At 40.1% G+C, this 243,991-nt stretch overlaps 12 protein-coding genes, 1 long non-coding RNA gene and 1 other non-coding gene across 18 annotated transcripts; 6 read left to right on the top strand and 8 right to left on the bottom strand.

Moving 5' to 3' along the window:
• Nucleotides 1-4,363: 4,363 nt before the first annotated feature.
• On the top strand, nucleotides 4,364-40,287 carry homer2 (homer scaffold protein 2). Of its 2 annotated transcripts, none has more exons than XM_074665711.1 (9): nucleotides 4,364-4,490; nucleotides 18,451-18,607; nucleotides 28,095-28,226; nucleotides 28,495-28,587; nucleotides 29,365-29,504; nucleotides 33,140-33,296; nucleotides 33,876-33,986; nucleotides 36,849-36,929; nucleotides 38,503-40,287. In XM_074665711.1, coding segments are annotated over exons 1-9 (1,062 nt in total). In that variant the 5' UTR covers nucleotides 4,364-4,488; the 3' UTR covers nucleotides 38,692-40,287. The 2 variants fall into 2 exon arrangements, with proteins under 2 accessions (XP_074521812.1, XP_074521811.1); XM_074665710.1 differs by lacking the exon at nucleotides 4,364-4,490 and adding an exon at nucleotides 5,538-5,949.
• Nucleotides 40,288-44,646: 4,359 nt separating this feature from the next.
• whamm (WASP homolog associated with actin, golgi membranes and microtubules) lies at nucleotides 44,647-56,276 on the bottom strand. Its single transcript, XM_074665709.1, has 11 exons — nucleotides 55,637-56,276; nucleotides 53,994-54,167; nucleotides 53,718-53,868; nucleotides 52,895-53,064; nucleotides 51,330-51,534; nucleotides 49,830-50,014; nucleotides 48,916-49,002; nucleotides 48,705-48,800; nucleotides 47,066-47,474; nucleotides 46,303-46,445; nucleotides 44,647-45,852 (listed from the first exon to the last, which is right to left on the bottom strand). The coding sequence occupies exons 1-11, from the start codon at nucleotides 56,210-56,212 to the stop codon at nucleotides 45,697-45,699; spliced, it is 2,352 nt and encodes a 783-aa protein (XP_074521810.1). The 5' UTR covers nucleotides 56,213-56,276; the 3' UTR covers nucleotides 44,647-45,696.
• A 492-nt stretch (nucleotides 56,277-56,768) lies between these two features.
• On the top strand, nucleotides 56,769-63,543 carry fsd2 (fibronectin type III and SPRY domain containing 2). The gene is made up of 13 exons (XM_074666769.1): nucleotides 56,769-57,034; nucleotides 57,251-57,537; nucleotides 57,735-57,830; nucleotides 57,926-58,159; nucleotides 58,292-58,314; nucleotides 59,606-59,727; nucleotides 60,568-60,732; nucleotides 60,853-60,987; nucleotides 61,142-61,295; nucleotides 61,862-61,995; nucleotides 62,087-62,219; nucleotides 62,305-62,481; nucleotides 63,192-63,543. Exons 2-13 carry the CDS (start codon nucleotides 57,262-57,264, stop codon nucleotides 63,439-63,441), a joined length of 1,899 nt encoding a protein of 632 aa, XP_074522870.1. The 5' UTR covers nucleotides 56,769-57,034; nucleotides 57,251-57,261; the 3' UTR covers nucleotides 63,442-63,543.
• Nucleotides 63,544-63,606: 63 nt separating this feature from the next.
• On the bottom strand, nucleotides 63,607-71,538 carry LOC141787990 (KH homology domain-containing protein 4-like). Its single transcript, XM_074666768.1, has 14 exons — nucleotides 71,388-71,538; nucleotides 69,832-70,084; nucleotides 69,628-69,744; nucleotides 69,428-69,501; nucleotides 69,251-69,303; nucleotides 68,933-69,129; nucleotides 68,281-68,489; nucleotides 68,143-68,203; nucleotides 67,823-67,880; nucleotides 66,774-67,009; nucleotides 66,380-66,484; nucleotides 65,554-65,639; nucleotides 65,358-65,476; nucleotides 63,607-64,922 (listed from the first exon to the last, which is right to left on the bottom strand). Exons 1-14 carry the CDS (start codon nucleotides 71,414-71,416, stop codon nucleotides 64,792-64,794), a joined length of 1,728 nt encoding a protein of 575 aa, XP_074522869.1. The 5' UTR covers nucleotides 71,417-71,538; the 3' UTR covers nucleotides 63,607-64,791.
• On the bottom strand, nucleotides 68,565-68,695 carry LOC141788393 (small nucleolar RNA SNORA47). The gene has a single exon (XR_012598136.1). It is a non-coding gene; the product is annotated as a small nucleolar RNA SNORA47 (small nucleolar RNA).
• A 2,874-nt stretch (nucleotides 71,539-74,412) lies between the features above and the next one.
• On the bottom strand, nucleotides 74,413-126,036 carry pde8a (phosphodiesterase 8A). The gene is made up of 22 exons (XM_074666127.1): nucleotides 124,571-126,036; nucleotides 93,387-93,443; nucleotides 90,040-90,230; nucleotides 88,446-88,502; nucleotides 88,186-88,240; nucleotides 87,929-88,017; nucleotides 87,751-87,829; nucleotides 87,279-87,419; nucleotides 86,576-86,664; nucleotides 86,437-86,488; nucleotides 86,302-86,344; nucleotides 85,064-85,141; nucleotides 84,791-84,861; nucleotides 82,229-82,393; nucleotides 79,894-79,942; nucleotides 79,598-79,730; nucleotides 79,293-79,491; nucleotides 78,040-78,257; nucleotides 77,293-77,425; nucleotides 76,252-76,416; nucleotides 75,984-76,113; nucleotides 74,413-75,623 (listed from the first exon to the last, which is right to left on the bottom strand). The coding sequence occupies exons 1-22, from the start codon at nucleotides 124,721-124,723 to the stop codon at nucleotides 75,517-75,519; spliced, it is 2,454 nt and encodes an 817-aa protein (XP_074522228.1). The 5' UTR covers nucleotides 124,724-126,036; the 3' UTR covers nucleotides 74,413-75,516.
• Nucleotides 126,037-126,101: 65 nt separating this feature from the next.
• LOC141787602 (uncharacterized) lies at nucleotides 126,102-133,572 on the top strand. Its single transcript, XR_012598087.1, has 4 exons — nucleotides 126,102-126,236; nucleotides 127,377-127,488; nucleotides 129,327-129,397; nucleotides 132,675-133,572. It is a non-coding gene; the product is annotated as an uncharacterized LOC141787602 (long non-coding RNA).
• Nucleotides 133,573-135,816: 2,244 nt separating this feature from the next.
• gatm (glycine amidinotransferase (L-arginine:glycine amidinotransferase)) lies at nucleotides 135,817-140,375 on the bottom strand. The gene is made up of 9 exons (XM_074666521.1): nucleotides 140,254-140,375; nucleotides 139,145-139,363; nucleotides 138,859-139,054; nucleotides 138,191-138,381; nucleotides 137,865-138,002; nucleotides 137,414-137,578; nucleotides 137,218-137,281; nucleotides 137,022-137,138; nucleotides 135,817-136,853 (listed from the first exon to the last, which is right to left on the bottom strand). Exons 1-9 carry the CDS (start codon nucleotides 140,320-140,322, stop codon nucleotides 136,741-136,743), a joined length of 1,272 nt encoding a protein of 423 aa, XP_074522622.1. The 5' UTR covers nucleotides 140,323-140,375; the 3' UTR covers nucleotides 135,817-136,740.
• A 3,900-nt stretch (nucleotides 140,376-144,275) lies between these two features.
• Nucleotides 144,276-152,928, top strand: LOC141788250 (long-chain fatty acid transport protein 2-like). The gene is made up of 10 exons (XM_074667135.1): nucleotides 144,276-144,846; nucleotides 146,165-146,374; nucleotides 146,493-146,651; nucleotides 148,036-148,160; nucleotides 149,494-149,688; nucleotides 151,049-151,139; nucleotides 151,364-151,562; nucleotides 151,914-152,011; nucleotides 152,151-152,281; nucleotides 152,372-152,928. Exons 1-10 carry the CDS (start codon nucleotides 144,366-144,368, stop codon nucleotides 152,546-152,548), a joined length of 1,866 nt encoding a protein of 621 aa, XP_074523236.1. The 5' UTR covers nucleotides 144,276-144,365; the 3' UTR covers nucleotides 152,549-152,928.
• A 781-nt stretch (nucleotides 152,929-153,709) lies between these two features.
• LOC141788111 (long-chain fatty acid transport protein 2-like) lies at nucleotides 153,710-157,936 on the top strand. Its single transcript, XM_074666953.1, has 10 exons — nucleotides 153,710-154,491; nucleotides 154,829-155,038; nucleotides 155,146-155,304; nucleotides 155,517-155,641; nucleotides 155,757-155,951; nucleotides 156,429-156,519; nucleotides 156,606-156,804; nucleotides 157,095-157,192; nucleotides 157,406-157,536; nucleotides 157,623-157,936. Exons 1-10 carry the CDS (start codon nucleotides 154,020-154,022, stop codon nucleotides 157,794-157,796), a joined length of 1,854 nt encoding a protein of 617 aa, XP_074523054.1. The 5' UTR covers nucleotides 153,710-154,019; the 3' UTR covers nucleotides 157,797-157,936.
• On the bottom strand, nucleotides 157,923-162,794 carry hdc (histidine decarboxylase). The gene is made up of 12 exons (XM_074666954.1): nucleotides 162,714-162,794; nucleotides 162,402-162,574; nucleotides 162,209-162,322; nucleotides 161,789-161,911; nucleotides 161,568-161,705; nucleotides 161,340-161,483; nucleotides 160,073-160,139; nucleotides 159,799-159,961; nucleotides 159,602-159,692; nucleotides 159,420-159,518; nucleotides 159,231-159,332; nucleotides 157,923-158,920 (listed from the first exon to the last, which is right to left on the bottom strand). Exons 1-12 carry the CDS (start codon nucleotides 162,739-162,741, stop codon nucleotides 158,147-158,149), a joined length of 2,016 nt encoding a protein of 671 aa, XP_074523055.1. The 5' UTR covers nucleotides 162,742-162,794; the 3' UTR covers nucleotides 157,923-158,146.
• A 2,823-nt stretch (nucleotides 162,795-165,617) lies between these two features.
• usp8 (ubiquitin specific peptidase 8) lies at nucleotides 165,618-176,186 on the top strand. Of its 2 annotated transcripts, none has more exons than XM_074666370.1 (19): nucleotides 165,618-165,710; nucleotides 166,411-166,581; nucleotides 167,273-167,417; nucleotides 167,573-167,658; nucleotides 167,772-167,913; nucleotides 168,258-168,300; nucleotides 168,483-168,654; nucleotides 168,768-168,930; nucleotides 169,009-169,150; nucleotides 169,314-169,603; nucleotides 169,689-170,174; nucleotides 170,467-170,541; nucleotides 170,677-170,975; nucleotides 171,450-171,671; nucleotides 171,758-171,968; nucleotides 172,981-173,217; nucleotides 173,401-173,543; nucleotides 173,663-173,795; nucleotides 175,503-176,186. In XM_074666370.1, exons 2-19 carry the CDS (start codon nucleotides 166,478-166,480, stop codon nucleotides 175,659-175,661), a joined length of 3,252 nt encoding a protein of 1,083 aa, XP_074522471.1. In that variant the 5' UTR covers nucleotides 165,618-165,710; nucleotides 166,411-166,477; the 3' UTR covers nucleotides 175,662-176,186. The 2 variants fall into 2 exon arrangements, with proteins under 2 accessions (XP_074522471.1, XP_074522470.1); XM_074666369.1 differs by having other exon boundaries at nucleotides 165,620-165,777.
• A 987-nt stretch (nucleotides 176,187-177,173) lies between these two features.
• On the bottom strand, nucleotides 177,174-182,661 carry LOC141787728 (uncharacterized). Its single transcript, XM_074666371.1, has 7 exons — nucleotides 181,451-182,661; nucleotides 179,796-179,999; nucleotides 179,514-179,709; nucleotides 179,205-179,429; nucleotides 178,978-179,120; nucleotides 178,604-178,739; nucleotides 177,174-177,540 (listed from the first exon to the last, which is right to left on the bottom strand). Exons 1-7 carry the CDS (start codon nucleotides 182,605-182,607, stop codon nucleotides 177,352-177,354), a joined length of 2,250 nt encoding a protein of 749 aa, XP_074522472.1. The 5' UTR covers nucleotides 182,608-182,661; the 3' UTR covers nucleotides 177,174-177,351.
• Nucleotides 182,662-198,334: 15,673 nt separating this feature from the next.
• On the bottom strand, nucleotides 198,335-214,467 carry mapk6 (mitogen-activated protein kinase 6). 3 transcript variants are annotated; one of them, XM_074666292.1, is made up of 8 exons: nucleotides 214,277-214,467; nucleotides 209,252-210,109; nucleotides 208,853-209,170; nucleotides 202,055-202,199; nucleotides 201,495-201,659; nucleotides 201,201-201,396; nucleotides 200,823-200,940; nucleotides 198,335-200,728 (listed from the first exon to the last, which is right to left on the bottom strand). In XM_074666292.1, the coding sequence occupies exons 2-8, from the start codon at nucleotides 209,486-209,488 to the stop codon at nucleotides 199,643-199,645; spliced, it is 2,265 nt and encodes a 754-aa protein (XP_074522393.1). In that variant the 5' UTR covers nucleotides 209,489-210,109; nucleotides 214,277-214,467; the 3' UTR covers nucleotides 198,335-199,642. The 3 variants fall into 3 exon arrangements, with proteins under 3 accessions (XP_074522393.1, XP_074522394.1, XP_074522392.1); XM_074666293.1 differs by lacking the exon at nucleotides 214,277-214,467 and adding an exon at nucleotides 212,260-212,720; XM_074666291.1 differs by lacking the exon at nucleotides 214,277-214,467 and adding an exon at nucleotides 210,830-210,962.
• Between the last annotated feature and the right edge of the window lie 29,524 nt (nucleotides 214,468-243,991).

Raw genomic sequence — 243,991 nt, 5'->3', positions numbered from 1 at the left:
AACAACCAAAAAGAACAAAACAATCCCTCACCACAACAAATTAATATTTGTCTGGGATGAAAAGAAAATGCATTACAATCCATCGAATGTTTTTCGAAGACCCAAGATCACAAATGTAAACTTTGAGGTGGCACTGAGGAAAAAAAAAAACAGAGCATCACTTACATGAAAAGAACATAGATCTTGTACAAAATTCACGAAAATCTACATATATCCCTGCATTTTATTTATTTTTTATGTATTCTAAGATCAGACAGTTTTGTCTTCTGTTTTCTCTGATTTCCAGTAAGTTGGCCCTCCACTTGAGTCCAATTTTTCTCATCAGCTATCTGATGGATTTGTAAAGAAGAAGATCAGGGTCACTAAAAGAATTTTTTAGGTCTGATGTTTTTTGTTTGCTTTAGGGACATCCTTGTATTCATTGCATTGCTATCTGTAAATGGATTAAGGCTAATTAGAGTAACCTGATTTGTCTGTATGGTAAGCTAGGCTGGCTAGCTTCTCATGTGGCTTATAACCATCTGACATAAGAGAAAAATCTATTTACGCTCATCAAATCAAAGTCTTCATTTTTTAGATAAAACCTTTAAATAAAAAGTTTGTCTCTTTCATAATCTTGTCCCTTCTTATGCCATCAAAGTATGATACATTTGAATATTTCTTTGTCACTTATCACTGGCTTACATTTTCCTTTGTAGCCTCAGCCTAGCATAGTCCTGCTCCATGAAGATGCAGCATTCTCTGGTGAAGTTTCTCTAATCTAAACTGATTATAGTGGTGATGGCAGCCTTCAGCACTGTGTGCCAGTTTCAGCACATCCCCCACACACTCCTCCTCTTTCCGTCCTTCATCATCACAGCTGATTGCACTGCTGAAGTCCAAATGAACTGGTAACCCCATCTTATCCATGGCCAGAAATAGAAGCAGCATTCAAGCTGGGGTAAAACAATGCAGAATCTCTCCACCTTTGTTTTGGATCAGTGGAGATGCCCGGCGTGTCTAGAGTCACCATTTGTTACCAATTAGAGATCTGCTGTGAATGGACTGAGACACACAAGCCCTGACATCTTAGGCAATGAGCTACATATGTCATAACCAATGATGCATGCTGTAATAATGTATTAATGATGCAAATTAATAATTTAGTTGCTTTTCACAGAGTGAACTATTGGTCCTCGATTTCTTATGGTCCATTTCCTGTGAACGCTGCTTTCACTCCCATTCACACTGCAGTTATTTGTATCATCTGGTTTAATGTACTATCCATTACACTCACATTAGAGCCTCAAACTAACTGGCATAATGTAACTTCAGAAAAGCATAACTTCTTATCCTGCATGAGGGCTTCAAACAAGTATAATTACTTCTTGAAAAGAAAGCGATGATCCCTCACATTTATTTGTATATCAGTTTAAGATCAGGAGTAATGCAGCAAGTTCTTCAGAGCACATACAAGTTAATGTTGTCACTGATTGAAGTGTGCATCTTAAAATGCCTTCAACGACTTTGAATAAAAGCTGACACAGTTAAAAAATGTAAAAGCTAAAGGCCCTTGATCTTAATAAACAGAAACCATTTGTAAGAAAATACATGTTTATTCATAACACTTCAGTTTACAAGTGTCTGCATTTAATGTCATGGCAGAAAACTTTAACTCCATTAAAAACATTTTCTGTTTGTACTCAGACGCAATACTTTACCATCCTGTGTAGTTCATAACAATGTCATATTAAAACATGTATAAGGAACAACAGCTTAACAACCTGTTCACAAAACAATTCCTGGGCCTAATTTCCCAGTTTATATTTGTCTGCAAATTTTGTCAAAGAAAAGCCCATTCAGCTAAAATATTGTGAATGTGACCTACTTAGAAGAAAACTTGTGATTACAAAACAGAGCAGTGCACTGGGAAATTATTCTTTATGGAAAAGAGGTAAAAGGTTTGCAGCTATCGCATCACAGAAAAAAAAAAAAACTTAGAAAAATCTGAGCCGAGTACCCAGAATCGTGTACCTGAATGTATAAATATATATTACTTAGACAGTAAACCATCAACATTTATACATTTCTTAGACCTTGCTTATGAAGCTGTGGCACTGAGAGCCTTACTGAAAATATCTTGACTAGTTGCACATTGCCATGTGGTAATGCAGTGCAAGTTATGAGCCAGTTTAAGAAAAATTTTAACAACACCTTGGACATGAGAGCACAAATCAGTAGCGGTCATAATATGGTCTCTGTTGATGGGAGTTGTACCCCTGGTTAGAGCCCTGAGTGCCTGATTGATACCCACTGCCATGCCCCCACTGCCTGTCTCGATCTCGATCTCTATCTCTATCTCGATCTCTGTCTCTGTCTCTATCCCTGTCCCGGTCTTGACCTCTGTCTCGGTCTCTGTCATTCCAGTGGTGCTGCCTGTGGTGGCCCCCTCTCCAGCCCCGGTCTCCTCCCCATCCTCGGTCTCCACCCCAACCTCGGCCTCCTCCCCACCCATGGCCTCCACGACGATCATGATACCTATATGAAGAAGAACAAAAAGTTAACAACATTAAAAGAACAAACACGTTTGAAACATGTTTAGACCAAGAAAGTTAAAAAGTATATAATTTTTGCAAATGTTAGAGAGCACTGGTTACTAACGAGTGCATCTAGTTCTCATCACTATAGGTTTGAGAAGAGTTTCTCTGATCTCAACAATAAGTGAAACCAGTTTTATCCTGAACTTGATGATTATGATATAGGACTGGAGGACAAAGATAACAGTAACCTGGTTACAGTTACTGGTTACAGGGCAGCTGTGGCTCAGTGGTGAAGTTGTCACCTCTCATTTGGGAGTTCAGATAACATGCAGAAGTGTCCTTGAGCATGACACTGAACCCAGAATTGCTCCCACTGTTGGTCAGTGGTGCATGGATGGGTGTGAATGTGTTAGATAAGCTGATGGATCCTGTAATAGGAAAAAAACCTCTTCCATCAGTGTGTGAATGGGATGTGGTTGGGTGAATGAGATTAGCAATGTAAAGTGCTTTGAGTTGTCCAAAAGACTAGAAAAGCACTGTGTAAGGACCGGTCCATTTACCATTTACTTTTATATCCCAGCACATGCAAAAGCAGTCAGAAGTCCCACTAAATAAGATAAAATTGACACACAGCTTCAGAATCCAGTTCATAACTCTTGTCTTTTGGTTGGGTGCTGCACGGTGCAGGGTCCAGCTTACATCAGAGAGCTGCTGAAGCTATGCAACTCCAGCAGGACTTTGTCAGATAAGTGCCTTTGAGGTTGTTTGTCCTAAACTTTGGAACATTCTCCTGCTAAATTTAAGAAATTTGGATTCTGGAATTTTTAAAAAGCAGCTGAAGACCCATCTGTGAAGCCTTTCTTTTGACCAGCTTGTCTTCTTGTATCTGATCTATTTGCATTTACTGTAATCTGTTTTGCCCTTTATTATTTTCATTTTGAAACACTTCGTGACTTTTGCTCTTCAAATGTGCTCTATAAATAAACTTTACTTACTTACTAAGCTGCAGGTAATGTATTCATATTCTTGAAGAAATAGCCACGTGTACGACTGATCCTTTATTTACACACCTTGATCTATCTATTTCATGTCTGTCCTTATTGAGAATGCATTCAATACCCCTCCGTTTGATCTTGGATTTGGGGCTCTCACAATTCACCGCATTTTGAAAGCTAATTATAAATAACCTGTTATCTCTGCCTCTGTGACCTCCTCCACGACTCCTCCAGCCTTCCACAATGGGTGGGGGATCAGGGGGACGGCTGAGATATTCCTGGTATTCCTGATCCTCTGATGAAAACCTATTGACAAACATCTCCTCGTAGTTCTGCTGGTTCTCCGTCTCAGTCATACTGCAATCACAGAAAAATACCTTACCGAATGAATTAATATCAAACTCAACTCAATTCTATTTAGCATCTTGCATAAAAGCATAATGAAACAAATAAGTTTTTACAACTTTACAGTGCTTTGTCTGCAATGCTACGAGCCAAATTTCCATGCGACAAGGAAAAAATGTGCAGATGTAATTACAATCACCAAACTTACACTACTGTTAAATTTATCAAACGCTTAAAATAAACACATACCTTGTTTTAACGTCAGTATGCACATTCAGGCTGCACATTCGAGCTAGATGTAGTGAAACGACTTGTCGGAAGAACGCGGTACCAGTACGTCCCTTTAATGCTTCCCCTGGAACACAAAACCTAGAGCAGTAGTTCCTGGAGCGCGCGCACCTGAAATTGATTGACGGACGTTACCTGCTGGTTAGGAACAGGATCATCGGTTGATGATTTATGTTTTACAGTCTGTTTCTTCATAAATAATTTCCAATTTAAACTGGAAATCAAAGAAGACATCTGAACGGAGAAATTAGTGACCTGGAAGTAACTTTGCTAGTTTGCTATCACCGTTGTTTCACCTAATTGATGAGAAAGTGTCAGCTGCTGAAAACCATCAAACCAAAATGTGAGTAGCTTACACTTAAAGAGATAAAAAGAGACACATTTTTGACACCAACTACAAAAGCAACACAGCATGACGAATATTTATTTTTTTAGTGTTTCTACTTTGTTTATGAATTATGTTTTAATATTTTTAGATGTGATGCTTAATCTTTTAATGTAGTCAGCACAAAATGTAAATTTTGTGACGTGTTTGGAATTTTGGGACAGCAAGTTAGATATATTGGGTCACATTTTATTACTGTGTATTTAAGTCCTATATTACAGTATATTCCTTTTTTAAAAGGTGTCAAATTGAGTGTTTCTTGCGCTGCCTTCGCCACTTCCTTGTACTCTTCATTTTTTCTGCTTTCAACCTGTAAGTTCTATAACCTACAAATTCCACCCTGATGTTACAATCTCCAGTGGCATTGAATCAAATATGAATAAAAGTATGAACATAATAATACAACGTGGGACAAAAGAAAAACGCAAGCACTGCTCCAAAATTTATAGTTACTTTTCCGCCTCTTGCATTATAGCCCAATTTTGGTTGACGTTTGGTTGTAAGTTTGCATTAAATAATAAAATGCACACTCCTCTTAAAATAAAAACACACAATGGAAATATATATTTCTAGCATTTACATTTAAAATGTGTTATGAATTTAGAATTTATGTCCCCTTTATCCTTTATCAAAATCAAGATAAGGCATATGTTTTCTTTTCTTTTCTTTTTTTTTTTTATTGTTTTCTGGACGAACGGCCAGTTTGATGCTGGTCACACCCTCCCACATGATGTCACAGCAAATTTTCCAAGTTGTGATATTGGTCACCCTCTTCCAGAGCAAGATCTCTTAACTTTTAATGTCTAATGTCCAAATTATAGCAGAATGTACTCTATAATTAGTGATTGATTATCCAACAAATAATTTTGTAGTTAAGGACTACACTTTTGTTCCAAAACTCTGGCTGAAACCGCAGGCACACCACAGGTTGAGAAAGTGTGGGTGGCTCTCACTGAAAAGCGCGAGCAGGTGGAAGCCGCTCCGTGTCGCTGCTGCTGCCCTTCACTCATACACACACACAATCCCGTTGGGGAGGAAGAAACTCTGCGCAGCGAGCAGCAAGCAGTGAAACGCAAACATTAACTTAATCCATTAACGCCGAATATTTGAAGGCAGCGTGGAAGGAGCCAATCCGGAGTGGGATTAAATGTGCTCCGTGTCTTTGAAGACGCAAAACTTCCTGAGACGAGCGAGCTTCTGAGCTCCACAACCCGGTGACTCGAGTTTACGAAGAAGTGATCTCATATTTCACTTGTCTCTCAGCAGCAAGAGGACTTATTCGAAGCTGGTGGACGGGAAATAAACTCTTTGGACCGCTAATCAACTGTGGACTTTGAGAGCGCTTTAAAACATTATTTCCCACTGTCGGTACAGCCAACATATTAACAGGAGTTGTTCCTCAAGTCCGCGCCATGGGGTGAGTAATCCAGAGAGCGCTGCCCTTCAGAGCGCCTCTAATGACACCTGCACTGACTGAAATGGTATGCGTGTATGAAAATACGGAAAAATACCATAACAACTATCCTCTCTAATTAATGACAGTTCTCTGATGAAATGTCATGACTGATTCCCTTGTTTCTCCGTGCTTGCCTGCCTGTGCGTGTTGGGAGCTGAGGAAGATCCTCATTTACTCTTTATTTGGCGGCACGATAGAGTATGGTGTTTGGGATATTTCTGTCTAATGTTTTAAACAGGCTTGGTGCCATGATTCTTTTAATATTTTAAAATCCTTTTGACAATAATTAGAGCTACCTTGCTTCATTCTCTCTGTTCTTATCAGTCTGGATTATGGTGTGAGAGGGTTATGATATGGAGGTGTCAGAGTCTACACTGCCCACTAATGAGAGACGGTACTTCAGGCAGTGCGTGTATTTTATCGTGTGTGTTTATTACAGTGTGGAGCCCTCCCACTGTTGTTTACAGGGCACAGTACATTATTTTGCCTCCATAGTGTATTGTGATGTGAATGTTGACTCTGTGGCTGAACGCCATAGTTATGCAATCATACCACCTCTCTTTTCATCTACATATACATATCACAGGGTTTTTTTTTCTGTAGTACCCACCTGGCTGTGTTTAAATATGTTTAACCTTTCAGTTTAATTTAAATGATTTCAGAATTAAACCTACGTCTGGATGTTTTCACTAAAGTTAAAGTGACTTTGACATGTGTAAAAACAAAATGAGTTAAAGGCAAAGTGTCTTGATGTTCAGCAATGATGTAAAAAGTCTTACGACATATCAAAGTGATTGTATCTTCCTTTGGCAGACATGCTTTTTTAATGAGTAAGAAACCAGTTTAACAGTCCTGACTCCTCTTCAAGGGTTTGACTCATCCAGCAGGTTTAAAACTAAAGGGAGTCAAAAGTTTTGTCATGAACCTGCCCCAGTCCAGAAGCTTCCAAGGCAGGATGTCACACCCACTGACAGAGACACCAGACATGGCAACAAGTCTCCTTTTTTTTTTTCTAGCTGCCTGGTTTCAGTGCATGCCAAAAGGCAGTACTGCATTACATGACCTTAACCCACTGGACACCAACTGGTAGAATTTATTTGTACTGGAACCATGTTGTTTTCTCAATTTAATGACAATAAGTGAAGAAATGCATCCAAACAACTCTCCAAAATAATTAAATTTGATTCAATTACCATATTGCAAACAACTAGTTTCCATTTAATTAGGCATTTGATTAAGATCGAACTGATTCATTTGGTCATTTAATCTGTAAAATACCAGAAAACAGAAATGAATATTCATTACAAATGATCAGTGTTTTCAGATGATTTCAATTAGTTTGTTCATACCCAACATGCAGCAGCAAACAATGAAATACTGAATTTATCTGTCTCTGTTAGAAAGTGGAAGAAAGACCAGTGGTTGTCATTTTTGGCAAGTAAAAAAAGAATCAATCAAGTCATTACGGAATTGGTAAAGATCAGATTAATGTATTGATTATCAAAGCTGAAGCTGCAGCTATGTATTTAAAAGTACTGACTATAGCTTCTCTGATGTATCTAACTGGTGAATACAATTCCTATATCTCATGATGAGGAGTTGGAACGTCGCCATCTTGGATTACCAGGAGTGACTACAAGTGACTAATCGCTCAGTTCTGAATGACAAGTTGAGGTGGTTCCAATTTGTCAACCACAGGTTGCCGTGTTATTAAGCTTTGTTCTTCATGGTCTCATTTACTCTGAGTGGCGAGGTAGTGTAATTCACAAAACTGACACTATGATGTATTGAAGGACTTCAAACTTTTTGACTGAGGTTATAAACCAGCAAAGACGTAGAGTCATTTTGTCTCCATGGCATAGGACTTCTTTTACAAACAATAGAGTCGATCCCTCTGGGCTATTAAAAGAATGCAAGTGAATAGGTTTTAAAAACAGACTTAAGTTTTGAAAACAAAAACGTATACCCAGTAATATGTTACAGAGTGGGTTTTTATATATATATATATATTTGTTTGTTTCCAAAGTCTAACATTACATTTGATGAATGTTAATTACAGTGTTCCAAAGTGCAAAGTAACTTGATTTAGTTGTTTTACCCCCAACTACCTTATTTTATTAATTATTTATATTAAAATTGATTTCGCTGTTGTATTGAACAGTGCCAATAAAAGCAGTGAAAAGCCTTAAGAGGGTGATGGTTGGCATTTTTCACCTGAAAAAGAAAAAAGTTGGAAAAAGTTGTTTATTATTTTCCACAACGAACCCAACATTTAATTGTTGGTTATAAATCACAAGCTTTTCAGTTTTAAAGTTTATCTCCAGTACAAACCAAGGTTGTATTCATATGCGTGCATAATTGTGTTCCTCATCACTGCCTGATTGCACTTTGTAATGACGCAGCTCATTCTGTTCTAACTGACAGGTCAATATGATAGATTGTGCGTGAGAGGGTTTGTTAAACAGTGAGGACTATATATAGTTGTTATTTGCAGGTATCCCTTTGTCCCTACTCACTCTTTGGTTTGGTTCAAAATTAACTTTAAGTAACACAACGCACACATTTACAAATTTACACTTAATGCCCTCAGTGTTTTGTTTTCTACTTTCTGCCAGAGCTCTGGTCATGTGATCAGTCAGTGACCTCCTGACCTTGTCACATTTGTTAGTGGTCACATAATTTCCACTTGACATAACTTGCACAACAGAAATTTTTGGTGCATAAGTGGAAAAAAACTGTAAAAATGTTCAGAAGTTGGAAAATGTTGATACTCATAGAAAAGGGGAGCCGTAGCTGTTTTTATGAGCAAAGTTTGCTGTTTTCCAAAACTTATTCTTAATAAGCTCAGATTGCCCGAAAACCCTTTTACTGAAGAATCAGTCATACGGAGCTAATGCAATAAGCATATTGCTATTTAAAATAAGCCATGCTCAGAGCACTTCTAACACAGGGATAGATGATAATCTGCTGGCTGGCCGGGGACTGATCGCTGAAGGCTTAACACTCATTGATTAGGCTCACTGACATGTGACGTGGCAGTGGGTCCCTTGGCAGAAGAGTGACTGTGGCCGCTGGCCTAATCTGACCGTGTGTTCTCTGTCTGAGGTTGTAGGCTGGAGGTGATAGTTGTTGGGGTGTACAGGGGAGTGGAAGCAGGTCTAACTATTAAAGAATCATGGGTAAATGAAAGGGGACAGACTGACGGAGGATTGGACATCCCTTCACCAGATGGTTTAGGCCTAGGAGGCCATCTGCTGCCATGCTGTGCCTCTGTGGAGACTTCCTCACTTCCCTTTTCTCTGAGCTCTCAGATTAAGTTGGACCCTGCATCGTACCGTCTCTGTGTGATAGAGGAGGACCTGCTGGGGTTGCTTGTTTAAATCTGGGTGGCTGCCTTTGTTGTATTACATTGTGTTTGTTCTCCTCCTATCGGTCAAATGAGCTGCACTGGCATGAGGTACAGCTCAGTGTACAGTATGATGCCAAAATATTGGTAATGTAAATGTAAGCATAGTTTAGGCATCAGGAGATGGAAAATCTGCTCTAATAATAATAATAATAATAATAATAATAATAATAATAATAATAATAATAATAATTATTATTATTATTATTATTATTATTATTATTATTATAATAAAAGAAAGTAACCAATCACACATTAACTTAATGCAACATGTTAGATATCTTTTCAAAATAACCATAGATAAAATAAAAAAGGAGGTTCTTTTAATGATGAATCACTCGGATGACTCATCTATTATTAAATTAGTTTAATTCTTTTATTCAGTCATTTAAATGATTCAGACACTTATCGCTGAAGCACTTAAGATTCATGATAAAACCAAAGTGATAATTTTTCCCTCAAAGTTAAGATGAATAAATCAACAGAGTAAAAGGTTTTTAACAAGAAACACTTTTCAAGCCTGACTCCCTGTATTCGGTTGTTTGCTGTTGCAGCTAACTAGCTCATGAGGCTATTGTAACTCTTAAAAACACCAGTCTTAAAATCAGTTCCTTGGAGCCAGTTATGTCAGCTTTTAAATAAGTTTCTTTCCCTCTCTGGAGCTTTACGTAGTAAATGTTTGTATTACTCAGCTCAGATCTCCAGGTTATTACATAACACACTTTTTTCTGTGGGAAATCTTGCCCTTCTGTAACCTCCTGACATCATTAGTGGAAACAGTGTTAGTTGGGATCAAAGCCCAGGTGGAGTCTCAGGTATGATCCTGCAGAGCTCTGCACTCCTGCAGACTTTGTTCATTCACTCAGACGAAGCACCGCTCTCACTAATAAGGCAGCTCTGCTCTTCAGCTGGTCTGGCAGGTAAAATGAGGGAGTCTCCTCTCTGATCAGCTGGGAAATAAAGAGGATTACAGTGGATAATGAGAATTCAGTTTATTTAATTCTGCTTCACAAACGCATGCTGCATCCGTCTTCACATCGCACTTGTTCCTGATTTGTTATTCTCTGATTACCAGAGTCAATAGATCTGTGCACCTTGCGACCTAGATATGCATTTCTTATTTTCCCTCTCCGACAGATTTGGAAGAAAACATTCTTTTAAGCCTCAGAAAAGCCAATTGAAACTTTGTGTATTGTTGTCAGCGCCTCTGAAGAAAGTGAGAAAGGATAAGTGTCATTATTCCCCACTGCACCATAGTTATTTGACAAGTGACTAATGCTGCTTTTGTCCCTGAGATACTTTGAAATGAAGGAACACTTAGGTTCAAGGACTGCATTTAATACATATTCTGTGAGTCACAAAATGATGCTAAATTTCTCAAGTGTGTAAAATTACTTTGCTATGATTAATACTCAGTTACACTCGGTTTCCCACACAAAAGAAAAAAGGATTATGAAAGGAGGCGAGAAGCACACCTGTCTTCTTCCATCATTGAGAAATTCTGTACCAGGCCTTGATCCAGGTCCACATCCTCTGCTCGTACAAGGATGGATGGTGAAAAAGAATTCAAGATGGCTAGCCTTAGAGCAAATATGGAGAGGCTCAGTCTTCAGTGTTTGAGCATCATTCAGAACCAGAAGCAGTTTGCACCAAAATCTGTATCTAAGAGACATATCAAGATGCCAAGAGCAAGCATCATTATCTGAGCTGTTAATTAGCTTTATCTGCATGCAGTTGGTCAAAGCTGACAGCATAACTGGTGGTGAAGCGATATGATATTATTCATATCTGTCATAGTGATTTTCTCAAAATATTCTACCTTGTCCCTCGTCATGTTTCAGGTTTCTTTGCCTGTTTCCTTGCACTTAAGACAGTAACTGCCTCTTAAAAACCAGCTCTTTTCCTTGTTGGCATAAACTATTGGATATTTTAAACCACAAACATGAAATATGTATAAACATTTGAGGTTAGGAGGGGTCTGTGTTTGTGAAAATGTGGAGAACATCTAGCAGACCATTTTCACAAATTTTGTAATTGCCTGAAAATTCAGTCATGTTGAGGGGGGAGTGAGGAAAGCCTTACAAAGTATGTTTGGTGCTGGAATTGACTATACTCGTACTCAGCAATGGGGAGATTGGATAGTGTAAATAACATTGAAGGATTCATTAGCCTATGTTGTATGTAGTTAATTTATTTTCACTACTATTCAACGTTTAAAAGCAGCTCTGCTCACAAACGAGAGGGTTGTGTGCCCACACCAACTTGAATAAAACCCTTCAGGATACGTGCAACATTGAAAGATTCATTAGCCTTTGTTGTATGAAGTTAATTTATTTCCATTTATAACATTAGGACATAGATGACTTCCTGTTTTTGTTCTTCTCATAGTGTAAACACTGGATCTGAGGGAATTATGATCTCTTTGTCATCGCCTGTCAAAGCACATCCCCCTTAAAACAATGTTTAGGATTCATGAAAGTAAGGAAGCTGCAAGGAAAACTTGTGTTTGAATGGATGTGAGCTTCACGTTGTTGATATCATGTTGAATTTTCTGCTTTGGTGCCTGTTGTATTGAGAGAACCAGGCAATTTGAAGTTGACAGCAGCTCTTAAAGTGGAAGACTTGTGTTCACTGCCCACGGGCTTCATGATGCAAGTCAACACGCTAAAAAAAGACTTAATTATCCCAAAGTCTACTGACTGTTTTCAGATTTTTTTTTCCATCTGAAAAGAACATGATGCACTTTTCAATTATAATGTCAGCTCAGGTTTGTTGTACCACCTCGAGAGGGTTCAAAGGGGAGAAATGTATTTCTTAACAGGTCAGTGAAGTCTCCCTGTCAGAAGGTTGTTGTCTTGCGAATTAAGAGATCCCATTATTGAGTTAAAGCCTCATTTACTTTACTGGGCCAGTGGGTCTGCAGCCAGTCGTACCTAGAAATATACAGCCATGAAAAAAATATTAGACCACCTCTGTTTTCTTTATTTTCCTGTTCATTTTAATGACTAGTACCACTTGAGGTTTATAACCTGAAGAATAAAATGAACATGACAAAAAATGCAGCTGATTACATATTTTGTGTCCCATTCGGCATGCTTAAGCTTTATTGTATTCCCACACTGTTAAATGTAGCTTGTTGTTTCAACATTAAAATGCCTTAAAATTTTATGATAGGTCCAAGATACATTTTGCTGTTCTAACGCCAACAGAAATTATCATGATTAAATGAGTCAACCCTCGTCTTAGTTTAATTGACTTAGACTTGTTAGTTAACTTTTTCAGGCAGTTGTTTTAAGTAATCAATCTAGTTAAACTCAATTCAAGTTTTCAGTTAGGTTAAACTATTATTTTTTATTTGAATTACATTTGTTAGTTGACTTTATTTCTTTAGGTTGTGGATTAACATTATGAATCTATTTCACAGACATCCAGTTGGTTTCATAGAGCTCTAAATCAGGGTTGTGCCGTAAGGCACAGACACATAGTCGTTATCATGGAAAGTAGACAGTACACCTATGCTACATGGCTCAGACAGTCTGAAATCACCTGCCAAACTGTCCAGTGTGTAGTAGGGTCTCATATCCATAGAGTACCCTTTAATGTGACAAAAAATTATAATTCACAGAGGCATTCTGGGTAATAATTTGGAAGTTTAAGCTTTATTAAACAGCACGGAGGGGCTAAGGTGTGTGGAAAATTAGGAATTAAAGTCTGACAGTCCCTAAAGTCCCTGACAGTGATCCTTAGCTGTAGTGTTTGACCGTTAGGATCATGAATAAGTGTTAATAAGAACAGTTTATTTTAAAAAGAGTGAACGACCAATGATGACTTTGCTTTAAAGAGAAAAAAAAGCAATTTTTTTTAAAGTCATTCATTACCTCAATGCACCCCGAAGAGACAGGTGAGTGAGAGACATATAGCCAATAAACTGAAGATCTTTAAGACAGCCGTTCATTGCACCTAGAAAAAGCAAGCCGAACACGGTACTTCTAAATTGATAGCCGGTCAAGGCAGGAAACGTCTTTCTTCCCCATGAAAGGACCGTACACTCATCCGTTACTGTGTCAGGAATCATCGTCAGACCTCCAGGGACCTTAAAATGAGTGGGCAGCGTTGAGAAATGTCACTTTTTTGGAAAGGATAGTTCAAAACCGACATCTTGAAGATGGTTTGAGGCCACATAGTGCAGAGAAGAAGCTCTGCATCAATGAGAGGCAGAGGAATGCCCGGTTGGTCTTTGCTGGGATCACAAGGGTTGGACTGTCGATGACAGGGCGAATGCTCTCTTCAGTGATGAATCCAGTTTTGAGTTGATCCTCACTCCAGCCAACTTACTGATTAGGAAGAGGCCTGGAAAAACCAGACTGTCTTGCCCCTACTGTAGTAAAACATGGGGGTCGATCAGTGAAGAAATGTACCAATGTGAAGGGCGAATGAACCAGGTCATGTACAGGGCTACTCTTGAAAATAGTCTTCTTCCATCTGTGGGAAAACTCTTTCCTGCCTCATAGGACTGGATTTTCCAACAAGGCAATACCCCTTGCCACATGGGAAGGTCAGTTAAAGCCTGGATGGAGAACCAAAACATTTGAACCCTGCATTGTCCCTGAAACCGTCTTTTCCATGACTGACTGTAGTTAACAAATTTATTCGTCCGTTGACCAATTACTCTCCACATATGCTATAAAAAAAATAAGAATTGTGTGTTGATGCTATTTTTCTCCCTCTGTACTGAAGACTCAACACCTCTAACGTTACAGAAAATTGAGAAAAAATATATTGTGCATTTTGCTTGTACCAAACAGAGGAAAACCATCTTTTTACCAAAGTAATGACTAAATGCAACTTTAACTACTGAATTATTTCAGCTACAGGTGAAGTAACATTTTGTGCATGATGGTGATTTATGTCAAACATGCTACAAATCCTGTTTGCATCTGAATATTTGACCCCAGATCCCAAATAACTCCTCACAACTTATCTAAACAGCTGACAGGTGTCTGCCTCACTTAGACAAAGAAGTTGGTTGCTCTGATTGATGGATGAGGTCTGTTAGGGGAATGAAACTGAAGTGGATTCCTGTGCTCAGGAATCTGGAAGAGGCTGTTCCCCAACTCACTGAAAAACATACACCTGAATTCCACAGGTGAAGCAGAACACAACGTGACTACAACCCTTTGTATTAAAATCAGTTGACATACTCTGCTGCCTCTGTTCACACCTCATCTAGGTACAGTGCCATCCTGCATCTTTTTGAAATGCCTTTTTCAAGCAAGAGGATTATCCAGTTCTTAGCAAACTTCAGCCTCGTCTGGGCTAACATTTCAAAGGATTTAAGAGAACATGAGGCAGGCAGGCTTAGTCGTGCATCACTTGATTTATTGCAGTTTCATATTCCTCATAAGGAACGATGCAGAGTCATTCTCCAGTGTGCTAACATGGCGTGATGGCTGTAGGTTATCTCATTAGGTATCTTTTTGTGATGTACAGAGCTGCATAAGTTTTTCCTCCTTTGTTTTGAAGTTTATTTTGCTGCTTCACCGCTTATTTGCTGCATCATGTGGACTTGCCTGAAGTGGGTGTGTAGGTGTACGTAGGCATAGGCAGTGCTGACTTACTCAGACCTGCTTACCCCACACACAGAGAAACACACACACACAGCTGTAAATTATTTAAATAAACCAGATGGGGACAGTGCACTCAGCAGTCAGTGGGACAAAGATTTCAGCACTCATGAAGTCCCAAATGTTGTCATCTTCTTTTTTTATCCAGTAAATCAATCAGCCTAATGCGTTTTATCTGGGAAAAGCAGATCACTGGATTCTACCGACAGTTTGTGTGAGTGCATCCATGTGTTCAGCTGTGGCCTTTCGCTTCTCTTCCCCTGCCAGTGCGAGCTGGCTCCAGAAACCGCTACTGCAAAGGTCAGCGTGTGTGTTTTTGTGTGTAGCTATGCGCGTATGTGTGTGTAAAGCGACAACAGTGATCTGTATAATGGGTTTTGTTGTTCCCAAAGCAGATGAAGACTGAGATTAGGCTTAAAGGGGGCTGTGAATTTATTAGGCTTTCATTTCTGTGAGAACCATAATCCCAGTGGAAGTAAAAGCTTTATTAGCTCATGAATTTTTCGCTGCCTGCTGGCCTTTCTGTCTGCCTTTCACATTTGTTTCTCCAGGATCTCATAGAAATCTATATGTTCTCCTGACAACTGGCTGTTGCTAGCTGCTTTAAAGCCTTTTTACTGACAAAGGCACAGTCTGTACCCTGTCAAACAAAATCTCCTCTTGCACTCTGGACAAGTTTCATATTTATGTTTCTGCTAGCCTCAACAGTCTTTAGCTGGATAAAATGTAGACTTATTGGGAATAAACTCTCATATGATTTGAATCAAGGCCATTTTTTTCCTCCAAAAAAGCAGCATTTCCAAATTCAGTTGTGCATTAATAATGTTTCACTGTGCCAGCACAGTGTAGCTGTGTCATGATGTCTAACTCAGCCCCCTTGTGCACACTTCACACATTTTTTTAAACCTTTCAGGAAAGGAGTGGATGTGTGTCGTTTTACTCTTCCAGTGGAGGCAGAAGGTGTGAAATGTCAGGAGCTCAAACACTTTAGAGGCAAAGAAACTGATGGATTACAAAGTTTGTCGGAAAGTGTCTCTTCCAGGAGCAGAGGGAAGAGCTTAAAGATTAGTTATCTGTTGTCTGTTATGTTTAATTCTTTGGTGTAGCTCCTGATCTGGAACCCTGAGTCAGAACCGAACCATTCAGAAATGAAAATTGAGATAGCAACTTCTCTGACTGAGCAAAGTTTTCTTTCACCAGAAGAAAAGTGCTCTCAATAACTTTCCCCTGTCTGAAAGCCACATTCACATCACTTAACAATTTCCATCAAGCTACCGTCCATCCATCTCCCCTATAATCATCCTCACCCATTATTGGTTTCTCAAGGCACCCTCTGACCTTTCTCAAGCATCCACTCAACTTAATTATTCCTCACTCATGCAACTTTGTAGAAGAGCATCTCGAACACCCTCCGTCGCCAGTGGGTACCAGAGCTCGTAGTGGATAATTTAAACCTGCTGGAACCTTTCCCTATGGGGCACCACCATTAAAGCGAAATGCAACAATTTTTCCAATCTACTGTGGTTTTCTCTCTGTGTTAAGTGCCTGTATGGCTTAAAATTAAGTACGAAAGTACAGTATAGATATAGGTGAAGTCAATTTTTACCACAAGCTGCACTCAAACAAAATACGAGTGTGCTAAGATTAGACCACATGGCTTTTGATGTTTCATCTGATAAAGTGAAAGTGTAAAAACAATATTGCATAGTCTTTTTTTTAACAGTTTCTAGATTTATTCTTTGAAAGAAAATATCTAGCTTCCCCATCTTTCACAGCTGTGAAGTTAAGATTAGCATTATTATCTTCAATACACTAAACCAGTGGTTCCCAAAGTGGGAGATGCTGAACACTGATGGGGATTGCGAAAGGCCTTTCAAAGAACACCCCACCACTGTATATTTTAGCCATTATAGTAAAATAAAAACAAAAACCGGGGTTAAAAAGGATACAAAACATTGCAAAAAGAAAATGTTTGATCTGTGTCCACGCTGCTTTGTTGACCCCTGAGGTGACAAAGCCAGGATAGCGATGATATCAGTGATAAAGGATTCGTTTTGGTAAAATGTGCAAACAGGGAGTCTTATTTTGTACTGATACGCTCAGTTGAGTGTTTTAAGCCTTTTTTGATATTTTTTTGTTTTTGGATTGGCCTGTAAGTGAATTCCTTCAGGACTTCGGTCCCTGGTACCGCTATTATGGGGGGTCATAGGCTAAAAAGTTTGGGAAGCCTTGCACTACACCACCTAAATTTCATATGTAGTTTGAATGATGTTTGGATGTTTCACTTTGAACAGAAAACACCAACAAGCAGAGGAATCTGAGCATGTTTCACAACAGCTTTTAACTCTTGACCTCAGGGTCAGGGCTGTCAGTTACTGTGTGTGCATGAAGACTAAGGGGCAGAGAGAGTGGGGGCAGTGAGGGCCTTGCATTGGAGGTGATGTGTCTGTGTATCTCGTAAAGAAAAGAGTGTTTTCTTTTTTTCACTTATTTTTTGAACACTTGATCATTACTGCTGTTTGGTTGTCGGTCTCTGTTTGTTTGAAACTCTTCTTAAGTTTTTATGGTCTCTCATCATTTAGTACAAAAAAGGAGCCAGCATTCTCATAAACTACAGCTGAGACTCTTTCATCAGTGTTAAACAGGAATATTGGCAAACATAAAAACGTAAAACAAAGTCCCTTTTGTTTTGAAACCTGGAATCAAAAAAATCATTTAAAGCCAGTTTGGTTAGTAGGTTTATGAGCTCAGCCACAAATAGTGGAATTCATTTAATTTTAATCTTTAAATCTGAGCCCAAACAGCAGTATTACAACAGTCACTGTGTCATGATGTAAACGGTGCTCTTTTGCATTTTCACATTTCTTCACTTTTGAATAAGCTGATTTTTAGTTTCTAAACTCCCCTTCACAAAATCAACATTCACAACAAAAACAGCCTCCTTAAAAGTGCTAAAGAAAACAGGAATGAAACATTTGATATGAAAAAAATACTTAAGTAAAGACACTAGTAAGACTTTTCAGGTTAAAGTCTTGTATTCAAGGTGAAATTTCCTATCATACGACAGACAAAAAAGCAAAAACAAGTGGGCAGTCTCTTACAAACAGCAGGCTGCGTTACTGTCACCTACGAGAGGGGGGTGAGTGTTGATGTGCTAATGGCTCTGAGTTGCTATAAGGATTGAGGGTGTGTGTTACATTATCACCTGCCTGTCTGTGCTAAGACTCCCAGGACTCTCCTCTCTAGAGGGACAGCAGTGTCTCCGTCGATCTCATGTGATGGAGAAATACTACAAACCCTTTCCAACTTGGTCAAATGTTGTGAATTCAGCTTTTTTATCAAGTGGATATTGTCTCGATGCGAGCTCTCTGTGGTGTGTGATACGTGCAGTGTTCCACGTCTCATGTTGTCTCTCCCTCCTCTGCTCTCCAGGGAGCAGCCAATCTACACCACCCGGGCCCATGTCTTCCAAATCGACCCGTCCACCAAGAAGAACTGGGTCCCCGCCAGCAAGCAGGCCGTCACCGTATCTTACTTTTACGACAGCACACGCAACAGCAACCGCATCATCAGCGTGGATGGATCCAAGGTATGTGTGTGCGCGAATGTGTTCTGTGCATCTGTGTGTGTAACCATATCAGAACGAGATAATGGGAAACATTTAACAGCTCTCTGGAGAGACAGCTCTCTCTGAGGAAGAGCACTCAAAGCTACGACTGAACAAAAGAAATAATGAGGAGCATTAATGTGACATGTGCAGCTTCCACCTGACACAGGAACTTTTGATCTTCTTGTGCCCCCTGGTTTTATCCTTCATCTCCACTCAGGAACAAACTTTAACTCTGAACACGAGAAAACACATCTGAGGATTTTAAAAACTTCTTAAGATTCAACAATCCAAGATAATTTTCCTGTTGGTTGCTTTAGTTTTATTTTTTAATTAATTATTTGAGTGATGACCAAAATAATTTCAAGCAGAATTCTAGTTAAAGGGGCTGTGAGGAGTTTGAGAGTGATCTTGAAAAAGTCTCCCTTCTAGATATATGCTTGATTGTAATAAACACTTTAAAATGAGGTTATCAGCACCAATATTGCTGGTTACAGGTTATTTTAAGTTGCTACTTCTTAACTTTCAGTTTGGGCTGTCCAGGACCAGATTGATTTACAGCACGTCTAGGTCTCCATGACAACACCACGCTGGCTGATGAAGTTTAGTTTTGAGAAGAGATAAAACACAGAGATCTGTGTTTTTCTCTGCTAAAATGATTTCTATGACTTATTTTGTAGTGATGGTGGACACAGGAGCCTTACTGTCAGACAGAAAAAGGACAGGAGAGCAGAAGAAAGCTAAACGGGAGAGTAAAACAGCCTGCGCTAAAGGCTAATTAGCCTCTAGCTGTGGCTGTATCACTCTATAACACAAGGGTTAATCTCTGTATGATAATGTTCATTCCAATCCACATGCAACAGTTATTCTGCAGTGGTCTGTTAAAACTTGAGAGTCTATCAATAAAATGAAGAGTGAGGTTACTTTAACTCTGCTTGGTAGACGACTGGCAGGACATAGCTAACCAGGATTCACTAAAGTTACACGTTACGTACTTGTCTTGGAGCACCGGGCTGCTAGCTGGGCTAAATATAAATGGCTACTTAACTACTTACAAACTGACAGTGTTTACTTGTTGTCGCATTAGCCTGCAGGTATGTTGGAGCACCAGGCTGCAGGCAGGGCTAATATATGGGCAGCTGCTACGTCTGCTTGATGTCGTGTTTCAAACTGTAGCACCACGCAACTGCACTGATAATTCCCTTAACCTCCGCACATTGTATCAAGTAAAAAGTTTTCTTAAACAAAGAACATTTGTTTTTGAGACTCCGCGCCACAAGGTGGCGAGGGACTGCAATCAAAACAGATCTTGAACTTTTTTGGGGGAAATTCTGTACCTAAATTTGAAAGAGGATAATATCAAAACAAACCTTGTATTTCTATTCAAATAAATACTTTATATTTTAGATAAAAAATGAAGACACTGATAAGTGTCAGGACACCTTCCTGCCTGATTATTAAAAATGAATGCTGGTACATAACTGCACATTAATAGTTCAGGGAAGGGCAGAAGAGGAAGATGAAGGCTTAAATAAAAGCTTGGACACCAGTGAACTTCTCCTTTAACAAATTAACAATAGCAGCCAGGAGCACCATGCTTGGTGAGTTGCAATTAAACTTAATTAACTGTAATTTGCTGTAATCAGAGAGAAGCCCACAGTTGTCATACTTGAAGGACTAAAGGGCTTTTAAATCATTGCCACACTGGATCAGTTTTTCTCTTTTAAACTGTCAGATCCCTCAGCTGTGATTTTTTTTTACACGTGAAGCTTTTCTTTTAAATTCTCTTCCACCCATGAGTGTGTTGAAGAGATGAGATCTGTTTGGTTTTTCTGATTGTGAACATTTCCCAAAGCATTTAGTATTTTTAGGACTATTTGATTTGTCATCATAAGAGCATGGCACTGCGGTTTCATCATGCATGTGACAACAGAGACCATATGAGCGTGCCTGTGTCTCATTCTCATATTAACACCACCTTCCTCCGCTCACTCAAGAGTAGATTGTGTGTTTCCATGGCGATCAGTGTATTCTCTCGGTGTTAACACTGGAGGAGGGTTATGACAGCGGCATCCCTCTACTGACACTGTGGGGCAATCACCTTTTGCACAATCTTAAATTGGACAGATTACCTGCAGAGCCACTTCAGACACTGAGCAGGCTGACAGTTGTTTGGATCTGTGGGTGTCTTTGGGGGTTGGTCCTTTAAACATGCACCACACTACTAGTTCCTGCTGAGTCCAATGTTGGGATTACAGACCCAGCAGCTTACTCAGAAACTCAATGTGGACAAACTGAACAACAAAAGGCTCAGAAGAAGCCCTCTTTTACAACAGTGGATGAATCCAGACTACATTTTAAAGATTTGAGCTGTGTGGATCTGATCAGTCTAAAAAGTTAAATACGTTCTTCCCAGGTAGTTGGGAAAAAATGACTTTATTTCAAAATTATGAAAGCTTTTTTCCTCTTCATTTTAAGGCTTGAATGATTTTGAAATAAAACATCTTCAACATTATTTAAGATGCACTGTTTCTCCATCCATGCTCAGCTTTGTTGAGTCAATCTCTGTCAGTATCAAAATAGCTCCCTCCCCACATCTAGAAAACAGAGATGCAAGACTCTAATTTGTTATGTCATCAAGCAGCACTTATAGAGCCACAGAATCCTTATCCAATATATGTTTTATCTTTTCTCTTAAACAACAGTTTTTCTTGTGAGACGGAGTCTAAAAATGGACTTTTTCCTCTGTCTGGCTTCTTCAGTATTTTTGTATGCCCCCTGTGTCCCTGAGGCCTGGAGTCCTCTCTCTGCTCCTTCACTCCTGTCATCCTTCCTGTCCTCCTGTCTCTCCTCTCCCTCCTGTAACCTTGAGTAACAAAGCAGTGTGTCATGAAGTGTCTGCAGCCAGCAGCCATGTGTGAGTTATGAGGATTAACATTTATGAAACACAATGTTATCTCAGACTGAATGGAGATGTCTCCGGATGATTTTTTCCAGTTAATTTGAGGAATTCAAAGAGGTACCCGTATGAGCAGAGTAACCATTAGAAAGAAAACGTTGAGTCAAATCCAATAGATGTTAAATATAGGTCCTAGTTTGTGCACTCGCTGCGAGGAGGACAGGTCTGTCTAGAACAATAGTCTGAGCGGCTCTACACACACTGACAGACCGTCAGTTTCTATTCAGCTGTGATGGCTCTGCAACTCAATGGTGATGATATGCCAAGTAGTGGAGCGCTTTAGCACTTTTGTGTCTGCTGCAGCAGTGTAGCAGGCACTATGACAACACAGTGAAGAGCTTTCTCTGTCATTTATGAATTATTCCAAGTGGGTTGACTTCCCAAGCAAACGAAAAAAAAAAATCCCTTCATTTGTATCAGTTCTATACTAGGGATGCATGATATTGGATTTTTGCCAATATCCGATATGCCAATATATCGAAACCCCTTTTGGCCGATACCGATACCAATAATCACAAGTTTGTTTGTTTTTTTCACTGTATAGAAAGCTAAGTCTATCCTGTACTGGAATTTATATGTTACTCTTATTGTGACGGTCTTATTTGTTTAAGAAACACACATAAAACAAGACAAAAAACATTTGATTTTACCATAAATAAAAAATGTATTATTTTTTCAAACTCAAGACATTCAGTATTGAAATACAGAAAAATAATTTCTTTAGATCACATGAACTTTAAATGTACAATGCATTTTTAATAACCAAGTTGCATTTGATTTTAGAGCTACTGTAACAACCTGGTGACAGACATAGAGCTCTGCTGTGCAAATAAATGAGTGCTACATTTTATTTAAGGAGCTTATTTTTCAGATGGTAAATAATAATAATCCTAACAGCACCTTATTGACTGTGCATATGGGCAGAAATTTTCATATCTGCCGATACCGATAAACGTGTTTTTAAGGTTTTATCAGCCGATACCGATGTTGTGCCGATAATATCGTGCATCCCTATTCTATTCCTATGAATCTATAAACCTGTTATTTTTTTATCCCTCGCCCCCTCTTTCGCAGCCAAAATCAACAATTTGATCCACATGCTAAGAGGTGGTTTGCTGCATTCATGTTTTTGTCAAGAGTAGGAATTTAAATATCTTTTTGTGAGCTCACTACATTTGTTTTTTGCCTGCAGGTGTTTCAAATTTCTCACCTGCCTCAGTGTAAACATGTCTGTTATAACCTTATGCCCTTTGATTCACCCCTCTGCAACCAGTAAAATTAGTAATGCACCACTGTTGCACAGTGTTAATTCTCTACCTGTGTTTCATAAAGTTTCCTTTCCACCAAAACAAGAGACAACACAATGGATGAATCTGTCTGTTCAGTTTTTAATCTATTTGTACAAAATGAGCCCTAGCTTGGTATTAGTATGGTATTAGAAGTTGATGGGGATTTATTGATTCATGCAGAAATACAGAAAACAGCTTTTACTGTAAATGTTTTTGACGTGATGACTCATCCTCGGCTCCAGCTAAGTTCACACCCCCATGTCTTCAAAAATTAAACTTACGTCATCGCCACCAGTGGATGATTTTTCCTCTTCATATATAGTGGGATAAAAAACATTGGGTCATTGAAGCAGTTGGAAGATGTAAAAACCTTTTCCCACATTTCTTCATCCACATCACACCTCTGCCTGATGAGCAATCACATTTTACTTTTTTTATGAGAGGACGCAGGAACTATCAGGTTGGTTTTCTTTGGCTGTGTTTCAGGAGCTGCAGCAAGTTTCACCTGTTCATTAACACAACCGTTATCTTCTTTTAATATTGAGAATTACCTTAAACAACTAAGGCTTTGTGTCTTAGATTTTGCCAGAATTAAATAAAATCCACACTTTTTTTTATCACTGTGAAACACTGGGATAAGTTAATGCTGCAAAGATTAGAAAAATATCCCAACACCCCCATATGCTAATATTTTCTGTAGAACATTTGCAATCGGAAGTTACTGTTTTATGAAAATGCTCTGTAGAAGTGTATCCTTCTTTTTGAGCATATCACCAGGGCCAGGAATTTATCATTCAAAGGCTGAGCAGTTTTTTTCAACCACAGGAATCCCTGGCTCTGTGTAACAGTTTGTCTGTTCCTGCCTTTCTGCTTCAGAGACTGGTGTTTGTAGCACTTAAGAGGCTGTTTTTTAACCTTTGCCAATCAATATGGGGTCACAACACTTCCTGCAAAGTGATACTTTTTGTGTCAGTGCAAGAGCTAACTTACTGAGGTGTCTGTGTTGTTTCAAATATTCCACTTCAGGTGAAGAAAAATAAGAGCACGTTCATTGGGACAGAAGTTGTTGGAGCTTTCTTTAATTCTTACTTTTGTTTTAGTGATGTGTGAGGACACAAGAAGTCAGTCAGTCAGACAAGAGTCAAAGGCACCTCATTGGCTAGGTTTTATACCTGCACTCCAAAAACTTTAAAATTTTGCTCTGCAGAGTTTGAAATGTGCTGGATTTTTTAGGGACATGTCTGTACTGCCCCAGTTCTGAGACTCTAGCTGCTGCTGCCCTTTTTTCCAACTACGACAAAGTTTTCTGGCATTTGGTGTTTGACAAGTGATCACAGTTCTTTCCCCTCACGCTCCTCTCTCATGTTCTGCATCCCTTATGTTGCTCACTGACTCTGCAGATTCTGTACGCTCTGCAGATCACTTCTGTAACCTCCCGGCCATCTCTGAGATTCACACTGACCCTAAAGCTATTGGGCAGCTGACTTCCTTCTGTGTCGCCTGTGCCACTTGATCCACAGCTGCCAGCGTCACTCCACGCTCCCTCTGTCACACTCCCCCCTCAGTCTCACCTGCTCGCCCACTGAGACGTACACTCATACATGCCAGCTTACAGTCGCTGCTCGAGCCCACAACGATGAAGGCACTCAGTTGGTGTTGTATGTATCACAGAATTTGCTGGAATTCAGTGTTTTTTTTCTAATATCAGTCACATTTAAATGTTGATACAGCACATATCCAACATACCAAAGTCAATAACATTGTATTTATTGATTCATTTAAATAATTTGGCGGGATATCAGAGAATGCAGACAGACAGACAGACAGACACTTTATTAACCCCTTGGGGAGGTTCCTTAAGGAAATCCATATTCCAGCAGGAGGTAACACCAAGGGATAGAACAGCACACAGTTACAAGAACAAGATAGATTAAAAAGGAAAACACACAAGTAATAAACAGACAGTATACTGTATGATAGGGATGCACTGATTCTACTTTTCTGGTTCTGGTTCCGATACCAATACAAATACCTGTGCTTTGTTATTGATCTATACCGATACAGATCTAATACAGTGTTAAATAATAACCTGCATGCCCTACTGTGGGATTAGACTGGTAATGTTTTGGGTAAAAGGCAAAAAATGAGTATATGGAATTACTGAAGTTAATGTTCATTTAAACTACTAAAAGTTTAAATGTTTACCATCAAAACAGATCTTCATAATGTGCACAAGGTCTTTTCAAATGTAATCTTTTACAGCCTGTGGACTGCTAATGCAGCTAAAAACAAAGAAAGTGCATCAGAGGCAGCATTTCAAGTCAGAGAAGAGTGCTGGTAAAAAAAAAAAAAAAAAAGGCAGAGAGTTGTTTGCCTGGATCAGCACCATGGATCTCCTCCATAGACTGTATATAGAGTGGACAGCATGGTTCTGCCATTTGCCATTGTACGGTTTTGAAGCCGAAATTTCCCCGTCAGAGGTGCAGCCATTGGTAGCAGCTGTGCAGCCAGAGTCTGCGCAGGAGAGACTGTGAGGGATTCTGGGGGAATCTGAGTGGAGCTGGGTGACAAAAATAATTTATATATTTTTTTCCTTTGAGTGTCTAATCACTTGTTGACTCTACCTCCCGACATATTATACAATCCCCGAAAAAAATACATGAGAACAGCATCTGTCAATCATTGTTAAACGTTATGTAAAACCTCATTTTTAACCTCATATAACTAATGAAAACAAAACTTTTCAGAAAAAAGAGGACCTGAACACAAGGTAGCCAAATGATATCTTCAAATCACCATGACAATTGGATTTGAGAAACATTTCTACGAGGTGTATTAATTTTTTTAAGTTTTACCACAGCCCATCTGGAATGACTAGAGAGACAGATTTTTTTTACCTATACTGCAGCCAGTCACCAGGGGGAGCAGTTTTTGTGGCGCCCTCACTTTGAGCTGAACAAGATGACATCTTTTTTTTTTTTTTACAGTCTATGATCTTTTCCACTGATACCAATCAAACCGATCAGTATCAGAGGGTAGGCAGATTCATTTTGAGTTAGCAGCAATAGCAAGTAAGAACTCAGGTAGCAGCAATAGTATGTCCTTATCAGTCCTTGGTCTTTATAAATATAAGTGAACAATAATAAGAAAACACTATATTTTACTGTGTCTTTAGCAATCAAAACTCCTTTTGTATATTTCTTTGTAGCTCTTTGTTTGAACTTCATTAAATTTTCATCCATTTCTAATCACTGACTTCAGGGAGTGCTGTTGTTCAGAGAAGCATGCTGCTGTCAGCTGTAGTGTAAGGTTTCATTATCCTGTTACACAGCACAGACAGAGGAGCAGGTTCAATTACATTCTCAAACTGCCAACTTATGGGCTAATCCTGTCCTGGTATAACCGCCTAACTTTAGCATTTAAAGTAAGTCGTTTTGCACATATGATAAAATAAAAGGTTTCAGCAGAACTAGAAGTTTTCTGTCAGGAAATTCAGCATCTCATCTCAGCATGTCATCCTCTTAAAATAAAAGTTATCACTTTGTAGGGGTAAAAGTTCAAGAAAAAAATAAATGAATACTTTGTTTGTTTTTTTAACTGTATTTTATTTGTCTGTTTTTCCTGCCGGGTTACTCTCAATGATTTAGCTAATTCTTTACTAGTTTCCTTCGCACAAAAGTCCAGTTTCTTGACAACAGTCTTTAAAGTTTCATCTTATCTAAACACTCCTCCAGAAGACTTTACTATCAGTGTAACTATGACCTTTGTTAAAAATTTACCCAGTGACTACAGTGTTTTCCTGCAGGAGAAAAGAGATGATATTTCTTTCACGTTGCCTCTGAAATGAGATCACTCTCACGCTCACCTCAATAATTTGCCACTCACTTCATAAACCTTTAATGTCGAAAAAACAGCCTTATTTGGGGGTTGTAATTATAATTTTCATGATGCATATTATGGTCTTCTTTGTTTTAGCACAGCCATCATTCTTTTCAGAGGCTGTCAGCATTGTTCTGACTGAGACACAAATGTCTGAAGGAAGTGATTTCAGGCTAATATTCTCATTCTGTCAGCTCAGCTTTGGCTTTTTGGGTCCCTTTGCCCAGTAATGAAGTAGTTCATAGTGTTTTAACACCTCAGCATGTGAAGAGATGGAGAGAGAGACGGTGGGGGTGTAGAAAAGGACACGAGTCTGTCAGCAGTTTGAATTCTTGGATCCTGTATTCAGAGCCGTGTTGCTACGAAACACTCACTGCACTGTGATTATACTGTCCTCCATTGTGTCTTAATTGTACGGGTAGTTTGTTTGTGCAGTTTCTAAGTTCTCATTTCTCTTGATTGTGTGAATATGTTCCTGTGCTTGCATAGCTAAGAATCTGAGATGTTTGTGACAACATGCACACCGGGATGACTGATTTCATGAGACATATCTAACTTGGGTAAACACACACACATCAGTGCTGTCCAGTCAGGCAGAAATGTGTTTTTCAGCGGTCACTGCTTCCTGTGCTGGTTATTTTTGACTGCAGCAGATGTTTTCTGGCCTCTGATTTACTGCAGAGCTGCAACAGGTGAAAGTGTTGTGTGGCAGAGATGGAGACTGTAATTTGACTACTTAGAGGTTAGTGGGTCAGCACTCACCATCGCATAGAGTGTCTCCGTCTGTGTGAGCTAATATCTCTGTTTTATTCAGTTTTTACACAGATTTTGAAATAAAGTTATTGCTGCAAAATACTGACTGTATTTTGATAACCCTGCTTAAAAAGAGTGATGCTTCCACATCATGTCTGAAAAAAATTTCACCTTGTAGAGGGAACTGGAGGTAACTACTGTTGAGTAATCAAAGATTGCTTTGTTTGGTAGAAAGGCTTTCAGATATTTATATAGATCTGACCTCACATACGCAAAGTAATGAATATGCTGGATTGTAATCAAACTTTTCAGCGTGGGCAGATTGAAAGGCATAAGCAGGGAATTACAGATTTACTCTGGAATGAATGGAGCCACAATAGACAATTGTTCTTTTCCAAATCAATGGGGCTATTCATCTGGAGAATGCAGCCACTAAAAGCTTCTTTTCTAATATGTTTTGGCAAAAATGCCAACACAGCTTTCCAATCCAGCAGCAGGCATCTTCTGAAAGGAAGTCTCCTGGCTCAAGCATCTGTGTTGATTCCCTTCGCGGTGCAAAAAATACTGACAAGGCATCTTGTTCTTACAGGTGATCATCAACAGCACCATCACACCAAACATGACATTCACCAAGACGTCCCAGAAGTTTGGCCAGTGGCCCGACAGCAGGGCCAACACTGTGTTTGGACTGGGCTTCTCTTCAGAGCAGCAACTGGCCAGGGTGAGAGGAAACATGAAATCACAGGAGCGCTCTTACATGATGACATAAGATGTGATTGATCGCTGTGTTTGTCTTGAAGCCGAGAGTGGCACTGCAAAAGTTGGTAGACTTGGGCTGAAGTCACTATCTGGTTCCAAATTCCTTACTGTCACCAGGTGTTTGGTTTCTTGATTTCCAATGAATCATGAAAAGCCACATTAGATTTGACATATCATTTTGTGTTTCCGCTAACCATCATATCTCTTTCTTGTTCTGCTCATATTTCCAGTTTGCTGAGAAGTTTGCAGAGGTAAAAGAATCAGCCAAGCTGGCGAGGGACAAATCTCAAGAGAAGCAGGAGACATTGAGCAATCAGTCGCCGGTAAATTATCTCACTCTGCTGTCTGAACTTCTGAATCAGTTCATTCCTTTGCTGCTTTTTACAATGACTGTCTGCTTCTACAGAGCGCAGTAACACTGCAGAAAAAAATGGAGACTTGATTCATTTCAGGGCATCTTAGTTTCCTTTCCAAACAGCAAAGGCTCAGGTTTCAGAATGTTCAAATGATTGTATGAAGAAAGATGTGTTTGGGTATCATGAAATGAAAACATCATTCAGGCAATTATGTTCACAATGATGAATGAGAAGTCAAAGGTTACCGAAGGTCTTTCACTACCAGGCTGGCACCTATGAAACCGAGAGTATAAGGAAGTCTGAGAGAGCAGTAAAACAATAAAAGTCTCTGAGCTCCACTCGAATGATCTCAAGGTGGTTATTCTGTCGGGAAGTAAACAACATTGTTTGGAGGTAAATCCAGCAGTCAGCGGCTGCCAGCTCTGCTCTCTGCTTCTCTGACTCCAGATGGCATGAATCAGACTCACTCGGAGAGACACAGAGCAGCTCTGGCATATGACATGATAAATACTGGCAACAGTCTTCCCTCACCCCTCTGCTGTCATAGCTGACGCGTCCAGGGTGTTTACAGAGCTGCACCCTCAAAAAAGCCCAGGGCTGCTTCTTCACAGTCAGAGAAGAATATATGAGACACTTTGGGGGCTTTTTAACCCCCAGACCTTTGAAAAAGCTGCAGGTAATCTTTAGCTGAATAAAAACTTGCCCCCAACCATAACAAGTTTCTCTTTCCCTCTCCCCCGCCAGGAGTCTGGACGTGAGACGCCCTCCACCAACCAGGCGTCCAGCATTAATGGGACGGATGATGAGAAAATCTCTCATGTCGGTCCGGAGGCTGCTGTGCTGAAGAGCGAGAACGATCGTCTCAAGAGTGCAGTGGAGCTGAGGTAAGATCAGAACAGCCTCCTGAATGCGACATGCGTTTGCAAAACGTTCAGACACAAATTAGTCTGCAGCTCGTCGTGATGTGGGGTTTTCTCAGGCATTAGCAGAGAATATGAAGGTGATGTTCACCAAGCAAATATTAAAAAAATAACACAAACACAAAAAAGTGATTACCAGTGGTATTTTCCCAAAGCAATCAATACATTTCAGCAGGTTTTGTTTTTCAATATAGAGGGTTTTCACATGACTTAATCAACTCCAGCTCGAGCATGTTGGAGGTACTCTCACAACAGAACATGGTCATTTACTGCTGTATTGATCAGACTGAGAGAAATGTTTATCTGTTTTTGACCACCAAAAATGATCCCAGATCAGGGTTAGGGGTGCAAACATTTGTACAAAGAACAAAGAAGGTTATGGCTAGATTAACTCCTTTAGGATTTCCAAGGAAATAACCTACCATTAATTTCAACATTCGAGTCTGTTCACAGCATTTCCTGTCAGGTAGGTCATGTTCTCTGTCCATTACCTCTTAATATCTCACTTTGGTAAAATTAATTATATCATGAAAGAGTATAACTTTGATTGAGGGGTAATTCAAGGCAATAAATAGTACAAAAGTAGAACTCTGTGTTTTCAGGGGGCTTTTTTAAGTGTCCAAAAGCAAGTGTCTCCCAAAAGAGCATAATTTATTCCCTGGACCCCTTCCTCCATGAAAATGATAGAAGTAACATTAGAGTTAGACCGACATGGATTTTTCCAGGTCAATACCGATTATTTTTAAACAAGGAGGCCGAAGTGCAAATACTGGTGTCAAAGTTTCGAACAATGCAAACTCCAACACTTAACTTCATTCAAATACCTTTAAGAATGAGTTTATTAAACAGCTACCAGGCTTAGCAGCATGTTTTATAAAGTTAAATGAAAACTTAAAAATATAAATAGCTAAAGTTTTCTACAGTAAATAAAGTTTTCCAAAATGCCAATGTAACTGCAATAACTGTAATAACTGCACTGCTGATTGGCTGTTTCCCAAGCCTTGGCTCTGCTTGTAACCAATCAGATGGTACTGTGGGTGGGACAGTGCTGGGGTCTGAGTAGTGACTGCAGACAGCGGAGCAGCTGCATCAGAGAAATAACAACGCAGTTTTAAATTTATTTCTTATCGGCCATCGGATTGAAAAAAAGGCTGATGCCTTTGTACCTCAAAATGCCAAATATCGGCCCAGATGATGGCCTGATTTCAGATTTAGAATATTTATTGTAACCTTGGGTATATTCAGTTTACAGTGAGTGAGTACTCTTGTATTATAGACACACAAAACAACACGAGTCAAAGTGACGACAGTGCTTAGGCTCAAATAACAAGAAGGACAGCCCTGAGATAAAAAGCAAGATAAGTTAAAACATCAGTGGGTAAAAGAAGACCTAAAATATGTCAAACCAAGCTAAAAGATAAATATGTGCCATTCATAAAGACAGTATGAAAGAAACCGTACAAGGAATAAATAAATTAGTGAGGTAAAGTTGCAATTTCTCTCATTTGTTGTTAAAAGCACGGATGGCTGCTGGTACAAAGCTGTTTTTATATCGTCTGGTTTTACAAGCAGGAACCATGAGCCTCCGCCCTGATGGAAGCAGCTGAAACTCTCTATTGAGAGGGTGAGAGTCATATCTGACAATAGAGTTACCAATCCTCTGTAGCTGTTTGGCATACAGAGATTCTGGGTAAAGCTGGCCAATAATCGCTCAATCCCTAAGTAAGATCCATGTTTTCATACCTTTAAGTAGATGATGATAAAGATGCTAATTTCTCATATTGGTCACTACCGCTCACAAAGCGTAATTTTTAAAAATATCTATCTTTTTCTTGCTGGCTGAGTCCTTCACAAAGAGTTTTGATGTGCTCCAACACTTCAAAAGACTGATGAGAATAATTAGTTTCTATGATTCATCTTGAGCATGGCTCTCCTGATTGCTTCATATCTCACATTACAGTACACACCTCTCCCCAAAATACATCATATCATTTGAACACTGCAGTTTCTGATTGCTTTCACACTATTCCTTTTCTTTAATTGCCTCTGCAGCAAATGACTCCTACGATATTTTATTGCTGCTGGGATGATATCATGTCTCCAGAGGCCTCTGAAATCAAATGATCTAATCTTATACAGTGACGCTTCTCTGCTCCACCTTTAGCTATCTGCTCCTTACTATCCAGATGCTGTGTGTATAAATGGGTGGTAATTGCTAGGAGCACCAGATGTGGGTCCAGATGTGATTAAAATATCTCCAGAGCATCAGAGTGAAAAAAAATAAATAAATAAAATGCAGCTCGCTAATTTAACCAGAATGAGAATATGGCAGCAACGAAAAAATGAGCTGGTGTATTTGAAACAGATGGGATGAAAGGCCTTGGGATAAAAATGGAAAGTAACAGTGACCACACTTTTTCTGACGATGCTTCATAATTCAAACAGAAGAAAACTGGAATAAAATAAACATCTGTATTACTTCTGTAAAATACTAATACACATTCAGGACATCTTAAGTTTAAAGTCTGAATTCTTCTGATTTCATGGTTCCCCCAGAAAAATGATGCAAGAGCTTTAATTTTATGTGCAAGGACTCTTAGCATTTTAATTTTATGTGTATGTTTTTCATTACTGTTCTCATTATGTTATAAAATCAAAAGATAAACAAATGTTGCTCAGTGTCTTATGTAACTTCTTTTAGTTCAGCTGCTTCATTTTAACATCTGAATGATTTAAGTAAGCACTTTCCTTTGAGTTCAGTAGAGCTGTCGGTGTTTTAGAAACATCCATGATGGGCTTTAAGCAATTTCAGGTTATTCAACTATTTTCTCATCTTCTAGAAAGATAACTTGGGTTTATACTGACCATCTCAGTAAAGTAACTGACTTAACTCAGGCAACTGTCATCATCTTGTAATAAAACCAGACTGGGAAGTCTTAAAAATGTAACAAAAAAAAAAGTAAGTCTGTATGATAAAGCTTTACCCTACAGCTTTAAAGCCTTTTATTTTAAAGAGAGGATGTTTGTTTGCTCCTGTGCAGTGGATTGAGCTCACATGTGTCGTTTGTGGTTGTGAAGCTCATTGTCCTCCGTCTCCATCCGCCCTATCTCGTCTTCACACAGCTTTGAGATTCTGTTTGGTGGAAGTGTGTCACGGCAGAGAAGCAGCCGAGGACTGCAGAATGCTGCGGTGCAAGTCTGTCTACATTTGATGAAGCCCAGCGCACTTTCACCCAGCCAAGCATGAGGAAGGGACAGCGATGCATACTAAATATACATCACAACCCCTCCAACTGTATTGATAAGACAGACGCACACTCACACTGTGAAAGAGTAAAAAAAAACTTACCTTCGTCCCATAAGGGCTGCAGCTTATTAAACCTCAGAGACTTCTCCACTCATTCTGTTGACTAAATATATCTCCACAGTGTGATGTACATAACAGATGATTAAATAGTTATGACTGTGAGGATTTTTCAGTATTATGGGATTTGTCAAAGTGCACAAGCATGCCTAAGGCATTTCAGCTGCAATCTGTCTAAGTTTTCCTTCCATTAATATCTCCCCTCCTGTATCTCTCTGTCTCCGGTGTCTGGCAGCAACACCAACGCCAAGAAATGGGAAACAGAGCTTCAGACTTTAAGAGAAAACAACGCCAGGCTGGTGGATGCACTGCAAGAGTCCTCTGCTAATGTAGAGAGCTGGAAGAAACAACTTAGTGCCTGCAAGGAGGAGAGTGACACGCTCAGGGAAAAGGTAATCCAGTCATGTGCTCCAACAGGGAAGCTGAATAATGTACACACACCCATCGATCCTGCTGGCAGGGAGGGTGACAGTTTGAAACTTTCCTTTTTTACAAAAAGGAAAAAACTACAATCTTTAAGTGAAGTAATGTTATCTGTCCTGGTTTTGGTTTGTTTTCTTTTGATTTTGTTACATGAGTTGAATAAACCTCTGATCAAATTTGGTTATGCAAGTTTCTCCACTCAGTGAGCAGAGCACTGTATACTTTATTAGTTTGTGTGTTCCCTTCACCAGTCTGAGCTCCACTCAGTCCACTATAAATAGCATCATTTTAGTTTCATAATCAATGTGGGCTGTTACTGCAGCTGGCCTGGTGTTGCAATGGTACTTTTCATTTTGTAACATGCTGGAGATATATTTTTTAATTGTTAGCGTGGGTTTGTATCATACCTGCAGCATGTTTAAGATTTCCCAGTACAAATAAACAAACAAATATTGTGAAACAGTTTGAGAAATATGTTAAAAAATCTGTTGACCATATTGACTTTCTCATAAACCACGTCCTCCTCCTTTTTTTCCTTCTGTGTGAAGATTGCAGAACTGGAGGCTCAGTGTGCCGAGGCTGATCAGGAGAAGCAGAAAAACGCCCAGCTGACTGTACGAGTGCAGGAGCTGGAGGCTGAGCTGAGCGACAAAGAGCAGGTAACACGTCTCGATGCATCTGTTCTGAAACAACAGGGCCAGAGCGAGAGCAGGGGAGGCGTTTGTAAAACAATGCTTTCTTTGTGACAAAGGTAGTATTTTACCTTCAGTTTTCCCTCGGCATCCTTCCTCCTCAAAGGAGTCACAATTTTCAGGCTATCACTCCTGATATCTCCTGAAGTTGAAAATCTACTATCAGCTCCTTCCTGAAGCGGATCAGTGCAGCTCTTCACCTCTCCCTCAGGAGATGATTAGACCTCAGTGGGGAATGATGGGTCTTTTATGTCTCATCTTGGGTTTTGTGGAGATTGGTCTTGTTACTCTTTCCAACCCGACCTAACCTTGACTTCCTTCACTGCCCACTGCTACTTTTATTCTGTCTAAATGGGCATTTTTTTTGTACTTTCCATGCAGTCTATTTTTCTGTAATTTACTTTATTTTTCCAGTTTGGGTTCAGTTGAACTCGGCTGTGAAAACAGTCGGACTGGAGGAATGTTAATTTGTCCTCTGACTTTGTTGAACAGCGGGGAATTTGGCACAAACACCATTAGCAGCATTTCCCTCTGTCTACTGCATCTATCATCCATAATCAAAACTAGCTGACTGTCAGCTTAGCGCAGCATAATGCTGCTGTTATTTCTAATGAGGAGAAGCCCTGCGCAGCCACACAGTCTTTGACCTTTGCTCCCTGCTGGTTAAAAGCTGTTTTGTCTGCAGACAAATGATTTGGACCAACTTCAGCTTCAGTCTCTTTGCCTTTTTCTATGATAGTATGACCGTGTCTCCCAATTAATGTCATGAAGGGAGAAACAATCAGCAATGAGTGAATCAGAGAGAAGAGGACTCCACAAACATAGTTCCCCTAACCTTAACTCGAGCAGAAACGGTTAGATTAAGGGATCTGTTTATTTGTTTTGGCCCAGTACGGCAGCACGGATATTTAGCAGACTCCTTGAGAGATTTTCAACAGTAGAATTGAACTTCAAATTACCAGAAGCTGGCATTCAGTATCGGTAATGATTTGACATTTTGAGAAATGTGTTTATCGGTGTTCATGGTTGGGTAAGATGATACCACTGTCATATCTGTCTGAAGCTTCAGCCTAGCTTAGCTTAAAGACTGTAGACACAGCTAAACAGCCCGGTCCTTTCAAAGCTCTCTAATCTGCTGCTCCCAGACAACAAAACTGTCTGCTGCAACAGCTCCAGTAACACAGGAAGATATTGATTTAAAACTTTGCTTGATGTAAATGTAAACGGACTCTCCCTCAAGAAAATGACAAATTGTTCAACTGCTTTTTCTGAGTGGTTTTTGGAGCAGGTTTTATTTATGGTTTCTGCTGCAAATCAAGCTTTGCACTCTCTGACATAAAACCCCTTTTTTTATGCCTGTCTGGATGTTTTAACATAATGTTGCTAATAACAGTGTGACACAGCAGTGATGTCTGCATCCAGGTTTAAGACTCTTTTCCCCCGAGGTGAACTGTGTGTCTGAGAGAGTCGAGTTTAGCACCTGGCAGCCTGAGTATTAATAGAATCTCTGTTTTTTAAAGCGGTAAACCGTAAACAACAACAGTGAGGAAGCAGTTCAAACTGGGCTGGAGCTGTTTTTTAAAGTAAAGGCAGAGAATCAGCTCCTCTGGGGGCTTCAGCATCTCTGTAGCATCTCCTGACACTGACTGAGGGTCTGCAGGAGGGAGTCTCAGTGTTTGCAGAGCGTGATGCAGCCGCAGGAAGCCCGCAGAGACTCGTCTGCCCAGTGACTCACCTCCTTCCAGACACACACACACACACACACACACATGCTCAACTCCTCCAATTAAAACGCACCTATGAATTATTAAGCACTCACTGCTGTGTTGACCCCTGCGCTGACCACCTGTGAACCACACAACAAAGCAGCAGCAGGTGACTACAAAGGCTCAGGAAATTATTCCTTAATGTAGACGTGTTTGAAGCTATACTGGATGCTAAGAAACAGCATGTGACATGTTTGCGGGGAAACAGATTCAAGGTTGCACCTTCAGTTTTTTTTTTTTATCTAGTCAAGTCTGTTGTTACCTTATTATTCCTTGCCTGCTTTGTATTGCTGCTCTGTTGTTTTTAGTTGTTTCCTTTTGCAAAATTTAAGTGACTGCTTCTAAAAAACCAAGGTGATGGCCTCAGTGAACACTAAAACTGATTTTTACCATTAGATTGGAAAAAGCAAGTTTGGAGTTTTGGGTAACTTGTTGAAAAGCATAAATCAAGAGAAAGATTGTCAAGTTTGACTGAAATAAAATGTTTTGTAGCACTAACACTGAAATCAGAGGGAAAGTCGAGCCTAGCTCTGTCCAGAGGTACCGGATCTTCCCTCCAGCACCTCGTTTGCTGAAATCAGAAGGTCACTGTTTCTGTTCAAGATATAATCCTGCTCATAAGACCTGTTAGACTACAAGTTTTCAGTTTCATACTTCACTTTTGTTCAATTACATCCTCACGGCTGTCTCTGGTAACCTTTGTTATAGAAATGTGAATTTGAGCTGTTTTTTCGGGAACTCAGCTCGGGATCATCATAAATAGTTTCATGCTTAGGAAAGAAATTCTGCAGTATTTAACCCAAGAAAGCCCAACAGGAAAAAGATATTGTGTACAAAATGCGAGGCATCAGCGTTGTTACCCTGCAGGCTTAGTTCAGGCTTTCAGCTGTTAAATAACACTACCCAGTGTGTTTTTCATCACTGTGTGTTCAGATTGCTTCTCAGTCTATGTGCAGATATGGTTATCAGTAAGAGGAAGATAAAAAATCTCTGGAACATCTTTTTCACCCCGACACGCTTTGTTGCTGTTTGATTATTTGTTTTTTTCTTTCATGTCTCACAGGAGCTGGAGAATCTGAGGAAGCAGGCAGAGATAATCCCTCAGCTCATGGCAGAGTGTGAGAGCATCACCACAAAACTGCAGGTATGTTCAAAGTACCCAGAAATCCCACAAACCCCCCATTTGTCTCAGGTGTGAATCACAGTGGAGTATAAAAGCCCGACAGAGAGCTGTGGAGCTGAGAGCACACGTGAGGACGGGGCAGCTGTCACAGCGAGGTAACACACTTGATGCTTTGAGGCATACGCAATGCTTTCAGACGGAGGTATAAAAATGAGTCCTATTCAGCATTCTGCCTGAGGGCTGGTGATGACACAACATTCCTATCACGTGTCTCTAACTCACATTGTGCTTATTGAATCTATTAATAAAGGTCCATCCTCGCTCAATGCACCATGGATTATCATCTCCATGAAAAGGTTTCCTCTTCCTTGTCTGAGAAACGGATACCACATCTCTGTCATGGTTTATTAGCACCCTAGATTTGATCTGTTAGCTACTAAAAAATACAACAGGATCCGCTGAGACCTTCTAATGACTCAGTTTCATAATGTTTCGTAGGCGTGTGGGTCATGTCTGTGAGATCAAGCTGGGCGTGTTTCCAGAAACCCTGAAACAAAAGATTCACACCCTTCACCTCTCGTCTGTCGACTGACAAGGAGCACCTGTTCTTTCAGGCGTTATTGAGAAATATCAGACTCTCTGCAGAACCAGAAGTGTCGGGCTCTGTGACTGACTGTACACCCGAGAGTGCCAAGACCGACATGAGCTGCACTGATAGTGACGCTCATGTTGGCGTGTTCAGACTGACTCAGAGCAGGATTCTATCATCCAAGCTGTCATGCATGTGCTGCCTTTCAGACAGGGGGCAGGGTGGATAATAAAACCAACAGTGGCATGCCTGAAGTTCTTGTGCTTTGCAGAGTTAGATTGCCTGGTTGGTTTCTGCAAACAGCCAGCTGGATGAACGACAGTGAACCGAATGAAGGAGAAGTTTATTTGATCTGCTAAAAAAAAACTGAGGAGAGGCTTTGATGATAGGATATCTCAGAATTCTCCTTCTGATACCTCCATCCACCGGACAAAAACCCAAGCACGGTGCATTTAGATAAAAGTATATTTCTTAAAAATAGTTTTCTGCACTTTACCCTTTATGTGGCTTTCTAAAGAAGAATCCATTTACCCATCCTGTGTTTTGGGTCATTGCTCTGCTCTATTTAAAGATGGCACCCCACATGGTGATCAGGTTTCAGGAGTCAGCTGCAGGATACAGTCATGCAGACGCAACACTCATTTAGCACTCCTATTTTAAACCCCTCCCTTCAGTGGTATCTTCACCATTAATGTGTCACCCATGTCGCCTACTAGTCTGAAACACTTGCTTTGCGCTCTGCTCCAACAAAAAAAAAAAAAAACACCTTCTCCTTCATATAAAGCCTCAGTTGACAATGTAAAAAAAAAACAGCCAAAGTGCTTTTATCTCAATTTTGACAGTTATTGTAAGAAGTTTTGTCTGATGTTTGGCATCTCTGCTAAAAAAAAAAAAGACTGAATACTGAGACTCAGACATCCCTTTCAAACAAATTAACATCTTTGTCCCTGTATCTTCCCTTTCCTCAAATGTGACTGCTGTTGTTTCTCTGATATTTGTCCGCAGGCTGCAGAGGCAAAGAACGGAGACTTGGAGGGGCGGATAGGCAGTCTGCAGCTCGACATCGACGACAGCCAGCAGAAGCAGAACGACATGAAGAGTGAGCTGAAGAAGTTCATGGATATTCTGGATGGAAAGATAGACGAGCTGCATGAGTTCAGGCAGGGGCTCTCCAGGCTGGGTGTTGATAACTGAGAGAAGTGGCACTGAGTTGAAAGGGTCAGAGGTCAGGTGAGAAGGATTCACTACAGTATGTCTTCAGGGCTGAAACTATGTGGCACCTACTCCCCCAGGTGATGCCCACTCAGAAACTATCGGCTTTGGCTTCTAATAAACACTACCATGTGAGGAAGAGAGAATTTGGAGAGGGAGAGGGAGATACTGGCAGGAGGAAAGCCAGCGTGCTCCAACAAATGGCTCCATTTTTTCTGAAACTAAATCAAGAGTCACACTTTGAGCTTACTTATCCGTTTCTGTGGGGGGAAGCGACTTTCAAAAGCTGGTTGTGGGTTCTTAGATTCTGTCCATCTGTCTTTTTTCTGAAGGCCGGAGCTCTTCTTCACAGACAGTCTGATTTTAGAGTAGAAGAGGGGACTTAAAAGGGCTAAAATAAAAAAACACACAAAGATGATGTTGTTCAGCATCACTCCAGTAATAATTGGTGTTAAACCTTGTGGCCCCCTCAGAGAATTAGCAATCTTTCTACTGACTGTCCTCGCTGTTGCCTCCCGTCTATCTCAGGTGTGTTAGAAGACAAGTTTGTACCAATAGGATTTTATGCACATACATGACAAACGGCCATGACACAAAGTGCCTCCAGGTGAGTCCAAACCTACCTGGCAAGGAGAACTGGCCAAGTGACGACCATCACCATAATAATAACTTGATTTTTGTGACAAAACCACTCACGAATAAAATGAGGTGCAGGCAAGCCCGCTCATTCTGAGGATGTCAAACAGGTGTCAGCACAAAAACTGCTCTGAAGAACTGTCTCTGTGGGTGTTTGCAGTAACACACCTTTTCTATCTTTGTATAAAGAAGGACAACTATCAGGAGCTTTCCATCAGAAACATCCAAAACTAATAATAGGAACTGACTTTGCCATGAGTGTAGTGTAGTGTTCAAAGGACTGTGTGTGTGCAGTAGTATCATTGTCTCCAAGGCTGTTTCTGTGCTTCCTTACACTCTGGTTTTTGTTATGGTGGTGGTTCTTTTGAGGCGGGGGACTCGGTGCTGCTCGATTGGTGAACAATGTGAACTTCACTGAAAAGATGGCGTGGGCCTTTTCACTATAACCCTGTCAGATTCTTGCTTTTTGTTGAACGTATTTATTTATTTTGGGTGCCTCTCTGTCACTAGTGTTTCTAGAACAAACCAAGTAAATCAACCTTTACCTAATGTCACTATAATGTCTCTATAGGTGTACGATGCTATATGAAAATACCAAACTGTAAGGAGTCAGAGGCGGATTTTGCAGGATGGTGTCAGCTGCTTTTGGGAAATCCATCTTTAATCATGGTATATTTGAAATCAATGGCATACATTGTCATGGAATATATATTTACTGGGTTATAATATAATGTTATAAGTATATTTTTTCATTTCTGTTTTGATCTTAACATTAAGATATCTATAAACAGATGTTTTGCTTCTCTCTATTTAACCCTTCTGTTCATAAGTCACCTGAACAAAACAACCTAAGACCCTTCCTTTTGAACCAATGCCTCTCGTGCACTTTTGTGACTCCTGTTCAATATTGTACAATAGAACTGACAATTGTTAAAATTTAGTTTAATTATAATACTGAGTGTGTGTCTTTTGTTTTTACTTCAAGTTTGTGGGTAAGGGGGGGTATCATGTTCAGAGAGGAGCTGAGAGGTTTCAGTCACCCTCAACTTGTTACAAAATCACTGTTTCTGTGTTTGAATGTAGAAACCTTAAATCTGCTGACACTGAAGAAAAAGTCTTCAGGCCTTTTTTTCCTGGATGAGATGCTCAAAGAAGGAGGTGGAATGAACCTCCAGCGCCAGAGCTACATCCTGTCGAAGCTCCTGCACAAAAGCTCCGCCACCGCACGTCGTTTTCTATGATGTTGATTTACATAACACTAAATTTAGCTGTAATCCGAGCAGAGACACACACACAGGGAGTGCAGAAGAAGTGGGTTTTAATCACAGCCAGTGACACGTATCAGTTTTTCTGAGGTCAGAACAAATAAAGACGCATATGAGCTTGTTTGTGGGATGAAAAACACTTTGAGTCCAACGTCCTCACTGCACCGAGGAAATAACTGCAGGGGTGGATCAGACGACACGTTGCCTGGCAACCTAATCCCACTCTTTTCTTTTATTTTTTTTGTAAATATATCCGTGTATGATTGACAATCAGAAGTAATGATTCGGTGCAACCTCCCAACAATTATGTTATTACACAAGAGTGTCAGTCATCATCAGCCAAAGAGGCTTTTAGTTGTTGATCTTCCTAGGAGACTTTAATCGTTCATCACCATCAGAGATCAGCTGTTTGGCTCAGGTAGACGTGAAAACTCATCTACATACAGAATGAGCCTCAATTTAGAGCTGAAGTCATCTGTTAATTCAGTCGGTGCTCAGCTGATTGAAATAAATTACAGCTAACAATCATTTTAAACTTATTAGATTAATTTGGTTTCATATTTTACTAATAAAATCATCAAAACAGCTTTTTTTACCATATGTTGTGAACTAAAATGGCCTTTCTTTTCGTGTTAAATCCAAACATACAAAATGTTAAATGTTATACATCTGAAAAGCAGCAAATGTTCACACCAGAAAAGCAAAAACAGCAGAATGTTTTGATGTATTTAACTGATGGATGATAAGTACTGCCAGGGATTGAGTCGCCTCTCTCTGTTTCACATTTTAGTTGATAAACCAACCAACAAATATTGGCAACAACTTAAATGAATCATTGTGAGTCACTTTGATACAACAGTGTTTCACAGAAAAGTGAACATCTTCGGAAACTTAAACCAGCACTTTGTGGTTTTTATTCATGAAGGTTTATTCAGTCACAGATGGGTTACAGTGATCAGCCTCACATAAAGACGGTTACTGGGTCAGTACTTCAGCTGGGCAGCTGCCTTTCAGTGTGGCGTTTACAACCCTGAAAGGGGAAAGTAGTTGAAATAATGGATGGACTCATAAACTTTTCAGTCTTCAAAATGTTAGAGTAGAGACTTGGGACCCACTGCCATGTAGAAAATAGGCCAACCTCAAAAAAAAGAAGAAAAGGTTTAAGATACTTAAATCAGCTGGTCAGTCTGAAATTAGTCTACCCATGTACAAGTATTCTGTTTTCTATATTAATCTGCTTCCCCTGATACCATCATAATGCAGGCTCAGTCAGTTCGAGGATCTTAAACAAAAAAATGAAAAATCATCCAAAATTTCCTGTTGCATGGTTTGATATTAAATGACGTCCTACTGTTGGTTATAATTTCACAACAATTGATGAAGGATGTTATTGTTCCATTTCATGACCTCTTGGTTTTTTCGCAACCCCCACTTTGGGAACTACTGCTCAAGATCAGGTTATCTAACTTTTTTAGACCATGGACCCTTTCCAGGTAAACCATTTTTCCAAGGACCTTCTCATTATAGTAACATTGATTAGCATGTTTTAGCAAATAAAATAATTTAGTATGCAGTACTTTAGAATTATAGAATTAGGCTACATTTACACTTTACAAGTAATTCATTTTGTAAACTGTGAGTAGTTATTTGCTCAGAGGTGTTTTTTGTTTTGAGGTTTTTCTTTTTTATATCATTGCGCACTATGAAATGACATGTCACAAACATATCATGATTGATCTAATGGCACAAAACTAAATTGGGCTGGACTATTGGGGAAAAAAAGCTGATTTTATTGGTGCAAGAGATCCCTGTTTGTTAATTTGCATTTTTCAATGACATAGCAAACTTTTACAATCATTTCAAATTATTCTGCAGACCCCCAATCCATGGTTTGCTGACCCCACTTAGATTATTAATTAAAATAGGCTTTGGTTGCACTATTAATGGATAGGTTTATTCTGTTATTGTTTCTCAATTTTCATTTTTTTTTACCACAAAAAGTCAATAACAAAAGTCAATGTAACTTTTACTTTTCAAGATTGTGTCAATAATTAATTTAGATATCTCTGGATATTTTTACTTTTCCTCGACCAAAAAAACAAACAAACGTGGGAATCATTTTTCAATATTAAAAAACCCTCCTTTTTCATATCATTATCAATCAAAGTCAAACAGATGCAGGTACAGAGTTCCCCTCTGTCTCTTTAAGTCTCAGCGCAGCTCATTGTGTGGCTGCTGATGAGTGGGCGAGTTGGTGAAACATCATTAAGAGACTGTGCTGCTCTCTACATGTGTCTGAGAGAAAGAGAGAGACATGGTACTGCAGGCCACTACCATTTAGACTTCTTGTTGCTATAGTAACAGGCTGTGGTATTACATGATGACACTCGACCTGGGGGTTCATCCAAATACACACTGCGTGTCTCCCCCAAGGTGCATGACCTCATCTTCCCCCTGATTTACCTGGATGATACTGATAAACGACACACACGCAAACACAAACAGAGGGATGTGTGCGTGCAAACATCATGACTTTAAAGAGCGCCCGTAACTACATCTGACGGCGGCTGATCTCTGAGCACACAGAGCTGAATAAACCTAATCACAGCTGGCCGGGGACGTCTGATCTGTCACTGCAGGAGGGAGATGTGCGAGAGCGGCGGCTGTTACAACATGACTCATTGCCATGTGGGCCACAAATCCACACACACACATGTAGATCCAGCAGCACACCTCCTGAAAAGATGTGCACCAGGTTAGCTGGTTCATTTCAGCCTGGCTTTGCTGCAGAGATCAGAGAACAGCACAAACACACATAAATCCCAGGATTCAGACCAATGTGTTTCTTTTATTTAAGAAAAACACATCAGCACAACTCAGAGGGTTTTGAGCCTCAGACATCATCTGCTTATCTCTTTCACACGCTGGATTCAGTTTCTTTGCAGATTCAAATGCTATAAAATAGTGCAGGGATTAATAATCATATATTTTGTTTGCAAACATTACATGTTTTTGCCATACAGTATTTCATTTTTGTACAGTTTCTTCATTCAGGAGGCTAAGTGCTCAGTGTCACAGGTTTAAAGGAAACACAGTTTTTCTCAGTTGCTTTGGTACATTTCTCGAATCATCCAAGCCATTTGCAAAACAGTAAGTGCATTTCTCAAAACAGTTTGTACAAATAGCAAAACATCATGGATTATCCACTAAAGCCAGTCTCTTTCTCAAAATTACGAAGTAAATCAGCCAGTGCATCAGAATGACGAGTCCTCGTGTATGGATAGGACAGTCAAAGTGCTTGGTCATGTTGTCATTATAACAGTTCACTCTGGATGGATGTTGTGATGTAAACTATGCCTGAAGTTTTGATGACAGTTTTCAGTTGTAGGTTACATCTTAGTGAGTGGGGTAGATTGAATGCAAGAGACTAGACAAAATTCAAGTTTTCACTTCCACTGTTTGTGCTGTAATTTGTTGACTGACCCCATCATTACGATACGAAGAGGAGAAGGCGCTGCACATCACAAAGAAAAAAGCTACAAACAAAATTAGAAATATGAACATAGGACAGTCTCTTAAGGGAAAACTGTTCATGCTGTTCTATGGGAATTACAGTGAACCGCAGTCTTTCTACACCTCCTTATGTTCCTGTATGCTGGGCCACAAATTCTCATCCACATCACAACAAAGATCTTCTCTGTCCACAAAAAGTCTGAATGATTGAGGACACAGTTGTTCTCCCAGCTTTTGGCTGTATCCTTCAACAACCTCGGCCATTGTAAGCTGAGCTTATGATTGATAGGTCTTAATTGTGATTTATAGGAAATGTGTTGCCACTGTCTGAACAGAGGATAGTAAACATACATACTTACCAGTTGATGGTTCATGAGATGCACCTCTGAGCTATTTCAGAAAACTGGTAATTTTTGGTTGATTTGATGCTTCACACATTTCCATTTGTTTGAGAAAGTCAAAATTGACCACAGAGATTTAGAAAAAAAAAGTCTAATAGAGTTGTGTGGGAAGATGTTGACACAATGATGTAAAGACTGAACAAGTACTTTTGAGAATTTTAATTCTGATCTGAGAAATGAACCAAAGCAACTCAGAAAAACTGTAAGTGCACATTTTCCCTTCATGAGCAGTTAGAGAGTGGTCTGTGGAAATGACAGATAACCTGTGTATTCAGAAGAAGGTATTGATTACTGATGTTATCTAGCATTCATTATTTGTCGCTTGATTTGAGGTGGTATCATAACCAAATTAAGAAATTGCACATCAGACATAACAGGAGCTAAATAAAGTTTAACACATTCCCACATTTCTGTAAGCAGGAACAGAACAGTGCATTGGACAGCCTGAAACACAAACAATGACGCAGACTTTAGACATGTAGGCTGTGAATAATTAACACTGCTGCACCTCAGGACGTAAACGTTCTCTTCTTATGCAATGTAATGCAAAACTACAAAAGCCCTTATTAGGAGAAATCAGGTTAGAAATACATTTGCTGAGAGTTGACTACATTCTAAACAATCAAAGTCTGCTGAGTTCAGCCTCAGCACTGCGGTAAATGAGTGTTAGTGACAGTGGAGCCGTGTAGTGTAGTTGTCTCTGCCTGCAGCTCAGGCTTCCCCTGCTGTGTGACAGGCTCACTAAAGGCCTTCAGATGCAGAGTTGAGAGAAATCCAGTCATTTACACACTTTGTACTACAGCCCTGCTCGCCTTTTCTTCTTAATGAGCGTTGAAGCACAACGCCTCATTTGCTCATTTTGGATTTTCTGCAAACCAATTGCTGCAGAGGAAAATAAATCCCGGTTCTCATTTGCGCAGTTTGGATGTTTAACAACATCTGAGGGCTGTTTCCAAAATAAGGAGACAAATATGATTATCATCAAAATGCTTAAACAAACTAATGATGCAGCGAAAGGAGGAGTAATCCCATCATCTGAAAGAGGAAGAAGCTTTTTGGCAAAATTTGGCAGTGGCTTAAGCTGTAGCTCAGAACAGTGAAGAAAACACAGCAGGGGTAATCCAAAGGGAACAGCTTCATCGGTAAGCGAGTATGTGTGTGTATGTGTGTTCTCAGCTGTCCCAGTCTGTACTATGTGTCTCCTCGTCTCCTCTCTCATCCTCGTCAGAGTCAGCTGCCACCTTCTTCATCCTCATCATGGCGGCTTTGATGCTGCGCTCCAGCTCAGAGTCTCCGCTGTTGGGGACTTCTGCACGTGCAGGAACCACCTGCAGCATGTCGAGAGTTCATTTCATACAAGTTTTCATCACAGATATTTGGGCATACTAATAGTATTAATGATAACTTTGATCTATGTGAGGGTTATCATGGATTTTAGCAGCCTCAGGTTGAAAAACCTCAGAGAATTACCACCATCAGGGAGGTTGTTTCACCTCCAGAAATGTCACAATCGCTGCTGTCTGAATGACATGATCAAAACTGAGTCGAGTCTCAGTGTGGAGCGCCAAAAACTCTCACAGGGACAAAAACAGACAGCTGATGGCTGAGGCAAGAGTTTTGTGTCGGTGTGTTTTAAACTGCTTTTCAATAAAACATAAAATGTGTCAACCAGTCTCTCAATATGACTCAGATTCTCCAGCTTGACTTCTTCAGAACTCTAAATTTTCCTATGATAAGTTTTTCTGCTCAGTAAAGCACCATGTTCTTTAACATCTCACCTTCTTCAGCGTGACTCCCTGACGAATTGCAGACATCAAAGAGCCCCTCAGGTCCTCAGTAGGGGGCGCCATCCTGGAAGTCGGGACCTTGCGGAGCTGGATCTGTCCACGCTGCAACGAGGCCAACACTTCATCCATTGTTCCTTCAAAAAAACAACAGTAAAGGACACTTTTAAGGTGATGGAAGGAGCTGAGGTAGAAAACGAAAGCACAGAAAACAAATCTTAAAAGTTTTATAACAAAGTTCCTTGCACTCCACTCACTGCTGCACAATTTCAACACATCTCTCAAATATGTTTCTCTCGAACGACCTCCATTTATTCATTTTTTTTAAAAAGCAAAGGAACATTTTTTTTAAAAGCTATGCTGGATGTTTCGGACTCCCTGGAGCTAATTGTGTTGCATCAGCAGGACTGTACCTGATGTCAAATGCTTCCCCTGGTCTCACAGGGGAAGTTGAAAATTCAGGACAGAACAGTGTGTACAAACAAACACACACACACACACACACACACACACACACACACACACACACACACACACACACACACACACACACACACACACACACACACACACACACACACCTTTCTCTGAAACAAACAAACACGACCTTCTCCGCAGTTGGAAAAATTTACTCAAACCGCCCCATCTGTATTTTGTGTCGTTTTTTTTAAAAAAAACAATTATGATAAATATAAAATGTTCTCTGCTCTGTTCAGTATGAAAAACTGATTTCCTCTGGATGTATTTAAACTCTTACCTATGTTTTGTTTGAGTGTGTTCTTGGCTGGGAAAGGAGGATCCTCCTTTTCGCTGAGAGGCAGCGGGCTGTCCTCAGAGCAAGGTGAGGCTTGGGCAGGAGGAAGAGGAGGAGGAGGGGGAGGAGGTATTGCAGGCAGCAGTGGGGGAGGTGGTGGTGGGGGAGGAGGTGGTGGAGGAGGAGGAGGCGGACCCGTCGTGGGAGGTGGTGGTGCAGCGAAGATCTGGACAGGGATGTCTTTAGGTTGCTGCTTTTTGGGTGTTTTACTGCGCCTGGGGGCAGGACGGATGGGAGGGGGGCCCTCAGGGGGGCCGATGCTGATGAGGGACAGTGGCTGGGAAGGACATGAGACTTCTGAAGCTGACACCCTGGACTGAGGAGTCTTCAGGATGAACTGGCCCTGTCGCTTCTAGAATACACATGAGAGGAGAAACGAAGAAAAAGCTTTCAGAAATAAAAACTAAATCTTGTCTGATTTTGTGAGAGAGACAGCGAAGACATGAGACCATGCCCACTCAGCAGTCTGATCTCATTCCTTTGTTTGAAATGGTGTGCAGTGAGTGAGATGAGACTGAACTGATGTGACAGAAGGAAACACACAAAAACATTCTTAAAAATCCTCTTCTTCTATTTAAGTAGGACATTTCCTGCTATAAATATTGAACGGAGACAGAAACAAGCCACAGGATTGATTGGTTTTATGTGATGTTGACTCTGATAAAATGTCCAAATACTTGAATTTCCTTAAACCTCTTTAAATTTTGAGTTGAGAAGAAAACATGAAGAAAAACCCTGATCCAAAGCAGCTGAAAGGCAGTGAGTGTATGCTTATGAGGAGAATTGTTTTGCTGTTTTAAAAGCTCAAAACTGAACCTAAATGTCACCATAGATTTTATACAAACTAAAATATAAAAAAAGAGAGCTGGCTGCAGACACCAGCTCGTAACTTAAATGAGAAAATGTACTTTCACAGCTCTGGCAAAAAAAAAGAAATAAGACCACAACAAAAATATGTTAAGGTTTGGGTCTTAGGTGAGTACTGCATTGTCTACACCATTCCTCCAACTCCCAGATGGAAAATTCTTATGTTTCACCTTAGGAAGAGTTCAGAAATCAAAGCTTTGCAGAGTAACCCTTACATTTTATCACAGCTTTCATGCATCTTAAGACAAATAGAGTTTTTTTCATTGTTTTTCCACCAAATCAAGCACCTCATTTCAGTAAAACTTGGTGTCGCTTTGTTTGATTTCAGCAGACAGTGGAAAACATTTCTTCTATGTATATAGAGATGTAGATTTAAAGGAAATCTGGAGGTGTCTCTTATTTTTTCCACTGCTGTTTCCTTATTTTTGCTTTCAAACCAACAAACAGTTTTATACTGTGACAAGATTCCAATTCAAAACTAACAAACCATTATTATCTTTGTAAACTCAGGTAAATAAAGGGTGTCAATGTAGTGGAGCCTAAAACTCATTTACAACTTAGCAAAAGCAGAACAAAAAGAGTAGATGGAAATGTAAACCTTATTAGTAAGTTTCAAAAGTTAGGTACAACAGATTGATTAATTTTGAAAACTAGTAAATATATAAAGCAGACATTTTTGGAGTGGTGGTGGTGGAGGGGGGTGACAGATCCTCACCTCTCTGAAGGATCTTAATCTGCTCAGTGTCTTCTCTCGCTCCTGGTCCACCCACTGCTTCCTCTTCTGCTCCTCCTCTTTCATCTTTTCTCGCTTCTGCAAACAACAGAGGGAGACAGTGAGAGACGCGGACAGGAAAAAGGATCGGACAAAGAGTTGTTTGTGGTGCAGAGGCATCTCTGTGGGTTGTGCTGTTGCTGTGGTGACATACAAGGTGGACTTGGTGATGCTGGCTGTAGAGGATGGAGTTCTGCTTGGCTGTCAGCTGCTTCTGCTCGTTGGCTTCCATGCACTGATCCTAGAGGTGCACAGGGTGAAAATAAGTTTAAACAAAGAGATGCATTAAAAATAAAACAGCAGTTTGTAATGTAGATGCCTTGGTGAGAGAAAAAGACGGTGCTTAAGCCCTTGGGGGTTTAAAGTGTAGAGGAACTAATACAAGGCAAATAAAGCCTCAGTTGATAGGCCTGCTTCTTTTACACTTAATCCTTTTTTTTACTGCGTTGTTAAATATTCATGCATGTGATCCCTTCCCCTGTAGATTACTGCGGGTGATTTGTTGGAGCCACTTACCGGGGGACTCCTCTCACTTTGTTCTGAGCAATAAAATCCTTTTTATACAGACAAATAAGCACGCAGCCAACAATAGGAAAAAATGCCAACTGCACCAACTGTGCTTAAATTACTGTGTCAGCTAAAAATAAAACACAGATGTAAAATCTTCTTTCAAAACTCAGCAATTAGAGACCCACGGGGGAAAGACAAAGAGGAAAATCTCTCTGAATGCCTTTTGGAGTTTCAGTTAGCAGCCATGTGTCCTCACTAATCAATCTGTCAAATGTTTTTAATTAATGGATAAACGTGTTTGTTTCATATTTCATCAAAAACAGTGAGGAATGAAATAATCTCTTTAGCAGTAAAACTGAGGTCTTAAACATGCTTTTTCTACATTAATCTGCTGTTAGACCAGCGAGTGTTACAAGCTGATGCTTAAACTGAAGCTGAAGCTCTACTTCCATTTCACCTACCATCAATTTATAAGTTTTCTTTCATAAAAAATGCAGATAAAAGTCACTCTGTCTTCAGCAGAGAGATTTCTTCAAAGTCCACAGTAATTTTTCACACCTTTTTATTGCGCAGATAAGCTCGCCGGGCGCAGATGTTGCCTCTCTTGGTTTCCAGGTTTTGCAGTTGTCTTTTGAGCTGACTGACAGCAGGAGAGTGTGCTTGGTGAATGTTTGTGTGGAGCATGCTCTGCAGCTCCTCAGGATCCTCACACACATCGTAGTACACCACTTCCTCCTTCAGCTCTGGAAAACACACACAGTGCAGTCAGTCAAAAGTCTCTGAAACCTGTTTAAACCTGCAATTATTGACTTGAATGCTTCAGCTTCTGATGTGTATTTAGCAAAGATAAAAACTAGAGACCAAAAAGTTAAGAAGAAACAGGTCTATTCTGCCTAATTTAGCCTTTAAGTTTGGTTTATAACTAATCTTATATTTTACTTTGTCCTTCTGTTTTTATACTAGTTTTTTGCTGTTGCTGTCCTGCTTTGAAGGAGGGAAAATAAAAGCTGAAAGCAGCCAAGGTGAGGATACACAGTCCCAGTCTGAATCACCACGGACACAGACACATTGTGTACATACACACCACTTAAGAGGCAAACATCCTTCAAGTCCCTGGAGGAGCAATTAAGGAAATATGTACATGTGCAAAATATTCCCCTAAAGTAAACTGTGCGCACAAAACAGAGTGACCACACAAACAGAAACCCTCAGCACTTCATAATCCAAAAACACAGGCCTGTGAGGAACACATAAACATCACATGACCTGTAGCTCTTCATTCTGAAACTGCATGGGAAATTACATGTCCAGTCTAATTACATTTTATGGTTTTAAAACTTCTTAAATATTAAAATATTGGAATCAATCAGGATCATTTAATATTGTTTAAATTATCATACAACCTCCATCTAAAAAAAGAGTAGCAGCATTTACATCATCATTAGCTGAGCTATGCATGAACCTTATTCTTTTATCATTATCTTGTATTTCCTGTGCTGTTACACTTTCATAGATCCACTCAGAAATCTCTAAGACACCTCTGTTTGCTCTACAAAATGCCTGAGAATTATACCCATCAGTACATCCATGAACTAACAGCAGGAGCTACTTAAGAATGGTAAAATAGCCGAAATGTGACAAACAGGGGCGAAATGTTGACCTTTTGGTAGCTTCCTTTTAGCTGCAGGGCTTTTAAGCCTCAAGATTTACTCTGTTTATGGCGGTATTACATCATTCACTTTTCCGCCAACTAACGATGTTCAGGCAAAGATAACTGAGTGAATGCATATTTCAGTTTCAGATTGTGAGGTAACCTTGACTTATCAACCTTTTCTCTTTCCTTTCATGTTTTACACCAAAAGATTCTCCTGTTCTGATTTTAAAGGACATGAACACAAAGCGCTTCACACATCTTTGATTTAATGCTTCTTGAGTGCTTTATAGTGAACCCTACAAGGACAACACAGTCTTTGACTCAATGATGTAGCTCTGATGTTGTCTCCCTTTGAGAATCAGAAGTACTGTACTCATCTTCTGTTCACCACGTGTGTTGTCTACCTTTGATCTGCCGCCGCAGCGCGTCTATCTGAGCTACCAGCAGCTGCTCCTCATGCTTCAGGATCACGAGTTTAGCGTCATACAGTTCCAGTTGGGTTTCATAGAACTGCAGCTCCAGCTGGTCCACTGTTTCCTGCTGCTGGCCGTTCTCAGACACAGAGACAGAGTTTTTGTCGTTTCTGACTTTGCCAGACAGGCTGCCCATCTGCATCACAACAGAACAGAAGAAGAAAATTTATTCATTCAGGCAGCTCAGTTAAAGCCTAAACATTGCACTATTATGTTTTGGTTAATTAGTTTTTAACCATTCCAGAAAGAAATTCAGGTGAACTTGAAGAGACCCAAACTTGATACACTAACCAACAGAGTGAAGGTGATGCAAACAAGGCCTTTTTTTTTCAAAGTCACCTCAAAAATCAGCTGTCAAACTCAAACGTATTTGGGCCCACATTAACCTTTTCATCATACCCAGAATGGTATGATCTTTGACTCTTTTTGACAGCTGAGAAATGTATTGAAATGACAGCGTCCTTGAAAACAATAAAATAAAAAAAAATCTTTCAACTACCTTGACAGGTGAAAAAAATGAACAGTAGACATTAGAATCAATTCAAAAGGGACAACTTTGCTCAAGTTTTAATCTCTGCAAGTTCATTGTCGATGACGAAATTTGCTGAAATCAAAAGCTACCTGCAAGGTCAGGCAGTGATCTAAGTATGCACATGATGTGGTGCTGAGTTGATGCATTCAGAGCATTTTTATGTCGTCAAATGCCTTCGATGATAAATCTAAACACACCTCACACTGCTTGGATGTGAGTGAGTGAAATTAATTCTAGATGTAGGTGCATATGCAATCATAACAAACAGAAAGACCTCCAGCTGTGTCGTCTGCAGGAGAGATGTTGAACTCAATGGTGCATGCAGGATTCTGACTGATCCATTATAAATAACCACTCACACACTTCTGTCTGGGACTCATAGTTGTAGATATTAACAGCATCCTGATACCTGGTTCTCAAAGAGCTAAATCATATGAATAATGCAGCCACATGCAGGTGAAAGAGTTCTCTGTTGTCCTCTAAAAGGCTCGGATGCACAGCATGACTTCTTAAAGACGCAAGAACTCTGCTGCAGCTCTCCCAAAATACCCTGATCTTGACATCTGTATTCACAGATATGTGTATAGCTGAGATGTTTTGAGTATGTTCTTACACACAGACACACTCGCTTATTCATGAATTCTGTTTTTTTGGAAGGGGTATCAAGGGGATTCTCTGTGTTTTTAGAGACGCTTTATAAATAGATCAAAGAACTATAGCAGTCTGAGATTGAGATCAGACTGGAATACCAAGTGAAAGATAAAATAGAGCAAGCAGGCACCGTGTCACATCTCTGCAGAGTTACATCCACTACAAAAGCAGTGTTGGCCTTGGCACTCAGAAAAAAAGATCTGAGTGACAGCTAAAGCCTTACAACTAAACCCAAAAGCGTGTTAGAGGAAGTGCTGACTAATGACAGGAGAACTAGAAAAAGCTGTTTTATTTTTAATCAAAAGACACACACCCGTTCTCTGATGCCGTCTTTCTTGCGACTGAGGCACATCTCTGTGGTTCTCATGTGCTGCAGGGTTTCTTTGGCCAATAGGAAGCGTAGTTTCTCCATCCTGGGAGCTGCAGACGCCCAAGCTGCAGCTCCAAAACGAGACCTGTCCTCCTCCATCTGCTTTAACATACCTGAACATGCACACAAAGAGCTGTTAGGTCCACATCACAGACGACTTGTACAGTTTCATCAGCTAAAAAGACAGTAAAGAAAAGAAAACAGCCTGGAATGATCCAACAATGTTGAGTTTAATCATTTTGTTAATTTAAAAATGCCTCAGTGGATAACAAAATACTTATAGTGTGACAGTTTTAACTGTAATTTTGTTATATCTTCATTTCCCAACTAACCTCCTCTTTTGGACCCCTGTTGTGGAGCAGGTGTATCTATACAAACACTGTTTATGTGATCCACAAAACGCCCACAGAAGAGCCGGCTGCCACTTATATTTTTAGATTTAATTGAAGAAAATGCTGTGATATCCTCCCTAATTCCCATATTTCTCCCCTGGCGGGGCTTCAAATGCCTGTTTTGCATATGAATTCTTTCCACAGTGTCTGATTTATGACTTTATTTTTAGTATATATATTTGAAGAGCTCTTCGACTTCCCTCTATCCTCTCAGATTCTCTGGTATTGTGCTTTGTTGAAGCCTTTACTACGTATGAGCCTGATAGCATACATCATTAAAACATATTTTTTGTCTGTGTGCTGAGGAACGACAAATGAAAGTGATTAATTAATGTGCCATCAATGCATAAACAGAAAAGGAAAACAACATATACCAGCCAAAGCCTTTGAAGTCTGTGCAAAGTAGGTGACAGTGATGTCCTGGATTGAGGCGACTGCATCTTTTGCTTTCATTTTCCACTCCTCTGCCTCCTTCTCCAGAGCTGCAATTCTCCTGGGGCCCAAGTCCTCAAACTCCAAAGACTTCTGCAGAGAATCACAACAAGATGACAGTGGTCAACTTTACACTAATGGATTTGATGCAGACCCACCTACACATACATTTACACACATTCACCCTCCAGTTTCATGATCAGTATGTATAGATTTACCAGGATCTCTATCTTGTAGAGGCAGGCCAGCTCTCTCATGTCTCTGAAAGGCTGCAGTAGATACTGGAAGAAGGTGGTGGCCACAGTGACCAGATCCTGGTAGGCTTCGTCTTCCTCCTGGTAGATGGCGAGGAGCGCAACCATTCCGTCTGCACTGCCATGAGTCTGCAGCAGCTGAAAAGATGGAGAACATTTAACAGCTTAACATGAGTTTAATATAAACCCACAGTCTGGTTTGTGCTCTGAGTCACAATAAATGTCTATTGGGAGCTGCATTTGCTGCCAATGTGCCTGAACAAACAGTGGAATTCTGGGTGTGTATATGTTGAACACTCTATCTTGTCAGAGGTTAACGCTATGATGCCACAATTTAGTGATGAATAAATGATGAAACAAAAATGCATTAATGTGACAATTTCAACAACAAACATTTAAGGTATTTTGTATGCTTTTAGATTAAACTATTAAATCCTCAATAACTACTTGAAAATGCTGTCTTGATTGGTGCCTGTTCATCTTTGAACAATGAATTCTGAACAAAACGAGGGGGAAAATTCCTAACCAAAGATAACCTTAATTCATACTTAGAATTTTTATTTCCTTAGAAGGTATCTTCATCAGGGGTGTGTGAATATTCAAACTGCAATTTAAAAGTATAGATGTTTTTCTTAACAACTTTAGAGACATATGGAGTCACGATGTGTACAATACTATAAATATTTTGGCCAGGGTAGTTGTGTTTTAAAAAATTATATTAAATAAAGTGTAAAAAGAGGCAGGAGGAACTGAAATTAAGACTGTTTTTGCAGTATAGTGTGATTTCATTCCTCAATCAAATATACACAAACCTGTGCAATTTAGTCCAGGGGAACTATATAATGTCTAGCTATCGAGTATAATGTAAAGCATGTGCTAAAATCTGCAAAAATATGATCTCTTGTGGTTCAACCTCCTTCACAGTCTGTGAATTTAATATTAAAAGGTATTTACAGCATATCATTCATGTTTCATTTTTTCCCTTTCTCTTTGCTGATGCCTTCTAATGTCTTGTGCCTGAGAAATATGAATGTGCAGTTTTCAGCCTCATACCGAATGTTAACAACAGTGTTAACAAGTTATCTTTGTTTTCCCTTGTAAAAATGTACAGATTATGACACTAATCTGCGCCAGAGCTGTTAGAACATAAGAGCTTTGATTCAAGCAGCTTTTGCTGTGTCATAGTGGACTCAAAACCAGACTTTCAACACCACTGTGTGGTGCTAGTTCTACAGGGTAACATTCAAACACAGAGTAAACAACATGCAATGCATCTAACTTTCAGAAGGAATACAGTTGAAAAAAGAGATGAAGCTTATTCACATTGACATGAATGAATATAACATAGGTATGTTGAATTTCCTTGGATATCTTTGGTTTCAAGTAATCCTATTTGGTGCGTAGAATTCCAATACATCAGAAAGTCTATGTAACACAGACTGGTCTGAAGTAACCCCTCAAAATACATATCAAGTCAATCTGACACCTTTATAAGCCAGGTGTACTTGAAATAGCAACACATGATATCACTATCCTTGAAAGCACTCGCTGGTGTGAGCTGAATGGTAGCACCTCTCCCCATGCTGCTCAGCTGTCAGACTCCTCACCTGTCTCAGGTGACCTTTGGCCCTTCCCATCTCCTCCTGCATTGTTTTTCTTTTAAACTCCTGTAGATTTTCGAAGTACTCCTCCACATCCCGCTCATCCTGTGGGAATAACGTTTCCAGTACAATTGTTCTCCCGCAAATGTCAATGGCAGTGCTGAAGTATTTCTCCAGTTTCCTGCACGGTGTGTCAAAATCCCTCTCATCGTCGTCTTCAGGGCTTGTCCTCCGAGTCAGGAAAAGCAGGTCCCAAATGTTACCCTCTTCAAACTCTGATAAATCTGGGAAGCAGGCTGCCAAGATATCCGCCACACATGTAAACTGTTGATGGATATGTTTCAAATCGCTCACAGAGAAAAGACCAGCCCAGCTAACCTGAGGGTCACCAGCGGTTACCTCAGCTTTTCGTTTCTGTCGTTGTAACGTCCGGTTGTGACAAGTGACAGCAAACTTGGACTCGATAACGTTCCACTGAACGATAAATCCGAGCTTAAATGTGTCAGTTTCTTCAAATATGTTACTTTTCACTGCAACCCAGCCCTCCAGACTGTCCAACCGCTCACACTCAACGTTGTTCATCCTAGAAAATAATGTTTCACTTGGGCCTCCGAGAAGCTGCTGCCTCTGTTTACAACGTCCGCCATTTGCGTGACGTAGGCTGCCTTCAGGTACCTCTCTCACAACCGGACGATCCCAAACCCGATCTTACGAAGTTCTGAATTGTCTTTAAAAGACATTTTCAGCACATTTTACATAGATCGATATGATCTATAGAACGCGAAATAAGATTGTTTGACTCTCATGTTATAATATTAAACTACGACTCCGTGTTAAACAACACTTCTGTGACTAATGATACGTAATTCCTTCAAAATAATGTCCTCTCCGGAAATGTACTAATGTTGCTTCATCGTAACACCACGTATTCACACACGAAGAAGTAGCTAGCTTTGGCTCTCAAAATTAAGTTTCCCGAAGTGGAAAAGGGCAAAGTTTCCACTATTTCTCGATAAATGTGCTTGAATTTATTGAATTTACGAGAGACATTGAAGGCACCATAATATCCCTGGTGATGTTTTCCACTTTGACCTTTAAATCACATGTTTTCGGGGATTTCCACCTCTGTACCAAGAAAAGAATCATGCCTAATTTTATCAATTACAGGTTTTTACAGTGTTAGGAGTACTCTGGCTTCTTAATTGTCTGAATTGTAGCTTTGTTCACACAATAACTACCTTCTTGCATGAATGTTTGGCATGCCTGTGACATTTGAGCGGTCCAAGTCTAATCTATTTTTGTCACAGTTTCTGGGTGAGGGTTGGACTGCTTACACTTGCCTGCGGACACCAATGTGGGCCTGAAATGGTTGTTTAGAACAGACTGGTTTACATTATTATCCAGGTAAATTTGCTCTTTACTGCACATTTCCTTTTAAAAATTGAATTCTGTACAGACAGCATGTATGGTTCACTCCTCAAGATCTTGTTTTGTTGTGTATACTGTTCAGTTGTGATTTGGTCCTGTGTTTTTGAATATAACGGAATTGTTTAACTATTGATTTGCATCTAAGTGTTGACTGGCAAAATATGAATCATAATGGTCTTGTATCCCCTATAGTCACTCTTCACATGGACCTGTATGAAATCAGAGTGGAAAGACTGGGGACTATTGCAGAAGAATCTGAGCGCCAGGATCTAAGCAGAGAGTCAACCACCATGGAGCCCTTCGGTGTGACATCAGACAGAGGCGGGAGGACACCCCAAGATGTTTCCACCTTCCAGAGGTTTTCTGTTGACACAAATGAGTCCCTCACTTTTGAGCCCTGTGAAGATCTCCCTCCATCTCCCACTGGAGCAGAGGATGGGAATGATGAAGATAACGTGTTTAAGGACGAAGGACCAGAGGTAGGGATGCATTTATTTTCTAATTTCACCTATTGATTCAGATCTTTTAACCAAATGTGTTTTTTGTTGTGAAATACAGAAGTCAAGATCAAGCCATTCCAATATGAATTTATATGTTACCTTCACATGTGTCTACTTTATTACAGGCTGAAAATTGTTTTGAAAATTCTTAAATAAAGACTTCTAATCATTTTCAGAGTGAAATTGTCACAATCAGGAATCGGTTACAGGGAAAGGTTGCAGAGATGGAGAGCTTTGCAGGTCACCTGGAGGAAATCTTTCTCACAGTGGAGGTAAAGGTCACACTTAACCCTTCATTTTTAGCATGTTTCCATACTTTTGTTTGCCACATAGCACATTCTTCTAAATTGCATGAATGTGTGTACAGGAGAATTTTGGCCGTCAGGAGCAGCACTTAGAGCAGCACTACAATGACGTGCTGCAGACTCTGTCTCAGAGATATGATGAGAGGGCCGCTGGACTGGAGGAGGAGAAGAAGGGGAAGCTGGAGGCCCTGTACAGTCAGCTGCTGGCTTGTGGCCGTGCAATGGATGCTTCCAAGGAGCTCATCGAGACGGCCCAAGAGATCTACCGCTGCCAAGACAAGAGGCTTTTCCTGAAGGTGATCTAACTTGCATACATGTGTAGATTATGTCTGATGATTTTGCCCTCGCATAGAAATGAAAACCAGATTTGTCCACATGACTTCGATGCAATTACTCTATGCCCAATGACTCTGATTTTCAATTGACAGACAGTCATGCCCACTATCAAAAGGTAATTTTGATGCTCAGTGAGTGAGCTGCATGGTGTGACACTACACTGACTGCAGGGTGATTTGTCATTAATCATGCATGGCTGATACAGTGTGACAGTGTTTTTTGTTAAGTTTCAGACCAACGTTACCTGCAAATATGACACTAGTATGAGCCAGAATTGAGGCTAAGGAAGTATTTCAATCATTCTAATTTTAAGCGCTGATGCACAGTAAAAATTGCACTCATGGTTTTTGCATTCAAAATCTGAAAGTATGAATCTAGCATCCAAAAAAGTAAAGTAGATGTGCGTTAATGTTGAAATTTATTGATGTCTTGCTTTTCAAAGTGTGCATCAAATGTTTCTGCTGCCGCTTTAAATATTTTAATTTATGGTGTAAGGTAGCTAAGTCAAGTGAAATGCATCTTACTCCAAAGACATAACATCATGCCTGAAGTACTGTTTTTCATATGAAAACCATGAACTCTAAAAGCTCCAGTTGTCTTAAGTTGAGCAAAATATAACCATTGTTTGCTCTGGTAAAGCAGGCATTTTCTAACACCATACAGCAACACTAAATACCTCAGTTTGCCATAAAAATTCTACATCACTAAAGTTAGATTTAAGAGATTTTTATCGGACAAGAAAGAACAAGTTTTCAGAGAAATGCAGTTATTTTCTTCTTATGCTCTCTGAATTAAACATTTAAACTAGAGATGCTGATTGTGCCGATTCCTTAATTTTGGGGGATTGGTGCTTGGAGATAAGACATCAGTGACCGGCTCATCCTTACATATTAAACTGATCTTATATACTTCCAGTAAGGTCTGACAGCCAGCCATTGTTGCTTTTCGCTCTGAGACCTAAAACTCAGGACACTTTATTGGTCAAGTTTTTTTTCTTTCAGTAAAATAAGATAGGAACATTGAAGGTATATGTTGTCATTTATAAAAAAAAAAAAAAAAAAAAAAAAAGTAAAAATTGGTATCGGCCCAAATCAGTATCTGCAGGTCAGGCTTTTTAAAGATCAGTGATTGGCCAGAAAATTGTGATCAGTGCACCCCTAATTTAAACCAGCATGCATTGGTAATGTAAAGGTGAAGTGAAAGCACATTGAATTTGTATGTTGAGTGCAGAATGTGTTGACATCATTTAAAGACAGCATATCACAAAATCCTTACTCAAGGTCCATTTGCCAGGATTTAACATAGCACTGAGATGGTAACTACATCCAGGCAAGGCTAGTAAGTGTACCATAAACCAACTCTCACATTGTGTTTTTATGTGTTTTTTTTTTGTTTCTAATCCCTAGAATTGAGGAGTTTGCCAAAGAGGAGACTGATCTCTCTGTGACCACACATTTGGAGTTCAACACACCGCTGGCTGACCTGTCTGATGTTAAATCCATGATGGACTCCATTAACATTGTTCCAGGTGTGATGTGCAAACAAAACTTCACTTAACTAAGACTGTGATGATAGAGACGGAGCACACTAGATATTTTAAGTATTTAACTGTAGAAATGTCAAATCCAGACTTGTTTAGCTGTTATCAGAGCTCATTTCAGTGTATCATACATTGTTGTATTTAATCCCAATTGTCTGGTTTGTTTAGGTAGTGTACGTGCAGTGGTAAAAAATCAGAATCAAAGTGAACATTTAAACCTCCACGCTGGCTGCAGCTGTGTGTTCTGTCTGATTATCTTTTAATATAATAGGGACTATGATAAAACTGAACCAAAAGCATCTCAAACTTACTGTAACATACATAAAAATGTCCTGCAGCCAAAACCTCAGGAAAAGGGCAGACAGTTGTAACTGGATTACACATTTGGTTTGAGAGTAAATCTAGTTTCATACATTAGTTGCATAAATCCTCTAAGCTACTGCATCTGTAGATATCATGGCTTCATCTGTCTGCAGATATCAGTTATGGGTTCATCTTTGTTTTCCATCTCAGTGAGCTTTATTGGCTGAGCATGCCAAAACCTAAAGGGGTCTTAAGTTTGTTGTTTGTTATTTTTTATGGACTTAGACAGTCATAGACAAACAATTAAACAAGACCAGGAGAGCTCAATACGATCATGTTGCAATTGATTAGATTTATGATAAATGTACATCCCCTACCCTCTTTGTATCAGGCGAACAATCACCGGGAATGACTTCTGGCACAGAAAAAAAGGCTTTTAATGTAAAACTCTTCCTCTACAGTTAGTTTTTATTTTATGACATTCAACAAAACCCTAAAGCTAAAGTTTCTCCACTACAAAAACAGCTCCATCTGCCCCAGTGATCAACCCTCAGATGCCAAACTCTGCCACTCAGACATCGCTGCGTGTCTGCTGGAGCCTGTTCTCAGACGACACAGTGGAGTTCTACGAGCTCTACTACAGACCCGTGCTGGAGGACGCACTGGCAGACAGCACCTGTGCAGCACATGGTACAGGCTCAATCACACTGCAGGATAACACCATCTACTGTCGAAATAGGAGCTACTGATGAGAAAAATTGGTGATTTTGAATTGGTACAGACCCGCTGAAATGTGTGCTTGTTTTTCAGAGAGCAAAGTGGAAGTTAAAGAGACCCATTGCACTGTGACTGACCTGCTGCCCAATGCTCAGTATGAGCTTTGGGTGACAGCTACAAATACTACAGGGATCAGCCCAGCAAGCGAGAAAGCCTTATACATGACCGGTAAAACATCTCACTCTCCTGCAACAGGTTATGCTTTTGAAAGTTAAAATCATTCTTTCTTCCCCTAAAACACTTAAATTTTTATTTTTGCTTCTGCCCAAGTGTTTCATGTTGTGAAAAATCTCTTGTAAACTCTTTACTCCTCTCTTCCTAGTGCCATCACCTCCAGTGATTAAGCAGAGGGAGTGTACCAGCTGCCCAGAGGCTGCTCTGATCCGCTGGGAGTCAGGAAACACCAACCCTGTGGACTCTTACACCGTGGAGCTGAGTGAGATGAGCCCCGATGGCACACAGAGCGGTGTTACAGAGTAAGATCTGTGATTGAAGCTTAAAACAGAAAATAAAAAACATTTACTTTAAACTAATTAACTTTTTAAGAGTTCAAATAGAAAGATTAAATTAGAATTGTTAAGTTAAAGCGAACACGTTCCACAGAAACATGCAACGCTTCAAAGGATGCAGAGTCACATGATATTTGTCCTCACAGTTCTGTCCTTTATTGGAATTCCTGCTTCAATACAGCCACAAAAAGTATGCGTAAATGCTTACCTAGCATTTTTAAGTCCCCTGGTTATAGAGCTGCTGAATCAAAACTCACTCTGCCCCAGAAAATCTATTCTTAGCTTCAGCTTCTGCAGCATTGTTAGTCTCAGCTAGAATATGGTCCTCACAGAAGTGGATCTTATCTGGTCACTTGAGAACTCTTAATCCATTATCCATATTCTTTATACACTGAATCATGGGAGATGAGGGGAAACTGACTTCTTTGTTCACTCTAATAAAAGCAGACGTTTGCCACAATTTGTCATCATGGTGGATTTCTTATGTTTAAAGAGGATGTGATGTCAGCTGGTCTCACTGTTTGGTCTCACAGGTCTATAGTAGCTGTCCCCACCTGTCAGTGTCTCATCCAGCTGCAGTCAGGACGCCGTTACCTCATATCTGTGAGAGCGGTCAACATCGGTGGGCCCAGTGAAAGGAGTGAAGTACTTACTGTCTCCACAACAGGTGAAGATTGCTTTGGCTTGTTCATAAGGACATAAGACAGAATTGTGTTTGACAAGGTGTGCCAGTCTGAAATGTTTTCTCACCTGTGCAGGTACATTCTTTCATCTCTTGGAGGACACTGCCCACCCCTGTCTGTCCATCTCTGAAGATGGGTTCACCATGTTTTACGGAGACGAGGAGCTTCCCATCAGTGCCATGGCTTTAGATGATAACACCTTTGCCAGGTAGCAGGGATACTGCTGTGACTGAGGACAGAGCTGACCCTTTTGAGTGTACATGCTGAATAAGAGTGTTTGTGTATGTGTCTAGATGTGTAGCTGTTTTGGGCGATCTGATTCCTGTAAGAGGCAGACACTACTGGGAAGTGGAGGTGGATGAGGGGACTGAGTTTAGAATTGGAGTGGCTTATGAGGACACAGAGAGAAATTCATACCTTGGAGCCAACAACACATCCTGGTGTATGAGACACATTCTCACACCTTCCAGGTAAACGAAACACATCCTTTAGAAGTCTTTAAATTCTGTTCAGAGTCTCCATAAATGTTACATTTTGACCATTTCAGGGATCTTTCAGCAAACATCAGGTTTATGAACAAGTAACTGTATCCTTAATGCCTTGTAACTTTTTTAATATACATCTTATTGCACCATGATGAAGAAGACAGACCGTCATGTTCATCACTGCAAAGTCAGTCCTTCAGCCTTTGCAGATTTTGCAGATATTAGCGATATGGAAACAAGCCTGCAGATCCTCTGAGAGACGACTGCAGCAGCTCATAGGAAATAGGCCATGTCTAATTTTAGCCAGCAGAAATTTCCCTATTCCAAGCAAAAAAAAATGTGCATCCGTGCAAAGCTTAGCTCAATAAAGGTGGCAGAGCTTGTGGATGAATATCTGTTACTTTTATAGTGTTACCATGGCAACCAATCCTGGAACAAAGCAGGAGTTGAATTGTCACATAAGGCGAATCAGAGCTGCATCTTGCTCGAGCCCTGGATGTGGTTGGTATTGTTGGTGTCTACATAAATATTCCTCATGCGTGTAATTTAACAATGACACCTCTCCTGCTCAATCTGCTGCTCTTCGGATCCTGCTGCTTGTTCACAATGCAGAATGTGTTGATAATTAGGATGGACAACTGAAATGTTTGAAAATTAAGAGCCTCTTTTTTGTGAATGACCTCTTCTATTTTTAGGCATAAATATGAGTTCCTGCACAACGGCTGGAGTCCTGACCTGAGGATCACAGTGAACCCCGTCAGGATAGGAGTGGCGCTAGACTACGACAGAGGGACTCTGTCCTTCTTTAACGTGGATCTGGAACAACATCTGCACACCTTTCAAAGTAACTTCAGAAATTATGTTCACCCCTGCTTCAGTCTGGACAACCCAGGAGCTCTTACTGTGCACAATGCCATAGAAGCTCCTGAGTACACGTTTATCTGAGAGCAGGAATCAGGCCGAGGGTTCATGTCACGTCCAACACAGGATTTGAAGGGGGTGAAACAGTATTTAAAATACTAGCCAAAGGTCTGAGTGTCGTCTTCATAAAAGACAACACTATGAACACCAGTGTTTAGAAAAGTAAGATAGCTAGAACTACACAGTGAGGAGTTTTCAGTTGTTTTTATTATAATATTCCATGGGAACAGGCATACACCATTTTCCAAGATAAGAAAAAGTTTCATTGAATTTTACATTATGTATTTGTCTCATCAGAACCTGCAGCGGGCCAAGGGTTTCAATCCAAAAAAGAAATGAGGGGCTTGTTTTTGAGAAGCTAAAGGTGCTTTGAAAAATGAAATAAAGTGTTTTCGGGAAAAAATGAAGTTCTATACAATTGTATTCACATTGTAAAAGGAAAAATCCACCCTGTAAGTATCTACACTGTTAAGACACTTTTGGTTTGATACTTGCAGATTTTTCAGCCTGGAAATATCTGAGCCGATTATGAAATGTGTCAGTGAACAGTTTGGAGTGAGACCAGAAACAAATAAAAAAGATTTTTCTTAAAGGTAGCAGCAATAACACAAGAAAGCAAAACACTACTGTGTCCTAACACCATGTTGTAAAGCTGCAGCAGCTGTGTGTGGTGTGTAGTACTGACAGACATGTTACAAACAGAAGCTCAATGATGGTCGACTCACAGACTATATTTACATGTTCATTATCATCCACTGAAATTTTAATGTGCTTTTTCTTGGCTAGCTAACTAGTTCAAATCCAGAGTGAGGGGTGTCCTTTGAGAGCAATGAAAAAAACAGAGTATGGGAAGCAAAATCCAACAAGACAGAATGATAAAAAAAAGTCATTTAGCTAAAGCCTGGGTTTGCCACAAATATTAGAAAATAAGTATAAATTAAATTATACCAATGTTCCATTTTTAACTTCACCCGTTAACTACAGGTAATCTGCTTTCCATTACTGCTGTATAAAGATTGTCAGTCCGTCGGCGTATAAAGATTGGTCAATTATGTCTGATATCAATTATGTAATCTGTACATTTAGCAACAGAAGTGTTGGAGAAATGCCCTCATGAGATTTTTTTATCTCCATTCCTGTAAGTTGAGTTTAAAAAAATAATAAATTAATGTCACATGTTGCTTAAAAAGAAGTCAGCAGTAGTGGTCACATGATGAGTAGTAAAAGGGTGAAATCAATGGTATAGTCCAATAACGGTGTATGAAGATGGCAGGGTGGATTTTTTTCTTTTACTTGTTTGAGGACTTGTTTGATGTACTGAGTGTGGATACTTTGGGTTTGAGGGTATCCTGGACAGTGGGGACAGAGCAGGGGTTATAAGTTATCTGTCTTACTACTACGAGTCCTCTCCTCCTCTTCATCTGAGGAATCCCCTCCATAGGGCACTAACCCCGATGCGTCTGTGTCCACTTTAGACTTCTTCTCATGCACCTCCTCATGAACACCTGTAAGGGCACAGTAAAAAAGGGAGAGACAGAGAAAAATAGAAAAGAAGATGGGAGAAATAAGAGAGGAAGGGAAGGGACAAAGAGAGTGTAGAAACAAAGAGGAAAACCCAGTGAGGAGCCCCATGTTAGCGATGGTTTTGGGTTGATCCGCAGCCAGGGGAGGGAAGATATCAAATGAAACGGCAGCAGAGCACACATCCATTACAGGCAGGTCCGGGGACACATGTTGAGAGAGAAAACAAGGGAAAGACAAAGAACATATACAAGAAGAGCATGTTAGTGGGTTCTACCAGCTGAGAGGTTCACACAGGTCTCCGCTCCTCCCCCATAGCTCCATGGGGGGAGATGCCATTTAATGCAACAGACAAGTCTACAGAACAAACGTCCGAGTACTCGGGCTCTCAGAATCTTTGGGAATCAGGAAGTGCATACCCATAGACGCGGTGCTGATGGGTGGACTGGCTGGATCTTCTATCACAGCATCTCTTGGCCTTTTGCGTGCAGCAGGGGCAGGCACCACAAAGGGAGGCGGTGGTGGGGGCATCAGGACCCTATAACAAATAAACATGCTACAACACCAGAAGGATTCATGATGGTGAAATACAAAGAAAATTGGCTGTTTACATACCTCTCTGGTACTTTAGTCTCTCCAACACTGGAGGCAGGAGGTGCAGGTTCCTGATGAGCGGGACCCTCTGGAGATCTGTTGGCAGGCTACAAAGAAAGTGCAAAGAATAGTAAGTTTAAGCTGAATCATTTAATTGCCTTATCTTTTGTTTTCTAAAAAAGATGGAGAAAACTGTAGAATAAACATTCCTATTCCAGAAAAAGTCTCTCCACAGTGTAAAAAGCAGCTTCTTTTCACTCTTTACAGGGAACAGATGCACAAAGGAACAGAAATGTGAACTTGTGTAAACTTGGTTATTGGAAAATTTCAAAAAATGCTTAAAACCATGAGCCTTGCAAATCTGTTTTACTGACTTAATAATGAGCAATAGTCAAGCCAGTATCAAGAAATACCAGGAAACAGGCAGACAATCCTGATATCACGTACTACTTGATGACTGCTTTCAGTCCTTCCACGAATTTTTATAAAAAGTTTCAGATTCAGGAACATTTTTATCGCTCACGTGACACAACTTAACCCCATGTCTGTGACACCAAACAGTGCTCCTCTTTATTTGACCGTCAATTTAATTAGGTATGGTAAACTGTGATTAATCAAACTTACTACCAAGCTGTGAACTATTAAAAAAGTAAAAAAAAAATAGAACTGATCCCAGGAAGACTGAGATTGATCTTCTTTATACTTAAAAGTTGGGCAGTGATGGCCGAACTGATCCATTCCCCCTTCAATTTCAGTGACCAGAGACTCAAACCCTCAGTGGCAACTCAAACAGGTTGATCAAAACAACTATTGATGATAAAATAACCAGGATTTTTCTTTAGCTGACCTGGTCCTCTTTGGCCCCCTCATGGAAATGACGTTTAGGACTTCCTGACTCCGATGCATTGTTTAACGAATCTTCAGCCTCCACCTTCATGCTGCTTCCAGGATCCTTCAGAGCAAAACCAACACAACATGCTAAATCTGCAGCTGAATTAAAAAAATACAACTCCAAAAAGGCCTCTAGTATCACACCATTTAACATTTTAATGTGAATTTTGACTGTAAGAAGATCTGAGTTCTGTGCTGAATAAATTAGATGATAACTGACATGTGTGGCGACTATGTTACATTGTGACTTTATGTGCATTCTAGCTGTTTTGTCTCTGAAATAATCAAAACACTTAAAACAGTAATGCTAAATGTATCCACGCTTGGCAAGCTTGATCTTCCATAGTTACCTGGGCGAGATAGGGATGTGGTTTTCTAGGACACACTGGATACTGAACCATTGCCTGAGAAGATGGAGGGTTTGTCGACATGTTAGAAAGACTTGGGGGACCATTTGCATTACTCCAATAACCACCGGCTCCTGGGTACGCTGAATAGCCGCCAGCATACCCATTTGCTGGGTAGTTATACCAGGACCCCTGGGTAGAGTAATTGCTATTAGGAGGAAATCCATGTGCTGGGTATGCTGAAATGAAAGTATAGAGCGTGAAGTTAATAGCATATACCAAATGAATTGATGATTGATGATTGGCGACCTCTAATCTCAACCTAATGTAGAGCCAGTAAGCAAACTCAGAAAAAAGTTAACCATCGTAAAAAACAGGGTCAGCTGGTTCTCAAGACCTGGTCGCTAAAGGTGTTGCATTTCTTCACCTCATAAATTTAATATATTTTAGATTTTAAACCTATTTTATTGATTAAATGAAGGAATAATGACAATATCTGTGAGTATAAGTAATATATAAGGTTAAAATAAATAAATAAATACTTTTTTTTTTTTAAATCATAGATGATATAATTATAAACATTATTCTGAATACAACGGCCTCATCCAGGAGTCAAGCAACTTCCCAGCTTAAAACAAAGAGCTAAAAGTGCACAGCAACTTAAGTTGAATCAAGCACAAATGGGGCAGAAATTAAGCTAAAGACATAAAAAGCACTTTCCAACTAATTCCAATCTCTCAAATCAGGCCATATAGATATGATGCGTCATGAATATGGAGCAGGATAGGAAGGTGTTTAATTAGGATTAAAGAGCAACCAAAATCTTACTTCAGCATCTTAAGATACAAGACCTCATGTGTTAACAGTCAGCTTCACGAAACTACAGTTTGTACAACCACTGTTAATCAGAGGCTTTAATTCTTTTTGTAAACAGGAACATGGGTGGAATACCCCTTTAATTTGTATGAAAGACACTGACTACTTGTTGTTTTTTGATGATAAATCAAGGTAAAGACAACAATGTTGGCCACAGGTTGGAAAAGAATGCTTACATTGAGTTGATCCTGTGGCTGTGTACATGGACACCATGCGGGCATGTTCCGCTCTCACCTGCAAAATGAGAAAAGAGAAACAATGTGAAGAGCCTGAGGATGATCCAGAAAGACTGTGTGATCTCTAATCATTTCATAATTCCGTTGTTTTGTAGGTAGGTGCAGAGCACTCAAAATCTATCCCTTGAGATCAGGTGGTTCACGCTACCTCTGTCACTCTAGGAGGTGGGTATCAGTGAATAACTATACACCTTAATAGTTTCACCTTCTTAAACCTCCATTGATGTTCAGCTAACAACTTAAAAACTTAATCAACTTACAGTTTCCAGCAGACTCTCTGTGAGCTTCTTTGCTGACTCCAGTCCAGATGAATTTGGGTGGCTGTAAAAAGAAAATGTTTAATATGGTGTAATGGTTTAAAACAGAATTCAAAGGGTGAGCATCTGTGACAAACATACCTGATGTAAACATAGAGAGGCTCAAAGGACTCCCGTTTTGACGCTTGTTCGATGTAGCCAGAACCTTTTCCCCTGAGAAAGACCCGAGCCCCCGTCTCTGTCTGGATATGACTCAAGTAAGTCCCTCCTGGACCCTCCACCTTTTCATTCACATTGAACGAGGGCAACGCCTGGTCCAGACCCACAAAAATCTTTGTGTGCACAAAACTCTGAAGGTAAAGAGAAAATAATCACTCTTTTTTCCTGCACGTTTAGAACATTTTCACGCATTTAGAGTTTTTACAATTTTGTAAGCAGACGCAGCAATCCAAGGCCTTTCCCTTTAGACAAGGATGTTCTCTCTGCTACTTAATTTGGGAGGTGAGTATCAGTAAAGGCAACATGGTCTTCATTTGCCTCACTTTCTTTACCTCCATTGGTTATATCCTGACTTTCCCGCTAGTAAATTTACAGAAATTAAAGAGTAACCAGAAAAAGCCTGAACTGCATTTATGATTGTGCTCAAAATACTTTTCCTCTTTAAAAAGATTCAAACCTATACCACACTACCAAAGCATGCATTGTACAAAAAAATATAAAGCCACAGAAAATTAAGGAAGCTTCACCATCATTAATGCCAGGATGAATTTTGACACACGTCATATCTGCCTACCCCTGAATGTGGAGCAGCAGGCCGATGGCCCTGGGCTGACACTGCGTTGCTGTTGGGCACAGTTGGGGGGATGACAGGGCGAGGAGGCTGGGGGTAGAGTGTGAGTGGAGGCATTATGGGAACCTGTTGTCCTCCTGATGCTGCAGAGGCTCTAAGCACATCCTCAGAGATGATTTCCTTTATCCTCATCACTGCTTCTGATGTGGTAGGAAAAAAAATCAAACATTAACGCTGCATTACTCACACTTCATACAGTGCAAGTCACAGATTATGAAAGCAATGTGCAAAAAGGAAGAGAGACAAATGGTTACTACTTACTGTTGACCTGATCTTGGGTCTTTCCCTGGACATGCAAGTACAAAGGTCTTTGTCTACAAACAACACAAAATTCAAAAACATTACAGTCAACGAGAAGCCCCTTCACTCTTCAGAGCATTAAACTATTTCCCCGGTCACAGCATAAATATTTCACTGGAGTTAAGTGTAAGAGCATACCCTCCTTTTCCCTTGTCAGCTTCAGACATATAATGACCTTTTGTTGAGACAACTGCTCCACTACACTGTCGGATCTGGAAAAAGGTCAGAGAAAATTGGATTAAGACATGAGAGGAATACTTTAATAACTCATATAAAGCTGACAATGACAACGTTAAACATTAACATCGGCTCCAACAGTGACAATGACTGCCGCTTACTTCCTCCTGTGTTTTTCCTTTTGTAAGTAGGTCTCTGCAGTTGATTGGTACATCATTTATATCGACTTCTGTGACCACCATCTCCTCTACTGCGGCTGGTGCAGGCACACTTGGAGTCTTAAGACAAGTGAAAAGGGGAAACATTAGCCCTGCATAGCTACAGGTTATAATGGACTGTTTTCCAGTTTTTGGGATGTAATTTACCTTTGCCAGTAAGGGTGGAGGAGTCAACAGTTTCCCTTTTGCCATTAACATGGCATTTATTTTAGCAGCCATGGCTGCAGCCATCTCAACTCCTCCAGGAGTTGCTGGCTGTTCTCCTGGCTGAGGAACACTGCTGTTTGAGGGGACCCCAGGTAAGGAGACAGGGCGAGCTGCATTTTCACTACTCCGCTGCTGGCTCACATCTACATTCTGTTTGGGTTGTGCTGGCTGATCCCATCGGCTTGACAGGCACCTAAGATTTAAAAAAAAATTACACACAATCAGGAAACTTAGAGCAGTTCAATGAAACCAGAATTCTCAAATAATAAAACCTGAAGAACAAAGCCACTTTAAAACTTCTGAAGGGTAGTTTGTCTGGAGTTTGATCCCTGAGGATAAAGCAAATTCTCTCTTCATAATACATGTTTCAACAAAGGATTCTTGTCCTGCATTATTTTTTCCTGTCAAATGAATTGTTTATAGTGAATCTTTGCATTTGGCAATGCATATTCAGGCTTTTTTTCTCCTCTATGCTGCCAATCACTTGTCCACCAACCTGTAGCAATAACAGAGGTTAAAAATGCCTACATATAGAAAAACTATGTACGTCTTTGTGTTCCTGCTTTTGTCGTTCCAATAGACACATCCATAGCAATTACAGTCTGTATTACAGCCAGCAACTATAAATCCTCATTGAATCTTTGAATCTTACCTAATCTCGGCGATATGCTTTCATATTTCAGACGGAAAGTGAAACATCTTCAATATTGTAAGGCAATTTCTAAAACTTTGACTTAATACTGCTTTTTAAAACTCATAGAGCGTACTGTAGGCCATAAAGACGATCCCATCAGGAACAAATTAGATCTTGTTAGCTGTAGAGTGTTAAATGAAGGGGGCGAAGTAAATCCACCTTGTTTAAGCTGAGACATTAAAAACAATTCGACTAATCCCCTCTACTAGGACTATACGATGGTATTTGCACCGTATAAATGACCATCATATTGTAACGGATTGTTCGAGTTAAAACCTCACAGGACGCGCGATCTCTGTTTATCTTAGCAACATGCTAGCGTGCAACTTACATACAACTCGATTAAATTGGCGTTTGGACATGCATTTCACTCAAATTGTGTTCAATAAAGTAAAAACACGTTCTAAGTTGACCTGAGTTCAGTTAACGTGGACGTTTATTGCCGGCTAAACAAAAAACACAGATGAATCTGTATTTTAGCTCGCTGTAGCGTATTCATTGGACCCACCATGCTAAGTGGCTAGCTGGAGTAGCAAGTGAGGACTTATTATTGTTTAGCAACATCGCAATAAAGAGTCATTAATGTGTAACTTTGGGGATCAAAGCATCCAAACTTCTTGTATTTTTCACCAAATGTGCTGAAAAGAGTTAGGCTACAAGCTAACTTTAACTGATAGCAGGCCGCGACCATGTAGACTAGCTGCTGCTAAAGCTAACCTCTTTGATTGTTTCACATTCGGCTTTCTTTATGACGCAAAATGTAAGTACAAAACCAAAAATAGATAACTACATGAAAACTTACGGTGTTTGTCCGGTCATTCCCGAAGACATAGCACCAGTCTACTTGATCTGCAGTAAATAAAAAACTTCTAATGTACTGAACACTGAGCAACGGCCGCCATCCGTATGCTTCGTGAGGCGATTTCTTCTGACGACTCGTCGCAAAGTCTGACACTGAGGAAGTTGATCCGCTTTGATGTTATGTAACACTTCACTTCGCAACTCAGTTCGTTTCATTTGTATTATTGCAGAAGTACAGGGATGTGTTTATTATTTACACACAAAAAAAAAACCTCAAGAAAACTAAGAGAAGATAGAAGACAAATGTAAAATGTAGAGAAATTTTGAAGACTGGGCAGATTAAAACTAGAGTTTTTTACAGTACAAATGGAAAAATTTGAATTTGCTCCTTTAGCAAAGATAAATAAAGACAAGAACAGAAATGTAGACATGGCAGTGAAAATGATACCAATAAAGTAAGGTACAGCATGCAGACAAAGGCAGCAGAAAGTTGGAAATTTATAACAGCTTTCAAATAAAATGGTTTGAAATAGGTGATTTATGTACAGCAAGTTTACAAAAAGTTGGGGCCCTTATTAACTAGCATATGCTAATGGCTGAATAATGTGTTTGGTGGCTCTGGAGGCTTAAAAATGATTATGTTAATGTCAATGATGAGGATGAGGATGATGTTAGTCTTAAACTTTTTGAGTGGGGTCTTTAAAAGATAATGTTCAGCATGCCCTCATTTGAGAATGCCTCCCAGAGTACAGTAAAATGTAATTATGTGAGGCTGTGGACAGGGTCTTTTTTATTTCTTTTAATTTGCTGAAATACATTGACTATTTTCTAGACCCTATGCCCTAACCACAGCTGTGCTTAGTTCTGACTTCCTTTTACAAATTATACCACCACCTTTAATAAACACCCTTAACATCTCCCACCCACTGTGGGTTCTTTGCTAATCCACTTCACACAAAAATCAGAGTCAGAGTTCCCTGTACAAACTAAAGTTTACTTCCTGTATCAGCTTATTAGAAGATTACAGAAGGTAGATGATGCTGATTGTCAAGAGATGTTTTTGTTTTTGTTTGGCATAATTTGATAAATGAACAGAGAGTATGCTGTGCAAAAATAAGACTAGTTTACTTATTTGAAATGAAAGACTGTCCCTGCTCGAACCATGAAAGTACTAAATTCTTCTTCAAAAGCTTTTAACAGCCTGTCTATATTTAGCTGACAAAAAAAAAAAAAACTCCAGCAGCAGTGGATTATTGAGTCTTTGCCAGAAACAAAGAAGGAAGCTGAAGAACATACCCTGTAGCAACCAAACACCTTGGAAGGTAAAAGTTGCAGGGTCAACAAAGTGATACAGACTCTGAAGACGACTGTAAATATCATTTTTCCCTCAAACAACCAGCACTCTCTCTTGTCTTGGCACAGTCACATACAACGTTTGCTACCTTTAATAAAGTTTTCCTAAAAATAAATCCCAAATTAGGACTGTAGAACTGTGGGAACAGAGCTTGTGTCTGCTAAAAGGTAAAAAAGTTAAAATTACAAGTGGCAATTCTGTACACTCAAGGGTTTTGCCTCTGCAGTCATTGAGTGTGCATATAATACAGCAACCATTATCCAATATACTGATCCCTTGGGGCAGGGGTATGTGTGCAGCTCCTCATCCCAAAGTCTGATTGCAGGGCAGAGAGGAGCACTGAACCTCTGGGTTTTCCAACGTTCACAAGCCCATGAAGACTCTCCCATGGTGGAGCAGGACACCCACAAAGTCAAGAGGCATCACAGGAACTTACTTGTTATTGGTCACAGAAACCACTTGTATGGACAATGCGTCTTTGGTTTGTCACTAAGAAAGTAAAAGCAAGACTGACTCATGAAGTTTTGTACATTTGTGATGTAGGGTTGCATTAGAAAGCACAAGACAGAAGAGAAAATAAAATGCAGATGACAAAGTTACGAGTACAGATAAGGAATCACTGTAGAAAACAGACTGCAAACATATTGACATTATTTTATTTTTCATTGAATAGTTTCTAATTTTCTTCCGTGCCTTCAGACCAAGATGTGAATCAGAAGGAACAAACAAATCCCCTGACTGAGTGTACAATTCTGTCATAAGAGAGAAACAAAGATAAACATGGTCAATACATCTTATTAACCATCATTTGCTTAGCTGTTATGGCATTTATATACTGTTTAAAGAGGAAATAGTCTTAATAAGCAACAATCTTTAACATATATTAGTATCCTAATCTGAAACCAGCCTTGAACAGAAACCTGTTCCTGGGTCTGTGCATAAGGATGTTGGACAAGTGGCCAAAACAGAATGATGTTTGATCAAAAAATCAATGCAAGCCAGCCTTTAGGAGACTGCTTAAAGACAGTGATAGACAACTCTGCGATCCACATCCGTCTTAACCATTTAGTTCTCTGTATACATGCTCTGCAGGACCATCCAATTCACAGGTATTCAGATAGCTAGAATGGTTGATCTCATTTGCTGCAAATCCAGTGTAAAATTCATTGTCTATAAAAATATTGAGATTTTACTTGAACATAACCTTCTGACTATGTCATAATAAAAACTCCAGATGTCCGTTGCAGTTGCACAGTGGGATGTACTGTATAAATATTGTATAAAATAAGGCAGTCTTTTCAGTAGGATAAACCAGATACAAAAATTTCTGGGAGAAAAAATTTTCAAGTCCAAAATGTTTTTTCACATATTTCTGCTGTTGTCAAATGTCAAGCGGTTTACAGCATTAAACCAAGAGTAAGGGATCGTTGCAACAATGAATACACCCACACACCCACACCTACAACCCCGACACACACACACATACACACCTACACACGCACTCCTACATGCACACGCACTCGCACTCTCCTGATGATCAACAGTAACAGCTTATTCTACAACGCAACATCCCATCCCTGGACAAATCACTGAGACGTCGACATTTCTAATATTGTTTACAGTGCAATACAAAAGTGTCCATTCAAACTGGTGCTGTACTTTTGATAAGAAAATAAAAATGTTTAATATGGTAATGATCAATATGGATAATATGTGTGAATTTTTGAGAGTCATAGTAGTATTTCACTTCATAAGCTTTGGCTTTTCTCTCTCTTTTTGAAACTTTTGTTTCACTAATTTAATGATTTAATTTTAACATAGGAACATCTAAGCAAAGTTAATATACCAAATCACCTGTAGTGTTGAGGTTTTTGTCTTTCAGCAGTGGCCTTAGTTTAAGATCCACTCCCTGACCAAAAAACAAAAAAGATCCTCTCTCCACCAACATGTTTGCAATGATACTTCTGTGTCAACATGGATGTGTTTCAGAGGGACACACTGATATATTCAAAAACAAAAAAAAAAAAAAAAAACAGTGGAGTGTTCTTTCATGTTTCGAGGTTTTTTTGTCTCTCGGCAGTGGCCTTACACAAAAACCCACTGCCAGATCAAAAGAAAAAGTATCCCCTTTTACTTGTCTGTAGTGTCAACTTGGATCTGTTTCTGAGGGACACACGAGTATATTGCAAAACAACAAAAAAAAAGAAAAGCAGTGGAGTGTACTTTCATATTGTGGCCTCCAGGGGCAGAGGGAGAAGTCCTGTCCTGCTGCGAGCACAGGGGTGGAGGTTAAAGGTGAATGGACACCTTTTGATTCAGACCACACTTCATCCTTTCCTCCAGTTTTACTCGCTCCTTCATAAACATCAGTTTTCTACTCAAACAGCAGCTTCACAGGCAGACAGGAGAGCCCACGTGGTCATTTGGGGGACGGATGCTTTGCAAGGAGACCTGTACGGACCCTTTTTTTTTCAGTCATGTCACCTGTCCAGCTACAATGCGAATGCCTGAAAGGCATGTGAAGTTCATTAAGATGCTGTGTGTTCATCACAGTTCTTATCTGACAAGGACGCCAGCAGTGTCAAAGCTGCAAGCTCCTGTCAGGAGGTCCTTCTGTGGTTTCTGTATGGAACATGTGGACGCTCAGCGTGCTACAGAAGCAGGAGAGTGAAGGCGGAGAGGCCCTTCAGCTGGCAGGGAGAGAGACACCCCAGCATGAGAGAGGAGGGCTAGCCCGGACTGCAGAGTCACCAGGGCCACCAGACAGTGCAGTGGCCTACTCTGGAGGCGGTCGCAGGCTGTGCAGCTTTCTTTCATCCAGGCCTTTCCAGTACTTAAAGTTGTTGTCCAAGTGCTGCATAAGATTGGGGAGGTCTGCAAAAGCTGGGGAGACAGACAGACATTCATTGATCTTCAGTTTTTGTATGTAGGGCTGCTTAATGTTTGTCATAATCTTTAAGTATGCTGCTGATGGTAATGGCCAGGACACTATTGCAAAAGAGGACTTTGATCTAAATAAATCTCACCTGGTTAAAATATGGTTTAATTAAAAGTATATTTACATGGAAAAAGCAATAGTCCAATTCTTCTGAGAATCAAAATCCATCTCAAAATAAATACAATGAAAATGAGGAAGTCAAACAAACTTCGATATAAGTTTACAAATTTTCCCCCAGTCAGAAACCAGTAGCATGCAGACTTGAAGTTCTGTGTGTGTTTGTAGTGTTTGCATTATGCTCTTACCATCCCATGCATCAAACATGTCAGTAATGAAGTAGTCTATGAAGGAAATCTGGGACTTTGGGATGCTACATGTGTTTCTGTCAAACACAGGCATAACCACAGGTAGGCCTTGTCTCTTCTCCTCATCAGTCTGTACAAAAGAAATAAAATATATATATATTTATATATATATCATTACAAACAAAATCTGTTGAGAATGCATAAAAAGCACAGCTGCTTCCTGCTGGGTCCATCATCATCATCGCAATATGTCATTTTTTCAAATTACCTGTGCAAAATACTCCTCTGAGATGCGTCCGGCCCACTCTATGCAGAGCTCCTGAGGCCTACATGGATTGGAGATGTCTGCACACTTAATCAACATCCTCTTGACAAGGATTCGGTTCTCAGGAGATGTCAGGATGCCTTTGACAGATTCCTCATCGCTGTTTCCCTAAAAAGACAAAAAAAAGAGCACATTAGCATAAAGACAACTTAACAGGCAGCTCAGTAAACCACAGCACACAGCAGCTGGCCACTTTAAAAATAACTGACTGTACAGAAACTAAAGTGGAAAGCAAAAGTGACAGAAGACAAGGTTTATCTTTTTAACAGAGAGTTGGTGTTAAGTGTGTTTATTTTGCTTATTAAGGAACAATAAGGGTCAGAAAGTCACATGATTTGAAGCCTACTACATTTTTGTGGCTTTTCAGGTTGCACAGAAGCTCTTTTTGGTAAGAATAAGAGAAGAGGGTCCTCTGTCTGCTTTGAACGTTTTAGTATATAGGTTGACTAAATCAAAGTGCATGTCAAACCAACGCCACAGAGCTATTTTTATCAGTGTGAACTCCATTACACAGTAAACACTCAAACGTTTCACCTGTACAACCTAACAAGCTCCAAAAGTTTTATAAATTAAGTACAAAAACAGTTTCCAATCATTTTTTCTTTATTCATACCTTTAAAACGGATGACAACTTTTAAAAGTCTGTGTTGTGCATTCCACACAGGAGTGAGAAAGATAGTACCAAGTTGTAAAATTCTCTCCCCACAAAGCTATTTGTGCACGGGCAACAACAGGCCACAAGTCCCCTGAACCTGGATCATCGTCTGTCAGACTCTTTTATAATAACTGTTTGTAAACTGTAGGTCTATGATAGCCAGTGACAGAATGAGATTACAACGTTAATCGAGTGTTTGAATGCTCTAGTGTCCTTCTTGCTGACGCACAACTCTCATCCATTCAGAAAAAAAGAGGCTAAATTTAGAACTTCTCTTTCCTCACGGACAGGAAATATATCAATGTTTGAAAACTTCATTTCAATCTCACCCCATTCTCCTCCAGAGCAGCCAGTGGCTTGTTGATGCTGTTGACAAATTTATTGACGTGTTCAAAGTGTTTGGTCATCTCCGTTGCGAGCACCATGTCGATGATTGCCTGTCGTAGTGTTCGATATTCATTCCTGTGAGAAGAGAGAGATGGAAATGCCCAGAATCAGAAGAGGAGGGGGCAAAGTGAGCAGAAAAGGAGGAAACAGAAGGATGACAGTGTTTTAAATAGCATAAAAACCCATGTGAACAGTTTTCCCCCTCAGACTGTAGTGACACTGGAGATGAATGGATGCTTTGTTCACCGCCTCCCTCAGAGGGGTCCGGCACATGTGAGCTATTCTGCTCCAGGACTCAAATCACATTACTAACTTGTCACTGTCAACACACACACCATATTATTTTCATCAACACACATGCTTGCTTATCTTACCTGCTGTGGTACTTCAGGTGATGTCTGAATCGTTAACCATTTTTATGTGAATTTAGGTATCGAAAATGTGACTTTTTCACCATTTCAGCATTGGTACAAAAATCTTTCTTTACTGTACAAGAAAAGGTAACCAAAAGGAAACGTTTGCAAATGCACAAAATCAGCAAAATCACCTAATTTGAAATAAATTAAAGGAGAAGTTCACCCCAAAATAAAACTAACTTTTGTGTCTAAGTTAAATTTAAGGAATTGCACCAAGAAACCAGTTTTCTGAATGTTTTGAGGAATATGAACTTATGTGAAGTAACCCCCCACCTTTCAATGTTTTTGAAGATGTTGCATTTATCATCTCTCGTGGTGATCTGGAAGGCCAGGGCTGCATGGTGGCTCTCTAACACCGCTGTGTCGTTGTAAAGGATGGCCAGCTCACTGCCAGCATTGCACAGGAAGCTGTTGGTGCGTCCTGGGTGGTCCACATCATGCACTGTAGCAGCGATGAGGGCGGCTACCTCGTCGATGGGATCCAAACTTTGCTGTTTGGAGGACAGGAAAAAAATGAAAATGTGAAAACCTGGTGAAAAGGTTGTGTGCAGGAAAGGGAAAGAAGCACGTCTTTTAGGGGATAATTTTGGGGTTGTAAGTAAGAAACGTGCAACCCTCTAGTACTTTGGCAAGACTTGTCATAACCCACATTCAACACAAATGTGACGTGCGTCCAGGTGAAACAGCAGTTTGAACCAAGAGGCAGCTCTGCAGGCAGAAAGTCTTGATACAGCAAAGGGAAACTAATGTTTTTTCCTTTGAAGTTTTTCTAATTTATATGCAACAGACTGCAAAGGGGGCATTTTTCTACTGCCACCCCATAAAACCTTTAGTTCAAAAAGCAACACAAGCACAATAAGGCTCTAGATCAAGCAAAAAAGCAGATTCAACATAAACATAGTTGCACAACTATAGAAAAGGACATTTCTTCTATTATGACAAATATTTAACAATACAATTTGACTAATGAGACAAAAGCTGGCCTCATTTTTTTCAGGCATCAAGCTAAAAACATCAGTCATGTTTTCTGTGTAATTTTTTAGCAATTTTACAGAACTATAAAAACTTGAAATGTTCAAATGTTCAAATAAAAAACAGGTATTTATTCATTGATCATTAAATTAAGTGCTCATTTTCAAATTAATTTGCACCATAACCAAGCCGCTAACCTGTAGACTTCCAGGGATTCATTAACCTTGGGTGATGTAACTTCACAGTTCAGTGGCTAAGCCAATGAAAGATCACTGGACTGAGATCAGAAATAGACAGTTTTATAATCAGATTAGCCAGTGCGTGGCCTAAACCAGTGAGCCACTGACACACTTGGGTGAAACCATGACTCTATTGGATAACAGATGCTGAGACGAGACATCTGACCCTCAACCTGAGCCCAGAGCTGCTCTTTATGGAAGAGAGGTCGAGAATCTTTGAGTGTTCAACAACCAATGAAGAGAAAAACACTTGTAAACAAAACAGTTTCTCTTAGACACACTTAACAACCACAAACTGTCTATATGTTTATTTACCTTGACCCTCTCTTTGCAGAGAAAATATGCCGTTGCATGCAAGACATCAGCAGCGTGAGAGGAGTTGTGGTAGGAGTTACTGGAGTGGTAGTTAGCTTCAATCACTTGTAGCCAGGAGCGCAGGGTGGCCTCAGGACAGTTCAGGTACTCACAGACCCCAAAACGGGAGAAGATCTTCAGGCCCAGGTAGGTCAGAGGCCTGTTGGAAGAAGTCTAACATGAACTTTCTTCCCAAGTTTTTGTTCAACACTTCAGGCATAGCGATAAATTCCCCCCTGTAGCCCCTATCATTGTCATCTCCTCACCGTTTCATGGTTGCAGCTTCCAAGTTAACAATGTCAAAGTCCCAGGATTCTTCGTTCTCCATGGTCTGGGCGATGCGAGGGGGGATGTCATTTAGTGACAGGGGAGTTGTCAAGTGACTGGGGATGTGAGGTTCTGTGAGAGGAGATGAGATAAGAAACATTAAGAAACAGATTCATAAGAAATTATATGAACTACATGAGGAAAAAGAATCTTTTCCAGATTACAGCAGATAAAAAAACTCTAAAACACAATCTACTTATCCTAGTCTCTCTTCTGCATGCTTTGTATAACGTACGTTTCGTAGACAAGATGTATTCATTTCCTGACAATCTTCGTAAACCATCCTGTGGGGAGAAAAGAAAAGAAAGTGTCAGAAGGACAACTTGAAAACTGGACTGCGAACAAATGACTCATAAAGTCACCATTCACACAGTGTATGAATTCATGTGTGAATGCATACAGGATCACAGCAACCAAGTCTTCTGATAAGGAATGATTGAGCTCAGTTTGGATGCACTGTAGTAAATTGTTTTAACTTGTGAATTTTTTTCTGGAATAAAGCTGTCAATTAATATCCTCTATGCTAAATTTAGAGGACTCATCATCGATAGACCCATTCTAATCAAATAGCCAGTGAAGTTAAGTTTGTTGCAAAATTACTCAGGAGACAGTAAACTGTTTTTTTTTTTAACGTTCGTTAATTGCAATAAAAATATGCATGCTGACTGAACCATACTCATAAACTATGACTGGACATTAAATGAAACTTGTTCTTCCAGATTTTCCAGACAAGCCCTTCGATGCGAGTTCTTCCGTCTTTGCTATGACACAACATTCTCAAAGTTGTTATGTTGACACCTCATATTGTTTCCCCAGCAGCACACAGAGGGAGGGGACAGGAGGAGGCTGTTAAGCTGAGCTTATTAATGAAACCAAATTATTTCCATATTTATGAACTGTGATGATAACTGTGTCACACGTGACAGCAAGTTAAGTTATGAACAACTGCCAGGTAATCTACAGTTAATTATTTCATGATATCGTATGTCTTCCTCCTGTCGGTGCTGCATGCTGGGATCATAAACTGAAGCCTAACAGCGGGGTGACACATCAGCGCCTGAATAATCAAACACTGTTCTCAGTGGTTAGAGGTGTGCTGATCTGGCTCTTGCTGGACGTTGATTTACACCAGCTGTTAATAGTTGAGTGTAAGTCAGAGATCAAACAGTTTTTAGTTACAAGAGCATTGCAGGATTACAACATGCACAGCACTGCAGGAGACCCACATGAACACACACACACACACCTCCTTGCCTGCTCTAACACTACACATTCTGCCTCTATTGCTGAGGAGAGTCAGAGGCAGAACAACTTTGTGCCACCATTATGCCTCAGTGCGTCAAGCACTGTAGCCGAGACTCAACAGATGTAAACATCCCGCCTTGGGACGGCAGTACGTGAGAGAAAGAACGAGTTAAAGAGCTGAAATTAGAGCAAACTAAAAATGTACTTTTAAGCAGAACAACATCATGGACTCAGGCCACTTTGTCATTTAAATGTGGGAAAATTAAAAAGGATATACTGTGAAGCTTCAAATTCTCTTCAACCACATTTCAGCCAACAGTCAGGTCTTCATGGAGCAGCTCTGAATTAACCACTCATTTTGGAGCATGATACATATATTTTGGGCGTGAGTGAATTCAAGGGCGTGTGTCACTGAGTGAAATATTTACTTCACAAGCGAAAAGGAAAAGGAGACCGGCTCATCTTTGACCCGAGCATTGTCTGATGGTGGTGCTGCCTCTGTACACACTGGTTATTTTAAGTCTCATCCCTAGAAAGATTACAGCTCCTCGCTCAGTGTCTTCTGAGGTGAGACCTGACGCACCTCACCACAACAAAAAAGAGACTAAATAAAGAAAACAATTACATCTTCGTCTAAAGAGACCGTATTTAAATGTTCATCCTGACCTAAGCTTACACCAAATATTTGACTGGTTTTGTAAGCCCTTATCAGTCACGCAGACAAAGTGTTTTGTGGGGAAATGATGTGTAACACCTCTCTGCCTCTGTGTGTCTGTAGTACATGTATAAGTTAAGCCATGCTCATTCATCTGATCCAAAGAACAGGATGTTTCCAGGCCTGCGGAGTAAAGAGGAAGAGGTTCATGTGAGTGTGACTGTGTGCAGCAGTCTGTGTGCAGAGAGACAGAGACAGAGAGAGAAGGGGTGGGGTGGGCTTTCCTCTCCAGCCTACAGGAGCACAAAGGACAATCTAACACTTCCTCTGGGGTTGTTGCCAAGACTGCCAACTTGGCACTCTTTCTACTTGTGGACTTCACCATTGCTGTCTGTTAATCTCTGTCTCTTTCTCAGTCCCCCCTCAAAATATGAGCCCCACAAAAACAAAAGCACACATAGACACTAGTGACTCTGTTGCTTTGATTCAACATATTATCACAGTGGCCACTTTAGGGACACTCTCACAGTCATGCATGATATCACAGTGGAATCCTGTGAATGCTCTGCGTGTGTGTTATCATATTCAATTCATTTGCAGGGGAAGGAAACTGCTTGGGTGTTTCAGACTTCTTGAAGCAGCGGCATGCTTTCAAGGATGTGCTGCTTACCGTCATAAGGCCCCCAACCAGGTCATTGGTATGGGGATCCTCATCCTTGGTGCCTAACTGAGGGGAGTAGAGCTCAGTGGTCCTCAGGATCTCCAGTACCCGATCCAAGGCCTCTGCCACAGGCATAGGACTGCTTTCCTGTGCTGCATTGATGATGTTTATTACCTGGATAACAGAAAAGTAATGTTAAAACAATGATAACTAGAAAAATAATCAGAGATCACAGACCTCCGACATGCATACTGTGGTTGTCATGCAACACTGTAGTCCTACTTTAATGTTATTCTCCCTTTCAGCAGACTGTCTGCTATGATTTGGTGTTAGTTGCAGGTTTGTACGATAATCTGTTACCTGACACTGTTAAAAAATTATGATGACCCAGTACATATTTCATATTACAGATCTTAGTATCCAGAATATTGCCAGGATCTGGATCATACTTTTACATCTGTCAGAAATTATGGTGACCTTGTCCTGCATTGTTGTGCAAAGCAATCCGACCATTTATCGCGGAGTTATATACACATATGGTGAAAACGGCTCTATCGCACAATGATAAAGAGTTCTTTAAAATAGTCCTGGACCCACACGGTGATCCAGATCACCTCCAAAATTTAATCACTTCTTCCTTTTCCCATTTTGAACATTTCCTGATATTTCATCAAGACCTGTTCGTTACTTTTTGAGTTATGTTGTTCACAGACAGACAGACAAACTCTGATAACTAAAGAAAGATTTAAACAATTCACAACAATATCAAGAAGGCAAAGCAAGTCTGAAACCATAAACTCAGCACTGCAAAGTTTCAAATAATCAATTCAATCACTATAATGTCAAATAAGCCAGATTCTCAAAGAGACACAAGTTCCTTCCCAAGTTTGCCACACATGTAACACTCTATGCCTTGATGTTTGAGGCACCCAAAACATGTAAAAGGGACAAAAGGGGAGCACATACAGCAAGGAGCAAGCCTTGAAATGCTCTGAAATTATAGCAGTAAGATGTTCTGATCCATCCACTTCATGACAGAGAAAAAGGGACTGAAATGGGACGTTGCTCTAGCTCAGCTGGTAGAGCACTCGTTCTGACAGATCCCAGTCTTGGACCCTGATCTTTGTCCTTTTGCTGCATATGTTTAGTTTAGTTTATTCACACACTCATCATCCAGAAGATACAATACAATACTTAGAGTATACAACAAGCATCTATTCCTCATTATTACTATTATTATTTTTATATACAATCAGGTGTGTGAAAGGGGTCTCCCCAAGGAAGCTATTTAAAGCTTTTAATAGGGGGCCCGGTTAATCATATCATCTCCTACTTCTGCTCCCCAGATTTCCTGTCTCTCCTCAGCTGATCTGTCATGTTCGAAGAAAAATCCCTGAAAAGAAAATCTAGAAACACAAACCTACTTCTGTTAATCTGTTTCAAAAGCATCTTTAGTTGTTTGACAACAGTCAAATTATTACGTTACATACACTGAGTCCAAGTATGGTCAAGTTGTCTGTGCATAAATATGAGACACATGGTGAAACAGCTCACCTAGCTCTGTCATGAGGTCAGGACAAACATTTGTTGTTGTTTTTGTTAAATCAACACAAAAAGGAAATGTCAAAACAGTCTGGTACATGAAGTTAAACCACAAAGTCCTGATTTAATATAGGCCTAACAAACAAGATAAGATGTTCCAGTCAGTTAGCTTAAGAGGAGCTTTTAAGGGCCCTTTAGAGTAGTTTCCATTCTTTGTTTCCATTCTTTGTGTTAAGCCAGGCTAACCAGCCCTAGCTGCATTATTAGGAACACATTATACCGTATTATTTAAAATATGACACTTTTATTTGAACTTGAAAAGACTTTTCAAGACTAATACTCTTATAAAGATATGAGATAAAAGATGCTAAGTGGACAATGTTTTTAACAATAATAAATTATCGTTTGTTTTAAATTGTCTAAAAGTGGAAAAGCAAAAATAAACTGGCCCTGAAGTATGATACTTGGAAACAAATTGTTTATTTTATGCCCTTAAACATCAGCGTGGATGTTCTAAAAAAGGGCACCTGTGGCGAGGTCAGCGAACATGTGCAGAAACACAAGTTCTACATAACTCACTTACACACACTCACACACACTCACGCTCACACTCACACACAGAGGCAGCAGCTCTATCGGTGCTTTATTCTGTAGAGGATGATGCCTACAGGGACTGACTCCACAGTCAAATGATACAGCAGTGGAACTGCTGTGTGTCATATGACCCATCCCTGGGGACTTTCTCTGTTCCTGACTATCCAGGCTGCAAGCTGCACAAACCACATAAACCACAGAAACAGCAGGTCATGCTGGTCCAACATGCTTTCCTGTCTTGTGCATGAAATGTGGCATTTCATCTCCTCTCGACACAGTACGCCCGGCCTCTAGCCTGCATATCCAGCTGCGGTACAAGAAAAGCTTACGGCTGTTTTTAAACTGAAGTGTTCAGTCATGAGATACAACACTTCAGTACTGTGCTGATCATATGATGTATGCTCTAAGGGAGGATGGAGAAGGAGATGAACCCACCTTGGTGATGGGAGCTTCTATGGTCATGGAGTGGATTCGAGCCATTGAGGAGTGCCTTCGCTGTGAGCTCCCTGTCCGAGAGAATGAGACACAGCACAACAACAGCTTTGTGTTTTAATACATCAACAATTAAAAAAGCACTTTCTACTCTCTTTCTAATGAGTGTTTTTGTGTTCATGTCCAATCAACTCCTAACACAAACAGACAACTGGGAAGGTTTCATCAGCTAACAAACGCCCAGAGTTTACATCGCTAGTCTCCCTTCACTCTCACCATCGCTCCCTCGAGATGTTGTAGATCTGACGTCCAGAGAGCCTTTCCTCCGGTCTTTGTGCTTACTGGGTTGGATGTCTAAGGAGTAGACAACACCTTACTTTAACACACACATAAACATATACCGTTAAGTTAAGTGAAAACTAACTGTAACCTGCAGTGCAATATTCCTGGAGAGAGGATGTGGTATGTTTATCAGAAGAAGCACACCTGATCGTAACCTGACAAAATTTCGGTGACGGTTTTAAATTGAAACTTTTAATATCTTTTTTATTTCTGTTGTAACATCCATCCTTGGCATCAAAGATGCCTAAAAGGTGTCGTATTGTCAACAAATACAAAAAAAAAGGAAAAAAAAAACAAAAAGAAATCCCAGCAGATATATAACGTTTAAACATTTCTAATGGTTGTTCAGCTTTATCACAATAAATAATGCAATATAGAAGCTTCGATAACTCTGACTTCAGAGAATTATGTGCCCCAAATCGATCAACTTGTCTATCTTTGTAGTAAAGTAAGACCAAAACCACAAAATCTAAGTTGGTGGTTTGTTTCAAAGTGGTTATCAAATGACTAAATCAATATTTTTGAGGACACAATATGACATGAGGGATTAGAAACAATAAATAACAGTAGGAACCTTTTTGTTTTTCTGCCTTGGACAATCTGTAAATTTCAGTTTTTAATTTGAAATGAGAAAAAATGTGGTTGCAAGCTAAAGTTTGCAAACACAGCAAAAAAGAAAATTACTCTCTTCTCATCAGCTACAGATAAAGCAGCGTAGGTCTAAAATGTGGGCAACTAAACAGTGATTCACTGGTGTGCTAGCAACAACTTTTTCTACATTGTTTGACCATCACAACAGCCCCATTAAAGCAAATCTCTTGCGACTAATGTCTGATTAAAGTTTGGTTATAACAGTTGCATCAAGTGGGTTGAGACCAGCATCATTTGTCTATCTCTTCAATTGTACAATGTGTTTCTTGATGTAAACACAACACTGGTTCTGACATCATTTAACCTTGTGACACATCACAAGTGACTCTTTCACAGGAACAACCTCCTTTATTTGAATAAATGACCAACCATGAAGACTGAAATGAGTGTGCATGACTTAATCACATTTTAGGAGCTGAGCTTTATAAATCATTGTAACATTATTCTATCACTAAGAAGAGTTCAGACAAGGTTTTTTTTCTCCACATATTTCCTGTTGAGAATTTTAGAGTTGATCTTACCTGTTTGGGACTCTGCCTGCACACGTTCACTGGATTTATCACTCTGCAGAAACAGAGGAGAGAAACATATTGATAAGCAGGTGGGTAAGCTTCTTAAATTTATTTTCAATCGATCCAACTGCAGATTAATCTCACCTTATTATTATCATTTAAAGGCCAGTTGATAGACACATAGTGTCTGGTTTTTCTGTAAATGACAGAATGAAACAAGTATGCTATCATTACTCCTTCATATTTTGGCCTGTATAAGACCAAATAACCCAAATGTACTGACCCTCCCTGTCCAATTACAGGTGTGATCTTCACATTTTGCTGAATGCTGTCTCCATTCTTCTTTTTGGCATAATAAATCCCCTGCCACTCCTGAAAATAAAGCAAAACAAAGGAAGAGGACATGTAAATAAACATAAATATAGGCAGGAGCTATGATAAAATAAGCTGAAATATTCAGTATATGAATATCCTCAGAGTGGATTGGGACCAGGAGGAGCTGCCCTGACTATGGTGCATGTAAGGTGGTGAGGTGTGTTAGGTCAGAGTATTTCAGGGGGTAGCGAGTTGGCTTTAATGGATGAGGGGAGCGCTCCTGGAATCCACCACGCTTGTTTCATGTCCCCCCCACCTACAGACTGCTGTGCCAACTTAAAAAGGGCCTTCCTGCTGTTCGCCTGTCTGGGACTGACCTTCGCTCTCTGTGTAGTAAGATTACAGCAAAGCCATCAACCTGTGCACATGAAACAGAGCTGCTGGACGGCTGGTGGTGCAGACTTACAGCGCACATGGATGCACAGGCACGCATGCATGCACAGACATAAAAGGCTTGAGCAGAAATCTACAGTCCTGACAAGTGATCTGATTGTGATGCAACACCTATGTTAATTACTGTATACACAAGCATGTATTTCCTGTTAAGCTCCTCAGTGTGATCTGGATTACCTCACTCAATATAATGTTGTAGTTGAATGAACTCATCTTACCTTTCCTTTCCGTATGCAGGAATTTATTGTTTCAAGGAGATCAGGCTTATTCTTCTCACTTTTAGGCACTTCTATTATTTCCTTCCCTATTAGCTCGCCTTGTTGGTAGCCCATAATAGACTCATAGGCAGGGTTCACGTACTGTGGAAGAGAAGCAGCATGATCATTTCAGACTGATCTCGACTGAAAGTCATGATCAGTAGGAACATGAAAACCTTTGATGACATATGAAACAACCCAGATAAGGAACACATTCGATGGTATTTAAAGAAGCACAGGCTGAAGGTCTTTAAGGTTGACAAAAGGAGCCATTCAGAGGGACAGCAACTGTAACTGTCAGCACTGAGAAACTTGATCACAAGACATGAATGCGAGAGAGAAGGAGAGATAAAAAATAGACAAGAAGAGCGAGGTCAAGGAGGGCAGAGGGAAACAAACTAAATACGAAAATTTTGGTTAATAGTAAACCCACCTGAATGACTTGATCTTCAGAAGTGATCTCTATGGCCTCTTGGCTTTGTTCTAGAGCTGTGAAAATAGCATTCCCAGCCCTTGTTTGGGAAAAATGACACATAATCATTGTTTTAGTATCTAAAAGTCAGTGTTTCAAGCATCATTTTAACTAAAACACTCCATGGTGTATGAGTTACCTCAGTTTGAACTGGGCCCGCACCTCCCCGTGCTCCAACTGTAGCAGCTCATTATAGCAGGCCATCATATTGGCATTCTCCACATATCTCTGAGGGTCAGAGGGCAACAAAAAGAAACACTGATCAATCACAAACAACTTAAATCCATTTTCCACGTCAATATTTCTATTAGAGGACCTGTTATAGTGCAATAGCTCAAAGTGATTCATGCACATGACTCTTGAGCAAAAAAGGATCTTTAGCACAACATTACTCACCCTATTAAAGCCAGCATTGATCAGGGGCATCACAGAAGCTTCCTCTCTGTCTGGCCTGAAAAATAAAGTACATGTTTACACCAAAACATCACTATGACAAATCCTTGTTCAGAGAACATCAGAGGTTTTCTCTATACATGATAGGCTTCAGGCCCAAATCCCTCCACAAAATATCCTTTATGAATTAAGACAATACTCTGAATCACAAGCCACTTGGAAAGACGTAGCTAAAGGGAGAAAGCACAGGAAGTTGTTCCTACCTTTTCACAACAGCGACTATCACAGTGTTTTCTGAAGAGCTGACCGCTCTGATTGACCTACATGTAAACAGAGAGAGCCTCTTTAGCAAGTGAGCAGACTGGTGGAAAAGCTCATGGCATCAAATCAATGTATTTTTCACTTTTTCATGCTTCGATTCTCCCAGGCAGGCAGGGCCCTGTGGCGGAGCTCTGCGAGCAGGCCTAGGCCTCTGAAAGAATGCTGTGTACAGGGCCACTCATCCGCTGGTGGTTTTCCCCTGCCAGTGGTCATAAAAGGCCCTTTAGTTCCCCTTTGGAGCCTGTGCGTGTACACTGAACATATGGATTGGCCAAAATGAATAGGGTTAACATACACGCTGGGCAGGGCGAATGAATGTTTGTAAATGTGTTTTTGGTTTGGGCAGAGGCTAAAGATAGAGGGTGGTATGGGCAGGCACTGCTCATTTCTCACCAACATGACTCCACTAGGTAGCATGAGAGGCAAGTTAGTGAGCCCAAAGTGAGCCAGTCATTTACCCCTACAAAAGCTCATGGTCATTGTCAGAATGTACCATCATTAAAAGTGGACTATAATTGGTCCTGGCAAGACCATCTGGTCTGAGTTGTGTCATAAGTCTTGGAAAACTTCTACCATCAAGAGTTTAACTGAATTGCAACCATGGACCCCAAACCTGTAATCCCTCACCAAAAGCACATGAACCTAAAGGCTGCTTGTAAAGATTTTACATTGTCAAAATAATTTTGAGAAAAAAAAAGTAATTATATGTGACTTTGTCTATATCACGAGCCAGTGGTATCACCTCAGCACACATTAAGATGTACAAACTCTGAGTGTGAAAAAAAAACAAGATTCCCAGCGAGCAGTGAGGATTTAATACAGCTAGCTTACAGACACGAAAAAAAAAGGCTTAAATATTTAGCTTAGCTTGATGGAAAATTGTTAAGACAGCCAAGTTGAATCTCTTGAAATATCAATGGCAGAAAATTTATACAAATACCAGTCAGAGTTCAGTTGAAATGGTTTGGATTAAATGTTTAAACAGACAGCTGAAGTGAGAAATAACATGATAGCTTAATAGTTAGCTAGGAGTAAGGGACAGAGGCTTGAAAAAGTTGATAATTCAAAGGGTTAAGGGTTGAAATACTACACTTAGCAATGTAAAACAGGTTAAAACAGGATACTAAATGAATTTATAAAAGATGTAAATAGTTCTCCAAAATAAGGGGGTATGGGAAGATAAAGCTAGGGAAGTGCTAAAATTCTAACTTAGCAAAGTAACTGACATTGGTGTAAATATTGTATGTCCAAGTGACTTTAAAATGCAGGAGAATTTGAAATAACTTGTTGATAAGGGTTTGAATTGGCTGGCTAAAATAGATAAAAGTAAAGACAAGATGTCAGAAACAATCGGCTAACAGTCCAAAGTAGCGAGTAGCTAATCAGCTAATGGTCTCAAGCAGCATCCAACTCAAACAGTTCAAATTTTCACTGAAATACAAAAGATGGAGTCAGTTTTTAGTGTATGTGATGGAACTTTTAAAAAATACACGACATTTCTCTTTAAATCCAGCACAATGGTAGAGACTGTCTTACCGGCATAGTGCTTCAGCGTCAAAGTGTCTGGAATGTCTGTGGTCAATGATGATGAGGTCGTGATGCTTCTCCAAGAAGCATTCAAGAGCCGACTCGGGTGTCCGTGCCATGCTGCACCTGAAGTTGGCCTTCTCACATGCCCAGCAGAAGCCATTACTCTGACTGTCCTCTTTGGCAAAAACTAAAAGTACCTGCAAAAAGGAAAGATGAATTAGCACATGTGTCCAGCCGAGTAATTTCCAATGTCATGTGACCTGTTGCAAGGTCACACTGAAAGCTAGTCCTGAAATTCTCCAAGTGTTTTGTTTGGTTAAGCCCAGATTAAGATATCAGTTGTTTTCTATTCAGCAAATCTCACAGATAACAAAAAAATTACCAAGTGACTTTAAGTTCCTGTTCCAACTAGTTAATTAATTTACCAAACACCCCATGATTGATCAGTACTTTCAATACTAGTCCAAAATTCAAAATGTAAATCATTTAACAGAGAAAAATTGAGTGATATGTGCCCATCATAGTAGCAGTGGTTTCGAGATATTAGTTGAAAACAGTGTCAACTGAATTTTATTATGCATAACTGAGTTCATGTTGTGTTTTATGTGATGATTTCAGCTAAAATGAAGTGAAAACACAGCTACAATAAGATGTAATTCTGGTGCCTTGGTGTATCACAGCTCTGAGATGTCAAGTCATCAATGATGTGTTCATGCTCATTTGTGTCATCCTGATCAGGCTGCAGTGTGGGCTGGACTGTGACCTCAGGCCTCCAGCGGACGGACAGGCCCTGATTGATCAGGCTCGGCTTGCGCTCGGGTGCGTCACAGGTTTTATTGTCCGCTGCCGTGATCTATGACACAATTAGTCGAGGTGGCCTTGAGTGACTGCAGCCCCTCCCACCCATCTGCCAAGGTTGTGGCAGAAAGTGCTGCTGTTACTGTCAAATTGGCCATTGAGAGCTTGCGCGCTCTCTCTCCCTCTGCCAGCATACTTTCATATAACCCTCACTTGCGTAAATACCGGACCAGAGATTTAGGCCCGCCTCCAAGAGCAGTGCTGCACTAAGAGTAGATTCATGAGTCACTCTCTCAAACAGACGTCATCTCCCACTGTTGGCAGGGAGCAGAATGAACGTAAAGAAGGAAAAGTTTGTTCTGCAGTTTTTAGTTTGCATCACACCTGTAAAATTGAGTTAGGGCACAAAGACCCGACTTTGTGGGGAAAACTGGAGCCTCTGTCCCTCGTACAATGAAGGGACAGACGACTGGCTGTGCTGATGCTTTTCCTTTTGATTCATTCTGACGCTCACTGTTGCTTAATTAAGTACCAAAAGGCCTGAAGCAGCAAGGACTTGCGCCTTAGGAGAGGGGCGTTGCTAATTCAAACCATATTCCTCTCACGGATATTTTCCCTACAAGCGGCAATAAGTGTCCAGGTCATAAATACATCACCACCAAGTCCAGCAGCTATGTTTGGTACGCACAGGGAATCAGATAAGAATTCCACATTGGTATGTTGGTAGAAAAGTCAACATACTGCAGAGGTGGAAGAATGGGGATATATAGGCTGAGATAAGGTCTCCTCAGGAGCCAGAGCTGAAAAGAGGTAGATTCATGAGGTTACTCTTCTCATGATCCAAAAGAGCACAATGTTACAGGGCTACAGGAGCACTTAGATAAGCTAGGACTAGTTCAACTGGAGGTAGCACGTTTTTTTTTGGCGGTGTCTGATTTCTTTGTCTAAAAAACATGATTGTTGAAAAAAAAATCAAAAAGTGAGGGCCTGACCAGATCCTGTAAGTGCTGAAAAAAGAGGGAGGAGTGGAGAGTAGGAGGGCATGACAGGATCAGCTGTGAGTGACAAAAACAGGAAGGGGATATTTCTCTACCTCGTTTTCCTCCTGGTCACACTGGAGCTCATCGGACAATAAAGCCGAGTCGGTGCACTCATACATGGCATTGAATCACAGGACGTCTGATGTGTTGTTGGTGCTTTCCTTTTGCTCACTGACTGCATACCATATCTATGACGGTCAATTGTTGAATTTTGCTGTTTTAAAAATAAATTCAAAATAAATGTGCTGTATAATCCTGACACAGACGAGTGTAATACATAAAAATACTCTTAGAATAGTCAACCGTTTACAAAACTTGACAATTTTCTACTGTCAAAAATTTATGAAGATTTTAGTTGCTTTGTGTGATTTTTGCCTATAATTTTATCTTTATGTTCTCTTTTCTTTAGATCATGAAGAAATATTAATGTGTGATTTTTTCTGATTTTATTTAGACCAAACACTAAATTATTGTTTAAAAGTCTGAATTTAGTCTGCTGCCTTCAAACCTTCATCAGACAGGACAGCCTACATTCTCAGAGCTTAGATGAATAAAAGGAGTAATTTTGCTGCTCCTTTTTCTTGGAATACATTACAAAAAGAGCTGGAGTTAAATGATCTAGATTCAGATGATTTTAAGGTGATGTTAGACAGTTTGGAGGCAGAGACACATTGCTGTAGGTTTTCTGCTTGATGCACTTGTGATTTTGATTGATTTGGACACACATTTCCTGTTGAATTCTGCATTTGAAAAAGCATTTTTTGTATCACAATGAAACTGTTTTTTAATCCTGGTTAAATAAAGTTGAATAAAAAAGTGAAGGATGGTCTGAAACAAGAACTTTTACTCCTAACCTGTCAGTGAAAATCAGGAAGATATTGGATAATTTAAAAAAATCTCTAAATATAATGTTCTAACTGCCATTCACATTTGCTGCAGAATGAGCTGTGCATATTTTTTTTTTAATACTTGAAGTAGGATCAAACTAATTGGTTATTGTTAAAAATAGCCAACACTCAGTTTTCAACCCTGTTACCCAGACGGTGAGCCAAAAAAAGAAAAAAAGCAAATTAAAATTCCTAGAAAGCTGAAAGTTATTCCTGCCCAACAAAGGCGTGGGCACAGCACCAAACTGTATAATGAGCCCCTGAATGTCAGAGATGGTCCTGAATTGGTCCATGGGTCCTCTGTGCAGCTTTTCCATAACGTGCATTGTTCATTATGGTACGTTCTTAGTCACAAATGTTTGGCCTTGTTGCCTTGACAACTCAGTGCGGCATGGCACACAATAGGTTCATTAGCAGATTTTTCTTCTCTGAATGTTTGCATGTTTATTTTTTCTGTTTCTCTGCATGCAAAAGTAGCAGACTTTATGTGACATGTAACTAAATAACAGGCACCCCTTGGTAGAGCTCTAAGGCTAAACATGGTGCTGTGACAGACAGTACAAAGAAGAATAATGCATTTAAACACATCATATTAAAGTTTTCCCATACGTTGCATTGTTTTCCATACCTGAAGTGGGTCTTTAAATAACTTCATTGGTCCAAATTGCACCTCTGTTAACGTGGTCTGAAAGACAAGAAGAAGGAAACCAGTGAGAAAAAAAAAGATGTTTTAGCTTTCAAATTTCAGTTATCATCTTATGTTTCTCCCTCAGAATGTGTCAGTTGCTTAGAATAACATGAACAAGTGTATTCGATACACTTTGGCACAAAAATACAGGATGCACAAACAGAACCAAAATTGTAAAATAGCTGGGGATTTATCAAGATGTAAGCACAGGTGGATCCACCTGCCTGACATTCCTGCCTGTTGAGCCTGTGGTGGCGCCATGATGTGTCAAAAACATGCTGCATCTAAACACTTAATCCAACTCCTTAAAGAAAGAAAAAAATAAGATTGTCCTCTTTCCACCAAAACCCTCTATTGCTATACAAATTTCTGAAAAATCTGCAGGTCCTTCTACATCATCAGCCAGGTCTCATCTGTCCATATATTTTTTTGTTTAAAGGGACAGTGCATATATTTATGAACATCTAGAGTAGCATTTATGGAAATATGACAGTAAGCGATAAGACTAACTTCCATCAGTCCGCAGGAGGAGATAAATAACAACAAATAAAACAAAAAGATTATGCCAGCCTAACAACGCAACACGGAATACATAAAGTAATGGAGAATAGTGAAAACAAGTATGCCAAAGTGCAATTCAACACAAAAAAGTGCTGTTAGAACTTAAATCTCAAAAAACGTTGACTCTGAAAAGAGAGAAAGGACTCAAGATGCTGTGAAACACCAAGGACTCAACAGGTTGTATATCCTAGAGATCATAGTGTGTCTGATCAGCAGGGAGCTACTGGCTGGTTTTATGTCTTTTTCTCAACTGTATATATTGAAAAAAAAAAAAAATTCTCATCAGCATAAAATAAAAAGTGATAAAAAGCCAGTTTTCCTGAGATGACAACTATTGATAAAGCTCCTGACGACAGGAATTGTGTGGTTTTTTCTGACCTTTTTAACATAAGCTGAGCACATTGACTGGAAAATCCAAACTTATTGGATGGGCTTCTATCTCCCTCCATAACGGTGACTCTAACGTCATCAACAGCACAGCCCGATATCAACATAGAGGATCTAAGCTCTCCTCTGTACAGCTGTGACAGTCATGTCCTGAGGCGTCTCTGGTCTTCAAAAAATATCTGACGTCTGTTCAGATGAGAAGATAAATAACTCAGGGCTGAAATTACACATTTCAAAACATACATGAGATCAGGGAGGGGATTATTTATTTTCTTTGTCAAAGAGGTCTTTATTGATGTTATACAGAACACATTAGAATAAGGATGCTTCATTTTGAGTGCATCATGAGGCACAGTGACGCCTGCTCAACCATTGGGACTAAGCACACACACATACACACACACACACACACACCCCAAAACTGTCTTATTAGTTCCCCCCGAGTTTTGTCAGTGTTTACAATGTTCTCAAGAAAAATTGTGTTTGAGTAATTGCTTTATTTATTTGACCTTATGGAAACCTGTTGTGTAAAGAAGTATTGTTGGCTCTGACTGCCAAAAACTGAGCTTGTTAACGGAGAAATAATTTGTTCATGAAATTATGTGAATTTGTGGATGTACAGCATGTCATCCTGGTGCTTAGTTAAATTTTATTCACTGGAGATAAGTCTGACTCAGAGGACCCCTGATGATCAAAATGAATCAAACTCTGTTATTACAAGCATCCTGTTAAAACCAACAGCAGCAGACAACGATCATAGAGATCTGTTGTGTTACATTATATTTTACAGACACTCTAGTAAGATTTATAGACGTAATGCAGCTGTTGAATGTTGAGAGTTTTATGAGCCGTTTAACGATGCCTGCAGGACTGCAAACTGAACATTGGTATCAATACAAGCTCCTTTACGAATAATGCACAAGGACATATTCTTAAGTAGCATAATTAAATACCATTTCATGCTTTTGTCTGTACTTAAACTCTGTTTAATTCTTCAGACAACTGTATACAGAGATCTAACAAACAAAAAGATGGATATCAAACTATTTCGATAAAATGCCTCTAACATAGTTTCACGACAAAAAAACAGCAATAAAATGTGATATATTGCACATGCAGTGTTTCCCACAGGATTTTAGGAGACTGTGGTGGGGGTGTCTCTGACCCTCGGCGGTTTTAATGTGTGTGTACGTTTTTAAGCGCGATGTATCGCCCTTACAGTAAGTGCAGTTTGGGACCATGGACATGAACGTACGTTGATAAATAAGAACTTACAAAGGCATATCAGAAATATTTTAAATTTGATTCAGAAACAAAACCAAAAACTCACTCACTCACAATAATTTGAACAATTTACTGAACAACATTTCAACAACAGGTTATTTACACTATTTCCCGTGATCTGTGATCCGTTATCAGGCTACTGAGACTGTAGCCTACACTTATTCTCTCACCTGTGTTAACGAGGTGTGTGTTTGAAGCTGATGAGAGAAAAGAGCACGAGGATGTGAGTAGGTGAAAGGGAAGCAAAGTGGAAACCCTTTATATTGTTTTAACATCTTAAAAAAATATTTTTGGGGATAAAGGGTCAGATTACGATTCTTCTTCTCTCTGCTCCCTTATCTGGATTTAGGAGTGTTGTGTTTTCATTCTGTTTTTTTTTCTACAGTGACTGCAGAAAATAGTCTAAATAAATAAAGATGCCTAAATTTGCTGAGGCCCACTTCATCACAAAATGTAATCAATGCAAGATCATTTTCTGACTGATATTTCCTGATATTGCTGTGTATCTGACTTTGAGAGAAATTCAGCTTCTTCCATGCTCTCTCCGTATGTTGTGTTCACCATCTTACGCTGACGTCACTACAAAAATCGCAGAGCGCACATGGCTACTTAATATGCACGTACTGATTTGCATTGACCATATATGGTAAAGTTCGGGCGTGCTGAAGGCAGGAAAGGAGGCGTGCTCACCACATTCACGCTGTTCTCGGCGCGGTGTGATTTATCACGGAGAATAGCGTGCAGCCCTGTGTACGCAGAGTCTGATAGATCTGAAAAGAGTGTTGGTCATATCCACGTTTTGCCTTTTCGTCGTAAGTGAAACTTAAGAGGACTTTTACACGCTGTAATAAATGTAGGCCCCAGGAGAGGAGAATATGAAATAATAAGCCGCGTCAGCTCGTTGGTATTGTACAGGTGATTGTACTGTGTGCCTGCTCTCACTCTGAATGTGCGGTGATAATGAAACTCTGGAACCGAGACGTGCGCGGTGCAGCCGTTCCTCTTCCCGAGAAGGGAGGCAGACAGCGCAGTGAGATACTGCGTCCACGGCCGCAGTTAGCATGAGCGCTAATGCCCAAAAAAGAAGTTAGCCTACACGTACCTCAGAGTCAGACGCTCCGCTCTAACGTCGCTGGAATCTGGTTCGTGCCAAACGTAACAGGTAAAGAGCGACGTCTATGAGTGTGACCAGTGCGCCCGCACTCTTGTTCTCGCTTGTTTACGTGCGGTAGGAAAGTACAGCTGTGTAATGGTCTGACAGAGTGACGGAGCGTATTTTTGTCTCCATATGAGACTGTGGCGGGGTCAAATGAGACTGTGGCGGGCCGCCACAGTCTCATTAATTAATGGGAAACACTGCACATGGTATGTTGTTGGATTAAACAAGACTTCTAACATTACAGTTTTTATCTGACCCAGTTTGAACTCATGGCACCTTTTTAATACTGGGCAACTGTGCAAATAATCCACGCCATAACCTGATACAGAATCAAAATACTGTCAACATGCATTTGCATCAGTAATACTTATCCAGTAATATGATCTGCATAAAACATGATTGTATAAACTTGAAATAAAAATTCTGACATGCTTCCACTCAAAACATCAGTGAATGACTTTTACGTGTGTTATGGATTTGTTTATCTCTTCTTTGAAGGAATAAGTATAAAACAATGTTTAAGATATAGCATCCTGATTTCTAGTTAAAAAAAACAGCAAACAAATAAATTTTGAAAAAATTAAAAATAAAAATAAATAAAATAAATAAAAATTTAAATCAGGAAAATTCAGACATGTTTTCAACTCATTATACTTGCCCTTCATGAGCTTACTCTTTTCTGTCTGCAAATAATTTAGCCTCCTTCCTGCTAAATGGGACCCAGCTCAGGGGTTAGTATCCATAGCAACCAAGCCCCTTGCGGACCGCCATCCCTCTAGAATTCCTCCTCTCCGTAAACAATCCACACATGTGAGGGGGAATACAGAGAGGAATTTCAGAGCACGCCGGGCGGCAGTAAATCACTTCTTGCTAAATTGTAAGCCTTTTGAAAGCTCCATGAAACAACAAAGGGGGGAAAAAAGATGATTAGCCCTCGGTTGGAGCCAAATTGACGTCATCATGACACAGGGCCGTTTGTTGTAGCTGCTCCACAAACTGAGTATGGCATTGGGATGGCAGCTAGCTCATACTCTGTGATCATCTGATCTTTTCAGACACGAGGAACTGGTCGCATGATGGGCTCATGTGCACTGGAGAGACAGTATGCATGTGTTAGTGTGTGTGCTTGAGGCCATATAATGGGGGCTAACATATGAAACAGCCACAAACACATGCTTTTTCTGAAGGGGTTCCACCAAACAAGGCGGATTTTGTCTTCTTGTCAGGTATGATTTCAATGAGTCTGACCATGCTGGAACATTGAAATAATGTGACCACGTTTTGGTCCTCAAAGCAGTGACGTAGAAGTGTTTCATGCTGAAAGCCAAAGCAGCTTAGTAAAGAGAGGCTCTGTTAGGTACAATAACTGATTCAAATAATATTAGATTCACTGGATAAGTAAAAAAAAAAGTCAAGAAAAGTGAAAATCAGGAGAGAAATCTGATCATTTTTGAGCTTAAACCATGAAGATGGCCTAGTCTTTGTTTGATTACATTGAGTCTATGTTATTGTGTACATCTGCTGTATGTTTGTACTCAAAGTGATATTGGCCAAACACAAGGTGTATACAGGACAAACATTGTGTGAAGAGTAGAAGCAGGCAGGTCACATTCTGCCCTAATGGTTCATTTTTTTCTGTATGCAAAGGCTGCGTAATTCAAAATTATTAATTTCACCTTGAGACACAAAGCTGCTGTGTTACAACATTGTGTTGCAAAAGCCAATAAGAGGTTAGATTTCCTGAATACCTGGAATGCATCAGAGATGATTAATTCAACCTCTGCCAAACAAAAAAAAAACATTTTGAGAGTTTCTTTTTCCCCTCTTGAGGACACGCCAGACAAATTTTGCATATAATGAACCATTTGTTGATGAGCCAGTTGAGGTAAAACTCTTTACCTATGGAGCTGGGCCTCAGCCTCTAGTGAGCAGAAGCGCGGTGAGAGCAGTGAGCAGGACTCAGTCTCCATCCAAGGAGACTTCCTTCTCCAACTGACACATCCAGTGCAACTGCAGCTGAGGTTGTGTAACTCAAATAGCCAGCCAGCCGCACACACTCACACAAACACACACACATACAGCATGAATCACTCAGCCATGCATTTGCATCCCACAAACATCATGCTGGCACTCAACCAGAGGCGAACAAAGCAGGGAAAGTGAGTGAGCATGTAGGCCAGGCGGACGAGGAGTACGGACACAGTGCCTACGTAATCCTCGTCCCGCCTCCCTGCTTCACACTGCCATTTGTATCAGTCACACTGAGGTTTCTCTCTCTCTACTTTCCCCTCTTTTCTTTCTCTGCACAGAGCCACTTGTTAACCAGACAACAAGTTGGTTGAGCAGCAGGGCACAGTGGAGCTGTAGTGCTGCCCAGTGCTAACAGTGCTGAGAGGTTGCAGTTGAATGCAATGCTTAGCAATGTCGCAATAACACTGTGAAATGACTTCCAGGAATATCACGCAGATCCGTCTGTATAGTTTAACCAAGTTACATGTTATGTTGCGTCAAACAGCAACACTAGAAACTGCAGCTGCAGCAATTAAAATAAATCTGGATCAAAACCACAATGAACAGTTACAACAAAAACTGACTGGATGGATTTATAGCTGAGGTATAAATGTGTACTTTCACATAATTTCCACGAATACAATGCAAAAGTAAGTGAAGTCGCCCTCAAAAAAATCACTAACTGAATTTAACATTTCGGGTACAACAATCAAACATTTCGTCTTCATCCATCACTTCTAACAGTATCAGCCATTTTAAATATGTATGCCAATCTGTGAGGGACTCACTGAAATCATTTGTGCTTAAGGGGGGAAGGGGATGTTGTGGTACTCGCAAAACTAAGCCACAACAACCATAGTGATTAAATAAATGTATCTAAAATCAGAATCAAATAATTTCACAAAGAGACTGGTACAGACACTCAGGCTAAAAATGTGGCTCCGTCCCAAAAAAAACACCCCCTCAATAATCAGCTGACACCACCTGACTTCTGTGTAAGATAATACTGGATAACATCAAAGTAGGGATGCATCAATACGGAAGTTGCAATACCATCCTGACTGGATCGAAAACTTAGAGCTAGAACAGAGAGCTATGGGTGATAAGAGGGCAGATCACCGACAGCTTATTTATTTAGTTAAATATCTTAATGCTGTAAAAACTATGGTAAATCAGAATCAGAATCTGACCTGAAGCCTATCAATTGGCATATTGAAATTATTCAACAGATGAATGAATAGGGGCAAAGAGGTGAAGTTCAGGTGGGCTTTTAGTGTCCTTGCTAGCAGCTATAGGCCATGTCCACACGAAGCCGGGTACTTTCAGAAACGAGTAAAACAGGGGCAGACACTGAGCAGCTTGAACAGTCCTACAGTCCTCCTTAGAGGAGGTTTACTTACAACAGTTCAAAAATGAAGAAAGCACACTAAATGTCCTTTGACAGTTGTAAATCTGCAAACCCGCCGGTGAGTGTGGCTCAATGCATGCCAAACCCATAATGGGCAGTGTTTTCCAGATGTAAAACCAGTGCCATCCAATCAGAATGAGCCCCCGTCATTCAACTGTGACGTTTGGGAACCGAAAACTCGGTTTACCAGCGTCCAAATGAAACCATGAAACCAGAGATTTCCAAAAATCTTCACTTTAGCTGGTGTTTTCAGAAAACCTAGTTTTAGTGACGTAAAGCTGCCGTTTTGTGTGGATGATGGGTGTAAATGTATAAAAATATATGCAGTTTCTCAAATATCCAGCTGCATGTGGACATGGCCACAGTGTCTTTCATGTCAGCCATTGCATTAATTATGTAAAACCTCTGACTTTGCTGTCTTCAAAACCTATAAGCTAGAAGAAAATCTATCCCTCATGAGCTTAATAGACCTTAAAGGGGACATATGCTGATCCCTGATTTAATACTTACATATAATATAATAAATTTGAAAACAAGACCTTTCACCCCCTGAATTTTCAAAAAATGAGATATTGTATTTTTTCTGATATCCTTGAATGAGATTTGATGCCTCTGAAAATAGGTCATTGCCAGTTGGCCGCGAGATTTCGACCTTCGTGACGACATGAGGATCTTTTTTATTGGAGTAATCTGATAAAGCAGCTCCTCCTCTGTGGTGTCAGTTAGTCACACAAGGATTCTTTTTTTTTTTTTAAGGATTCTTTATTGCTGTGAGATAGGGCCGTTTTCTCCATATGTGTTTATAACTCCACAATAAATGGTCTGATTGCTTTGCAAAACAATACAAGACAAGGTCACAATATTTTCTGACAGATGTAAAAGTACGGTCCAGATCCTGGCAATATTCTGGAGACAAAGAGCCAGAAAATGAAATATGTACTGAGTCATCATAATTTTCAACACTGTCAGGTAACAGATTATCGTACAAACCTGCAACTAACACTAAATTGTAGCAGACAGTCTTCTTAGAGGCAGTATAACATTAAAGTAGGACTAAAGTGTTGCATGACAATCACAATATGCTTGGCGGAGGTCTGCGCTCTCTGAGTGCTTTTCTAGTTCATAAAGTTATTGACTTAAACCTTTGTATCACTGTGTAACATTTGGTCAAACAAAGTTAGAATAACAATGTTAATGTCAGACCTGATGTTGCTTTTCCATGAGCTTGATCCCAGTATTTTACACAGACTCCCAGTCAAACTCCTTGATACCAAGACTAAAAAACTTCATCCATGCATTTCTTTTTAAAATTTAAACCCTATGCTTGTGATATTACACCATCCCTCCCAGTTCAGACGGATGTGAGCTCTTGAGAGTCTGCGGTCACCTCTAGCTGCGTTCAGCCCGGTGTCCTGCTTCTCTCATTCAACACACCTAATATATTTACATAGCAGAGTTTGCCTCTGACCCTATATCCTGCTCCCAGTGTATCCGGCCCTATGGATCTCCTCCTCCTCCTCCTCCTCGTCATCTTCCTCCGTCTGCTCTCCTTGAGCCCACCAGCTTCTCTCTCTCTCACACATTACAATATACGCACTGGGAGAGTGGCTTTCCACTAAAGTGAAAAACAGGAAATTGGATGACATTGTTCGGTGCGCCGACGTCAGCAGTGAGAGATAGAAAGAGTAAACAGCTTCCTCCACCCCAGAGCCGGGACCAGGATGCAGGGAATCTTGGGATGCCTGCTCTGCTAGTGCTTCTGAGGAAAACGTGCGTGGCTGTCCAGTTTGCTAACATTCTCCAGATCCCTCCAGCTAACACGCTCCCTCTCCCTCCCACTCTCTTGATACCTCTTAAAACTTCTCCACATGTGGTGAGGTTGAGCATCATGAGCAGAGCTGATAGCACAACACCAGACAAGATTGGAGATTCTTCCTCACAAGAAGTAAAAGTGTTTGGGTGTCTCTATGTCTGTTTATAAATGTGTTCCTCCTGTCTAAAAGTGTGAATCAAATGGAGATGAATCAATGTTCTTCATTAGGTCTGATTAGGAGACGCAGCTCCAGCCACAGGTGTGTACGCACACTTTGTACCAGACAGACAGACAGAAGCAGACACACACACACAGACACGTAGACTCTCTCTCACACACACTGGGCTAAGTGTTGACTAAATGGCACTGAGTGACACAACAGCCTCACCACACGCTGAGCCTCTCAGATAGCAGAGCTAGCTGCTCACGCTGTGTATGTTAGCTCAAAGAGAATAATTCACTTTCATGTGTGGTTTCTTGGATTCACTGCCCACAGATCTGCACTGAAGCCATCAACAACAACGGGGTTTCAAACCTGCAACCAGATCTCAGTCTGACATCAATGACGGGCCTAGTACACAAACAATAATGCGTTTTAACTATGTGTTTATGATCACTTTTTAACTGTGATTTTCCTTTCAATATGAAAAAATATGCAGTTGTTATATCAGTCATTTTCAAAATTGTGTTTGAAGACACTCAAGAGGCACTTTTCAAAACCCAGGAGTTACTTATATCATTTATGAACGTTAAAGGAAATGTGAGGAATTTCTAAGTTGTGTTGATTCGTGTGCCCCCTTTGGCCAAACACAGCAGTGCTTCCTCAAGATGAGGACTGCATTTCCCATGAGCATCATCACTCAGTGTAGTAGATGTGTCTTGTTTCTTTGTTTGTGACCTCTTTTAGCAGAATTACCTTCAAAAAGTACTTTATTTTGGAGCCCAGAAAAACATAAGATATCTGTAATTTTGAAGACCCATAGTTTTAAAGGGCATTGACAAAGATAAATAAATCTAGAGTGAAGAGTGACTTTACTTTATGAGGTCATTTGAACACAAGTAATGTTTCTGAAATCTTTCTGTCATCTCAGCTCTTACATTTTCATTTGTTGGTTTTAAAGCTAAACTAATCAGATTCATCATTGTTTTATTCCCTTAGAGTCACCTTTAGTTCTGGGCACAGTGTGAAGCAAATGCTGATGAAGTGACTAAGTGATGATTATGTGGTAGAAGTCAGAGCTGATTGTGTCAGTTTATTAATTTCTTATTATTTATCGTATTCTATGACAGTTTTTTTTGTCATTTTCACAATTAAAAAGTGATGCTGTATACAGAGAGGACGACTTAGCTATCTTACTTATTACCTGGCTGGGTAAAATACTTGATTCTGATTGGTTTAGAGCCCCGTGATCAGTTGAAACTAATTCAGGATTGCAAAGGGAAAAAGCTCAGATCAAACATCAAATTAATCAGCAGAAGAGTCTGGCACATTTACAAAGTTTATGGTTTCATCTCTTCCTCTTCCACACGCACTTTGCTGGTAGTTGAGATCCACACTCAGAAGTCAGGATACTGATAAAACTTCTCACATTACTAATACTTCCTCTCCTTTAATGTCTGCCCTTCATTTCTCTGCGAAGTTTTTTCCATCGCATATAGATGCAGTAAAGTGTTAGTCACAGAAACACCCTTGTCCTGTTTACATGTGAAGTGTGCTGTTTGAATGCACCTGTGTCTTCCAGGAAGAAGGTTATTAGATCAAACTGTGTGAAAAAGGCCCTTCAACCTGCATCACAAGGAGTAACTGCAACACAAGACATCAACACTTCTATTTGTAGCTTTTCTTGTTGCCTTTTTTTTTTTTACTCCTGTAGCAAATAAGAAGTAAACTCCAGGCCCTCCCCCCTCTAAGTGAAAATGAGACATCCATCTGACGTGTTAACGTAATTGCACTTTATTCTATTCTGGCTCCACACACACACGTTTCATCCACAGCGACCAAGCCTACAGTCACTCAGGCAGAAGACTCCAGTTGAGTCACTGGCATGGCTGCAGAAACTAGGCCACCGTGGATCAGTTTGTCTCAGAACATCCTCGCTTTCTCTGAATTCTGATCTCTGCTTTCTGTCTGTCTGTTTGTTTGTGTATTTGGTGAGATGCAGCACAGAATAAAGAACAGCTTCCTGACAGGAAAACTAAAATGTCCTCTAACCAGCATATATTTTTTTGTTGTTTAAAACTACATTCAACAGCACGGTCCTCATCGTATGTGTGTCACTGTCATGAGGACTGTCCAGCTTGGAGCACATGGCCAGACATGTAAAAAATTAATAATACTAACTTGTTCAAGTTAATTAATACAAATAGAGATGCCCTACATTATTATTATTTAAAAGACTCTTCAATTTTAAGATATTTAAATTTTCTTGAACAAGGAAGATTCACCCTAAGATTTTAACCCTCTTTTAAATGTTATCCTCACAAATCTCTGAGCTATCAATTGAGTTTCTTGAAAACTGTTAAACTAACTTGAGCTCCTTGAGTCACGACTTGTTTTTAGAAACTCAAATGTGCTTTAAAAACAAAACAAAAAAAAATCAGTAAGATAACTTACATTTAAATCAAGACCTTCTGAAGTCTGGATTTGACCAGTAGTTTTTTTTGTCTCTCACCTTCTTAACTTACTCATCTTGTCAATATAAAAGTCACATACGGTCTCATACTAATGCTTAATTATACTTTTTGTTTTAAATTAAAGCGATGTATCTTTTTCCTTATTACTAAGGTTTAACCTCTTATAATTAAAATTTTCACTGATTTCTTTTATTTGAGTGGTTTTAGTTTCCTTTTATGGAGTGTTAAGATCTTATTCTACCTCCAATGTTTTCTTATTTAGCTTACATGATAGCATTTTTTCAGTTTGTCAGAACTTTCACTGATTCATATCCTGTTTTTAGTGTTTCTATAGACCGTATGGTTTTAGGGGTCTTGTTGCATGTTTACTTTATATTTTCTTATCATCGTTATGTCTATGTACAGCACTTTGTGTTATGCTATTATTGCCAGACAGGTTGCTAGGTGGTGCCCTGTTGGCTATGGCTGCCTTTTGCAGCAGCTCTCTCTACTTGGTCCGTTTCTTGTCATTTTTTTGTCTCTTTTTTGTAATCTTTGTATTTGGAGTGGATCATTACTTTGTGTGGCTCATTTGTTGGTCATGGACACCAAACTTTTTGTGGCTTCAGTGATATTTTTACTACTTTTTCTCCTATGTTTGTCTGGAGATCCTACATGTAACCATGGCTGCATTTTTTTTACATGTGAACTCAGCTGTTAGCAGCCTGTAGCATGTCAATGCTAACTGGTGTAAGGCCTGATGTCTTCCCACAAGATGAGGAGAAGGAGGTGAGGGCGACGTGCTGGTTCTCACGTGTGAGCTAAGAAGTGACAACATGGACCTGTCTTTTCATCCACCGTTATTGGGAACATAAGATCTATCTCCAAGAAGATGGACGAGCTAGCTATGCTAACCCAGCAACACAGGGAATACCAGAGGGCAGAGTAGCATCATGCTATTCACAGACATGGCTAACGGAGCTAACATCAGACACCAACGTCACATTGGAATTCTGCAGTATCACACTTAAAGATGTGCTGATTAAATATCAGCACTCCACTGATTCAAACATTGAAATTCTCAGAAGTTGCTTAACAAACCTAGACACTAAGACCAGATTTCTTCACATCCAAAATGATGCAGTAGAGGATCCGAAATAGTGACCTCCTCTTATTGCTGGAAGGTTCACCCAAGGCAATAAAACAACAAAGTTTGCAGTAATACATAAAACTCATAATGATGGAGCTATGCTAAAATCCCTGTGATGTATGAATCATCTAAGGTAGCAAATAACCTGCAGCTTTTTATCTCTACCAAAACCTCATATCAAGGCCACTCGTCAATCCATAAAAACACAAACATAAAACATCAAATTCTTAACGCAGATCAACAGGTGACCACATGGCGGATATTGTACAGAGTCTAACACTTCACCACAGCCCACAGACTTTCAATCATTGCTCCCCTGTAGAGAATTATGACAGAGGAGTAATTATTTCCAGGATTAGTCACGTTTTGCTAAAATCACACTGCACAGCGGAAGTAACTCCTCATTTCTAGGTTTACATCAGGAACCAGCAGCTGCTGACTAGAGCTTGTTGAATAACAGTAGGTCAAGGTGGGTTAATGATTTGAGTGATGTTAGCCTGAAAGGCTGTGCACACTCGCTGTACACAAACACAAAATTCAAATTATGAGGAAAGTGCTTCAACTGAAACTTGACTCAAGAACGCAGACAGACCTCAGGAAGTAAAACACACAGAAACAACAGTGCCCCTCCTTACACTGGACATGTTGGAGTAATATAAGCTTTTGATGCACACTTCCTCCAAAAACAGTGGTTTTTAGTCAGCCGTAGATAGCAGTACACACATACACACTCATTGTTTAGAGAGCAGAACTTCCAGAGTACGCCCTGACCTTTATTCTGTCTGCAGTGACATCCCTCCTACCTCAACAGATAGTGCGGAAATTCAAGTATACGGGAATGCACTACCACACACACACACTCACACACACACACACACACACACACACAGAAAGGGAAGATACCGTGTAACTCGCAGGAGACTGAACTTGTCCTGGAATTCAGTCCCATATGCCCTTGAATGACGTCCACGGTTTAAAAATACAGAGTTTGCAGAAAAAGGATAGGTTACTTCATCCTTGGTGACCTGTCCCTGTTTCTCACTGGTGTTCCAAAGCTAGTAATCACTGCCTCACATAAATCATCCAATTCTAATTTCTGCTCCACACAAACCTCTGTTTTTGTGAAGGAAGGTCTGTAAAGAAAAAAATGTATATGAAGTGTCTGCATTCCTGTGAAAAACACCAACTCAGATTCAGCAGAGCACAAAACCCATCTGAATGGTGTTTGCTTTCAGCTGGCTTGAATAGAATATGTATTTACTTCTGGATTATATATACACATCAGTGACATCAGAGTACATGCCGCACTCCCTCAGCTTGTGACGCTGCCGAAGACTGCGTGCATACACTGTATCCATAGTGGCGCGGGTGTGTATGTGATCCGTGCGTCACTGTGCCAGGGAGAGTAACTGAGGCCTGGCAGCGGAGCGGTCCCTGCTGTCAGGCCGAGTGACGAGGGTTAGAGACTGTTCCCAAAGCGCTCTCACACACACCGGCCAACAGGGAGAGGAAGAGGAGGAGGAGGAGGAGGAGAGCAGGAGAGGGGGAAGGAGATGCATTCATGAAACATGGAGGGAAACACACAAGGGTGTCCACTTCATGACTGCAAACGAATGAACTAGGCTGCTGCTCTTGAAAATAACAGACATGAAACTGAGACTCACATCGGCTGTATGTCTTTGAATAAGTCTTAATTTTCCTTTTTTTCTCCCTCAATGTTGAAAGTAACTTGAACAAATGTTGTGAACAAAGTGTGCCTGAACAGCTGCGGTAGAGAGACTTGTGTTACTCTGACAAGCAGCTTTTTAAAATCAGCATTTTGTACATGATTCCTTTCTTTGAAAAATATTCTTCTTCTTCACATTTTACAGCTTGTCAGTTTCTGAGTAAGAAAATTGAACAAAAAGTAAAAAAAGACATGGGCTTTCATTCAACTGTTTGCAAACTGTTCAGCAGATTTGATGTTGTATATGAAGCAGAGAGGAACACACATGCTCCGACTCAAATCACAAAAAGAAAATTGGAAAAGTGTTCAGAGATTATCACTGGAATATCTAGCAGCCACGGCAAGGTAGACAGAGAGCTACAAGATGATCTTCACCGATAGCAGTCGTCCTGTAAGCTGGACTGCTTTTCCGTTGGTCTCTTTGCAGATGGCTGTGACCCACCAGAAGGTGTGAGACAGAAAAAGATGTCACATAATTTTCACTAACTTCACCCTGAACACTGGTCTCCATTTGGTTTTATTACAACGATAGTTTGAGAACAAAGGAATTTGTGTAACTTTTGGATCATTTTGTATATATATATATATATATTTTTTTTTTTTTAAGTTATATTAAAGGACGTTTTCACCTGAGGAGAAACAGGAAACATGGGGAGCAGGGAGAGCGGAAAGACTTCAAAGGGAAAAGACAGTAAATTGGGTGTGGCTGGGAGTCGAACTAGCAACTGCTGGAACAAGGACTACAACTTCTGTATATTGGGTGCACGCTTAAAAGATCAGGCAAACAACGCCCTAAATTTTTCAGTATTAAACAAATTCATGTGAGCTCATCTATCTAGAAGTCTTTAGCTCTCATTACTTTGAGTGAAGTTCAAACAAAGTATTTTTGAACTTGGTAATAGACTCACAGGCTGGTAGTTTTGTTCCTAATATAACATTTCATCACAGTAACTACTTTACATTTAGCTCCATTCATTCAGACGAGTTAGCATTTTTTAAACACTACATTCAACCTGTTAGAAGCATCGAAATGTACGGTTGTTCTGTGGACAGCTGTCAAAAACAGCACTACACAATAGAGGCAACTTCTGTCAAGTTTCAACCGTTACAGCGCGACTGGTGTTCCAGAGTTAATAGTGACCATGCTAACTGGTGACTTACAGCCAACGGCAGCCGTGATTAACGGCTGAAGATCACCAGTTAACAGGGTCACACTTTACACTGATACACCAGCAACGTCTGCATGTGTGAAATTCAAGTGTATTCTTTATCCAACCTCAGTTAACCAGGTTTTACTGCAAACAAGCAATAATAATCTGCCAAACATGGACTCAATATGGACTGTAAATAAAGAGTGAACCTATAACTTGTGATTCAGAGAAACAGATTTTATGACCCAAGTAAAATTAGGGAATATTACGAAACAATGTTTACAACCTGGTGTGTCACAGTCTGATAAGTGTCCACGGATGCTTCAGTCATGAGCATCAAGTGAGAATTGTGTTTCCTCTCTGGGTACACGCTAGTTTCTCTGCTAAAAACGTCTGTCCACATAACATCTGTCCACTCACTGCTATTTCACAAACCTAGGAGCATTTTGCCGTCAAAGCGATGACATCAAGTTAAAAAATGTTTTTTTGGTGGTTAACTCCTCCACATCGGTTGACAAACCAATATACTCTGCAGTGCTTCTGCACCCAATTTGCGCCCGCACCCACTGTTGTTGATAAACAAATAATCCCTCTATAGGACAGTGGATGGAAACAGAAACAGGGTGAGAGTGGGGAATGACCAGGCCGGACTTGATCCTGGGCCACCCGCTTGAGGGCAAACCTCATGGGGCGCGACATAGACCGCTAGGTCATCTGCGCCCTGAAACTACTATTGCTACTCGAGTAGAATACCTCACAGTGACCTCATAAGACTCTGCTCTCTTTTACTGATTTAAATGATCATCAGCAGTGTGTGCGAAATCAAACTTTCTTAATTTTATAGTTTCAATCTAGTAGGATATAGCACTTTGGGGTCATTGTTATAACCAAAGGACACTGATATTGATATAATATTGACATTAACATGTTGTCTAACAATCAAACCAGAGAGTTCCCTTTATGAGGAACGCTGCTCTGGCTCTTACCATAGATCACTAAGCACCCTGAGAGGGGAATGCAGCCATTTATCAACATTCAGTAAGTAAGTGGCAAAAACCCCTTCCTGGTATCAGGCAGAAAGTTTGAGCAAAACCAGACTTGTGCAACCGGACTTATTTCTGTACTTTTATGAAAACAGTAGGAAGGATTGAGATACTCTTATTTTTTGGCCACAAAATGTATCAAGCTAGAAAAAATACTGGACCCTTCATCTCCCATCATGCAACAGCTTTTCTCACTCGACTTCCCTTGCTGTCCTAAAAGGATCTCCCTTCAGCTCCCACACCTCTAAGCAGGATCCCTGAGACAGCTTTAAAGCAACAATCTAGAAGATTCTAATTTAATTCTCCTCGGTGGCGTCTTTAGCAGTACGAGCTAATTTGTGTGTTTGTGTGTTTCTGGATCACGGCCATAGTAATGCTTTACTCCAGTAAATAGCAGGTGGAAAGAAGAGTCCACTGCTTGACACAATGGGGAGATGAGGAGAAATCTGCAGGGGTTAGCATCCAGGGGTGAGGGAAGACTCACCTCAAACTGTGCTGCTCAGGATTTTTACATCTCTCTTTGTTACTGTTATCAATTAAAAGTATTGTTAATTCACAGGCTCAAAACAATAAAATGACACCTGATTTCTGATGACAGGTTTGAACACTTAAATAAAAAACAGTCACATATTTAAAATTGCCAGGTTTACAGAGTATGTCTATGATATTGTCACTCTCTACCCCTGGTGTTTGTAAATTCATTGAAGACACATCCTTGAAGAGCAGAGCACTTTCTCTGATGCTCACCTTCAAGGTATTTCTGTCCTTATCCAGATTACCCTGAAATCCCTGTAAGACCTGGACAATCCTAAGCCATGCAGGGCTCTGGGGCAGCCCCTTGCTTAAAGGTCCTTCTCCTCTGCCCTCAGCAGCTGCCTTCATCACAACTGGACTGTTTCACTTGGGCTTTTGTCGCTCGTCCCAAACAAAACCCTGGTTTTCTTCACATCAACACACAGCTGAATACATGTGAGCGAGCTTGTAGAGCTACATTTTCTCGTGTTGTTGCATCTATCAGCTGTTACTTATTCAGCTTTTTACTTTCTACTGTTTTTTCCACCTATTGTCGTCTACTGATTCCAGCAAGGTCAGAGGCCAGTAAAGTAGAAGGACAAGCTAAAGGAGCTTGGGAAGTCTAAGTGGGACACAACCCAGTCCAGTGATTCTACTGTAATCTTACCAGGAACCTTTCCATTGCAGTCAGCCACTCCTCCTTTAAAGTGCAGCCAAGTAAATGACAACAAGACAAGCAGAGGGCAAATAGTGACACAAGCTATACAAGAGGACCGTCTGGCCTCAATACCAGATCATTACTCGACAGCGAATTTGCTGCCAGAGCCGTACCAAACTGTACAATCTTAATTACCTCAGCGGCCCTGTGGCCTAAAGAGAGGATTAGAATTAGTAATACGCCCATGTCGGCCACACCACCTCTACCCTATCTACAGCCCAGCGCGGCTCCACCTCCGCGCTACTGCTAAGATGTTTTTGAAAATATCAGAGGCGTTTCTCAGAGGCTCTTCAGATGACTGTGAGGGCATTAGATAATCACCAGTGGACTCCCCCTCCTCTTCACCTGCTAAAACAGGAGCACTGATGTCACCGTTGCATGAGGGATCAGTGAGTGACACGGGCTGGAGCAGCGAGCTTGGCACATAAACTGTCCTAGATTGAAAAACACACACACAGACACTCACACACACACAAACACTGGAAGAGGAATGGGGATTTGTTGACTGTGTGCCAATACACACATTCTTAGAAGTTGCTAAACAAACCCAGACACTAAGACCAGATTTTTTCACAAGGTGCTGCTATGATATATTTACAGAAAACTGTGTATGTGTAAGTTCACTGAACAAAAAACTAACATCAAATTAAACAGACCGATAAAAGACTTCCTCTGGAAAGACCTCTGATTTTAGACCACATGTAATCAGGTTACCAAATATCCAACTAGGTTGATTCACAAAATTCATATTGGTTGATTATGAGGTTTAAATCCTGATGTTTTCTTTATGCTTTCACACAAACCTGGCCTTTAAACTGAGCATCAATAATACTTTATTTTCTGATTAAGATGGACCTTTCTGTAAATTTTTAAGTTTAATGTTATAAAATACAGTCACAAACGCTATATACTGATGTAAATGGATTATCAGAAAAGGAAAAAGCCCAACAAAAGTCAGTCAACCTTAAATTTGTGGGAGTTTTACAGCTGTACTTTGGTGTCAAAAATTAAGCCAGTAGTGCAAGAAACTACAGTTATTTCAGCGTCCACTTGAAGCTAGCAGCAAAAGTAAAGGGATACACATTGAATCTCATGTGAAAATGTTTTTTTCTACATTAGCAATAAACACGCTTAAAGACCATCTCAAAAATATGAATGCAATTCATTTCTCTTTCGTGGTGAGGTGTTTTTAATGACTCAGTTTTTTCTATTTTGATAAGGTGAAGAGTTACACCTAGTTAGGGGCGCGGCTGGGTTAAAAAATAAAGCATTTTACAGTTGTTTTTCTGGGGGCTTAAGATCTGCCTAAGACTTCCATCTTTGCCTGTTTCTAGTCTGACCAGAAGTAAACTTGAGCCAGCATTCTAAAAATGGGGACCGCTATCCTTCAGATTCTTTAACCAGTTGCTAACACAAACATCACGTACACGTTTTAATCAAGATTTAGAGCTCGCAAATTTGGGGAATGTACATTTTCCAAATTATTTTAAAATACTGAAAAATCTTTCAACCAAGCAGCAACTTTAAGTCTTGAGAAATGAAATCGATGCAAAAGTGCTTTAAACTGCAGTTCCTAGAGTGTCCACTTGAGGCTAGCAGCAAAAGCACATGAAGTCACATACACACCCATTCAAAAAAGACAATCTTTACAGCAAGAACAAACATGTTAACAGCCGGGTAAAACAAACCATTTTCAGCACAAACTGTACATAGGGTTAATTTTATTATCACTAATTAACAGTGGCGTTTTCTCCCGGAGGCCAAGGGAAGCCATGCTTCCTCTCTTTTTTTAGGCTGTAGCTGTGATTTAATGAAAATATTCCTTTTTAACAGTTTCGATAATTCTTCTGTGTTTTGTCACTGTCATCTCTTCCTTATTCCTCTCCTCTAGTTATTGAGCATTTTACAATGTGTAAAACAGCACCCTCATAAATGTTCTGTGGCGAATGCGTGGTGAAAATATGATACTGCACGCTGTTGTCCGCAAGGACGCCAAGCTGAGTTGGCGTCCATTGGTGAAAAAAAACAAGAATGATTAACCAATCAGATGAGGCCATGGTCATGACACTGCTCATCTGAGATTGACCAAGACTGTGTCAAGGGAAGTCACCCTGTCTTTGGCCTCAAACCAATCAAGTCACAGTATCGTCATCATCGAGCCACTGTATGAAATCAGGGAGGTTAGCACGTTAGCAGTGTGCATGAAGCGGCTGGTTGTGTGTTTAAGCGGGCGGTTGAATGAATTAATAAGATGTTTAAGCTAAGTCAAGAGGACAATGTACGTGTGTGAATGAGTGACTGAGGGTGGGAGAGTGAAAGGGTGTGTGTCGGTGTTCAAAGTAAGTAAAATGAGCGCTCTCTGGGCGCTCTAACAGGTCGTTCCGTTACATTAAATAGCGATACAAACTGCAACATAGCCTTTTATGTACCCCACTCCCTAAAAAAAATAAAGATAAGAGGTTTTGTCTCACTTGGCTTTCCCCAAAAAAATCTCCACGCCACGCCACTGCTAATTCAAGATATACACATTTCCAATGGGTGACGTCACAAAGACTATGTTAATATCGAACACAGTCTATGATTTCAACATTTTAAGACAGATTTAAAAACCTTAAACCTAACTTCTTATGAAATGTTAAATAAAAGGACATGAAAGTAAAGAGTTAGTTTTTAGGGAAATGTGTTTTCAGGAATTATTTTCTGGCAAAGGTTTTCTTTAGTGAAGAGTGACGAGCTCTAGCTCAATTAAATAAATGATGTTAAACATTACAAATTATTTAGAGCAGACTGATAATGTGAAAAGAGATATAAAATAACTGAATGTCCTGACATAAAAATATTACTGTGAGGGATAAAATCAGCACGACAAATAGTAAAACAATTAGGTTCCACTGTATTCCCATATAAAATCATACATCAACTCCTGGTTACACAGCTAATACAGTAACACACAGGAAAAACAAATCACCTGTGAGGAATGTACTCAGGCAGGTGCAGCAGGTACATTAAATGTCACAGGTGCTTTAGACAGGCGTGAAGGTATGTAAAAACTATTGATTCACTGGTTTCAGACAATCTTTTGTCTGCTATTGTTTCTGTTGTGTGTGTGTGCGTGTGTGAGTATGTGTGCGTGTGTGTGTCAATTACTTCTTCAAGTGGCATGTACTCTCATAGTTTCCATGAAGTCATTTCCTTCTCTCTTTTGGCCTCCAAAGAGCCATCTCAGTTTGTTACTCCACTTTTCACACCACATGCAAAGGCTGAATGCTCTGATGAGTTTGGCAACAACAAAATAACCGCAACAGGCTGAAAGGAAGTTAATATTAATCAAACAACTCGTCTTGAAACTATGATGAAATTTAGACAGCATAAGCGGGAGCATCAAGGGTGGAGGTGGGTTGCAAAGTAGTCTAAGATACAAAACAATACTATGCAATTCATCATACCATATGATTCAATATGATTTGATACGACAGTTTTGTTGAGACTTGACATGAGATAACAAAATACGACTTGATGTGATACAACACAACCTGACACGTGGCCAACAACAAAGATAAAATCACAACACGGAGGCTCTGCTATCACTGATAAAATGGAGATCAAACTATAAAAACTTAACTACATCTGATTAGTTGGAAAAGAAAAATGGTGCTTAGATGTAAAGTGCACAATTTAGTGTTAAGGGTTATGAGGAAGTGGAAAGGAAATCTGTTTCAAATGTGGTAATTATTTTTAAGTTAAATAAAGACGCCAGTGGCGTCAGTGATACAGTAAACTGAGTAAAGTGTTGGTCAAGGAAGGGCATAAAGTCAAGCACGGCCCACAGTTCACCAGCTGCTCCTAACACCAGCCCCTATCAGCTGACAGCTCAGCTGATTACATCTACACATCAAATTGGCAAATAGCAAAATGTGCATTCATATAAACTCCTTTAGCCTGCTGACTTGAGCTGCTTCCATTGAAATAACACTTTGCAACCCACCTCCACGCCAACACCTCTTTCTATGCTGTGTCTGATTCTACCATTCTACCATGTGTGTATTGTCACTGGTTTATTCTGTACTACCAGAGGTCACTGCTGCTGCTGTTGCTCTCCTTGCATTGGCCTTAGCATCCCACTTAAGCACAAGGAAGGGTATAGAACTCCCAGAACAGAACTACAGCCCCAAATATAATGTCTTTTGATGAGATATGAGATCCTTTTAACTCCCTCTATATCAGAAACCCAAGTACTAGTATAAATCTAAAACGTCATATATTTTTTAAAATCATTTGCACTTTTCACAGCCGCACTACTATACCTATTTGAGCGTGTACCCAGAGCCATGTTAATCTCATTCCCACTCCTTGTGTAAACAAACTTATCCAATAAAGTTCATGTTTCTGATTCTTAAGTGCTTGAATTAATTAAAAAAGTTTACTAAGATAGCACCACACATGCAGAATTTAAATATTAATTTTCCCGAGAATTTTTATTCACTGATCCTTTAGCAGTTTAGTGCAGACAGGCTCACTCCATGCTTCTGCATCACAGCCACAATAAGCATTTGCATGTCACACCTAGCTTGATTTTCATGTAACAGTTCAGTTACTGGAAGATATTTGGATGATATCTTCTCCTGCAGACAGTAAAGCCGAGTCTCTGCAAAAGCAATCATTAAATTTGCAAAATCAAGACAAAGACCGAACAGACTGTGACCAAAACTGTTCAGCTTTGGACAGATTTACTGCTTTGACCCTAAAAAGTGTCCTTGCAACCACACACACACACACACACACACACACACACAAACACACACCTCACATTACAAAAACTACGAGCCCCATCTGTGCTCTGCCTCGTAAAAACAGTGAGGGATATATCAACTCAGAGTACAGTATATCTTCAGAGCAAAAGACAGGACACACTCCAGAGAGTTTTACGTCAGAGCTTGTCCATTAAAAACGGAGGAGGAGATGAGCAGTGCTGACTTAATGCTCCGTTCGGCAGGTGAATGAGTGTGTTGCGTGTTTACTACAGCCAATAAGCTGCAGGCCTGTTCACTTAAATCCTGTGAGGCTCTTGTCTGCTCAGCGGTTCTTTAGGGAAGAAAGACAGTGAAATGAAGTCAAAGCCTTGAGAGCAGTTTGATACGAACAGATTTTCACATCAGCTGCCAAATTCTGCAGAGAAATACCCAACAGGTTTATCAGTTATTACTAAATCTACCTGCTGCTTTTTGGAAGTCATGCCTCAGGAGAATCTTTCAGCATGCTGGGCTGTTCACAAACCTTTCTTTAGTTTATTCTGGCTGGAAGAAGAGTAGTGTGACAGAGCGTGAAAACTACCAAAGTAGTCCAGTAACCAGATGCTGCTAACACAGCTTTTAGCATAGTTAGCACTGTATGTTATGCATGGTTAGAGCAGGTCACTATCACCACATACAGCTGTTTTCCAGGGGAGATTGAACACACGCCTGAGGACACTAGGACACTATGGTAGAGAGATGACTCTCAGATAAACTCATCCTCTGAGGAACAATGATGGTGTGCTCTGTACATGCTGTACTTTTCAAAACCTACCCAAAGAGTGGGATACAGGCCTTTAGAGAGCCTATGGAGGGTACACACATGACAGTGCTGTGGGATCTTAAGGGGGCTTTTACAGAGCCAAGGAAAACTAAAGCTGGTAAAATCTGCGGTTATAGCAACCAAATAAAACGACTCAGAAGTTCTTACAGGCAGTAAAAAGAAGAGGAGAAGAAGATGAATCCTCGAAGTGGCAATTTGAGACATGGGGTTAAAGCCTGTTATAATATTAAAGCAGAATAATCAGCCAGGTCATTACTTTGTACTGGCTCTCTTACAGTGAACCAGTCAAAATGAAAGGAAAGGTGTGCTTCCTGAACTCGTTAAGGTTAGTTTGAGTGTCTCTTTGTAGACATAAAACCACAAGAAAAACAACAAGTTGCTTTTTTTTTCCCCTTGGCAGAGTCATGTTGACCTTGAAACAAACTTTAACACGTTTCTTTGCCAAATCTTTTTCAAGTCATCTAAAAAAATGTTTGAAATGAAGAAATAAATATGAAGCTACAGGTGAGACCTGGGCCAATGAAATGAATAAATAACTTTCATTAAGGTCTTTTTTTTGCAGAAGGTATACCTGTTTAGGATTTTAATAAACAAACTACATTATTCAGAGAGGGGGGGCTTGTCTGTGTTTAACTTCTTACTTGAAAAAGTGTTGACACATGCAGATCACAGTCATAGCTCAGGAAGCAAAAAAAAAAAAAATCAAGCAGCTCAACTGTGATTGGCAGCTTGTCTTTGAACATCTTAATATACTACCTCCTACAATAGCTGGAGGTGGCACATGATAATTTATGTATTATACCTACAGTATTATATCTTTGTGTTAATTAAGGTATTCTATAACACCTGGTCCCCGGTCTGTGAGTACACCAAGTCTGGACAGGCAGCTTGTAGAGAAAGGTTCAAGAGGTCACAGTTAGGAATAAATACCTGACTTGCTATGGAGTTTCAGGGATTACAATAAGTACCTTAGCTGTAGTGATGCTGTTATGTGCAGGGCTATGAGGCTTGAATGATTTCTTTATTTTTATTATATTACTTCATAAGTTTCTGTTTTTGACGCATTACATGCCCCCCCCCCCCCCCCCTTTTCTTTCTTTGTTTATTTTTCTGTGACTGCTGTGTTATTTTTGTTACTTCTGACCTCTCTCCACTAAAATTATTAAGTAAAAGTTTATTGTCCACCCAAATTCAGATTTTAACAACACATAATTTGACTTGATCTTGGCTTAAAAAACTGTTGTTGCATCACTTTTCTATTTTCACTCGTACTCAGAGTTTTAAGCCCTTTTTCCTAATAATGTAGATGATTAAGGTGTTAATTTACCACCAGCTGCAGCATCAGTATTTGCTGGACAACTCAGAATTTCAACAAAAATGTCCACCTTTCACACAACTTCAATATTCATCCAGATAGTACCCAGCTTCTTTAGCTTTACAAGCCCAGCAACATGGAGCAGCAACACAGAGACACCTGCAGATACTAACAACTTTCAGTGCTCAGATATTGGTTGAGACACGGTTGAGGTGGAGCTTAAAAGGCCACCAGTGGACCTGAGCCCACTCACATCTACATTCCTGTGAGCTCCTGGCAGAGAACAGAGAGCAAGGCCACAAAGTAAACACTCAGAGCGCCTTGTTTTTGAAGAACACCGTTTTCCATAATCTCATGGAGCTATCACATGCTGACCTTATGATACTGAACTCTAAACCTGGAGGGGGAGCAGTGCGAGCTTTGAATGTGACCTTATTTAAGACTATTTCATAAACAATGTGAGGTTCTGTTTCATAAGAACATGCTTCCTATTGACACCTCATCAGTGAGACCCAACATGAAGGGGCTCACTGTATCTGCACTCAGGGTGACAAAGGGATTTATTATGCCATCCTAATTTGATTTGTACACAGGATCAACACTCACGGTGTCAGCAGGAGGAGACTTTGGTGGCATTATATCAAGTTTCAGAGCTGCTTCATGCTCAAGAATAGATCAGTTCCAGGAAATTAAAGGTAGAAATGCTGTAATGGCACGTGACATCAATCTCTGGACCGTGGGTGCTCAATGGGCCTCGTCTTAACTCCTCCTGACACCTTATGCTCATGTTCCAGAGGAGATATTTGACAAGGGAAGAAAAAATTACCCCCCCAACTGCCCCTGCAGACACTCCAGACAGGAAGGAAAACACAGTCACACTGCAGATGACGTTTTGTTTAAAGAAAGCATAATGGACAGCCGTGGTCATACTTTATGGTTGTATAAATAGTTTATGAAGTTTCCTTTGATGTTGGTGAATTTAAAAAGTTTGACTGACTTATCGACGATTAGAGCGGGAAGAGAAAAATGATTCAGTCATACAGGAATAGCTCCTCATTTAGAGAAATGTTCAGCGTCTTGCCAAGAGCTTCTCCAAAGGATTGATAGTGCTGGGTTTGGATGCTAAACATGAAAGCTGGTTAGCCTAGCTTAGCATAGAGACAGCTACCCTAACAAACTTTGCTTACTAGCTTGAGGAGCTTACTAATGTGCTCTATGACGCACATTAAGCCTTGTTTGTTTCATCTAAATGAAAAGTTATGAGGAAATAAAACAGTTGAGGCATCTACCACTCGAGGCAAATATCTCTTAGCAAAAAAAAGAGGAAAAAAAATCAGAAGAGTTTAGTGCCCAAAACATCAGAAAAAAATCACAACAAAGATGGTTTTCATATGTCAATTGCTAGAAACAACATCAAAAGCGAAAAGTAATGAAACATAAGTAGCGAGGGGTAAGGAAGGGAGGTAAATGTAAAATCAATCAACTTAACAACGTTGCCAGTACCACAAAACACTCAAAACAAAGCAAAAACACAATCTACTGTAGAGCTAAAATAAAAAAAATAAAGACCTCTGTCGTCCAGTGTTTTCGTTTGGCACTACAGGCTATTCTGCTCCATTTCTACCTTATCACAGAGGTTTTAATATGTTTTCAAAACGTGGACTGAGGACTAAAACCCATGCTGATAAATAATCAAACTGCTAAATCAAAATAAAACAAGTTAAAAACAATTAATAATATACTTGTCAAGACAGAAAAGAAGAGTGCAAAACATAGAAACAGCCTGATAGCAAGAGTCCAATTCTAATGCTAGGCTAACATAGTTGGCCCCTAGATTCGAGAGGTTTTATTTTTGTGATTAATAAAAAAATGTTGAATGTAAACGGTTGCTGTCATAATGCTATATCAGATTTGAACTAACAGATCTTGTAGCATGGCATGGTTTTTAATATTTTTATTTATTAAAAGGACAAAGTTGTGAGAAGGCTGTGTCTGATTAAACTGGCATCTTAATACTTGACTAGGGCAATACAAACCCATGAACAGTGAATTATGTAAAATCCATAACTGATTTAAAGCAAACAAATTATCACTTAATGTAAAGAAAAGTCCATTTATGATGTTTATCCCAAGAAATTTAACACACATTAATTCTTTACCCACTGTACATACTGACCATAACACCCTGGAGAAAGTAGCAGTAACTAAATTTCTTGGCGTTCTCATAGATGAAAATCTCACCTGGAAAACTCATATATCATTTGTTTCTAACAAAATTGGAAAGAATATTGGCATCATCAGAAGAATTATACATTTGGTATCAAGAAAAATCCTCCTTAATCTATACTACACAATGATCTATCCATACATCTCATACTGTAATATTGTCTGGGCCAGCACCTTCAAAAGCAATCTCAACTTCATTTTCTCTCTCCAGAAACGTTTCATAAAAATGATCACTTTCTCCAATAGATTCAGCAGCTCTACTCCTTTATTTCAGTCTCTCAGAATTCTCCCCATATATGATCTCAACTATCTGCATTTGTGTTTGTTTATTTTCCAGTCTGTTAACAATTTACTTCCCGTCCATTTCCATAATTTATTTCCGTTTAATTCACAAATCCATCATCACAGTACAAGGTCAGCCAATAATCTTCATCCAGCATTTTTCAGGACAACTTTTTCTCAATTCTCCATTAGATTCAGAGGACCACACTGTTGGAATAACTTACCGGGACACATCAGAAACAGCACCAGTTTTAAATTATTCAAAAAACAAACCATACAGTTTTTATTAGAACAGTTAGCCAGTACTCCACCCTAATCTTTCACTTTTCTGTCCTACTTTGCTTTTGTATTGTTAGTTCCCCTGCTAGAATAGGTTTTATGGATTTAAGCACGAGTGTAGTTAAATATGTATGCATGTGTATGTATATGTATACATTGATATGTGTATCTTTGTGTATGTATATATTTAAATAACATTCTTGTGCTTGTCTTTTGGAGGGCGACTCCACAAGCCCTTATGGGGTTTTTTTTGGCCCCTCCTGCACATTTTTTTTTTCTTGGAGTTACTGTTTTTTTTTTGTTGTTTTTTTTTCTGTTCCATGAATTATGTATTGTTACTTTTTTATCTTTCTATATGTGCAATAAATAAATAAATAAAAAAACAGCAAATCTACCTGCAGTGAAGGCTGCTGGTGCTAGCTCTGCTAACCTTAGCCACACTTGGCAGCCAAGTTTGACTGCTGATGGTAAATAGAGATAGAATATAAATACACATAATATATTCATTCAAATGTTCAGGAAACTGGTCACTTAAAAACATTCACATTTTGAAGAAGTAATATACACTTCTCGGCGTACTACTATTTTTTTGTAAGCCAACACTAAAATAAAATGTCAAGCTTTTCTTCTTTGAGATCTGAATTGATGATTATGTCTGCTTCACATCATGACTTCACCCCGTCAGAGTCAAACTGCTAACTATGGCAGTGGTCCAGGGGTTAGTGCCATGCTCTGCAGCTATAAAAGCCCATTGTAGATATACACATGACATCCTTGATAGACACAGATAAGCAGAGTCCAACACTCGATCCAATCAGCAGCTGTCAAGACAAAGACAACAGCAGGGCCATTGAAGTCAGATGAACGTCAGCATTTCTCTGGGAGACTGCGCCGACTGTGTTTGAATCATAAATGTCATTGTGACGGTAAAAACGGTGCCCAAGTAAAGGGGAGTGCAGTGTTTTAATGCCAAACGTCAACAGTGAAGTCTAAGAAGTGTCTCTAAAGCAAGAGCAACAAAAAGAGGAAGAGCACAGAAAGTTTGATATCCAAATGAAAGAGAGAGAAAAAGAGCCAATATCAGTCTCCCTCCACTCAGCCGGCAGAAAAAGCACAGTGGATTAATTCATCACCATGCCGAGCCTTTGCCCTCCTCTGGAATAAATTACCCAATGACTCTAGACTTAGACTAAACACACACACTCACACACACATTACTGACCAGAGAGGACACACAAAAACAGCGAGGAAGAAATCAGACAAATGCAGAGAGGCTTCCCAGGTCGCTGATGTATTAAATCTTAGTTCACACTCTTTAAAAGTACGATGTATCACTTCAGGTGTTACGCTGGGGCTTCTTCATGTTGTGTGAGGCAGCAACAGTCCAGGGTTTTCGGATGTGAAGTTTAGAAAAGCAACCTTGTGTGTGCTGTGTCACTCCTGATGGGAGGGTTTTCACAGGGGAAGCTTCACTGATTTCCCTGCTTGTGTTCACATATCCAGAAGCTAGAATCACGTTTTTACTTGAATTGAGCATGACACCTTTTGATGCACTTTTACATTTAAAGGAAAATAAAACACTGAAACACTAAAAGTGATTCTACGTCCACTGTTGAGGGAGGGGAGTGCTACTTGATTTCCTTGAGTTGGGGGTGAGCAGACTGGAAGAGTCAAGGCCAGATAAATGGTGTTATGTTACGCTGAGGTCTTTCTCCGTCTGTTTGGCCAAACACACACACACATACACACAAGCATACACATACACATACACACACTAAATGCCCACAATCACAGGACCTTGTACTTGAGCCTTATCACTGCTGGAGCAGCCTAGATGGTAACACAGCCTTGACAAAGACTCACATCACACTCCCAAACTTCTATTGAATCTTTCTCACACTACAGATACCTGCACATGCGCCCTCCACCTCTTACTTTTTCTCACTGTCTGAGATTAAACTAAATATAAAATACAGTTGTTTAAATCATTCATTCATGACAGCTACTGCTAATTTGTGTAAATGTGGGGGATTTCAGTCAACCTTTGGGGAATTAATGTGCGTGCAGGCTTCCTGCAGTCACAGCCCAGGGCAAAAAAATTGCACACAGATCTTAAAATCTTAAAGCACAGCAATAAAATGCAAAACCATTTGGGAGCATGCGGCTTTGACTGTTTTTAAATTCTGCAAAGGCTGCAGCCAATCATTATATTTTGATAAATCTGCTGATAATTTACTCTAAGCGCCTTTTTAGAAAAACAAAAAACAAATCCACAATACAGATGTGTTCAGTTGAAGATGAAGTGTCTGTCAATCAAAAGATTGTTTTGAGGGGAAGTGTGCACAGCTCTACTTCACTGACATCTGCTGGGATCTGGTGCAGCTCTGCTTTCAAATAAAAAAGTGACATCTCATAAAAGTTTCCATTCCCAAATAAATTCCAGATGAAAATGCAACACAAAAGAGCTGGTGATTTTTCTCCGAGCGCAGCTTTACATTGCTCTTCTACATTAAAAATGAAACCACGGGAGGACATTAAAGATGACACCTTACAGAGCAGGGATTAACCATTTCCAGCTGAAGAAGATTTGTATACCATTAGTCTAACTCAATCAGGAGACTAATTCAATCAAAGGCACAGTGGGCGTCTTGATGTGGGGGCATCTGTCACACTGACTTCTCACTGCATCCCGCGCTGACATTTGGCCACAAAATTCAGCTTGACAGAGGCCCCTCAAACAGCCCGGGGTCTGTCACACAAACACACACATACTGAGGAGAGAACACACGGATAGTGCAACACACAGATGCACAATTAAATTAACAAGATCACACTTTTCTTTTGAGCTGACGTTTTGTGTTTGCACACGCCTGCAGATGCGCATGCAAACATTACAGTAGGAGCCTCGCTTGCATATATTAAAATTACACCACGACTCAGTGCCTCCAGATTATAAAGAAAACCTCAACTTCCTACTTCTTTCTCATCTCAAAACTGTTGCTTTAAAGGATACTGATAGATTTATACAACCAGCAAAAGCCAAATCATTCCAAAAATCATCATCACCTTGATTAAAAACATCTCTTTTGTCTAAGCGAACAAGCATGCACGACACACTTTGATATTCTCCGTTAGCAAAAGCTGGACTGTTATTTTGTGCAGTGATTAAACCCATCAGTGGCAAACTTTTTGTATTCTTTGTCAACCAATTCCTTCTTTCCATCTAAATATATCTGTCAGAGTTAAATGTTTCTATAAAAAAGGTTTTGTACTTTACACAAAAAACACCAAAGTTTAGGGAGGACAAGCCAGCGAGAGGCATAACTGGTAGAAAGGTGAAGCAGGGGCCAAAGCTGTGTCGAAGGAAAAGGAAACGTGTTTGGCAGCATGTGTCAGAGCTTTAGATTTCTGCTCTATAGAGTACAAAACACACATGGAGGGAATAAAACTGAAGCAAATTCGTGCTTTATCCAGCGTTACATAAAAACTACAAAGAGAACAATACAGCAGGTTAGTGCGGAGGCCTGTGACCCCCTGACCTTTCACTGAGTGTGTGCATCATGGCCTGGTTTCTCTCGTTTCCAAAAAAGCAAAAGTTGTGATGTAAGGGGTGAACATTTGAGTTTGAAGTGAGTTTAAAGGAAAGAAATTCTGCATTTTTGTCAGAACCTCAACCACAAAACAGAAGCGGGGCCCGCTATTCTTCAACATTTAGAGGTTTTATAACACTGACGATAATTATGAAGTGTTACAGAAATAAAACCCGACATCTCACAGCATATATCATCCTCTCTGTGATAGGGAAGAGGCCTACTGCAGAAAAACTTTATGTAACACACACAAACACACTCCTCACCCTTACACATGGTTTGTTCTTGTGCCTCTGTAAATGTAATGAGTGTGCTCCCTCACCTTGCAGCTCGGGGGTTTCGGGGGTAGTCCCGAGGCAGGATTTCCTTGATGCTGAGTGGTATTAGTCTGCTGGGGTGAGTGGGAATCCTCGGACTCTTTTCCACTGTGGTAGACCACCCTATCAGAGATATGGATACTTGAAGCACAGCCCATGCTTCAGCCCACTTCAGCCTTCTCCTTTTTTGCGCAAGTGCTTTACTTTGAGGCTACCAGAGTGTCATTCGCTCTTTATTATGGTGTATCCAAAGGTGCACTCTTCCTCCTCAGGGTGTCATGTCTTGAAATATATATATATAAATACATATATGTATCATCTAGGCCACAGCAAAGCCAGTCCTCCAGTTTCTCTGACACAAGGGATGAATAATATATCTTCCTATCCCCCACCCCCTGACCAGGAAGCTGATTTCCTCCCTCTGCTTTTTCACATGAACTTAATTGGAGATGTTTAATCAAAGCAGCTGTCTTATCCTCAAAAACTTGGATCCAGTTATTCTTCAGCAGACGTTTTTATCCCACACTCCGGCTCTTCTCAAAGCCTGATTCGTACCACATCACCATTTTCTCATTCCTCCTTACAACTTCACTGATATCAAGTAGGCCTGAAAGAAACACACACGCACACACACACTCACACAAACCACGCAGTCTGTCCCCCCTCTGCCTGCTTCATGCAATAGTTTTATCCATTTTTTGTGTCCAGGGTTTCATGTGTAGTCTTCCTCCCCCACCCCGGAGCCATCAAAAAGATGTGGTTTTTCTCTTTCTGTTAAACAATCCGGTTGGCAACTCCAGCTCAAGACACGGGCCATAAACCGGTTCTCACGACACTTTGCTCCAGTCCTGAGCAGTTCATCATCAACAGGCTGAAATATTCACACTGCAGGCTGTTATTCTGGACACTCGCTCCGATGTCAGACACCCTTCATCAAACATAATGCCATGTAATCCGGCAGAATACTCCATTTATCACAGATTTAGAAAGCGAGGCAATCTTGGTGGATGCCTTGTAGTCTCCATTCAGGCATCCGCTGCCCGGTTGAGGATGATCCGCCTGCTATAAGAGGTCCAAACCCCGGGTGCAATTGGTTACAGCCTCACCAGGATCCGCGATTTTTCTTTCATACTGTAGCCGAGAAAAAAAAAGGATGTAGAAGCTGTCAGGCTGTAATATCTAGAGGTACCACCTCTGGAGAATGCAACCGCTTCAGAGAGACACACAGAGAAAAAAAATCTCAAAAAGAAAGAAAAAAAAGAAAAGAAACAAGCCCGCTCCGTGTCCACAAGTTTCAGATCTGAAATCAGGGACGGCAGGATCGACCACGGTTGACGCGAGCGGAGGTAAGTCAGGATCGAGCTACATAATGCTGATTTTATGTTTGTCTTTTCTCTGCCTTTCTGGCGTTTGCCCTTCCAATTCTTCAGCACTGCTTGACAGCGGCACATCCAATAAAAGCACCCGCAAGGATTGACCTACAGCCTTTACTGACGTTAATGCAAATGAGCTCCGCGCAGCTAATCGGCGTCGTGCTCTGCGCCGCTGGGTGGTCCTCCGCTTTCCGTGGGAACTTTAAAACCAGGAAAAGGAGCAGAGAGCAGGCTGCAGTCACCCTGACCGGGAATTTACCACAGAAAACACGAGAAAACCGAGTGAGAGATCACGGAAGTGAGTTTTTACGGCTGCATGTGTTGTATTGTGAGTTAAATTCACTGTAAGGGGTAAGATTATTTTTTTACACAGTAAAACAGCTCTGTTTAACCTCAAGGCTATGGAAAAGTAGTTGGGCCAAAATTAAGTAATGCGCACTTAAGTAAATAAAATATCGAATCAGACTTTAAAACTGCAGGGGCTTAAATTTTAGGTTGAATCAAGACACAATAAAATAGCTCCAAATAATTATAATATGACACAGTAGTTCCAGTATAACTATTAGAAAAAAAAAGCTATACAGTTAAATGACAGCTTTTATGACAATAGCCTGTTTTAGTTACAAAAAAATATAAATCCACAACCTGACTGCAGCAAAATAAAGCCAATGGGGAAATGCAAAAACAGACAAAATTAAAAAAAAAAATCTTTATCCACCCACTTGTGGCATTAAAAATAAAAAGTAAAAATTGTTGTACTGTTAAAATAGTTTTTGTCTGAATCAAGTAGCAACCTCAAACCATGAAAAATGAAGTCAACATGGAAATGATAAAAACTGAAATTTGTCAACGTCCAATGTCTCCAGAAGTGGCAAAAACTGCAAAACCAAAAACAGTTATTTTCACAGGAAAAGAACAAAACAAAACAAAACATGTTTTTTACAGCCTGGTACAAAAGATGACTTATGTCTGAATAGCTTATTTCTCTAAAAACACTGTTTGATGTGATTTTCTTTTCTTTTCTTTCTTTTTTCTTTTTTTTTTTTTTTTTAATTGGCAGATTGTAGGTTGTTCAGATCCCAGGTTTACCCAATCAGGGTCATAGCTGTTAGTGTGGAGGCTCAAAACTAGCCTCATGTCCAATATGCCTTCTGCCAACGATGTTCTTCAAAACTCTGTATAAGAATTAAATGGTGACATCACGAAGACTACATTCATTTATTATACAGTCTGTGGTTTAAACAGCTCATTTCATTTACTGGTACATGCTGTACAGAGGGGATTTTTTACAACTCATTTGAAGATATTAAAGCTAAGACTTAAGCACAGATTTGCATAATTTAGGGTTCGGATGGGTGGATTCACAGGTATACTTTATAGGGCTGTTCTTTATGAGGCATAAAGCCCACCTTAGCTCTACTTCTGTGTTTGTTTTTAGGTCAACTGAAGGTTACATCAAGTTCAATATGGTGACCGCTGCCTTTTGACTTTAAACATCCTCTTCAGATACCAATGAGTCCAGTTCAGTCTTTGAAGAATGGCCATAAAAGGTAAAGTACATGACTAATGTATTTAGTGCCACCACCAGGAGTTGTAAGGTTGTAACTGGATAAGTCACAGTGTAAGAAAAATGTATTGTAATGGCTGTAAATATTTTAAGTAAAAACTGTTTACTGACTCATGTCATATTGATGTTTCACCACACATAGAAGCAACCTCCAGGAATTTCAGGAAAATCTTGTATTTAAGCATCAAAGGAAAAGACCAGGAAAAAAAAATAAATACAAAGTATTTAAGACTGTAGAAATTACATCTACAGTCCTGTATTTCATGTTAGTGTTTCCGTTAGGAGTTTGATTCAATTCATGATGATGGAAGATAGGGATTATTTATCTGTTTGACCAGAAGATCAGTTTGAGGGACATGGCAAATCCACCCCCTGTTCAGTAAAGGGTTCAAACATAATCTGTTAATATCTTTCGGTAAAAATATTTATCTTGCCCTGCAGCTCTTGTTAAAGTCCTCAGCCTGTTCTTATGCTGTGTTCGGGAACTCACATATTTGCATTTAGGTGTTTGCTTGTCGTAAAACTCACTTTTCTGGTCCCTACCTACGTAAAGAACGAGTTCACTGAGTTCCCATTTTCATTTATTTACATGTACTAAAGCTCTCAGAACAAACAAAATGATGCTATACTTATCGTTACGCCAAGTCCTTAAAAACATTAAGCCACTTGTTGTTCAGCAATAACAGAATCTATTGTTGATTCCTAACCCATATCTGATAGTTTAAGCAGATGTGTTTGTTTACAAGCTTTTGAAAACAGAATATGGAACAAGTTTTAATGCAAATTAATCATATTCACAATATTTTACATTAAGGGTCCATTTTATTTGATGTTTTTAATGTTTATTCAAAGTCAACAAAGAAAAGTCCAGTGTGAGTGTCACTGCTGCATGATCATGTCAGCCCATCATGTGGGCCAAGCAGATTTATAATAAACCATAATTCACAACTCATAGCATGGTGTTGTCTGAGGTGTGCCATTTGTTGCGATTAGCAAACACTGGATGTGCTGTACAGCAGTGACATTTTTCCTTGAGGGGATTAACCGTGTACCTTGCAAATGTTTTTTTATAGTCATATTGTGCGTCAGCACTAAGAGAGAAAGCCTTTTCTGATTCTTTGGCACACATCAGACTGGAGTGATGTGCAACACGATGCTGCTGATGTGTGGGCTCACCAAGAAAATAAAAGGTTTGGATGTTTTTAAGGCATCCTCAGAAAAATTACTTTTGCAGTTACATAAAGCTGGTTGACTTGACAGTGACGGATCAGAAAAAGAAATCAGCAAAATAAAAGAGGCAGTGCTGATGATATGTCAACTTTTCTTTTTTGAGGTTTGAAGATGTCCGAATCTTACATTTTCCATAATGTAATCAAAGAAATCTGTTTTTTAAGACCTACAAAGTGTACTTCCAGTTTTCCTAATGGCAGGTAAGGTGACCATTTATGGTAAAATTGTTGGAGTTCACCTGAAACAGTCATGTTTGTTTTGATGAGCAGGAGCTTGAACAAGCTAAAGTTGCAGAAGTCACAGTTGGTTGTTGTGAGACCAACATATAATACATATAACGACTGGCTCAGAGTTGGCTTCAATAAAGATCTCTTTTTAAGGCTTTAGGTAAGAGGTCACATAAAGGTGTTGTTGAGTTGCTTTAGGTAGGCACTTCACTGTAAATCCCAGCCTTATGTGCTTTATTGATTTATAGCATAAAAACAAACGTGTAGAGCTAAGAATGTGAGTCATATATCAATCTGTGTTAAAAATGACAGCACATAAATACATCTGCTGATAGGTCATGTTGAATTTCTTCTAATGTTTCAGTGACACTGTCTGCATCAATCATGAGGAAGTGACATTTTTACTACTCCTGGATCTACACTTTTGTCATTTATGTGAGTTATGCTTCCAGTTATTATGGTTGTAATCTATTGTTTAAAGTAGACGCTTCGTCTTTGTTGTTAAATTTACTGTTGAACAGTGTGCTTTGTCTCAGAGCTACGTGCAAATTTAACCAGTGTAGATTCTTTGTCCACTCAGCCTGTATAGCAATGAAAAAACACTTCCAAAGACTTCCATTTGCCCCTCTTTCAATAAACAAACAAACAAAAAAAAAAAACAAATAAGTAAATTTATAAATAAATAATTAAAAGTTAAGGTACCAAGGTAGCTAGGAGACATTTGAAGCTAAAGACTGAAGGAAAAAAATGTAGAAAATGCAATATTTGTACATGTATGACAACTGATTGGTCCTGGTACAATATAGTATGTTTCAACTGGGGAGGAATTAGTTTTAAAAAAAGAAAGAAAGAAAGTTTTTGCAAATGATAACAGAAAGAGTTGTTCAAAAAAATAAATAAAAATAAAATAAAATAAATAAAAATATCATCAACATTTACTCTTATTATATATATTCCATCAGGAATAGGTGTGAGAAAAATCCTTCATATATCCTCATACATCAACAGTAAAGTCAGGTAATTATATCTGCTCAAAACAGCTGAACAACTCTGGCAGTACAAGTTGTGCCACCATGGTTATATTTGATGTTCATGAGTGGGTTTAATTTAAAATGTTTTAATTGGTGCTTTCTTGCATTTAATACAGTCATGTGCTTTGCTGCCTGCAACACTGTCATCTCCAATCCTTCCACCAGAGGGCACAAAATAAGCACATTTTTCAGTTCCATATACTCAAAACAACATTTGTCTTCACTTTGTGGAGTCTGAATTCAAATTATGAATTCTCCAATAATGTAAGTGGTTCGAAGCCATTTTTAATTACTGTTTTTACAAAATAAAAAAGTGGTCATTTTTCATTCTGTGACAAAACAAATGTCAGTATGTGATGTGTAAAAACAAGGAGTCATAGGGATATGCAGTTAAATTAAACTATGAAGCTGTGTGTGATTACATTTTAAAATCAGAAAAACATAAGTCAAATATTCTTTTGGTGCTCAGAAAGTTTATATTCTCCTTACATGCTTGCACATTTTTTGTTTGGGATAGTTTAATGGGGCACCAACTCATGCAGGTTGCACACATATGGATTCAAAACATTTATTTACCCTTTCTGTGTCCACCAACTATACTTACTTTTACTTCTAACATTCACTTGTTTTATACAGATATTCAAATCATGTGTAGATAAATATTTACAATCCCAAAAGTAACACAACAGATCAGGAACATATAAACTATCAAACCCAGTTCCTTATGAACCCCAAAAGAAAATATTTGTTCAAGGTCACAATCTAAAGTAGCCTTCTTAAATATATTAGGAAAATCCTGCACACTGACTGACAAAAATACTTTTAAGGGCAACATTTCAGCAAAGTGTTATTGATAGATATACAATCTGGAGACGTTTTTTGATGGATTGACTCTTCCCCTATTTCCTGTTGAGAAGTGTTTGTGAAGTATCATCATCATTTCACATGTGCTTTAATTCATTTCAAAGAAAGCAACTTGAAGTCTAACACAGCCCACATTCTTGATTTTAACACAACTCCTGCCTTTGAAAAGAAAAGTCGTCCATCATTCTTTGGAAGTTAGGGGTGGCACAAACCATGACCAGTTGGATATCAAAGGCTCGGGGGCATACCATCCCTGGCAATCCTACAGGATACATCCCTCTGTGTTTTTTGTTACAGTCTGTTGACATTTAAATGTTAAAAACTGCCTCCCAACAGACTGGTTTACACAGCAGACAGTGGTATAAAGTGGGTAATGCTGATCCTGTCATTTAATTGATTTCATGTCATATTTGTACCATTCTGCTTTAATCAGTTCAGGTTGGTCCCACACTGCTCCCAGACACAACAAGGCAAACCTGAACATTTTTCTATCTACACTGACTGACTTTTGTATAATGTATTGTCTGCACATGTTGTGCTCCAAGTATCTTCAGTTCAACACACTGTTCTTGGCCATGATCCAGAGCAAAACTGTCATTCCGGTTACAGTAGACGAGTTAAAGTACAACTTGTTCAAAGCGCTAAATTAAAGCCGGAGCATGAAACCTTGCTGACGTCAATCCAGCGAAGATCCCTTCTGCTCTGAGTCTGTGACACATTGCTGCATGAATGCTGCGTCTAATCGTCTCTTATCACAAATAGTTCCAATGAACTCCAAAATATCAAATGGTGATTAATGTTTCCATAAATCCATACACAAACATTTACATTTGACTAACTGTTTTTGTGATTTATACTACTACTGTTTTGAGGAATTTCTTCATTAAAGAATCACTTCATAGATTAAACTCACAAAGGAATCATTTTAGCCCATGCCGCCTGCTTCAGATGATATTCTTGGAGGCTCTGAGTTCACAAACTGATGATAAAGAGCAGTTTTGTATTGAATGAGGGTTTAAGAGATGTGAGGAGTTACCAGGCAGGATTACACAACAAAAAGGACACAACGTAAGCAGGTGCCTTTTAGGAAATATAGATTCACTATATCTGGAGTTTGCTCAAAACTAATGACTGACCAAAATTCAGGATGTCTCATGCTGTGTGGCTTTGGTTTGAACTACTCTTCCCTACAAGGCCTACAAATTTAAGGAAGTTTAACACAGAACAGCTGCAGCAGGAGGCAGATTTTCCCCTTTATTTAAATGTAGATTTGTAAAAAAGACAACTGCAAGAGCAACATACTTCAATATCTTCATGTGAAATAATGCTACAAGAGACTGCAGCCATTCTATTTTCCATGGACTCAGATGATTGGTGGATATTGGACAGTTTTGTCAGATTGTCCCTTTGTCTTCCATCTTATTCATCTTTGTTTCAATACACTTAAAGGATCTTTGAAGGTCAAATGTGTACACATGCTCTTGTGTGCATGTGGTGTCAGCATGACAACCATAACAGGACAGTAAGGACAGTTTTATTCTCAAGGAGGCGCTAAAATTCACACAAAGTAGTTTTTCACAGGAGCTTAGACTATTCAATCCTGAAATGTTTTTACGTCTGTTCAGAGGTGTAAAACTTTATTTCTCCTGTATAAGATCAAAAAGGTAAATATTTAAAAATAATTGAATTGAACACCGCTCATCACTTGTTGCAAACTTTGCTGCACATTCTGCCAGACTTTTTGTCTATTGGTACTCTGTATGCCCTCATTTAACCATGTTGATCCTGACTGCCTAATGCCTCTGGGTTTCTTTCAGAACATAAAACCATTTCCAGTCGTGAGAACAAGAGGCCATGTCTACAGTTTTACTACAGCCATTGACGTCCGATCATTACCAGATCCCAATCAATTCTCCTGTTTGGAGACAGTTGTTGAAGCAGCTGCTGTGTTGCTCAATTAGGCAGCTGTACAAACAAGCAATCCATCTGCAGAGGACTCCAATGCTGAGGACACAGGGAAAAAATGAAGCATGAGTGAACAGCTGGAAAGACAAGTGACTTGATTTCAAGTGTAATTGACATCTGATCACTAAGAATCTGATGATTGTGAGGTTATCTGTCATGGAGGGAGAAACACGCCATACTACTGGTTTCTTGTTTGGTCACACCTCAGATGACTCTAAAGGAAGACAGTGATGGTCTCATTTGATCTAAGGTGCAACAGCAGATTTATGTAGACTAGAAAAAGATAATGTTGGTGCAGTCTTGAGAAAATAAGTTTTTTTTTCTCCTTTTGGTAAGTGTCACCCAATGGGTTTATATAATAAAATGTTGAGTTCTACCAGATTTTGAGCTGAGAATGAGAGTTTGGTAAAGCAAAAAATATGAAGGAATAAGCTGAAAAATGTTGTATGATACAAGAAGTGGACTCATTTTAGCTGTCTTTTACATGCTGACTTTCATATGGATACCTTCACAGAGTTAACACTGCGACAATCTAATATGATGGAATGTGAAATGAAATGTTCCCATTCCAAATGTTGACTTTTTTCAATTACAGCTCAATAAAGTGTTATGCTATTAAGTGCTGAAATAAGCGTTACAAAAATAATGGTTTAATTGTCATTGAAAAACTCTGTTCTCAAGGAATGTTAAAAATGCAGTGGTCATCTTTTACCACTAGATGGCAGTAGATCAAAGACAATTCCTCCTTTAGACAAGACCATAACATCCTGAAGCTATCAATCAATTTAGGCATGTTAAGTCAGCGATCATTTTCAAACCTTAGAAACTGTTTGCTGGTTAAAAAGAAATTACATTTGTTATTGGTTTGGTTATTATGGCTTTTATCTTTGGCATTTCTGTGGAAATGTGGAAGTAAAGTCGCACCATGAAGAACTGGATGCAGTTTTTTTTTTTTTTTTAAAAAGTCGAACAAAAACACCTAAAGGGGGTTTATATTCTATTCTCTGACATAAAATCATTTCACTTTTTTCGAATGAATCTTCAAGTGTTGATTTGTTTCTAACCCATCACCAACTAAAACAAAGAGTCACATGATCAAAAAAAAGTTATCACAAAACATGAGGCACTCTTTAATGTAATTGTTTCCAAAACTCAGTCTCTAACCCAAACAAAAGCAATGTCTTAAACACTAGCTGAAAAGGATAAGCGCTCTGTGAAGAAACCAATCCCATTACACTCTCATTCCAGCATCTATACTCTACTGATAAGTTACATAACCCACCACATGGCCCCTAATGTACCAACAACACCCAAACATGAAGAGAGACAGGCAGCAAGAGCCAGCACATCACAGGGTTATCAGGTGAGCCCCTCCCTTCACTGGCCTTTCATCAAGTTATATCCACGACACCTCAGGGAGGCTGTACTGTTAACTCAGTGTCCTGGAATCACCTCACTGTATCCTCAGTCCTGCCTCTCCTCTCCTACAAGGAAAATAGAAAGAGGACTTTAAAAGAGAACAGGGTAAGGAGCTGGTTTGGGTGAGGACTCATCCTAGCCTTGGTGGCTGTTCACTCCAACTCCCCCATTTCCATGAGGGCCCATGTCTTATTTTCTCAGTAACAGAATATTTGCTTTTGCATGTGCTTTACATAATAAAATATGATGTAATATTCCTCTTACTGGCAAATCAGCTGGGTTAATGTTTACCGATATGCAGGTGTTACAGTAACTGTGGATTCTTTTATCAGCTACGTGAACGTGTCCATGTTCACAGCTGTGACCCACATTGACCTGCTCATGCTGCTCTAATGAAGGATACAAAACTTTTTCAGTGCTTCAAGTCCTTTTAATGCAAATCTTTACATAAGTGAACTTTTATTTTGACATTTTATGCTAGAGGGGCAGATACAACAAGATTTGTGTTCTTTCGTCTCCTTTTCATTCATTTCAGATTTTTTTCCCCTATACTCATATTGTATGTATATTTTTTTATATAACAACATGAATAAACTAAAGATCAACTATAAACTATACACTATTTTATAATACATTATGCTTCTCTTACCTCTAATTCATATTATTTTAAAATTCCTTGACTATGCAGTGATGATAACTTCCATCACTACATAGTGCTTTCAAACTTCTGTTTTTATCCAAAATAGATTATCTTTTTTTTTTTAAATATCATACTACTCTTACTACTAAACTTCTTAGTTTTTATCATGGTGTGTATTTAAATTTTTAATGTATATTTATACAAAATATATAGTTTATTTTTTTAAACCATATACAGCTACAAGAATGGAGAATGGGATGCCATCCTACAACAGTGTGTGACCAGACTATTGTGGCTGTGTATGGTTCTTCCACACTCTACTGAGGCTACTGTTCGTTCAATCAATGAATTGGTAAACTGCCAATATGTCTTGTTTCTTAAGACTTCAACCATCTGGTCTCAAGATTGAAATCAAAATCAACAACTGTAAACCACCTCCTTCAGCCCCCCAGGACCTGTTCTCCATATAAGGGGAGATGGGGCCTTCAACTCGGCTGCTTCTTGCCTGTGCAATACCCTCCCTGACCACCTGAGGGCTCCACAAACAACTGGCTCTTTTAAGGAGGGCCTGAAAACCTTTCTTATTTGGAAAAGCATTCCTTGAAAGCATCTAACTTGTTTGTAACTTTGTTTCACTATGAAGCACTTGAGATCCTGGATGAAAAGTGCTTTACAAATAAAATTTATTGCTATTATTATCATAATAATAATAATAATAATAATAATAATAATAATAATAATAATAATAATAATAATAATTATTATTATTATTATTATTATTATTATTATTATTATTATTATTATTATTATTATTATTATTATTATTATTATCAAATAATTCAATAAAAAAAGCTACAATGACGCAAATGAGACAGGGCTTTTTTTAATCAATTTTAATAATATTGCATAATACAAAACATCACAACAAAACATGGTTCATTCTTAAGCGTCTTTGCATTGCACTCAAAAATAGAATTAAAAAAAAAAAAGCAGCCAAGCAGTTCAGAGAGAATGACTAGTAGCATATAACTGGCCCAGTTTGCATTAAGAGAAAACAGCAGAGGCTAAAGGTAGACAAAATCTGATATGGACCACAAACTTTTTGAGTAAATATATAAAAACACTAATTTTTGGGAAATCCAATAAAAGAGTATGAAAAACATAAATAGAACCTTTTCTGTTAAATCAATTAAAATCTTTACAAAATGAAATACTAGTAGAAATAAGAAATTAATTTTGTTTTATGACCTACGTAACAACTTTTTTATACATTTCTTTAAGTAAAAAAATACTTTGATAAAAAGAGAGAGTTGTGGACTGAGTTTTCATGAGGAGGTAGGTTTTATCTCCCCGTGTGCCCTATGTTAGGTGACTTTCACATACCAAATTGTACCTTGTCCTCAAATGTTCTGACTTTGAGATGAATAAGTCATGAACAGCTTCACAATAGCCAGGCCAGAAATGCAGTTAATATTGAGATTACTGATTAAGTGATGTTCATTTGTTGCTAACAAGCGTAAATATCCAAACAAAGCTGTTTGCAAAGGCACTCTGATGCACAGCAATGTCAAATCAAAACTATTCAGACATGTTCATTTAGGAGAGAAACACTCGGTCCAGAGAGACTCGGGCAACTCCTGTTTTTTTAAGATAGCATCACACATGTGTTCACTTTTTAAGATGTGTTTTTAAGATGTGCTGTTTTTCCCAGCAGTAAATTTTTGCATCACAAAGCTTCAGCCTTCTACACACATCATCGGCTGACAATACAGATTCAACATTCACAGTTGTGTTAAGATTTGGGACTGAGGCTTTTATCTTTAAAGCTCAATAAAAACTGCTGTCTATTTCTGGCATGGCTAGTGGAAGTAGGACTGCAGGGTGCCACGGCGGCGGACGTCAGTTGTCCAGCAGTGGAAACCACCACCCAGGGAGTTGGCATGTCGAATGTTCACCTTTATGGTCTTAATACCTGCAACAAAACACAATCACAATTCATTACACAGGACAAGATCCATATGTTCTCATAACACCCCTTAAAACGCTACTTATTTCAATGAACTTAGATTTAAAAACTAAAAGTACAAAGGACCCAAAGCGATGCAAAATAATCTGGAATGAATTGAATAAATGAGTTTACCAAGGCTCTCAAACATTTTGTGGATGGTGCTCTCATTGGCATCAACCATAACACGTTTTTCATCCAACATCAGGACATTCATGGACAGCCACTTGGATGACATCCACAGAGGATGATCTAGAGAGGAAGAAAAAGAAAGGCTGTCAGTTTCTCTGTAATTATCTGCTTATGTAAGAAGTTTGGGTCAAGTTCTCACCATCAGGAATCAGAGGCGTTGGAGGCTTCACGATAGTCCAGCCAGCCTTCTTGAACATGTCAATCTGAGGTCAGAGGACAAAGAGCAGAGGTGAGCAAGAGGCACTTTGTGGTTTTCATCAATCAAACTTCACTGTTGTTCCACAAGAGGGCAGCATGGGACACCATGAGAAATCAAAACAAGTCTCTCACAGTACCTGGCGACACGGACGGTCAGGGTTTGACAGGACCAGTCCTGGCCCAATGATGTTAAAAGTGGCGTCAATGTGCATGGGGTTGGGGTCCTTGAATGAGATGATGTGGATCTTGTAGTCTGGGGCCAGATGGCGACGCATCCACTCAATCCCCATGTAATTTGTAACCTACAAAAACATATTGAAGAGGTTTAATGGAGTCCCCTCAATGCAAATTCTCAATGCCTGCAGTGCTGCTACTTTCATGTATCTGTACCAGTTATTTGTGAACAAAGCTGCATTCACATCTACGACTCTAACCATCAGTTTAGCAGTAGCAGATTGTTGCTTTATCTGCACGTGACTGAGGTTGAAGACAGATAAGACTAAGATTTGTCCTTGTGCATTCAAATGGGAAGACCTTCACTCCAGATAGTAGTCACATCGCCATGCAAAGTTTTAGCATCCTTCATACCTGACTCCTCTGGACAAAAAGATCCCTCCCAGCTCGGATGAAATCTGCAGCATCAAAGCAGGGCTCGTGCTCGGTGGTCACAAACTTCCCCTCAGCAGCCAGCTTGTGTCTGTCCTCCACAGTGCGGATGGGGTAGTCCTGAATGGCACCACAAAATAAGGCATTACAATGCAGCTGTTTGCACAGTCTCTTGCCTTATATATTGTAATAAAAGGTAAAGAGTTCAGAGATGACATGAAGAATCTACACAGTTTTGACTATGTGTTGTCAATATTCAGTTAACAGTTGACACACTGACATGCTGTCGTCACACAGTGAGTCCTTACCTGATCATACAGCTCATCAGACATGGTGGGTTTGGGAGCAGTGGTCCATTTAGCACCTTTTCTGAAGTACTCCTTGATCAGAGGTCTGTAGGCTCGATACTCAAAGAAGCGAGCCCTCCAGGCCATAGGAGCCTCGATAATCTCATTTCCCACGACCATGAGGATGTCTCTGGGCATGGCAGCATACATTCCTGTAACAGGTGTAACAGCACAGGATCAGGAGTCATGAATGCTTAAGAATTCAGCACAAGTACCTTTGATGCAAACACAGACATCCCAAACAAACACACACAAAAAAAAAATTATATATGGTATCTATAAAGAGAGAGTGTATTTGCATGTGTCTTTATCTATTGTAAACCGGTCTCATATTTAGGAGAAAGTGTTTGAAAGCAGCATAAAATGGATATACTCAAGAAAACTACAAGCACCTTAAACTGAAACTGTGGCATCTGGCATTGTAGTTTTCCAACTTGATAGGATAGTTTTAACTTCCTATATGACCGCATCCAAAAAATGTTGTGATGCGGTTCGTATTTTTTAACTGAACTCTTAAAGGGCTCAGAAAGAAGATGCAAACATTTTAGGCATACTAGAATATAAGAGAGAACAGAAAATAGATTTATTACATGCAGTTTCATGTTGTGTGTTTCTATTGTTCTTTTTACCTGATGATGTGAAGTCTGGAGTTTTGTACGTCATAGACCAGTCAATAGGTTCTGGTCTCACCACAGTCACACCTTCATGGCGCAGAATATTGCACATTTCCTCAATCTCGGCAACAGCTTTTTTCAAGTGGTCCGCAGGAAAAGGCTGGCCCCCAAACTTCTGGTAGAAGGGCCAATACTTCTCATATGTGTTTGCCTGGCAGTAAAGTTTAAAGCACAGAGTGAACCCACAATTTTTGATTCCCTGTCAGTAAGAAACCTGCAACTCAAGAGCTGTGCATCTTACCTTCACTTCCACAGTGAAGGGAGGCACATGGGCGTTTTCTGCACGACCCACGATCACCTCCTCAAGAGGGTCCCATTCATTGTAGGCACAGACAGGACACTCCTGCTGCACAGGCTCAGTAACATGTTCCTCTTCAACTGCACGCTGTGGGTGTGCAGCAGCTGCACTCGAAGTGCTCTGGAAGGTTCTCTGAACCCATCCAGTCACAGACCGGCCAAGCTAGGGGGAGGCAAAGGGATTGTTTTAGTCTTTGTTCCAAAACAAACTGAAAAAAAAACCTTAGTTTTGTGCTGTAGGAGTAAATCAGGCCCTGAGAAAGACTTAAAGGCACATTCTGCCATTTTTGTTGACAAGTACACCATTTTTGGATTGGAAATTTGGAGTGCAGGCCTGCTGACAATCACAAAATCTCTTTTAATTAAAGCAAACTACATGTGATCACCACACCATTATGTCTTTTTCCTGACATTTTATTTTGGAGCTGTAACGTCCAACTAGGCCACATGACTTGGTTGGCAGCCAATTAAAAGGGCTTATCCAATTAAAGTCAAACAGTGCATGCTGATAAAAGTGATTAAGTGACCTCGGATATCTCCTCAAAATGCCTCTAGTTTGTCAGGTGCCAAAGTACACGTGTTTTAAGGAGCGTTATCTGCACAGATAGTCGTCGCTGTGTGGCCCCTGCTGGCTCAGGAACAGCTCGAGTGTCACTGAGTTTGGGAGCGCATCTGTGCCAAACAGCTGTTCACTGTCACTCAGATAGCAAAGAAAGAACTTTCTCAGCGATTAGAAACGAATCAATTATTTGACCAAGGTGTCATTGACACAATCAGGGTATTTGAAAACAAAACTCTGGATTAGATTTGATTTTTTTTTCCTTGTAATTTGTGTTATACCGTCAAAAATAAAATAAACATATTAAAAAAAAAACAGCAAAAATGATCGAAAGTGAAAGAAGCAGCCCAGGTGTCACCTAGAGAAAAAAAATGTCGAACAAAATTTCTTTATTCACGTTGACTGAAATGTGTTTTTTTTTTTCCAAACAAATAGCAACTTTTCCTAAACAAAATTTAAGAAAATGAAAGACATGAAACCACCAGAATACCAACCATGGCTCCGATCAGATGGGCAGCCTCAGCCCCTCTGCTACCTCCTCTCAAACACCTTACTCGCAGCATTGTCCGAAGTAATAGTGAGTGTGTCAATGAAAATCACACAGCGGCTCAGGATCCACGTCGCAGTTTGAGCATGAATGAAGACGCCTCAGCTTTATAGCCGTGGGTCTACGTGTCTGCAAGACGATTGGTCCTCTCCATGTCGTGGGGCAACGTGACTTGAGAAAAAGCATTTCTGAAACACAATCCCTGACGCCAGCAAATTCTTATCAACTGGTCCACTAGCGTTCAAAATTTCCAAGGAGAACATCTGAAAATGTCTCAAGAATTATCATTCGTGTGCAGAATGTATTTTGTCTGCAAGGCTGGAACTGTCTGAACCTTTGTGAAAAAAAAAAAAAAAAACTTGGAACCATTTCAATGCCTGTTTGCACTGCAAAAGAAGTACAGTGCATCTGGGCGGTTCCTGATACCAACTTCAAAACAAGAGAAAACTTGCCCTAAGGAATTTCTTTTATTATATAATGCAAAACAAAAACCAAAGATTACTGAGGGTGTCACACAGGTTTTAAAATAAACTTTTTTCAACTGCCTCACATTGTTGTCCTTGTGCTTCATTTCCTTTAAAAACAGACACTCTAGACTCCACAGAGAAACATCTTTGTTGGAGTGTTGTGATTCACTCAGTCCCACATGCTCATTCGGATGATTTAAAATCCCTCCAACTATAAAAGCATTGACAATATCATTCTGAAAGGTGACCACTGCTTCACACAGTCCTGAGAGTGCAGCAAAGGGTGAAAAGGAGCTCACATAATCAAAGAGGTAGATAGCTGTGTGCCGGCTGTGTCACCACATGCTTCACTGCGGTGTGCTCACAAGAATTTCACAACTCAAAGACCTCAGTGACCCTCAATAATACTCACCCTCTGAAAAAAAAAAAAGTGATCCTGGCTGATGCCCAAGGTTCACAAGGTACACAAGGAGGATGCCCTTCGACTAACAGAGCTGACCAATTCATCAGACCCTTCCATCAAAGCTGCGTTTATCAATTTATGATCATGAGGGAGATAAAACAAAGCAAGCAGAGAGATGTACAGCTTTAAGTCACAGAGAAGGGACTACTTCAAGTTTCAGTGGCTGCTTTGCAATCTTACGAGCAAGACCCCATGTGAGGAAGTCCCAGTAGTGCCCTTCTCCACTAAGATGACCCTGGAGCTAATTCTGGGCTAGGTAGTGCTTATCCAGAGTTCATTCATGCTGACTGGAACCAACTCTGAACAAGATTGCTTTCCAAAGTCAAGGGCAACAAGAGACCCACTTTATAAATCTGACAAATAAACATAGTAACTGAAAAAAACAGTGATAAACATTTGTTGTGGCCAATCACAGCTATAACAAAGTTTTACTTTAATTATGACCAAAATAACACCACCTCAAGCCTCTTCAGGTGCTTCTCTTACTTCTCACTCAGTAAGGAGTGGTACACTGGAACCAGTTTTCCAAAAAAACTGGTTCAGGGTTAGGCGTTGGCACCAAACCAGCCCTTGATCTGGCTTAGGTACACAGAGTGCACGTAGAGAATGGCCATGTGCAGGGTAATTTAGGCTATCACTGTGTCTGGAAGTTTTCAGCTCCTGAAGTGACACAGACCAGTGCACAGTATGCTTTAGATGTTATCCGACAATCACACTGACTGTTATCAGTTATTATCCTTGCCATTAAAAGCTGCCAGATGACTGCATCCATCATAGGTCAGCTGGTTCATCATCAGCACATATGCAGCTGTTTAAAATGATGGATGACAAGACGGCTCTCCAAAAGTGCTGCCAAAACATTTGGAGCCCCTAGATGAAATACAGGTCGATGTGAACAGGTAGTATACAAGTTGAATTATAAAATACATCCAAAATGTAGTTTCTGCCATTAAAGTTAGTTGTTACTGTGCTGAATTATATCCAAGTGTTGGTTTTTTGACACATTTAACTTCAACTGTCTGCTCCTAGCTTTGTTGACAAATACTGATTCATTTGAATAACGTTCGACTTTACAGTGAGTGTTTACTTCAAACCAAGCAGCAACCTCCAGTTTAAAAATCCCTGGCAAAGTGAAAGTGCTAAAGTCTGCAGTTCGCCAGTGTCTGCTTGGCTGGCACCGGGAGTACCGGGAACCACATGAACACCAAGACAAAAATAAAGCCCTATTTCCACAATGGCCCAGAAACAGAAACAGATGGGTGCTGTAGATAAGACCATTTCTTATACAGTCTATCAGAACCTGTTTTGGTTTTTTTGGTCTTTTATGAGACGAGAATCTTTGCCTCTCAGTAACAACCTATGATGTCTTCAACCTATTAAATTGGTCCAATAATTCCTGTGATAACTTTCTCAGTCTTTAGGTTAAGTTATATAACTGTGCTAACTTGCAGTAACTGTGCATTGCTTTATTAATAATTAATAAAGCTTATGAGTGCCCCATTTAATGCAAACACAGACTGTTCCACCTCACTATAGATCATATTGACCTACTTGGCGTAAAGAACAACCACAGCATATCATTATATATCTGTGCCACTTTTTACGACTGATAACAGTCGTTTGATAGGCTAACAGAGCTTAAATCCACTGGGGTCAAAATCCCACTCCAACCTGACTTTCATGCTAGTTAACAAGTGACAAGCCCACTCCAAAGCTCAGATGTTGATAGCATCTGAGGCCTGCCCTCAACTTCTGCTCACAGTGCCTAGTCCAGCAGCCCTGTCACCAGCCATGGACCTTTTATGCAGCCCTTAATCCCCGCCATAGCTCTTAGTTCGGAATCTAGGGTCATCTACTCTATTTACATCCTTTAATACAGCTCTTTCTACCTGGTTAATATTAACCTCCTCCAAGGTTGTCCTAACAACTAGATGAGTTCTTTTCCATCTGGTTGTCTTTCAAAATATCACTGAGGAATGCAAAAGGTGAAGGATAAATATCAAATGCCAGCCATCACATCAACTTAGGCATTGAAAAACATTTTGGTGTCAAAATGAAACTGAAAATATTCCAAACAACAATATTGTGAAAACCATTTAAATACAAGTACTGATTCTACTTTATGGCCTTCAAATTAAGAACAATTGTTCAGTTGTAGTAGAAAGAAAGAGTGCCATCTGCAGGAATTTAAACCTGCTGCAAGGGAACAAAGACACATTTGGAATATGTCCAATATTCTCACAGTAACCCCCCAAAAAACAGAAATAACTCAGAAAAATTAGGGTGTCAGTGCATTGCTGTGTAGGAGTGGTTCTTTGCCTTTTTGACCTTTGACTTCTTGGTCACATGCAGTGTGGATCCCTTTCATTTTGCAGATGCCTGAGGTGTTTGCAGACAAACCAATTATAATTTCCAACAAAATACTTCCATAAAGAACCCTTTAGCCTTTAGTTTGTGTAAAAAAAACCCCAACAACGTCTTATTCAATAAAAGCCTCACACTCTGATGCAGATTTGTCAAGCAAATTTACCTTAATCCCTGCTGCAGCTCTGGACAATTCTCTTGAATGCACGCTGGAAGTAGGAGCTACAGTGGGCCCACTCACCTGCCAACTTCTACAAGTACAGGTTGGCCTTTTCTCCTAATGATGATCAAAGAATTTTTTTTTTTTTTTGTCATTCTATGGTGTGAATGGGGCAACTGTGGCTCCGCCTACTGCATAAATCCCAGAGTTATTTACATCCAATAGCCCCTACAACCCATTTCACTTGACCTGTCACTGAGCCAGAGGGAGAAACAAGTTGGTATGTTGTAGTAGACTATCCTCTAACTTTGTTTTTGTCATCATATAATGACTAAAGTTTGAAGACAGCGTCCTGTCCTTCCTCTTCTGCAACCCAATATTTAAAAGTGAGACACTCCTGTTGTACGATCTCCAGTTACTTCACTCTAATCTAAATAATTCACTCATCTTACCTCCTCTGTGAACTTAACATACCCTCTATTTGACAAAATGCCCCGCCCCTGTGGAAAAACTTTGTTTGCAACATTCCCCGTTTGCTGTGGGGGCTGCACTTTTTGTTTTCTTTTTTTCCCCTTGGACTTGCAGCTTTTAAACTCGAAGGCATCATGGAGATTTACGCAATTTCAATCCTTTTAGCAAGTTTTCTTATGATACCATTCGCACTCAAAACTTTCTTTCCCTATATTTGGTTCGATCTTCTGTATTTCAGGGATCTACTGCGGATTTTAGTGAGGTTTGTGTCGAGGCGGAGGAAGAGACCTCTCTTCTTTGTTTTGGACCGTTTCTTGGAGCAGACTGCAGCACATCCAGACAAACTGTTCATTGTGTTTGGAGATGAAAGCTTCACTTACGCTTCCACGGATAAAAGGAGCAATAAAATAGCCCACGCGCTGCAGGATCAGAGTGGTTATAAAGCTGGGGACACCGTCGCTCTTTTTATGGGGAATGAACCCGCCTTCGTGTTTACCTGGCTTGCTTTGGCTAAATTAGGCTCCCCTGTGGCTCTCCTCAACCATAATATCCGCACCAAGTCTCTGCTGCACTGCTTCAACTGCTGCAAAGCCAAAGTGCTAATAGCAGCTGCAGGTAGATATACACATACAGCTGTGTGTTTGTGATGTGCGAGGAAATCTCCTCTTGTATCTGCGGAAGCAAGGCCTGTGCTTCATGGAGAGGTTAACTTTAGCCACAGTGGTGTGCTCAGAGGTGAGGAAGGGTGGGTGTTTGCCTCACCCTGCCTGCTCTTGTGTCAGAAAATGCCTCAGAAATGTCCTCCTGTCAGAGATGAAACTTAAAATCCCTCTGCATGTTGTTCCAGTAGAAAACACATGAAAATATCCTGGTTGGTGCCTCTACAGTGGATGAAATGTAGCTTAAATGCCCTTTGGATATCCTTTCAGTAAGAGTTAACCTCCTCTAAATGCACATCCAATGGGCACAAAGCTATAAATTGCCAGTTTTTATAACTTTATAACTCCAAGAACTGACTGAAGTTTAGTACTGGCTTTTACTGTCATGAGAATATCTGTCTTTCCTCTTTAGGTCTAAAGATTGTTGCTTTGATGGGTCAGCGTTTTCCTCTCTTGCCTTAGTGAACATCCCATTATTTTTGACACATTAAGTTTTAGTTTCAGATTTGTAGTTTGAAACAAACCCACTGCATTTTATTCCCAAACACAAGTGTTTGTTCTGCTTTGAGTTGTAATAAATATTTGACAGCTGACTAAAGTAATCAGGGTGAGATTATTGACTCTAGTTTCTGATCAGTTTAAAAAAAAAAAGTCCGGATCAGCTCTGACCCAGAAGTTGAGATCTGGATCAAGACATCCCCAGCTGTCCATGCAAAATGTTGTGTAAATATTCACCAGAATGCTAAGAATTCAATTTTGGATGCTAAAATTCTCCAGGGAAGACTCCCACACTCCCTTCTTCTGTCTCATGCCTCAGCTTGTTTATATAATCACACACTGTTCATAACAGGAGTTTTGAAAACAATTACAATTCTCTAACCTACAGGCTACATACACCCATATTGTCTGTTAATTTAACAAGCACCCGCCTTTAATTTTGCCATGATGGTGTAGTTACAGAATGCCAGGGGCAAAAAGAAATCTGAAGAGCTCACTAAAAGAAAGAGGCCCATTTCCTTTTTTTTTTTTTTTTTTTTACCCCCTGCTGCTCAAAAAGACTGAGTACACCACTAAATGTGATTATTATTTCCTGAACTTATTGTCATTATTCTCTGACTGTCCATCTACCTCAGTGCAGTCGCATTAAAACTCCAACCAGTATTGTGTCCAATAACTTGTGATTACTTTTTCCTCAGACTTGCATTTTCTGGACACATTTCACCTTCATTATGCAGATGAACTTGATGATATCACTGTGTGTGTCCTTTGTGCAGAGCTAAAGGAGGCTGTGGAGGATGTGCTGCCTTCGCTGATGGAGCAGGACGTCACTGTCCTCCTGATGTCTAACCACAGCGACACACCTGGAATACTGAGTTTCTCTGATAAAGTTGACGAAGCATCAGACGCCCCGCTACCCCGATCCCTGAGAGAGCACCTCACATTTAAAAGCCCAGCTGTCTACATTTACACCTCAGGAACAACAGGTACTGGAGTGATCAGGCTATTCCCCAGTTTATGTCCACTTTATGTGTTCCCTCAACATTATTATTGCAGCTTGGAGATGATAAAAAGTTGTGCTGTTTGTGTTTTCTTTTATTTCAGGTCTTCCTAAAGCCGCTGTGGTCAACCAGAACCGCCTCCTTACAGCTCTGGCTGTTTTATCTTCAAATGGTGTTTCTTCTAGTGATGTCATCTACGTCAACCTACCGCTGTACCACACGGCTGGATTTGTGATTGGCTTCATTGGTGCTGTTGAGACAGGTGAGATAATTTAGCAATTGGTCATCATCACCCCAAACCAAACAGACTCATTGTAGACTGATAACAGACTGCTTAGTCAGTCACATCTCAGTTGTTTTATTCAGTATTATAAATGCATAAAGTAGGCAGGTTTTTCCTTATCCTCCTTTGTCCCTAAACTTAGTGCTAGTCTTGACAGGAGTAACACACACTGATGCATTCAACAGTGAACAGACATCTGGGTTACAGGTGCTGAAAATCAAACAAGTGCGTCAGAGCTGCTTTCCAAGTCAAACTACTGCAAGTGTATAAATCTGCAACAACAGTCGAGCGACGGTTTACTATTTGAATTTTCTAAACAGTCACAATGTGAACAAACTATAAGACAGTGATTTTTCTCTTTTTATTGCAAGCCACACATCAAACCATCTCATATGTAAACAGATGAAGCATCTGCTATTCAGTATTTCTGTTCCTTACCTCAAATTGACCTGCAAGGTAGCAATATCACATAACAAGAGCTGCTAAACACAAAGTTCATAAGACGTAATGAGGGCAGAATTACTTTTGCATAGACCCTAAGAAGAGTTTGATAAAGAATTAATTACAGATGCAGCTTTGGTTTGATCCCTGAATACAGTCGCTGTTAGAGCACAGGTGTCTTCATGTGTGACTCATTAAACTCTTAGATAAACTAATGGGTGAAGTGTTTCATTGTGGTGTGATTAAACCAAGATTAAAGACAAGTAAACCTTTTAGGAGGCCGTTGGATAAGCTTAAAAACAACAAGTAATTATCTCAGATCTAGAAATCTTTTTGCTTTCTTAAAGTTCAAATCAAGCAGACTTTGAGTGAACCTGAATTAATCGCTATCTTCTGCTGCGCTCCAAGATTTTGCAGATTCATCAAAATGTTACTAGACCATTACAAAGCTCTCACGCATGAGACCCTATGCTGTAACATTGTAAACTGCGAAATGATGCCCACACTCCTTCTCTCTCTGCATCTCCTGCCCCTGAGAAACCAAATGAAAGAGTCTTTTGTCTCAGAGAGGGAGTAATCTGACCAGAGCCGGGTCAACCGAAACTGGATTACCTCTTTATTTCAAGCTGCTTTTCTCCATGTGGGGCAAAGTTCATGTCAGTGTTGTATTTATGGTTTGGCAGTCTATTATATAAGTTACATAAATTGATGCAGAGTGATCCAAATCATGCACATTGCACAGTAACTTTTACATACATCTGAGCCATAAATGAACAAGATATACTCAGATGAATGGAGTAAGTTTAACAGCTGTGTTTTCATATTGGATTGAAATATGTTGGGCAATAGTTTACCTCTCATAAATTCATTCCTATGCTGCTCTGATGATAATCTCTTTTTTTCCCTGACTCTTATTTTGAAGGGTCAACTATCATTCTTAAGAGGAAGTTTTCTGCCTCACAGTTTTGGGATGATTGCAGGAAACACAGCGTGACCGTCATCCAGTACATTGGAGAGGTGATGCGTTACCTGTGCAACACACCGAAGGTAAAGGTGTTACTGTTTCTAATTGTTCAGCAGCACTACACATGTCTAATTAGGCGAATCATGAGTGTTTCATTTTGTTATTTTATAACAACAAGCTTTGTCACCCCAGGATAATGAAGCAATGATCCTTATATCATGAGATCATGGCGGTGATTTTCATCCATTTGGTAGTTGTGCAAAAAAGTATCTTTCATCGGTTATCAGGTCAGAATGTAATTCAATCAGTGTGTTACACAGGCAGACACTACAATGACCCTCTCTGTTATAGATAACACTCAGATCTGATCTCATCAGTTTAGGAGAAGGAGAGCTGTAAATCAGTCAGAAGCTGATCAAGATGCTTAGTTTTATTTCCCTGTATATGTTCCATGATCAGTGGAAAACAGTCTCATGAACTTGAGTGAGGTAAAAGTTTCATAAGCAGTTTTTTTTTCAAACTTAAACAGGTCCACGCAGATCCTTGGGTGTGACGGCGGGGAACCCTTTGGAAAAATAAATACTTAATGTCATCACTTCTTTCCTATCTTCAGAGGCTGGGTTCTGTGAAGCAGCTGCTGCATTCAAGCACATTTACTCAGAGGTTTACTTTCCAAATCTGTACATTCCTACAGAGCAGCACAGCTGGCTTACCAAAATAGAAATCATTAAATCTGAACTATCAGGTTCCTGCCTTCTGCGTCACTATCTGTAGGGGTCTGAAGAGCATGAAACAGCATGAACCATGAAAGAGACATTTATAAAATTCCTGATATTATGAGGAAATATATAAGTATCATAATGCTCGCATCAAGCTCCCCTAAATGTTTTTGTACTGTATTTTGGAGTACTGTAAACATTCAGCCTACATGTGCAGCCATTCAGAGTATCTGGTTGCATCACATGAAGCGCGGTCTCAGTTTACTGTGTGACCCTGTAGCAGCAGCAGGAGGAGCAGTGGGTTTGTCTGTATCTGGTCACCTCTCGGAATAGATGCTGGCCTTTGCTGAGGAAGACCATATTGAGTAGTTGTGTAACCAAACCACACGGGACTAGTGTATGACTTTAGGGTCAGATTTACAACAAGGAGTGATGTTTCTATTTGTGGACTTAAAAAAAAGAATCTAGGTCACTACAGCTGTTTCTTCTAAGTGGAACTACTTTATTCATTTATTTCACCAGTTTTACTTGATTATAACTCACAACACGGTCGAACAACTCCATCTTTCAGGTTTCCACCTTTGTTCTAAGTCATCACAGTCTCTTAAAGTTGACTCCTTATATTTTGAAATAACTAGATCACACATAATTTATTTTACATACTGATTGACCTACTTTTGTTTTAATGAAATTGCAGAGAGACAATGACAGAGACCATAAAGTGAGACTGGCCATTGGGAACGGTGTCAGAGCAGAGATATGGAGAGAATTTCTCGATCGCTTTGGGAACATTCAGGTCCGGGAGTTTTACGCTTCCACTGAGGGAAATGTGGGATTCGTCAACTATGCTGGGAAAATTGGAGCCATTGGGAGGGTCAACTTTTTGCACAAGGTAAGACTTAGACTAAAAAGGCACTCTTTTTTTTACGCTAACATCTCTTCTGTTACAAGACATTTTTTTGTGGGTACACACTGGAACATGTGGTCTTACAATTGAATTCACAGCCTTAGTTTATGATGCTTATGGAATTATATGACTTTGCATTTTTCGTGTTTGGTTGCTGTGTGAAATGCTAATAAAATTATTTGAACTTTATGCTTTAAAAAAATTACGTAAAAAATGTAATTGAAACTGAAAAAATGTTTTTGTTTTATGAAAATTGATCACTTTATATTTGATGCCAGAAATATTTTTTTTTTTAAAGTGAAGAGAAAGTTGGGCCAGATGCAACAATCGTTGGAAAAAAATAAACAAACCAGAGAAGTTGGGCATAAAGATGAGAGGAGGTTTGCCTTATTGAGAGACTGTGTGAGCAGATAGTTTGAAACGCTAGAATAATGTTCCCCCTAATCATCAAAAAATAAAGAGTATCTGGAGAATTCTATATACAAAAAGGAAATGACCTGACACAGGATTGGTGATCTCTAAGCCCTCAAGCAACACTACATTAAACACAAACATGACTGGAAATCACTACAAGGACTTAAAATCTCCTCCACAAACCATTGTCTGGACACAGTTACAAGAAACATTAATACAGGTTAAAACTGAACCTAGAGGTGGAAAACTCCTCTGGAGTCTGATGAATCAAAATTTGACCTTTTTTGAGAATCAGGAGTTCCTGCTCATCCACTCAAGAGAGAAATAAATAGATAAATAAAAGTGGGCCACCCAGTTTGTAATAGCTTACACATCTTTAAAGGCACCCTTAATGCAGCAACATATGCCTCCATACAGACAACGCCTTCTCCGGGGAAGATCTTGTGTAATTCAGCAAGATGATGCCAAACCACGCTCTGCACTAATCAAAACAGCATGGCTCTGCAGTAGTAGATGCTGAGCCACGCTAACTTCTGTGGCTGTAATCCTGACTCATCTCCTGTTGAAAAAACACATCAATCATGAAACAAGAGGTGAAAAAACAGGCAAATGTAAACAAGTCCCTGTCTCAACTTGTTAGAAGTGTGCATTAAATTGAAATAAACACGTTTGTCATGAATCAGTCAGACTTTTCTCTTTTAACATTTGTATGTTGTTTTAGACTGTTTTCAATCAGATGTTTGGTACAAATGATCATCAAGTTCTGTTTTTATTGGCATTTTACAAAAAGCTCCAACTTTTTGGAAATGTAAGATGAAGTGACCTTTTACTACAAAAAATCTGCAAGTTTCATGTTATATTACGCTGCTTATCAAAAGACTAAGAGGATGAATAAGATCACTAACAGTAGCATCCTTGTTTCCTCTTGTAGAGACTTTTTCCCTTCACTCTGATAAAGTACGACACCCAGCGAGATGAACCCTTCCGAGATGAAAACGGTCTCTGTGTGGAGGCAAAGAAAGGTACAGTCACTTTGGAAAACATCAAAATAAATAAGAACGCTTCATAATAGAGTCATTGCCTCTTCTATTTGTGGTTGATATTAATTTCTGTACATACTGCATTTATCCCTACACCAGACATTAAATATGATTTTTTAATCAAGTCTAAGCCTGAGGATTTGGTCATTCATTCATGGACAACTTCAGTAGAAGAAAAAGCTTATTTTCTCTGTTTTTTTCCCAAGGTGAGACGGGCCTGTTGGTGTCGAAGATCACAGACATCGCTCCTTTCGTCGGCTACGCGCAGAATGAAGAACAAACGGAAAAGAAGAGGCTGCGTAATGTTCTCAAAAAAGGAGATCTGTACTTCAACAGTGGAGACCTGATGAGGATCGATGAAGAGAATTTCATCTACTTTCAGGATCGAGTCGGTGACACATTCAGGTACTGAATGTCTGCACACCAAATGTGAATCCAAAGCTAATTGTTAGTGACTTTATTAGATTTGTATATTTTGATACCAGCCATATCATATAAAACACATGACAGACAAACAAGAAACAGGAGTCAGCCAGAGTCAGACTGTTAGAGTTGAAAAGGACTTCACATATGTTAAAATATCTATTACACTATGAAATGAGCAGGAGGTTATGTGTTTATGTTTCTGTAGATCAAGGCAATCCCTTTTCTTGTTGACAGATACCAAAGAAATTCAGTAGCTGCTCAGACATGTCTGATGCCTCGGGGTAAATATAAGCAAACCAATATAAGGATATAACTTGTTTGATCCCGCAGATGGAAAGGTGAGAATGTAGCTACAACTGAGGTGTCCGATATCCTCACCATCAGCGGCTGTCTCAAAGAGGCTAACGTTTATGGCGTCGAAGTGCAAGGTGACGGTTCCTCTCCACATTTCAACCATGCAGTATGCTTTATTAGAACATAAAAACACGTAAAAAGAAGAAAGGTTCAATTTGTCTTGATTTAGTCAGTACAATTAAGTGTTTTTCCTTTTTTTGTTCGCTAACGTAGGACATGAGGGGCGGATTGGAATGGCAGCTGTTACTGTGAAGCAAGGACTCCAGTTTGATGGAAGTCAATTATACAACAATGTGACCAGCTACTTGCCCTCCTATGCCCGGCCCCGCTTCATAAGAATACAGGTAACATTATGTTTGCAGCATGTGATCAAAATCAGACAATGATGCTTACAGACTCTTCTGATATAAGTATGTTTATTACTTTTTTCACAGAATGCCGTGGAGCTGACGGCCACTTTCAAACAGATGAAGGTGAAGTTAGTGGAGCAGGGTTTTGATCCTGGATGTATCCAGGACCCTCTTTACATCCTTGATGACTCTGAGAAGAGTTACATCCCTCTGACAGCTCAGGTGTACAGCTCCATCATATCAGGAAACATTAAACTATGAGGAGGATGGTGGTGTCAACCTACTGTACAGGCTTTTTAGTCAGTGATGAATTACATTTCCTAGAACAAATCTTTTTTTGTATCACATATGCTTTTATTATGATTATCATATCAAGAAAAAAAAATATTTCCTTGAAAGTCATATGGGTATTTCTTATGATTGCTGATATCAGGGACTAAATAAAAAGACAATGTAAATAAATGTATATTTCTGGGGATTTAAAAATGCATTTCATATTCACTAGCATGGCTGCTGCATCAGTCAAATGACTGTTTAGATTTTTTTAAGCAGATAACATCTTGTATCGTGATTTTAAGAGTTTTAAATAAGAGAAAAAATGTCAACAAAAGTCTATTTTACTTTAAAATATTATCTAGTGTACTTAATTGAGTTCTTTGCCAAGAATTGAACAAGAAGTGCTTACGAATTTTTAAAATGTGTAGCACAAGGCTTTTAAAAAATATTTTTGTGCAAATATGTGTATATATGAAATGCTTTATTAAAATAAAATAATTACGTCTACTGATTTTTATTATCACAGGTACAAAAAAACGATGCTGCTAAAGAGGGAGGAAAAATTCATCATATGTAGATGTTACAGTCAACCACAAGGTGGAGACAAATACCACCAGGATGAAGTCTGGATACATACTGTACAATGCTCCAGGATCATGTGGATATTGTGGTTGTGGGACACATTGTACCATATAGCTCCAGATGACCTTACACAAAAACCGGCAAAAGTAAGATCAAGTTTGTTTTATTATTTTACCAAATGAGGTCAAACAATAAGTTACTAGCCAGTACAGAGAACTTTAAACAGACAGGTTGTATGCTTGAGGAAAAGAAAGGCAATGCTGTTGGGAGGGGAGTAAAGACTGGATGGGTGATAAAGCAACACTGCAGTGAGTAAATGAAAAGAAAGAAGTGCTCAGAAAGGTTTTTCTTATCAAGGCAGGTGGATGGGATTGCATCTGCAACAACTGAGTTTGCAAAGTGGCGAAAAAGCAGGACAAAGGTTTTTACACTGTAACAACTTTCATGACATATGACACACACCTTTGCAACACATTTGAAATACGTGTAGACCTACTACTAAAACTCATGCTTTAGGTCATTTAAATGTGAATTATGCAATAAGCCTATATCATAAAGTTACCGTCTCTGCAGATGCTTTCTCTGGTAATGTGAATGATAACGACACATAAATTAGGACGGAGGGAGTTCATAAACGTAACCCTTTCTTTCAAATCACGGGCATTTTAATTGGTGCGGAAGAATCCTGCTCGCTGCATGAACACATTGGCTCTTTTGTTACACGCCCAGGAGAGAAAGTGGCTCAAGGTTCAAGGGGAGTAACTTTGAACCAGAATACTTGGGGCTATATTCAGCTGTTGTTTGCTGTTACAGGTTGAACCTTTTAGACCTCTTACAGCTGCAGGACTTACTCTTTTCTTCTCTGCTCTTCACAATGATTGCATACATTCTGTTTACTGCTCTGGCTGTTTTGCCACTGCTCCTGTACCTGAGAAACCCTTACTTCTACACTGACTTCGTTTACACCGTTACTTCACTTCAAATTGGAATGAAGCTCGGAAAATACGCAAAGAGCAAACCTTTTTACAGTATTTTGGACTGTTTTCTCGACAAAGTGGCGAAGCAGCCGAACAAGAACTTTATCCTCTTCGAGGACAGCTCATTCACATACAGCCAAGCGGACAAGGAGAGCAACCGGGTGGCACGAGCTCTGTCCACGCACGCGCACCTGAAGGAGGGGGACACCGTGGCCCTCTTCATGGGAAACGAGCCGCAGCTCGTGTGGCTCTGGCTCGCGCTGGCCAAGCTGGGATGCACAGCATCTTTGCTGAACTACAACATCAGATCCAAATCTCTGCTGCACTGCTTCTCCTGCTGCGATGCCAAACTGCTGGTGGCCAGTGCAGGTAGGATAAGTTGTTTTTGGTCAACAGTTGCATCAAAAATACAGACTGAGTTTTTCCATCGTTGTCACTGAAAAGGAAACCTGCAGGAAAATGCAGAAAAGCATTGAAGGATGAAAAGTCTTCTTGGCTTGTTAAAGAAAAGCACATATACATTTTATGATTTTAACCGCAAAATAATGTCTCCAAAAAAAAAAACAACATAATCATAAACAGAGTCCTCACAGAAAACATCCATAGTATGGAGTCTTTTTTAATCTTTTGGCCAATACATTTGCATTGTTATCCATGAAGCCATCACTTACTCCCTTTTGTTCCTCTTGCATGATGCTACTGTTAGACTTGCAGGGGGCTGTAGAGGAGGTGCTGCCCACCTTGAAGGAGCAGGGCATCCGTGTGTTTATCCTCAGTGACAGCTGTGAAGTGGAAGACATTGAAAGCCTCTCCGACAAAATCAAGCAGGCCTCAGATCAACCAACTTCCTCTCAGCTGAGGGCCAACATTCACATGAAAAGTTCTGCACTTTACATCTACACCTCAGGAACCACAGGTAATCTCTGAACCCCTGTTTTTTGTGAGAGCAGGTTTTGAGCGAAACAAGAAGACGATGTTGAAAATGTGTTTTGTGTGCTTTTACATTCAATGGTTTGATTCTAGGACTTCCCAAGGCAGCTGTTATCAACCATGAGAGGCTATGGATGGCAAGCTATCTTCAGTCAATCGCAGGCGTTCGCTCAAACGATATCATCTACATTTACCTTCCTCTTTACCACAGTGCCGGTTTCCTCATGGGGCTCTGCGGAGCCATTGAAAAAGGTGAGTTACAGCATCATAAAAACTACATAACATGACACCCAGGCTGCAGTCTGATGAGTTTATTCTAGGTTAAACTGAAGTGACCTCAAAGAACAGCCAGCTGTCCACTCTGATTTAACACTATTTGTATTTCAAAGTCCTAAAGGTCATAAAATGAGCTCTCAGAGTGAGATGGTAATGTGTTGCTTAAATCCACACCTCTTCATTTCTAGGCATCACTGTGGTTTTAAGGCGAAAATTCTCGGCCTCTCAGTTCTGGAACGACTGTAGGAAGTACAATATCACTGTTATACAGTACATTGGAGAAATCATGCGCTACCTTGTCAACACACCAAAGGTACAACCCAGGATAATATCACACCTTTAGATTGTTTTATATCACTGATAAGCAGACACACCTACGTTAAATTGATCCTTTTGTAGTAGTCTCACTTTTCTTCCCTTTTCTCTAGAGAGACAATGACAAAGATCATAAAGTCCGACTGGCATTGGGGAATGGGATAAGAGCCGACACCTGGGCTGACTTCCTAGAGCGGTTTGGTGACATTCGTATCTGTGAATGCTATGGAGCCACAGAGGGAAACGTTGGCTTTGTCAACTATGTTGGCAAGATTGGAGCAATTGGCAGGGAGCATTTCCTCCACAAGGTATGAGGCTGAAGATAAATGCTGTCTGGTGTTGGTGCAGTACATTAACTTTGTATGAAGACCCTTAAGGTCAAACATGGCAGTGTTTCACAGATCATGACAACATTTCACTAACATGATAATCTGGGCAGCTTTGATTCAAAGGGAGAGTGAGTTGTCCTTTGAAAAAAAGGGTCAGTGGTTCAATATCTGGCTACTGGAGTTCAAATGTTGAAGTGGGCAAAACACTGAGCTCTCTGCTCCTGATAGATTACAGGAATTGGGTCATTATGGATGAGCAGTGTGGAGCTTTATTTTGCTGCCTGAGTGTTACCAGTGTGTGTGAAAGGGTTAATGTGGCATGTTTGGAAATGAACTCTGTATTTGGTGGCTGTTGTGTGTTCATACATGTGGGCTCGTGTGGGATACGTAGGTGGCTGTTAACTGTATGGCTGTCAAAAACTTTTCTGTAAGTTTCATTCTTGAACTGTTTGTCAGATGGGCTGTCCATACGCCCTCATAAGGTACGACACAGAGAAAGAAGAGCCCGTTAGAGACTCCAGAGGATTTTGTATTGAAGTCCCAAGAGGTGAGCCAGTCCTCTCCAAAAGAATGACATTCTAACCTCAGCCTTTTATTTATTATGTATTCATACCCATTGTTGGCTGTTTTCAGGAGAAACTGGGCTGCTGGTGGCAAAGATTGGACAAAGAACGCCCTTCAGCGGCTACGCCAAAAACCAGCAGCAAACAGAGAAGAAGAAGCTGAAGGACGTGTTTGTAAAAGGAGATCTTTATTTTAACAGCGGGGATCTTCTGAGGATAGATGAGGAGGGGTTTGTGTTCTTTCAAGACCGCATTGGAGACACTTTCAGGTACGTGAAGGAATGTTTGAGCAGATCTGATAAAACTAGGAAAGTGATGATAGTTATTTAATATCCCTGCACACTTTGTCAACTCAAACACATCATCGAGACAGTTTAATGACATGTGTGATTTAAATTAAAGCCATGGTCATTTTTCATGTAAATGATAAAGCTGATGAGTTTCTTTTCATTGGTGCTATATATGTTTTTGTGTTTAGGTGAAATGTTTTACCAGTGCTACATGAAAATATCTCAGCTTAATGATTCACATTCTGTCTCTGCTTTGTCATCTTAAACAGGTGGAAAGGAGAAAATGTGGCAACCACAGAGGTGGCTGATCATTTGCTTGTGGTTGACTGTGTGGAGGAGGCGAATGTCTACGGTGTGAAAGTGCCAGGTAATAATAATGAAAAAAAAAGAGCAAACTCATTTGAGAAATGTTGTCATAAAGGACTCAGATAGAGGTGTGAATCTTAAAAGAATGTATGAAAATCAATACATTAAATCATGAGTTTGTGACAAAAAGCGCCATGGTATGAAACAAACATGCAACTGTTCATTTCCCCCCGAAATAAACGCTTCTTTTTTCCCCTCAACCTTGACTGATAAGGACACGAGGGAAGGATTGGAATGGCAGCCTTGAAGTTGAAGGAAAACATGGACTTTGATGGCAAAGCTGCATACCAGCACGTCAAACAATACCTCCCCAGCTACGCTCGACCACGCTTCATTCGCCTACAGGTAGACAAAGACCTTCAGTGAAATAATCATCATTATAAGACACAAAACTCTAAGAATGTGACTTCTGTGAATCTTTTTTCTGGCAGAACGCGCTGGAGCTAACAGGGACATTTAAGCAGATGAAGGTGAAGCTGGCAGAGGAGGGCTTCAACCCGGCTGTGGTCACAGACCCTTTGTTCTACCTGGAGGACAATAAGGGCTACGTACCCATGACTCAGGAGATATTCAACGCCATCACAGAGGGAAGAACCAGGCTGTGAATGAGTGTAATGTTTATTACTTGATTTTCAAACAGTACAGTTAGTATTTTAGACACAACATGATGCCAGATGATAATGAATGACGGACATTAAGCAGCAAATTACATTAAAAACACTTAACCTGCTGAGGAAGATTTTTTATACAGAAAATTTACACTGGTGTAATTTTTGTTGAATATGCTTTTTAATAAATGTATTTTTAAAACATGAACGTCTTCATAGATGAGTGGCACAGATTGGGATCTTGAGCTGCTTGTGCTGGCTCAGCACCAGTACAACCAGTATAGATGTATTGAGTTGTTCTTCTTCTGAAGCTGAATTGGTGGGAGTGAATGATATGAATGCTGCTTTCAGTGGAACGTAGGTGTGTTTGCAGCTTCCATCTGAGTCTGAGGCTGACCTGTTTTGCTCACAGGTGAAGAAGACATGCAGGTGATCCTCCTGCAGGTGGAAGACAAATGTTTCTGAGCGGTCTGTGACACCTTCACAGGGCAGCATAGCGGGTGCCGGCCACCCTGCACCCACTGGTTGCAGAAACTGGGCACGCTGTAGAACTTTGTCAGCTTTTTCAGGACCTGGTTTCCCAGCACATTAGAAGGCACCTGAGTAATCTTCAGCACAGGGCCTTGTCCTGCTGTTGGCTGTGTTGGGAGAGCATCTGTAGCATCTTCAGGGATAGTTCCTGTCTGAAAGCTGAAGCTGGACATCGGCCCAATATAAGTGCACGGAAGAGGCTCGCTATTGCAGCTGAGAGAGCGCATCGGCCTCCTTGAGCGATCCCACGCCTTGTCAATCCACAGCTCTACCTCTGCCCTCTCCTGCTTGAGCGCAGCTTCCTGCCCAAGAGCATCTGAGTCAGGATCTTGTTTTCTTCCTGCTCCTATCCCCTTGTCTTTTCCTTGCTTTGTTTGGTCTTTGTTGCTCAGAGCTGGTGTCTCAGCCAGAAGAGACGAAGCTGTTTTGGCGATGAGGTCCCAGTCTTTCAGGATGTCGGCCTCTGTAGTGAACTGGGATGTCACTGTGAATCTGATGATGCGTTTAGTATGAATGTCTGCAGGGATGAGATACATGGCACCTGTGCGGGTCAGTCTCCTCAGCAGCTCCTGGGTCAAAGCATTTCCTTTCTAGAAAGAGAAGACATAAAACATCGAAACAACTGAACAAAACTCATCTTTCTTTCAAACTGGCCAAGAGTCTTTCCTTGATACCCATTCAAGGTTTTTGCCTTTTTATTGATCTGTGATATAGCTTTGGCCTTTCCGTGCATCTGATAAAAGTTAACCTCATTCAGTGCTCACCTTTGGACAAGGCGTGACTGAAAGCTTGTATATCTGAGCAATGATTAGCTTAAATACTGCACCAAAAAGATAAAATTCAACCCAAGACTGAAATTGAATAAGATTACTGCATAAACTGAGAATTTGTGTTTCATACTTTCAGACAAAAGACAACCAGACCAAGGTGCCTTTCTGCAGGAATCTCAAAATTTGGGTCACTCCTGATGTGAGACTCTAAGAGCTTTGCCATCTCAATGCCCTGAAGAAGAAGAAAGAAAGAGATATGAATGAAATCCCTTTTTTTTTTTTTTTTTTTTGTAAAATAATTCTTGTGAAAGCCACTTACATGTCTGATATGAGCCTGGAGGTTTTTCAGTCCAAAGGAGCGCATAACAAACCAGAGTTTGAGAGAACGGAAACGTCTGCTGAGGGGAATTTGCCAGTGCTGAAAAAAAGGAAAAGAAAGCGTCAGTGCATGAAATCATTTAGTGATTAGTTTAATTTAAGGAAAAACTGAAAGTGTGTTACCATAAAGTCTGTGGCTGCTTGTGAATTATCATGTCTGAGGTAAACAGGATCAACACTGAACGTCTGTTGGAGCTTGTATTTATCCTTCACCCTGAGAAAAGAAGCATCCCTCACATTTACCCTGCACTCTTTGATTTCTATGAAGCTGAAGCAACACTCTGCAATACAGTAAACAAGGCTTTGTTATTGCAACTCACCAGAAAGCTGTGCAGTCAAAATGAACCAACATCCACTTAGACGGGTTAAAAACAAAAGAATTTGAAAATTCAATTCCTTCCAAAGACCAGCGGAGCTCAGGACACAAGTATGCTGCGCCTGCATACGCAGCGTCTACATGGAGCCACAGTCCCTCCTCAGCACCTGTGATAAAGACACAAACACTCACACTTAAACTTACTTAAGACGAACATCATTTTTAAGCTACAGGTAATTTAACAGAATGCTTCACTGTGGGTTGATATGAAGACATACAGACTGGTCCCAGTTCACATAACTTGTCGAAGGCACACACTCCTGTGGTTCCCAGAGTGGCACACAGCTAAAACAAGAGAGGAAGGATCATAATATCATTAGTTACATTTTACTAAAGGTTATAAGACTTTAAATTTTCAAATTGAGCTGATACAATTGCAATTTTTCAAACAATGCAGCAGAGAATTGCCAGCCTTGTGTTTCAGGCAGAAGAAGCTTGCAGTTGTAGAAAAGGTCAAGGTCAAGGTCAGGTTATTTAAACTCACAGACAGATACGGCTTACTGTAAGTGAGTCAGCCCGTCCCCCGCACACACACACAAAAACAGAACAGGACAAGACATGACAAACAAGTAACAGTACTCAGCACTGATTGTGCCCAAACATAGAGCTTCAATGTGCCTCAAAGTATAGTACCAATATTGTTAGTCTCATAGCATGATGCTGAAGACAATTTCAAGGTTTCCAGGAAAAAAGGATTAAGAAATAAATTAATTTATATATTTTTTTAGTTAAAATTAATAAAATATAATAATAATAATAATAATAATAATAATAATAATAATAATAATAATAATAATAATAATAATAATAATAATAATAATAATAATTTCATCATTATTATTATTATTATTATTGGTATTATCTAAATTTTATTAAATTAGGCTATGCTGCCATTAAAATATGTAAAAATGAGAAAAGTCATTCAGAATTCCAACTACACAAACATTTGTAAGTTACTTATTTTAATTTTAATATTTATTTAGTAATACATTGATTCTCTTAAATCTTGTGACTTAAATACTGAGAGGAGTAACAAACAAACCTAACTGATGTTAAAAAGTAACTTGAATAAAAGTAAACTAAGATATCTTCTGCCATTTTTCTATTTGGTGGCCAGCAGCTGAAAACTTTGCAGGTGTTAGTTTGCTTCCAATAATGGATCTAGGGATGGACAGGTGAGTCTCTTTCGTGATAATCAGGGCCAGCTATCAGCTGCCTTTGAACCTGAAGATGTTAGATTACCCCCGAATGCACGAACAATAAATGACTGTAAAACCATTTCAGTGTGTCGCCACTAGGTGGGAACCTGACCTTGATAATGCCAAATGCACTAAGCTCATTACTTCCAGTGAAGCTCTGCCAAAAAGCAGTCCGTCCAGTTTGTGATGTCAGCCAAAGCACAAACAGAGACACTAGCATCACTCATAAATCCTCCACCCCTCTACCCCTTTCATACACATCTACTTTTCAGTGTCAAACACCTACCATGAAAGGCACCAGTCCCCTCCTCCTGTCCTCCTGAATGGCTTGTTTCAAAGTGTCTCCTCTCAGAGACAACTGTTCATCGGTGGGAAGAAACCGGATCTTCACCAAAGAGATCAGACCTGCTTTCTCTACAGAGGAATGAGCCTGGAAAGTAGTCACAAAGAACATTATCATTTTCATGTTGCCTGATAGAAGGGAAGATCTTACACCAACTGGAGTGACACTCACCTGATCTGAGGCGTAGGCAACTAGTCTGGAATTCAGAACTGAGTCGTCCACATCTTGGTCGATTTCAGCACGGAGCTGCAAGATTTTATCTTTCCTTGCTGCCAGCAGAGCGACTAAAGTGCTCTCACTGACTGTACTCTAACAGGAAGAGAGTCAGATAATAATCCCAGAGCTGTCATATGAACTATAGATTGAAACAAATAGATGACGGCGTCTCAAACCTGGAGTATTCCTCCTCCTCTGCTGTCAGGATGGTGGTGCAGGAAGAAAGAGGGAAGCCCAAGTGCTTTACACAACCAGTCCATGACATTCATCTCCAGCTCTGTACACGCTGGGCTGGAAGCCTACACAAAATAACTGGAGTAAAACATTTTGTGACATGATGGATATTACAAAAAAAAAACAACAACACACAGTTTCTTTCTTTCTTTCTTTCTTTCTTTCTTTCTTTCTTTCTTTCTTTCTTTCTTTCTTTCTTTCTTTCTTTCTTTCTTTCTTTTCAAATTTGGACCAAAAGGAGCATTATATCACCCAACCTTGCTTTCCCCCGGTGATCTAGAGCCCCTGCTGGGCCACTTTAATCAAAATCTTCTGGATATACTACTGTGGGTTGCAGAAAAAAGTGCTGCTGAGCCCCTTACCCAGGTGAATCCGATACAATTGATGGCATCAGCTAACATGTCCCCGAGCATGGAGGGCCATGAAGTCAGACCTGGGAAGTAGGCGTGCATGTGAGGGCTCTGCCAGTGAACCATCTGAAAGAAAAAGAGGAGACTGTTACTGTTTCACAGTTTCAAATGACCGACAATGTGTTCTGTGACAGCAGGAACTCACTCCTGGCATGATGACCTTCTCGATGTCGTTGAAGATGCTCTCCCAGCTTTCTGGCTCTGTAGGTGCAGTGTCAGGGAGAAGATCCTTCATAAAACCTGGCTTCACATCTGGAATCACCTTCCTCTCCCTGATGGAGCTCAGGTACTGGGTGATGTAGTCCACCAGCTCCTTACCTGATCACAAAGCAACCATTCAACTAATATTAATTTCAAAATCTGCCGTTTTCATTATAACTCTTGTTTGCTTGTAATCATTTGCAGTGAAATAAAACAACACATTGAGTCAACACTGAAATAGAAAAGGCTGTATTACCTCTGCGGTTGTATTCCTCAGCCTGCATTGTTTTCAGATGAGACCTCTTGAAATGAGAACGCTGTGTGTAACAGGTGTCTGCAGTGATGCTCTGTGGACTCAGTGAACGATCTCACAGGACTTTATACCTACACCCTTTCGTGAAATGACCGCCCAAAAATGGTGACGCAATGGAAATAACAAATGACCTTTGTTTGTATATCATTTTAAATTTTGGTTGTATTTCAGATAAATTCTGTTTTGTGTAAATATTTGCATTGCTTGTAACGCTCATTTTGCTGACAGCTTAGTTACTTATTTCAAACATCATAATTGATAATAAACATCAACATTAAAAATTGTGAATTAACCATTTTAAACTGAATCAAAGAGCAAGAACAATGGTGACCCCTCAGCTGGCGTCGTTACTGATACAGTTAATAGCTTTTTCCTCTTAATTTTACAAATGACGCCTGAAAGAGATGATGACTCTTCACTCACAATGCGCAGATGATACCAAAAAAATGAACAACCCATTAGCAAACAATTTCAGTATGAGGACGAGGGCGAGCCCATTTATGTCACAGCTCATCCGGCTGCCTTTCAACCTCTCACAAAAGCTGGGGAGTCACCTGTTCTGTTCACACACTGTGCTGTTTACCATGTATTGTGCTCAGCATGCGCTCTCTCTCATCTGGTTACGTGAAGAAACCAGAGATTTGAAGCAAATCTAACCATAATCCAAACATGCAAAAAGCATGGCTTAAAATCAGAAAGGTTGCCGTTTCATTCAATGAAACCCACAAAGCAGCAGTGGATGTTTATGTAAGCCATTTAGAAAACTACATTTTTCCTGACTGGAAAACAATAAAAAGATGTAATCTTCCTTTGATTTTCAGTTCAAAACCACAATTTCTTTGAATGCGAGCAATAACAGCTGCACAGACGTTTGATCATGCTGTAGGGAGGAAGCCCAATAGTAGGCAACAACCAGAGTGGTGATAAGAGTGTGTGACATAACACTCAGCAACAAGCAGAGCACACTGCGACTATTGTGCTCCATGTGCGTCTTTACGTTGGGTGGTCTGAGCCTGATCAAAGCGAGTTTAATTGTACAACTGAAGCTTGTGACATCAAAGTCAAAGTGCTTCCTATTGGATCCTGTTTGGTTACTTTTATTCAATTAAGTAGATTTCTCAACGTGTTATCAGTCCACCACAGAGAAGATAGTGGGGTTGATCAATCAACCCAAAGGTCAAGAATAATTTCCAGATGATATTGCCATTTGTTTTGACATGAGCAAGAGCACAAAGAACTGACTGTAAACAAAGGCAAAGAACATCTGTTGATTCATGTAAGATACATTAGGTCAAAATTAAATGCAGAATATTTGATAAAATACTTTATAGGGAGGTTTATGAGACACAGCAGCACTTGCAGCGGCCTCATGAGTTTAAGGTGTCTTTAGGCATGGCCTTTAGCCCAGAAAAGCTGCAGGAGAGTCTTTTAGCAGCCAACAGGTCAAACAGGTTGTACTTGCCTTATTAGTGTTATTAGTGTTAAAGAGAAATCTTAAAAAAGACACCATCGCACAGTTTTTTAACTTTGTGTTGAAAAGGGGGTCAATATTCAACCAACTTGTGAGGGTAATGTAAATAAAGCATTGCAATTGAATTTAGAACAGTTAAAGTGGGGTAAATCATACACTGATGACGTCTTTTGACAATGTTCTTGTGTTTCTGGATCAAAATATTATTGCAATCAGCCAATTTTCTACCCATGAATGTGAGTAAGATGAAAAACAAGTGCAGGCACTACACAAATAAATGCACTGAAAGATGTTAAAACCCAAAACAAAAACTTTTAAAGTACCATTTTATTGACAGAAATCAAATATTTGATATATCACCATCAATGTATCTTCTAGTTCCATCATAACAAGAATCTGTTGTGCAGACTAGGTTTTATTTACTTTAGATCACACTGAAATTTGACAAATTTAGTCTTCAGTGAACATAACAGCTTTTATTTTCACATGTATGTTTGTATGTTTATGCTTGTATTTGTTTTAATACAGATAAACTCTACATATCCAGACTCCTGTTTTGCTGCTTTACATTTGGGTGAAGGGGACCTGAAGTAAGTGTGGTCCATCTCTCTGGGACAAACTGCAGCTGACATTAGATCCATCACTGCTGTTTCTGCTTTTAAAATTCAAAACCACTTTTTTTAACTACCAAAGTGAACAAATAGTATGAAAGCCCTAAAAGGCCATGATTTCATAAAACATTTTTCTCAGTTTTCTAGAGATAATATCAGTTGTTTTCTTGATATCTTGACTTAGTTTTCTCGCTATCTCGGGAAAACAAAGTTTGTTTTCCCATGATAACAGGCAAATTTTGTCAAGATCTTGACAAACAACTGATATTAACTTGTTATCTCAAGAAAATGGGAAAAAATATATTTTGTAAAATCATATGGCCTGTTGGGGCCTCTGTAAAAAATAAAATAAAATGAAATAAAAAAATGACAGTTCACAAAACTATGCAGTTATGAGCTCATCAGTGTTAATTCTGAGTATAGGCAAGACTTAAACATAAGCAAACCAAGAGGGTGTCAGATTGCATGGTGGTGCAATGTACTTGAAGGTTAACAATAGGACTTGACAATGTGAACACTGCACAGAGCAGGAATGCATCGGACTGGTTTATGAGCAATGTAAAGAATCTGAAATATCCACCACTTTTTGGAGCATACAGGAAACACATTTAGATTATTATACCTTAAAACATTATAAATGGACTGATTTTAAAGATTTTCCACGGACATTGGTGGCTTCCGTGCCCTCTGAGGCAACAGTCAATGAATCAGTAAACCACTGCCAGATGGTGGCAGTAAAACAACTTTCAGATGTACCAGCTACTACAAAACAGGAAGGAAGAAGAGGAGGAGGCGGAACAAGGAATCAGAAATCAGCTGTCAGAAAAGTGTTTAGTGTAAGCAACCGACCAGATTGAGGTAATTTCTACACAAGTGTATTTTAGTCAGACTACTAGCAGCTCTGCATGTGTCCGCAATCTCTCAGGTAGATATCTGTTTACTTGTGAAGTGATTATATCCGTGTCAGCCCCTGCTTTAGCTCAATTAACCTAACCTAATGCTTAACTGCGTGAGCTCGGAGCGTATCTGCTAACCGAGGTAGCTTTTCAGGCTAACTAGGTTAGCTAGGTTAGCATCACATTAACTTAACAGTGTTGAAATTAAACTAGCTCTTTGTTTTTACTTTCCGTCGAACGACGTTAACTTGGTTTTGCGTGAGCCGACCAGCAATATCGAGTCATTCCGGACGGTTGTTGCTAACGTTAGCCTATAAACTAAAACATGTTGTTGTCGTCAGTGTTGACATTTTCTGCGCCAGCTCAACTCAACAAGCGAGCTAATGCCGAGTAAAAGGCTAAAATTGAGAGAAACAATCTACAGTGAGTTAGTATGAGCTAGTTTGATGTAACTTGTTATTGACATGCCGTGTTTAGCGATAAACGATAATGTGTTTAGCCATTTTTAAATGCTACATGACAGCAAGCTATGAGTTTAGTGTACTGTTTGGTACTTGGACGTTACCGTTAAGGTTAGAAATGTCACAGTGACTTAAGTTTAGTTGGAAACATTTGAAGCAGCGTGTGTTGACTTTGTTTTGCTGTCACATACATGTTTCCAGAGATGCCCACAGCTTGTTTACACCACTGACTGCTGTCTGCGTGTGAGCTCTGTACACACCCTCGAAGATGCCTGCAGTGTCCACTGGGGTCAAGGACCTGTATCTGTCCACATCCCTGGGGGAGCTCAACAAAAAGGCTGAAATCAAGCCAGACAAGACAAGTACCAGAAGGTAGACTTCACTGAGATAAACTATCTTGTTGTTTAATTTCATCAAACTAAAAATAAAAGTACTTAGCAGTAGCATCGTTTGTCTACAAGTCAAAGTTGTCAAAACCTTAATCATATCTTAAATGTCCACCATTAGTTGATTTTTAGTCATGACAGTAAATTTTCCCGAACAGCCAAGAATGATCTGAAAGCACTGTTAAGTTACATATACAAGTGAATGTCCTGAATCCCTAAATTAATTCTAAAACATTGCTCGGGTTTGTCAGAAAAGGACCAGTTACTAAACCAGGATTGATTTTAGAAAACCCCAAAAGTTGAAGTAGTGTGAAGTTGCACAAAAAAGAAATAGTCAAATGAATTGCAAGAATCAAAGAGGTCTGTCCAGGACAATGTTTATATTTCACCCCTTCTGACATCAAACCACCCAGAGGAAACAAATACATTAGTTCTTTGGTCGACCACTTCCCAAGAATCACATAAAGAAGAACTAACAAACCTAGCAAGATCATGTTAAATTAGTCTCTTACTTGTCAGGAAACTCAGTGAATTTTTTTTTTCTGCTATTCTTGCACGACTTAGTAAGAGCATAAAAAGATTAAGAGAAAGGTCCCCAGTTAAATTTTAGCTCAGAGCATTTTGTTAAAAGCCAGCTAAAATTGTATCTCCTTTTTTATTTTTTTTGCATGGTGCAGCTATGTTCAGAGTGCCTGCAAAATCTTCAAGGCGGCAGAAGAGTGTCGTCTGGATAGAGATGAGGAGAAATCATATGTGCTGTACATGAAGTATCTCACAGTGTATGACATCATCAAGAAAAGACCAGACTTCAAGCAGCAACCGGTACAGTGATGGATTATAGCTATAACATCTGAATATGATTTTTTTTTGTTAACATTTTCTAAAGTAACTTTGCTACAATGCAAGCACTGGTTTAACACTTGAAGTATCAACAAAGTGAAATGAATTGATTTTGTTTTCTTTTCCGTTGTTCAAAGGAGTATTACATGACCATGCTTGGGCCAAACAGTTTTAAGAAAGCTATCGAAGAAGCCGAGAAGCTCTCCGAAAGCCTTAAACTCAGGTTAGAAGTTTGGGTTGTTTTTAGTCATCATGATGTGCACAGTGTACAAGAAAAGATGCAGGTACATGAGTATGATGTCACATTCTCTCAGCTGATCTTTATATTTTGAACAGGTATGAGGAAGTTGAGGTTCGTAAAAAACTAGAAGAGAAGGAGAGGCAAGAGGAGAAGAAAAGGAGGGAAGAGATAACAGAAAAAGATAGCGGTCGAGCTTCTCCGAAGTCCTCAGCTGCAAACAAGAAGGACAGCAAAAAGGTAGAGATGTCAAATAATCAATATACTGAAGAGTGGAGTTTCTATGTCCCCAAGGGGAATTTGGTTTCCTGTCTGCTGAAAGGAACATTAGAGGTTCAATATGTTGTAATAAGAGGCATTTTGCAGAATTTGGGAGAAACTGAGAACAGCATTCATAGTTATGGTTAAATGATATGAGAATTACCTGAATATAAAAATCAAACGGATTGCCCACCAGCTTAATTAGCAAATATATGAATATCATTGGTGTGTCAGTATTTTTCAGGCATAATTTGACAAATATGAACTTTGGTGTTAATACATACAGAAATAACTTGAGCTTCTTTTTGTGGTGGTATTTTCAGGTTAAAGGAGAACAGAATGAACTGAAGAATGCAGCCTCAAAAGGTAAGCAGAATAATCTTAACAGGAGAAGTCTACTGTGTAGATTATTCCTCCTCAACATGAGTAAAAGCGATTCTTTAAAAGTACCACCTATGTATTAAATACTGAGCCTGTGACTTTTTTCAAGAACAGTGGAGCTTGGTCATCTCTGTTTTTATTTACTCTTTGATTGCTTTTTCTGATAGCTGCAGGTCCAGCTGGTGGGATCACGGCAGAGAAACTTTTCCACATGATGAAGGACCAGACGATTACAACCATTGTCATGGATGCCCGCAGCCACAGAGACTTTGAGGAGTCTCACATTCAGGTCCCAGCTCAGACCTGCATCTCTGTGCCTGAGGAGGCCATTAGGCCAGGGTGAGAGGGGTTAGGGAGCATACCTGGATGTTTAGCCTGACACTGACACGGAATGTGTAATTATATCGGCTTACTTTGACTCCTAACACTGACCTCTTGTCATGGCTTTTCAGTATCACTGTGAATCAGATTGAGGCAAAGCTGCCGGAGGTGTCCAAAGACCATTGGAGGCGGCGGGGATTAGTGGATTATATAGTACTGCTGGACTGGTTCAGCTCTGTGACAGACCTTAAACTTGGCACCACCTTACAGAGTCTAAAAGACGCCCTCTTTAAGGTAAACCTGTGTTTAATGTTGGCCTATTGTACATCAACATACGTGGAGGATAACAGTAACACACAACACTCTCCACAGTGGGACAGCGTCACTATCCTGCGCAGTGAGCCACTGGTGCTCGAGGGAGGTTATGAGAATTGGCTGTTGTTTTACCCCATGTACTCCAGCAACGCCAAAGTCAGACCCCCGAGACAGACCCTCATCAGCACCTACCCTCAGTGTGAGTATCACAGTACTGTCAGAAAGTTACAGATTTGTATTCATTAGTCTGTCTGCTTCATTTTTTCTGTCAGTGCAGTAGTTCTTATTTACCGAGGGAAGACCTACCAGAGCTCATGTTAAAATACTAATTTCTACTGGATAATCTTCTCTATTTTGAACAGTGGACTTCAGCTACCCATCTCTAGAGGAACCAAAGCCCCCGACGCCACCTCCACCAGAGCCTGAACCTGAACCTGAACCTGAACCTCAGGAACCCTCAGCTCCTGTGCTGGTGAATGGGGTTACACCAGCAGAACCTCCTTCATCTAAAACCTCCATGATTGCTGACAGGTTGCCCGACACTGTTGATTCCCATGTCACAGGCACTATTAACTCTGGGCTGGACCTCAACAAGGGTCGGACATCAGGCAACCCCAGCCAATCACCCACAATATCAAAGGCCTTCCCACAGGTGCCGTGTCCAATCAGATGAGTGTTAAAAATTTTGTAGATTACAAAAGAGTTTGGGTTTCTGATTCTTCTGTTCCTCTCTCCAGTTTGACCGTACCAAGAAGCCCTCTGTCCGTGTTTCTGACGAGCCAAAACCCAGCCATAACGGTTCAGCAAAGGATCCCACACAGAACGGCCCTGTCATCCCTGACCGCTCAGTCAAACCCCCCTTCAACTCCAGCTCCTCTCTTTCCAAAGAAGAGCAAGGTCAGATTCACTCTGAGGCCGTGGCTCTGATGGAGAAGGCGAGACTCGAGCAGGAGAAACGCAGATTAGAGGATGAGAGGCAGGTGAAGGAGATGAAAGAGAGGTTAAAACAGGAGGATCGGGAGAAGAATAAGAAGGAAGAGGAGGAGAAGGGACCTCAGGAAAAAAAGAGACTGGAAAGACAGAAGGCTGAGGAAGAGGTGGACAAACAGAGTAGATTGTGGGAGGAGAAGGAAAGGAGGGGGAAAGAGCAGAACTCGGACACACCCTCAAAGAGTATGTCTCTGGACTCACCTGCTCCAAACCATGTTGTAAGTGAGATCAAGGTGAGTATCAGTCTTCAAAGATATTGCACAGATACAATTTTTAAAGCAAAGTGTTTCAGCTCCAAATTTGATTGAAAAAGAATCTTGAAAGGATAATTTTGCAGCTTTAAAGTAGAGCCCATTTCTTTTGAAACAATAAAACATCTAATACCCCAGAAATACCCTTTTTTCTACAGTTTACTCTCCTTTGTTTTTGACGATGTATTTTCCTTTAATTCCTTGATTAGGTTTTAGGACAAAAAGCTTTGAGTGAAACTTTCTTTAAAGTGTTTTGTTCATGTGTTTTCCACAGAGGGAGCCCCTGACTCGAGCAAGGAGTGAGGAGATGGGTAGGAGTGTCCCAGGCCTTCCAGATGGTTGGATGAAGGTAGCTGAAAATATTTTAGGTCACTTCATAGGAGTGTTGATGAAAGTTCAATAAGAATATCAAGAGAAAAATGGTTATTTCCTGCCAGAGCTTTTCCCCTTCACCCACTTCTCTATTTCCTCTACCTCTGTCTAGTTCCTCGACACAGTCACAGGAACGTACCGGTACTATCATTCACCAACCAACCGCGTCCACCTGTACCCTCCTGAAGTCACTGTTCCCCAAACCCCACCCTCCACACCACCAACAGTGAAACAGAAACCACCACAACCAGCTGAGCCTGATGCCAGCCGTGAGCAAGAGCGGGAGCAGTCTAAACTGAAACGCTCCTACTCCTCTCCGGACATCAGCCAGGACCTGAGAGAGGAGGCGCAAAAGAAAGCTGTGGCTCAGACTGCTGCTCCTGTCATACCCACCATCAACAGAGAAACCAAGTAAGGAATACAAAAATATCAGAGGATTCATACCGTTATTGATCTTTGGCCTTAACTTAGCTAATCATTCAAACAGCCTCAGGAGCAAATTTGGGTCAAGTGTCTTGCCCGACAATGTTAACATGCCTAGACAGAAGCTGCAATGTCGTACTACCAGCCCTTTCTCCCTCCTGGAGGATGGAGACATCATTTGCACTTTAATAAATCTTTGTTTACTGGCTAAACCCAAAGCAGTGTCCTGAACAGAATGTTTTCTGCTCAGCCGCTGCGTATAGGTACAGGTCAGCTCACTTCAAACCTCTGTATAATAAATAAAAGCTCATTCTTTAGTTTGAAACATGACCAGACAGGACACATTGGATTCAAAACTGTTTGGTTGATGAATCTTAGCCTGAACTGCTCTGTATCTTTCTTTAGAAATCAGATTTTGCTGATTTTGTGTTTTCTTGACTAAACCTGTTTCTTGCCTTTCAGACCTGTCCCTGCTAAAGTCTACTCTAAAGTTGAGATTGTGAGGCCTTCAGCTGCCAAAATTCGCAATCTAAATCCTACATTTGGAGGTCTGGGTGCATCTCTGACTGGCCTTCGTAACATGGGGAACACGTGCTACATGAACTCCATCTTGCAGTGTTTGTGCAACACTCCTGCCTTGGCTGAGTACTTCAACAACAACCTGTATATGGAGGACATCAACAGGTCAGGATGTAAACACATGGATGGAGCTACCATAGAGTATTTTTTATGAGAATGAGAATGACTGAAAGTATTTGATCCTCTTACAGGTACAACATACTTGGCCATAAAGGCGAGGTGGCGGAGGAGTTTGGTGTGATCATGAAGGCTCTGTGGGCTGGTTTGTACAAATGCATCAGCCCACGGGACTTCAAGATCACCATTGGAAAGATCAACGAGCAGTTTGCTGGCTATGACCAGCAGGACTCCCAGGAGCTGCTGCTGTTCCTCATGGACGGACTCCATGAAGACCTCAACAAGGTGAAAAAAACAGATCATGAAACTGACAACAGCACGAGTGAGTTTTAATGATGTTTTATAGTAAAGGATTCAGGTCTGGTATCAACAGAGAAACCTTGATATATTATTGAGTAAATAAATAATGAGTAATTTATTTTATCCATGGTTTCTAAGGCACCTACTTCACCCCTGTATGTTGTTGCACATTTGCCTGTTTACAGTAAAAACATAGCTTTTATCATTTTCCTTCTTTCTGTTTTCACCGGGTTTCATTTTGATGGCATATTAGAGAGTAAGTAAATAGCTGTGTGTGTCCTTGGTCCTCCTGCAGCAGTGTGAGTGTGGAGTGTCTGCATCTGTCTGCTCCGATACTCCTGTCAGAACCTCTGTGCATGTAGACCCAAGACATGCCTCATTGCCTGTACCAACTGATTTTACTGGGTTCATGTGCATTCGAATGGGGAAAAAAAATGAATTAGATTTGGACACATAGAAAAAGAATAATTTCAAAGCTTGATCTTTGAGTTTTTCTATTTTTTAAACTTTCTAAAACATCAAAAAGCAGATAGTTTTGTTTTAAACTGTCTCAGAAGCTCTTTAGATATAGTGATAATGTCTCCCCCTGGGGTAGATTCGAGGTAGTGCATTCAGAGCACTTAACTCATCAAACGTTTAGACTCTCAGATTAAAGGATGATATTCATTTCTCATGACACATTTTCCATCTCATCACATCCCTCCTGTGTGATGTTCAGACCTGTCTACCATCAGACTGGCCCAGTCCACTTTATCATCCAGGCCAGCAGGGAAATCAGTCTGTGTTTCTGATATTAATAAAGTCTTTACCTGCCTCCCATATCTTCCACTGAACTGCATGCTAATGAAGCTGAAAGCTTTTATCACTCCTGTATTGAATAGTTTTATATATTATCATTGGAAGTAACTCTACGTTCAGTTACCAAGCTTTAGAAGTAACCTTTTTTCTAACACTTAAAAGTTTAGTACTTATTGTGATCTCTGTTGTCTGATGTCAGGCGGATAACAGGAAGCGATACAAGGAGGAGGACAACGACCATATGGACGATCAGACTGCGGCTGACCTGGCTTGGAGCAAACACAAGCTGCTGAACGAGTCCGTTATCGTAGCGCTGTTCCAGGGTCAGTTCAAGTCTACCGTGCAGTGTCTCACCTGCCATCGCAAGTCACGGACGTTTGAAACCTTTATGTACCTGTCACTGCCTCTGGCCTCCACCAGCAAGTGCTCTCTGCAGGTCAGTGAGATAACAACAGGAAAATCAGTGTCTCTCAGGAGATTTCACATTAACAGAATACATGTGTATTTATTTTTCTCCTTTCCAAACACTTGTGTAAAAATAATTAAATAAATCTGAAGGATCTCCAGAAATTATTTTCACGTCTAACACATGCTCAAAATGTTTGCTGCTTTCTGGCAGGATTGTCTGAGACTGTTTTCCAAAGAGGAGAAGCTGACCGACAACAACAAGGTGTTCTGCAGACACTGCAAGGCCCACAGAGATTCCACTAAGAAACTGGAGATCTGGAAAGTTCCACCAATTCTCCTGGTGCATCTCAAACGGTGTGTGGCTGTGTTTAAATCTGAAACAGCTAAGAGTTTCGATCTGGCTTTAATACTTCTAGCATTATGTGGTGCTTCTACATTGACTCATTTTCATTTCATTGTTATGACTTCTGCAGATTCTCCTATGAGGGCAGATGGAAGCAGAAGCTGCAGACGTCTGTAGATTTCCCTTTAGACTGTCTGGACCTGAGCCAGTATGTCATTGGACCCAGACAGACCCTGAAGAGATACAGCCTTTTTGGAGTCTCTGTAAGCAGAACTGAAACTATTTTTAGTTATGACACTCTGCTGAGATTATACATTGGATTTAATGTATTTCTGTGCACATTCAGACATTACAAACAAATATGATACCATTTACTTCAGGATAGGTGAACTAACTGTGGGTTTATACAGTATAATCTCTTTAAAGCAAAATCTATAAATGGTTCAGGAAGTGAAGACTATATTTAATAAACATCAGAGACAGGTTGTACCATTGTTTTAAATATTAAGTAGTTTCTCGATGAAGTTGTCGTTCTTTTGATTTGTGAAGCCCTACAAACAACCAAAGCACTTAAAGTCCAAATTTGAGTGAAACTGGTACAAAGATAAAATAGCAAGTGTCAAACTGAAAAAAAGCAGGCAAGATGTTCCAAACCAATTTGAAGAGGGAAAAACAAAACACAGAAAAAGTTATGTAATGCTAAAATAACAGCTAAAGGAACATCTACCAACTACCTGGATTAATTTGCAACCAGTTAGTATTATAACTGGGTGTGAAAAGGTCATTTCAGGCTTTATCTCTCAGAATTGAAGCTTGGAAAAGGTTCACCACTTTAGACTTGGTGGGGAAATGGTTCAACATTTTTTTAGATTTTTAGGTCCTGACCTAAAAATTGCAAAAGAATTTGGGATTTAATCATCTAAAGGCCATATTATTGTTAAGAGAATCAGTGAATCTTAAGAAATCCCTGTTTGAGGCGGACAAGGAGAATAACCAAAACTGGACAGCTGTGCTCGTCAGGCCTACAGGTGCATTAAAAACAGACACAAGGCCATCGTTGTAAACAGGAAACTGTACATAAACATGATGCAGAATCAGCTCCCCTGGGTCTGAACTGAACACCTTTCTGTTGTCTTACATGGAAATTTGACACTCCTTTTGGAAACCATGGACCATGTGTCCTCTGTTCTAAGGAGGGGAGAGACTGTCCCCGAATGTCATTCCCACAAAGTTCAAAAATCAGTCACCTGAGATGGTATCTGGATGTCTAAGTGCCTGTCCCACTAATAGCTTACAAATCTAGGAAGTGAAGGCATCTTTAACGCTGAACAATACACATTTGTTAAACTGTGGAAGTCCTTGCATAGTTTAGCAAAACATTACCAAACCCTGTTCTTACATGTGCTGCAACAACATGCCTCTGTAGAAGATGGGTCCAGGTTTTTAGAAAACTGGTCAACCTGCAGTCCGGACTCAAACTTCATAAAAAAACACCCTAAATTTTCATTTTTACTGTTTCTTATATTTTATTTGCAAAGTTTTCAATTGAATATAGGGCAGCATCTTAACATTTTCTGATTAGAGTTTGTACTTGGAAATAAAAGACAAAGACAGACCCCACATATAAACATCTACATATAAAATGGATAGCATACAGTGGACTACATTCAGCACAGCTGTTTGGTGAAGCTGGTTGGTGCTCTGAACCCTAATTCACATTAAGTGTGAGCACCGTGCCGCACAGCACCATGCACCATGCCAACACCAACAACTACACCCAAACTGCAGCATGGTTCACGCTTTATTTGTGAATTAGGAGTTACACTCTAGGGAAGTCATATACTGCTGTTATGCTTTTATTTTGAAGGGGTGTGTGGCAAAACACAAGAAAGCCCAGATGAGACCCTAAGTGTAAATCACATCAGCAGTGAAAATCATTTGTTTATTAAAAAGATCTTCCTGTGTTTCAGAACCACTACGGCGGTTTAGATGGAGGCCATTACACTGCCTACTGTAAGAACGGCCTCAAACAGCGCTGGTACAAGTTCGATGACCACGAGGTGTCTGAGATCTCCACCTCCACCGTCAAGTCCTCCGCTGCCTACATCCTGTTTTACTCCAGCCTGTGATGAGACTGAAGGACACCAAAAGAGAAAACTGCTCCAGGGGCAGCGACGCTCGAGCCCAGAGGTTGAATTTTTCTCTTTTTTTTAAATTACAGCTTGAGGATCTGGTGCACCCAGCTGTCGGTTCAGCAGCTGTGGACGTGCACATTTAGAGGACATCTCTAGCATGTTGCTTTGAGATGCCCCTCTGCTGCGGATCTGAGAAAGGTGCAATGCTTCTGCTACTAGAAGACTGTAAACCTGTTAAAAAGCCGTCTGTTCATTTTACTGATAACATAGAGACTAATCAGATGATCCTTTTACTTCTGTACCATGATGATTGTGTTGTAGGGCAGACAGCTGGTTCAGATGCTCATCACTTTCTCTTCTTTTGCACTACGCAATCGCAGATTCTCAGCTTCCCTGTACTGTGCAGCCACAAGATTATGACGGCGTGTAAATACTTACCGATGCTGATGTTGCACATTCAGACGTGTACATACTCCAGGGCAAGGTGTTTATCTGTTAAGTGACCAAATTATAACTTTTTTCTTAAAAGTAGCAGCCATCATAGCATCATTATACTCATGAAAACTAACCACATAATTTTGGGGTTTAACTCTTTCGCCTTCTGATGTTTGACATGATGTTAAAGGTGGCAGAGACTGTGATTGTTGAAGAGAAGAGGGTACTGGTATTGTTGCTTGTTCATATTTGCCACATTGTTGCACTCACACTATATGCAATCAGTTATGTTGTTAACATGGATCACATTGTTTAACCCTAATGCTTTAAATGATACCGATGCTGTGATCATATCTGTCCCAGCAGAGACAGAAAACCTGCTTCTAAAACCTTTGTTGTGCGATCCTTTCTCAGTTTAACATACTTAAATCTTAACATTACTATACTCAAAGAAAGTATTTAGAGGAAAACTTACTGGGAAAACTTGGCTCAAACTGTTGAATTTGAAGGAATGGATTTCTAAAGGTTGAAATTCATATTTCTGTAACTAACCTTATTTCTGTGTCTCCCACTGACCTGGGACTATGTGAATCCATGAGAGATTGACCTTTTTCGCTGACACTAGTGTGTAAACATCAACATCTGCTGCCTGAATGACCGACTGACTTACCAGCTGACTGACTGACGAGAGCAAGCACAACATATACTGATGTTTCTTCTGAATGGACCAGGGATGTGAGCAGGTGGAATTTGACTCTCTTCTTCTTGATTAGTTTTATGCCTAGCATGAGATAATGATATGTTTTCTTTTTACTTGTAAATGTTGATTTTGTTTCTTAATGCTCTGAAAAATAATTTGTTTCAGATATAACGATTATAATAACCTCAAACAGCTCATATGACTATTTATTAAAACTGCTTCAAAATAGCATGTGCGTTTCTTTCTGAATCATGTATCAGGATCAAATTGCAAATATGAAAAGATGAATTATTTTTCTTTATTGGTGATTATGTTGGGCAACAAACAGGTCCTATACTAATGGAAAGTAAAGTAAAGTTTATTGGAGTAAACACCGCAGCAAAAATCAACCATTAGATAATTTTTCTATCACTGATCAGTACGTAAACTGCTTCAATCAAATGGGTACTTTATCATTTCATCATGGATCATCGTCTGACTACAAGAAGGCTTCAGGGTTGAAAGTTAAAGCTCAGCCATCCATTGGTTTTGGTTTGCTGGTTAAAAAACTCAGAGTCCGTTGATCTTTGGCTTTTGAAAGGGTTTACGGCTGTAGAGCAGCACATAGGCGTTTGAAGATTGAACGTGGCTGTCCTGAACCTCTCTAACTGCCGAGTCATCAAAGCAGTGCCAGGTCCGAGTCAGAGAGCTGTGACACACAGCTGTGTAGTGACCCATGTTCAGATGGCCCGAGTGGTTCTGAGGGAGAAAAAAGGTACAAACCCCATGCATATAAATTAAAACAAGTTAAAAAGGTAGAAAATAAGAAGTGAAATGGAAGAATTAAGGCAAACATATCAATATATTCATTTCCCACAGCCATTTTTTGTATAGCAGTTATCATATAGCTATAAAATCTGATCGCATTTTAAAGATGGCTTGTAATGGCTGCAAACATTGTTGCCATACTGTTGTGTGAAACTGTCTTTATAAGGATGAATTTAACCGTCTTGCACCATAATTGATAATTCTTGACAAGAGAAAAAAGTGTGTAAGCGTGTACGCCTTGAAAATAGGCATATGGGATACTGGTAAAATATGCAAACTAATTGGCTAGCTGATCAACATTACTTTGACATAACCAGCGTTCAGGTTCGAGAACCTCTTCAGAGCAGCTTCTGTAGTTAGCCCTCCTCCTTTGTCTCTGTTTAGTTATTCTGGGCTCTGCTGGCGGAGCTCAAGTGTTGAGGAACTGAGGGAAATGTGCTAATGCTATATTTCGCATGTTGATTCCTGAGCATTGAGCCTTGAGCTTAGTATGAACAGATATATAGAACGTTCTTATGGCAGTATTAGAAGTAGAATAAACAGTTGTTGGTTTTTTTGTTTTTTTTTTAATTATGTTTAGAAATCTTGTTCATCATTTGTTATTATCATAAAAGTGCTGTATTTCATCAAATCCAAAACAAAACAGACTGAAAACGTGATATTAAACCTACCAACAAAACTTGAGTCAAAAGTTTTTAATGTTCCCACAATAGTTTAATGAAAGAAATAGTTTACCTGGTTCTGATGTGATTTTTGATAAATCAGCAAATAGCAGTGGCTCTCAAATAGTACTTCATTTTCTCAAATTGCACATCTCTACTCAATACCGTCAGATTACAGTAAATGCCCAAAGTTAAAGTGTTGTATTCTGTGTGTGTGTGTGTGTGTGTGTGTGTGTGTGTGTGTGTGTGTGTGTGTGTGTGTGTGTGTGTGTGTGTGTGTGTGTGTGTGTGTGTGTGTGTGTGTGTGTGTGTGTGTGTGTGATAGAGCTTACCACGACAGCGTAAAGGTGGTATGAAGAATATGAGATGTTCTGCAATGAGCCGCAGAGAAACGGGTTGAGGTCTAGCTTCATAGAGAACAAAACGTTGGTCTTCAGTTTCACCTGGTTCTTCCCCTTACAGCCAAACCTACAGAGAGTGAAGTGATTAATTTTTATTCTTGATGTAGTAGATCTTTAACTGTGACAGTTATGGATACACAAATAAGATTCAGGTGCAGGAAACTTGAAGGCAAAGAGAGATTCATGGCTGAGATGAGACGTGTCAGGTATAAGAATCAAACTGTGTGCAGGAATAAAACGATACGGAAGAACAGAAAATATTGGTTCACAGCTTATTTGAAGATACAGTGACATACTTAACCCACCGTTTCAGATGCAACATGAGGATCTCAGGAGGTTTGTCCAGTCGCGTCAGCACTGCAGTTTCTCTCCTCAGACCACACACTGAGCACAGCATTTGCTCTCCGCCGGTCAGGACAGTCTGCTCAAAGAACAGAGACAGGCAGTCCTGCACAGAGACAGAGGAGGATGATCAAAAACTGGAATCAGTCTTCAGGATGTTTTACATCAAAGCAGCTTGGACCTGACATACCTGAATGGAGCACTTCATGCTGCCTGTTGGTATTGGCAGAGACAGCACGGTGAAGGTCTGTGTGCTGTGGGCCTGGTGGTCACAGTGCATGCACAGTGTCATGTAGCTCAGCCGGCCCTCAAACAGATGAGACACAATGGTGGACTCTCCCGCTGCTGTGGCGTGGTTTCTGTTCTGGTCTTGCCTTGGTTGTCTTATTGAGAGGCTGATCTGCCGTTTTGAAACCTTGTAAACACACACACATACCGAGTCTTTCTGTAGGTGTGATGATTTTACCTCAGGATATAAGAAAGATGTTGCAGCACCAACCTTTTTGAGGTCTTCATGGAGTGCATTGAGCAGAAAGAGCAGCAGCTCCTGGGCATCCTGCTGGGAGTAGTTGTTGAACTGAGGGAGGATAGAGGTCAGCACAGATCTGGCCTCCACAGGTGCACAGCTGGAGCTCCTTCCTAACCACATCTCCTGCAGCAGGCGCACAAACACTTCAGCCATCCGGCACTTAGATCTGCATGAACAGAGGTTAAACAGCTGGAGAAACATGGCTGTCAGCATCAAAGTGAGTCAGACAGACTGACTGGTGTGTGGTCTTACCGAGCCAGCTCTCTGCGTGTGTCCTGATTCAGGAGGTTCTCCACGAGGGGCACAGTGGAGCACAGACACTGTAACACAGCGTTCAGATAGCAGGAGTTACCTGAGTTGTCCAAACCACAAACTCCTGGTCTGTTCATCCTGTGCAGCCTCACTGGAGAGCCGCTGACTGGTTTCTCTTTTCGAACCGAGCTGCTCATGTTTATCCTGCAGATCAGTGACAGAGCAGAAATCAAAAACACTCTTATTCCTCTTCTATAATATCAAACAGTTCTGACTCTAAAACCTTCAACAACATGCCCCACGTGGTAATAAAATTCAGGGGTTCCAGTTGCTTAATGCTTCTGTGTGCTGGAAACCATTGTTCCCTGTGATGGGAGAATGCTCACAACATGCCAACAACTGAACATCTTTTAGAGCCATCTTCAGCAAGGTTTAGTGACCTGCAATTGTTGTGCAATTGTTTGAGTAGCTGCACCTGCATGCTTCACTCAAATCTAAAGCCAAAGTGAGCAGTTCTTCACTGACTGAAATACAGATAGAAATTTATACTAATGCTTCTTAATGACCCACAAAAGCAAATGAGACAACCAGAAACAAAACTGGCAAGTCCTATATTTTTAATACCTAAAACCACAGAGAGGAGTGTCAACCAAAAGATGTTTTCTTTCTATTTTTAGCCACAAAAATTCACGGTGAGGGACACATGAGGTTTAAAAAAACAAAGGAAAAAAAGCCTTGGGTTGTCCAGGATAAAGATGACATTTACCTCAGGTTTCTGAACTTCCTGTTTGGAATTCACTTTAGTTGTAAGAGACTTCTTTTTGTAGGTCTTTGATAGTTAAGTACAAAAATGTCAGGCATGCAGCCCAAAGTGGGGCTGTATTTTCACAGCTAAAGGGCACTGTAAGGCACATTTTGAAACAAAAACATCAGGGTTAATTAAGTTTTAGTATCAGTTAATATGGCAGGGACACTATGCTATGCTCGCGATTTGATTTGGTTTGATTACGATTTTGGGGGGTCCAATTTGATTTAAATTGTGATTCTTCAATATTTACAGTTTTTAAGTTTGCTTTTTTAACACCAGACCATGTGAAAAAGTTAAATGATGATGATAATGTCTACACACTATATCCGGAGCTATTTTTTCCCCTAAAAGTGCATATCATGTGAGTCAGAGAGAAAGATTTCGCCCTCTGCTGGAGAAAAGTGGTAACTTTTTTTCCAATCCAGTTTATAAACACAGACAGAAATGAAAATTTTCAATCTGAAAAAAAAGACAAAAACATTTTTTCTGAAAAAGAATCCTAGTTTTGATGTTGCCTAACACAAAATCACAATATATCTCATAACATTTTTTTCTCCCACCCCTATCAATTAATATCAACCGTTTCCTTTTGCATCAATAAATTATAAACTTTTATCTCTTACTTTCTTCTGTTAACTTTACTTTTTAACTGTATTATAAGAACCTTTTTTTCAATACAGAATTTTAACATGAAAACATTCTCAAAAAATGCAACTCCCTGGTTTAAATTTCATAGTTATTGAATGGTAATATTACTAGTTCTGCTGAAATTGACTTAAATTCATCCAGCAACACATTTTTGACAGTTTAAAGCTTTTATGATCTTTTAATAAACAGTTAGGCTAACCTTTGCTTGGACATATTTGGCTCTTGGCATGAAGTGCTGTTAAGTCGCTGCAGAACAGGCACAGAGACGCTGCTGTCCACGGCCAGCTGAGAGGCCAGACCCCTGGTGAACTCTGAAAGCTGAGCCTGCCTCCCTGAGCCTGGGCTTTGCAGAGTGTGGAGAACAAACGTGTTGATGCAGACAATGTGCAGCGCCGCCAAGAGGCCAGGGAGAAACACATCTGCTGTGGATCCTTTCAGGTCTGAAAGAGGGAACAGAGCTGGTCCGGTCCAGCCCTGCAGGTGGGCTGCAAGTTCAGACAGTGAGTCCTCAGATGGAAAAAAGCTGATGTCAATCCCTAAACCAGAGAAGAGGTCTGTGTGTCTACCCTCCATCCAGGCGGATTTGTCCAGCTGGATCAGGTGCCTGTGGCTGCAGAAGGGCCTCAGTAGGTGTCCCACCACCTGCTCCACCACAGGTTTACGGCTCTGCTTCTGGAGCTGCTCAGGGCGATACAGGAACATGTTACAGACAAATCCTGAGCTTGTATCACAGAGAAGAGCCAGATGGAGAGAGCAAGGACTCTTCTGGTAGACAAGTCTGTATTTCTTCACAGCCAAGCTGGGACCAGGTGTGTACAGAGCCTGGTATCGTCTTGTTGTGTGGCTGCAGAAAGCAGAAAGTATTTCCAACTTTTCTCCATCCTCCAGTCTGCTCAGAGACAGAAGGTTAGTATGGAAGCTGTTCCTCTTCAGGACGCCCTGCCAGCCATCCAGTTTCAAGGTGAGCTCTGATCCAAAGCTGTGACTCTCTCCTACAAACAGACCGCTCTGTAGGACTATGGAGATCCATGTTATCACCTCAGTGTACTCCCCATCAGACAGATCTACGCTCTGCTCTTTGCTCTGATTCTTCACACCTGATTTAACACCAGCTCCTTTCCTGATCAGCTCCCGTAGCGCTCCTCTGTCCAACACCTCCAGAAGAAGCTCTTTGGCAGTGTAGTAGACCTGATAAGTGGGTCCAGTTTGGATTCTGGAGAGCGGTTTGACTTTTTTGGACCTGAAGATGTTTGGTAAGCACAGGCCGTCCCTCTGGGAGTCTTCCGAATCATCTCCATGGTGGCACTCCTCTTTCAACCAGGCACACTCCCTCACGGACAAAGCTTCGGCCTTCATCTCAGCCTAAGAAAAATACATGTTTCTCACAGCCTCTTGTATGATAACACCATAACAATTTAAGACATGCAAACAAAAACAAAAAAACCCTGACTTCTGTGCACCTGGAAGTGCTGCGTGTGGCCTGGTTGGTTCGGTGATAAAAGGAGGAGATAACCAGAGACAGAACACGCTGCACTCATGTGTTTCATCCTATAGGATCTGCTGTCAGGTAGATCACTCTCAGGAGAGTTTTGCTGCTGGTGTAAAGCAGCAGGCGTTCACAGGAGCCAGACAACTGTCTCCAGGTAACACAAACAAAACAATTTGTACCCAAGTTCAGCTCTGGTGACATGTTTGTGTTCTCTTGTGGGTGGTTTCTGGGTTTGTCCAGACTCTGGATAATAATGAAGAGAGGCTTTTTTAAAACCATCAACTGTTTTGTAATTTAGCAATCTAAAAAAATTGGATCGAAAAAAATGAGCAACAGCATCTCAGATTAACACAGCAATCCAACATGAATACACTTTCAGTTTTTCTCAGTTTCTTTGGTACATTTCTCAAATCATCCTCACCATTTGCAAAACTGTAAGTGCATTTCTAAAAACATTTTGTACAAATAGTTAAAAATCATGGATTATCTTCAAAAGCCAGTCTCTTTCTCAAAATTCTCATTTCACCTCTCAAAACAAAACTTATGTGTCAGTGAACATGTCAGTGCATCAGAATGACGAGCCCTCGTGTCAGTGTGTATGGATAGGACAGTCAAAGTGCTTAGTCATGTTTTCAGTATGAGTGAACTCTGGAAGGACCTTCTGATGTTAACTATGCTGAAAGTTTTGAGGACAGTTATTGTAAATTGGACATTACATCTTAATATACATGGGAGATTGATTACAAGAGACTGGACAAAATTCATGTCTTTACTTTTTCAGTTTGTGCTGTAATTTGTTGACTGACCCCATCATTGTGATATAGAAAGGAGAAGAAGGCGCTGCACATTACAAAGAAAAAAAAAGACAAAAAAGACAAGAGTAGAAATGTGAACATAGATCAGTCTCTTGTGCTGTGGGAATTACAGGTCAGTGCCGTCTTCCTACACCTCCTTATGTTCCTGTATGCTGGGCCACAAATTCTTATCCACATCACAACAAAGATCTTCTCTGTCCACAAAAAGTTTGAATGATTAAAGACACAGTTGTTCTCCCAGCTTTTGGCTGCATGCTTCAACCAACCTTGGCCATTGTAAGCTTATGATTGATAGGTCTTTACTGTCCTTTATAGGAAATTTGTTGCCACTGCTTGACATATAATGATAACTTGTTCAACCTCTTTGCATAATTGCATTATTATTTGCATGGATGTCCAAAAGCATTTGCAACTTGTTCAAAGAAATGAGAAACTGTTGTTTTTGAAGTGCAGAAGTGACACAATGATGTGAGGACTGAACAAGTAGTTTTGAGAATTTCAATACTGATCTGAGAAATGAACCAAAGCAACAAAAACTGTAATCAAGGTGCAGATTCTCCACAAGAGGGAGCTGTTGAGTCAGGATTAGCTCATCTCAGCCTGAACCTGCAAGGTTAAAGCATCATTTCAGACTTGATTGCAGCGCCTCCCTCAGGTTTACTGTTGTGCAGCCTACACCGTTTGAACTCCAGAACATTTATTTCTGACCTTTTCTGAAGAGAAAAAAATAATAATCTCATAATATCAGACCTTTAGGGAAGTCCCAGTTCCTAAAGAGATTGTGATATCTTCCCCTCATTATGAGAACTATGCACCTTCTCATATTTTTCTTCCTAAATAAATTATTGCACTTTTTTAAATGTATTTATAGTATAGTCAATATTTCTTTTTGCTTTTAAACAGACATCTGCATTTTATAACAAAGAGTAGCTTCCATTATAACAACACTGTTTTGATTATTTTGTATTACCCAGCCCTGTTCTGAGAATTTTTTTTTAAGTCTGACCTATGAGGCACAATATTTCCCTTCCGTATATGCTAAGACTTGAAGTGACAGTAAAATGATTTTGATTCTGATTCTAATATGCAGAGTCATTAGCAAGTGTCCAGTGCTACACCTAAAGCACTCAATGTACTGAACAGGAAATATCTGAATTATTTTTTTTGTCTTTTTTTTCCACAGCAGTAATGCTAAAAAAAAATAAAATAAATAAAGAATAAATAAATAAATAAATTCAGATTCCATAAAATGTTTTAGAATATGAAAGCTTGAGCATGCTGATTTTGCATAGGTTTGAATCCGAACAGGTAGTGTTGCAGGTAGGCCTAGCCTATGATTATTTTTTTAAGGCAAGGGGATGTTTTGAGAATCCATGTTATGTAAGAAAGTGATTGACACATTTAGCATCAATAATTATAACACAGTGTAGCCAACATATCATTCTGCACAGTAATATACTCATTGTTCATTACAGTGACTTCTTATATAAGCTGTCTGGGTCCTTGTCTTGCAGTGTCTGTGCTGTAAAAGGCCTTAGACTAAACACGAGCTCACCAAAAACATAACCCCTTTTACATTTTTGATCTGAAGTTTTTTGAAGGAATAGATTTTATTTTGCATCACAACATAGTGTTAAGAATTCAGTGTCATTTACCTATTACCTGTGATATTATGTTCTTAAAGCTGTAAGCCCACTTATTCACTCTTATTGGTTTAATGCAGCTATGAGCTCCACCTATCAATATCAAAATTAATCAAATTTGAATCAAAATGCTGACTAAACTTGTTTTCCAAAATTATTAGCAGGCCTCTAAAGGATGCTATCATATACCAAGCTAGGCTGTAAGTAAGTTTAAGATGGCTAAACAGCCTGAATGAAAGGCTTATACATAACCAGCTCCTGATGTAGGTTGTAACTTTATCTTAACGTGACTAAAATATTGGATTAAGATATAGAAAATACCTGATTGGCCACAGGCCCCTGCAATTATTTTTCAGAGGCAGAACCACTAGAAAGCCTTATAACCCCCATGCATCAAGGATACATGGTTAAACGTTTATCAGGTATCTTATTTTACAGGAATGTGTCATCATGAACTCTGGAGGAAGGAGTGTGAGTGAAACACTCATAAAGAGCCATAGGTTAATGAGTGAATGATCTTTATAAGCAGAGTCACGTTTTGTATACTGGTAGAGTCACAGATTGAGGTCCATGTCCTCTTTTCTCAAAAGTCACCAGGACAACAGTCATTTAGGGTGACAATAGAGCATGGCCAAGTCAAACATTAAGATATGTGTCATATCTCAGTCTCAGAGACTACTTTATATCGTGCATGAGTTTATAAATGTTTGAAATTACAGTTTCATATCAATTCTAGGTTATTCAGAACATTAAAAAGTAATACATAGAATAAATAATTGTTTAAATGTTATTAAATGTGCTGCTGTTAAAAAAAAAAAAAAAAAAAGTTATTAATTCAGACCGCATGACCAGATGTTGGGTCAAGGTGTGATCCCTCTGCATATTGTATAACAGAGAGTTGAGAGAAGAGGAAGACATGCAGCCCTGGAAAAAAACTTTTTTATGTACACAGTTCAGTAGGTGTACACGGTAATTGTACTTGTTTTATAATTGTGTAGAGAAGAGCAATTCATTGAGTTATTTTATACTGTGTGTTCACTGTCTCCAGGATATCGAAAAAAGAATAAGAGATTAAAATCTTCCAAAGACGTCCATATGAAGCTTGATGCATTAGTTGGGATTGTGGGATTCTTTGGTTTTAAAAAACTTTTTTTGGTGGAGAATTTAGTTTAACAAATAAAATCTGGCAAGTTTAAGAAAAAAAATTCAGCCAACTTTCTATGTTTTGTGAGAACACTTTTTGTTCTACAGATTTGATCCAAGAATCACCAAATGGGTACAGAAATATCAGCTGGATGGTTTTATTTTGGCTTCTACACAATGGTGATATTCCAGGCTGTTTGGCTGTGAGATGAAGGCTCATTTGGCAAAAAGGATTAAAAAATAGAAAAAAGAGAGAGAGAAATTTTGATCTGAAAGAAATTCCCTTAACTTGTCATCACTATTCTGAAATAACCCGAGAGGTTTCATGGGGAAAAGTGTTTGCACATAAGGTTGGAAGCTGGTGTTCTGAGCAACAACGAAGTTCAGAGGCTCTGTGTAGGACAGCACGAGGAGTTCTGCCCCACTGAATAAATAGATGACCAAACCATGATGTGTTTTCCACGCAGGAGCTGCAGCACAAAGGCTTCGTGACTACACCCTGCCTCCTGCCATTGTAGCTCAAAGAATCACAAAATTACCTTAAGAGCTCTCCAAGCTCTCCTACATGAATTAGATCCACTTTCAAGCTTAAAATATGTTAATCCATCCATATCAAAGGATGTCTTCTCTCCTTCAGAACGCCCTTTGAGCTTTCTGCTCTCTTCAACACACAACCTTTTCATGTACCCACATAAAAACATAATCCAACATCCCCTCTCACAGGATGTGCTACAGTGAGGAGACCAGATCGTGTCACCCACACAGAGGAGAAGAAAACACGAAGGTGCTGATTTGATTTCATGTAGGAGTCTCGAGTGATACATAAGTAGGCGATATTTTGCACCACATCACTACTCCAATTATCTTCAGGGAACATTATTCCAACACCTGAGCTGTTTGTCTTCTAATGCTCTGCGTGAAACTAATTTTCTTTGGGCAGAAAATCAAATCTTCAAAACTGTTATCTGAAGATAAGTTTTTTTTTTCTATGAAGAGTTTCTTTTGTGGGAAAACAGGAAGTTAGAGGCAAATTGAACTGGCGTGAAACTGAAACGGCCGTGGTTTCACTGTGGCATGACACCTGTGATCAAACTAGTTTTTTTTTTTTAAGTCAGGGAAGAAATACAAATGCTCATTGTTTCAATAACAGAAAGTCAGATTTGAATCAGCATTAAAACGACTGAGCGTTGTGAGAATGAGGAAGGCAGTTGCTAGGATCTGTAGTGCAGCCAGTCACCAAGGGTGCTCTGGAGGTTTTGGCTTCACATGGGAGAAATGTTGTTCTGTCAACCATTTAAACTGTATTAAGTCTCTGCTTTATGCTCCCAAACTGTTCATTTACCTTTTTTGTCTCAGCAAGTTTAACATCAATGATTATAAGAGCCAAAATGATCAATAGCAAAATTTTCCTTCTTCCTTTATTCCAAAACAAATGCCTAGGTGGACAAAATATATTTATTTATTTATTTTTCTTTTAGAAATGACTCAAGTGATGCTTTCAAGAGCTTGTTTTATTCCACTTTATGTTGCTCATTTGTTGTGCTCTTACAGTAAAGTGCTTAAATTAGCTTTAGATAGTACATCATGATGCTTATATGGAATCTTTCTCAAATCACCAAGACAGACCAATACAAATCATGTTTTCAGTTATGAATGTCTTTATTTTTCATTCTTCATTGAGAAACTTTATGTAAAAATGTATGCCTTGAGTTTCACAGTCCTAAAAAAATGTTGGAGGAGCCAAATGCAAAGAAATTAAGGTAATTTATGAAACAAAAACACATTTTTTTTTAAAATAAAAACGTACACAGGAAACGCTCAGAAAAAAACTGTACAAGGAATACATGACATGAGTAACTGACACAACTGATAAAAACAGGTAGAAACAGAGTAACTTTATATCCACACAGAAACCACCAACAAGAAAAAGTGTAACTTAAGAGGAGCAATCAAACAAAAGGTAAAACAGAAAACACAGAGAGCTAGAACAACAAAATAAAACATGAAATATAAGTGACAATGCAGATTACAACATATGACATGGATCACTAAGAACAAGAATTAAAGGTATAAACTCCAGACAAAAAGAAACAGGCAAGAAGAAAACAGGTAAACAGGTAACACCTTGAAACAAGCAGAAGCCTCCATGCATAAAAGAAACTGTAGTTCCTCAAGAGTCCACTTGGTGCAAAAGCCAAGAAACACCATTCAGACAGCACAAACCGCACTGTATTGGTGTCTTTAAACTTTTTTGTCTCTTAGGTTGAATATGTTTTACTCATCCTTTTTGATTACATGAAGTATGTATATGGGTATAACAAAGGATGTGGCTGAGCTGGTGGACAGGTGGGTTAAAATCAACTTCAGAAACAACTGTGTGGCATTAATCTCTATGTCCATGTCTTTTTTTTTTTTTTTTTTTTTTTTTTTTACAGTTTGGGGTTTAATCTTAATGCTGCATCGAAGTTCATAAACTGAGAACAAAGTTTGAAAGAAATCTTAAAAATAAAATGACCAAGAAACTATCTTTCTGCTGTCGCGGGGAGTCTAAATAAAAGAGGTGTTGGCTTATAATGAAACATGGAATGGAAACAAACTTGTATGTTTAACCAGCGTGGAGAGAAGTGGCGCAGTTAAAGAGTAAACAGCTCAAAGACGTCAGCTGAGGTGAAACATCACTGCTGACGCTCTTCACTCCCTCCACTAATTACCTGTGAAAGGTTGTCTGAGTTCTGACTCACAACAAAACACTCAGGCTCCTCTCTGTGACTTCTTGTCCCCACTCAGGATCACCTTGGCCTATCACACACACACACATACGCACACGTTTGAACTCATCCTGTAATCATTCATTATATTCATGAGGCGCTAAACTAGTTAGGTGCAGCCTTGGTTACCTCCAATTTCATTTTCAAGAACCAGTGAGAACATTGAGTCACTGTTTTTTTTTTTTTGTGCTGATGCTGTTTTCCTCTCTGGGCTCTTGTAGGTCTGACTGATACACATGAACACACACACGCGCATGTTCATTTACAGAGAACAAACTGTCTTCAGCCCCTCTTATGCTTTGTTCTGGTACCAGGACGTTCAGTGAGTCATGAGGAGTAAAGTTTCACATGAATAAAAAGCTAAAATATATCAGCATTAACAAAAGACACGCTGTCTCAAAGTGTGTTTCTAATAATAGCTGCCTGCTGCGGTGTCTCCTGAGAGGTCTGTGGAAAAATACATTATGTGTCTACTGATAAAACACAAGGCTCAACATGATTTGTCGTTGATGCGTCTGTCGTTTTTCTGTAGCTTTTTCTGGACCTGAAATGTCTGTTTTTAAAAGCTTTCGATTCAGATTCCCATGTCCTGAAAAAGGTCAGCTTTATTTAGGAATATGTGAACAAGTGTTACCATGACACAAATATAAGCAAGCTTGTTCATTGGTACTTCCTCCCAGGAAAAATAAGGCCAAATGATAGCCCTGCATTGTTTTCCTTTTAAGTTCAGCTCAGGTTAACATCTGCTGACCTGAGGCCAGCTCCTTCAAACAACACAAGGGCAGTGCAGTGATCCCAGACATGGTTATTCTTCTGTGCTTCTAGTACACAGATCGTGTTTATTTTGACTACGTGGGGAGAATATGATTAAATTTCCTTTGTTTTGGCAGGATAATTTGCTTCATTTCAGTGCTGTATTCTCGGGGAGGCTACATGTCATGAAGAACAAGCAATAAAAAAGAATTACAAGACATCTTACTGAGCAGAAACTTTGATTTAGATGATTTATCTTTATGAGTATCTGCGCCAAGTTTTGCTGCAATAACAGAGAGAAAAAACACTGCAAAATTAGGATAAATATAGCCAACAGGGCGGCGCCTAGCAACACACACACACACACACACACACACACACATATATATATATATATATATATATATATATATATATATATATATATACATATATATATACATATGTCATGGACACTGTTACGTCCTGGCAATAGGGGTATGCAGGACTAACAAAAGTAATTCAAAAACCGGGAAAAAGGGTGGAGATAATAAAGAGATGGCAGGAGGAAGTGATAATTTACATATTTTAATGAAGAAACTCAAGTTAACACAACAGAAAACAATCCTTGTACAAACTAAGGACGATTTAAGCACTAAACCAAGAACAACCCTTCTTCAACAGAAACTAAGAAACAGAACTGATGGCAAACTCACCAACAAAGCTAAACTCTGGAATAAAGGCGAAAGGGAAAAAAAACCCGACACTAATCAAGAACAAGCCACACAAGGCAAAAGCTTCCTTCACTACAAGGAACAAAAGACCAGGTTCAGGCTGTCTTCTGCGGCCTCACTGCAGCCGATCCACTGAATGAGAGAGAGAGCGCGAGAGATTCCACCTCCTTTGTCTCTTCAGCCAAGGTGCAGCCCCAAGTGACCAAGATCCTGCATCAGGCTACACACACACTCACACACACTCACACACACTCACACAAACACACAGACACACACAGACACACACAGACACACACATGACAGACACATGACAGATCACCTCTATGCATGTCTGTAATGGACACCAAACTTTTTGTGGCTTCAGTGATATTTTTACTACTTTTTCTCCTGTGTTTGTCTGGAGATGCTACATGTAGCCATGGCTGGATTGTTGGATTGTTTACATGTGAACTCAGCTGTTAGCAGCCTGTTGCATGTCAATACTAACTGGTGTAAGGCCTAATGTGGAAGGAGGTGAGGACGACGTGCTGCTTCTCAGGTGTGAGCCAAGAAGTGACGACATGGACCCGTCCTTCCATCCCTCATTATTGAGATTGTAAGATCTATCTCCAGTAAGATGGACGAGCTAGCTGTGCTAACCCAGCAACAGAGGGAATACCAGAGAGCAGAGTAGCATCATGCTATTCCCAGACATAGCTAACGGAGCTAACATCAGACACCAACGCTGTGAGTAGACAGGATCCAGGAGACAGAGATGGAGCATGACTGAAGAAGCCCAGTCCTGGACCCTGTGGAGGTGGAGGCTGGCTGAACTGGACAATGATGGACAAGCTGTCATCATCTATTTTGGTACGGACCTTTTTGCACTTTCTATACACTTTCTTACTTTGTTTTCTTGATTGCTGCTGTGACTTCAATTTCGTTGTACTTGTTACACTGAAAATATAGTTCCATTCTATAAGGTTATACATTGAGGAAAATGTACAGTGAACAGGTGGTTATGCAAATCAGAATCCTGATAGGGTGAGCAGGACTGCCAGCATAGTTTACAATATCCTGCTTATTACCAGGCTTCTCAACATAATCAAGTTAACACAATATTCATGTATGATTGATTCATATGTCACAGAAAGTAGTCCCATCAAAACTTATGTACTCAAGAGTTAGCTGACTGCCTAAAAGTCACAAATTGACATCTGATAGTGACAGACTCACTGTTGAAAAGATTTATGTATCATCACAGCCATGGCTTCCAGTATCATTCACATCCAAAAAGCAAAACTCCTAACAAAAAAGTGACTTCACATGGCAGAAAAAAAAAGCTGATATCTGAGAGCTCTAGAGGCATATGTTTGACTTTTACACAGTGGCTGCTGGGGAACAATTCACATGAAGTCCTCATGATTTGTATTGCTTTTATAGCTATGTAGCCAGGGTGAACAGGATTTCTGCAGCATCTTAGTCGACATTTCTGTCCTCATTCAGCTCTTGTTCTCTGAGGTTTGCCATTGACAAGCCTTTAAACATAAAATAAAAAAATGTCTCAACCTATGACATGGTCACTTTGCCACTGGGTGGAAGTTCCATCCTAGGTCCTGCCATCCACCGGCTGAAGTGTCCTCGGGCAAAACTTGAAAAACACACTGTGCAAAAACACTGAACTCCAAACTGTTTCTTAGGCTTCCCCACTTCCCTCTCCCTAAGATGGTTTGACCCCAGTAGCTCCTCAGGCTGCTTTCAAGTCTCTTGACCCTCAAATCAAGTCCACAATGGAAAGTGGTGTTTTAACTACAGTGTTTACCAACTCAGAATGCCAATGGAAGCTAATGTTTTTGCAACAGTGTCAACAAGCAGAGACAAAACAGATGAACACTTCTTTACATGAAGTGATTTGATATGAAGTGCATGATCAGGTTTTTCCTTGGGGCTACTTCTGATGTTAAAAAATTAATCACCTCTGACACTTTAAACAAAGTATTTGACACAGCTTTGTAATACAGTACACTTAAAGCTAAAGCATGGGACCCTCAGTTTGTGTTTGCTTTGGTTCAAACTGTGGACAAAGCACAGTTTCATTTCTTACCCGACATTGTCCGCTATTTTCAAAGTTTAAAATGTAAACTAAAGCTGTTTCTTCAAGCACGCTGTGAACCATCTCATCTGACAGCTCCTCATCAGTAGTTGCATTCATGAAAAATCACCATGTGGAGATACTCAAACTTGTGGCTTCTGGTGTCGTTGGGTTTTGTAGCTCACAACGACTCTTCCATTTATTTTGGCCTGTTTCATAATCGAGGGGAAATCAAGAGAAGACACAATCCCTGAAGCATTTTCAAGACAACAAAAGATTTTAAGTTGTCTCATGACTCAAAAAAAGCAGCTTTTAAAAACACCAGATCACGAAGTAAAATTTCCCTGGGCAGGGAAATCGATCATGCAGTCATGGTCTAAATCCAGCCCTTCACTGGGTCACACATCCGTTGATTCCTGCAGGGATGAATCTTGAGTTTCTTTTGAAGTTGAGCCCAAATTCATTTCATGACTCTTAAAAGTGGAAATAAAAAAACGCTTTCTTTCTGTTTGTTCAGTTTCTTTTTGCATTATAAAACAGGCTTATGTTTTTGAAGTTATAACATCTGAGTTTGGTTTATTTTCTTGCATCCAACTAAACCACCAGACCAAAAGGAACAAGAGCAAAAGATTTTAAATTTAAAAACTCTATGATAATAAAGACTGTTTCTTTGTTACGAGATGTCCTCTTTCAGGGACAGTGTCCACTTGACAAGCATGAGGAACATTGTGTGACGAGGACATGTGAATAAGGAATGATTGATGTAATAAGCTCTTGAATTAATATTCTTTCATTAAAAGCACAAATAACCACATTAGTCACTGCTGTTTATCATTTCAGATCCAAAAACTGAATTAAGCACTGGTGCATTTCTTCAATTTGATCTTTCTCAAAGCTGCTGATGAAATACACAAATGATAGCTTTCATCTAGTTTTAAAACGATATTCTGAAGTGAACTTTTAAAGAGTCAGGCTTCTACAAACTCTAAATAAGGTGAACATAATCCACTGTCCTGACTCTGTGGGGGAAAAAAATCACTCCTGAAGTTTATATGAAGATATCAAAAACCCTGATGCCTAAACCAGTTCTCTCTCATTAAAGTCAGATTCACACTAAATTCCCTGTAACTGTTGCAAAGAAAATAAAACACAAGACAGAAATGTCCACTGAATAGAGTGTAACTTTGGCAGTCGTACAGAATTTGTATAACTTTTGTATGATTTTTAAATGTTTTTGTTTTTTTAATGATTTTTTCTTTCTCTACCTTCATCTGAATCCAATCATGGAGCCTCTTAAAGACAATATAGAGAGGAAATAATAATAATAATAATAATAATAATAATAATAATAATAATAATAATGATAATAATAATAATAATAACAACTATTATTGTTGTTGTTGTTGTTGTTGTTGTTGTTGTTGTTATAGGGCTTTTGGTGTAACAGATTACTTTATAGTGTATCCCTATCATGATAACATTTTTATGGCTGGATGTTTTTTGAGAATGGCAGAAACAACATTTGAACAGAGCAGAGGTTTGTCTCACAAAGGATGCTGTGAGGACTATCTGATCTGTTTGGCATTGATCACAGTGACACCTTTGGCAGGAACAGGTAGTTGTTTTCAGAGAATAAAGACTCTGTTTCCCATGAGCAGTACTATCACTCACCTTGGCAAGGATGTAACCAAGATGTGCATTTGCTTAGAAAGCAACAAATTGAGAACAAATCTACTTTTCTTTGTTCAAGACAACTTTTTGCAAGATGCACAGTGATGAGGTAATGTATTCACTTTAAGTTGCACTACTGTTTGAAAACCTGAAAACAAGCAAACTCTGTGTCAGTGACATGTTACATCAGTGAATCCTGGTTCTGTTCTACCAGTGCTCATCTACCAAGTAGAGCTAACGTAACCTCACTCTTCATTTTATTGATAGACTCTCAAGTTTGAACAGACCACTGTTGTATAACTGCTGCAGGTAGGGTAGAATTAACATTGCCACAAACAGCTTAACCCATGTTTTAGCTCATGCTTTGTCACTTTATTGTTCCTGCTCCAGTTTTCACCATCAAAACAAAGTTAATCCAGGAAATATTTTTCAAGAGAAAGGATATATCTTGTGTCTTACTGCTAGATTTGGGTATAGCTGTCATGGGAACTTTCAGTCTTTGTGTCGTGAATTGATTCATGTTCCCTGAGGAAAATCGTCCCCAGACCCAATTACTGAGAAAAAGCATCTAGAAATAACTTATATTGGTGCTGATGATCTTATTCTATATTGTGGATTATGGACAGGCAAATGCATTAAATTGAGATAATTTTAAGGTTTTTGAATCCTCATAAAGATCCAAAAATAGTGGCAGCCTAAATCTATAGCAGTAAGTGGTCCAAACCAGAGCCACCTCTAACTCCAAGATTTATCAAAAAGCACAAACAGTGACTCATTCCTTGATGCTGATTGGTTTATGATCCTTAAGGAGAAGAGCCTGATAACTAAAGGGTCAAACTCCCATATTACTTTTGGGGATCTCTCTGGTTTAATGAGCAGGTCTGTATCTGGGAAAACAGTGTTTTTATAAAGTAATACAGCACAAAACAGCAGCCTGATGTACTGGGAAAAATGATCATAGAGTATGAGGGGTTATCGAATGTGACCAAACTGAAGGATGCTTCTGTATCATACAAAATAAGACAATAAGCAGCTGTGTAACAGAAGGTAAAGTTTCAGTTTTCAAAGCGCAGGTCCTGAGAGCTGCTGTCTATTTCTGAAGGCACTTTGTGTTCTAACTTTAGTCTCAGCAGCACTGGGCACGAATGGTCTGGATATGGACATGCATTCTGACACTTAGCAGCCATAATGAGCCGCCTGGCACAGGAGCAGATAACAGTCAGAGGAAGCTTGTGCTTTGTCTCCTCATGCAACCAAACAGCCAGAATCTCTGCCAATCAGGTCATCACATGTAAACAAACAGGTTACTTCACTATTTTCCAGTGATGGAAACAGCGCAGAGGCTTAATGCAGGGCTGAAATCCCCAACTTTGAGCTTTAATTGGCCTTCCAGGAAGGAGAATAGCATTCACAACCTAGTACCAACAGGTGCCGTGTTAAGCTACTGTCAGCTGATGAGTGCTGAGTTGAGCTGCTTATCCTGGAGTTCCTGGACTTTATTTTTAACCTGACAGCACCTGATGGGCCTGAGCCCTGGGGGACACCTCAGAGGGTGACGGGTGAGTGGCAGCCAGGAGAGGAAATAGATAGAAAGGTGCAAGAGTGAGGAGAAACTCTTTGTAATTACGTGCAGAAAAATGTGCAGATAAAGTCACAGCGGAAGCTGAGGGTGGAGGAATTTCTGTCGTGGTGGTGGTAATGACGAAGCCTGTTGATGTGAGTGTCGCCACTGAGCAGCTGAGACAATTTATTGAGGAAACACAACATCTTTTTGCAGAAGAGCTGTGAAGAAGAGAAGGTGTAGAAACAGGGCAGTGGGAGGGGAAATGAGAAGATTCGTAACATTTTATCTTGACCTACTTCTGGCCTCCATGCACCCCGGCCTCTTCCCTATCACTTCGCTGAAATCTTGCACCTAAGCTTTCATCTGAGTGCTCCAGCAGGGTTTAATCATTGTAGCTGAGGGTTACATTGTTACCAAGCGAGCAGATAAACACACGTAGCTGGCCCAATTTTTCCCAGCAGGAAGTAGCGGAGGTGAAAAAACCCCAGCCCAGCTGCAGCTGATTACAGCGGGACAAACAGGTCCAACCTTTGGACTGAAAACCTTCCTCTCCATGCAGGGATCCAGCTCCAACTGCACGCTATGAACTAGATTTCAACCTGTCTGACTTGTGGAAATAACATTTAAGTATTCAATGAATTCATGAACACGTTTTAGTCAGAGAATGAACACAAGATCATGCTTCATTTGAGTTCTCTTTGGGTTTTCACCAGATGATGAAAATTTGCTTTATTAAAGAACAAAGATATGTGAAAGTATGTTTTGTTTTGTTTTTTTAGTTTTTGAGTTTTGATGAAAGTTAAATCAGTGTGGTAAAAGACACCAAACAATATTACTTTTGATGTAAACAAAGTCGTGTGTTGGGGGACAATGGGGGCACTATGAGGAGTTTTTGACTTAATTTGAAATAATGATGTCTCTTTATGACTGACGAGGTCAAATTAGACTGTTTATAGTTTTATTCTGAATCTAAGTGCCTGCGTTTGGCTCCACTCACCCAAATGTGGTTATTATGTTTACAGCTACTCAAGTGTGGTAGTAAGGGTTTAGTGAGTAAACAGGATCTTTGATTGCTATTGTTGAAACTCTACCTCCATAGCTTTGGTCAATAAAATAGAAATATGGTGATGAATAAGATTTAATGCTTATGCAGATGTGTAATAAATCAGAGATTATAAAGTTGTCTCAAACAAAGCTGTTTGGCACTGGCAGAGACAATTTGGATTTTTTTTTGGGGTGCAACTGTCAGACATAGCCCTGCTACTCCTGCAAAATAAGTGGCACAAATTAAAGGGGAATAAACAGGCTTTCCAAGGTTATATGATTTGCTGCCAAGACCCATTGTTACAACTAAGAATAAAATCTGCACAACAAAAATTGGCTTTCTTTTTGTGGTAAGTCTATAATTTCATTCTGCTCTGGATAAATCAAGAGTATCTGATTGTTGTGAAATGGTGTGAGCTGAAGTATTGTTGAAATGAACATTTGTGCCACTGGCACCCTAAAGAACCACTTTGTCAAGAATCACTCAAGTGGTTGTTGTTGCCCTACATTGTGAACTTTTACAGGTATATTGTGCAATTTACACTCGGGTCACGTTTTAAATCCAGCACACTTTGCTTTTATAGTGTAATATGGTAATAACTTGGAGTTACTACCCACTGGCCTTTATGGTGCCTGTGCCACAAACATACATTTGGTAAAGAAGCAGGTCACTTTCACTTCATTCAGTTGTGCCCTCTCCACATCTGAGGGTTTATTTGAGGTTCATCTTCTTTAAATAAACAACACACTTGGTGGCTCCATAAAAGCCCCATTCTCGTGGCACATTGCAACACAGTCTCCACTGTGAGTAGTTGTCAGGCTTGATTTGTCAGTGTCACCACACTGGCAGGAAGACATTATTTCAACACAATGTGACGTCATCTCATTGAGTGCCTCCACGGTTACATAAGTTACAGAGAAGTTTGGAAACGCTTACAGTAAGGCTGCCTGTGACAGGAAGTGCTGTCGACATTTCTACACTTTTATTTCCGTGATAGAAAAAATAGCTTCATTGTCACAGCACAGAACAGAAACTGTGCAGCTTTTCTTGTGAAGCTGCTGATTTCTTTTTTCACTGCAGAGTTGTGTACCTAAAGCAGGTGGCACCTCATGTTCCCAAACATCAGCTCTGATTTATGGTGGTTTGAGTCAGAGCTACATTTAGCTGATGATTCAATGCTTGTTCCAGCAATCCCAGTGTAATTTAGTCTGCCTCTTAAACATTAAAAGCTGAGTCTCGAGGTGGCAGAGGGAAAGTCAGCACTTCTTCTCTGCTAATAACAATCTTGTGGCTGTGCAGTTAAACAAAATCCTGGTTATAAAACCAGTGCTGACGTGTGGCTGATGTGTGTGAGATCTTCCTTGATCCAAAAAATAACAGACAAGAGACAAAACTTTTTTTTACCAGTAATTTTATTTTGAGATATTTTGTAGAACAGGGGAACCAATGATTACAAAAAAAGTCCATAAGTGTTCTACATGCTACACCTTAACCTAATTCATCATGCTTGCCTGGAAAAAGTACATAGAAATTTAACAAAAAACGTACAATTAAAACTGACGTACATTTTACTCACCATTAACTTTACTTTAACTGTACCTTTCTCCTGCCTCCATGCACGCATTTACAGAACATTTAGATAAAAAATTAAGACTTTAGGCGCTTCTTGAAACCATAAAGCAGTTTTTCCACTAAAGACAGAACGCACCTATAAATAGAAAACAGAAAAAAAATGATATCCATTTGGACAGTATCGGTGGAAAACAGAAAGCCTCGACTCTTTGAAGAGAACACAACAGATGAATTTGCATCCTACTGTAAAACAAAGGAACACTTACACGCTCATATAGTGCCGAAATGAAACTGGAAGTCTGTCCAACTCCTCCATCTTCAATAATCACATTGAAATAACGCATTTTTTGATAAAATAAATATCGCACATCTGCTAGAAATAAATAATGATTACTGAAATACCTCACTATGTTAAATGCTAAAGTGAGACAGATTTCATCTACGCGACCACTTCATTTCATGGCATGAGGATGGTCATGTGTGTAAAGCACTAGTGCGGCTTCGAGTGTCTCTCGCGGCTGTTACCTTGAGGTAGATAACACATTTACATTAACGCTTACGATAATGGTTGCTGCTGGCATTATGTGTCGATTTACAGTATGAAAGGGTTATTAAGGAAGCTTTCTTTAGGGAAAATAAAATCATAAACCATTTTTTTTTTTTAGAAAAGGACAGCCCAACCCAGTTTTTCCTTGAACCCCTCCCATGAAAGTGTGTTTGAAAGCACTTAAAATGCCTACAGCAATGTTAGCATCGACCATCCTTCCTTGTGTCACACCAGAACAACCAAACCACGTCTCCTAAATCAGAAATCCTCTTCTTGCATGCTTTTTTTCCTCCTCTATATAACTCTGTCTCTCTCTCTTCATGTACAGTACTTTAAGTGTGTGAGTGACATGCCAGTTTAGCAATGAGGGCGTAGACATTAACCCATGAAGGCCTGGTGATCAAGGCTCAGAGTGATGACCGTAACTCTTTGAATATAACAAACCACCCCTCTCAACTCTTAAAAAACAAATTTAAAGTAACCATAATAAAAAAGGTATGAAATGATTCAAGTACAATAATATACCATGTTATTAAAAAACATAAAAATAAAACTGCCTAGTTTTTGCACTGTAAGGGAGGATATATACTCTTTTCTTTAATTAAGATGCTTGAAGATGCTGCTGTATGTTTTATGGGCAATTTGTGGTGAGCATTTGACAGCGCAGGGAGTAAGAGACGCCTGGATGGATTTTAGAGGCAAGTCATCGGTGCCGTCAAAGCCGGGCAGGGCCAGAGAGTCCAGCTGCACGTTGAGCACAATCTCTGTGTTCCTGCTGAGGAAGCTCTCCTCAAGCTCTCTCACCTCCGAGGGCTCGATCTCTGTAGTGGACACAGTCTCGGCGACCACCTCTTCTTTTCGGCTGAACAGGCGGTCCAGGTAGCTGGTGTAGGTGCTCTCCTTCTGGAAGTGGTCCTCTTTGCGAATGTCCCAGCATGCTTCGTCTATCAAGCAGCCGTTCTCGCTGATTCTCTCCCCGGAGCCAAAGCTCTCCCACGGCTGAGCGGGCCGGACGCTGTCCCCCAGCCCTCCTCCGCCCAACTGAGCGAGGTTAACCAGGCACTTCTCCTCTTTTTCCTGACTTATGGACTTGGACATGGAGCCAGAGCGGGGGGGCTCTAGCTGGGAAACTGAAGAGTTGAGCTCATTCAGGAGGCCCACCTCGTGGAGCAAGGCGACCTCCGGACACGGCTCTGGCTGCAGGCTCAGTTTGATGGTGCTGGCAATGAAGGAGTCAAAGTCGAAGCCCTGGGACTGCTGGCTCTGAGGCTTCTCCGTCTGATGTTTCTCCTGCTCTCGGTCCTTCTCCACCGGACTCTGGGTCTTCTCAGCCTCTTGCAGCGCTATCTGGGCCTTCACAAGCCCATTCTTCTCACACTTGCTCTTGGCCTTGCGATCGGCCTTCTCCTTGCTCTGCTGCTCCTTCCAGTTGGAGAGGTCGATGATGAGCTTGGGCTCATAGTAATGGTTGACCTCACTGTCTCTCCAGATGAGGTTGTCCAGGTAGGAGGGCGACACAGCCTTGTAGTTACAGGTGTGGCTGCACTGCTGGTCACAGTATTTGTTCTCGTGGTGGTCGTCATCCTGCCAAGAGCGCTCTGGCTGGAACATGGTGGAGTAGTCGTAGGATGGCTCGTCCAGGAACTTCTCCCGATCTCCATCAGCGTATTTACGGGGATCCACCTAGAAACGGATCACAGCAAATATTTAGTTTGTTTTCTCCTCAAGTTTAAGAAAAACTGAATTATGGTGTGGAGAGGAAGCAGACTGAACATACCTGAACCTCCTCCTCATCTGTCACATCAGAGAGAGCCCTTGGGTCGACTTGAACTTCTTCTGGGTCGTGGGTGCTGTGCAAGTGCCAGTCAGCTTCTGACAGCTGGCTCTCGTGATACCTGATGGAGAAAGACAGAGTAAACATCAGAACACACAAAACTTCAGGACAGGATCTTACTATACAAACAAACCATTAAAATATGTTTTTTCTTGTTATGTAATCTGTACTTCCAAACTAGGTCTGCTGTGGGAGCAGAGCAAACTATTTTCAACTGAAACCAAAGTCACAGAGCAAAAATGTAAGAAAAGAGATATTGATTCCTGAAGTTGGTTTTAAGAGGGAGCGGAGATTTGAGAGCAAAGAAGGGGGCAAGCATACCTGTCCCAGGTGTGGCTGTGGCTCTGGTCCATGAGCAGGATATCATCGACTTCATCCTCAATGTGGAAGGGGTGCAGAGAGATGGGCTCGTCTAGGGGGAAGGAGTAGTCAGCCATATAGGGGTGGGCCAGGGCCTCCTCTGCAGTCAAACGATCCATGGGGTTAAAGGTCAGAATCTTCTCCAGGAAATCCAAAGCTGCAGAGCAAGGGAGAGACAACAGCTGGCTTATTAAGTGGGAAACTTCGACCAACATGACTTCTAAATAAATAAATAAATAAAGTCCTAGTACTCACCCTGGGGGCTGACATCAGGAAGCAGCTTGGCCAGCGGTGTGTGAGGCGTGGACATGTCGTTACGGATAAAAACGGGGATGACGCTGTGGAGCTCCTGTCGGTCCTCCTCTCGCAGCACAGGGATGGACTCCAGTATCAGCTGCATCTGCTCCAGTTCATGGGCTCCTGAACAAGCAGGCAGACAAACAGCCCTTTTTAGAGGAGTTACACAACATTCAGCGCAGTCAGCCTGAGTGCTCAGGATCATGAGAACTGGGATGATATTTGCCCTGTGCTCAGCTCAAGGCAGTTTCAACAAACAAAAGCAAGCTCTCCGTCTCTCTTCTTCAGCTCATAGAGATTTAGATGGAGGGCACAGAGGGCACTAAAAGAAGACTGACTCAGGAGCTGTATGCTGAACAAACACACTTTCACACGCAGGATAAAACCACCTCATCAGATCTGTAACAGCCTTCTCACCTCATCACACTGACCCAGCCTGCCTCAAAGATTACACCCGAGTGTGTTTACATATGAGGTGTAACAGTGAGTCACACGCAAGAAACTGAGTCAACATTTACCAGCAAAGAGGGTTTTCCCTGTGAGCATCTCAGCAAAGATACAGCCGGCCGCCCACATGTCGATGGCTTTGGTGTAGTTGTTGGGTGAGAGCAGCAGGCGAGGAGACCTGTACCACTTGGTGACCAGACCTTCAGAGAGATGGCCCTGTTGGAGAAGAGATAAGGTAAATTTAATAAGGTGAAAGAAACTAAAGGAGGAAAAACTCACAGGAAAAAAAAGACAAGCACTGTGAGGCCCCAGTTAACCTTTAATAACCTTTGTAACTAGCTTTGTTTATGAGATCATAAGTCCAAATGTTTAATTTCCAGCTAAGAAGCTTTAAACCCTGTTTCCCTCAAATATGAAAACCATTTTAATACTTTCTTCATGTGCCCTGATGTCTTTCATTCCACACTGCTGTTCAACATGAGTTCACAGATCACACGACGCTCCCTGGGCCATACTAAACCCCATGACCCCCTCCCCGTGCCCTCTCCTTGACGAACCTGCTCTGTGCTGGTCACGTACGCAGCCCAGCCAGAGACAAAGACCCCAGAGAAAAAAGACAGATGAAAGGGGGGAGATCGAACACGTGCGGGCCCTGTCAGCAGTCTGAGAGAGCAGGATAATCCCCCACTGCCACACACTCCGCTCACCAATGACACACCAGTGACACCAACCTGCACTCTGCTCTCTCTGGACACAAAGGGAAGTGACCTGCGTGTGTTGAGTGGGACACTGGGGGAGGGGACGTGGTGAAACAACACACTCTCTCGTTCCCACAGTGCTCGTTTGTGGCGAATCTGAAATGGTCATCTGGATCAGTCCGGTTCCTCTCCCCACCCTCAGTTAGCCCTGTCTGCTTGATGTCACTCTATCCAGGAGTCTATCACGGGACTCTACTCATCCTCGTTTTTCAGGGTCTGTAATCAACACGCCCTGTTGACCGTAGCTACCACACCAACTTTAGCTAATCTGTTTGAGTCCAGTGGCCTTCAACAAGAGGCTTGTAAGGAGGTCGAGGGGAATTATGAGGTAGTTCCCCACACAGGCAGGTCACACCTCACCTACTGACTGAAACGTGCAAGTTTCACCAGCAGCTGCTTTAGGAAATCTGACCTATGTGAACGCCGTTACCATGAGGAAATACAACAACAAGACAAGCAGAAACATTGCAACAGAAATGTAGATAAGGTTAGCTGGAGAGAGCGTCAGGTCATTGCGTAAGGGCAATAGACTCAGAGATCAGAGTTTGTTTTCTAGATGAAAGAATAAAATGCATCAAATTTGATCTCTGATTTGAGTGTTCACCACAAGCATCAAAGCATCCAAGCGTCAGGCTTCTCAGAACCTCTGGCACCAGTAGGTGAATAACTCAACCACCTGATCCAGATCAGACCAGGCTGACATTTAATGACTCATGTCAGGCTGTCTCTGGCCACAGCAGCCTTCAGCAGCTGACCACATTTAATTAAAAGCAGACGTTGGTGCTCTGATTTTCACAGAGGCTGTTGACTGGAGACTAAAAGGAGACATTTCTTGGCTGGCTCTGGTGTATTTTAGTCCTCAGCCACCCACACACACGTGAATCCTTTGACAGGAGAAGCACTGAGCTGCAAATAGAAGGATAAGTGGAGCTTGACTGCAGATTTTCACATTAGACATATAGGCCTTGTATGGGTGAAGTATGTATTCTGTCATACCAACACGGATCAATGTGTACATGCTAGCTTTGATTCTTTTGATCTCTGATGGAGAGAAAATTGCAGGAATTCATGGACTGAAGATAAAATTAACCATCAAATGCTGTGATAGTGCAGCTGTTTTAATGAATAGTCAATGAGAAATGTAAAACATTTGCTGGTTCTGGTTCATAATGTGAGTTAGTCCAACTGTCTTCTGAAGTGAAAGATGTTTTTCGTTTTGTTCAGCTTATAAACAACAATGTGTTTGACAATAAAATTGCTGTCTGATCCTAATCTGAGCTGTGATGGTCATTTTATCCAATCTGCGATTTGTGACAACCATCTCACCTCAATCATTCACATCAAAATTAAAGGGAACCCTGGCTACCAGAACGTCATTTTCCTAAATGATCAGGGTTTTTTTTACCAGCTATATAAGAACGATAATAAAATCTCTCAAAATATCTCAGTTTGTATAAAATTTGAAAAAATATCTTCACTCGTAGGTCACCATTGTTGTTTACGCCGCAATGACGTCTGGGTAGTGACGTCATATGGTTGCACCGGTCTCAATCTCATATAGGATTTAACCTCACGATGCAAAGTCATGTCGTCTGTTCAACCATTTAAGTTTGAGCCCGAGAGAGATGTAAGTGAAAATGATAATACTGAAAACAGACAATCAAACGAACTTAAAAATGAAGACGAACGAGGACGCGAAGAGGCGAAAGCCGCCCAAAGTTGCTGGTGTGCTTGCGGCTGCTGCGTAGCTATGTCAATGGAGAGGGAGAGCGTCTGCTGTAAGGAGGTTCACTTTCTGTCATCAGCTGTTCAAGGTAACAATATCTAACTGTCCTTTGATTAAATTAATGCTATCAAAAATAAATCTTCACTAGAATCCTTCGCTGTTGTGTTTTTTCCATGAGGATGACCAACGACTTGATGTTGTCCAATGGAAGTTGTTTACGCCCACAAGCGATTTCCCACAACTTCCTTTTTTTCTTGTCTTTTGGGAAGCTGTGATGACTAACATCAGTCTAATTGTTTCCTTTGGACTGAAAAGTGCACCCAAAAGCAGCGCAATGTGGCATTATAATAGTTTTTTTTTTCGCTCCTGAAACCTAGTGACTTAAGGCGACTAGTAGTGAGTAAACAGCAAAGAAAAAACAATTCTCTATGTCTTTTAACAACAAATTCTTGTTTGAGACAAGCATTTAAGCATTTTTATGCCTATTAGTCCTTACAGTCGGCGTTCCTTTTAACATGCATGAATTTAGTTAGAATGCAAACACATGAGTAACTTAGCATTAGCAAACCCCAATAATAAAATTCCAGCAGTGTTGAAATGTTTTTTTAATTAGAATGGTAACAGTCCTCTTCAGCCACTTGCAGTATTAAAATTTTATTTGTGGGGGGGTAGCAGCAGCTGTGTTCAGTATTACCAAATTGATACATCAAAAACTAAATATTGAACTAAATGCAGCACATTCTCCAACGCATCAGTAGAAAAGGAAACAAACTCTGGACAGCCATCAGATCAGGGCTCCTTCAACAATTCCAACTAGAGAGAAACTTGAGGATGTTTTTCCTCTTTAAGAAGGAGGTGAAGCCATCTTTCTGAAACTCATTTAACCTAAAGTCGACTCCCATGCATTATTCTTGTGAGATCACGTGAAGCCTGAGCCAGACAAGCCTGACAAAATAATTAGGTCAAATGTGTGTGTGCTCTTCAGTTGAGCGGTGCAGAAAGCCTGTGAGGGTAAAAGGACCTCTGTGAACCCTTCACCCTCTTTTATTACATTCCTTAAAAGCTTTTAGTTTATTACTGCTCTAACATCACATACCACGCTCTTTATGTTGAGCCACAGGTGGACACATGACCCCAACTTATCCAAGTCTACATCAGTGACCTATTTGTCTCTATATGCACATCAAATGTGTTGCTCCAGTCAGCAGATGAGATATCACTTAGCTAAGGCACACATTTAAAGTGTAACAATATCCGTCAGAACTTGTTTACAACCACGACAGTTTTCTTGAACACAGCCGACACTACAAACTAAAAGTAGTGTGTTGAGTGTCAGATATTTCCTCTCAATGTAAATGTACTCAGAGTTAAGATGGGGCTAAAACTGACTCCCGCAACCAGACAAAAGGCTGGCTGGGAAAAAACGGGGGGGGTTACAGGAGTTGGATGGGTGCACATGAATTCTTGTCATTCTTGATCCTGAGCCACCATCAGGGTAAGCCTTGTGGTTCACACAGCCAGAAACAACTGGTTTTCTCACAACAATGAAAGCCAGCACAGAAACATGGGTGCTCCCAGCACGCTGCATGAAGCAGACTTAAAAGAGAAGCCATGGAGTATTAATAAAAGCCTTAAGGGCATCATAAGGCGTGATGTTTATGCTAACTTGAGCGACACAAAGCAGTAGGAACGTGGGTGGAAGAAATATTCTGTAATTCCCCGCTGATCTCTGAATCTAAATACCTCATCACTGAAGCCACGCCAGAGCCTGAGCTTCACTGGTGGAGAGCATTTCTTTATTTAGAAGCGGCGTTGTTCAAATAACATGCACTCAGCCACCCAGCTGCTCCAGCTCACCCAGCCTGATTCCAGTTGAGGTTGGTTGTGAAAGCAAATTTGCCCCCAGTGATTCCGCCCCAAATGTCTGGCCAGCACTGAAACCAACTGTTTTTCTATGCCTCCACACTCCAACGAGCTCCACAGTGTCGTGTGAGGGTGATGGGTTCATTTCACACATGCCTCATTTGGAACAAGGCACCAGATGCTGCACACTCAGAGGACTATAGGTGGTGTCACATTAAAGTGGCTGGGTGAGGTATCAGCGTCCTCCCTCCCCCACCAAACCACTATTGTTATCACAGCAGAGACAGAGACGGCAGCACAGTTTGGAAAGGGGAGCAGGGTCAAGCCTATTAGAGTCAGTGTGCTTATGGTGTCTGAATCCAAACTCAGCAGCAGAAGTTTGCTACAGGACTTTAGCAGACAACGCTGGAAAAGAAGAGAGCTGAGCCCAGCAAAGTAGATTTTCAATACCCTGTAGGCTGCATGTTTCCCCATCAGGAAAAAGTGCTAATCAGGAGAAAAACACATCCACACAGCTGTTCCAAAATAGTTACCCGTAGACAAAATGCCACTGACACTGCCTAAAATGTAGCATAGCCACAGATTTATAACCAGAAAAGTGGTTCTCTGATGCTTGGTAACAGACTTTTCTACACAGGCTGTCAAAACAATAGTTCAATCATTTCCTGGATGTACTGATCTATCTCAAAACTTTACGTTATGCCAAGTCATACATTAACAGCAGATATAAATAATCCAAACAGGCTGGACCTGCACTGCAACCAACACTCTACAAAGCCTTGGCTGATTGACTGAATTCAGGTCACAGAAAAACAGGACCTGAGCATCTCTATCGATAGTACCTCCGTTTGAATATAGAAAAGAAACAGACTCAGACATACACTCTTAGAAAGTAGAGCATGGTAAAACCTTTCAAAGTCTACTGCATTTAAATATTTTGAAAGAAACCCCATGGCAGCAGTCTGCTTCAGAACGACAGCAGACAAAAGCCAAACACACCAGAGCTGACCCCACACAAGCAGCTTTTCAATAACCTTCTGTTTTGTTTGTTTCCCCATCAGGAAAAAACTGCCTTCACACAGAGAAAAAAGCCCACATGGAAAAACCTGCTGTAGGTGAAGAGTGTAGTGACACCGGTGAGTGAACTGTGTGAGAAACTCTTGTATTTCCCCATCAAATATCAGGCCTAGCCTTCCACTTCCTGACAGACAACTATTGTCTGAACCGCAAATATGAGTCATGTATGAATGTAGAAGATGTGGGTAAAATGTGACAAGACAACAGGCGTATGGTGGTGGTAGTAGCAGTGATTGTCGTGATGTTCTAAAAAACAGTTCTAGTAAACAAATGTGTAAAGTCTGCCTCAGGGGATGTGTGGTGCTGCCTGCCCTCCTGGATGTGTAAAGGATATGAATGAGGCCGTGTTAGCCAGAGGAACCACGTCACGTGAGCTCGCTTCAGACTGTCCGATGACTAATCTGAGACACGTGTGAGCATCTGACTGCCTCAGTGCTCTACGGAGTGGGAGATTTCCCAAACAAGATTCTCTCACATCACACCACCATATGGCCCCTGAGTGGAATTTCCTAATCTCTTTATAAGGTGACAGAAATGAAGGCAATATACAGACCTCCACCTGGCTACACTTACACAGGCCAAGCCATACTGCTCTCATAGCAAAGATAAAAGACTTTATAGCAGCTATTACACAGCTTCAACAACATACACAGGTTTACAGGAAGCATTAAAAGGTGTACATTGAACATTTGGTGTATTAACATCTGGCTTTTAATGCCAAGGTTTAGATGCTGCTGGCATCAGGAATGAAAAATCCTGCAACACACAGAAAGGAGCCTTCATTGAGACCCAGATTTCTTGATTATACACTTCGTATCCATGAAAATGGAGTAATGACCCTTTGAAAATAGCAGAGAGGGAAGCATGCACTCTCAGATATAAATAGATTCCTCTGTGTGTTTTTATGAAACATGTCTATAATAGATCTGCTGCAGCCTGGAGCCTAAAACATTATCATTACAGGCAGAAAAAAAGCCCAAGGCTGAGCTACGACTGCGGCATTCACACATTCACTGTTTCTTTCTCACCTTGGTGAATGGATTCTCCTCATCTCTTTTCATCACAAACCCACTCATTTTTAAATTTAGGCCTGGAATGGAGCCTGTTTTCACTTCTAGCTGTATACATTTGCAAGCGGAAAACAAACAGTTCCCAGGGTTGTGCTTCCGCAGCCTCAATTCTCCTGACAAGGGAAGCAGAGGCGTTACCTCAAGGACCCACATCCTGTCTTGTTTACTTCCTGCTGTGAAACTGCGCCTCCCTCATGGGAGCTCTGCATTACTGGGCAATAACCTAAACATCACGTGTCAGAGCAACAACAGCTTATCTTTGGATGCAAAGATTGCAAATGTTTAACAAATGCTCTTCTGGGAACTTGCACACTACCTGTTCTGAAAACTCATTAAAATCAATACACCAACCCAGCAACTGGAACACAAACTCACCTTGTGAGAGTAGTGGGGGTCCATGATGCGTGCCAATCCAAAGTCCCCAATCTTCAGGACCAAGTCCTCTGTGTTGACGAACAGGTTGGCAGGCTTGAGGTCACGGTGCAGCACGTTAGCAGAGTGGATATACTTAAGGCCCCTGAGGAGCTGGTACATAAAGAGCCTGGCGTGGCCTTCAGACAAGAGGCCCCGCTCCAGCAGCTGGCACAGGTCAGTCTCCATGTATTCCTGCACAATGTACACAGAGTTGACCTCTGTCAGGGATACCACATCCTCTGTTAGCCTGCGACCGTTGGGCCCCAGAGTCTCAAACACCTGGTGACAGGAAAAAAACAACATGTCAGTGTGTAAAGTTTCAAAATCATCATTACTTTTCACCCTGCCTGAGCGTCTTACCTTGACTATGTTGTCGTGATCAAGGCGTCTGATGATCTTGATTTCCCGCAGAGCATGTTTAACACTCTGGGGGTCGGTCAAGATGATTTTTTTCACAGCTACCCGCTTGTCACAGTCTGTGTCAACTGCAGAAAACACCAGGCCGTTTCCTCCGTAGCCAAGAGGCTTCAAGTCCATGTAGCGAGATCCCAGGTCAAAGCCATGGATGTTCATCAGGGATTCAAATTTCTCAGCCATGACGACAAAGTCTGCCTTCAACACACTAAGCTTCCGCTGTCTCTGACGTTTGGTCTCTGGCCTATTTCAAGTCAAACTCCAACACCAATAGAGAAATTTATCTGCTTCAAGAGGCTAAACTGACTGCCCCCTATACAGATGACTACCCAGTCCCCCTTTTCTGACTGTCACTGTCAGATGTGGGGCACAAATGTATAATCCATCTTTCTTTCCATTTTGAAGAAGGAGAGAAAATGTTATAGATGAATTCCTCCTCAAATTTTAACTGACTAGTGTCCAAAGGCTGCAATGGAATGAACTAGAATTGGGCCAATTAAAAAGCTCTGACACTATAATTAACTATAAAAGCATGTAGTTGCATCCTTACAGTGCAGATACATTCAGTGTATGACTGGTCCTGAGTTGCTTCATGTGAAATGTGCTTCAATGCACGCCTTTTTTTAAGTCTTCTTTTTAAATTTAAGTTTATGTGTTATTTTTCTGTCAAGTAACCTGATCTATACAACTGAAATGAATCTGGCCTTTAAGTCTTCAAAACAAATTATTCACCCTCAATGATCAGGTGGCTCAAGCTCGCCACAGTCGCAATCAAAACTATCCTCCATTTTACTTGAGTGCCACCTGAAAGACAAAAAAATGACAAGAGGAAATGCTCAGAATCATACTCTAAATGATTAAAGGGCACAATTTAAGAAGAGAAAGACCCAAGGAAGCATATTATTCACCGGCTTTCGTGTAAACGTGGTGTCTAATGGAAACTAACCCTCCCCCGCCCGGTTAGAGCGCTCGCTAGTCCGGTTTCTGGGTATCGGTAATATAAGATCAACCTACAGAGACCTGACGAAGAATAACATGAACGAGAATACTGAAGAACCTTAAATTTAAAGGCGGAACCATCCGTTTGCTCGATATATTTATATTTATACCGCCTATTTTTGGCCTTCACCCGGTCTGACTGGCTGGCGGAAAAAACCAAGAATGGAAGCATAACGGCCAGCAGACGAGCTACAGACGGACCTCCCTCGACTTGTATCTAATTTTAAAAACATTACTATTACCAGCCATTAAAATACTTATTGCCACATCTATACTAATAAAATAATGAACACCATATATATGTATTTTTTATTAAATATTAGAGTAAACGTAGAGGTGAAAGCCGCTGATAGCACGAACAAAGGGCTCGTTGTTGGCTGAGGCTCCTGACTACGTGGAAACAGCTCGCCTCGCGCTAAGCAGCACAAAGCCGTCAACGGTTAAACCATTAAAAAATGGATATACAGTGAACAGTCATACAACAAAACAACAAAGACACACATCGGCAAGTAACAGCGTACTCACAGTCCTTATTCGTCGCATTAGTTTTGTTATAGCTTTAATCAAACCCTAAGCGAGGTTTGACGGTGCTCCGCTGCCGAGCTCTGCGAATCTGTTGCAATCGCCATAGAGGCTGGGCAGAGCTATGAAAGGGAACGTGACGTCACACGACCCCTTAAAGGACTATCGGAAATTCCCAGTTAAAGAGAGAGCCCTTCACGGGTGATATGCTTCAGGGTATTAAAAGACAAAAATTAGCACACACACACACCAGACACACACACACACACACACACACACACACACACACACACACACACACACACACACACACACACACACACACACACAAAACAACTCGGGGCCACTCCAAGTAGGTTTCAAATATATTAATTATATTAATTAAATAATTTTGATATATTTTACAAATAACATACACTGTCATCCACAAGCCTACTGCTTTTCAATAGAACATTTAATTATAGGGAGTGTCAAGACCTTTTTGGATGAGGTGACTTCCCTGGGTTCCTGAATTGTTCATTCTATAGCATTTATTAACTCTTTTCTTCCACTAACTGTACTTAGCCCCATTTGACAATGTTGGAACACAGCCCTGCCTCTGAAAAGGCAAACAGCCAACTAGTTTATGAAAGCCAGCTAAGGAGTCAAATCAGGTTTGGAAGGAGGCCCATGCCACCCCTTTCACGGTGCCTGGAAACTCTATAATTTACCTTTGAATAAATTGTAACATATAGCTTACCATTTGTCATCATCCCAGAATAAGATATTTCTAGTTATTTAAAAAAAAATGTGGGGAACATGTCACCTTGCGTTATAAAAATATGATTATTGGTTATTATCTATTTCTACTATATGTCTAATAGTATGTGTTCATTTGAACAACATCTACAAAAAACGTGTATTTTCTCAAAACAAAATTATGGCAATGTCACGTAGTTTGTTTTACTAACAGTTATTTTATAACTGCATTGTTGAACTAGTCTCGACATCTTGGAGTTCCGAGCGGTACTTGAACGCAGCAGGAATTCATTCAAAACATGTGTTCGGGGTTGGAGCTCGGGATCACATGACAGCGCTAGATTCAAATTCTAACGTAATATTTCCGCACAGTTTTACGGATACAATCACAACACTAGCCATCCCACAATAAACACTGAAATCAGGACTGGAAGCAGGTATGAAACAAAGTTCAATAAGAGGTGCGAACTTAAATCACGTTCTACTTGGCAATAAAACAAAAAAAACATCCTTGTAAAAACATACACGAAGGTTAACGAGAAAGCAGGATTGTTGTTGTTTTTTCTTCTAGTAATTTTCTCTTTAAGCTCTCCTACTAAGGTACGAGTTTGATGAGTGACAGATAAGAGAACAATCTGTTTTTTTAGTTGAAAAAAGGTAAGAACAACACAAGGGAACATATCGCATTCTCTTACCTGAATGAAAATCCTTTGTGTTAATCTTCCATTCTAATGAAGTATAAAAAACAGTCCCTATGTTCTGCTGCTACTGTAAGCTACGTCGCAGTTGTTTTTGTTCCGTTGTTTGCAGGATTTGTCCACGGTTTGTTTTTCTTTAGCTTGATGTTTTTGTATGGGAATTAACGTTGTTTTCAGATTATGGCACGCATTAATCGTGTCAGTCAGAAAGAAGATCCCTGGGACAGTTTACTCAATACAGAGAGTGGACTTAAAAAAAAAAGTCCATCTGGCACTGATGCGTGTTTGTCCTCTTCTAGCGGTCCGTCCTCACATCTGATCTCCACGAGGTTTACACATCCCGAGCAAAACAAAGCAGAAAGTTCAAGAAAACTATTCACTTTCTGTCCGGATCCCTTTGATTCAGACGGTATTCTACAGTGTCCTACAGCCTGCAGCGCTTGGTCCCCTCTCTCTGTGGATGCTGCCGCTGCTGCTGTGAATGGATGGATGGGCGTGCAAGCATCAGCATCCCAGCCGCTGCAGCGAGTCTACATCAGCATCCGCAGACAGACCATGTGGGAACCCATGTGCCTAAGAATGCAGATGGTTCTCACGGGCTGGGATGGGCTCTGCGATGGAGGAACAGCAGGGACTGCATGCGGACTGAGAAGGATGCGACAGATTTAGAAAACTACTTTCTGTAGTGGTTTGTAAAGGAGGAGGCAACACTAAGAGTAACGTTCAACTCTCTGAAGCTAGTCTGATTTCAGCTGAGAGCAAGGTGTACATTTTCTCCAATATATCAGCCTCCAGGACCCATGGTTTTTAAGCCTGCATATGTTTGGATCCCATATGCTAAGCTGAATTTTGAAGAGAGATGTCAATGCATGAGTTGGTAGCCTATGTATTTACATACATTCATGGACAGATAGACAGTCAGGCAGACAGACAGATAAATAGATACTATAGCAAAGGTCGAAATTTATCTCTTAAAAATGGAAGTAGGTCTCTGGGGCTACATTATTTCGGTCAATAAATCATGCAAATATAATGGTTTGAAAATCTATGTTTTGATTTCATCTAAAAAAAAAATCAAAGGTCAGAGGTCGATTTAGTGCAGTCTTTGCTCTGAGACACTTCAGATGAGCAGATGTTTTCCAGTGTGACATTTTGAACCTCCCTTTGAGGAATGCACTGCCAGTCCAGCACATTTTGCATCTTTACAAACTTGGTGAGACAGCTTCCAACTGCCCTTTACATAATACACCGCCCCTAGAGTGGCCTCTCTGCCTTTCCTTTAGACTCACCAAATACCTCGATCACTGCAAACAAATGATGATGAAATTTTAAAAAAAGAAAAAAAGAAATAACAGTTTTGATGTGATCTTGCTCAGCGCTCTCAGCGACCTGTCTGCGGTACAAGAACAAGTGGAGGTCAGGAGGTGAGACTGAACTGTATGTCATCCTATTATGGAGGTCATGTGATAATTCATTCACATTCTGATTATTTTAGGAGTAAACATGTTGAGAATTTTTTTCTAGCTTATGTTATTTTTATCCCAGTCACAAGCAATAACTTACAATCTGCCTCCAGCCGGCTTCACTTGTTACATCATGAGACAAATAGTTGACGGCAAGTCTGACTGTGTCGCTGAGTTAAGATTACAGGGACGCCACTCATGCTTTCTGTTAGTGCTGTTTAACTATAACACTGAGCTTCAAAACAAATCACACAGTGTTCTTACTGTCCAGGGGTCCTGCTTGTGAGGATCTTATTCACCTGAGTTCAAACTCTCTCACGCACTCCCTTTTTTTTTTTATCTATATAGGGCATAAGAGTGACCTGGCGCCAGTCCTGTTCTCTAGCTCACTTAATCACAAGACCTATATTTCAGTCTTCTCTCTTGGTTCCTTCTGTCTTGCAGAAATCAACACTGCTCTAAATGCCACGAACCTGGTATTTATGCTGACTAGAAAACACTGAGGTGTCAACTTCTTTCTTTTTTTACAATCAAAAATTTTTGCAACTTACCCACATTGAAATGATCCTCTGAAGGCCGGTGCAACATGGTACAAAAGTTAATATTCCATCCAGGAGAATGCAATAGTCCGACAGTCCAGGTCCGACAGTGAGACAGGTGTAGAGGTTTTAGTGCATTCCACTATCTCCCTGTATATGTCTGTGTGGGTATGTGAATGTATTCGCAGAGTGTTATCCTACTCCATGTGCCTCTGGCTGTGAGGTGGAGCTCCATGGACAGTTAATATAGGCCAGTCCAGAGAGGGGAGGAGACTGCTCTGTGTATGGCTTGGCCCTTCAGTGTGTCAGACCCAGCAACACCACTACTACCACCTCTCCGTCTCTCACTTTCACTGCTACTTTTTTTTTCTCATGCTCAAATCTGCTCTTGTTGATGTTTTGCTTCAGTCTGGACAAAAACTAATTCCATGTGTAGCAAATTCTTTAAATCCAGTTTAGTTGATTCATAACTTTTTTTTTTATCTGTCAGCTTACATGAAAGGATTATACAGTCCTAATGGGTTGCGAATGTCCCCACGTCACTCCAAATGATGAAAATCCTGAAGAAAAAAACATTTGAATGAAATGAAAGCTGAATGAAAAACTACAGGCTCATTGTGTCATCAAGGCAGATTTTCTTACAATACAACACATTTTTGTTTTTTTTTTCCAGATGAGTGTTTCACATTTAGTAGTACAGGAACACATGATTATGTGTCTGGGAGTCTGAGTTTTATCGCTCACTGTAACGGTCAGGATCAGCGGGGGGTTTATGAAGTTGTGATTCTCCAAATGTCAGAGACGAGTCACAGCTGACTCCTGTGGAGTACAATGTATGTCTGTTTTCCTGCTGCTCCACATTTCTCATCTCCTTCCTGAAACCCGTATATCTACTCCCTGATAATCACATGCTGTGTGTCTGCCACTGTTTGCCTGCAGACGAACCTCCACCTCCAACTCCACCCTCCTCCTCCCCCATCTTCATCTGCCTCCTTGTCAGATGGCAGGTTGCTGGCATCTCAGCAGACTGGCATATTGAACTGTCTCTGTGCTCGTGCGAGTGTGCGTGTGTGTAATATTTAAACCAGACTGCTGCAGGGTCTGGAACAGTTGTGTGTTATGAAAATATCTGAAGGGGGAAATGAGGGCAAAGCTGAGGGTTTCTCGTGATAGCCCACATTTTGACTTTCCAGATATTGAATCTGTTATTGAAATGTCTCTTCTTGAGAAAATGTTCAAATCTTTATTCAAGTATCACGAAACATTGAGAGTGTCTGCTCATGCAGCAATGTTGTGGTGCAAAAGAATGAAAAATTACAACATAAAGAAACAGATGAATGTATTTCTGATACTGACTCCAACAGTGGTTTCAGTATCATCCTATAAGCAGCTGCCACCTTAAAGTCCCAGTTTTCCATGAGTTTAGCAGTAAATACATTCGATTGGATAGGAATATGTAAATTAAATCAAATTGTCATGATAAGTCAGCGTCAGATAGTGACACATTCACTGCAGCAGCGCAGCTTATGTTGCTCAAAGCTTGCAAAATAAAGGGATCAGTTCTTCCTGACGATAAAATGTCTTTTTAGAACCATCCTCTGTACTGAAACTGAAGCTTGCAACAAAAGTTTTTTTTTATTATTCATTTATTTATTTTTAGAAATAAGACTCATTTAGAAAGGAAAAATGTAATTAGTACATGCATGTTAAAACCAGTTTAAAATCATTGTCAGAAGTAGTTTACTCCTGTAGAAAAATGTTATTTCTTTCCTTCAGGGTTTTGTATGAGGCAGGTTTAGGTAGTCTGCTAGCTAAGCTACAGCTAGCTTGTTTGGCAGGGTGTCACCAGTTTTAAGGCCAGGTTTTTTTTGTGTACATTGTTCACAGAGAATTTATTGAGCCTGAAACTTTTCCTTACGGTTCTTAAGGTAAATTAACAGGTAATATAAACTTTTTTTTTATAGCAGTTACAATCAATACCTGCTAATGCTATTTAAAAGTTGGGGTCAGCCCTATGTTATTATATTTCTGAGACGTTTTCAAAAATAGGTCTTTAATTTTTTTTCTAGCCCCATCCTCCTACACACTCTTTTGGAAGCATTTTATAGTAAATGAATGAATGAATGAAGGAATGAGTTATTTCAATTCTAGCAGCAGCAGAAATTGTCATAATCACAGTTATTACAAGAAAAAAACAAAATAGGCTTATTGAAAAGAGTTTTCAGCTGAAGCAGAGCTTATAGATGCGAAACACTTGATTTCATGCAATCTGTTGAGGCTATCAAAAAATTTCCCATGTTTTTTTTTTTTTTTTAAAGTTCTGTTGAAATATTAATAAATAACTCTATTTTCATATTTCCTACCATTAGGGTATAGTGTTGCTTCAAGGTCACACAGGCCCCCAAAATACCTCTAGAAATACTTCCTAAAAAATGTGTTTGGATTATGTTTATTTGGTCTATTTTAAGATAAGAAAACTCCAAACATTTTTCCCAACTGGCATCATTATGTGTACAACAGAGGGTTAGGTCGGACAAACAAAACAAGATTTTGGAATAAAAGTCTTAGAAATGCAGGACCATAGACTAAACATACTGCCCTTGGCTAATTGAAACAAATAAAAACATGAAAATGACACTGCTTGGTAAAACTGGTCACATGCAGAGTTGAAGTGGTTTGAGATCATAAATCTATTGATGATAACTTTGTCTTCCTTGTATGTGCACAGAGTTCAGCCTGTCTGTGAGTGACACTGCGCTCAGTGGAGTAACCTCATTATTTAATTAATTAATCACTGATTACCCTGAATGAGCACAGCAAGAGAGCATTACATAACACAACTTACAGAAGCAATACAGAACTCTGAACGATCTTTCCCATAGTGTCAGCTGTTACATAACGGCCTGTCTCACTGGACCTGAAGCCAAGGTGCAGAGTGGACGCGCACTGGGTATGAGTTCTCAGACTTTTTATTTAATCAGTAGCCAGCAGACCCCTTTAGGCGCTGCACCATCCACACCCTGTATACGACAAATACCGGGCAGAGAGCATTTCACAGTGTTGTGAAAGAGGCCTATAAGAAGAAAGTGTTGGCACACTTTCCCCTCTGTGGTTGTGTCTCCAGTGAACGAGGAAAACATGTTTACATGGTTGCAGCCTTTTGTGGTTTGATTTGCAGGAAGGTGATACTCACAGGACTACCCTGAAAAGCCCGGATAGTGCTTCTGCAATCTCTTGCACTTTTATCGGGGGTTTCCTGATACTGATACTTCTGTCAATTGGCCTCTGAAACTGCTTGAAATGCAGTGTCTGGTGATGAGTATGACGGTCAATGCACCAATCAGATACCACAGCTAATAAGCCCCCAAATCAACTGGTTTCAATGAAGTGTTGTGCCACAATGACAGACCATAGTGTGAATTAAAATATCTGGAGGACACTCAGCCTAGAAGTGTGTTATTTAATACGGTATATGAACAATTATTTCTAAACGCTAAGTGTCTTTCCCTTGATGTTTAGAGGGGGTAAAACATCATCAGCCAGAATAAACTGGCGTCCTCATCCCTCATCTCTCTCTTCAAAAGTTTCTCTTTTCCTGCATCATCCCTGGCTGAGATATCCACACACAACTGCTCAAAGACAGGAGACCAATGCGCGCGGACGCCTGTATGATGATTAGGTTTGTGTGGCAGCCAGATGGGATTACATGTAGGTGTTTGATTGATTTTCTCTAAGGGGACAGAGTTAGTGGGACATGACAGTATCATTATGAAACACAAAATTGTGTCATAACCATGCCACGATGTGAAGATATGATTATTTAAGCATGTATTGAGGAGAAGGACAAATCTCAACATAGCAGCAGGCCCTTTACAATTCTCTAAAGAATTGAATGTTTTTGCAATAAAATCAGATTTTGAAGATCTCCAAGAATTCAGCTTGGAACATAACTCGCATTATGAATCTGTGGCCTCTGACCAGCCATCCTGCATTTTAATGCACTTTGGGAACAAGAAAATCAAAAGGAGGGACGATGAGACTGGAGGACAGGAGGTGGCCATCTGCCTTTGCTCTGCTGTCCTCTCACCATCTGCGAGGGGAGCATCCGAAGACCTACTGGGCTCTGTTTATGTAACTGTGTATATGTGTGTGTGGTTGTGTTAGTGAGTACTGTCTCTTTAAAATAAATGACTCACATCATCATTAGAGTTGGTTCACATTTTGTCAGACATTTTTTTTTCACATTTTCCTCAAGTTTTTCAGATATTTCATCAAACATAGAGAAATGCAGGTCTATAGGCCATAGCGATGCAAACTAAAAAAGCACTCAGAGAGCGCAGACCTCCACCAAGCATATTGTGATTGTCATGCAACACTTAAGTCCTACTTTAATGTTATACTCCCTTTCAGCAGACTGTCTGCTACAATTTGGTGTTAGTTGCAGGTTTGTACCATAATTTGTTTCCTGACAGTGTTGAAAATTATGATGACCCAGTACATATTTCATATCCCAGATCTTAGTATCCAGAATGTTGCCAGGATCTGGATCGTACTTTAACATCTGCCTGAAATTATAGTGACCTTTTGCAACGCAATCCGTCCATTTATCATGGAGTTCTATACGTATGGTGAAAACAGCCCTATCCCACAATGATAAAGAATCCTTTAAAAAGATAGTGATCTGGATCACCTCCAAACTTTAATCACTTCTTCCTTATCCCATTTTGAACATTTCCTGAAAATTTCATCAAGATCCGTTTGTTTTATTTTGATTTATATTGCTAACAGACAAACTCTTCCAAAAACATAACCTCTTTGGCAGAGGTAAAAATCCCCCAACAGTGTCTTTAGTGACGATGTCTTCACTGAGACACAAATCTGCTGTTCTTCTTTAGAGTTACCAAAATTGGAGAGGAGGAAAGAAGATTATCTTTTAGGCGGGTGTATCTTTGATTCTCCTTCTGACTGGACCTTGTGCTTAACTTGTTGTAGGTGAGAATGGTCCATTAGACTTTTAGCTGAGGTCAACACCTAGTTTAAAAAAAAACAAAAAAAACCTGAACATTGCTATTTTCAGTCAAAAACCAGTGTCTCTAATTCTTTATAGAGGTTAGCTTTTAATTTAAGTGGCCTATTTCGAAATTGTCCGCAAAGATCAAGCTTGTTTGTTGTGACTCAGCTTGGTTTAGAGTTGGTTTCCATGTGTGTTTTTAAAAGCCTTTTAAATGCCAGTATGAATGATTAAACATTTTAAAATTCCCTCTCTGAATGTCCTCCTGGTGGGTAATACACGATAGATTAGAATAGAATAAATTGGATTGAATAGAATAGAATAGAATAGAATAGAATAGAATAGAACAGAATAGAATAGAATAGAATAGAATAGAATAGAATAGAATAGAATAGAATAGAAAATACTTTATCTATCCTCGTGGGGAAATTTAGGAGGAGTCACAGCAGCAATCAAGGAAAGTAAGAAAGTGTATAGGACGTGCAGAAAGGTCCATGAGAAAATAGATGATGACAGCTTGCCCATCATTCTCCAGTCAGTCAGCCTTATGAGTACCTGAATGGCATGTTATTTATCTTTTTTTTTTTTTTTTTTTTGTCATGTATGGTTTATGAGTTCAGTTTGATCTGACTAGTATCTGAGCAGTAGAGATAACAGCAACTATGTCAAAAGTTGCAACATTTGCCCCATTTATGCCAAAGATGTGTCAACTGCAAAGTCCTAAATGGAGGAATAGATGAAAGAAGAGAAATGTAAACACAAATATTGCTGCAGAATTGATTTTAAATATTCAGTTTCATGTTAATTTATCTCATAATGAGGCTAATGAGGTGAAGGTTTACCAGATGTGGATTCAAGACAATTTGTTTAGCTGTTTGAATAGATCATTTCGAAACCTTTAAAAGCCTCTCCGAATCAACATTTGTGTGAACCTTTCCTCAGTTAATATGCAGGCGAGGTTTAACCAGGTAAGAGAGGTAATTTGAGTCAAGGCGAGTCTTCATGTAATGAATTTAACTCTAAACTATTACCCTGATGGTGACATAAGTAAGCATGTGTATGCCTGTTGTGTTGCTATAGGTATTAATCATCTTTTCTATGATGTGATGTAACCTGTTTTGTCTGCTCCTTGTCCACCCACAAACAATCGAAACACCTGTCACTCCTCAGGATTCTCTGCAGGAAAAATGATTAAGGGATCTGGCGGGGACATTGTGTGTGCTGTTTGTTTGACGCGATTGAATGTGTTTGTATGGGTCAGAGATAAAACTGGGTGTTTGTTGGTGATGTAACGGGATCAGAAGCTTTGGAATCTGGTAGGTTTCTTAACAGGACTAATACATAATAAACCTTTCACCCCTCGATGCTCCAGTGTTTTAAACAACCTTTTACTTTCACATAACCAACATGTTGTCAAGGTTTCTTCCTGGTGGTGTTTTCTTTGATCTCTACGGGGTATTTCTGGATTGCAAATAGACCCAGAGTTTATTTAGATGTAGCCTGAATTAGCTCGGAGATGTTTGTCTGCACACATTTAGACAACTAGGTTAATAATCTTACACTGCGTTGAACTTAAAGCTCTTGATTCTGTGAATGTAACCGCCTATCATGTGTTTTGTCAAAGCAAACACTGTTTAGGTCCACAACAGGTGCTACCTAGAAAAAATCTTCTGCTGCATTAAGTTGGAGTTTTCCCTTTTGTAAAAGACTGAAAAAAAATCCTTAACTCTAAGAAAATGAGAAATCTGAACTGATTCTCATGTCAACAAAACACCTGCACACTTTAGGAAGCTTCCCATTTCTTTGATGAGTGGAAAGTTTTTGTTCTCCCTAAGGCAATAAAATCATAAAGATTAAAAAACGGGGTTAAAGTTGATGTCTTCCTGTGAGTGACGAAACAGACCACAGAAGGGAAGAAAACCACTGTCTAATGTCTGACAGTAACCATAAAACTCAGAGGAACAAATTGTTCTCGCAACAGAAGGAGATAGAAACAAATTGATTGATAAGAGAACTATAATTTTAATGCTGTAATATCTGCTATCTTACTGTGTGGTAATAATGAACCACAACTTCTGTCCCTTCACTGGTTTTACACCATCTACAAGGTCTTATTACTCATAATATTTGTGTTTCAAATAAGATCGAGGACATCTTTTATCATGACTATCTGAGTATATTTCATAACCTCTGCTTTTGTCTCCTTGGCCTGTTCTGTGCATGGTTTTAGTCCTGAATCATTTGTTTTCCTCTTCAAATTATCTCCATGTGTGCGGAGACAGTAAACAACTAATTGCATGTTTGCATGTAAACACGGTCGAAGGAGAGAGTCCGTCTGCGTGCGCTGATGTGTATTTATGCAATAAAGGTCACAACACTTTACCCACCTGTGGGTTTAATTTCCGCCAATTACATAACGATGCTCTTATCTCTCCTCTCAGACTTTCCTTCACATTTCCACTCCCTGACTTACAGCTGCTCTCTTTGGATCCTTAAGCCAAACCAAAATCCACGACAGCCTTCAAATTATGCAATAAAGGGTCTTATCTACATAAAGTCAAAAGGATGAAGAGTAATTTCTCTCTCCATAACTGTTTCTGAAGATTGTGAAAACTTTTCTAAGACAGGGTTTGCTTGGGCTTGAATGGACTAGAATATTTGTGATGTAATTTATCCCTGACTGTGTCATAGGTCGGGTCACAGTGTGGGTGACACCCTTGAAGGATGACTGATGGCTGCAGCTGATTGTTATGAAGACCTGAAAGGAACATGAAAGGGAAAAACTTGAACCTGAGGAACATACACAATATCCCATGAAGATTTTAAGAGATGATAAGTGACTTTCTGAAGATTTCTTAACAACAACTTTTTGTTGTCACAACTCCAAAGTTGGTTAGGGTATGAAAAGGAATTAAATAGTTTCACAAGAAGAGAGCAGAAGATCAATTTATATATCTGCTGCTTCCTCTCTCCAGTTTATTAAATACTCCTGATTGGAAATCAGCTACGGATGATTCTAATCTTCTGCTGCAGTGAAGGCCTGGGTAAGCTTTTCAAATAGAAAGTAGAGGAGAAAACACACAACAGAAACCATAGCCTGTAATGGATGACAAAAAAAAAACTTTTGTGAGAAAGGAAACTTTTTCTAAAATCTGAGAAATATTACTGAGGGATCCAGATGTTTTTGTAAGACCCTAAAAAAACTTTTGCAATGTCCTGAGAAACATTTTGAGAGCCTGAAAACTTTTTTGTGACTAGATGAGTAACTCTTAAGTAACTCATGACAAAATTTTGCAAGACATTTATTCTGTAGGACACCCCCATAGTCTTGTGTAATGGTTTAAACCACGTACCAAATGACACATTGAGTAATAGTAGCAGCAATACTGTCAGGCCTTGCACACACATAGCCGAGTTCTTTTCAGAAAAAAAAAATCTTCCTTATTCATTTTTAAAATCACTTTTGTCCACATGCACCGTGCAAATCTGCTGATAAGTGCGGCTTGCCAAACCCATATTTGGCAGTGGACGTGAAACCCATGTTTGCCAATTAAAATGAACACTTATCATTCAACTGTGATGAAGTTTTCCATAGTCTTCACTGTGGCTGGAGTTTTCAGAGTTTTAAAGCGATGAAATACAGCAGTGATAGACCTAAACATATAAAAATATATGCAGTTTTCCAGATACCTAGCTACGTCTGGCCTCAGTGGTGTCAATCTTTGGTTTCTGACTTAGCTCCATGATGCTTAAAGATGGTGGTGGCAGTAGTGGAGATGATCCTATCTTTCAGCTAAGTTAGCATTTGTTTATCAAATAAACAAGCCCTCAATTAAGTGCATTTTAACCCCAAATATCATCATAAAGGATAAGTTGGCCCTGCACAGTTTTTTTTTAAGAAAAAAAAGTGTGGTGTAGAGACCATACCATTTGTTGTTCTTCATTTTTCAACACAGGAGCATACCATTGGGTCTAAACAGCTGTGTGGCTCTTTCCCTTTGGTTTCACTCACGTTATGGAGATTTCACGCTTAACAGGACTCTGAACTTTGATGTCACCCAGCCCCATTTTGAGAGGCTTAAACATCCTGATGCAGCATCCTGCCTCTTATCTCACATCACGTCACACCAGGGGTATGTATAGGACTGATTGTCCTCTTCTCTCAGAGTTTGTGTGTGTCACAGGCACCGAGCTGCACCAGCACTCTCCATTAATCAGAGTCTGCTCCCAGCTGAACTTGAACCCCACTCAGATTGCTCAGCATGTTGGCCTCCAGCCCTCTTCACTATCCCATCAGCTTAACTCAGGAGGACTATAGAGTGGTTGCTGCATTGATGTGTAGCAATAATGGGCTCTTGTAGTACACAGCCAGCCAGCAGTATTAAGATTGCCAGCATGAGATCAGGCCTGTCTTTTCAATGTGGCAGCAGTGTGTGAATAGTGCTGCAGCTGCCTTCACTGCCCTGCTTCTTTGGCCTTGCTGCACCGGCTCTGTGTGGCTGTCACTGCGGATCGATGCGGCACTGGTGCAGCGGGGGGGAAAGGCACACAGTGTTCATTCTATCAGCAGAGTGGCAGGTCTAATAGGGAGGCTGTCTGGCCAATCTTAGTCTGACCTAGCCAAGCTGTCACAGTGGTCTGTCCACCCCTCTGCATATAAATTAATGGGTGAAAGGGTTTCACAATGCTCTTCATGGATTGGCTCGCTTGGGTGACATCACAAGTGGCCACCTGCTGCCAAAAAGCAATATTTATTTGAAGCCAAACTTGTGGTTTAAGCCAGCATGGTGCCTGTCACTTAAAGAAAGTGTTTAAAGCTCATTTAAAGGAGGGATTTGGAGGAATTTATTGACCCTGTGCTTTTATACAAGCAAGATCTTTAATTTTGTGTTCAAGTAGATTGTGAAGTCGTGTTGTCCTTGGTGTTTCTTTGGTCCTTGATCTTAAAATAGATTTTTCTTTACCAGTTTTAAATGTTTCTTTTTTTAATCTATAACTAGTATTAATGTTTTTTTTCTTCTGTTTTTTTGTTCCTATGTAAAACACTCCGGGCTGCATGTCCAAAAATGGGGTTTTTCCGTTACTTGATATGGGCGGTGCTGTCTGGGACAGTTCATGGACATCCCGTGAAAAGGATCAATCATTAACCTGTACCACTAAAAGAGGGTGTGAATGCAAAAGAGGTGGAAAAACACACACACTCACACACACACACACACAGGTCATCTGTACTGCATCCTTCCTTTATCAGGGGACACTGAACTCAGGTTTGTTTTGAAAAAAAATGAAATCTAGAACAGAGGAATGCTAACTGAGGGATCGAGACCCTTGTGTGCGTGTCTGTGTGTGTGCGTGTGTTGTGTGTGCTTATATGCGCATGTATTTTCCCAGCTGCGCTACATGCTCCACAGTAAACCCTAGTGTGGGATGATAGGTTGGAGCTGATGTTTTGGGTGGATGGGTCACTGCAGTTCAGTCCGTCTCTGCTCCTCTGCACTGCTGAGGAACACATTGCATAACAAAGCGAGAGACAGAGGAAAAGATGAATCAGGATTAAGGTGGTTTTTTTTTTCCTGATCGTTTGGTTAACACCTCTCTGCAGCTCACATCACTCTTATCAGGAGGAATTAAATTCAGAGGCTGGGTAGCGCTGAGTCCTCTTGAAAAATCCCCTTTAACAGTGCGTCAGGATTGTGGTGGATAGAGGGACTGTATCACGACTCGATGGTTACATAAGAGTGGATGAGAGGAGCCCCCACCTCCACACACCCCGCTTTATCACACTGAACCAGTTTTCTTACTGTCAAAATGAACACACCTCCTCTGACGTGTTAAAATGATGTGACAAATGAATACACTACATGTGTGTGTTCACATGTCTGTGTGTCTATGTGTGTGTGAATGGGTGTTCTATTTAAAGCTTGTAATGAATGGATGACCCTGTGTTCTCAGACAAATCCAGAGCCACAGAGAGGACAAGGGGACAAGATGGTGTCAGTATTTTATAGCTCAATCAAATCTCTCCACAGGGACTTAAAAATGATGCACTAGATTTTCTCCAAAGGAAAGAGATAAGGATTGTTTTAACACTTCTTCTCTGTATTTAAATCTGAAAAATTAAAAATTATCACTCTTGATCACAGCTTTATTAACCCTTTAAGCTATTTATGTCTATTTTTATTGTTGTTTTATGCTTTTAATGTTTTTATTATATTTTATTATGTTTTTATTGTTTCTGACTTTTTACTGTTAAAGCACTATGGTGGGCCACTGGCTGTTTTAAATGTGCTACTTAAATAAAGCTGACACTGACATTAACATTAAGCAGACTCAGCTCATTTAAGAAATTCAACAATTTAAGCTAAAAACAAAAAGAAAAAAAAGATACCTATCAGTGGAGTGTGACATTTTGAACAACAAGTAAAGTTTCACTATACATATGAAAAGACAGGTCAAAGTATCAAATCTGCATATTGTTTATAAAGCTCAATTGACAGCATGTTAGCCTAGCTTAGCATAAACATCCCTAAGCCTTACCTTAAGGTGTTTTCTATGCCAAATCTAGGCTCTTACTTTAATTCCAGGGTAATTAATACACCAAAGTTGTTCTTTTGTGATTTCCAGGAACTTTAGGGGGTGGGGCCTAATTGTTTCTGATTGGTGGAGCACCTGTGTTTTTGTATCACCCTCCACTCACAAGTCCATCCAACACAGCAGTGGTTGACTTTGTCAAATAATCCCTGAACAAGCATCTTCCCTACAAACTGCAGACTTTCAGCTGAATGTGTCAGTGCGTTAACAATAGGTGTTGAAACACAAAAGAAGTCCTCCGTAAAGCATCCTAGTTTATTTTTAGCTTGAGGCTGGCTCTGGAAGTACTGGAAGTCACATAACACACCAAGCCAAAAAAAAGCCATTTTCAAATCATAAATTAACCTGTTTACAGCCTGGTTCAAAAAACTTCTCCTGTCTGACTCACTTATTTTACTACCGGCACCCACTGTATCGGGGATGAATTTTTTTCTAACTCAGCCGTTCAGAGGATATTAAGATCGTGAGCTCCCCCAATAAGAAGCACAGCTGAGGGTCACGTGACTGACAGGCGCCCTATGGCTGTAGGCTAAGCCCTTGCCACTACCAATATGGCCCTATAGCTGATGTGCTTCATTTTCCGTTTCAGAAACAGATGGGTGACGTCAGCGAGACTATGTCCATGTTTCATACCGTCTATTGTTTCACTGGTTGAAGTTACTTTGAAATGGTTTAGACTGTAGACGGCTTTTGTACTAGCTCTTGTCTTCTCTCAAGAGTCATCAAATCCATCTACTGTGCAATAAATCAAGACCAGAAACCAGCAAAAGCTGACTCTCCACCATGCTAACAGGCTAACTGTGATGCTGTACACAAAGATACTGGCCTGTCTTTATCTTCAATGGTGACATTTTTGCGGAATGGCCTATCATACTCCTACTTCCCTCTATTGGTCTGATAGTGTGTTGCAATTACCTTTATTTTTTTTCTCCAAACTATATTTGCCGGACTTGCATTATATTCCCAGGTCTTTGGTGGAAATGCCTACAAATGATGGGCCACAGGAAATAGGAAGTTCTACAAGGAATTAGAAGTTTGTGCACCATCTGGTTGGAAAACATGTAAATCTTGTAGTGTAAACACTTCAAGCTGGCCTTGCCCTAACCAAAAGTTAAGAAGACCTATTACAACCTCTCAAGCTGACTCACTAACATGTCTCATGAGCAGAAATGTAAAGAGCTAACAACTACAGTTTCTGTTCTTACTTGGGGTCTTGTGCTTGAGAATTGCTCATACAGATATAAGAAAGCCTTGTGTCCTCGTCTTCATCAGCAGACAGCCACCGGAGGACCATGTCTCTTCAAACTGATTCAGAGAGATATTATCAGTGCAGCATTTTAGCTCTTCAAAGTGATTATGTAAACTCCAATTTTAAGGCGTTAATTTGGTCAAACATTGATTCCTCTAATAATGAAATAGACCAGATTATGTAAAATCAGATGTATCAGCTTGTGCATTGGGGCAGATACGAGACAAATCAATGGCTGCTTCTGTTTAATTGCATAACTGGTCTTAGTCATGCATGGGCAGCAGAACTCCGTAGGCTGTGTTCCTTTTCAAACTGCAGAGGAGAGCAGAACAACACAAGTGTCTGATGTGGAGTGGCAGCTGAGTTCGGTGTGGGAAGAATTATCCGAAAAAATGGGAAAATTCCACATCCAGAGAAGACATGGAGAACTACACATGGAGAAACACATGCTTTCTGCACAAGCTGGTGCTGTGGCATCCAGTTTTATCATGTAAACAATTGTATTCTTTTTTCTTTTTGTCCTTAATCTCTGTAGTGTCTCTCCTTTTGTTTCTCAGGATAATAGGTGCACTCTCTCAGCATCATCAAATTCTGGAGGTAATGTTTTCGCGCTCCTGAATTGTTATGTTTTCGGATACAGGAGATGAATCAGCACAAACAGACTCTGTTTTGCTTTTTTTCTGCTTGGTGAAGGCCTGGGGCTTTGTTAGACAGACCCTGTTTGTGTACTGTTCTCACAGACTGTGCAGGAACAAACATTACCTTTTTAGAGGAGGGAACATCTGTGTCATACAGACCTGAGCAATAGGAAAGTGCTCATGTCAAAAGGAAGATGCACGGGGCTGGTAGCTCCTTTATATCCTCTGTTCCACATGAGACTGTTACACTTTGATACATCTTTGTCAGCTATGGGAAACACACAGAGGTGTATTGGTGGAGAAGTTGGTCGACCAATGAGCTGACAATGAAGGTAAAAAGAGCAACTGTAGAGGTTAGAGCCTGCGTGTGTGTGCATGTGAGGCTCCTCGTGTTAAACCACACACTGGGACACCACTATCACGCCTTTGCAGGGTCAAGTAAAAAGATGTGCAGAAGAGTAAAAAAAGAAAGTATTGCCAGTACATAGATTATATTAGAGAATATACCAAAAGAAGGGTTTATGTTATCACGATGAGCTCTATTTTCATTCTAGCTTTATTTTTTTTGTCTGAGTTTGTTGGGTCCAAATCCAGTCATACTGCCCCTGAGTAACATCTTTTTATAACAATTCTAACTGTCATAAAGGCATGGCAGCTCACAGCTCTAATGTTTCCTTCTCATTGTAACCTCATTTTGATATTTGGGTCTTCATCTGCAAACAGAGGCTTGTGTGGCACTCAGCTTTTACTTTAGGGCAACTTTTATGAGCCTTTTGTATAAACTGCACAATCTTATGTTTTTGAAAATACATCAGGACACAGTGCAGCAGGAGCTGAGCAGCTAACACTCTCCATTCAGCAACAATAAGAATACAGATTATGCAATGAATCAACATGTATTAACTTGTCGATACAAGGGGGGCTGTGCATTATGGGAATTCATCCTAATGAGGACCTCAGGGCCCAACAAAGGAAACAACATGAGACAACAGAGACTGAGGTGATTCAGTGCAGACAAACAAGACCAGCCTGTGTGCTGATTTTCTATCTCCAGCTTGAGGCTTCACAGGTGGAAACATCAGGAGTGAACTGTTGAATGACGCCTTCTTACTGATAAGGAGGCAGAGCGGCAGTGTGCAGCAGTGGTCTCTAAGCCCTCTCCATCCTTTTTACCCATCAGGTCTGAGTCTCCAACCAAGCAGAAGGTCTCCTGCTACCACATGTCACCATGTAGGGAAACGTGCTGCACACATGACGGCATGAACAGTTTGTACTCTCTGCTCATGCCTGCACTGATACAATGCAGAGTCTTATGAAACACAATGAGACAGAATAAACACTAATTCAAAGACACACTCTGCCCTTGAAGCAATGCAGACAAACCTATAATGATGCTCTGAATCTGCTCTTCCTCAGAGGTCAGTTATATAATACAACAGGGTCAGGGCAGAGTAAACAGCATCTCATTTCTTGGAGCAGAATATAGAAGTGTCCCTGCATTACAGTAATGTTGGTGAAAACAGACGAATGATCTCTTTGGGTTTTATAATCAGACATTTTGCAGTATGTCATCTTTCATATCTCTGATGTATGAATCTAATATAATGTGATATTTCTTTGTTTCATCTGAAAACATGCTGTAATATACCTCTATATTAGCCTTTATCCAACCATCACTCTGATGTTGTCTCACTGCACTGCAGTCATGTCCTCAATGTCCAGCGTCTTATATCATCCGTTGAAGACATTTTGTACTTTTGCAGCATGTGTGTCCCATAAAAAATGCACATAAGGGCACAAACATAGTACTTTAAATAAAAGTTAGTTTTTGTCTTTTTTTAAGTGTTGTTTTCTTCCATGAAGCTATTACATAACAGAGATCTCACCTCAGCGACAGAACATCTTGTTTCTTGACATTAAGTGGTTCTCTCAGAGCAACTGTGTGAAACCCAAAATCTTACACAGTTGTTAAAATGGCAGTGTAGCTCTGTGGCGACACTTCTGCCTGGTTTTACCAGACCTCTGTAATGTGAAACCAATTTTTTAAATCACTGGGGTTTTTCCATATTCAGGTTTTTAATATGGTTTGGTACAGCTGCTACCTCGACCAGCTTTCCTTTGGTAAGAGATTTTACATCCTACTCTGACTTTTCTGGCCAAGTTAAAGGGGCTGTGAGGATTTTGAAAGTGATCTTTAAAAAGTCTCCCTTCTAGATATATGCCTGTTCTTAATCCACACTTTAAAATGAGATTTTTAGCACCAATATTGCTAGTTACAGGTTATTTTAAACTGCTACTTTGTAGCTTCCAGTTAGGGTCAACAAGGACCGGATTGATTTACGGCACGCTTAGGTCTCTATGACAACACCACGCTGGCTGATGAAGTTTAGTTGTGAGAAGAGATAAAACACAGAAATCAGTGTTTTTCTCTGCTAAAAATGATTTCTATGACTAATTTTGTAGTGATGGTGGACACAGGAGCCTAGCTGTCAGACAGAAAAAGGACAGAAACGCAGAAAAAAGTTAAACAGGAGAGTGATACAATAAAGGCTAATTAGCCTTTAGCTTGTGCTGTATCACTCTATAACACAGGCACTAAACTGCTAGTGATAATGTCCATTCCAACCCACATGCAGCAGTTATTCTGCAGCAGTCTGTTCAAACTTGAGAGTCTATTAATAAAATAGTGACATAAAAAGAGTGAGGTTACATTAGCTCTGATTGGTAGATGACTGGCAGGACATAGCTAACCAGGATTTACTAACAACACACATTACAGACATGTCTTAGAGCACCAGACTGCCAGCTGCGCTAAATATAAACGGCTACTAAACTACTTACAAACTGACAGTGTTTACATATTGTCGCGTTAGCCTACAGATATGTTGGAGTATCGGGCTGCCAATGTACCCTAGCACTATGTAACTGTACTGATTAATACCTTACCTCAGCGCGTTGTATCCAGTAAAAAGTTGTCTTGAACAAAGAAACTTTGTTTTGATCCAATGTCCATTTAATTCCAAAACAAACACACACCTCCCTAAAAGTAATATGTGACAGTATGCCAAGACTCCGGGCCATAAGAGGGTGATTAAAACAGATCCTCCTCATAGCATCTTAAAAGTAAATTAGAGTAAAAATTTCTCTTATGTATCCTCTCACAAATTTCACCAAATGCCATAACACTTTGTAATTTTCTTTGTATTTGAGTTGAAGATCAGATTAGTGAAGTACTTTATGGTAAAGTAGTTTTGTGTCGCAGAAAACCAGGGGGGATGAAACTACTCTAGCTTTATTCTTAAATGACTCTTTCATATCTCATGCTATGTCCTCGAATCCAGAATGTTGAGACTGACAAACGCTAAAGTCATGCAGCCACTGGAGAAGGTACTTTCACCCCATATCTCTTTATCTTCAGGAATTGCTTACAGCTGTAAAAGTGCAAATGTGACTGAAACACTCTTTCGCCAGAACACCTTAAACTATTTAGGTTAAATCAACAGCAAATGTAGATGTTGCACTCATGTTGACCCATTCTCTCCAGCTTTTCAAACAAAGACAGTGAGATTCAAAGACAAAGCTGTCAGTTTTGCGTGCTCATGTATCATTCATACTTTGTTGTGGTTGAAAGAAGATGGTGCTTTTACAAAATCGAATTCCTGAATTGTTAAAATTAGAGGCCTCACATTATTAACCATCTGCCCATCACTGTGACAAATGTTAAAAAAGAGAGAACATTCTAAGAATGACAGTCTTTGAGGTTCATGTGACCCTATTTGTTCTGTCATATTCATTTACCCTGAGTAACTCCAGGAAAATTAGACCTGCCTGTCAGGACATGCAGCATAGCTCCTGGTCTCTTGTAATATCGGGTGTTTACTACTGCAGCTCTGCACTGACAGCCCTCACTGAATGTTGTTCAGACTTCTATAGATGATCCAAAATGCAGCAGAGTGACTTTGTCTTCACCCAAAACTGAACATGTCACACTGGTGTTCATATCCTTCCACTGAGGCCATAAAAACTCTGAGGTTTTCTCACAAAACAGTATCAAAATTGTCTCTATCCATCTTCATCCCAGTTTACACTGAATGCACAAAAGGCTCACAGCACTCCCTTATCAACAGAGCCCAAAGTCACTGACCAGACTCCTCTCCTCTGCTGGTAGAATGAGTAAAGCCTGGCATACACAAAAAAATTATAACACAGAAAGAAACAAGTCTTGAAACCTATACAGTGCTGGTTTCTCTATTGGTGATGCTGATGCTGCTGATACTAAAATAGTCCCTATACAGTGTGTGCTGTTACACACATAAGCTATACAAATTAATTCATTTTCTTTTGGCATTGAGACCATCTTCTTTAAACAGGTGTGCTTGTAGTTTCTGATGCTTCTGGAGCCAACCTCAAGTGAACACCTGAGGAACTGCAGTTTTTGGCGCTTCTGCATTGGCTTCACTTTTCAAGTGTGGGGATTTCCACTTGTGATGATACTGTTGTTGGTTATGATAATGAAAAAATTCAAAAACACACGGGTCATTGCCTCCAGCACTTCATGTGAGCACTTGTTAGAGCAGTTGGTGGCACTTACTCATGTTGTTCCCTACTGTCTTCTTACATGCGTTGTATATAATTTCAGACATACGTTGTTTTGGACAAAGGCATCTACTTTTAATCCACCCACTATTATTCCTTTCACCTTTACGATTCATCAGAACCAAAACGAAGACACCCTATTTTTGTTTTTGTGTTGATGAAATGTTGAGTAAGTCTGTGAAACTCAGTCCTCTCACTCCCCTGAGTACAGTACATACAGTATATGCTGATACAGCAGGCTCTCTCCCATGACTACAGTGTGAATTCTTCTCCTCCCTTCACCAACTCCTATGGTGGTCAACTACAGCACTGCTCCACCCCGTTGGCAGACTCAGTACTCAGGAACCTTTAGCCTACATACCATAAGATCTGTGAGAGGAGAGAAGTAGAATTACCCAGCCCGTGACAGACAGGTTGACACAAAGAGCGGCATACAGTACAGTAAAAGAGGGGAACAATAAAGACAGGGAAAAAGCCTGGGTGGACTAATGAGGAGGTTTCATGAGGGGAGGAGTGAGTTTTAGCCAAGGAGATATGTAAGGGCTGACAGGAATGTGGAATATCTGATTAAGCTAGGACCAAAGAAAGAAAAGGAGGTGTTAGATTTTCTTCCCCCATTAAATCTACACAATACGTGCTCAGCAAAAAGATATTAAACATGAATGATATAAAGCACAGAGATGAAAGCTCGTGATGGGATTATGGGAGTGTTGTGCCTGTACTTCACATTGTCTATTCTAAGAACTGAAGTACCTATGGAGCTGCCTATTTTTACCAGCTTACAATATGCAACACAGAGTCAGCATATATGAAAGGGCACATGAGCTGCAGTAGCCATGTTGGCTGCATCATGAGGGTTAACAAATAAGCATGACATCAAAGCTGAGAATACAAGAGCCAAAACCGGCTCAAGCTCTTTATGGTGTCATCTTTCACAGTGCTCAGACTATCTAAGTCATGGATACAAGGTGAATTATAAGTATGTGTTCTATTTTAAAGGGCCCTATTCAGAATGATACTGAGTGGAAGCAGTCTGCTCAGTTAAGTCAGGGTGTAGTTCAGAGATGGTGATGAAGTCTTCAGCTCTGAGGGGAATTCAGGTCCTCTCTGGTATGTGCTTCTCTTCCCCTTCAGGCTCGCTGTGGGGATTCCTCACTAAGACAGAGACCAGGCCTCCCAGCATGCAACAGAGCCTACTGACATGTGTTAATTCTGTCAGTGAGTCTGTCACTCCCTTTCCTGTGGTGGGATTTGTTCTTCAGGACTTGAGCCAGAGTAGAAAATACCACATTTATGACTTGTCAAGGATTTGCATTAAAAATAGCATGTTTACTGTTAGGCTTTAAAATTTCTGAAGTTCAAGAAGTTTTAATGCTTCAGCTGTCTTTTACTTATTCTTATACATGAAGATACCAGATGTATTTAATTTTTATTGGTCCTGCAGATGGTGGCATGTTTAATAATATCTACAGTTAGGTGACCTGACCATAAAAAACAACAACAAAAATTGTAGTCATAGCCATTATTGAATTGCTGGTGTAGTTAACTCAACAACAGGTTACACAGAATGGGGATCCTAGAGGGGAGAGGTTGGATTTTGTGGTTGGCAGTGCTCTAGTTGTGAGTTTTGTTACATAAAAAGAGTCCAGCTGTTTTTTTAGAGGGTTTTAAGCTGTGAAGAAAAAAGGGTGGAATCCAATCCATTCAAGGAACCCAAAAAGCATTTAGCTGCAGTTAATGTTCACAAATATGGGGATACATGTGAGGCTTATGGTCCTCCCAAAAATAAAAGCAAATGGGTCAGTGGATTACATTCAGAGTCTATGTGAAAAGCCAAGTAGAAGCAGCTTCCTGTTTTGCGTCACTGATTGAGAAAATATGCAAGTTGCTCAATGCGCAACTTACTTATTTAGCTCATGCGCTACGGTTGAAAATCCAGGGCCCGAACGCACGTCCAGCCATTTGTGATGAAAACAGACCATTTTCATGAAAATAAAAATTGATAAGCAGCATGCATGAGCCAGGTCAACGATCCAACAAAGCATTAAATTTAATGGCAGCACACCTTACCATTACAGGCGCTACCAGCAGGATCACCACACCTGTTAGGCTGTTTTAAAGATGGCGGACATTGCACTCATATGTTACTGTTTAAGACAAAATGAATCATTTTGGAAAAGTGCGAGGATGATGAGACATACATCAAATTTAGACCTTGGAGACACACTATTTTTCATTTTTATCACTGTTTATGCAGAGTACGCATACACAATTTGAAATGGTTTGACTTCCCAGGACGTACCCTGACATATGATGTTCTTCAGCTGCCTCATTTTCATTGGCCAACTCTTGGCAGACGTGCATTCGGCAAAAGCTTCAGCCAAATGGGCTGTTCCAAAAATGACGTGCTATGACTAATGGTCTCATTTTAAATGACCGGACGTTTATATGGCCAAAGATCTTCAAATAAACCTTTCCTGCAGCAGAAGCCAATCAGCATCGTCCTCTGCTGAAATGAAATGAAATTTAATGAAATGTTTTTCATTTTTATCCCACCATGATGTGTTGCTTTATCTCTTTCTATTGTTATAAACTCTACTGCGACCTGTCCGTGGCTACCTTTACGTTCATATGGATGCTGTTCTACAATCCTCATTAATATGCAATGCCCTTTTGAATTAATGTTTTTTTTTTCCAAATAAATTGAACTTGTGTTGTCTTGAGTTTGAGATTCGGAGTCCAACACTGTTAAAATGCAAATATACAAGCTTGAAATGTAATAGGTCATGGGCCGTACGACATGTTTCTGATTAACCTCCCAAATTTATTCAATCCACAACATAACAAGGACCAAATATCTTACTCTTTATCTAGACCAAGGTCCATCTGTTGAAATATGGTCTAACCTACAGTCTATGGGTCTAACAGGATGAATGTGTAGGTAAATGTTGACCAGTGGGAACATCTGTACTCCTCAATCGTCTACACATGTCTTCAAATATCAGATGCATGTTCCTGTTTAAGGTAAATCCTGTTTTAAAACAAACATTCAGTAACATGTGAACTACATATGTGGTTGTACCAGTTAAGAAGATTAAAACAGTGTAATGTTAAAGTCCTCTCTAATGCTGTGTGTTTGCATTAGTTGGTCTAAAGTCCCCACCCTCCCTCCCTGTGTACACTATACATAATGTCCAAAGGGAATGTCTGGAGTGTTTGTATGTGTGTGTGTGTGTGTGTGTGTGTGTGTGTGTGTGGTACATGGTGCATGTGTGAATGTGTATCTTAAGATGCTGGGCTGTAATTGCTAATATGATGTTGAAAGAGAAAATCCATCTGCAGAGGTATGCAACCTCACAGATCAATCCTCTTAACTGATTAAAGCTTTACCAGAGGTTTCTCTCCTTGCAGCCATCCGCAGGTCAGCTGCCTGCTGTTATGGAACAAGCTGGACTCCACACTCATTAAGACATTTACAGCTGACACTAACTTTTGAAGGGACATTTGTTACTGTGGGATTGTTTGGAGTCCAGTGACCAGAGAAATGAAACAGTCCTCGTGTTAGGACATAGCACATACTTTGAGAAGCGGCAAACTGATGTCACTTACTAAATCACTGGTCCAGGAGTTTTCTCTAAATTTACTGTTGACCCAGTTTGGACCACTTCAATCCTCAAACTGTTTTCCTCTGTGTGTCTGCTCCATCACAGTTAAGGAGACTGTAAGTGGGTCAGAACAAACATGTGAGGGGCCTCGGAAAGAGGCTACGCTGCAGGCTACACCATTGTCCCCTCACTCCAGGTATGAAATAATTGTGTGCATGTGTGTGCATGTGTGTGTCCCAAAGTACTATGTTCTCATATAACTGATGCTCTCTTTGTGGAAGTAGCCATGGTGACAATGATTTACGGTCATGGGCAAGGGGCAAATGGATCAGTGGATGCATCTTTTTGCCACACATGAGTGAGATCTTTGCTCTGCTCCTTGCCAGGACATTTAACTTCCTAGACAAGTGTAGCAGGAAGGGCCAAGAGTTTTAACAAGAAAATGGGTAGAAAGTCTATAAAAAACATGAAAAGTGAGAGCAGAGTGGAAAGGAAAGCGAAGACAAGTGAGTATGGGGAGTAAGATGATGAGACCAATGGGCTGACTCATAACTCCAGTCAGGCCTCAAGGGTAATTTGGATTCCCAACAAGACACGTCCCTGTGCATTCCCAACATGACTAAAGCTGCTGTGTGCTGCTCTCCCTGCTTTGCTTACAGTAAGTGACATTACATAACCTTAACCCTGAGGCTTGAGAAAGCTGTTTGAGAAACATTTACAGTACCTGCAAAAGAAACACTGCAGAAATCTCCAAATTAAATTAGTTTATAGGATCTATTTAAAGCAGGAAAACATGTTCAACAGTGATTGTACACTGCTAGAGCTAAACAAGAGGGACCTCTGTGAGAGGCATGGGACAGGGGGGCTGGGGTAATAAGCTGGCTGTTACCTAGAGACAGCAGATAGGATCAGCTGGATAAGCACACACACGTACACACACATGCACACTCAAAATCATAACCAGATTCTATCTCCCCCGCTCCGTTGGGGGCCTGTTTTCCAGCAGTTTCCCTGCTTCAGCAGAAAGCATCTCCCTCTCTCTGCTGCAGCTCACTGCAGGCTGGTTTCATAAGCGCAGGAGAAAATAAAGACAACAAAAGGCCGGATCATCAATCATCGACAGATCACAACAGACATCTAAATGAAAGAGCTCCCACAGGGGGTATAAATTTTACACCAAGGTGCTGTATGACTGTGACGACCAAGGAGCTTATCGCTGCTTGTTTTTAGCTTTAATGTTTCAAAGTTGATCCAAAGGAAATATGACCCCAATGTAGCAAACAACAAAATCTACAACTTCTTACTTGGTTTAGATGACACGCCAAGAATGAATGTTTCATATCATTTGATTTATTTCAATGTTGCTATGGTACCAGAAAACCTTTGCTACTCTGACAAATGACCCCAAAACACTGGGTAACCAATTCAGTTGCAACATGATAAGCTTTCAGGACGTTTTGTTTCCTACAGAAGCAGTAAAGTGACGCTGGTTTCCAGGCAATCAGAAAACAGTTAGACTAAATGATCGTTCAAGCAGAGTTAAAGCAAATGCGAAGATGGTACTCGATGCACCTATTATCCTGCTCTAAATGCTTTGGATTATCTAACACAGGAGATGGGGCAGGTGGGATGAGATGGAAAAGAGGTAAAGGAAAAAAGAGATAGTTTGCCTGCCTGGCTGGGTGCTGGCAGGTCGGTTAGATAACTGAAGGTCAGAATGAGCTGTGAGTCGCACCAGGCTCTGAAATACCACAGACACACAGAGAGACGGGGAGCGCTTTCAACCCACACCTGACCTCATCACCATTTTCTCTCTGTCCTCTACTCTCTTCATGACACACTTCTCCTTTCTTCTTCTCCCTAGATCAGCAACATAGATCCCAAGGCTGGATTATATTGTCTAGTCTCATTCAGACCACTTTAACCTCAAAACCTGCTGATGGTTCCTCAAGAAACTGACGAGCACTGGATATGTCAATGAAACAGTTCTTAACTCTGTTAGGAATACAAAACAAATAATACGATATGATACGATATATATATATATATATATATATATATATATATATATATATATATATATATATATATATATATATATATATATATATATATATATATATATATATATATATATATATATATATTTTAGAATAGGATGAAATGTGAGATGCTATACGATGCGATAGAGTATAAAAAGATATAAGACATAATACAATATGATATCATCTGATATGACACAATACAATGCAGGACTACACCTTATGATAAGATACAATCATAGACTGTATAAAACATGGCCGTGGCCTCCGTGACATCACCTGTCTGTTCCTGAAACCATGAAATGAAGCCAATCCGCAGATGCAGCCACATTTGATATTACGCCAGCTGTGAGTTTCTTTTTGAACAGCTATAGGGACCCGGCAGTCACGTGACCTGAGCTGTGTCTCTGATTGGACAATCAAATAATCCTAATACCGTAACTTCTAAACAGTGGAGTTACAAAAAATTGCTCACCGTAGACTTTGTGTCGATAGTGAAATCAGTGTTTTAGACCAAAGCCGTTTTTTTTAACCAGGCTGTTAATGTGCTTTTTCTATGCCAAAACAGTCAGTTTTTATAGCTTTATGGCCTGTCTGCAACCAGCCTTAAGCGGATTCTCAACGAACAGCAACTTTCACCACTTCCGAATAGGCTTTATTTTTACTAACCTGATGTTGGGTACAATACAATATGATACAAAGCGAGACACAACATTACATTATATAAGTTGCATTTTAAGACAATATGAAACAATAAGATACATTGAAAATAATTACTGTGCACGGCCTGCTCTGGACCTTCTAGACTCACCATTACTAGCCACGGTTACATGAGGGGTTTTTCGTCTTTCCAAATGGAATCTTTCTGAATGACTTTTCCAAAAACAATAGTATACATGGAAAGGAATATTCCAATCTTTGGTCTACATGCCCTGCTATAATCAAACAGAACAATCAATGGGGCATGCGCAGAAAAAATCATACACATCCCGTGATTTATCAAAGAACGTCTCTAGTTGCGTCTTACGTCATATCTGAGCATGCTCCGAAAGAACACACCCTGACAACTTTCTATTTGAGTGGACTTGATCGGTTTGGGGAAAGGAATATTCCACTCCTGTGAAACTGATTAAATGTCTGTTTGGATTGGCACTTTTCTTTTGAAATGAGGTGTATACAAAGATTAAATTTTTTCTGTTTGAGCAAATAAACCGAATGCAAGCGGGATATTTGGGTCCATGTTTACGTGGCTAGTGTCACTGCTTCAACACCAGTGCTAATTTTCAAACACTGTCCATCTCTGCCTTTCTGCATCTCCCGCCATCCCTCTCTCTAACCCTAACACAGTTGAGACAGATGGCCACCTGCCATCAGTCTGGTCCTGCTTGAATTTTCTGCCCGTTAAAGGAAGTTTTCCTTGCTATTGTTACTTAGGAAAATGCTCAACTCATGGTGGGTTATGCTGAGATTAGATTCCTTAGTCTGTCTTGATGTTGGGTCGAGACAGTTTCAAACACAAAGAACATGTATGACACATTCCTGATTACTGCTTTGCACTATTCACAACAAAGATAACATGGAAAACAGAGAAGAAGGGATGCATACATCTCTCAGCCCCCACAAACCTGATTTCAAATCTCAGTAGGAGCCAGCACACATAAGTGTTTTGTAATGCTGTACAACAAAGTTCCCGGAACAGGACCACACCTCAACAGCTCCTCTTCCTGAACTCTTTTTTTAATTTATTGTGCAACAATACAAGACAGTGACATAGACAGCAACATAGACAGACAAGGGAACTCTTAAAATTTAAATCATAACCTCTGTCTTCCTTTTCTGTCTTGCATTTTGCACCCATTACTACTTTCCTCCCTTGACTCCCTGCCCTTAATAGAGGTCTGTCGTGGCTGGAGCAACCATGGTGCCCTAATGAGCTACATCAAACCAACAACAGTGAGAAGTTCAATGTTATGTTAAAATCCAGTGAAATAAATAAAAAATTGTTGAATTGAGTGCTGTTTATGGTGTTTTCTTTAAACATTTAGAAAACACCCGGTGGTGTCTGCTGAGCTGGCAGCTCATCCTTACTGTGGTGGCTATGAGGTAGATTAGATAACACTCACTGCAGTGTGTTAGTCGACAAAGCAAGTGTACACATTTCAGTTTACTCATAAAGGTCTGTGTTTCTTTATAGACGTGTCGAACTGGTTCCAGATAATTACACTATGATACAGAGTTGATCCACACACCCTAGCTTTAATCAGCAAGGACAATGTATCAGACAGCATGAAGCTGGGAGAGAAAGGGGAAACTCATACATTAAAGGATTAATCAGACCAAGAAAGCTGGAGGTTTTCCAGGTCAACACCTAATAATCATTCTCCCTCTCATAACCTTTGTATCATACACGGACGTAAAGCTGACCCACTTGCTGCTTTTTAAATCCCGACCTGCCCCACGTAGAGCTGTTTACACAAGATGTCTACATGATACCTGGGTCACCAATGTGTTACATCTTTGTCTGCTATTTGTAAGAACACATCACCATCACATCGTTTATCGAAAATAACGTCACAGTTCTGCAGAGAAATGAATGATTACCGATCGAGGTTATTCTCAGTGCTGTTGCATAAAGGTGCATGACGTATTTTACCGTGTTGACTGTTTGTGTTTCAACTACCTTACATAAAAACAAGTTGAGTATTTCCTAACATCCGTGTTAGCTTTCCTCCAGCAGGTCACAAGAGATGCCTGAGAGGGTTTGACATAAGTCAGAGATTAAAAAAGGGAAAAAAAACTTTAATTCTGGACTATATCTGATCTTAACTGTCTGATATAACACAGTTTTATCTCTCTGTGCCCCCAAGTTTTAAAATTCAACCATAGTAGTGTGAACAACAAACGGTTATGTGAGACATGGAAACCAGCTCTACAAAAACAAAACAAAACACTGGTTTGGTTTTGGGGATGGCTGATCAGAGTCAGGTTTATTCTTTAACTTAAGTTGTGCAAGATGTTCAAATTCTTGAGTTTAAAAAGAAACTGCCTCTTTAAAATCTTTTTTTGAGGCTAAAAAGTTTATTATAATATGCAGATTAAGAGAGTAGGGGTACAAGTTTAAAGTGACAAACTCGACTTAAGGTGTAATATGCTGTGATTGAGGAAGGTTGGAGCGAATGAGGACGTTGAATAATGGACATGAGGCGACAGAATTGGGGGCAGTGAATCAGCAGATTTTGCAGAAATGGACTTTTAGTCACGCAAACTGCTGCAGCTTGTACCTGCTCAGTGGTCAATTTGTATTGTTTATCCAAAAAAATATTTAAAAACTTTCATGTCTTGCATTTATCATGAATGTAGAAGATTTCAACAACACTTAATGTATTCTTTCTTTTTGTTTTGTAAGGCTTACGGTGCAATTAAAACAAAAAGAGTGGTTTGGGTGCTTACTGTAATGGGGTAAGAAAGTAAAAAGCAGATAAAGAAGAGGTAGATACAGCTGGTACATAAAAATATTAACTTTAACATTTTGAAGCCTCACTGTTTATTGTGTTTAATAAGGTTGAGGAGCAGCCTTGGCAACTGAGAAGCTGTACCACAGAGGGTCACCTTACTTACTTTTTTCGTGTCTGTTTTTGGAAAAGCTCAAATGTAATCTGTACGCAGAGCAGCTCACAGCTGAAGGTAACTCGTTGTTTACAGATTAAGTCTGAGAGTTTCAGCAGTACAAGCTGACCCAAATCGCGAGAGGTCATAAGAGAAAAAAAAAGGAAAAAAAAAACATCACAATGTTACAGTGTTTGGTTGAATACGCGTGTGAATAATGCACACCTGCCTGTGCGTAAGGGAACATGTTGGTGCTGAGACCTTCGCTGCAGTCTCCAGGCCAGTGTCATGTGTGAATGTTTGAGGATCCTGCGGTGAGAGTGGAGTATTGTGTTTCTATTTTATTTATTAGTGTCTTATGTAAGCAGCAGCAGGGGGATGGGACACACTGGGAGAGGGCTAAAGGGCACCGAGCAAAGAAATTCAGTCAGGGTACACAGTGTTATTGGGGCATTTTAGCAGAGGAACTGAATTAAAAAAAGCAACAAAAGAGACAGAAATGACAGCACTTTTTTTTGTTTTGTTTAGGATTCACACCAGCAATTTCTTAAACTTAGAAATTCAAAGATGAAACTCAACAAATGTAGTATATTACGTATTTAAAGGTACTTTGAGGTCTTTATAAGTCTTCTTGAAATAATCTGTCTTTATTATATTTGCCTGTTGATAATCTAAGATTCAAAATGAGATAATCAGCACCAAATCGGGTCATTTCTGAATGCTATTCTTCAGCATAGTCAGCATAGTCTGGACTTTCCCGGGAGACCAGAAATCCACTTACGACACATGAACCAAAAGTCCCCATGGTGTTATTATGCCAAAGTTTAGCAGTAAGAAGCAAGATATGTCTCTTGTCCTGAAGAAAAAGATTTCTTGGATTTATTTTGTTGTAATAGAGGAAACTGGAGCCGGACTTCTAAAAAGAAAAAGGACAGAAGAGCAGAAGAACCAAACCCTTTCTCGTGAGTCTGTCAATCAAATGAAGAGTGAGGTTACATTAGCTCTGCTTGGTGAGGTTGGAGTTGGTAGATGAGCACTGGTACGACGTAATCATGATTCACGAATGTTAACGTTACGGAGATGTTTTCCTACAAAGAAATACATTACTGTGTCAATTTGCATTGTGCTAAAAGTTCCCTCTGTTTAAAGAAAAGCTGAGCTAAAAAGAAGATTTTCTCTGTGTACAAAACAAATGCACACCTTGGCAGGGGTCATATCTTTGGATAGTGGTTGGTGGTGTTGGAAACAGAGTCTTTATCCTGGAAAAACACCACCAACTCCAACAAAAGGTTTCATTGCAATCAACACCAATCTGATATTCCTTATAGAGCCTTCAATGCTGCAATTTAACAGTCAAAAAAGTGATCTTTCCCTGTCAAGGGAAAGATCCCTTTTTTGACTGTTAAATTTTTCAGCAGAAAAAAAACAAATTCAATTGTACAATAACTAAACTGTAATAATGTGCTACAAGTCTCTCCAGTTTCTCCCAGAGGATGAACTGCAGCAGAAAAAAACTGATCCAAACTGAAGAAAATAACAAGACCTAAAAGAAAAAAGGAATGGGGTGAAGTCACTGGACTAAGATAAACGTCAATAAATGTCTCAAAGTGCAGTCCACTGCTTTTTAATACAGCTCCCGCATGAAACTTAGACTCTTAACCATTGTTCAATCAATGTTGACATTAAAAAGCCTTATAAATTGGTAAAGTTTGAGCACAGGATGCAGATAATGAAACAGTATAACCTGAGTCACCCTACAGAACAGGTAAAAATATGCTGTAACTGGATCCACGACAAACACTCAGGTCACACAGGTTGTCGGTGCAGGAAAACAGGGAGGACTCTATATCATCAAATCACATCTTTGTTTCCTTCCTGAAGCAGGGCCTTTAAAGGCATAAAAAACAAACTGTCACTGCTCTGCTCTGCTTAGCTGCTGTCTGAGATTTCTGCGCAGAAAATGTGATGTAACAGAGTCCAGGCTGAGGCAGGGCTGAGGGAAGACGGGGTAAACTAAAGTGAAGTGATACAAAGAGAAAGACAAGATGAAGAGCGAGGAGGAGAAGGAGGAGGAGAGGAAAGAGGGTGAAATGCTGCAGCCCTCCCCTCTGTCTCATCCCTCTTAACTCAGTGCTGACTGTGTGTAGCAGTGTTCCCCCTCCTCCCCCATCTCCTCCCCCCTCCTCACCGTGTGGAAAGGGGTTTACATAACCCACTGCAGTCTGAGATAACGCAGCACACCACGACCAACTGCACCTTCACTCCAGAGGCAACCAAGACACACAGCATTTGCATAAAGCTGCATTAAAAATGCATTGTGTGTGGGCTATATATAGCTTAGCATGCGCTTTACTGAGGAGTATCTACTCACTGCTGCATGTGTAAACCC

This window comes from Halichoeres trimaculatus, unplaced genomic scaffold (genome assembly GCF_033239565.1).
Source record: "Halichoeres trimaculatus isolate MK-OKI-2021-1 unplaced genomic scaffold, fHalTri1.1 fHalTri1_scaffold_3, whole genome shotgun sequence".
Lineage (NCBI taxonomy): Eukaryota > Metazoa > Chordata > Actinopteri > Labriformes > Labridae > Halichoeres > Halichoeres trimaculatus.
This window is presented reverse-complemented; position numbering and strand designations above follow the sequence as displayed.

Excerpts from the sequence above, each read along its gene's own strand:
- hdc (XM_074666954.1), bottom strand. The coding sequence starts at position 162,741 with ATGCAGGCTGAGGAATACAACCGCAGAG. Across the intron at positions 161,912-162,208 it reads ATTGTATCGGATTCACCTGG|GCTTCCAGCCCAGCGTGTAC; the intron begins GTAAGGGGCTCA and ends TATTTTGTGTAG. Across the intron at positions 161,484-161,567 it reads TTGCCTACGCCTCAGATCAG|GCTCATTCCTCTGTAGAGAA; the intron begins GTGAGTGTCACT and ends ACTACTTTCCAG.
- usp8 (XM_074666370.1), top strand. The coding sequence starts at position 166,478 with ATGCCTGCAGTGTCCACTGGGGTCAAGGACCTGTATCTGTCCACATCC. Across the intron at positions 168,931-169,008 it reads TAAAAGACGCCCTCTTTAAG|TGGGACAGCGTCACTATCCT; the intron begins GTAAACCTGTGT and ends CACTCTCCACAG. Across the intron at positions 169,151-169,313 it reads CATCAGCACCTACCCTCAGT|TGGACTTCAGCTACCCATCT; the intron begins GTGAGTATCACA and ends TATTTTGAACAG.
- fsd2 (XM_074666769.1), top strand. The coding sequence starts at position 57,262 with ATGGACCTGTATGAAATCAGAGTGGAAAGACTGGGGACTATTGCAGAA. Across the intron at positions 57,831-57,925 it reads AAATCTTTCTCACAGTGGAG|GAGAATTTTGGCCGTCAGGA; the intron begins GTAAAGGTCACA and ends ATGTGTGTACAG. Across the intron at positions 60,988-61,141 it reads GAAAGCCTTATACATGACCG|TGCCATCACCTCCAGTGATT; the intron begins GTAAAACATCTC and ends CTCTCTTCCTAG.
- homer2 (XM_074665710.1), top strand. Across the intron at positions 28,588-29,364 it reads CATTGAGCAATCAGTCGCCG|GAGTCTGGACGTGAGACGCC; the intron begins GTAAATTATCTC and ends CTCCCCCGCCAG. Across the intron at positions 29,505-33,139 it reads AAGAGTGCAGTGGAGCTGAG|CAACACCAACGCCAAGAAAT; the intron begins GTAAGATCAGAA and ends GGTGTCTGGCAG.
- mapk6 (XM_074666292.1), bottom strand. The coding sequence starts at position 209,488 with ATGGCTGAGAAATTTGAATCCCTGATGAACATCCATGGCTTTGACCTG. Across the intron at positions 200,941-201,200 it reads CACAGCCACACCTGGGACAG|GTATCACGAGAGCCAGCTGT; the intron begins GTATGCTTGCCC and ends TTTCTCCATCAG. Across the intron at positions 200,729-200,822 it reads CAGATGAGGAGGAGGTTCAG|GTGGATCCCCGTAAATACGC; the intron begins GTATGTTCAGTC and ends ATCCGTTTCTAG.
- LOC141787990 (XM_074666768.1), bottom strand. The coding sequence starts at position 71,416 with ATGTCTTCGGGAATGACCGGACAAACACC. Across the intron at positions 69,502-69,627 it reads AAGGAAAAACACAGGAGGAA|ATCCGACAGTGTAGTGGAGC; the intron begins GTAAGCGGCAGT and ends ACCTTTTTCCAG. Across the intron at positions 64,923-65,357 it reads CATCAGCACCGCGTCTATGG|GTGTTCATGAGGAGGTGCAT; the intron begins GTATGCACTTCC and ends GTGCCCTTACAG.
- LOC141788250 (XM_074667135.1), top strand. The coding sequence starts at position 144,366 with ATGGAGATTTACGCAATTTCAATCCTTTTAGCAAGTTTTCTTATGATA. Across the intron at positions 151,140-151,363 it reads CTGTGTGGAGGCAAAGAAAG|GTGAGACGGGCCTGTTGGTG; the intron begins GTACAGTCACTT and ends TTTTTTCCCAAG. Across the intron at positions 152,282-152,371 it reads CCCGCTTCATAAGAATACAG|AATGCCGTGGAGCTGACGGC; the intron begins GTAACATTATGT and ends CTTTTTTCACAG.
- LOC141787728 (XM_074666371.1), bottom strand. The coding sequence starts at position 182,607 with ATGAAGGCCGAAGCTTTGTCCGTGAGGGAGTGTGCCTGGTTGAAAGAG. Across the intron at positions 179,430-179,513 it reads TCCATGAAGACCTCAAAAAG|GTTTCAAAACGGCAGATCAG; the intron begins GTTGGTGCTGCA and ends TGTGTTTACAAG. Across the intron at positions 177,541-178,603 it reads ACCACCTTTACGCTGTCGTG|AACCACTCGGGCCATCTGAA; the intron begins GTAAGCTCTATC and ends TTTCTCCCTCAG.
- whamm (XM_074665709.1), bottom strand. The coding sequence starts at position 56,212 with ATGAACAACGTTGAGTGTGAGCGGTTGGACAGTCTGGAGGGCTGGGTT. Across the intron at positions 49,003-49,829 it reads CTTATCTGCGCAATAAAAAG|GATCAGTGCATGGAAGCCAA; the intron begins GTGTGAAAAATT and ends GTGCACCTCTAG. Across the intron at positions 48,801-48,915 it reads AGCATCACCAAGTCCACCTT|AAGCGAGAAAAGATGAAAGA; the intron begins GTATGTCACCAC and ends TGTTGTTTGCAG.
- LOC141788111 (XM_074666953.1), top strand. The coding sequence starts at position 154,020 with ATGATTGCATACATTCTGTTTACTGCTCTGGCTGTTTTGCCACTGCTC. Across the intron at positions 154,492-154,828 it reads ACTGCTGGTGGCCAGTGCAG|ACTTGCAGGGGGCTGTAGAG; the intron begins GTAGGATAAGTT and ends TGCTACTGTTAG. Across the intron at positions 155,952-156,428 it reads GGGAGCATTTCCTCCACAAG|ATGGGCTGTCCATACGCCCT; the intron begins GTATGAGGCTGA and ends ACTGTTTGTCAG.
- gatm (XM_074666521.1), bottom strand. The coding sequence starts at position 140,322 with ATGCTGCGAGTAAGGTGTTTGAGAGGAGGTAGCAGAGGGGCTGAGGCT. Across the intron at positions 139,055-139,144 it reads CCTTCACTGTGGAAGTGAAG|GCAAACACATATGAGAAGTA; the intron begins GTAAGATGCACA and ends CTTTACTGCCAG. Across the intron at positions 137,282-137,413 it reads CTGACCGTCCGTGTCGCCAG|ATTGACATGTTCAAGAAGGC; the intron begins GTACTGTGAGAG and ends CTCTGACCTCAG.
- pde8a (XM_074666127.1), bottom strand. The coding sequence starts at position 124,723 with ATGGGCTGTGCTTCAAGTATCCATATCTCTGATAGGGTGGTCTACCAC. Across the intron at positions 82,394-84,790 it reads TAGAAGCTCCCATCACCAAG|GTAATAAACATCATCAATGC; the intron begins GTGGGTTCATCT and ends TCTGTTATCCAG. Across the intron at positions 79,943-82,228 it reads TGGTTGGGGGCCTTATGACG|GATGGTTTACGAAGATTGTC; the intron begins GTAAGCAGCACA and ends TTCTCCCCACAG.